General features: G+C 39.7%; 1 protein-coding gene across 3 annotated transcripts; it reads right to left on the minus strand.

Moving 5' to 3' along the window:
• Positions 1–112,333: 112,333 nt before the first annotated feature.
• LOC120399305 (cadherin-7) lies at positions 112,334–221,407 on the minus strand. 3 transcript variants are annotated; one of them, XM_039527458.1, is made up of 12 exons: positions 220,889–221,407; positions 211,383–211,776; positions 167,417–167,711; positions 160,558–160,677; positions 156,880–157,047; positions 155,399–155,586; positions 135,032–135,285; positions 127,211–127,347; positions 126,061–126,182; positions 123,701–123,818; positions 120,500–120,751; positions 112,334–113,222 (listed from the first exon to the last, which is right to left on the minus strand). In XM_039527458.1, the coding sequence occupies exons 2-12, from the start codon at positions 211,590–211,592 to the stop codon at positions 112,729–112,731; spliced, it is 2,358 nt and encodes a 785-aa protein (XP_039383392.1). In that variant the 5' UTR covers positions 211,593–211,776; positions 220,889–221,407; the 3' UTR covers positions 112,334–112,728. The 3 variants fall into 3 exon arrangements, with proteins under 3 accessions (XP_039383392.1, XP_039383393.1, XP_039383391.1); XM_039527459.1 differs by lacking the exon at positions 220,889–221,407 and adding an exon at positions 220,097–220,226; XM_039527457.1 differs by lacking the exon at positions 220,889–221,407 and adding an exon at positions 212,816–212,945.
• Positions 221,408–288,358: the final 66,951 nt, after the last annotated feature.

Consider the following 288,358-nt stretch of genomic DNA (forward strand, 5'->3'; position numbering starts at 1 on the left):
AAAAATTGAATTGAATAATAGAAAAAGAATTGAATAATAGTCCAAATAGGTTGAAACAATCAATTAAAATTGCTATAAAAATTGGTTTCATTTTTTAAAGGGTCGTATTAAAGAATTCTCTGATTTATGATTTTAGGAACTCACTGATTTTGCATTTCTGGAAAATATATGCACCATGTTTAGATTTTGTGTGTTTGCTGACCACTTTAATGATTCATTGGGAAGTGTTTTTTAAAAAACAATCTGTAAATGTCTTCTTGTCCAGAGGCTGATGATGATGAGGGACATGTTTATTTCACTTGTTTATAGGCTTTTTCTGAGTACCTGAGCATCCCTAAAACATTTAACTAATCATCCTTGCAACACCCCTTTAATGTGGGAAAGTATTTTTATCTCTAGTTTACATATAAAGAACTGAAGTGCAGGATGATTACAGCTCCAGCCCTGCAACTGCGTGTTCATAGAAATACCTCAGTGCTGAACAGAGTCCTACTGAAGCTAATGGGGCGTCACGCAAGCTCATGTCTCCACCCACATGTGTGCAGTTGCAGGACTGAAAACAAAGGGTTTGCCTGAAGTCATTCAGAAAGTTAATTGAGCCCAGCAAAAAATGAACCCAGCTATTCCAGATCTCAGGCCTGTGCTTTACCCACAAGACTGCTTTGCACCCACATTAGTACCATTTGGTGGACATGCCTTTTAAAGAGAGTAATGTTTCCTTTTAAACGTATGCAAAACCAATCTATGCATAAGCTTCTATTCAGCCACTTGGGGCTTTGTGGGCTTCACTTGGGGCTTTGTCAAGTCCTGCCTGTTGGCCCCCTCAACCTCTCTTAGTCACAATTCTTTCTCGTCTTACACTCTCACTTTTCTCTTCCCAGCAAAGTTATGACGCAGAGAAAAATGCATGTGCTGGACATAAGCAAAATCATGTTCACCTTACTCAGACTATTTTTTCTATTGATTTTAGGAGGAAAACCTGTGTGAATAAGATGAGAAAGATTTGACTTCCCTCTTGTGGTTGAATTTTCACTTGATGGAAGAATAGAAGGGTTCCTCCTCCTTTCATATGTGACTTCCACAACTAGTTCCACCTGTCACAAAAATGACTTTGAGTGGAGGCAAGACAATCCTGCCCTATCAACTTGTTTTGTGTTTGACCTGGGCCCAGCTGCTTCTCAGAAAATGGATGTGCAATGAACAACTTACTGTAGTCCTGAAAGCCAAAACCACTTCCTCTCCTCTGGACATTTGTCTTCTCATCCTGCCTTCCCACCAATTCCTGCCATAGGAAAATAGTAGGAAATACTTTCTCTTAAGTACAGTGAGCACCACAATACCCCAGGTGCCCTGAACTTCTTTCTTCCTTGTTGAGAAAATGTTAGCACTTGACATAGAGCTCCCCACTTGTGCCAGAAATTATAATATTTTGAATTAAAATCATACTGATCTCATAACGGATGCCTTTCTGGGAAGTGTACTTTATTCAAATACAAAGTTATTGGGCTCACTTTAGAGAGGAACTGTGATATGCACAAGGTCAGACTAGATGGTCAAGTTATCCCTTTGGGCATTAAAATCTATGAATATGTGTAAAAGCTATGAATAACATGTAGAACTTGGTATGAAAACAGTGAATATTTTCCATGAAAAATGATGAAAGAAATGGAAAAAAAATATTTGTGTGTGGAAATGTTCCTTTTTTTTTTCAAAGAAAAACCTAGAATATTTATTTTTGTTGAAAAACTTGAAACAAAACAGTGTTTTTAAAGTATTCTCTTTTAGAAAAGAGATAATTTGTCATAACCACATAACATTATTTTCTTGTTTTCATCTTATTCATTCTTTCTAAAGCATATAGAATATTCAGCTATTTTGTGAGCAGACCTAACTGATTTGGACTTACTCTTTGTGGCTTCAGTGAAAGTCAGTGAGATGAGTTGCTGATAGTGAAGAGAAACAAGCCTTTCAAATTCTTAGCAGCAACCTTTCACCTTTTCCCTTTGCTCCCATGACAAAGTGAGAGATTGAAACAGACTAGCTCTTTTCAGTGCAAAATAACCCCAAACTACACATCTGCTCTTAGAATCCAATGCAGCGTCAGAAGGCAGATTCCTTAACACCAAGCGGGGAAAAGGACTTGTATTTAGAGCATCACAAGAGCCTTATTGTTGCTGATTGCTAGCAAAGAAAAAAATAAAAGGAAAAGAAAAACCTTCAGAGGCTTTTAAGGAGCTTTGGACTTTGAAAAATGAATAAAACATTGCATTTGAAATCCCTTTGTGCACTACAAGAAAGAGATAAAAGTTTATCATGAAATAGAGGTTTGGCAACTTCAGCAAATATGTCCAAGGTAATGGAACTTACAAAGTGTTGTAAATAAATAAAATTTTAAAAACCCCACAAACAAACCTGCTAAAGGGAAGTTTGCCAGCTGGGTTTGAAGGTTATTAGAATGTTCTTTGTTGAAAGATGAGCTTTTTCAATTAATGACTATGTAGATTTAGATCAGTAATTCCTTTAGTAATTATACTCTGTGTAAAGAAGGAATTATATGCCTTGTAAGCATGTTCACTTCTGTCAACGCAGATTTGTGCAAAAACTGAATTAAAAAGATAGTTTATCGGTAGTAGTTCACATAATAGATATGTCAGTCATTGTATCTTGGGAATCACAGGCAGAATGCAGACTTGATTTTTACCTAATTATTAGAAGAATTCACTGCTATAAACATATTTTCCATACTTGTCAAAATGTTGTTAATCATTTTATTTATTTGGGTGGAGAGGCAAGTGTGACTTGGTGACTATGTTTACCACTGAAATTGCTACAACTTTATGCTTTGTATTTTTATTGCAAGCATTTTCAGACTGGAATGCATTCCTATCCTCAGCATACTTCCCCACTTAGCACTTCAGTCTCCAATAGTGTTTTGGAGCAGACTCAGCTGGATATTATAATTTAATTTTTTGTTGTTTTTGGGTGAATGAACACGTTTCAAATAACTGTTTTCTGAAAAACTGAAGCAACTTGTATTTATCCATCTTACAAAGTTGGCATCTGCTTCACTCAGATGACTTTACAGTGACTAAAAACGAAATACCAGGCCATTAATTCAGCAAAGAAAGAAATTAGTCTAAAATATTTACAATAGAAGAGAACAGGGACTACAAAATGAAATTTCTTCGTACCTCATCTACTGGGACTTATTTCTTAGTCTCTTCCACAAAAAGGATTTATGTGAAAGCTTATTGTAAATCTGTTCCCATTGATTTCAGCCATTGTTAATGGTGCCAAAAAATAAGCTAACATGAATTGTTTCTGAAAATAAATGATTACAATAAAAGTCTGGCTGAACTGAAATGGAGCAATGGAAACTACAAGTATAATAGAAAACAAGGTGCCTTTAAATTTAATATTGGATTTCATTGATTTTTTTTTAATAATTCTTCCTTTCTTCTTGAAAATTATTTTTTTCTTTTGGGGAATTTACTGCTTGTAAAACCTTCTGGATTAACAGGCATGGAGACTGAAGTCTTTTTTTATTCATTGATCAGGTACAGGTAGACATGGTTGAGCAGATAGGGCACTGAGCAGTTGGTCAAGAGGCAAGAATTCTATTTCTAACGGTGCCTCTGACCTTCTGCATGGCCTTGGGCAAGTAACTGAACCTCTCTGGCTTTCTGTTTCCCCTCACCTTCTTTGCCCCTCTTGTTTATTTAGATTGTAAATCCTTTATTGGTTTTCTCCATATCACTTCACATTTCAATACATTGTTCTATTTACAAATGATGGGAAACCACAATATTATAACAGCTTCAGGATAGACACTACCTATGCTGATGGGAGGGATTCTCTCATCAACAAAGGTAATTCATCTCCCCAAGAGGTGGGAGCAAGGTTGACTGAAGAATTCTTCCATTGACCTAGTGCTGTCTACCTGGGGTTAGGGTGATATAGGTATGTTTCTCAGGGATGTGGATTTTTCACACCCGTAAGAGACAGCTATCCCAATATGAAAGCCGAGTGTAGAACCCTGGCCTGTTTTTTAATCTGTTACAATATTGTGGTCTTCCACCATTTGTGTATCAAAAAATGTACTGAAATATGTAGTGATATGAATACAACTATTAAAGGATTGCTTTCCAGAAAAGACCTCTTAACAAGGTCACTACATTAAAACAAACACTTCCCTGTTTTGTCTCTGTACCTTTTGATTCTCTCTCATACTCTTTGACATCCGCTTTGTCTCTTCAACTCATCCATGTTATTTCTTTTAATGGCCAAGCCTGCCAATGTATTCCATACGTTAACTATCCCAGGAATTAAATAATTCTTCCTAAATGCCTCATTTACTTGGAAAAAACAATGAGGAGTCCTTGTGGCACCTTAGAGAATAACAGATTTATTTGGGCATAAGCTTTCATGGGCTAGAACCCACTTCATCAGAAGTCCAAGAAAGCAGATTTCACAAACAGATAACTGGAATTGTACAAGGAAAGAAATGTGTGTATCAATTAGGGTACTAGCCTAGCATTTGTTTAATCTAACATTTTATCTTTGCTCTCATAACCCCCTTGCCTGGGAATGAGATTAAATATACCGATAACAAAAACAGCAGGATGCATAAATTTTGTGTGTCTAGCTAAAGGTCTTCACTCACATATATTATACATACATGCATGTGTGTGTGTAAATATAGATAAGTATAAACAGTGAGAAGAGATTCTGGTAGTTGTGAGATACCTCAGGCTATGTCCAGCCTATGTCAACACAACGTATGTGGCTTAGGGGTGTGAATATTCCACCTCCCTGAGCGACATAAATTACTCTGACATAGGCACTTGTGCGCACATGGAGAAGCATCAGACGCACTGCAGCAGTGCAGCTGTATCAGTACAGCTTCGATGGAAGAAATTCAACTTGACAGCTAGATATGTCTATATACCTGTGTGTGTGTGTGTGTGTGAATGCCAGAATATTTTTTACAATTTCATTTTCTACTAAACTAGTTCATACATAAGGGACCACTCCTGCAAACAAATAGCAGTGTAAGTAATGTTATTCAAGTATGTAGTCCACTAACTAGGGCTCCAGGACTATGTAGTAATACAAATAAATAATAATAATCATAATATAAAATGTCAATGGGATTATACACATGAATTAAAGTACTCATGCTTGTTTTTTTCCAGGTTCAGGTCTTGAATGATTATTACAATACACATAATTTGTTTAGAGAATGAGTCAATAGTAAACTTTTCTATTCATGTATTCACTGGCCCCTTTTGGTGGACAAAGTATTGGGATGTGCGTTCTATCAATGGCCACAGCATAATTCAGAAATCCATCCTCTGAAATCCTGCTATAATTTCAGGGACTTTGGTTATGGCAACCATCGATGGGTAGATTACAGTATTGATAGCCTGGCAAACCTGTGGAACCACCATCCCAACAGCTTCCAGTATGACTTCCCAACCCCAAACTGGTTTGCAATTGACCAGTAGCTGTCAGGTGTTGGCAGCTTGGAAGGAGCAATAGCCACTTGTGTATGTTTACAAAAATCATGATTGGTTGCAGCAAGCTATTCACAACATGAAAAGGGATTTAAGTTCCTAATAATTTGACCAACCCTAGAACCAGCATGCTGAACATTGAATTTTGCATACAACATAATTAAGTCCTTTTTGTCCATGTGATGATTGATATAATAAAATACATGACTAAAACTTCCTTGCCTCTGTTTCAGTGAATATCAGGTCAACATTTTTTATTTTTATTTTTTACTTTCTCTGGAAATTAAACAAAACAGAAATTGTGAGTATTTTAAAAATTATCCTCAACTTGGGTGAAGTCTGCTCAGACTGGTATTTGCATTTTCTCCTTAAAAATATGATTTACCTCAATTCTTCCTATCCATTATTAATTTCATTTGTATTTACTTACTAACCAATAGTAAATGAACTAGGCTTTTTTAACACTAAATAAAAACTGTCTGATATGCTATGTGTACAAATTGATCTTTTTAATACTGCAGGATATTCTAGGTCCTGAACATTCAGGAAATCCCACCTTATAGTCCCATGCCACTGTTACAAATGCAGCTGGTGTGGCCAAATGCATCTTGTTTATCTACAGATGTACTATAAGAAAAACTCACCAAGGGAACCAACACAACACTCACTTAAGGACCACATTTCTTAGCTGTCACTGCAGCTAAGAAGGAAAAGGTGGGACATCACAAAGACATTTTTCTCTTTCCTTGAGCCATGCTTGGGGAATTTGCATAGGCCCCTAAAGGGCTAGATTAAGATCCCTTTGTGATACAAAAAGACTTCAGCAGTGGTTGGGAATTTGTCCCTAAACTTTTAACACAGAATTTAAGTGGTGATTTGGCCTTTGTGTGGACCAGTGCACCAATGCTGAAAACCACCCTATATACATATAATATGTCATTATCATTAATTATTAACATTTTAATATTAATTGAAATGATCTTGTGTCTGAAGTGTTCCCAAGATACAAGGATGCCTGGAAACAGTGGAATGGGAATGGGAGAATTTAAATGAGGTTACATTTATTTCAAAATATTCTGGTTTACAACTTAGATTATTATATAGGTACAATCTGCTGTCAGAAAAAAATTAGTTTATCTGAAAGGGGGCATATGGAGCAAAATGTTAGATGAAAGCGCTCAGTGCCCTAAAGTTTAATAGAATTTCCCATAACCACCCTAGATTTATGTTAATCCAGTGCTGAAGTTATTGGTATATTATACAGTACCTTATCTATTGTCAACAACACAGTTTAGACATTTATACACCAAATATAAAAATTATAGCTCACTTAGACTATGCAGGGAAAGCAGATTGGATTGCTGTATGTGCATAATCAGATCATGGAAAGATACATCAGGAGCAACCTATTTATATATGTCTGGGGTTTTTTTGTTTTCTTTCTTTTTGGATCAATATTTGTCAGTAATACATGAACTGTGCAGTAAAGAATGTTTAAAATTTCTGCAAATTAAAACAGTGCTGGCCTTCATAGATTCTAGGACTGAAAGGGACCTCAAGAGGTCATTAAGTCCAGTCCCCTGCCCTCATGGCAGGACCAAATACTATCTAGACCATCGCTGATAGACATTTATCTAACCTACTCTTAAATATCTCCAGAGATGGAGATTCCACAACCTCCCTAGGCAATTTATTCCAGTGTTTAACCACCCTGACTGTTAGGAACTTTTTCCTAATGTCCAACCTAAACCTCCCTTGCTGCAGTTTAAGCCCATTGCTTCTTGTTCTATCCTTAGAGGCTAAGGTGAACAAGTTTTCTCCCTCCTCCTGATGACACCCTTGCTGTCTAAGGGCCTGTTTCTGTACCATGGAATTGTACATTGACTTGGATGAGCTCAGAGTTGAGCCTTAAGAGTTTGTCTTGTAAGGTGTGGAGAGCCCCTTCAGTTGTGCTGGGCAATTTAAAATTCTACTGAGGTCAGTGAGCCAAACCCTGAGGCCTGTACCAGTTCTTTGTGATGTGAATTTCCCATTGTTTTCAATGGGACCGTCACCTGTGTGATGACTGAGTATTAAAAGCAAAAATACAATGTAAAGGGCTAAGAGATTGGTCCATTACAAGTTAAGGACACTCAGCACCTATCAGGAAGTGCTTAGTATGGCTGCTCAGTAATAATTTATGAATACTGTATGTTGACCTGATTATTGGGATGTTTACTGTCTGTTACTGTTTTGAGTTAAATCAACTGGGCTGCTGGGAAACAACCAGGAAGACAAAATAATAACTCAGAATAAGAGTCCCCTCAACAAACATTTGGGGGTTGTTACAAGACAATGGGAAAAGCCATTGACCATGAGGAAAATTTCTCCGTCTCTTACTGAGTCTACCAAACAGAACGGCAGGCTAAACACCTGCAAACTGAGAGAACAAAGAACCTGGCTGCATAAAAATGACTCTCTAAGTTGTCAGAGAGGCTGTTATAAGAAGACTGACTCCTGAACCCCAAGAGGGTGAGGGTGACTGGAAAATGAAGTCTGCTCGAGGTCTCTACCCAAGGACACAAGGACTCTGGGTAAGATAAACATGTGTGTACACCATTTTTTAAATTTAAAATCCTTTTTTTAAGATTCTGATTTATACTGTTATGTTTAAACAAGACTTTGGTTTGGGAAGGCTTTTTTGGTCACTATATGCCCCTGGTAACAGATTCCCTAAGGGAAGAACTACAGGTGCAAACCCCAGTTGGATCTGCTGGGTAAGCATGGTCAATACACAGAGTACTGTAGCCCAGAACTTGGCCTAAATTTGGAAGAACAGTGGAATTCCATTCCAGGAGAGGTAAAGGCATGAGGTCTGACATATGAGAGGGTGACCAGAGAGACCAGAAGAGGTACAACCAGCCCTATAACCATGACCCTGAGTATCTTGCAAGATCAGGCCTTGAAAAGCTGCTATTTCCATCCAAGAATTGTGAGCATTTTAAAGCAGTATATTGTACAATGATGGAAGCTAGTATATTTGTTTTCTATCAGAAGCAGTGTAAGAGCTCTCAGTCATAAAGAAGTGCTATATTCTGCATTTTACAAAATAACTCCGGTATTAAAAGCAGAACACAACATAATTATTATTTTTCTTTTGCCATTTACATCAATTTCAACTTTTTGTACTACAATGATTTAGACACTGCTGATAACTTAGTACTGTTCTGTTATTACTATAATTAAAAAACAGTGTTCTACAGCAGGTAGCATTGCAATATTCTTTGCCTGGAGCACTTTACTTGTGATGTTAGTAAGTGATAATCCTGCATCTGAAAGAGGAATAGCATTAGATGAGCACTCTGATTATGGCATGCTAGTACTTTTTACATGAAACCATTTGTGATTCTCCCCCCCCCCCCATCCCTTCTAAAACTTCTGTATAAAAGGCTGTGAAATAGATGGAGATGTGTGGCCCTTGTACCTCTGCTACAGTTTCTTTCAATTAACATGAACCCAACCACTTTCACTTAGGCACCTAAATTAAGTAGATACAACAGAAGGGGCTAAGTGCTCGGCACTTTTGAACATCTGGGCACTCATTTAGGTGTCTGAATGACAGCTGAGCTCTTTTGAAAATCTAACCCTCAGTTCCTGAATGTGCTACCAATAAAATGTCTATTTCAGTATGCAAGACTGAAAATAAGAGAAAAGCATCAGATAAAATAAAGAAAGAAATATTATTTTGAATATTATCAAAACAATAGAAGTGTTTAACAAGTGTTCATTATAGTGATTGAATTGTAATCTGATGTCTAGGCTCCTCAAGGGACCGTCTAAGGGCAAAAATTGGCCCATGTCCTGTGATGCATTCATATCACAGTGCATTTGTGTATCAATTCTGCATCAAGAATTTGTTAATTGGTGTTCAATATATTTAAACAGGCAGTTTAATAATGTCACTAGATCCCATGTATGAGAGTCAGAGGGCAGACTTTGGCCCTTCAGAAACATTATATGCCATTTAAAACAAGATACAGTATTGAACATTTTGAGGTACAAATGCTTTTGGGACCCTAAGGACACTATTTTGAAAAATACATATGCACTTGCATGGCTAACTTGTGTGTGCAGTTACCATGCTTATGTGCACAAATGGCTGTCTAGACATCTAAATGATTATTTGTCTGTGCAAACACCCTGTTTCAATGTACAAATATCCAGTCTGCATGAGACTCAAGAGTAGGTAGAAACATTACCTGTCTTCCACCCAGGATTAAGCCCCACTGGAGCACAACATGCCAAAAGTACAATTTTCACTTGCCTTCCCATCCGCAATTAATCTGACTTAATTTATTTTAGATAAAACATAAAAGTGAATTTCTAGCAATATTTTTAATTCAAACTTTCATGACATTTTTCATAAAGTATGGGGCACTAATTCTAATGTTCTATGCAAATTGCAACTAAGTTACATTCTGCCTATTTAAATTCCTGCAGCTTTAATTGAATATGGTATTATTTTTTTCACATCCTGTCTCAATTGTTTTTATAGTGCTGCTGTGAATTTTTAAAGAGTCATCACAGAGGTAGATCAATTTCAGTGGGAAGGGAGGAATTGAGTGATTCCTGTTTCTCCCTTATGTACATCATGAGGATGTTGTGAAGCTTACTTCATTCATGTTTGTAAAGCATTTTGAGATCATCAAATGAAAGGTGATATAAAAATGAAAAGTGCCATTGTTATTAGTTTATAAGTCCAAAGTCCCTCAAGGAGAGTCACAAATTGACATGCTGGAGTTTGCATTGGAACCTCTGGATCAGCTGTAAATTTCTAATATTTGGATCTCTGATTTAGCTGTATAAATTGATAAGTAGGCAGACAGCTCCTTTTCTGAGCATTTGAGTCTTGTTTATTCCAACATGTGTTTGGAATAACTTCTATCAATAATTGTGTTCCTGGTCCACATGCTTGATCCCTAAGGATATGAATAACTAAAGCCTTGTCTACACTACTGGGGTAAATTGGCCTAAATTATGCTACTCCAGCTACGTGAATAACATAGCTGGAATTGACGTAACTTAGGTCGACTTACTGCAGTGTCTACACCGCACTGCGTCAATGGGAGACACTCTCCCATTGACTTACCTTACTCTTCTCATTCTGATACAGTACCGGAGCCAACCAGAGAGCTCTGCGGTCGATTTAGCAGGGCTTCACTAGACCTGCTAAATTAACCCCCACTGCATCGATTGCAGCAGTGTCGATCCCCAGTATGTGTAGACATGGCCTAAGGCACAATATAATAGAACATAATTCCTGTGTAGCACCTTGCATCTGAGAATCTCAAAGGGCTTTAGCAACATCAATATTTAATTTTACATATATAGAAATTGAGACACAAAGAGGTTAAGTTACTTAAAGAAGGTCACTCAGGCAGTCTGTGGAATTGAAAACCAAATATCATCAAGATCAATTAAGCATTACAACATGCTTCCTTCTAGCACAGAGTTAAGATATCACTTTTGATCAGATCATTTCCTATTTGTTCTAGTACTAGTGTAGATGATATACACAGCTGTCCTAGCACACAGTTTAAAATCCAGTTGAACTAAAAATTAACATTACTCCTGGGAGTAATGCACGCAGAATTCATGGCCCCCACAGATTTCTATGCTTCCCTGCAGAAAAATGATTTCTGATGGGGAAGCAAAGGAAAGCCCAAAGAGTGGTTTGCACCCCCTCCAGCAGCATGGGTGCATTGTTTTGGGAACCCAGAGGAGCCAGTGGAGAGGTAAATCACTGTGAGATGTGGGAGGAGCCAATGGCTCCTTTCCTATCCTGGGCTGAGCTGCTAGTCCCAGCTGAGCTGGGGGCGATGGAGAATGGGACTTCCTCTTCTCCTCAGACACACCCCCAGAAACCTCACAAATTCACATGGCCCCCAGTTTCTGCCTCTATCACTCCTTCTTGCCAGCAAGTTAAAGAAGTATGGGCTGGATGAATGGACGGTAAGGTGGATAGAAAACTGGCTAGATGGTCGGGCTCAATGGGTAGTGATCAATGGTTCCATGTCTAGTTGGCAGCCAGTATCAAGTGGAGTGCCCCAAGGGTTGGTGCTGGGGCCGGTTTTGTTCAATATCTTCATTAACGATCTGGAGGATGGTGTGGACTGCACCCTTAGCAAGTTTGCAGATGACACTAAACTGGGAGGAGTGGTTGATATGCTGGAGGGTAGGGATAGGATACAGAGGGACCTAGACAAATTAGAGGATTGGGCCAAAATAAATATGATGAGGTTCAACAAGGACAAGTGCAGAGTCCTGCACTTAGGACGGAAGAATCCCATGCACTGCTACAGACTAGGAACCGAATGGCTGGGCAGCAGTTCTGCAGGAAAGGACCTGGGGGTTACGGTGGATGAAAAGCTGAATATGAGTCAACAGTGTGCCCTTGTTGTCAAGAAAGCTAATGGCATTTTGGGTTGTATAAGTAGGGGCATTTCCAGCAGATCGAGGGATGTGATCATTCCCCTCTATTCAGCACTGGTGAGGCCTCATTTGGAGTACTGTGTCCAGTTTTGGGCCCCACACTACAAGAAGGATGTGGATACATTGGAAAGAGTCCAGCGGAGGGCAACAGAAATGATTAGGGGGCTGGAGCACGACTTATGAGGAGAGGCTGAAGGAACTGGGATTGTTTAGCCTGCAGAAGAGAAGAATGAGGGGGGATTTGATAGCTGCTTTCAACTACCTGAAAGGGGGTTCCAAAGAGGATGGATCTAGACTGTTCTCAGTGGTAGAAGATGACAGAACAAGGAGTAATGGTCTCAAGTTGCAGAGGGGGAGGTTTAGGTTGGACGTTAGGAAAAACTTTTTCACTAGTAGGGTGGTGAAGAACTGGAATGGGTTACCTAGGGAGGTGGTGGAATCTCCTTCCTTAGAGGTTTTTAAGGTCAGGCTTGACAAAGCCCTGGCTGGGATGATTTAGTTGGGTTTGGTCCTGCTTTGAGCAGGGGGTTGGACTAGATGACCTCCTGAAGTCCCTTCCAACCCTGAGATTCTATGATTCAGCTACAGGGGGAGAAGTCACTATCCAGAAAGTTTCTCCACTGTCTATCCAACCCCCAGGCATCCAGATGCTCCCCATACTCAGACCCCCTGCCTAGCCTCACCCACCGCTCCCTGAACTCCCACTCCCAAACCCCCACCCTGCCGAACTTCACCCCCAGCATCCGGAGCTCCCCGCTGAGCCCCTCCCCTCCTGCATCTGGACCTCACCCCTGCACCCAGACCATCCCTTGCTGAGCTCCTGCACTTGAACTCCCACCCTGACAAGTCCCGCATTGCCTGAACCTGCACCACCCCAACAAGCTCCCCGCACTTGGACCCCCACCCTACTGAGCTCCACACCCACACCCACCCTGCCAAGTCCCATCTCCTCACGCATAGATACCCCCTCGCTGAGCCCTAACCACCTTCACCTTGACCTCCCTATAGAGTCCCATTCCCCCTGCACCCAGACCCTACTGAGCTGCCCACACCCATATTTCACTGCACAGAACCCTTTCACCCCATACCTGGATCCCCCCACACTAGACCCCTGCACACTTGGATTCTACAGGGCTGAGCCTGCCTACCCCACACCTGGATCAGGGGTCAGGGATTGGTGTGCATGCAAGACTCTTTCCCTCTCATTTGCTATCTTGGTGCACCTGGTGTGAAATCATAGGGCCCTGGGGTGTTTCTGGGGTGGCCTGGACCTTGTGTTGTGTCAAGGTCAGGTGCAGCCTCACCGCCAAGTCCATGTCTCAAGGAGGTCTGCAGAGTGTTCTACCTCTGTGCAGCCAATGGCCTGTGCTCCTCACTGCCATGCTGGAGGGTCCACATTTATTTATTGACAAATAAAATATGTAGTATTTTACAGTATTTTAAAATCTTGTGCACAGATTTTTTTTTTTTTGCACAGAATTCCCTGAAGGGTATATCAAGTAGGATGCCATATGCCCCTTTACATCCACAGATTAATTCCTCTTTTGGTGATGCATGTGGGTTTATCATAGCTCCACAAAGCGTAATTTCTTCTTTTTGTCCAGTGATATGTTCATAAGCAATTATAAAAACAAAAGAAATAAAGCTTAGTGAAATAGATCCAGGATCTGGATATTCTGGACACAAAACACTGCTTGCACCTCCTATTACAGGAAATTGTCAAGTCAGATCTCCTTTGTGAAATGTACTTTGCTTGTTTCTGTTTGTTTTAGGATATTAGCTAATTCAGAGGATTTGCTGTTTTCCCAATCAGATATAAGCTGTGATTGCCATTTCACTTGGATATTTTTCTATTAGTAATTTAAATGTAATTTCTCAGAAATAAATAGACAGCACAACAGAGACATTATTTATTGTATTATTGGATGGTACATAAAAGCATGCAAATAAACAAAGCCCATTTCAATTATGCCAGGGACATAATTTTGACTGTTGCAATGCCTTCTATAATTAGTCTTGGAAGCAAATGCTGTTATATTCAGCCATGAAATGAAGTGGAGGAGTCAAGCTTATTGGAGATTAATAAAGTCTCAGTGAATGTTCCTAAAAAGCTGTTGAACCCTTTAATATAGACTATAGGTCAGAACGCTCTGCCAGAATTTCCTCTGAGAGTAACAAATCAAGTAAAATATGTCTATTAACTACAGAAAGAATGGAGGGATGTCTAATGAGGGAAAACGTTAACATATTATAACAGAGCGCAAAGGATTGAAAAGGCAATTTTAACCCTATTATAATTAAGATGTTTGGACACACAATGGTGCAACAGGTGCCATGTGTGCAACAAAAAAAGGGCATGTGAAAAAAAATATATAGGCCTGGCCTAGAGAAAAGACTTGAACCATATATTCCTTGCTGTATGAATTAGAAAACTGATAATTTCAGGTAAAAATTAGAACCCTTACACCTCATCTTGCCAGCTGGTCCTTCCACCTTGTCTTGTCCCAGAATCTCCTTCCATCCAGTGGTGATGCACTATCCCCATGCTTGAATGCAGGCCATCCTTCCTCATACCTCATCCTCCTTCCCACTACCAGGTCCCACCCCTTTCCAATGCCTTGTCCTCTTCCTTCCTTCCAAATGACTTCATCCAGGCATCTCTCATCTGCCTTCATGTTGGCTCATCTTTCCCAGTCCCTTTTCCTGCTTCACTCTAGCAGCCTGTCTCTCTTCTACCCCGCCCCTGGTGTCTTTCCATCTTCACTCTGGGCCCACTCTTCACACCATTCACTGCTACTTCCCTTTGTTCCACTGGTGTTTTTCCCTCTCATATGTTCATCCCTCCCTCCCTCTTTTCCATGCAGTCCCTCTACCAATGGCTGAAATTCACCCTATGAGAATGGCGTATGAAGGGTGTGTGTGTGAGAACTCTTGGCTTAGGCACCAATCAGCAGTGTTAAAAATAGGGAATGAGTAAACTAACCTAAATTAAACTTCATATTCCCTGAATGAGTTTACTTGAGTTTACCCTTGAATAAACTATTGCCAATCGGCCTTGTGTAGCTTTGTGGTCTCTTTTCTAGATTTCTTTTAGAAAGCAGAAGTTGAGCCAACTGAAATGGGTCATGTTTTCTTAGAGTTGATCAATAAATAATATTGAATTTCTAAAGCACTCTTCATGGACTCAAGCACTCTAGGGGTGTACAAAAGCTCAGGAAAGAAAACAAACAACGAAACAAAAAACACAGGCACAATGGAAAAGCTAATATATTAACAAAATATCTGGTAAGATTTTTAAATGCTGCAATTTTCTACAGGCATAATAGGGGTCATCAATAACTGATGTTAAAAGAATGACAAACCCTAGTCTCTATTTTACAGAGTAACCCAGTATAGGAATAAAGCTCTTAGAGTAAAGTGCGATACTCTTTCCTAAGGTAGCATTTGTCTGTTACTTACTCGTAGTCTATGTAGCTTGTGCTGATACACTGAAGTCAGTATGGATGAATGACTGCACGTACCAAAGTAAATAGATCTCATTTTGAAAGATTCAGACTTCTACTATTTGTAAATTGTTTTTGTTCTGCTTGGATACAGGTGAACTTTAAAATGAGAAATCAATTCTAGAATAAGAAAACCTCACCAAAGTGAAAAAAGAAATATTATTCCCTACCCCTACATCCCCAAGAGACAGCTTTAAAAAGACAAGCTGATAACAGGAAAATTGAATAAGTGGTAAGGATTAAACTGTAATGGGGAGAAATCATTGTCCTTGGTGCTTATACCACTGGGACTTTAATTTACCACTGTATTATCAACACTTAACCTTTATCACCTGGAGTCGCTGGACAAGAACCTCCCTTATTTCCAAGAATACTTATTAAAAAAAATGAGATTATGGAATGGATTCTCAGGTCGTGTAAATCAGTGTAGCTCCATTGACTTTAGTGGAGATCTCTTATTTACGACACTTAAGTATCTGGCCCATATATTACACAGAAAATCTGTATGATGTATTATTTAGTATTGAAACTGATAAAATACGACTTGTCATATAGTTTATTCTGTCAATATTGCTACTTTTTGCTTAATTCTTAATTCATAAAATATATTTTTTGAACAGTCAACCAGCTGTATGTAATATTCCATGCAAAATTCTAGCCTCATTACAAAGGCTGAGAAATCTAGCCCCCAAAATACAGAGGTAATGTTGCAAGCTGAATTTTAAAACTCTGCTCCTTTGTACTTGTATAACTATATAGAACAGCTTGTATTTATACAACCAATTTTAGTTGTACAATTCGGCATATGTTTTAAAATATGGTCTCCCTTTTTAACATTTTATATAATGTTTCTAATAATACAATATATACTATAAGATGGTACCTTGTACTGCAATTGACAGAAGATAAATTATTTTCCATTGGTATAAATATGCCATAACTCCATTCACTTCCATTGATCAACATTGGATTTACATTTGTGTAACTGAGAGACTATGGCTCACAGTCTTCAGAGTAGACTTGAACCTTAAATCTCTAGAGATTTACCTAATGAGCCACTATTTGAATAAAACTGGTTCAGTAGCTTTAAAATTCGAGGTATTGTCCCATGAAATACTTTTTCTTGTTTTGTTTGTGCTATTCTTTTTTCTTGTTGTTGTTTATTTTGCACTTTCCCCACATATACAAACATCCCACAATCACAGTCTCATTGATAATTAAAAACACAGGCAAGATGTCAGATGTTGATCTCAGTTACATAATCCTGGAATAATTCCCTTGATCTCTGGCTCGGAGTCCTTGTTACACAGTAATGCAACATGGTACATACAGTGGGCAAATTCAGCAAAAGGTAAATTACATGCTGGCTATAAACTGGCTAGGAAATGGGCATAGCTGGATGAAAGTGTTATTACAGAGTCACTTACATTCATCTGGCCTTCAATGGGTGCAATTAACATGTGGCTGGGTGCTTTAGAGTGGCACAGAGCAATCCCACTGGATAAATCCAGGTGCAGTACTTTGAACAAATGTCCCTGCTGCCAGAGGAATTCTTTGAAGACCTTGCTAAATCAATGTTGGCTATGCTGTTGGAGAAATTCCCATGAATTATGGCATATGGGGACTTTTGTGTTTGATATGAGACTGATTCAAACATTTAATTCTACTTCCAAATTCTGAACACACAAACATCAGTTGCAGATACACACTTAAAGTCTCCTTAATTTATATGGGGGTAGAGTGCAAGTTGCTAACAACAGGGTTTAAACAGTAGGCTGTGCCAGGAAATTATACTCGCTGAGCCTGATTCAGCAGTGCAGAAGTGTAATATGAGGTTGACTTAGATTTTCTTACAGGATGTTTTTATTTTTAGAGTAGGTATTGAACCATTGAACATTCATTAAGATATGCATTTCAGTATTAGGATTACACTCTTATCATCTCCTTCTGATTGAATTACAAATAATTGACATTGAGTGATACAGTGATGTATGAAAGTCCATATTTTCTACAATGGCACATTGCTGCCATTGGTCCATAGATGCACCCAAAATTCATTTCAGGTGCAAATATTGGTAGACTGTGAATTAGCTACTCTCACCCATAAATTAGGTGGTATTTACACTTCTATCTTCTAGTATATGTGCCCACAGCTCAATGCAGGTGCAAGGTTGTGAGTACAGTTATTTGTGGGTGAAAAAAATGTGCCTTCAAAGACTGACTGTGATGAGAGCTGAAAATTAGGCCTTGAAAATGCATAAACAGGTACATATATTTTTGCCTCAAACCCAAAACACTAGGGCCTTTAACCCTGGCACAACCCTTACAGGCAATGCTAACAAAACGCAGAAGCTGATAAAACCGTAAAGACCACAGTCATTAGCACTCTCTTGCCACTTAGCCTGTCACAGTATTTACTAAAATACCATCATTTGATTTGTCTCTGAGGGCTTGGCTACGCTGGCACTTTAGAGCGCTGCAATTTTCTCGCTCGGGGTGTGAAAAAACACCCCCCCCAGATCGTTGCAAGTTTCAGCGCTGTAAAGCACCTGTGTAGACAGTGTAGCTTCGCCCCTGTGGAATTGGGTTTTTTAGAGCTCTGGGAGTTTTTTAGAGCTCTCTCCCAGCACTCTGCCGCGTCTCCATAAGCCACGTTAAAGCATTGTTGCAGCAGCACTTTAATGTTGTCAGTGTAGACTAGCCCTGAGAGATTAAATAGGCAGCATAGGGTGTGGAACACAGGAGAAGATAGATATCTTTTCTGGCAGGATAAATTTAATCCCTACAATCAAATATTTTAAGTTTGTAGGTATATATTTATTATCATGTAATTCTGCATGACCAACACTGTGCATCTGGATGAGTTTAGTAATAAACAAAACAGTAAAGAGAATCAACAAAAGAACACACAAACTATGGGCCAGATCCCTGGTACGTGACTAGTCCCATCTAAGTCACTAGGATGGTTCATGAAGAGCTAGATTGCTATTGTATTATCTGCCCTACGTAAGGGGAAATATGTAGATGCACTACCCCTGGAGCTGACCAGAGAATGAATTGGGCCTCTGACACTTGGAACTGAGGGTGTGAGCCACACCTCAAATCAACATATTTGCACACGTTCTCTTTGAGCTAGCACACTAAAATGAGTAGTGTAGCCATAGTAGCATGATCAGCGGTTACTGGTGGCATGGGCTAGCCATGCTGAGTATGTACCCATGTGATCCAGGCAGGTTCGCACTCGGTGTGGCTAGCCCATGCTGCTGTTCGCTGCTCATGCTACTGTGGCTACACTACTATTGTTAGACTACTAGCTTGATGAAAGCTAGTGCAAGTTTGCCCGAGTGCTGGGAATCACATCTCCAGCGCCAAGAGTAGATGTAGCCTAAGTGCCCCAATTATTCTCCTACTCCCCCTTTTTTTCTAAGTAGACAGTAAGTTTTTGTAGGCCAACTTTGGGTCTCCCACATGGCAGAAGCATGCCCTAGCTCTTTCCTGATGAAGCTGTTCCAGCGTGAATAAATAAAGAGTCATGGAAGCAGGGGTAGGAACTTGGGTCTCCTTTCACCCATCTGAGTGCCCTGAGCACCAAGCTATAGAGTCATTTGTACACATTCTTTCTGGAGTAGTGGACATTCAAGTATTTTATACAACGGGGGACACTTCAGCAACAGAAATAGAGTGTGAATGGCACAAGAATGTATGAAAGCCCAGCGGCTAAAGCCCACTTCTGTAATGTGGGAGAAACAAGTTCAACTCCTTTCTCAACATTATGGCAGGGTCAGGGGGAAGTGAACCCATGTCTCCCACATCCCAGATAATTCTGCCAGCTGGCAGAATATAACAGTGGGCTGCAAGTTATAAAAGAAACAACTGCTCCCACCAGTTTGTGAATGGTACCTAAGTCCTAGGCTGAAACTATTCTATCACTTCATGAATAGTTTGAAGTCAATCAAAACTGCACTTTTTAGCAAATAAACTATTTGTCCAAATTTTTTTGCCCAGCTCTAGTAAGGGTTGGGAAGCCCCTGCTGTTCACTCTGTTTCTGGAGTCACTATTAACCAGATTCTGATCCCTTTACTCACATGGAATAGTAATTTATTCTATCATTAGTTCCACTAAAGTCAATGGGACCAACCATAGAGTAAATATGACACTCAACAAGAGGAAAGGATATTAGAATCTATCTTGACATGACATAATAAGAACCAACTCTAAATCTCCAATCATATGTAAGATTGAGTAAGATTACAACTGCATGGCAGAAAACATCACCCTTTGTTAGAGCATAGGATCGGATTCCAACAAAAATCATAAGAATGCAGAACACAATCCTGTTCTCTACCCACCCTCAGGGATGATGCAAAAAAAAATAGTTGGAGATTAATCATACATGAAAAGTAAAATTATTAATTGTAATACAATATATATTTGAGCAAAATGAAAATTAGGTCGGATATGAAATTAATAATGCCTCCTCCTAAGTGAATGCCTATTTGTGCTTCACAGAGTGGCCAAATTGTTCAAGAACAGTTCATCTTTGTCAAAAGATCAGGCCTATTATGCTTCTGAGGTCAGTGTCTGCATGATCTTTGTAAATGCTGCTGAATAAGTTAAAAACACCCAAGGGCAACATTAACTTGTGCACCTGACTTTTCAGAAAATGGGCTATTTTCTTCCATTCATGGATTGCCATCCTTTGCTCATTCATGCTTATGCCACAACTTTTCACTTAGTTTGTGGCCCATTTTAGCCACTTACTGACATAGATAATAATTAAGTCACCTGTGAGCTAAACTTGTATTAATAAGATTTGATTTTATATGTCATCTAATACTGGCTGTCTTGCAAACACATGAAGTTTGAAAGTTAATGCATTTAAAATTCTTACCCTTTCTTGCCATTAGCGCTCTGCTACTCTGCCTTTGTTTGCTTTGCAAAACATGTTCCTGGAAGTCTTTTATCGTTCTTAAAGGGTAATTAAAATACTATACTGGTGAGCCATTATAATAATCATTTTGTGCAATGTTCTGTTTGAGTTTATATCAGCATTCTCTAAACTTTGAATATGCTATATTTATTGCACTGAAATCTATTGTTGGTCCATGTCCCCATCACACAAGTGATGTGACAATTGAGCCCCTCTGAGTGCAGCTTACTTAACTGATGCATGTGGCAAAGGTTAATTTCATTTTTTAATGGTGACAACTGTACCTTTGCAACAAGGTGTCTGTTTTCAGTTTCTGTAGCTAGTTGTAAGCTTTCCTCCTTTCTGGGTATACCCCCAAGCAACCTTATTCAAAAGCCATAATGAATTTGCCAGAATGGACCAACAATAGACATCTCTTCCTTAGGACAATCAGTTTCTCAACAGTGATTTGGACTACATGCCCGTACAGGGAAGTAAGTCCTCCATTTGGGTTTGCACCCCTGGAACACCAACTTACTGCACCCCTCACCCTAAGAGTTGGTGGGTGAGAAGTAGGAAATGAACAGAAACAAAGATGGTCAAAGATGGGTGGGGATATAGTGGAGAAGGGGCAAAGCCTTGGTTCCACTTATCTAGGCCAACACAATAAGTAAAGACCAGCAACAATACTTATTTGGGTGCTAAACATGGATGTAGGAGCCAAATATAGGCAGCCACTTTTGAGAATCTTGAGCAAAGTGACTTGTTCTAGGTCACAGAGGAAGTTTCAGCAGAGCTAATAACTGAACCTAGACTCTTGAGTTCCATGTGAGTGCCTTAGCCAGAAGACTAACTACTTATCAGTCTGTGTGTAATTCAAGGGATTCTCTATTTAGCAACCTTTGACATTTCTTTACAAGTTTTCTAATCAATTCTTGAAGAGCTTTTCAAAATTCATGTAGTGTATGTTAATTGATCAGAGACTACTAAAAGTGAATAGTATGAGATCAAGTTCACATTTATAACTGCTCTAATTACCATATCAGCTGTTTAAAATATGAGTTCTGCATAATGTCTACAAACAGTCCTTGAAGCTGTGTCCTACCATCTGTCCTCAGGAAATATCCATTTTAATTTTGTTGTTATGTCATATTAATGTTGGTGAAAAAATATTGCCTAAATTCTGTGGAAAAGATGTTTGATGGTCATTAATGAAACACAAAGCTCTTTGGAAATAAGTAATCAGATTTATTTAAAATGTCAGAAGTCCTCTGAGGAATCTTTCATGTTATGGAAAATCAAACTGACTATTTGATTTACTTTTTAGTGAATTGGATGATTCCAAAACCAATCTAAAAAAAATGATGTGTCAACTTGATTTGAGCTGATACAGCCTTGATAAACATGGGTATTTGTGATACAAGTCTACTTGTTTCATATCATCCAAAGATTGCCAATATTTGTTTCCAAGTCCGGACATTTCATAATCGAAGGCTTGAGACAGTTAATTATAACACTTCACATTTTCAAAGAGCTATTAATCTTGGAATTCTTTATGGTCAATGAATGGTCTCTAACAATTTGAAGTATAGTCAATTTAAAACGAAAATAGTTCCAGACAATTTTTTTTTGTCACAATGACATTTTTTTTTATTTTTGCAATCACATAGTTTCATTTTCTTTTTTTTTTTCCTCCATTTTGCTCACACACATGAACGTCAAGGACAACTGACTGTGGCCTGGGTCGAAAGACCCGTGAAGTTAATGGAAGTATTACCATGACTTCAATGAGTGTTGGATCTGCCTTGACAGAAAATAACAAATTAATATAATTTATTATTAATATTTCAGGAGTGCCTACAATTTGCTAAGTGCTTACCAAACATAAAGGAAGACACAGTCTCTGCCCCAAATAATGTACATTCTAATGGCACACATGACTCAGCAAGACAGAGCTACAGAAATTCCCTGGATGGCAGTTACAGGAATGTAATATTTTATTACAAAATATATTCCCCAACATCAAAAAAAAATCCATATACCCTATTAATATCCCCTTCGAGAGCAAAGTGACCTATCTTTTAATCCAACCTATCCATTTCTCCTTCTTTTTCCACCCCATCCACACTGATATCCAACCATCCTTCCCTTTCCTGATATCCAACTCTCTTCCCACCTCCCAAACCTTTCCCCTTCTATTCTCATAACAACTTGTGAGCCTGACAATTTACCCTGGGCAAGTCACCCCCTGACAACTAGTCCTTTTCATGCATAAGTTGAGCCCAGATCTCCTTAGCATCATTCATGCTATCAGAGGCTCCCAGGGCTGTCAAGGTTGTTCCCATTCTCCCACTTAGAATCAAATAAATATGATTTAATCTTTCAGATTTTCAAGTAAAAATCTTAGCCATCTCACGTAAAAGACCATTTCCCTTAAGAGATCACTTTTTATTGGTCTCTTGTATGATAATTAATACAGATTTCCTTGTACTTAGCTTCTCATGTTTATTTTTGCTCTCGTATCTCTGTAGTAGACTTCCATTGTTTGATCCTTGCCTGATTACAAATTGTACTGGTGACATCCTAGATGCAGCTAAACTGGCAGAGAATGAATGGCTGGTATTGGACATTCTATTGTATGTCACTGGCAGTTGTGATTCTTCCTTTAGAATACTTGGGGTACGCCTATAGCCAGAAAATAAGAAAATAGAACCTTCCCACACACTCTCATACAAACCTTTAGCCACATTCTATGTACCATTATAGCAGTTAGATGAGCAGCATAGCGTTTCCATCTTTGAGATGAAGGATTGATGCCAGGTCAGCTGCTCAATTGCTTTAAACTGTATCGAAGGCTCCACTGAAGAAGCAGGAGTTCAGGAAAGGTACCTGTACCCCATGCAACCATCTGGGAATGACAGCAGAAGGCTGAGAGATCATGCCCCTGCCTCTGTTACCATGCAGTCGTAGTTGGTAGCGGTATTGATGCAATTCCACTGTGCAACCAAGAAGAATTTAGATGTGCACATAAGGGATCAGATATAGAGTTGGTTGAACATTTTTGAGGTGGATTTTCTAAATTTACATTATGATTTGGGGGAAATTACTCAAAATATTTAGTTTTTTCCCTATCTTTTAAAAACTAATTTATTATAAATTAGAAATTTCTGTAAAAAGATTTTGCAAATATTTCCCACCCCCCCAAAATTACAAGAGTGTTTCTGCATTTGTCAAAAAGCTCTGTTTTGGTGAGGGCGGTATTTTCCCAATCACTGAAATTATAAGGGGTGTTCAAATTTATGGGGCAGGGGTGTTGGCAAAGGACTAAATTGGTAACACTGCTTAACTAGGTTACCACTGTGAGGGGGATAGGAGAGTTCAGGGGAGTGTACACTCTAAGATGACATGGAAAAGTGGGCAGCAGGCTAGAATTGTGGCTGGATGATAACTGGCTGCTATGATAATTCACTTTCCACACCCTCCTCTGCATGAATTTATTAGGAGCTATGAAAGATACTTGAGGCTAAGGCTCCAGACTGTCTGTGGCCTGGATGAGAATCCTTTCCTCTCTTTCTCCCTGCACATCCTCCTAATTCTCATTTCAGTGCAGTGCTTGGGAGTGGACTATGCTGCACCTAAAAACTGAGCTCAAGCTATCATTGGTCATTCACCCTCTTTTATCTTATATTTATTGCTTGAATTCTGTATTATAGTTATTGCATATTTAATTAAGGAAGCAGCACAGAGGTGCCACAAAACAATTTTTTGGGTCTGTCACTTATATCCCCACCAACATAGGTTAATTGGGACATAATTGGCAGATCAATTAATTGAGTAGAACTATAGCTGAGGGGCTAATTTGAAGGGGAAGCAACTCCAGCAGCAGGGAGCATATATATTGAGAGGAAAGAAGTGCTGAGAGCCTGAAGGAAAATAGAGGTAGGAAAGACTGGCTTCTGTTAGTTCAGTTTCCTTACCCATAAACAAGTGGGGGAACTGTAAATATATGTAAATAGCACTACACGTGCTGGAACAAAATAGTAAAACATAGTGGAGGGTGAAGGACACCTGACATGGGATGGTCTGTGATTAAGGCCTGAAAGGTCTCTCCAGGGGACCATCCTGAGACTCTCCCCAAGTAAAAAGAGAATTTAATTGCCCATTCATTGTTACTTCAGATAACTTTTTGGTCATAATCCTGCTAAATTCTGAGCAATCCTTTCATATACTAATCATTTTCAACTCCTGTTGAAGTCAGCACTTTGAGCTTCAACCCCTGTCTACATAGATCCTGATTCAAATCACAATGAAGTTAATGGGAGTCTTTCCAATGGGCTTTGAACCAGGCCCATAGAGAGATGTAAGTACAATTCTACTATGTTTGCTGGTCTATGGTTAATTATTAGTAAAATATTTTCCTTAATGTATATACAAATACAAAATCCACAAACCAGTTACCTGTTATGAGTTGTATTTTTTTTATGGCAAGGGGAATGGCAAATTGGAACATAAACCTAATATTGTGTTCACAGAAATAACAAGGCAAACGGAAATAATGAGGTGACATTCTTGTCTTGGGCCTCTGTATTTTTAATTCTTGTTTAACAAGGAGGTATTAGATGAAAAGCCTGCCTGGAACAGTGGGACATGGTAGCTTACTCATGACTTCATCAGAGGGTCATGTCCAAAGATGCCAAGAGGAAGGGGGAATGCTACTGTTTAAAAGAAATTTTCCTAGAGGTTTTTCTGCATGGAAGAAATCTTTTGCTTTAGTACAGTACCAGTCATCATTTCCAGCCATAATGAGCTATTTTACCTCGTATCCTGTTGTTCAAGCCTTTTTATGACAGTCTCTGCTCTTCCATATGGGTAAGTATTTTATGATTTCCATTCTTTATCGACTTAAAGGTCATTATCAATTCTGGTTATTTCCCCCATAGCTCTTCTTGTTTTCATGCAACTTTCCAGCCCTTCACTGACCTTTCAAAAACTTATGAAAGTTACGGTAATTTTTATCTGAATTCATAGTCTTTGAAGCATAGCAGTTTTCCATCACACACATACGTAACTTAGCCTTTAGGAACTGTGAATCAAACATTTTCCTGTTTAAAACAAGTTTAATGCAGAAATGCAATTATTAAAGAAATGTGAACTAATTTAAACCTAGTTTGAGGCATTAACCTTCCCATTCGTTCAGCCACTTTGACTGGATAAGTGCTGACTTAATTTTTTTTGTTGCCTGTCAGTAGAAAAGTATCCCATCAATATGCAATATCTTGAAGAAAAGAATTGATGTACTGTGCTGTTGGGCAGAAACAATAGAGATTGCTCTCTCTGAATTCAAATTATTGAGCAGTTTCTGTGTTGTGCTGCCCATTAGCTTAAATGAGGACATTTTGTAATGCCAAGTACATAATACCAGCCTCCATATTCACTGTGTGCGAACCTGGTTTATATTCTTGTTTTGAAAATAGTCAGAGTTTGGGATTTCCATTCACTGATATTTTTGTTACATATATAAGCATTGGATCATTTGAATTTTCAGTTCAATGGCAGCTCTGTGTTTAGTTTTTGTGATTTAGGATCAATGTTGCAATCCAGAGTGATTTACAACAGTGGTTTTTGTTTGTATACCAGAGGGAAAGTGATAACCATCATCTAATGAGTTATTGAATTATGAATACCCCAGACATCATAAAACATTTACTTCCCTTTTTTTCCTTAACTTCTTAACTCTGAGTTCCCAAGTCTATAATACCTCATGAACCAAATTCTGCCCTTAGTTACATCCCTGAAAACCAACTGGGTGTAACTGATTAAATAATTAGCCTGCATAGATCTGTTTAGATACGGGCCAGGCAGTTGTGCCTTGATGAAAGGAGACTATTGTTCCTAACATTTTAGGTTCGTTCTCTCTCTTTAATGTTGAATGCAAAACACTTATGGGAAATCCAGTTAATCAACAAAAATGCCACACTACCTTCTGTTGTTTGGTGCTGAGGATAGCAAATTGTGACCAGGAATGAAGGAAACTTGCAAATTAAGGGACAGTTTTTGCTACATGATACCCCAAGTTTTGTGCAGATTTGGGCAGATGGGCCTAAGGAGAGGGAAGAATGGGAAAGTAACCATACTATGCATCCGAAGAAGTGAGCTGCAGCTCACGAAAGCTCATGCTAAAATAAATTTGTTAGTCTTTAAGGTGCCACAAGTACTCCTGTTTTTTTTGCGGATACAGACTAACACGGCTGCTACTCTGAAACCTATCATACTGTGTGGAATATCTTCCTTTGCTCCAGGAGGATTTCTAATGAGATTTCTGGTTGGACTGGAAATAACTGCCACTCCCACCAGTGTAATCTCAGGCTGTTCCCACCTCTTGAAGTGGAACTCTTGAGCAGCTACCTTTAAGGAGCTTGGGAAATTGACAGATAGAGGGTGAATTAACTCTCAGTCACACTTTTATAATGGTGCTGAGAATAATTTTGTCCTGCATACATTAGCACTTAGCCCATTATCATAATGAGTTATGGGGACTTGATGTTGTTAACAGCTGTAGTAATGTGTCTGTTTCCGATTGTAGACAGGGCTATGAAGAGGCGTTTCTGGTGTACTAGTGGAAAAGGAAAGGATTGTCAGAATTGTATGACCTCCAACTCATTGTGATGAGATATCCTTGCTAGAAGTAAAGATTCCACATACTATGAGGATTTACATTAAAAGGGTGTTGAAACATCTTAAACTTTCAAAATAGACATATTGGGACTAGAGCTGGCTGAAATTTTGACAAAAATGCCTTTTCAATTGAATAAAAATGTCATGAGAGAATTTCTATTTTTCTTTAAAAAAATTTGTAGTGGAAGTTATAGAAAAACTGAAAACCAAAAATGGTTCAGTTTTCAAAAGCTGAATTTGTTGGCTACTGGATTATTGGGTGAAAACCTGAAAATTGCTCAAGGCTGTCTATGAAGACAAGAGTTTGTGTTTTCTTTTAAAGTTTTCGCAGGAATAAAATATATTTCCAAACCTGATCTAGTTTTAACTGGATACAAACAAAGAACAATGGATCCAATCCTGACCTCAGTGAACTCGATGGAGACAGGATGGTGCCACTAATATGTAGAGTTACTGTTACTGCCATAGAAGTAGTACCAAAAGGTTATGTGCTCACAGTCCTTACTTGGTAACACAAGAAGTTAGAGGAGTAAGGCTCCTGTTTCACTGTGCTCAGATCGGAAGCTGACCAAAGGGAAGAGAACAGAGGTTACCTTCTAATGCTCTCCTCTGTGAGTAAGGGGGTGGGTTGATGTGAAAAGGATAAGAGACCAGGGGAAGCCCTGGCTCCAGTCCCCAGAGTAGATGACCAGAGAGAAAGCCAGAGGAACAAGGGCAGGTGTAGAAGAGGAGTTATAGCTCTACATCACAATCTGAGCTGGGCAAAATTTTTACCCCAAAGTGTTTTGTTCTTTGTCTGAAAAATGAGATTTGGGTCAACCAAAAACGCTTTGTGAAATTGGGTTGAATTTGCTGAATTGTTTTGGTTGGGGGAGGTGGGGGTGGGAGAAAAGAAATAAAAACAAATCCAAAAACCTCTAAACTTTTGTTTTGAAATGTTTGGAATGAAAGGTTTTTATTTCTTCAGTTGAAAATGCCATTTCCTTTCGAATTATATTGTAATTTTACTTTATAAAATAAAGTTTAAAAAAATCTGAAAGTGAAATGGAACCTTTTTGGTTTGGGTTGAATGAAATGTTTCAGTTGAACGAAAACTATTTTTTTCTCAATTTTTTTAATTCAGCCACCAAATTAAAAGATCCATTCACACAGCTTTAATAATCATTCATTCCCTGGTTTGGTCCCCAGATACAACAACTGTACAGCACCTTACTATGTTAAAGGACAGATTGTAAAGCTACAAGGTAGGACAAAATATTCTAAGTCTTAACTTTTCATGGTTCCTCCTCAGACAATTACAAAGGCGTGTCCATTTGAGAAAAATGGAATACCTTTTTCCATCGGCCTGAATAACAGAACTTTCATTTTTAATATGGAAGGATGTGGTCACCAAAAATCAATGTATGCTCACAGTTAGGGAACAGATTCTAAGTTGATGTAGATCAACATAACTTCATTTAAGTCAATGGAGCTACGTATGAAGTATACCAGCTTGGATCCAGACTTAAAGTTTCTAAATCACAGCAGCTATTCCTATTCCAAGATAATCGTATATTGTATATGGTAACTCTAGGTAAATACTGACTGTTAAATGGCATCCACTGTGAGTTCTAGCTAGGTTTATCAAAGGAGCCTGAAGCTGTTAGGCACTCAAATCCCAGTTCAAGTAATTGGGAACTGGAAATCTGGGGAGCCAATGCAAGGGTGCAAGGTGCAATGCAAGGTGCATTATTTATTAAATAAAACATTACTGCTCTTGTGTACTGACTACCCTGATCTCAGGTAGCAACACAGGGAGGAGAACAGTCTCCACAAGGCTGCTACAACCCTCTTCCCCATGCAAGTGGGAGGGATGGGATGAGAAGTGGTTGGAGGATTTTCTCTGTCCCTACTGTGCATTGGCTAGTATTGCTAAAACAGTGTGCTGGCTAAAGTATACTGATGGAGGGTACTTGCCTCTCAGAACAAAAGGAAACCCAACAAACAGAGTGTGACAATCAGCTTCACACTCTGCCTTCCTGTCTGCTGCAATGCAACAGTGCTCTTAACCTTTGGTCAAGGCTTATGGCAGAGCTACAACTGAGCCCATGACTGGCACAAAATATAAATATATAAATACTCCCACAATCTCAAACTCAGTCTCTTTCCTATGTTTTACTTTCCTTATCGCTTTGCATTACTAGTTGCACTATCACTTTATTATGTATGAATGAGCAATAAGATACTTGACAAACTTTTGGCAGGTTCTATTTTTTAAGAAAAATTAGGCATATAAATATTTAATTTAAACCTTATTTACTAAATTAAGTACATTGAATTATAGTCATATACATAGCCACAGGACCGGGGAAAAGGTTTTTGCATTGTAATTTACATAAATACAGAGCTGCTGCCTCAAGAAAACTTTAAAAGAACACATAAAGTATTAATATTTGTACTTAAAATAACATTAAAAATTTATGCATCTTTATTACATTGGTTCATTAATATTTTCAATTTATTCAAACTTTACTCCCTATTTCAGTTTTTTTAGCTTTCATTTTATTTTACTACTCCATATTGAAACTAAAGTTTATTCTTTGCAGATATAAAACTTAATGCAATAGAAGTGTTGTTCAGTGGTCTTATTTTATTTTTCTTCTTAAAATGCACCTATTGTTCTCCAAGCTCATGTACACATTCAAACTATAATACAAGGAAGTTAAATGTGTAAATTAGATTAATTCTGAGTATCATACTTCAGCAGAGTATAGAAATCTTTACTATTAGCCAATAAGAAAAGCACAAACATAAAAAGCCAGATTCTCACCTGGTGTAAATCACTGAAGAATTAATTCATTCAATGGCTCTATGCCAATCCACCTGCTGAAGGGAGATAATGAAAATGCACAGAGCCTTTATGCAGACAACAATGGCCCTTCTTTCTGATCTCCTGGGATCCACAGAGTTCACAGGAGATCTATAGGATTTGGGATGGATCCCATGACTCTCTTTAGGACGGTGAAAACATACCCTGTCTCCTCAATAGAACAGTATAGGTCAAATCTTTACTCAGAAAAACATTTCAGATATTTTCTTCCCTTTAGCCCTCTTCCTCAGGCTTTATTTGCAGAAGTGGGTGCGCACACTGTGCAGAGTCACAGCGATTGCAAATGAAGAGTGACATGTATTGGCAGAATTGTATAGGGCCCATTTGCAGAATAACAGGACATATTCTTTCTGGCCATAAAGTATTCACCATCTTTCAGTTTCTTTAGCATTAAAATGTAAAATGTTTAAGGGAAAATAATAAAATAGTAAGAGAACATCTGGCAAAATTACACCTGAAAAATTGTGCCTATTACTTCTATCTTGGATGGTGCCCTAATCCTATGGTGCACTTGCATGAACTGCTGACATTTCATACCAGCCCTGTGTGGAATTGTCTGGAAATAAGAACCCTGATTCCCTGAGTGACTGGCTATCTCCAGAATGGTGCTGAAACCTTTCAACTGCAATTGAACTTGGGCCCAATGTGTTCTAAAAAGGAAAATGAATCTGCACGGTTTTATATACTTGTTCTCAGAGGGCCTGATCTTAGGTTGCTCTAGGCTCCTATTCAGGCCCAGACTTTCAACATTTCACAGAATCAAAGTCATTCTGAGCAAATATGTTTGGTATTTGTACATTATGGAAGTAAGGTTGAGATGAATTGTGCATTCGAAGCTTTGTTAAGTACGTCTTTTTAATATATGAAAAACACAGTGCATCCTCTCTAAAATTACAACATTTACTCTTCAACTAGAGAGAGAATTTTCTGAGAATTTACAAGTAAACATGTTAATTCACTGTAGTGAAAATGAAACATCTTCAACAATCATGTTTATCTCAAATAGTCAAAAATACAATAATGCCTTTGTCATAATCATATGGATATCTCATAGTGTCACCACAGGGCAGAGAAAAGGTTTCTTTGTGTGCCTTATTCTGAATTGCCTGAGTTTCTAATGTTTGATTTTAGGAAAATTACAACATCCCTGTAATGTATTTTATTATAGATTACTGATACACGCTCAACCTTACAAATGTCTGAAATTTATATTACCTTTCATTCACAAGGCATACATGAACACATTCTTGTAACATCATGAATCAATATCTTCTGTGTTTGTATATATTTAAAGTGTATTTGGACATCAAAGCAGTTACATTATTCATCTCTCTTTGCAGCCTATTGTTACTTCTGTTTTGGTCTCCAGGGATACTACACAGTGGCCATCCTTTTGCTAACTACTTCCTTTTGCTAACTACTTCCTAGCTCTTATTAGTTATTATGTCATGCCAACATTTCTTGCCTTCTAAGAGTCCCTGTTTTGCCTGCAGCATTGATTTTCATGGCGGTGTTCTTCCAGATTTTCTGGTTTTGTATAAATTCACTTTCACAGTTTAATCTCCAGCTGCTTTTCATATTTCATCAGTGAGTATGACAGTTGTTTCTTAGGTTGCAATTTTTTATTTCTTGTTTTACTTGTGACTTTCTGCTTGCTGATGGTGTACCCTTTTACTATTCGCTTTATAACCAGTTAGAACAATCTGTGTTTATGTAATCACAGGTAGGGAAATAATTAAAGAAAAATGTTGCTTTTAAATTAACCTTTAGAAATGAGGTAAAACATTCAAAATCCCTGAATTTTTATCTATATCACCCAGTTTATTTTTTTCACATGTATGCCTGATACATTCCATTTTGTATGTAAAAATAAATAAATATAATAAATCTCACACTTCAGTCTATAGCTGGAAAATTAAATTTAATAGTTATTAAATAGTCTAACTATCTTTTGTTATTTTCATATAGCTTTTATTCAAATGCTTTTTTTTTGCTCCGTACATTGCTTTTAAACCAATACCTAAACAGAGTACACTGTGATTGAGATGATAGTGAAGTAGTTTGAAATGTGCTTTCTGAAACATGATGCAGTGAAAAATAGAATGAAATGTTTTAGCCACATTTGCACAGGGGCTAGATCCTCAGCTAGGTAATTTGACATAACACCACTAGAGTCAAAGGAGCTTATTTGATTTACTCTGAGTATCTGGCCCGGGATTTTCATCTTTGTCATCTCTCATCTGTGCTAGGGTATTACACATTTTCCTATCACTGTTAACACCAGAACAAGCTGACTACAATTGTGAGGGTGCTGAGTCATCTCACAGGGGCTCTGAGACTTGGTGCTGCAGTTTTTTTATTGCACTGTAGACGTAGGTAACCCAGTGTTTAAAATGCCACTAGCTGTCTAGAGACCTTAAACTTTCCATTACTATGGTGCTTACTGTTACCATGCATTATCTTAGCTTTTGTTTCCCTCTGCACTGCACACCAAAGGGGAGCATTTGAGCTTCTGAATGGATTCATACACTCCTGACAAACGGTGAACCATCATTAAGCACTTTCATGAAGATAATGAATCAGCAAGTGAGAGAGCTTAGCATGAAAGTGTCTATGCACTTAACTACCACCGGCAATTATAAATTCAATTACATGGTGCCGAAAACTGAGGAAAAGAGGACATTGTTAAACTGTGAATCAAACTGGAGAAAACAAATTTGATTTTGGCCCATGATATAGTCTTGAAAACACTAAAGACCAAAAATTAACTCTTTAAAGTTACCTGGCAAGAAAAAAAGAGATGGTTTGGGCAGATGGAAAAGTTAATCTCATTTTAGACCCTTATTAAGGCCTGAAAGAGTCATTGTCATCATAGTTCTTTCTTTACCTTGGAAACATCAAGAATGTCAAATCTCTTCTTTCTGTCTAGGTATTGTTACAGGACTCTTTGGACATCTGTCTTATAGATGAAAGGCAGTATAATCCAGGAGTCCTTGGGCAAGCCACTTCACCTCCTGGTGCTTCTCTTTCTTCTTCCATCCTCTGTCTTGTATATTTCAACTGTAAGCTCTTCAGGGCAGAGACTGCCTCTTATCATATTTATATGTAGAGTCCCTTACACAATGTGGTGACTGGGGCCTCTAGACACTACCTTAATATAAAAAAACTATTTTTTTAAAACACTGAACTTTTTTATCCCTTAATTAAAGGGTTGTTGTGCATTTGAATTAAATACGTAGTAACAAATAAAAAAAAATTAAGTGAATAAAAATCATGTCCTCTTTCACTTAAGGTTTTAATTTGTCCTAAAAGGCTGTGAAATGGGGTTAGATTTACATCATATTATCTCCTTACCCCCAGTACCCTGCACACCAGATATCTGTGAGGCTCTGCCCAAGCACAAAGGTCAACCCCCGTAGATCTGAATGCAGGCCTGGGTCTAATTCTCTTCTCCCTGTCCTGACATGGGTTAGATAATTAGCTGGTGTAGCTCAATGTAGCTGCACTTCATAGCTGCATAAATCAGTTACAGCAGCCAAAACTGAGCTGGCAGCCATGCCCAGCAGAATCTCCATAGCTGCATCCAAGCTGAGGAATGCTGCACAAATGATAAAAGGTTTAGAAAGCCTGACTTAGCAGGAAAGGTTAAAAAAAACAACTGGGCATGTTTTGTCTTGAGAAAGGAAGACAGAGGTGGAACTGATAAGAATTCAAATAAGTTAAGAGCTGTTATAAAGAGGACTGTGATCAATTGTTCTCCATATACACTGAAGGTAGGATAAAGAAGTATTTGGCTTAATCAGCAGCTGGGTCATTAAGCTGTGGAACAGGCTTCTAAGGGAGGTTTTGGAATACACGTCACAAAAGGTTTTTAAGAACAGGTTGGACGGGGACAGTCTAGGTTTACATGGCCCTGCCTCAGTGTGGGAGGCTAGACTAGATGGCCTCTCAAGGTCCTCTCCAGCCCTACATTTTTATGATTCTAAGATCTGCTGTGGCTCTGTTCCTTTTTGTATCTGCCCCTTCCCAGCACCACCCTTAGCACTTCCCCCTTTAGGCTTTGAGCCCACACCTAGTATTCCACTGCACCAGAGCTTGCAGATGAAGCCTCTACAAGCAGTAGGTTGCCGACTTACTCAGTTCTCACACTAACAGATATTAAACCTGTCACTTAATGCTCTACTTGACAGCACTCAGATACCATGATGATCATTGCTGAGGGCAGTATGAACCAGAAGAGAAGAGGAATTTTCTTCTGGTCAGAATCCAGGTTTTTAATGGTCCCTTTGCTGTAACAGTATAATGGTACTATAGCAGGAGAGAGACTGCCTCCCCAGGAGTGCAGTGATGGAAAGTTAATGCCAGTTTAAATAGTCTCACATTCATTTGTCTATGAACTGAGGATGGGTAAATCAGACTGCATGAGTTTAGAACCAATCTGCATCTTTGTGAAAAATCTGAATGAACAAAACTCTTCAAATATTTGAAACTAGACTTGACTGAGTAATATTCATCAAGTAGTTCATTCAATAAATGTTATATTTTAATAACTTGTTTATCCAATATTTTATTCATCTTTCACTGGAAACAAATTGTTGGTATTTTTTTAATTTGAAAAATGCATATATATTTAAAAATTCATGAATTGCTGTATTTACAATAAATAGGGATAAAATATGGTAGACGAGAGTACTTCCAATTTGATTTCTCTCCCAAATATTTGTTCTTGATGCTTTTCTTTTTTTCTGAATCTACTGCAAAGCCTCACTCAACCAAATGTTTGTGAGCAAGAGAATAAAAAAGGGTAAAGCTATCAGTGAGGTAGACTGGCAGATTTTATCTTCAAGAATATTCACTAAGACTTTGATTGAGCAAAGCACTTAAGCATGGACTTAACTTTAAGCATCCACAAGAACTGCCCACATGACCTCTGTCAGCATATTCACAACGTGCCCAGCCACTTGATGCCAGGTGGAGAGCCAGCAGCCCACCATCAAAATATGTCAGTGGGCATCTGTCAAGGATATGCAACATAGCCAGAAGTTGACCACAGCTGCATCACAGTTAATTAGAAAAAAACATTTAAAGAGATTGGCTGCACAGTTGCCTTGTCCTGTTCAAAGCCAGTTCAGAGATGACCACAGGTGCCTTGGCAGATCAAAACCTGGTGGATGGATGGTTGGGTCCCTGATGAGGGAATGACTAACAACTGTTGTCGCTGACCACTCATTGAGCCAAACAGATTCCACTCTCATGTCCTGTGGTGGCATAAATACCATCAAAGGCATCTATAAGACAGGTGAGCTGGCAAGTGGTTGAAGAACTCTGCATAAAAAGGCAGGTCACTGTTCTCATGGATCTTGGCCAGCAGCATGACTGAGGCCTTCTCACAGTAAATACAGGGCGGTGCTATGTTACTAAGGGTATGTCTACACTACCTGCCGGATCGGCAGGTAGTGATCAATCTATTGTGGATCGATTTATCAAGTCTAGTGTAAACGCAATAAAATCGATCCCGATCGCTCTGCCGTCAACTCCAGAACTCCACTGCAGGAGAGGCAGAAGCAGAGTCGACAGGGGAGCGGCAGCGGTTGACTCACCGCCATCCTCACGGCCAGCTAAATCGACCTAAGATACACCGACTTCAGCTACGCTATTCACACAGCTGAAGTTGCGTATCTTAGGTCGACCCCCCCACTAGTGTAGACCTAGCCTAAGTATTGGCAGGCATGCTAACGGAGTTGCACATAAAGTCCCAGTAACAATACGCATAGCTTTGCTAAGCTCTACATTGACCAGTCTCATTTGAGACAAGTGACACGAGACAGGACTGCAGTATTCTGCTGCTGGATAGTGGAAGGCAAGGGCTAATGTTCTAAGCTTCGGGCGCTCGCACCCCAGGTTGAACCAGTTAATTTTCTGAGCAGATTGTTCTGAATGCTGACTTTGGCTGCCATCTTCCTCAAGTGATTACAGTATGTTAATGACCTATCCAATGTCACACTGAGGTAAACCAGGTTTGGACCACACTGCAGGTGTTGGCCATTGAATAAAATGTTAAACTCATGGCTTGCGCTTGCATTATGAATATGAAATACACTAAAAACTGTCTTGTGAAAGCTCAACTGCAGGCGCCATTGACTACATAGTCTGCCCTGCACTGCATATCCTCATTCAAGACCTCGTCAATTTTTGAGAAGAACTGAGCTTGGTAGCTGCAGCAGATGTTGCCAGCATAGACAAACTTGTAATTGATCAGTGTTCACATCACACTACCCATCAGTACCGGGCCTGGGTTGGGAAAGCTAATGATCCAACCAGAAGACCAAATTCAGTGACAAATCTTGGTCATGTGTTGTCTAACAGCCCACATGATTAAATCTAAGTTTATACCTAAGTGCTTTGCTGGATTGGGGCCTATTACTTTTGTTGTGTTCTCCCAGCTTTACTGCTCCCTGTTTCATACACATGTACAGTAGTGCTGGCAGGCTGTACAGTCTTTATATATAATTCACTTGCATACATGGGGATTTGTCATAAGTGGAGAAATACTTCTCTTACCTTTACCTCACTATAGATTATTTCTTTATATTCTAATGGGAGCTTCTATTCTTCATCTAAGAAGAGTTAATGGTGCCTTTGACACCTTGACATCTTTGTCTCAAAATCCTCGCATTCTCAAGTACAATTGGTTTCTATTTGCATAACAATATTATCTGTCCGTTCACTGGCAATTAAGTGACCACTCATTTGGTTTTATTACTTTTCTGTGTTTAACTGGCATCAGCTTTGAGGTCATCTAAAGAAAAACTGATTTGAGCAAATGTCATCTTTTTTTTGTTAAGCCATCTAAAATTCCATAACCCATTTAGATAATGTCATCTGATTTATTTTACTGAAACATAGACATTAAAGATAGCAAAGATCTATTAGGTTACTTATGCCATGGCCTGTCCAGTGAAGCATTAATCCCAACTATATTCAGTCTAATCCTTATGTCCAGTACAGTTTTAAATATGCTTCCAATGAAGGGGATAACATTACCATCCCTTAGGAAGTGATTTTTTAAAATGTCAGCGATTAAAGGCTCAGTCTTTGGTAATGAGATACAAAGCCTTTCACTTTTATGTCCCTATTAAGGTTATGGCATAGGTCCAAATCCTGGTAGCTAAAGCCCCAGAACAGCAAAATATTAAGCATGTACCTGTCTTTAAACATGCTAGACTGCTGCTTTAGTTAATAGGAACTGGACTAGGAACATAACTTTAAAATATCTACCTGTGGTAATTCTATGGTATCCATTACTATTATATCTAAGGATCTCACTAACTTTTTAATGTACTGATGCTCCTATCTCCCCCGTGAGGTAGGAAAATGTTATCCCCATTTTACAGATGGAGAACTGAGGCACAGAAACACAGTGACTTTCAAATGGTCACACAAGAAGTCTGTGACAGAGCAGGGAATTGAATTCAGGTATCCTCAGTCCCAGGGTAGCACTGTAAACACTAGACCATGCTCCATCTGCTTAACTTTTGCATGTCTCAGTGATTCATAGTGGAAATCTGAGAACAGAATTTAGCCTTTAGGCTCAATATTCATTGTATTCGCAAACCTCAACGCAAACCTCAGCTTTGTTTGCCAAAACTGTCAGAGAGCACACAACATATGAGTAGAGGTTTTTCTTGCAGCTGTGGAATTGTCAAATGTCTATATAACCAGTCTCCCTTGATTCCACCAATATCCTCCATCTCCTCTGTAATACAGCCTGCGAACCTTAGATTTTTGTTTTTCCTTTTGGTATCTTCAGAGGGGCTCCTGTGGAGGGGAGTCTGACTTTGTAGGGGAAATTCACTTCTTAAGAAGTTGCTTCCCTTCTAAATCCCATAGACCATACTGCAAGGTTTGCAAAGCTTTAATTGCAATGTGACTTAAAATGTCACCTTCATTCTGGTGTGGCAACACTTCATTCTGTCTTGTGTATTTACACACATTGTAAAAACTCAGTTCAACAAAGCTCTTTTGTTTTCTCCCAGAACTATGGAGGGGTCAGGCTTGCAATTTTTCCTTCTGTGCTTTAAATTCAAAGGTTAAAATATGATGATCAAAATGGTGATAGAGAGGTCTAAATGAAGAAATTGGAGTCTTTGACCTCAATCTCTACTTGGGGGTGGGGGTGGGGTGGAGGGAATCACTCTGTATTTTCTAGTTCAACCAGAGAAACCTGCATCTGAAAATTTAACCTATTAGTTTTTGAGCATTTTCAAATCAGATCAAAATCACCATCTGTATAAGATAGCAAGGTTTTATTTTTAGTAAATTCTCACATAAAAACCCTTCAAAATTGCATTATTGAAAGCTCATGTTTTGCTTTATTTTTTTATTTGGTCAATCAGAATTAAAATATCCTGGGTAAATCTCATTGCATTTCCATATTAGCTTTGATTTTACTTGCCTGTGGCTAAATGGATATGAGAAACAGCAGCACTTAATAACATTAAAGTGACCAAGTCTGAAAATGGGAAAAAAGAAATAACATGAGATTGAGGTCTCAAGAAGAAAAGAAGATTTATAATATATGCTGTAGTAGGAAGAGGGCCTGAAACATAAGCCCATGTATCAGAGGCCTGATGTGAGGCCTGAGTTGCTAGGCACAAAGCACTTACACAAGCACAGTCCATAAGGATGGTACCAGAACAGCCCGATACCAAACATTCCCCAAAGATAACAGGAACATGCTGACCCATCTTAAAGATAAGGTCAGGATGACAGCATGATGAACAGAGATGTTTTGACTGAACCTACAGGTACAAGGCATTGGGTGGAGCCCTAATTCGTCAGAGGGTGGCATCCTGATATGTAAAGGGTGACATGTAACATGATTGTATTGATGTATAAAGATGTATCTCAGAGGGAGTGTCTTTGTCCAGCCAAGGGGGCAGTGGAAAGTCCTGCCACTAACTGATCTGCATCCATAGTCATGCATACATGTGTTAGTGTAACTATAGACATTGATCCAGGGAGCTAGTACCGTGCTTTGCTGACAATAAACCTGACCAAGCACCTTCACACCTTAATGGATTTTGTGGTCATTGGGTGGTTTGCTCGAGATCTGCTGTGCCAGCTATCTGCACAGAGCTGGGAGAACACACACACACATACACACCCGAACAGCTGATGACATACACTGCTGAACAGAAAGCCATTTAAAAATCCAAATACATTAGGTAAATGAAAATATTGAAACTATGTAAATAAAACAAATTATCTGATCACTAGAAATGAATCTGTGTATTTTCAGAAATCTTCAATAGCTTATGTTTTCATTATATGTACCATCAAATTACAACATACATACTTTTAGAAGGGAATTAATGGACTAATTTTCAGAAAGAAAAACCAAAGCTTTGTGCATAACTGTGCAACTAGATTTGATAGATCTGTAAATGCAAAAGAGAACATTTTTTGATGGTTAACTAGACAAATATACATATGGAAGTTTAAAACCACTGTTTTCTATTTAGTAATTATGAGTGTCCTTCCAAATGTTCAAATGAAAGCCAATTACTATACATTTTTAAAAGGTGGAAGAATCTGGCCTGCTGTTTTTACTTAGACCTTACTCAGATAAAATAAAAAATGATGATTGATGATTGACAATATAGTGAAATGCCAGATTTGGCCACTACTAAACTTGGTTCTAAATGTACATCCAGATCCAGTTCTGAATTTTGCACCTCTAGACTATTTCTCATTCTAACAACTGTACAAAATTAATAGAGTCATTCATTTTAGTCTTATTTCACTATATTAAGGGAGATATTGAAAAAGCTTTAATTAGGAAATAAATTACCCAAAAGCAGCAAAGAATCCTGTGGAACCTTATAGACTAACAGACGTTTTGCAGCATGAGCTTTTGTGGGTGAATGCCCACTTCGTCGGATGCAAGAGTGGAAATTTCCAGGGGCAGGTAAATATAAGCAAGCAAGAAGCAGGCTAGAGATAATGAGGTTAGATCAATCAGGGAGGATGAGGCCCTGTTCTAGCAATTGAGGTGTGAAAACCAAGGGAGGAGAAACTGGTTCTGTAGTTGGCAAGCCATTCACAGTCTTTGTTTAATCCTAAACTGATGGTGTCAAATTTGCAAATGAACTGAAGCTCAGCAGTTTCTCTTAGAAGTCTGGTCCTAAAGTTTTTTTGCTGGAGGATGGCCACCTTAAGATCTGCTATTGTGTGGCCAGGGAGGTTGAAGTGTTCTCCTACAGGTTTTTGTATATTGCCATTCCTAATATCTGATTTGTGTCCATTTATCCTTTTCCTTAGAGACTGTCCAGTTTGGCCGATGTACATAGCAGAAGGGCATTGCTGGCATATGATGGCATATATTACATTGGTGGATGTGCAGGTGAATGAACCGGTGATGGTGTGGCTGATCTGGTTAGGTCCTGTGATGGTGTTGCTGGTGTAGATATGTGGGCAGAGTTGGCATCAAGGTTTGTTGCATAGATTGGTTACTGAGCTAGAGTTACTATGGTGCGGTGTGCAGTTACTGGTGAGAATATGCTTCAGGTTGGCAGGTTGTCTGTGGGCGAGGACTGGCCTGCCACCCAAGGCCTGTGAAAGTGCGGGATCATTGTCCAGGATGGGTTGTAAATCCCTGATGATGCGTTGGAGGGGCTTTAGCTTGGGACTGTATGTGCTGGCCAGTGGAGTCCTGTTGGTTTCTTTCTTGGGTTTGTCTTGCAGTAGGAGGCTACTGCGTACACGTCTGGCTCTGTTGATCTGTTTCCTTATTTCCTCGTGCGTGTACTGTAGTTTTGAGAATGCTTGGTGGAGATTTTCTAGGTGTTGGCCTCTGTCCATGGGATTAGAGCAGATACAGTTGTACCTCAGTGCTTGGCTGTAGACAATGGATCTTGTGGTGTGTCCAGGATGGAAGCTGGAGGCATGAAGGTAGGCATAGCGGTCGGTAGGTTTTCGGTATAGGGTGGTGTTAAAGTGACCATCACTTATTAGCACCATGGTGTCTAGGAAGTGGACCTCCCATGTAGATTGGTCCAGGCTGAGGTTGATGGAGGGGTGGAAGCTGTTGAAATCGTGGTGGAATTTTTCCAGCGTCTCCTTCCCATGGGTCCAGATGATGAAGATGTCATCAATGTAGCGTAGGTAGAGAAGGGGTGTGAGTGGACGGGAGCTGAGGAAGCGTTGTTCCAGGTCGGCCATAAAAATATTGGCATATTGTGGGGCCATGCGGGTGCCCATAGCGGTGCCACTGATCTGGAGATATATATTGTCATCAAATTTGAAATAGTTGTGTGTGAGGATAAAGGCACAGAGCTCAGCAACCAGTTGTGCTGTGGCATCATCAGGGATACTGTTCCTGACAGCTTGTATTCCATCAGTGTGTGGGATGTTTGTGTAGAGAGCCTCTACATCCATGGTGGCTAGGATGGTGTTTTCTGGAAGGTCGCCAATGCATTGTGACCTTCCAGAAAACACCATCATAGAATCATAGAATCATAGAATCTCAGGGTTGGAAGGGACCTCAGGAGGTCATCTAGTCCAACCCCCTGCTCAAAGCAGGACCAAACCCAACTAAATCATCCCAGCCAGGGCTTTGTCAAGCCTGACCTTAAAAACCTCTAAGGAAGGAGATTCCACCACCTCCCTAGGTAACCCATTCCAGTTCTTCACCACCCTACTAGTGAAAAAGTTTTTCCTAATATCCAACCTAAACCTCCCCGTCTGCAACTTGAGACCATTACTCCTTGTTCTGTCATCTTCTACCACTGAGAACAGTCTAGATCCATCCTCTTTGGAACCCCCTTTCAGGTAGTTGAAAGCAGCTATCAAATCCCCCCTCATTCTTCTCTTCTACAGGCTAAACAATCTCAGTTCCCTCAGCCTTTCCTCATAAGTCATGTGCTCCAGCCCCCTAATCATTTTTGTGGCCCTCCGCTGGACTCTCTCCAATTTATCCACATCCTTCTTGTAGTGTGGGGCCCAAAACTGGACACAGTACTCCAAATGAGGCCTCACCAGTGCTGAGTAGAGGGGAATGATCACATCCCTCGATCTGCTGGAAATGCCCCTACTTATACAACCCAAAATGCCATTAGCCTTCTTGGCAACAAGGGCACACTGTTGACTCATATTCACCTTTTCGTCCACCGTAACCCCTAGGTCCTTTTCTGCAGAACTGCTGCCCAACCATTCGGTCCCTAGTCTGTAGCAGTGCATGGGATTCTTCCGTCCTAAGTGCAGGACTCTGCACTTGTCCTTGTTGAACCTCATCATATTTCTTTTGACCCAATCCTCTAATTTGTCTAGGTCCCTCTGTATCCTATCCCTACCCTCGAGCATATCAACCACTCCTCCCAGTTTAGTATCATCTGCAAACTTGCTAAGGGTGCAGTCCACACCATCCTCCAGATCGTTAATGAAGATATTGAACAAAACCGGCCCCAGCACCGACCCTTGGGGCACTCCACTTGATACCGGCTGCCAACTAGACATGGAACCATTGATCACTACCCGTTGAGCCCAACCGTCTAGCCAGTTTTCTATCCACCTTACCGTCCATTCATCCAGCCCATACTTCTTTAACTTGCTGGCAAGAATACTGTGGGAAACTGTATCAAAAGCTTTGCTAAAGTCCAGAAATAGCACATCCACTGCTTTCCCCTCATCCACAGAGCTGGTTATCTCATCATAGAAGGCAATTAGGTTAGTCAGGCATGACTTGCCCTTGGTGAATTCATGCTGACTGTTCCTGATCACTTTCCCCTCCTTTAAGTGGTTCAGAATTGATTCCTTGAGGACCTGTTCCATGATTTTTCCAGGGACTGAGGTGAGACTGACTGGCCTGTAGTTCCCTGGATCTTACTTCTTCCCTTTTTTAAAGATGGGTACTACATTAGCCTTTTTCCAGTCATCCGGGACCTCCCCCGATCGCCATGATTTTTCAAAGATAATGGCCAATGGCTCTGCAATCTCATCAGCCAACTCCTTTAGCACCCTCGGATGCAGCGCATCCGGCCCCATGGACTTGTGCTCGTCCAGCTTTTCTAAATAGTCCCGAACTACTTCTTTCTCCACAGAGAGCTGGTCACCTCCTCCCCATACCGTGCTGCAGAGTGCAGCTTTCTGGGAGCTGACCTTGTCTGTGAAGACAGAAGCAAAAAAAGCATTGAGTACACTAGCTTTCTCCACATCCTCTGTCATTAGCTTCCCTCCCTCATTCAGCAAGAGGCCCACACTTTCCCTGACTTTCTTCTTGTTGCTAACATACCTGAAGAAACCCTTCTTGTTACTCCTAACATCTCTGGCTAGCTGCAACTCCAAGTGTGATTTGGCCTTCCTAATTTCACTCCTGCATGTCTGAGCAATACTTTTATACTCCTCCCTGGTTATTTGTCCAATCTTCCACTTCTTATAAGCTGTTTTTTTGTGTTTAAGACGAGCAAGGATTTCACTGTTGAGCCAAGCTGGTCGCCTGCCATATTTACTTTTCTTCCTACACATCGGGATGGTTTGTTCCTGCAACCTCAATAAGGTTTCTTTAAAATACGGCCAGCTTTCCTCAACTCCTTTCCCCGTCATGTTATTCTCCCAGGGGACCTTGCCCATCAGTTCCCTGAGGGAGTTGAAGTCTGCTTTTCTGAAGTCCAGGGTCTCTGTTCTACTGCTCTCCTTTTTTCCTTGTATCAGGCTCCTGAACTCGACCATCTCATGGTCACTGCCTCCCAGGTTCCCATCCACTATTGCTTCCTCTACTATTTCTTCCCTGTTTGTGAGCAGCAGGTCAAGAAGAGCTTTTCCCCTAGTTGGTTCCTCCAGCACTTGCACCAGGAAATTGTCCCCTACACTTTCCAGAAACTTCCTGGATTGTCTGTGCACCGCTGTATTGCTCTCCCAGCAGATATCGGGGTGATTAAAATCACCCATGAGAACCAGGGCCAGTGATCTAGCAACTTCTGTTAGTTGCTGGAAGAAAGCCTCGTCCACCTCATCCCCCTGGTCCGGTGGTCTGTAGCAGACTCCCACCACGACATCACCCTTGTTGTTCATACTTCTAAATTTAATCCAGAGACTCTCAGGATTTTCTGCAGTTTCATACTGGAGCTCTGAGCAGTCATACTGCTCTCTTACATACAACGCAACTCCCCCACCTTTTCTGCCCTGCCTATCCTTCCTGAACAGTTTATATCCATCCATGACAGTACTCCAATCATGTGAGTTATCCCACCAAGTCTCTGTTATTCCAATTACATCATAATTCCTTGACTGTGCCAGGACTTCTAGTTCTCTCTGCTTGTTCCCCAGGCTTTTTGCATTTGTGTATAGGCACTTGAGATAACTCGCTGATTGTCCCGCTTTCTCGGTCTGAGACAGGAGTCCTCCCCTCTTGCAGTCTCCTGCTTGTGCTTCCTCCCGGAATCCCACTTCCCCACTTACCTCGGGGCTTTGGTCTCCTTCCCCCGGTGAACCTAGTTTAAAGCCCTCCTCACTAGGTTAGCCGGCCTGCTTGCAAAGATGCTCTTCCCTCTCTTCGTGAGGTGGAGCCCGTCTCTGCCTAGCAATCCTTCTTCTTGGAAGACCATCCCATGGTCAAAGAATCCAAACCCTTCTCTCCGACACCATCTGCGTAGCCATTCGTTGATTTCCACGATTCGATGGTCTCTATCCTGGCCTTTTCCTGCCACAGGGAGGATAGACGAGAACACCACTTGTGCCTCAAACTCCTTTATCCTTCTTCCCAGAGCCACATAGTCTGCAGTGATACGCTCAAGGTCATTCTTGGCAGTATCATTGGTGCTCACATGGAGAAGCAGGAAGGGGTAGCGATCTGAGGGCTTGATGAGTCTCGGCAGTCTCTCCGTCACATCGTGAATCCTAGCCCCTGGCAAGCAGCACACCTCTCGGTTTTCCCGGTCAGGGCGGCAGATAGATGACTCTCCCCTGAGGAGAGAGTTCCCGACCACCACCACCCTCCTCCTCCTCTTGGGAGTGGTGGTCATGGAACCCCCATCCCTAGGATGGCACATCTCATGCCTTCCAATTAGTGGAGTCTCCTTCTGCAAACAATCAAGCACACAGTCACACGCCCCCCCCCCAGACACTCAGATACTCACCAGCGCAGTCCCCCTACTGCAGCACTTAGCTGCACTTAGCACATCCTAGCCACCATGGATGTAGAGGCTCTCTACACAAACATCCCACACACTGATGGAATGCAAGCTGTCAGGAACAGTATCCCTGATGATGCCACAGCACAACTGGTTGCTGAGCTCTGTGCCTTTATCCTCACACACAACTATTTCAAATTTGATGACAATATATATCTCCAGATCAGTGGCACCGCTATGGGCACCCGCATGGCCCCACAATATGCCAATATTTTTATGGCCGACCTGGAACAACGCTTCCTCAGCTCCCGTCCACTCACACCCCTTCTCTACCTACGCTACATTGATGACATCTTCATCATCTGGACCCATGGGAAGGAGACGCTGGAAAAATTCCACCACGATTTCAACAGCTTCCACACCTCCATCAACCTCAGCCTGGACCAATCTACACGGGAGGTCCACTTCCTAGACACCGTGGTGCTAATAAGTGATGGTCACATTAACACCACCCTATACCGAATACCTACCGACCGCTTTGCCTACCTTCATGCCTCCAGCTTCCATCCCGGACACACCACAAGATCCCTTGTCTACAGCCAAGCACTGAGGTACAACCGTATCTGCTCTAATCCCACAGACAGAGAACAACACCTAGAAAATCTCCACCAAGCATTCTCAAAACTACAGTACCCGCACGAGGAAATAAGGAAACAGATCAACAGAGCCAGACATGTACCCAGTAGCCTCCTACTGCAAGACAAACCCAAGAAAGAAACCAACAGGACTCCACTGACCAGCACATACAGTCCCCAGCTAAAGCCCCTCCAACGCATCATCAGGGATCTATAACCCATCCTGGACAATGATCCTGCACTTTCACAGGCCTTGGGTGGCAGGCCAGTCCTCGCCCACAGACAACCTGCCAACCTGAAGCATATTCTCACCAGTAACTGCACACCGCACCATAGTAACTGTAGCTCAGGAACCAATCCATGCAACAAACCTTGATGCCAACTCTGCCCACGTATCTACACCAGCAACACCATCACAGGACCTAACCATATCAGCCACACCATCACTGGTTCATTCACCTGCACATCCACCAATGTAATATATGCCATCATATGCCAGCAATGCATTAAAAGGAGAGACTGAGGGAGCTAAGTCTATCCTATAGCTCAGTGTTTGTTTGTTTACCTGCCGTGTCCCAGGTTCGGCTGATTGTGGCTCCCACTGGCAGCGGTTCACTCATCCAGGCCAATGGGGGAGGCGGGAAGCGGCGCGGGCTGAGGGACGTACTGGCCACCACTATCAGCAGCTCCCATTGGCCTGGAGCAGCAAACTGCAGCCAGTGGCAGCTGTGATCGGCCGAACCTGCAGACGGGGCAGGTAAAGAAACCGGCCCGGCCTGCCAGGGGCTTTCTCTGCACAAGCAGCGTCCCAAGTTTTGGAAACACTGCTATAGCTTACTGGTTAGGGCACTCAGTGGAGAGGTGGTAGATTGCTGCTCAAATCAATTCTTCCATTCAGGCAGAGCTAGAACTAGAGTTTTCCCAGATTCCAGATCAGTACCCTAACTACTGGGCTAAAAGGTAAGGGAGAGCCTCCTCTCGCGCCTCCCTCCCCCCCAGCTTCTTGCAAAAAACTATTACCTAATGCCAAGACAGAGTTTATAGCTGAGAATCTCAAGCAGAGGGAGGTGCCTCCCTCTACCCATAGCTTAATGAGTGTCTCCATCAGAGGGGTGGGGCTTAAACACAGCCCTTTCCTCAGCATTTACCATTGCCTAGCTTAGGTGGGAACTTGCATAGCATGCTGGCTTTTGTGAATCCGATTCTAAGGGCTTGTCTACACTGGCATATTACAGCACTGCAACTTTCTTGCTCAGGATAAGCACTGCAAGTTTCAACACTATAACATGCCAGTATAGACAGTGCACAAGCACTGGTAACTACGCCCCCTTATGGAGGTGGGTTTTTTAGAGCGCTGGGCTCTCTCTCTCTCAGCGCTATGCCACGACTACACTGTAACATTGCCAGTGAAGATGTGCCCTAAAATGCATCTCTCTCTCCATTCACTTTATAGGGGACCTGGATGTCTAAGTCAGGTTTTGTAAACTTCAGTGCTTTTCTAGGTGCAAAAAGTCAGGTGTGGGAATGCTCAGCATCACCATGCCTATGTTTTGTTGTGAATCTATCCCTAAGGGGAAGTATGTAAAAATAAGAAAACAACTTATAAAAAGAGACGAAATACGAAAATGGACAGAGGACATATAAGAAAATGAAAGGGATAAACAAAAGAACAGAAGGGCTGAGAAAAGGACAGAAGTTGCTTGTTGAGGGGAAGGTCAGAATTTGCTGGGAAAGAGGCAATTTCCCCTGAAGCTTTATCATGTATAAATTCATAGCAAAATACAACATATGTTTTCAATCAAAATTCACTGTAATCACAAAAGTACTGAGTGCTCAAAAGGATTTAGATGCCTAAATAGAAACATAACCTCCATTGGAATCAATGGAAATTAGGATCCTAAATAAAAGTTAGGAGCCTAATTTATTTTAGGCATTAAGGCTGAAATTCCTGCTTCTCTATTCTTACTAAAAAAATCTGACTATTCCCTGGGAATTGCTAACTACAACTGCACTTTTCATCTAATAAAGTGTGCACATTAGTCACTGTATGGGGTAGTTGTGTTAGAAGGAGCTATATATTCCATTCATATTCCTGTTACCGAGAGCCAAATAGAAAATAAAATGTGAGGTCACTGAAATTTCTAGAGCCCATGTGATGAAATGGAAGACCCAGTTTTGTGCTGCTTCAGTTCTGTCATGCCATATTCCACCCAGGAGTCAGATCAAGAAGCAAAATTATTCTCTAGAGTTCAGGGGTGACTGGACGCAGAGGTCTGATTTAGCTCATTGTACAGCCTAGGGCCAGCACTGACATTTAGAACCTCAGAATTCCAGGGTATTCAGATCTGAGCTATTGTGTTGGATCCTTTTCTACTTCCAACCAATTCTGCCTCTGACAGAACAGCAAAAGGGACAGAACAGAGGGGGGAAATCTGAAAGATAAAGGTAGAAGTGTTATCCGTGACAATGAACAAACTCCAAGCAGCCTATTTTACATATGGAACCATATATACTTCTAAAAATGTAAAACACATTAATTCCCAACATCCTTGACATGGTTTTCCTAATTAGCTAAACAGCTATTTACCATTTTTTAAAATGTTTCTGCAAAACATTGAACAAAATTATTTCAGTTTAGGCAAGATATTCTAGTAGCATTGGTTATCATGTGTTGTAGAGTGGGGGCTTATTTAAATGCCTTAGCAGAGGAAGAGGAAGAATACAATAACTAGGAAAAGGTATTTAGACCATGAATCACACACATTGACAAAAGAATTGATTAATACAGTCAACAGTTCTATGTAGACATCGCTTCTTTGACCAGGTGCAATATACTATCTGAGCAACTGGTGAGTGGTGACAGCTCTGAAGACGGTAACCAATGCACTGCTTGCATTATGTATTGAGTTATTTCAAAGAGAGGCAGACAGCATTACTGGAATCAGTCAAATGACCTTAACAGAATGCTATCCACATATTCCAGATGCCATTGCTATCACACTGATACATAATTTGCTTTTTCAGAAATTCCTCTTTGACAACATGAAGTAAAAAAAAGGTATTTTTGGTGCTGCCTAATTTACCCAATGTGTAAAGATCCATGAACTGCACTTGTGTATTATTTGCAGCTATTTAATTAACAAGAAAGCATGTAGATATAGGAAATTCTGTCAGTGCACAAATATACAAGCAGACTTTTGAGCCACTGTGATCAATATTGTTATATAGTCAAGAGCCTTGCAACAATGTGTTTTCCAGTTGTGCCAATTAGAAATGAATTTGATTGAGCCATTTCAACCAGTTGAAAATGTATCTAATAAGCAGATGGTGACTTCAGATAAGTGAAATATCAAGATGTATTGACCTAAGAGGTAAATATTTGCTAAGGTGAAAGCAGGATCATGATCTTCAGTATTGCAAAAGATATTAAACCTTGAGAGTTCTGTAGGAGCCATTCTTGTGCATTGTGGAAAAACATGAGCTAGGATTTTGTAAATGCATTTCTGAATAAGCTATCACTTAAATATAGGGCAGATTCTGCTTTCAGTGGGACTACTCATTAGAATAAAGGTGGCAAAACCAGGTGTACATTTAATTAAGAGACTCATCTCAATGCTTTATTCTGGGGGTTGTCTTTTTGTTTTTAAAAATTGTTTTTAGTTAATGAAGAATATTATAATTATAGAGTAGTACAGTATGGCACAAATATCATACATATATATCGGTTTATAAGAAATTCCAGGTTATGCTAAACAATATTTAATAACATAAACAGAGATGCTATTTTAAAGTAAAAGCATAAGGAGCAGAATTAAGGGTGATCATTTGACCTTAAATTTCCTTGCCAACATTTATGTGCTTGCTTTTTCAACTTTAATGTTACATTAATATTACAAAGAGCTTTCATATAATATATCAGGGTTTCTCAAACAGGGGTTGCCGCTTCTGTAGGGAAAGCCCCTGGTGGGCCAGGCCAGTGTGTTTACCTGCCCCGTCCACAGGTCCAGCTGATTGCGGCTCCCACTGGCTGCAGATCTCTGCTCCAGGCCAATGGGAGCTGCTGGAAGTGGCGCAGGCCGAGGAACTTACTGGCCGCTGCTTCCAGCAGCTCCCATTGGCCCAGAGCAGCAAACCACAGCCAGTGGGAGCCGCGATCAGCTGGACCTGCAGATGGGGCAGGTAAACACACCGGCCCAGCCCACTAGGGGCTTTCCCTACAGAAGCGGTGACCTCTGTTTGAGAAACTCTGTAATATATATTACAGAAAAAAAATGTCTGAACATAAGTATTTGGGTCAGATCTTCAACTGGTTTAAAATGGGATAGCTTCCATGGAGCCACATAAGCATGGGCCCAGTTCTTCAGTCTTTGTACACCCAAAACTCCCATTAAAGCTAATGAGAGCTTTTAACGCATGGGGACTTTCAGAATTGGGGACAAATCATGTGTTAGAGTAACATCTTCTAATATAATTCCATGCTCACCTCAGGCCTACTGCTTGGATTTTTCTCCATTGTCAATACGTTTTGTATCATCCTTAATTCTGAAATTTCCATTTCTTGTCTCAGGACCTATGTCTACAGTCTGATTAGCAAAAAGCCTATGTGAGTGTTGGTGTAACACACAGTCACAATTTCACCTCCCAATTGTCAAACTTCCTCCTGTATGTGTATAAAACTTCCTCCTGTATATATAAGGTCTACTCAAGACTGAACCATCTAGATTACAGCATATTCAGAATGTTGTTGTTTGTCTTCAACAATGTATAAAGAGGTACAAACTTCCCCACAATACTGAAAACAAGAAAAAAAAATCTAATTCAAACTATTCAGTGAATTTCCCCCCCGCCACCCACCTCCTTCATAGAATGTAGAGTGTACATAAAATCTCACTAAGGAAATCATCAGTTGTCTAATTCATGACATGCTTAAAATTATATGTTAATTCATTTTCTGGAAACCTTACCATGCTTGTATGCTATTAAATGGCCTAATGAAAATATTAACATTGTAGGCATTTTATCCATTAAGCATCCATATGGGGATTATTTAATGTAGTGAAACACATCCTGTATTCATCTCTTCAGACAACTAGCAGTGTGTTTATAAAATAAATTAGAGAAGAATTCCATTGTCATAGTCTTTACATGAATACACTAACACTTATTTGACAAATTATTCATGAAATCTGGTGGCTTTGAGTAAATTTAAGATTACATATTAAGTACAATCAGTCAAAAAACAATAGTTGGAATAGATCATATCTGACATAGATCAATTGGTGTTGCTCATTACTGCCATTTGTGAAATTAGTGCATCTAATATTGAGCAACTCAACAAACAGTATGAAAGCTGAGGATCTAATTAGAATAAACAAATCATATTATTCTATTTTTAATCTCTTATTCTTAAAGCCCATGTGTGAGTTGTCATCCTTCTGACTGATCAAATTAAATTTCATCCTTACCTTGTATATACTATCCCTCTTCTCGTTTCCCCTTTTTTACATTTATATTAAATAGTGATGTGTGTGTGTGTGTGTGTGTGTGTGTGTGCCTGAACATAGTAGCAGGGTGAGATGACAACTTTCAACCATGACCTTCTGCATCACAAATTGCCCCCTTTTCCTCTTTCATCACAGAATGGAATGTAAGAGGGTAATGATACAGAAGTGCTCATGCACCTTGCGGTGAGGGTGAAGGTAGCTTCTATTTCTCTCCCAAGAGTTCCAACTCCCAATCATTGTCTCCTACAAGGCTAATCACTTAGGGCCTGGTTCTGACACAATTCACAAGTGTTGACCTTTGACCCTTGGCCTGATCTTGGAAGGTTTGTGTTTATATTTAAGTTACAAACAAGGTGTTTAAAGATGTTAATATTAAAGTTGGAATAAATGTATAAATAATGAAATAGACTTGGCAATTAGTTTAAGGCCTAAAAGACCCTAACAATTACCATAAGGCTAGCATTAGTATTTAACTTAGGGTTACAAGATTTTGTAATATGTATCTTATGATAACCAAATACATTACAAAAGAACAAAATTCTAACAAAATTGTAGGGTATTTTTGGTAAGCATAACCATGAGGTTAATCACATTAATGTATTGAAATATTGGGAAATATATTAATGGAGCACTCATGCAAATTGCTTATGTCCACAATTGGAACCCACACATGCACAGTGGGCTAGAACTCACTCTAAATTTGGCCTGAGGCATGTGTAGGTGTACAGAAAAGATGTGTAAAACAAAGTGTATGTACAGCTTCTGATACGGACATTGGGATGGCAGAAGCCTGGTGCTTATGGTGCTTCCTCTACTAACTATTCTTTTCATCTTCACTTCTGATGGTCTCCATAAAGTTGTTCATATGCACAGTACAGAGGGTCATTTTGCTGTACTTATCTTATTCTTTTTACATTTTACAACTCCAATTCTATTTTTTGTATTTAAGTAATAAATACAGATTTCATATTTCTATGTGTGGCTCACTGATCTCACCCTTAATAATCTCATGTAGCTATCTGCATAAAGAATCTGTGTTTAGTAACCTGTACATTTTGCACCCAAATCAATGAAAAGGCTACACAAGTAATCTCAGAGCAGTCATTGAGTCAGACGTTCTTCTCCTATGACAGACAGTGTTATAAAGTCACATTTGTTCATGCTCACTAGACAGAAAGCAAAAAGAGAGATCACAAAGAGGTAGGACGAATAAAATGTGTAAGCAGAGGTGTGTGTGTATGTGTGTAAGAAGAGACACATTAGGGTGGGGCTAATAATAGGAATTCTAGGTTCACAATTCAGAATTTGCTTAGATGAAGCCATCAAAATGGTGATAATACCTGATTCCCTCTCCTCATCTGTTCCAGTCATACCTTTCAGAATCAAGAAAATGGCCCATGAGAGGGATACTAAATCTCTAGGTCACCGCATTTTGTGGTGGTGGTGTCAATCACATTCGTTAATGTTGATGATGTGGATCGTCATGGTGGTGGTGATGATGATGCTGCCTGAGGAAAGAAAAGAGGTCTAGAAGAGGTGGCAACTAAAGGCCTAGTCAGAAAACAGATTTTCCATTCTGTGAAATATTATGATTTAAACAACAACAAAGTCCAGAATCCAGATGAAAAGCCAGAATGTTGAAAATTTTCACAAAAACAAATTTCTGAAAAAAATCTTGTCAGGTTAATCAAAATGTTTCATTTTGATAAATTCAGAACATTTCACTTCAACTTTGATCCTTTCATTTTTAGAAATATGTAAAAAAATGAAATAAATTTTGAAACTAAAAGTTGTTTCAAAACAAAAAATCAAAACTTTCCATTTGGGATTTTTTGACATTTTCAATTTTTTTCCCCCAATTTTTTCTAAATGCAATTTTGTTTAAATTGAAACTTTTTCACACAAAAAATGTAGTTTCATCCAAAATATTTTCAACCAACTCTAGTGGTAACTTTGTCTCATTAGGAGTGTCGAATCAAAACAAGATTTCAGCAACTCATATATTCATACTTTGTTTCATTTTAAGAAAAGTGTGGGCCATTGCTACAACAATCCTCAGCCTCTGCAGAAGCCTTGACAGCCCATAATCAATAAACACATTGGTCCACAAAAATCAGTTCAAGCTTCCTTTAAAAAAATTCAAAAACAATTAAAATACATTAAAATGGCAACTTGGCACCTTTCACTTTAATCATATTAAGATGTTAACCAAGGATTGGTTTAATCACGAGCCCAGCTAAAACACTGAACTGCCAGTGCCACTTTCAGGTTCACCAACATTTTTGTTGGGCCTACCTCCCATCCAACTGCTGAGCAGACCCAGCCAGGCAGGTCATAGCTGAAAGCAACATGGCTACATTTCTTGCTCATAATTAGATGATCTGATCAAACTTGTTGCCTCACCCCAAAGCTTTTTATATTCTGCTGTTGAGAAAATGGAGTTAAAATAGTCTTACTTAATTATTATTTTTAAATATCACTAATTAAAACCATCCAAAAATAATATGAATGCACATGTTCATTATATTATTAATATAGCTTAGACTCTTTTAAATTGTGCGGTGTTCCTCCCTGGAGAAGCCCTTATCTCTTCTAAGACAGGCTGAAATAACCTAAAAATACATCAACAAAAGAATATTTTCTCTTCCCTACTTAATCATTTTTACTTAGGAATCAGCAAAAACAGACCTGTTCATTATACATTGAATATTTGATAGGCAGTTTAGCTTTTGCTGGTTACATTGAAATGAGCCAATGAGAAAATGCACATTCCACCTATTTAAATTAAGCTGTTGGAGTGCACCTTTCTCCTCATTTTATTCTATGAAGGAAGAAAACTAAGGGGCAAGGGTTTTGCCTTAAACATATACTGAAGGTTAAACTTAAAGCTTATTTCCAGAATTTCACTCCTGTTTCCTCCTTTTTTTCAAAAACAATTTTATTGGAATTTACTTTAAAACATGGAATACAAGTTAACAATAAAACTTAGGACATGGAGGCTGCCATCTTGCTGCTGATTTAAATTAGAACAGAAGTAAACCAACTATCGTTTTCTAGAATCAATGAAAAATAAGGAAATCTGAATTCAGATTGTAAGTAAATTAGGATCCCTACATGCCACAAACCTCTTTTTTGCTACAGATCCAAAATTAGATTTTCCCTGTTGTCCTAACTTTTACCCTGCTCATTTAATCTGTTGCAAGTCATTTGTATGCCACAATGACTTTGCATGATGACACAATGAGATGCTAAGAGACATTATACAAATGATCAGGGACAAACAAGATGATAGTCATATCAGATAGTTCAAAACAGCAGCTTAAGGGTATTCTGCATTAGAATTATGAAACCCAGTTGGGCCACTCAGTTACTGTGAGAAGATCAATAGCGTATGTCCTCCACATTTCTAATATTCTAATATAATTTCATATAGCCACAAAACTTATGAATTTTCACATTGTGTTATACAATAAATTGAAATCTACCCAAAGACAAATTTAATGGAACTACACATCAAGAAAATATTTTAAGTATTCCCCCAAGGATATATTTTCATGTAAAAAATAGAGTATGAATGCATGTGACCATCCTTTACACCTTCAAAGGAAGTAATAGTTTTCGTCATATATGCTCTGTCACTCAAAAATCACTTTACTGAGATTCAATGTAGAACTGCCCCATAAGCCTGTGCAAAGACATTGCTACTGTGATATATGTCTCAGTACGATGCATGTTGAATGGGGAGGGGTAATCTAAATGGAGAGAAAGGACTTAATTTAGTCCTCTTTCAGTATGTAGAAAAGACAAATGGGTACACTAAATTTAGTATTAATGGGAGTTATGCATGTAAATCCCTAGCATACTGAAATGAGTATGGATTCCCACATAATGAGAGAAGAGTAGATACTTTGGCCATGTGAGAACATGGATAAGGTACTGAGGCCTAGCAATGGTAGTGCTGAGGGGACCAAGACTAAATATGATGGCTTCCTGGTCTGTCAACATAACTAGTTAACAGGGCATCAACAAATTTTAAGCCAGTTGAAAATTTTCAGATGGAACATCTTTTTCATTGGAAAATGCCATTTCATCAAAATTTCTTCAGTTTTTTCCATGGAAATGTAAATTTCATGACATGTCATTTTGGAAAAAAAATTCTTTTGACACTTTTGGAACTGAATAATTCATTGCTTCATTCCCAAATGGCCTTTTTGTTTGTTTGGATGTGTATATTAAAATCAAAACAAAACACTGAGATTTCATCAAAATAGAATATTCGATTGAACTATTTATTAAAAAAAATGTTTCATGGGAAATTTCAAAAATCAATGTGGTGTTCTGATTTGGAACCAAAAGAAATTTCAAATTAGTGGATTTCCCCACAAAAATGGATATTCCAGTTCACACATAGCACTACAAAGAATCACCAAATGGACAAATAAAAGGATGGGGTGGGATAGCTCAGTGGTTTGAGCATTGGCCTACTAAACCCAGGGTTGTGAGTTCAATCCTTGAGGGGGCCATCTGGGGCAAAAATTGGTCCTGCTAGTGAAGGCAGGGGGCTGGACTCAATGACCTTTCAAGGTCCCTTCCAGTTCTAGGAGATTGGTATATCTCCAATTATTACCTATTTATATATTAGACAGGACCCCCAAAGGAGAGGCAATTACTATTCTAGAATCAATGAAAAATAAGGAAATCTGAATTCAGATTGTAAGTAAATTAGGATCCCTACATGCCACAAACCTCTTTTTTGCTACAGATCCAAAATTAGATTTTCCCTGTTGTCCTAACTTTTACCCTGCTCATTTATATTTTAAATATATGCACAGTCCATAATGCTATAAAACAATTTAGCTTCCTTTCACCAGAAATCAACATTTTCACTCATAAAACTATAATGAAACTACCATGTCAATAAAAAGAAAATTGTTTTCGTTTTTTATTTGTATCAAATCTGTGAAAAGCTTACTGATTTTGCTTAAGTGAATTGTTTTTTGCTCATTCTTCATGCATGTAAATGGCTGCACAAGTGGAATTCATTGAAGAATCAGATCCACCATCTTCAGTTCCACTCACAAGAGTGCAGTAAGGTGATGTTTTCCCAACCATAGCTTTCATCCTTCCTGAATTTTGAGTGCTTAACTTAACATTGAGTGATTACAGTTTGTTTCATTTAATTTGCAATTAACTTATGTAAAACATTATGTAATGAACTGGGTAAGAGGAGAAGACTTATTTCAGAGTCCATCAAAATAAGTGGTTTATAACTATATTTTTCAGAAGAACAATGTAATGTCCTTTTTAAATGGCATCTCAGTATTATTAACTTAGAATATGGCACATTAGAAAATCTGCTCTTTCCTTTCTTTGGGAAATGTCTTTTAATGTGCATCCCAGATAGTCAAGTCCATTGGACTTGCAATTTAGTAATATGCAGGTAACACTGTTAATGTATTTAAATGTATAAAAGGTATCTTATAGCTTCCTACAGACTATATTTATATTACATGAATGTTGATGGCCTCATTACTCATTAGTGCCATGGGCATGAAACATCAGCCAGGGCCAAAAATGTTTTAAACTTTTTAAATAATTCTTTGAACACCATTTTAGCATTTTAACAAAATATTTTTTCTACTGTCACCCATCGGTATAAGTTTCAAAAAAACATTCAGGGACTGGATGAATACAGGTGGAATTTTGAAATTAGAGTTAGATAGAAAGGACCTTATTTAAAATCAGATTTCAATCCTGCTTTTGGAACGAATCTTGCAATCCCTACTCCAGTAAACCTCCCATGACTTTGTAGGCATTTACCGAATGAAAACATAAATTCATATAGTGTTTTCTACAGTTATATATATATATATATGATTGTATATTAAGGCTGAGCTCAAACTTACTCTTTCAGTTTTGACTGACTGCACCCCTGTATTCACCGTACCCACTACCTCAATAATCTTGGTACAAATTATGCCTTGTGAAGTATTATTTGAAAACTAATAACGCACTGGTCAATAATATCATGATGAAATGTGTGTAGCAATTTTAGATGTAAAGCTATAAACATAAGCTGAAATGTGTTTAAAAGCCAAGTCTGAGTAAACCAGTTTCTCAAAGACAAGCCTGGTGTCATCAAAGCTGATGGGCAATCACCTGTCAATTGGCCATTCTTTGGCAATGAAAGGAGACAAGAACAAACTGATCTTCATTTTAACAAACAACAGCATGAAACCTCTTTCACCACAAGATTCCCTGTCTCTGTCCTCAAAGCAGGAATGAAGTTTATCTAGGAGTAACCCTCAGAAAAATGCATTTCAAAGGGGGACTGGACTATAAAAGTGAGGGGCAAAAAGATCTTAAGGTATATCTCCCTAACCATCTCTCTCTCTCTCTCTCTCTCTCTCTCTCTCTCTCTCTCTCTTTCTCTCTCACCTAAGAAGAAAAAAGAAATAGCCTTTGGGAGCAGATCCTGGCTTGAGAATTTGATCAGCAATGTTACTGGGAACATGTGGTAAAGGATTTCACCTTGAACCATGTCTAGTTTAAGTTTTAGTACTAGGAAGCATTTTATCTTTATTTCTCTTCTAAGCATTTCTGACTTTAATACCTCATATTTGTATTCACTTTAACCCTATTTCATTCTTTGAAGTTAAATAAACTTGTTTTATTCTTTAACCAAAACGAATCCAGTGTTGTGTTTAAACTGAATTGTATGGCTAACTCCATTTAAAGTAGCAAACTGTAGGATATTCATATGCTTAGAGTGGCAACTGACCAAAACTATCTGGACTATCCAGGAGAGGGCTGGACAGTGCAGAACAAAAACACATTTTTGAGAGGAAATTCAAGACTAAGAATGTGTTGGGATCACCCTGATAATACAGTAAAAGATGTGTTATCTGGCACTTTATCAACTGGAAAGCTCTATTAACCAGCATTTCTGATATCTACCAATACAAACCTTCAATCTAGTAACCGGGACTAGTATATGCCCAGGAGGTTATGCAGTTGAATATTCTGCACTCTACTTTTATGCAAAAGACAAGTAAGCAAGCTGATATCAGGGATTTATTCAAAAAAGCAGCTTCCAGGGTGTGTCACAGGGTCATTACAGATTCAGCCCAATCTCCTACACCTTCTACATCTACAATGTTAATTGATGTTGCTAATGATGATCCTCAGGCACTGCAAGATCCAGAAGTGTCTTATGAATCATCAAAGAGAGATTAAACTATGTTCAGTATAGTTTTAGTGCTAAGTGTAGTTTTAGTGATCTGGGTGTACGACATGCACTGCCCATAGTGATATGTAGTGTCATAAGATAACCTACTGTATAGAAAACTTTACCTGTATACACCTAAGTGCTTCAAAAAACCAACCACTCTGCAGTACAGTACTACTACTGGACTGGTGAATACTTATATACTGTACTACTATATTTTACTCTTTATTCATTTTATTGTATTCTAATTGGTTAACCGGAATATTTGATTAACCACACCCCCAATTCCTCCAACATGGTGGATAACCAAGCTTTTACTGTAGTAACCAAGGCTGCTGGAAGCAAAAGTATGCTTGTTGTGTTGCTGACAGGTGGCTGGGGTCATAGTAGCTGGACCAGGGTTGTGGCTATACACAGACACTCAGGGTGTGACCTGCATACTGATTGTGAGTCATCCAAGTTAGAAGATAGAACAGCAAAGCATTGTGAGGCATCCCAGGTTGCAGGGCCTGGGTGACACAGCCCCTAACTTGTCTGGATTGCACCCCAGAATGTCACAATTCTATATTATGTGGGACCTAATCCTGCAATGTGAGCCACTGCAATGGACCCCTGCACCTAAGCCCAATAATTCAATGGGATGTCACACAGGGGCATGAGTCCTTGACAGAAGCTCATGCTTCAGGGATAGTGCCAGGAACACTATTTATATATGACACATAACATCAAACTATCTCTCTCTTTTATGTGGTAATGCTATTTCAGTTTTGTAATATTTAGGTTACCTAAGACTAACACGATTTTATAAAGTTTGGAAAATTGTCATTCATTCTTTATTTAAAAGTGTAACTTAGAAAATGTAATTATTGATTTTTGTCAACATACCACTCTAGGAAAGCCTTGTAGTAATTAGTAAATTTACATAACAGTCTGTTTTCATTCTGTAATCCCATTACAGAAAACATCCCCCCTTTATATTTTCTTATCTTTTATACTCCTTCATGCATAGCATAGTGGCATACTGTGCATTGAAAGATTATTGGTAAAATTATAATTACGTTTCAGAATTTAATTTTTGCCAACAAATGCTTCTTAGAGCTACATTTTGTCATGCTGTTTAAATATATCTGAATAAAATCCCTGGACAACATTCATTATGAACCAAGCTCGTTAAGAACTTAACTTTCCAGTAATTGGAATTAAAAATAAAAAGTGGTAGAAGGTGCCTTGCTTTTTAAGTGGTATTAATAAGTATAAAGCTAGCATGTCACATGCTGTCATATTCTCACCAGATTTCTGAACAGGATATACTGTAAACACCAACAGTGTTTACAGTATAGATAGACAGTGTTAGCATCAGCATCTGAATTGTATAGAACAATATGCATATACAATCTAAGATGCTGCACGACTACACAACTGATACTTTTTGTTTCTACCTATTTGTGACTCAGGGACCTCTTGGTGCCACCTGGTGGTGGGGCACAGAGGGTGCATAGTGTATTACAGGGATTCTTGGGTGAGATATATGCATAATAATGGACTCATGTGGCATGTGAGGTCTCTACTGAGAGCCAGTAGCCCACTGGACATCATAATCACTGTGAAATGTATGCATATATACTATTTATGGAGTTATGTATCTACATTGAAAATTATGTTCTTAAGGCAGGTAAGCAGGAGGTGACATGTCTTGGACAGGTTCCTTTCTGCCAGGGGGTAACATATGCTTATTTCCTGTCAGGTCAGTGTGTACTGTGCAGAATATATGCCTATTTGCACAATAAACCAGATGCTGCCTGAGGGATTACAAAATATACAAGAAAGGTGTATACAGGAAAAAACAACCAGCAGGAAGATGTCCTGTTTATGAATAAGGGCAATAGATTGTTATGATATAGGTCAATATAAAAAACAGACACCAAGGTTCTTTCATCGAGGAGTCAAGCTGGTAGAGTGACTTGTCTCATGATTGGAAGACCACAGCCAAGACTGACTGCAAAATGTTGGAAGGACTTTGCGTGAGCATTGCTCTGTGAGACATGAAAGTATCTAGTTAAATAAGTCTAGGTTCTAGAATGTGAATTATTATTTTATTTTATATGTTACCTTTTGTTTCTAATACAGCTACTTGCTATCACTTGTATCTCTATATCTGTTAAATAAACTTCTACTTGTTTTCACTCTAAACTTTTCTTAGTGTTATGTGTCAAGTGGAGTAGTGATCTGAAGTGAAACTGGTAACGTGCATGTATATAGCAGTTATCTGAACACTGTCAGTGTCCAATGGAACAGAGGCTGGATACTCTAGGGAGATAATCACAGGGCTGGGGGGTCGGAGTATGCCTATAACTCAGCCGGAGAGAGAGAGCGGCCTAGAAGGCAGTGCTTAACGTAAAGGAGAACCAGGTCTAAATTGCTTGTGTCTGTGAAGTATCTTTTATTTCCCTATGGCACTAATCTGGAGACTCATTTGCCCTCAATGTGCATGTCAGTGATTTTAATGGATGTTACTTGGCATAACAAGAAGAGAATGAAGTGCTCAGATCTCAGACTGATGTGCATAGCAGTGGTTTCAAACGTGAAGCTTAGACACATACCTACCCCTACCACAGTACAAAATACAATATACATTTCTTTAAACAAGAATAAACTGGCTTTGTGAGGAGACTGAAAATAAGAGACATACAACATGCCTGAATGGAACAATTTGTGTATTTAATTAAATGCACTGTGACGGGGTGTACCAGCCCTGTATTCGGCCACCAGGGGCAGACCAATCATTGTGGGCCCAAGAGGCCAGCCCCCTCTTCCATGCTGCACATGCTCCAAGTGGAGAACTCAGATAAAAGGAGGGAGCCCAGACCAGTCTGTGGGGTGGGGGAGGGGGTGGAGAAGGGGAAGGAAGGAAGGAAGGAAGGGAGGGAGTACACTGCAGGCTCCTGCAGAGGTACCTGCAGTGCCACTGGGGGTAAAGTCCGGGGACCGGGACTACCTGCCTGGTGACTCCGCTAGCTGCGGAGACATCCGTGGAAGCCAGGCCCCTCTCCATTGAGGAAGCTGCCTAAACTATGCCCCAGCCCCAAGAGACATGAGGCCTATAGACTCATTGCCTGCTTGCTGATTTGCCCTGCCCAGGGGGCTAATTCCCCAGGCTGTTTAATTGTTTGCTGCCCCAGCCACAAGGCTGCCGGGCTATAGACTAATTGTTTACTCTGCCCCACCCAGGGATTGCAGCCTGCTTGCTGCTTCGCCCTGACCAAAGGCTAATTCCCCACACGGTTTGATTATTTTGCTGCTCAGAATCCACAGATTATCTGGGTAGGTGACCCTGTCCAGGGGCTGGACAACAGTTGGCAGAAATCACCCACTTAATGGGGAAGCCTATGACCGAGTGGTGGAGTGGACCACCCCCATCCTGGACTGACGGAGGCACCCCAGCTCGACCAGCAAGGTATCACCTGCCACATACCTGCATTCAATTGGTCATGCAACACAATGTAATTTTTAAATGCCGCGACTTTGGTTTTGAAAAGTATAACCTTTTCAGCATTCTAGATGTTAGTGGAATTGCACTGGCTATTTCAGCTTCAATTTTGGCACAATCAACAGACTGGCATCTTGTGATCTTAGTACTCAACCAGAATATGAAGAAAGAACAGCTTATTAAGGTGAGAGACTCCAAGGACATACAAGGTCTTGTAAAGCAGAAGGCATATTTTAAAATCAATAAAAAATCTGACTGGTTGTCAATGGAAGGGACTGAGCTCTCAGGAAATATGCTGAGTTTATCTAAATCATATCAATAATATTCTCACCCTATTTGGGTCATAGATTGTTCATAATGGCATCAAGAGGACCAAAAACCAGAAGTCACAATAGTAAACTATGGACCTGATCCACTGGAGTCAATGGATGTACTCATGTACTTAAAGTTAAATATGTACTTTAATGTACTCTGCTAGACCGGTGCCTAAAGTCTTAGAAATAAGTAAGACACAACAAATATCTAGGAAGCAATCTAGGTGAATATAATAATTACTGCTTATACTGCAATATACATCAGGTTTATGATCTTGTGACTATCATCACTTGTGTGTCAATTCTGTGTCCTTGGCATCACCAGATTCCTAATCCTAGATACTGTTAATACATTACTAATTAAAGACCCTTTCATATAAGTGCCAACCAAATAATGCTAAGAACACAACTGGCATCATTTCATTCCTTTCAGTGTTGTTTTCCCTTCAGCTAATCCAACTAGTACTACTGGACATATAAAAGACACTAGGACAATAACAGGGCTATAAGATATTGGAAGATTCATGTAAATTGGTGTTTCTTCTGGATAGCAATGAAAGCCTGGATTACATAGACAAATTAGTGTAGCTAAATGCTGCACACAGATAACAAAGAACAGGAGATTTGTGACAGTACCCGGGAGACACCCCAATGCATATTAGACATGGCACAGAAGGCCAAAAATGCAATCTGCATAAGCCAAGATTTAAACCTCTCTTAATCACTGCCTAGGAACAATTCACCTCCTCTGATGACCTCTAAAATTGGTCAGGGAATCCTATTGCTGAATAGATGGAAAATAACTGAGTTAAAAAATATCATCTGACAGTGAATGGAGGTTTGGGAATTTGAATCCTTTTGAAGAATGATCATGTGTAGGAGGTTTGCCTGAGAATAATGCAATGTAAACAGGACGCCCCCAACCAATCCAGGAGAGGAAAACTAAATGTACTTTCAAAAGTAAGACTGAGCTTAAAGAAACAAAAAAAAATGGCATTTGCGTATGTTCTTGTAAGAGCCATTTACAGTAATGTGCATATATTTAACACTAATGTGGATATAGTTTAACCAAATGTAATTCTGTTAACAGTTTCGTATGCTTCAGGGATATTATATGTTCTAAATAACATTAGTAGTACATTTTTTATAGGGTGACATTTTTCTCAACCATTTTTTCTTTCATAGTTTATTTTTTAAAAAGATGAAAATGAGTAGCTGGGAATGCTTTTGAAGTTTGTGTGTAGCCTGTGTGCTCTGACTGGCTGCTAAACCCTCTTCCTAGCAAGTCTTTGTAAAGGACAATACACAGAGCCAAAGATTATAGGAGGCCTTTCGTAGCCTAGCTACCACCCCGTTACAGCAGGCCACTTACCAGGGGTCATGCTGGAAATGCTGTGGCAGCAGCAGCAGAAAGACAATGCAGAGAGTCCCCATAATGAGACAACACAGACTGATCCTGGCCAGGAAATGTGAAAGTTACCTACTCGCCTTTACTAGAGGACTAGCCTGGAGAGATCATTTTAGGTACTAGGCCTGAGGAACCCTCACCTTTGATTGGATGCGCTCAGTGCCCAAGATAGGAATTTCTATGTTTTATCTTGAAATGTAGTTGCTTAAAGTGATGTAGCTAATGTATTTACAGTATTTTCCTTTTCTGTCAACCTAGTAAAGTATCTCTTTACTTTAGCTATGGGTCTAAGTGCTTGTTGAACACAACAGGTTGCGAACCACTTGGGCTAGCAGTTGAAGTGCCTTAAGTGCTTACCTCTGAATCATCCTGTTTGTGTAGCTTAAGAGGTTTGGTGTACCACAGCACTGAGCAATCATATAATTACAATGTCCTTCAATGTATACACATATACATCAACTCTCTCTCCTCTTCCTAGAAAGTGTTTCACCAACAGCACCAGGATGGATGAGGTGGAATCACAGGCCACACATTCTATAGGCCACATATCCTGAAAGGAGTGTGAAACTCCTGGCCTCAAAGAGAGGAGCCCCAAGCCAAAGGCAGAGAACTAAGGCTGAATGTAAATGATTGACCACAGAGATGCTCAACTAGAAGGATTCTCTAGATGCAGATGAAGCCACTAGAACTGAGAAGGCCAATTACCTTAAATATGGTACTTTAACAGATCTGAAGCCTTCACTGTCATTCTATGGGAGCTACCTTCACACAATTAAAGGGTCATATCAGGGCTGGAAGGGACTTCAGGAGGTCATCTAGTCTAACCCCCTGCTTAAATCAAAGCAGGCCCAATCCCCAGACAGATTTTTGCCTCAGATCCCTAAGTGGCCCCTTCAAGGATTGAACTCCTAATCCTGGGTTTAAGCAGGTCAATGCTCAAACAACTGAGCTATTCCTCCTCCATGGAACTACAGTGGTGCTGCCCCTACATAAAAAGTAAGCCAGAACTAGGGCAGTTTTTAAATAGGGGAGTGATTTGGACCCAAAGACCATTGCAAATCCACAGATAATTCCTGCTCCAGAATCTGTAGTGGTCTTGAAACAGACCCTTTTGAAAAAGAAAGATCTGAAGTCTTTCAGCACTCACTGAGGATGTGGTGCCTCATACTTCAAGATGATCTACTCTCTGCAGCCTCAATAGGATCCAAAGAAGCACTGGTGCTAGGCTACAAATAAATTGAACTCTGCAGACCAAGGGAAAAAAAACATGCAGTTGCTTCTTCCTTTTACACCCTGAGTTCTAGAGAATTTGTATCTATGGTTGATGCCCAAGTGGCCTCAAGCAGTTCTACTCCTATGAGTGATTCCGTGGCTTTTAAGGAAAGGAAAATGACCCCTAGAGGAAGGATCTGCAGAGAAGATTTCATGAAAGAGAAAAAGGTTCTGCATGACTCAGAAAGGTCACCTGGATTAAAGTGCTTTCATTAAATGGATTAGCATAAATGGATTAGTTTGCCAAGATTTGTACACTACTTTGAAAATATACAAGCATCATATTTGCCATTAATGGCCTATATAAGTCATGCAGAAAACGTTCTTCTCTCAGACAGTTAACTAAAGAACCATCCTTTTATTGCCAGTCTCCAAGTAATTTCAACTTTGTTCTTATATGAAAAAAATATTAAGCCTTAACAATTTAATTAATTTATTTATTATTTATTATTATTATTTTATGGTTTTTTAAAAGTCTTGCATTTTCCCCTTCCGGAGTCTAAAATCCTGATTCTGCTGCCAGTTCCACCAGTATAAATCAGGAGCAGTTTCCCTTAACATCAGTAGGGTTATACGGTGTGAGCCTGGCCATATTTGTCTCTCACATAGAACACTGAATATGAAAAAAGTAATACAAGTTGAAAAGCACTCCTTCAATGAGTGGAACCACCCAATATCCCATTATTTTCAAATGACCCAACCACAGGAATTAGTTGGATGGGGAAAATCTGCAGGTAATGTAATACCCCTAGCACATATTGAAGTCATTTACTGCTGTAGTAAAAAATGGTGAGATGTTTAAATGATGTAGTTAGGGTGGAAGGGCAGATATGCAGCCAGTATTCCTCAGAATACTCAGAAGAGAAGGCAGGTGGGCTCCTAAAGAGACCAATAGAGCTGAGACCAAAGGAGAAAGATTTTACTGATTTCTCTCAGTAGATATTCAATTTGGTAAGCATGCATGGCAACCCCCAAAACTAATGTCAGGCCATAATTTCTAATAAGGTGTTCTCATAAACTTTCTTCATCTTATTTTATCCTTCCCTGTAGCAAAGCCTCCCAACAGCAAGAACATATCTACTAGATCACTTTTAAGTATGCATTCTCTGTATATCCAATTTTCATTTCATGTTTCCTATGCTGTATGACTTTGACCTTGTAACCAGTGATAATAAATGCTATCATCCCATTTGACTGCATCATATTTCAGGATGCACCCTCTGAGAGCATCTCTCTGAAGCACATTACTAGTCCATTATGGACAGATCTGTTATGACTCCATTAGCCTGGGCAGAGATGGGAATAAAACCAGACCCTAGAGCTTAGTAAAACCATTGTCTTATTCCAAGACAAACCAAAAAGATAGTGCCACTGAGTTGCAGCCTTGGATGTTCCTTAGAGCTTCAGGGTAAGAGCTGAATGGACAAGGTGTCTAGGAGAGAAGTATGTGACTCTCTTCAAGAATGCAAATACTGTTGTTATATCAGTGACAATAGTTTGGAAGTTTTCTCACATACTTTCAATCGGTGCCTAAATTGCATTCACTCCTGCATAATACCCCTGTAGGTTTTTTTAATCATATATTATTAGACTGCTTCAGTCTGATGATGTGTTACAGTGATAAATCATCAGAATGTGCTGCGGCTCTGATGAGCTGTTGCTTCAGTACACCATTGAAGCTGTCATGCCAGTGATGTATTAGTAAGGCATACTGATGGTGTGTTACGCAAAAGATGGCGCTGCCCAGGGAACAAAAGGTTTAGGAGCAGCTTCAAGAAACAATTACAAGATAAAAGTCAGCAAGCACACAATATGCTATAAGGATGTCTACACTAAATCACCTTTTCTTTCTGTGCTATGTCTGGTATGATTGCCTTTCTTTTGCAACCATGAATTTGTGGTAAAGAGGGGGAAATATAGTTTTGGAAAGAATTATTTCAGCTGACGCAAAAGCACTAAAGTAACAAAACAGCTGCTTTCTTCACAACCTTAACCAAACTACAGATGTTAAGTTTAGATTTAATCTATAGGGCAAAGTCACAATACAGAAGACAGCATTTACAATTGTATTGCATTTGTCCTGAGATGTAGCTAGATGAAGGAGCAGAAACATAATTTTATAGATTTGGGCCCTAGTGCTGTAAGACTTAAGCACATGCTTAACTTTATGCAGGATAGGAGATTTAATTATTATATTCTAAAGCCCTAAGAAGGCCTTAAAACTGGGGCTCTGATGTAGATAAAAACATGAGATGAAAGGTTACCAGAAACAAATATATATATTTGTATATATATATATATCAATGGTCTTTAATAGAGGTGGAATATTACCTTAAAAGGAATAGATAACTAATCACAGAACTGACTCTGCAGTCAAAATGCAGTCCTTGCTAGGACTGAACAGAGAAGTAGATTCTCATGACGGATGAAATGTCACAACATTTTACAACTTTAATTTCTCCTCTTTTTCTGTTGGCAAGATTTCATCTTTGTATTTCAGGGATATGTGGATTTAAAATATTTTGAACTATATGTTCTTTAATGGACACACTAATATATTCATACAGCTAAAATAGCAAAATACAAGTTCTAAATATTGCAACTATTGATCCAAAATTGGCACATTTCATCTCAAATTTGGCAAATTTCTCCTCCATATTCAAGAAAATAATGGAAGTACTGAAGTAAATGAAAGTTTACCTGAAGTCAATGGGAGGTTTGCCTGAATAAATTGTATGTTAAGAGGACTACAGGATTTCTGTCAGATCCCTAGGCAGTAGCAAGGACAGATAATGATACTAGTCCAAAGGGCCCCTCAAATGATAATAGCTCATTGGAAAAAATATATATTTCACATAAAATTTTAAAAAATAAAATGTTTTGTTCAAAAATTTCACTGTTTTTGTCATTCTTTTTTCCAGTAAAAAGGTAAGACATAGAGGTGTTTTCCCTCATCCACATTAAAAATAATGTTTCAAAAATTATTACCATGAAAAAAAATGTTGAACAAAATTAGTATTTTTATTATTTTTTGTTGAAAAAGCATCTTATGGTTAAAAAAAGCGTTAAATGGAGAATTTTCAGGAATATCATTTGAATACTTCTTATTAAGTAACAGGCCAGATCAAGCCATCATTGATACAGGTGCCTCATTTAGATTTACATGCACACATGCAAACACACCCACTACAGGATAAGTAGTATTTCTTTCAGTATAATTCCTGCATTTGAAGGATGAAAATTCAGAGAAAGACAATACAGGCTACATCTAATAAAACTGACATCCAACTACCATGGTCTCTTTTTCTTAACTTCATACTTATTGTCTTTTTTTATATATAATTGCTTGTTTTCTCTATTTTATTTTTATTTGGCTGCCTTTAATCCTTGTCCACATTCTCTGTTTTCATCCCATTTGTAACTACCTAGTGGAGTTCAAATAATATGATAGTCTACTCTCATGTGGGTTGTAATATTTTGTTTAAATTTGCTTAGTTGGGCTGAATGTGTGGGTTGCAGGGGACTGGGTTAGATGACCTCTCAAGGTCCCTTCCAGTCCTACGATTCTATGTTTCTAGACTACAAATAGTAACTATTTTAAGGTAATAATTAAGATTACTCTGTACCAAGTTAGGATATGGTTTGAATAGATTACTACAATAATCCTCTTTGTAAACCTGATTGGTTTTTTCCTATAAATACTGAATGGCACCTTTACTAATGTTGATCGTTCTGGGTGTGATTCCTTTTCTACCTGAACCTATTTTTGATTAATGAAAAGGAAATCAATGCCAGTTTGAGAATAAAGACATCAGATCCGCAAAAAATATATTAGCCGAATAAAGTAGGGGTTTCACAAGTAATTTGTTGTAGAAATTTTCAAATTACAGCCTTCCTGGATTTACTCTTCTCTAGAAATCTGAAGCCATAAACCCCAAAGAACAGAACTATCAGAAACACCTACAGTCTATAATGGCATTCTAACTGAAAGGGAGGGAGAGTAGATTTCCCTCTCTCTCTGGTGGAGCTCATCTCTCCATGCTCTTGTCCTTCCCCAGTAGTATTTACCCATCCTTGCTACAGACAATTGTCATCCCTGGTTCATAAAGAGGGTTTGTTTGTTTTTTTGTTTTGCCTCTGGCATGAGCCAGATCACACCAAAATGTGTTTTCAAATGCCCTTCCTAAGGAAGAAACCCTTGGACACCCATACAAGTTTGCCATCCCCTCTCTGAAAATTATCTAGGGACAAATTCTATCTGTTCTTTTCATAGATGCATAGTGATTCAGGGCAGGGGATAGCTAGTAGTAGGCACACTATCTCTTCCTGCATGAGGCAGTAAGCTTTGTGCTGCTTCCCCAAGAGCAGTGCATCTTCACATCAATCCCCAGCAATGTGCCTTGTGTGGCACAATCAAGCCCATTATTTGTACTCTTATACACCCCTGGCACTGCTTAAGGAGGGCAAAGGAGTCTTTATGCTACTTGTACTTCCCCCTGGATCCTATGGTCAGTTGGGGGCCAGTTGAGCCCCAGGCATAATTTATAGCAGTGTTAGGGATGTTCTAAATTGTGCCCAGTGGCAAAAGCTCCCTAATGGGCCATTCTAGCAGCTGGGTATTGCTAGGGTACAGCAGCGCTCCAATCAACCTGGCTGAGATTCTGACATCCCCTCACACCCATCTCCATGCCAGGAAAACAAAAGAGGCTGGCAAAGAGTAGCTATGCTACTTCTTAACTCAGGGATATCCCACTTTCTCCAAGAGAATAACCAGGTAACTGTAGGATTAGCACAAAGCAACTGGAGAAGGAACTAGTCTTCAGTATAAATGTTAGGAGAACAGTAGAAAGATATAAACGAGCCAAAGCACCTGGAGAACAATGCAGAGATAGGAATTTTGTTGGATGCTCAAACTTATTCATTACAAGGGACCTCTAAAATCCTAAAACCACACCTGACTGTATTAACTAGAATTGGTCAAACTCAGAATATCCCTTCTATGAAAAATTTAGAAATTTTGAAATAAAAAAACCCTTTTCCATTTCAGAATGAAGAATAGAAACTGAGATTTCACACACATATGGGAAATTCTGGAATAGATGTTTAGAAATAATTGATTTTTTTTTAAATGTTTGAAATAAAATTGCACCTGGCAGCCAAAGCTCTTAGCTCCTGGTTCAGCCATGGTTTTCAGGGCTTCTAGGTTCTTGGCTTGCTGATGGAGACCTGGGATCTGACAAGTCCTGGGAGCCATGGGTGAGCCGTGACGATGGGAGCCAGGGCCGCCATACGCCTGGCTCGCTGTCAGGGAGGCTGGAAGCCAAGGAGCACCTGACCCTGGAGCAGTCTGCACAGAGGATTGCTCTTGAGCCAGGGAATCTGGAAGGTCCTGACTCTGAGGCAGTTGGTCAGTTGGGCTGCCAAGGAACTGAGCAGGTGAGGTTGCAGGAAACCAGGCAGATTTCTGATGGAAACTGTCCAGCAGGAAAGTTTCTAAACCTGCCTATGTTCCATTGAAGGATTAGTCAGAAAATTTCCAACCGGTTCTAGTACTGAGGTTCAGTTTGGCCCTAATATTCCCTTGACACTGTTACATTCATAGTCCATGTAAACCGAGGTTTTATCATCTATGAAAAGAGTTTGAAAAACAGTGTTATGATAGAAAGCAGCATATACAGAGCTTCATGCACTGATTCAATAACAAACACAAATTGTGCATGAAATTCCTACACAACACTTTAAAATTGTCTCACAGATATTAGTGACAAGTAACTTCCTCCCCTTTTCTCTGCAAAATTCTAGCCAGCATAAAGAAATGTGAATTTTCCAGGGTAACATGCAGAGCAAACATTTCAGTATCAGCATGATGTTCATGTTTATTGTGCTAATCCTCCCCAAAAATAGAGATGGAACAATTTTCAAGTATCTATTCAAATACAGGGAGTCCTCGGGCTTACGACGCCTAATTTACGTCGGATGCCATTTACTACGTTTTTCAATTGACTGCCCGTTTCGCCCCTACGACACTTGTTATGCCCTTATGACACTTGATTTGCATAAAGTTTGCTTGAAATCACTTCCTGGTTGCGTTATATTGGTATGGAGCTGGAAGGGGTTGCTTCTGATTGGCTACGAGGCAGTAGGGTAGCTTGTTGCCGGGTAGAGTTGTCCGTTGTTTTTGATTGGTTCCTGGCCCCGGCCAATCAGACAGCTGAGGCTCAGCTTGTGTGCCATTCTCCCTGGCTTTCTGAGCCTGTGTTGCCAGCATTCTGAGCAGCATATCTGAGTGTATATGTTTATTTGATTGCTATTTACAAAATACAGTGTATAGTAAATACATTGATGTTGCCACATTAGTCATTCATTTAGTACAAAAATATGGGCTATTGTGGTGAAAATAGTGTATTAAGCCTTGGTTCAGGAACCAATCCCCCCTTCATACCATTGTTTCCTATAGGAAACATGGTTTTGACTTACAAACTTTCGACTTACAAGCCAATTCTGAAGAACAAATTGTGTTGTAAGTCCAAGGACTCCCTGTAGAATGAAGAGACTCTTTAAATATTTTCTATAAGAGGAGGAAAAAATACAAGATTTTCTATAAAGAAACTACAAATCTGTACCTCACTTGGAGAATTTAACCTACCCAACCTTCATTTATACAACATCACATTCAATATGATTCTGACTGTATTTTTACAAGTAGTTCTCAGTTATTAATCATGTCTCTTTATGGATCCTGAAACATTCAGATCCATATATTGTACTTCCATAACACAACCTAACCTCATGCCCATGTATGAAAGAGAACTCCAATTGTCTTATAGAAAATAAGCAAATGCTTTGCACACATGCTGCAAGCATAATGCTAAGTCACCAGTCTGCTTCCAGCAATTTTATTGCATGGATCTTTGTCTGCAGCTTGGCAAATCTCCCTTGTTTTATGGCATGTGGTATTCTGGCATATAGTATTCACTCTTTTGCAGACATGCTGTGAAATCTTTCAATAGTTTCTCAGTAAAGATTTCTTTTACTATAGATCTAATGAAAGTGACTCATTTACATAAATGCTATTTTGTTGCCAAGGGTAAAATTCCCACTCTGTTTCCCTTACTGTGTGTGTGATGGGCTATCTTATATGATGTTGCATATGCTGAAATTTACCCAAGTTTTGGAACGGACATCAAGACCCCAGTGATATTATTGTTGAAAAAAGACCTTGGGATGAATATTACTCAGGACTTAGAGGCTTAGCATGTAGTCATTAAGAAATCCATTGTTGATCCACTGCTCAAGACTGAGGCAATCACATGCAATGTAATTCACAAAGTGTTCAGAACTCAGTTGCATCATATGAGTATAATGAAACTGATAATATGCTGTAAGTGTTGGGAAAATACATGACCTTAGATTACCCTATAGTATGATTTTTTTGGGGTTACTATTGTGAGACTGGTATCAGAGGGGTAGCCGTGTTAGTCTGGATCTGTAAAAGCAGCAAAGAATCCTGTGGCACCTTATAGACTAACTGACGTTTTGCAGCATGAGCTTTCGTGGGTGAATACCCACTTCTTCGGATGCAAGAAGACTAAACTATTGTGAGACTAAACCTTATGACACGTAGGTTCACTATGGAATTGATTTATTAGCACTCCTCTTTATTCAGACTTTCTTTACATTCTCTGTGTGGAGACACACCTTTTGTGTGTTCTCTAAGCCAAAATGAAAAGAGATACTTCCTAAGAACTGCAATGGCTATCAAAAAAATAAACTGAAAAAAAATGGAAACCCAAGTCAACACTCTAAAGAGCCAGATCCTCAAGTTGACCTAGACCATTTTATACCAACTAGAGATATGGCTTATGTTTTAGTAAGGTTACATACTGCATTATATATTGTTATATGTGAGAAGTCAGAACAAAAAAGATTTCTACAGTCTGGTCACTTTGGGACAGAGACCTTGTCTATATGTTTTTCTGTAAAATACCTAGCACACTTCTGGCACAAGAACTGAAATTAACACTCCTGTGAAGTGGGCAAAGACAAGGTCTGTGCACCATTTAAATCTGAGTCCTTGCTTACCTGGGTGGTGCATTGGTCTCTTTCTGGATCTCTACACCACTGGTAAATTTTATCCTATATAAGTAAACATAATAAATAAATAAATAAATAAATAAAAATTAAATTGGTACCCTATTAACTAATTAACTTGATGAAATTGCATCCTACTTATCCTCCACTTGTGGGTGAGTTATGTCAAAGTCTATAGATGAAGATTTACACACACACACATTTTAACACTCTCTCTCTTTATCTTTTGAATGGCAAAGTCTGGTGATATAGTATTAGTTCACAGACATTAAACAACTATGAAATGTCTACATTAGATGATCTATTATTTGCATTTTATAGCTGCACTGCGTAAGAATATTCCCTATAAAATAAATGCATTTTATTTAGCATATGATAAAATATTAATTATATAAATAAATACAATGTCCTCTTTAGTGCGCTGATGCTCCTCAATGGAAAATACATTCCCTTTGATTGATTGCTACTCCAAGGCTTGATTCCAAGTCTTCATCCTCTGCCTCTGCTCTGAACTCCCTTCTTTTAAATTCTGGTGATGTTAAAGTTATTAGCATGATGCTGACAGTGATGCTGACATGTGGTGTTTAAAACAAAAGTTTTTGAATTATTAACGAAATTACAAGGGCAGAATCAGATGATTCGGTGGAAGCTGGGAATCTTAAAAAGACCACTAGCTGATACGAAATTTTAATGAGGTCCAGAGTATCACTGTAATGCACCATTTCATTTGCCATTAACCTTTTTGATATGCTGCTCTGAAGTCTTTAACGTCTTCAAACAGATGCCCTTTAATGACAAAAACAGGTGACTGTTCCATTTAAGTGAATATGCTTAACAGAAACATGGCAGTGGAGTGAAAAACATTGTGGGGGGTGTAAATATGAAGGAATATAGAAGGTTTGCAGATCACTGAGGACAGGAAGGTTGGACTCCTTGGCAGAACTGCTTGTGGGGTAGAATAAATTGCTTGAAATTAAAGATAACAAAGGGACTAATGATCCATTTCTGGGAGGGATTGAGCATTCTCAGCTCCTACAGTTCCCTATAAAAACCATGTCTAACAATAATGTAGGCGAGAACATGATGTGGTCAAGTGACCTCAAAGTTGGGTGCTGACAGGTCCTGAATTCTAACTCTAGTTTTGTTCTTGCCTGTCTGTGATCCTTGGGTGAGTCATTAAGTCCCAGTTAATCAAGGTATTTTCAGCATGTGACTCCTTTAAAGCATGTAAGAAGTCCTGTTTGTCACATTTCACTTCACTGGCTTTAGTGAGACTCAGAGAGAGATGGTGGATGTTCCCTCCATTGTAAGGGAGTCTCAGCTACTCCTTCACACAAAGGCCAGATGCTCACAACCATGTGTATGTGCAGCCATCAGTCCCAGAGGCAGCTGTTCTCACTGCTTAATACTTGACATCAATAAGGCTGCCCTAATCTGATATTGGTCGATCTCCAAACTTCCATAGAATCTCATTTTGTATTCATTCTGTTTCTGTTTAGGACACTAGTTCCCAAGTCTTTTTGGTGGAGCCCCTTAGGAGGAATTGCTGCATGGGCATGCCTTCCCTTATCCCCTCCCACCATCTCCTGACACATCTGCCACCATCTGTCTTTTTTCTGTCCATTTTCTCTCTTGATTCTTTTTTATTGTGTTTTCTTTTTTCTTCTTTCTTCCTCCCCACCCCATTGTCCTTTACTGCACATTATTATTTAATGACACAGTCTTCCCCCAACGCTCTTGGAAGATTATTTCACAGTCAACTACTGAGAAACTTTTGTTCAACCTACACTTTTATTTTCTCAGTTTCATTCCATAACTCCATGTTACATCACCTTGGCCCACCATAAACACTAGCTCGCTTTCCTTAACTTTTACACCTTTCATCTTCTTTTAGATGGGATTGGGGACCTTAATTACTCAAAAAAAGGACAGAATCATTACATCGATATTTTTTTAGAGCAGAGGCTATTCAGAGGGAATCTCAGTTGTTACACATAGATTAGTTGTTAGATGGAATCAATGATCAAAAAGCAACAATAGGAACAATTAGTAAAAAAACCACAAGTGTGCAGTAAAGTTAGGTGCAATATTTGGAAGAGAACAAATTATTATGGAAAATAACTACTAACTCCAGGGAAGCAATCAAAAAAAGATGTGCTTTCTGCCTTTCTTATCTCTTAAAACCTTCTATGCACCTACGTGATAATAATTGCTGACTTAATTGCTTGGAGTTTCAGTGTCTAACTGAGGTCAGAACTTCTGTGATTTGTATTAGTTTATTTATGGAATGAATTGAAAGGTCTTTGTGAAGGTGATTTTTCCAGACTCGTTAAATATTTAAAAATGAAGGGATTTAGAAAGTTGGTTACATTTCTATGAGCACAGAATCAAACAATTTACTACTTAAGGACCAGAAGTCAATTAAAGTAATAGAAGAAGGGAAACTACTAAACAAATCAAGGTTAAGAGACACTCATATATTAGTGAAGGACTAGATAGGTAACAATTATTAATGGGCATTGGGTCTGTTTGGTCAGTGATTATAAACCAAACCATGCAAAATAATCCCAATAAAAATAAATGACCAGCTGTAAAACATGAATGGGTTGATGGAGAATCTGGTAAACCCTCAGACTATGAGGACACCCATCATAATGCTTACTGTATGTGCTTCAATTCAGTGGACACTTTAATATTACTTGCCAGAAATTTCTGACTCCATTCTGGAATCTTTCCATAATACATTGAAAGCTGTTAGCTGCTTTACAAGAACATGCATATATTTTATGTTATTGTTGCAGACTATGAATATTAAATAGGTTGCCTGGAACATTTTGGAGGAGACTCAACAGTTTCAAAAATGGTGAACATTCATGATATATGTATATATGAATGAAATGTCTATGGTTGTATTAACAATAGGAGGAACAACAGTCCTGTGCTTTTGTCTCCAGCTCCTGGAGTAGTGATTATATCAGACTAAGCTTTCATTTAGAAAAATAACATTTCTAGCCCACATGGCTGCAAAGAAAAGCTTCAAAAAGTGAACCAATGCTGCCTGTGACATCTGTTTGAGTCTGTAGACCATCTTCAACTGAGGAAGGCACAACAGCTTTTAGAACCAGGGAAGAATCCACACCCATGATCAAGAGCAAACAGGGCCAGCTGCAGCTCTAGGGATACCACTGTGCTGTTGCTTGTGGGGCCATGCTATCTCTCCTGCCACTGGCCCATGCTATGCTGAGGTAATGATGGTGGGAACCCACACAATCCTCTGTTTGAGTGAGTGAGGGCTCTGTCGTCACTCCTGAACTGAACCCAGCTATCTTGAAAGGCAGAGAGCACTGGTGTGATAGGGAAAGAATCCCCAGCATGCCCCAAAAAGGAGCAGTTGCAAGCCACTTACAAATTTACCATATGGATCTTGTGTGGATTCATGCCAAAATCTTCCAAAGCAGGGATAGGGGTAGAGCCTGGGCAGAAGGCTGTGGAGGGTGGGAGCCTTGGGGTCCAAATTTATTTAATCCATTTCTGAGGACTTGCTTTTTATGAAGAGAACCTTTTGATAATATTAGCTATGTAAGTGGCAACAAAACAGATGCTTTTAATGCCTGTTTAAAATTGAATATGTTTAGGTATGTCATTTTTTAATAATAATTGAATGTGCTTAATATACTGTATAGCTATCCAGACAAGGCAACTTATTAAAAGATGCACTCAAAATTAATGCCTCTCAGTAGGTAAATTCAGGCCCATTCCTGATTAAAAAGATGGGCAATACAAGCCTTCCCTTCCCCATATCTCCTTTCATCTCATTTTCTACCTGGGCTCCAAATGACAATAAATTTACTGATGCTCACATAATGAAAGTGAAAATGCACCTATGTGCATGTGTCAAAGATTCTAATATTTGCATGCAGCCTTAACACGTTTATATCTTGGTTTGCACACATGCCAAAATTTGCACCAACCAATGTCAATAAAGAGGCATGTTTTCCTGTAGACTTTAAATTATTTACGGTGTTTGTACAGGTCTTTGCACCTGCCTGCTGCAGTCACAAGTTTCTGCATGGACAAGTACAGTATATCCACATGGTAAAGGAAGCTGGGCCTTTGAAAATGTACACCTGAGACAGAGAAACTGGAACTTGAAGAGAAAGAGCAAAAGCCAAGACATTAAACGTTAGGTTCCTAAATGCAAATTTAGTTGACTAAATGAATGTCCTGATTTTCACAAGTGCTAAAAACCCATCGTCTTCCACTGACTTTGGAGGGGAGGAAAGAGGAAACATCATTATCCAGTCACTCCTTATCCCTCTAAATCCCAATATAGGTGCCAGCTCTCTTAGCTTTATACCTGCTGGGGGCAGAGGCTCATAGACTTTAAGGTCAGAAGGGACCATTATGATCATCTAGTCTGACCTCCTGCACGACGCAGGCCACAGAATCTCACCCATGCATTCCTGTAACAAACCCCTAGCCTATGTCTGAGTTATTGAAGTCCTCAAATTGTGGTTTAAAGACCTCAAAGTGCAGAGAATCCTCCAGCAAGTGACCTGTGCCCCATGCTGCAGAGGAAGGTGAAAAACCTCCAGGAACTCTGCCAATCTGCCCTGGAGGAAAATTCTCTCCTGCCCCCAAATATGGCAATCAGCTAAACCCTGAGTATGTGGGCAAGACTCACCAGCCAGCACCCAGGAAAGAATTCTCTGTAGTAACTCAGATCCCAACCCATCTAACATCCCATCACAGGCCATTGGGCATATTTACCGCTAATAATCAAAGATCAATTAATTGCCAGAATTCAGCTATCCTATCGTACCATCTCCTCCTTATCAAGCTTAGTCTTGAAGCCAGATATGTCTTTTGACCCCACTACTCCCCTTGGAAGGCTGTTCCAGAACTTCACTCCTCTAATGGTTAGAAATCTTCGTCTAATTTCAAGTCTTAACTTCCTAATGTCCAGTTTATATCCATTTAGTCTTGTGTCCACATTGGTACTGAGCATAAATAATTCCTCTTCCTCCCTGATATTTATCCATGTGATATATTTATAAAGAGCAATCATATCTCTCCTCAGCCTTCTTTTGGTTAGGCTAAACAAGCCAAGCTGTTTGAGTCTCCTTTCATAAGACAGGTTTTCCATTCCTCAGATCATCCTAATAGCTCTTCTCTGTACCTGTTCCAGCTAGAATTCATCCTTCTTAAACATGGGAGACCAGAACTGCACACAGTATTCCAGATGAGGTCTCACAAGTGCTGCTCCTTGCTAGGGGGTATCCCAAGCAGGTTAGAGGAGGTTTCCATTTCCCTTGTACCTCATGAATGAAGTGGATAAGGACAGAGAGTCAGCCCCATAAATTAATCTAATTTATTTTGTTTATATACATTTCTCTTGGAAAAAAACAAATATTTTGGGGCAAGGTTTCAGGGTTGGTTTGTTTGCTCACTTGCTTGTTTCTTCCCATTTTAGAATATTTTTGCTCCACTTTTCAGAAGTCTCAGAGAAGACAAAGGAGTCTCTGAAAAGTTGTAGTACTTTAGAACTTAAAACTTGTGGTGGTATATCAAGTCCTTGGAGATATGTCTGCATGGTAGAGAGAGCATTAAAAGGTTAAGAAAACAGTAAGAGGAAGAGAAAGATAAACAAGAGTTAATAGGAGCTCAAAATATGGTGCACAATATACTGTTTGAATTGCTTCCCTAGTTGTAGCATCTTTAAAGCATTAAGTTCCCATGTCTGACAGAGAGAGAAAGCACAAGAAAATCAATAGCTCATTACGAAAATGGTTGGGATGTCAGTTAGCTTCCCAAAGGAAGATTCTTTACAAAAGATCTTGTAAAGGAAAGCTTCCCCTGTCACCATTAACTGATGAAACTGAGGTAACTGCTAGCAAAGCAGTAATGAAACCATGAGGGTCAAAGGATGAAAGTGTGCGAAAATAGATACTATCATTACTGGAGATGGGGAGTGAAAAAACCCACTAATTTTCTCTGCCTCCACTTTTCACAGTGAACTTTTTTCTTCATTGTTTTAAGAGAGGAGGAACTTCAACAATGCAGGGAAATGTAGCAGGTGTGAAAGTCTGCAAAACTGTGGGTGCACTTTGCAAATGTAAAAATGAATTACCAATAAAAATACAAACACTTAAAGAACATTTTCTTGCCATGTTTCTTTCAGAGAGCTAGAGCCAAATTCACCTCTGGCACAAGCAAATCTTTCCTGACTTCATTACAATTGTGCTTGTTTATGTCAGTGATGAATATGACCCATAAAGTTTGGTCAATACCCTATGAAGTCAAGGAGAGCTCAAGAATGGTGCTCAGTGGGCTTTAAATCAGGCCCATAATGAGGAAGGGTATTCCTCATTCCAAAGCCCAGCATTGTATGACCCAAGAACCCCCTAGTGCCAACTGGCATGAGAGTTACAGGAATGTCCTGATTTTGGTGTGTACATTCTGTTCCACCAAAGAATGTCATGTGAAGTATCAAATGAAAGCCAGGATCACGTTGGTCATTAATATTATTGTGAAATATTTGTTCAGATATTATATAAAATCTACTGTAAATGAAGGTTTTATCAGACTTTTCTATCAAAATGTGACTGCTAGTAACTTTCACCCAACTTCTGATTTTATTATGAACACGCAACTCTCAGTGATTCACCAAGTTTCAGTGAAACTCACTGAAATTTGGGGAATTTAGGTGTAGAATTCCAACTAGGACATTTTTGCCTTTTTGAGCATATCATTTTGCCCCCTCACCAGTAGCCAAATACAACTTTAAAGGATTATTCATCAGAAGACATTGGATAGCAGATCACTGAGCTACCTGGATAAAATGGGGAAAGTCAGAATGGGTAAGATAATTGCTTTTGAAAAGTAGACTCTAGATGTAAGATGGGATCTTGCATGATGAGAGCTCCATCCTGTCGAACTCCAAATTCAAAACAGAATTTAATGGGTGTAAACCTGTGGGAACTGAAACAAAGATCCACTGAACCTACACCAATCAAAAGCTCTGGTATGATCTCTCATTGTATGGATGCAAATTATAGTAATACAAGAAATGCAAAATTTTTACACTGGAATTATAGTTGAATGTTCAAGAGCTCAGCTGCTACAGTGATGAGCATGGTATAAGAATCTATGTAGAACAGAACAGAAACTGTACCAGAAAAAAAGCCATTTTATTTCTTCCTATGAGCCCCAACATTATTTGGTGTTGGGTCTTTGTTCAAACTGGTTCTCAGGTGATGCCAGAAGTGTGGGTGCCTGTAGCTCATGACCAGTAGTCAACACAGCAGAAGCTGGGGTGAGAGGGAAAGGAAATGGAGTAAATGAGCTAAGATCAAGCATGCAAAGGAGGATGAAACAGAAGGCTGTGGGCAGGCTAAAATGTTGAGAGCAGCTGAAGCTCACCTGCGGGAAGTCAGGCCACTGGTTTTCACATGGCAAGAAAACCAAGAGGTAGAAAGATGGAAATTGATGAGGAGATGGTTGGATAATCAGAGGAAGATTGAACCTGGGACAGTTACAGTATGTGGGTGGGTGGTGGGTCCAAGAAACTAGTGCCCAATTCCCTATCTGATTCTTCTGTGATGGTTGCCATCTTGACCAATGCCAGGGATTCAACAGTGGATCTCCACAACTAACAGTGTTAATTTATTCAGCTCCAGCTAAAGACACAGCTCTCTTTAGCCACTGCTATAACAGACTCATATTATCTGTAGATTAGGCACAGAGGGTGACTGTAACCCACACCCTCCAGTGGGTTATAGTTGTATTTTGTCTAAAAATGTATACGGCTAGCTCTGACCTTTCTTATACATTGAGGCCTGGTCTACACTATGAGTTTAGGTCGAATTTAGCAGCATTAAATTGAATTAACCCTGCACCCATCCACACAATGAAGCCATTTTTGTCGACATAAAGGGCTCTTAAAATTGATTTCTGTACTCCTCCCTGACGAGGGGATTAGCGCTGAAATCGACATTGCCGGTTCGAATTAGGGTTAGTGTGGATGCAATTTGACGGTTTTGGCCTCCGGGAGCTATCCCACAGTGCACCATTGTGACTGCTCTGGACAGCAATCTGAACTCGGATGCACTGGCCAGGTAGACAGGAAAAGCCCAGCGAATATTTGAATTTTATTTCCTGTTTGCCCAGCCTGGAGAGCTGATCAGCACAGGTACCCATGCAGAGCTCATCATCACAGGTGACCATGCAGTCCCAGAATCGAAAAAGAGCTCCAGCATGGACCATATGGGAGGATCTGATCGCTGTATGGGGAGATGAATCCGTGCTATCAGAACTCAGTTTCAAAAGACGGAATGCCAAAACATTTGAAAAAATTTCCAAGGCCATGATGGACAGAGGCCACAATAGGGATTCAACTCAGTGCCGCGTGAAACTTAAGGAGCTGAGACAAGCATACCAGAAAGCCAAAGAATCAAATGGATGCTCCGGGACAGAGCCACAGACATGCCGCTTCTACGCTGAGCTGAAGGCAATTCAGAAGGGGGACACCGCCACTATCCCACCCCTGTCCGTGGACTCCGATGATGGGGTACTCTGAGTCGCCATGCCTGAGGATTTTGCGGACAGGGAAGATGATGAGGAGGAGAAAGACGATGAGGTTGAGGAGACCACACAGCACACCATTCTCCCCAACAGCCAGGATCTTTTTCTCACCTTGACTGAAATACCCTCCCAACCCTCCCAAGGCAGTATCTCGGACCATGAAGCCGTAGAAGGTACCTCTGGTGAGTGTACCTTTGTAAATATAAAACATAGTTTAAAAGCAAGCATTTTTTAATGATTAATTTGCCCTGAGGACTTGAGATGTATTCGTGGCCAGTACAGCTACTGGAAAAGTCTGTTAATGTGCCTGGGGATGGAACAGAAATCCTCCAGGGACTTCTCCATGAAGCTCTCCTGGAGGTACTCTTTGCAGAAGGTTTCTGGGGAGAGCAGCCATATTCCATCCTCCATGGTAGGACACTTTACCACGCCATGCTAGTAGCAAGTAATCTGGTATCATCGCATGACAAAGCCTGGCAGCGTATGGTCCCGGTGTTTGCTGGCATTCAAGCAACATCCCTTCTTTATATCTCTGTGTTATCCTCAGGCTGTTTGCCTGTGGCTGAAAAGAAATCCTCCCCACAGTTATCCAAGAGGGGCGGGCATTGGCGCTGAGCTGTTCTCATTTGGCTAGCAGGGATCTTCCCTGATACCAGCCACGTGGTGTGGGGAGGGTTAAAGTGGTCATCCCACAGAAAAGGATGTGGGGGGGCGTTAGTTTGGTTTCTGCTGCTGCACATTAACACAAAAAACGCAGCCCTAAATGGACAACTCAACAGGCTTTGCTTGGTATGGGAAAGAAGGGTGCTGCTGTTATGAAAGTTGCAGAAGCCGAAAGATTATAGCTTACCATGGCCGCTTGCAAGCTGAATTCTGTTGCCCGGTGTGTTTGATGTCTAAACACCAAAGCTGCAGGCACTCAATATAAGATGCAAAAAATGACCTTGTACCAAAATCACATGTGCTATGTAATGTGAATAGTGTTGTTCACTGTGAAAGAGTATACCCATTGTTCTGTAAAATGTATCTTTTAAAATACTTCTCTCCCTTTTTTTCCTCCTGCAGCTGCAAATGTTTCAAGCCTCCCTCCTCTGTCCCAAAGGCTATCTCAGATAAGGTGGTGAAAAAAACGCACGTGCAATGAAATGTTCTCTGAGCTCATGCAGGCCACCCACACTGAAAAAGCTCAGCAGAAAGGGTGGAGGGACACAATAGCAGAGAACAGGTAAGCGGCCAGTGAACGTGAGGAGAGGTGGTGGCAGGAATATCAGAGGATGCATGAAGCAACTCTGGGGCTACTGCAGGAACAAACGGACATGATACGGCGTCTGGTGGAGGTTCAGGAATGTCAGCTGGAGAGACTGCCACTGCAGCCCATTTAACCACCCTCCCTCCTCCCCATGTTCCATAACCGCCTCCTCACCCAGATGCCCAAGAACGCAGGGGAGGGGGGGTAGGCTCAAGGCACCCAACCACTCCACCCCAATGGACAGAAGACTGTCATTCAACAAGTATTGAAGTGGTCTCTTCCTTCCCACCTATCCTCCCCCCCCCACCCCACCTGGGCTACCATGTGAGTTATCTCTCTATTTTTTATAATCAATTAACAAAGAATACATGTTTTTTAAACAATAGTGACTTTATTTCCTATCTGTGATTGAAGGGGGGAGGGCGGTTTGCTGACAGGGAATTTTCGAGCCAAGCAAGAGGGTGGGTTTTCATCAAGGAGAAACAAATAGAACTGTCACATGGTACCTTGGCCAGTCAGGGGTGGTCCTAGCCATTTCGCCGCCCCAAGCACGGCGGCACGCCGCGGGGGGGCACTCTGCCGGTCGCCGGTCCCGCAGCTCCGGTGGACCTCCCACAGGCTTTCCTGCGGAGGGTCCGCTGGTCCCGCGGCTCCGGTGGACCTCCCGCAGGCGTTCCTGCGGATGCTCCACCGAAGCCGCGGGACCAGCGGACCCTCCGCGGGCACGTCTGCGGGAGGTCCACCGAAGCTGCGGGACCAGCGGACCCTCCACGGGCACGCCTGCGGGAGGTCCACTGGAGCCGCCTGCCAGCTCCTGGTGACCGGCAGAGCGCCCCCCGTGGCATGCCGCCCCAAGCACACGCTTGGCGTGCTGGGGCCTGGAGCTGCCCCTGTGGCCAGTCATGAAACTGGTTTTCAAAGCTTCTCTGATCTGCAGCACTTCCTGATGTGCTCTTCTAATCACCCTGGTGTCTGGCTGCATGTAATTGGCCGCCCAGCGATTTGCCTCAACCTCCCACTCCGCCATAAACATCTCCCCCTTACTCTCACAGAGATAGTGGAGCACACAGCAAGCAGCAATAACAATGGGGATATTGGTTACACTGAGGTCTGAGTGAGTCAGTAAACTGTGCCAGTGACCCTTCAAACATCCAAAGGCACACTCTACCACCATTCTGCACTTGCTCAGCCTATAGTTGAACAGCTCCTTACTACTGTCCAGGGTGCCTGCATATGGCTTCATGAGCCAGGGCATTAATGGGTAGGCTGGGTCCCCAAGGATAACTATAGGCATTTCAACATCCCCAACAGTTATTTTCTGGCCTGGGAAGTAAATCCCTTCCTGCAGCCATTTAAACAGACCAGAGCTCCTGAAAATGCGAGCGTCATGAACCTTTCCCAGCCATCCCATGTTGATGTTGGTGAAACGTCCCTTGCGATCCACCAGTGCTTGCAGCACCATTGAAAAGTACCCCTTGCGGTTTATGTACTGGCTGCCTTGGTGGTCTGGTCCCAAGATAGGGATATGGGTTCTGTCTATCACCCCACCACAGTTAGGGAACCCCATTGCAGCAAAGCCATCTACTATGACTTGCACATTTCCCAGAGTCACTACCTTTGATAGCAACAGCTTAGTGATTGCGTTGGCTACTTGCATGACAGCAACCCCCACGGTAGATTTGTCCACTCCAAATTGATTCCCAACTGACCAGTAGCTGTCTGGTGTTGCAAGCTTCCAGAGGGCTATCACCACTCGCTTGTGAACTGTGAGGGCTGCTCTCATCTTGGTATTCTGGTGTTTCAGGGCAGGGGAAAGCAAGTCACAAAGTTCCATGAAAGTTCCCTTACGCATGCAAAAGTTTCGGAGCCACTGGGAGTCATCCCAGACCTGCAACACTATGTGGTCCCACCAGTCTGTGCTTGTTTCCTGGGCCCAGAATCGGTGTTCCACGGCATGAACCTGCCCCATTAACACCACAATGTCCACATTGCCGGTGCCTGCACTTTGAGAGAAGTCTGTGTCCATGTCCTCATCACTCTCATCACCGCACTGCTGTCGCCTCCTCACCTGTTTTTTCAGCTTCTGGTTCTGCATAAACTGCACAATAATGTGTGAGGTGTTTACAGTGCTCATAACTGCTGCGATGAGCTGAACAGGCTCCATGCTTGCCGTGCTATGGCGTCTGCTTGTGAAAAAAGCACGAAACGATTGCAGTTGTTCTCACGGAGGGAGGGGCAACTGACAACTGTAGCTATCCCACATTTCCCACAGTCTCCACCAACCATTTGAATTCTGGGTTGAGCTCCCAATGCCTGGACAAAAACATTGTCGTGGGTGGTTCTGGGTACATGTCGTCAGCGCATCCCTCCCCCCACCCCGTGAAAACAACAGAAAAAAATTGTTTCTCGCCTTTTTTCACTGTCACCGTATGTCTACTGGATGCTGCTGGCAGACATGGTACTGCAGCACTACACAGCAGCATCCCCTTGCCTTGTCTTGAGGATGGCAGATGGTGCAGTATGATTGGTATCCATCATCGTCGTCCCATGGGTGCTCCTGGCTGGCCTCGGTGAGGTTGGTCAGGGGCGCCTGGAAAATAAAGGGAATGACTTCAGGTCATTCTCTCTTTAAGTTCTGTGTAATGGAGATTCAGTCCTGCCTGGAATATCATGCCAGCTGGAGGCTTCTGCCTCAGGCTGCTCTCCTAGTCGGCAGCACTGTGCAGTCACACCTACCCCAGCCTACCCCTTGCTCCCATAGCTCATGAAGCCTGGACAATAGTAAGGAGCAGTCCAACTATAGGCTGAGCGAGTGCAGAATGGTGGTTAACTCTACTTCCCTGTAAGCCAATCCCCTCCCTCTCCTCTTTGATCTCCGCTTGCAGAGGCAATAAAGTTGTTTCAAATTCATGCATTCTTTATTACTTCATCACACAAATGTGGGGATAACTGCCAAGGTAACCTAGGAGGGGTGGGGGAGGAAGGAAGCAATGGGTGTGGTTGTTGTACGGGCACCCCCTAGAATGGCATGCAGCTCATCATTTCTGCGGGATGTCTGGAGGTCTGACCCGGAGTGGCCGCTTGTATCTGTGGTCCTTTAGTAGGCTTGCCTGATATTCTAGGCAGCACTGAATCTCCATTAGACAAAACTTAAAGAAGAGAATGACCTGGGGGGGGTCATTCCTATTTTTGTCCAGGCGCCCCGACCGACCTCACGGAGGCTGGCCAGGAGCACCTATGACAGCAGCAGATGGTACAGTATGACTGGTAACCATCTTTGCTAACTTGCAAAGGCAAGGAGATACTGCTGTGTAGTGCTGCAGTACCGCGTCTGTCAGCAGCATCCAGTAGACATACGGTGACAGTGAAAAAAGGTTGAATGATGGTGTCTGCTCAGGCAATCCAGGGAAAAGGGCACGAAATGATTGTCTGCCGTTGCTTTCATGGAGGGAGGGTTGACTGACAACATTTACTCATAACCACCCGCAACAAATTTTTGGCCTCATCAGGCATTGCGAGCTCAACCCAGAATTCCAATGGGCAGCGGGGACTGCGGGAACTGTGAGATAGCTACCACAGTGCACCACTCTGAAAGTCGATGCGTGCCATGGTACTATGGATACACTCCGCTGAATTAATGTGCTTAGTGTGGACGCGTGCACTCGACTTTATACAATCTGTTCCCAAAAATCGACTTCTGTAAAATCGGAGTAATTTCGTAGTGTAGACTCTAAGAAATCTAAGAAAGATTGTGCCATACATTTAGGTCTTATAGCATTGAAATCTATGCTGACTAAGGCACCTGTTAATGTGACTGTATATTCCAAGTACACCAACAGGAGGAGAGAAAAGTCACTGATTCAAAATGAAGTTCAGAAAATAAATTAAAGGAAATAAAGGGATTGGGGCAAAGTAGTTTACATAAGGGAAGACCTGATGAGACAGCAAATTTCCTAAAGAGAAAATTCTCTTACTGAGCTGTGAAAAATGAAGACATAAAGGCTAAGATACTGCTAAAGAGCATTACACATTTTTTTGCTAGTGCAAGCATAACATTAACCATAGAGAGTAAGAGAAGATACTGACTATAGAAGAATCTGAGAAAACTGATATCACCCACGTCTAGTAAGATGTTGGCCCAGACCCAGATTTGCTGGACACATGAAGAGAGGTTAAAAATTATACTTGGTCAAAATTTTTCAATTAAAAGTTTATTCAATGGAAAACATTTTTGTATAAAATGATTTTCATCTAAATTTTTCATATCTCCATTTTAACCCCCCCAAAATCAAAACAAAACAAAACAAAAATAGTTTTCAGTTGCTGAGCGCCCAAAAGGATTCAGTTTTTGGCAACTGGTAAATTTTGGTTTTTGGTTACTGAAAAGAGGAAATGGTGCTGGGACCAGATTAATTAGGTGAGTAGCTGACAGCAACCTTCCACCAGGTGGAGCAGATTACAATAGCACTAAGAATAGAGTTTCTGTGGGAGATTGGCCTGAGAGAAGACAGGTCATTTTGTTCTTTGCAGGTGTAGACTTAATTTTTGAGTGATTTTGTTCTGGGGATGGACCTTATTTAGTGTTTGCAGGGAATACTGGGATTGGTAATGTCATGCTGGCATACCAGATGCCAGCTAATGCCAAGACTCTGGGCCTCACGGAGCAATGCATAGCTGGAAACCAGTCTGGCTCACCTGTGGGTTAGTATAATTAAAATAGATATTCATGTTATAAGAACGTGTTTAGTGTTTAGACTTTATGAAATGTGTATAGTATGCTGCATGCATTAAGCCTACATATAATAGCTGTATCCAGTGCTACAAGGTAATATTTAAGTGTTTGCTCTATAACTGTAAAATGTTTGTTCTAAAACTCTGTAACTCACCAAAGAGCGCGAGGGTGGGTGGGGGGGAACTGCACCTAATGCAAAATGCTGGATTCCTAGAGAAGGTGTTATCTCCAGCCAATCAGGAAGGACTATTGAATACAAATGGGCTATTGTGGAACAAAGATTTTGTTGATTGTGCCACCCACTCACCCATGAAGAAGTTATGTGCAGAAGCATTCATCCCATCAACTTGGACTCTAGGAAGACAGGACTCTAGGGTATTTTTATGTTGTTTGGCAAAGATTCCTAAGTGTAAGCAACCAATCTCCAAGCTGCTTGGCTTGGGCTAGCCCCAAAGGGCATTAAAGCTTATGATAGACGCTTCTATTACCTTGTATCTCATTTGTGTGTGTGTGCTTACCAGCTTTAACCTTGTAAATAATTCTCTTATTTCTTTTTCCTAGTTAATAAACCTTTAGTTAGTTTGTTAGAGGACTGTCTACAAGCATTGTTGTTGGTGGGAGATTTAAGGTGCAAATTGACCCGGTGTAAGTGACTGGTCCTTTTGGTCTGGGAGTAACCTAAATATTTTGTTAATCTTGATGTAAAGTGACCAGCTATCAGAGAATCAAGCTTGTCTGGTTGGCAAAATAGATCAGAATATCCAAGGGGACTGTTTGTGACTCTATGATAAGTCTGTATAGTGCCTGAGGTGTTTATATTTGTTGGTTGAATCTAGGTATAGCATTCACAACCAGTTTGGGGTTTGTGCACTGTTTCTTAACAGTCTGCCCTGTAACTGCTTTTCTCTCTCATGAACCACTCCAGACAGCCTGACATTTGGCATTGTCTTGGCAGGATTCACATGCCACAGGTCAATTAGATTTATAGATCATAATCCAGAGTTGTTAAAATCTTAAACTTGATATTGAGAGTTTTTAAATGTCAAAGAATAGACCCAAAGTGTGAACCACAGTCAGATGATGGTCTTGAGACAAAAGACATTGAGAACTTATGTAAGGAGAGGAGAATATCTTATAAAAAGATACCTCCTGAACGAGGACCATCACAGGGACATTGAAAACTATGGTGAAGATACTTTACCAGAAGAATGAATGACTGGGATATGTTACTCCCTTATTTGTTATTCACCTATAGATGTGATCCCCAAGAATATATTGGCTTTGCTCCCTTTGATCTCCTCTATTGAAGACATGTGATTTGAATCAAGGCTCTTGTGAGGATAGTACAGAGGAGATAGGTCAACCTGTAGGGGAGTATGTCACTTGTTTTAATGAGTCAGGTGGTTCAAAAAGTTTGGTATGAGAGACATACTGAAGAAAGATGTTTTGACATAGGCGATTTGGTGTTAGTTTTGATTCCAGCGAGGAAGAACAAAATGCAAGATTGTTGGAAAGGACCTTTTGAGGTGATAGAGTGAGGTCACTTATGCTATATGAAAGCCCCATGGCAGGGGAGCTGGGCAGACAGTACATATCAGTAACTGTACATATCAGTACATATCAGTAACTGAAAGCTTACCATGAACGAGAGATGGCAGTGAATATGATTTGTTTTACTGATGAGGGAATGTTTACTGCCCCCTTAATTGCTTCACTCGGGGAACATAAGTTTACACTTTTTACTTGGCTGGTGAACTCTAAGTATAGAACTCACAACTGGTTTGGAGTTAGTGCCCTGACCTGAGGTTGGTATTCTTCCTTTGGCCCTCTCCAAACAATGGTGTATCTGGTTCCCTCCTGTTCTCTGCCTGCAGTACACAATAGTTTAGTCTCCTGAGGGCTGTAATACTTTGGCCTAATTCTGGTTGTTTGGCCTGGAGTGTGGTGGATGGTTTTTAGTGGCCTATGGTATGCAGAAGGTCAGACTGGGATGATCTGGAGGTCCCTTCTGATCTTAAATCTCTGACAATAGACAGAATGAGCTGCACTGGATGAGATTTTGCCAGATAGTCTCCAGGTACGTTACTTAATAAAGTTGCCGTCTAGTTGAATCACATTCCTGGTGCCTGTCTTTCTTTATGCGGTTCCCAAGACAATGTCATCTCACAGCCTCAGGAACTTTGTCTGGGCCAGCAAAGAAAAGAAAACCCTTAGTTCCTTTTCAGAAGAAGATCCCAGGCACACCCCTCAGCCTCCTTGAGGAGGGGAGCTCTGGGATGATTGGCAGGTCACAGGGCTCTTGGCTCCCACACACGTAATGGAAGGGTTTATAAGCTCTTCTTCCAGTCGTGGGGGCTATTTTTTTGGGAGGAAAAGCTATCCCTCTCCCCTCCCTTGGGATTAGAGTAGTAGTGAGAAACTGGCCTGAAAAGTTTATAATCTAAATAGATTGAGGGTGGGAGAGGAAACAGGAGGGAGAAGTGAAGGGACTAATGAAAGGTCATGCCGCAGGTAAGTGTTTGAGCCAGGAATAGAACACAGTTTTCCTAACTCATAGTTCAGTGCCCTATCCACTGGTTATGCTGCCTCCTGAGTTTATTAAAATTGAGTTATACCATTTTTACAATGGTGCACATGAGAGGAGAATCTTGCCTAATAATGTCACTTGCTCCAGGAACAACAAAGATAAGAAGAATGAAAATAAGTAGATCACTGACACTGTTAGACCTGAATCCGTAACTTGTTTTCAGTCTGTGCATGAGTTGACTGCAACTGTAATGTCAAAATTAAACAAACATCAATGGGGAACAAGAAGATGGGAGTGAGTTATTTAATGATTTTTAATTAATTTTAATTGCTGACATTTTCAACGGTAGTTTAGCATCCTGAATTCTTCTCCTTACCCTTTCCTGATGACATTGGGATTTCTGCCAAATTTTTATTGCTTTGGGTTCCCCCGGTGCTTTTTAAAAATGAAGCGATTTAACAAGCGAAAAGTTTAAAAACTCGGGGGAACCCAAGTGACTACAGGGAAACAGACTAATAGTTTAAACCTTAACCCTTTATTCAGTCCAGGTGGTGGAAATGGGATGATACATCATCTGGAAGCTGCAATCTATTTTGCAGGATTTGTGTAGACGTATTATATATTGTAGCTCCAACTGCATGGAGAACTATATGCGAATGCTATCTAGAAAGACTTAAGAACCATTAGGATTAACTACAAGAAACAGTTTTTCTAACATAAACAGTTTTTTGCTGGTTGCTGTTGGGGGATTTTTTAATTATTTATTTATTTATTGGTCAAAAGGGGCACACATTTTAAGGTAAATCTTATTAGCCAAGATGGGAAAAGATTCAATACTGCAACAAGCAGCTGGCACTGATGATATAACGGCATGTGGCATTTTACATACTATAATCCATTTATAGGTAGAGTCATTTTTAGATGACTATTTCTTAAGAAGCTGCTTGCAAACATTTTCACAACTCCCTGAAGTTCTCAACTGGATTGCTCCCAGACATTCTCATTGCCTTCAATGTGTTGATGCTGACCCAGGGCTGCTTTTGCCCTGAATCCACAATGCATTAATTACTGACAATATTCGCACTACAGGTGCTTAATGTGACCAACACACTTTCAAAGTTAACCACAGTATTTTATTACAAGGGTGTTGTTGTTTTAAAAAATAATTGAAATGCTCCATCTATCCTGCATTGGTACGTGTGTTCTGTGCTAGATGTGTAGCTTCTTCACATCATTGATGGGCTGCATGATTGGTCCCAATATGCTCGTCAATTATGTGAGTAGGTATATTAGCCAGACTAGCCAGAAACTCTACAGATCTGCTAATTTCCTATCAAGATAGCCCATACTGCAACTGACCTCCAGGTCAAAAGCACAGAATGCTTGCACTGTTGGTCAGTGAAAACGCCAGTGTCTTATATTGGTGTTTCTGATAAGCTATGTTCATAGGAATTAAATAAATAAATAAACAAATAAATTAAATAAATAAAAAATCATTGGCATTCCTATAACAGATCTACTTTTGTATTTTAACAAACAGTTAAATATTTCTACAGAAGTTCTATATTTATAGAAAATGGTCACATACTGTATGTAGATAAAAGCACAGCTGGATATTTATGAAGGCATGAGATTTTTATAAATATAGAAATTCGGTAATTATCACTGTTGTCCCATAGTAATAAGCACAGCTGGGGAATGCTGCTGCTGCTTCTGTTTCTTTGGCTGTGAACCTAAATTCAGACTTAGAAGTCCCTACTGTCTCATCTTCATCTTTGTACTGTGCAGTGGAAACAATCTAGGGACACCATAGCTAAATATACGGCTCCTTCCCCCAGCTAATGATCAGTGGCATGATCAAATGCCCATTGAAGACAATGTAATAACTTCCACTGACTCTGCATCAGGCCCAACGCCTTCTGCTGAGTCATGTAATCAAGCCACCACAGGGGCTAAACAAAATATAGGAACTGAAATCAGCAAGATTCTGGGAGCTGTTTAATGAACTAAAAATGATGTTTCACAGTTAAGTTGTTATCAGAGAACTCGGCTTAGTGGTTGTTACCTCATAGCTGTTATTACTTTTATTTATTTCTTGTTTAAAAAAGAAAGAAAAAAGGAGGAAAAACAACCATTAAAGATAGAGTGTTTAAACTAATGTAAAGGAACAGTGATATTAACAATACAGTGACCACCCTCCCAATAGTCAGATGAGTAACATTATTTTGAAAATTAGACTGTAAATTTAGGTAGCTTGTTGTTAACATTCCAAACAGCTGCCTACTCATTAATCCGTGCAGTTTTCACTCACACTCCACGTGAAGTTTATAGAGTTCACAATGGGGAAAATTGATGATAAATTGTAAACTGAAGCTACTGGACACAATAGGGAATGTATTATATAATTTTTTGTTTGTTTTTTAAACACAACTAAATGAAATTTTCTTTGTATTCCACTTGTGGACTTCCTGCATTAACATCAGGACAATAATTCTTTGATTCGTTTGTTCAGCACGTGTTGTACTACTTTGTTAGGGGCTGATTTGCATTTGCCTGTTCTGCAGATGTACAAAATGAGGCTGGGGAAAGAATATCTCCCAGATCTACCTTCTGTAATCTGATAAACCTGCATTCCAAAGTTCAGAAGCTGCTCTCTCTTTGCATCTTGACCATTGGAACACAATGGTGCCAGGAAGACTCCCCCCACACTGCCTCTCTTCACTGGCCAGTGGTGGAGCTATCTGACTGTGCAAGTGCAGCAGTGGGTGTATTCTGCCCTGGGAGGAGTTCTGCCCCTTTGCAATCTACCAAAGCATAACTGAATCCTAGATTAATATTGTTTAATTATTAAGCAATTTAGAGTGATGCACCAGACCTCTGTCCCATATGCACTAGGAGGGAATAGACACTTCCTGTACACTCCACACAATTCCCCAAATTGGAGCTCTGTAGGGAGTTGGGTCTGCAAGGTGTCAGAGACAGAACTTGAGTGGGTGGTGGTGTATTGTCCTACTTAAACCCTTCCTTAAGTCCCTTACAATACAGCATTCCTCCTACGACCATCCACAATGTCTTCAGGGCCACAATCTGCCAGGGGTGAAATACACATTATGGATGATGGCTCTGAGCCATAGTGTTCAAATACAGCTAATTAAACAGCCTTTGGCTGAAGGCCTCTCTTTTGAATTTATGAAGGAAGATTATGAGTAAGAATGAGAAACAAATAGTCAATCATGTCTGTAAAAGCCTTGTCTGGGACTATTTCACCATGTACAAGAATAATCCCACAAAGGCTGTTTAAATTGCAAAACCACAATCTCTTGTGGTAAAGCAGCCTCAGGGTATATGACAAATTAACTAAGTTATGTGCAGCAAGATAAACAAAGGGACTATATAAAGGATTAACAAGGAAATATTGTATGTTGACTGCATACGTTGTTGGATTTTTTAGTCCACCAGCACTTTGAATGACATAGTAATAGGCACACCATGGAATCCTGAAAGTAATAACATTATTGTTTTCTCAATTAGTGCATATTTAAAATAGATTTCTGCAGAGACAATTATATGACATTTGATAATGATATGTTATGAAATATATTTGCAAATAGCTTTTAATACATTGGTATCCTACTAGAAGATTTTACACAATTTGAATATTTCTTACAATTATTCACCTTCATAAATAATTGTTATTTTATGAATATTATTGCAAGCACTGAATAGAAAGTAAAGATCTATGGAAATGTGTTTGTTCATCCTTGTCCTAGTTTTTGTCCCTGTAACATGAATGGGGCTGATTCTCCATTGTCTTATGTAATCATTTTTATCTGTGCAAAAAGGAGTCACGTAGAAATCAGAATGGTAGAATTTTACACCCACTTTGTACAAGTATAAATGACTGCACAAACTAAAAGGCTGTGGTGAGGTCTACGCTTACAGGCACTCCAGCAACATAGCTACAACGCCACAGCTATGCCACTGTAATCCTGGAGTTTGGGTTTAGATACAGTGATGGAAGGGGTTTTTCATTGCTGTAGGAACCCCACCTCCCCAAGTGGTGGTAGATAGGTCAACAGAAGCATTTTTCCATGTTTTTACATCACTGGCACTGTTGCTCTGTCAGCCTAAGTTTCAAGTATAGATCAGGCTTTAGACACACTGCCTCCTGCGGCTTGTTCAGAACTGGAATCCTGTTCCTAGGCGATTGCCCAGTTTTGCAAAAGCAGAGGATTTACAAAATGGTTGACAGACAAGCACTTCAAAATTGTTACACAGCAGAGCTCCAGGCGAATGCTCACCTGGCTCCTTGAACTTTCCTTTCTTCTCAGACTTTTTTTTTTTTTTTTTGGGTACTGGTGGCTAATGACTTACTTTAGCTTAGATTATGCAGACAGAAACAGAGATGAAGACAGCCAGAAGTTTGATAGTTTACCATTGTATCTCTGTGCCCGTACTGAGAGGGAATTGTGCACAGTATTTATATAAAGGTCTATGACTGAAAAAAAAAATCAACTAAAATAACTAATTGGTGTTAGAGATGTTGTGGATATGAGTGTCTTTCTACATCCCTTGAAAGTTACAGCTCCTTTTGGGAATGACAGTTCAGAGCGGTACATTGTGTTACCTCGGAAACAGCAGCGGCGGGATATGTATATTTAGATCGAAAGTATTTATTTTTCTGCACATTTCTATCTAATACAGCATTGACTATTGTTTACATTCTTAATGCAGTCAGTCCTTTGCTATCACAGCCGCTCCTTTCTACTCTTTGGTCAACCACTGTTGCCATGTGAGCAAAGTTTTTTTTTTTTTTACTGATTCACACGCACCGCTGCATCTTTCTTAAATCAGAATGGTTTACAGGAGAAAAAATAAAAGAAAACGATTTACACCTTTAGGCCCAGAAAGGTAAAATCTGTGCAGCATTGTCATGACGTGTCAACCAAGAACTGGCCTATACAGTGGGGTAATCTGACCTGTGGGTGGGTGTGATTTCTAAAGCAGACTAACATCCTGAGCATTAATTGGTTCATGTAGACGCCGCTGGCATGCACTAAAGGTTCCCTACTGGGCTTTAACATATTACTCTTTGAAAAAGTACTATGTTAAAGCATACTGTGGAACCTTTAATGCACACCAGCAAGGTCTGTACCACCCAATTAATAGGCAGCATATTAGTGCACTTTAGAAATCATACCCCTATTGAGTGCATTATGCCAGCATGTAGACAAGCCCTAATAAAACCATAGACGGCAGACTCCATTTCCTCTTATTTCACATCAACACTAAGCAGTAGGATATTTGTCTACAAGAAAGATGCTTGGCAGGAAAGAGGGGACAAGGAGCATGGAATCTTGGGTTCTAATTTATGGTTCTGCAAATGAATTGCTGTGTGGTCTTTGGCAAGTCATTTAAACATTTAACATTGCCCAGTCTCTAGTGGGGTAATAAGGCACTAATATCTACCTGACTGGGTTAGGGGAAACTTGCAAAGTGCTTTGAAATCCTCAGAAAAAAAGCTCAATATAAATGTACAGTATTATGATCTTAATTCTCATACTTATATTAGCATTTCCCTGATGAAGGGAAACTATTACATTATGGTTTTAAAATATAGCATGATTCATCTGTCAGAGAAATAATTTTAATATTCCAAGGCATTAGCTTTTCTCCTTTCCTTAGATGAATGACTTTACTCACAATAAATTATTTTTGGTAAAAAAAACTATTATGTACAAATTAATGAACACTTGCTCAAAGTCAAAAATATTTTAAAAAAAAAGCAATTAAAGGTAGAAAAAATTCCCTGACTACCATCCATATCAGAATATATCAGGAAAAGATACTGGAAAAAGAAAAACAAAACCCCCAAAAATCAAACAAGGGCTTCTGTATAGGTGGTCCAGACCTGCCTATACTGGCACACCAAAAAGCCTTGGGGAAAAACAATACAAAAATTGCAATAAAATTCTAATGGATCCCAACTATACAAATCTCTCCAACTCAACGCCCAGATCCAACTCAACACCCAGATCCAAATCAGCAGCCAGAGTCACGTTTCCTCTTTCCTTACTCTCAGTCTATCAATTTTTCCTACCCCCATAGATCCTCTGCCCTTGCTTTCACTGCTGCTTGCCTGTCCTTCTGGAGCACCGGAAGAAGAAGAGGGGTTGGAGTTGTGCCCGTCACTGCTGCATGATATCATATACAAAAGGAGCTCTGTCTCCTCATTTCTCTTCAACACCTCCAATTCCACAATGAGCTATGGAGCAGGAACAAGTATAGCTGAGAAGTAGTGAGCCCCGTGCAGAGCTGTGAAAAGGAAGATACTGCCAGGATGACCTATTTCTTGCCTATCAGCTGCAGGGAGTGTGGCCTTCAGTGGCAGGCAGAAAGTGAACAATAACAAAAAAAAGGTTCTGACAGCCAGCCAGGAAAGCTGGAGGTAGTGAGAGGTGAGCCAAAGTGTGTGTAAAGACAGAGGAAAAAGCCAGCATCTCTGGCGAAAAGCCAGGGACTTGGCAGATACGGTTATATGCAGCCCTCAACTAACTATAACAGCCATAATATTATTCTTTTATGTCCTAACTTTTGCAATTTCACACTTTTCATGGCTGTGCAAATGAATTTCCCTGGGCAACAAAATAGAATACAACGGCCTGATTCTGATCCTAGACAATATTTATATCAGTTTAACTCCATTAACTTCAGCGGAGTTACTCACTATACACTTCAGAATGACAAGGGTAAGTAAGACTGGAATTAGGCCCCCAAAGATTTAAAGTCTCTGCACCCTACAGATCCACAGATATTATCAATATGTTTATATATTATCAGAATATGAGCAATAAAGTATTGTCTAGTGTCTAAAGCACAAAAATGGGAGTCAGAGAATCCAAGTTCCATCTCCTGTTCTAACATTGATTTAGTGTCTTTGCACAGATCAGTCAACTTATTTGTGTGTTTCAACATCTGCAAAATAAACTCAGCAGCCTTGGCAGTACTTGACATCTCTGTTGTTTGGTTGGTAAGTTGATCAACAAAGTTTATATGTAATGTACACTCACAGCTGAATACACCTTGAACATCTGTAGTTTTTGTAAGTTGAGGTACAAAGCTATAAAAACCAGAGAATGCTGGAATTTTAGCCAACTGTAATAATATATGTAACTTTAGCACCCTCGTGGCCAAGATGGAGTCTGCTCTGCAGGCAGCTCTGGCCAAGAGAAGGCGTGCGCAGGAATGCAGCAGGAGAAATCCCTTCCACCCCAGGGGCACCTGTTCCAAACCCCCCAGAGTGAACACACACACCCAACAGGAAAAGTACAGTGGATATAACAAAGGGAGATATTTATTTACAGAGGGATGAGAGGAGAAATACAACAAGGGAAATATAAGGGGAGCAGTAAAACAGGGCTGCATCCAAACCAAGCCTCACAGGCCCAGTGGTAGCACAGTCTGACAGGGCAGACACTGAGCAATGTGTCTGCACACAGAGATCAGGAGTCCTGAGCAAAGTTCCAGTCTAGTGGTGAGTCTTGGGTGCTCCTGGTCGTCTTCGGTGCCAGTGAACTTTCCCCCAGCAAACCCCTCCGGTGCCCTCTTCTGCTGCTCTCTGCAAAGCACCACAGAGCGACCACCTCCCCACTTAACTAGCTACAACCTCCCTCCTTGTTCCCAGTGCAGAGTCGCAAGCCCCAGTACTCACAGCCCTACGCAGCTCTGGGCAGCCGTGATACTGGGTCCAGCTCCGGCCTGTCCTTCTTGGGCGATTCCCCCCTGGCACAGGGCTCCTCCTGGCTCCTGTCCTGGGCTGTCCCTGATCAGGACTGTCCTGCTCAGGCCACAGGCAGGTTCTCCCTGCTTCACTGTTCCAGGGCCTGCTCCCTGCCTCCCTCTCTCCCTGGAGCTCCAGCGCTGCCCCCCTGGAGTTTCCCTCCTTTTTCTTACTCTCCCCCTCCAACCTGGGAAAAAGATTTAAAAGGGCCATGCTCTCTAAACCCCAAAGGGGTTACATATTGTATTGTTTTTTAAAAAGTGAAATGGGTCCTTGGCATAAATGCTAGTGATGACTTGAGGCCTGCCTCAGAACATAATTGCTGGAGGTTTTGAAAGTTAAGCATGATGGCTGATTAAATATCAGAAGAGCTTTTATAAGTGACCATAACTTAGCATGAGTTGCCTTAGCCTACTCAGCTGTTTTACTTCACTTGTTTTTGCATTGCTCATGAAAGATGTTGAATTTACCATCCTTTAGCATCTGAAGTCTTATGTTGCTCTTGCTGAGCAGGGGCTAGTACCCACCAATTTCTCTCCACCAACATGACTCAAAAATGAGCTGGAGGGAACAGTTCTAGGGGTGAGAAGATAGTTTAGTCTCTGTATCAATTCAGTACTCTCCCTCTATGCTGAAACTGCCAAAAAGGGTGCAAGTTTCATGGTCAAGTTGTAATGTGGACACTTGTCCTCTATGAACTGGACTCCTACAACAAACATTTCACACAATAACCTCCAGAAGATAATGCAGTTCAGAGACTATTGACCAGTGCCCAATTCAAATGAACATGTTATTTTACAAGGGAAGTGTTCTTAGGTAATTATTGATCTGCTGAGCCATAACCTGCTGTTAGACTGTTAATCATTTCTTCTACAAAGCAGATCTATTTTTGAAAGCCTTTAGGATACAAAGATAGGAAGAAAGGCAAGAGTAGATTGGGATGTATTTCTTAAAAATCTTGTCTCAATCTTCCAGGGCCAAACTCTCTCCTGAGTTATACCAAATACAACCGACATGTGCAAATCTGTGAAGAATTTGGTTCTAAACAACCCTAAGAGAATGCAGCACTTCCAGAGGCACTGATTAAAGGGCCCAGGACTGCAATCTAATTCTGCAGCCCAAGGATTTTGTTTCTGTGTTAGCAAATGCGCCTGGTAAATCTTAACCTTTATAAAACTGAGCGTATGTACAATAAAATCAATTTATTAGGGGAAAAGCAAAGTGGAATGAAGAGAGGGTGAAGGTGTGCAAGAACAAAGGATGTCTAAGAGATCATTTATTTTCAAGCCACCAAGGTGGCAACCCTATAAAATACTGATGGACTACCACAGTGATTGACCTCTAAATTGTCTTCTCACATTACACTGTGTATTTATACCTATTTGAGAGCTGGGAGAAGGTTAGATTTATTTGCCTGTAGAATACAATTTATACTCTCAGTCTCCTGTGCTCCGTTTTACATTTTCTAAAGTGCACTACATTTAATACTTCCCAGTTAACAGCTCTCTGATGAATACAGACAGATGTAAACAAGACATCCTGTTTGTGGGCTGGTGAGGGTTGTAGCCTCATATTCTAACATCATGTCACCCTGTACATGACTCACAGTTCTGCCTGTTGGCTGTAAATGAATGTGTCACTCTGACTCCTAAGATATGTATAAAAGTACTTAATTCGCTTTGTGTCTTGGAATGTGAAAGTCAGCAAAAATAAAAGCACTCATTTATAAACAACAGCAAAAAACAAAAATAACCCACAACATTACATGGGATGGTTGATGAGAGATAATCGTATACTGTACACTTCTAAACCTAGCCAGCTCATTCTTCTTCTAAACCAGAAAGGTGTTTGATGTTAAAATTTGGCTCACGTTGTATGTCAAAGTGACTAGATTTATAAAAACTGCAAATAAGAAAGAGGGAAGATGTAGTATTTGACCTACCATATGTCTCCTCATGCAGCAGCTGGAGAAGGGAAGCAGGGCAACTGAAAAATAATTAGAAATCATAAAAGTTTTCTATGTAAGCTACCAAAGATCCCCAAGTAAGATCAAGGGAGAGTCTTCAAAAGAATTTTAGGTTATGTGGCTTCAGAGGGAATTGTGCAGCTGAAAACTCATGCAAAGCCTTAGACATACAGGATAAAAGGCTGATATGGTTTGTTTCACTATAATAACATAACATGAAAAGGTGAAGATTGCATATGACCTCCCTTTCTTCTACAGTCAGATCTCCTAAGACTGAGAATCTTGCCACATTTAATAGAGTAAGCAAAGTTAGACATAGTCAATATTTCGTTGGAAGCGCTCTAGGGAGTGTCAGTGATACTCCCCAGAGCTATTGGCTATTTAGTGGTTGGTGGCATTCTGCCTTCTGGGTCAGTACTGAACAATTGCCCCAGCACACTATTAAATAATGGTATTGAACTACTAAGGGTGTGTTCTGCTGGATGAGATATAAAACCAAGACCTTGTCCCCTTGTGGTTACTAAAAATCCTACTGGACTTTGCGAAAGAGCAGGGCTGTGTCCTAACCTCAATTCCTCTTGCATTTTGTTTGGATATAATCTTCTATAGAGCAGAGCTCATAATAGAAAGCATGTCTTTATGGACAGTCATTTTGATTTGAAAATAATTTTATTTCCAATACTTTTGAGTTCTATTTCAACCAATATTTGAGTGTTGAGCTTCACCAGCATGAAACCTCATGAAAAGCCATTTTTACCTAGGAAATGTCCCTCAAATTGTATATCTGACTGTAAAATTCACAATTTGAAACATTTGCTGTATTGGCCGGTTACATATGTTGTCGAATCAGAAAACAGAAATAAGAAAGCAGAACTGTTTTTATAACTTATTATGTGAACTTACCCAAGATGTTTTAGCTGACTGAACTGTTTTCCTTAGAATTATAACCGTTAAATCGGTGTTTCCCAAAGCATGGGTCATGTTTTCTTTAGGGGTGAGGCATGAAGAAGTACCCGGTGTGGGAGCATACAACAGCAGCCATGTAAGTTTCCCTCATGCTGCTTGCTAACATGACTTGTGGGCCCCAGGAACAATAGAGTTTCTTTTTCTGGAGGGGTTCAGCTGCCAAATTTTGGGGAATTGCTGATTTATATGACTGAACTGCAGGAAGGATTAAATTATTTTCCTCTGATGCAGTTGCCCCCTCCCTGAATCTTTAATTTATTCCCCTCTGAGATTAATTCAACCCAGCGGTTACAAAAAATACTTCTGAAGAGCAAATATTTTGGTTTTGGAATGACTTAGAACAAGTATCAGATATTACCACCCCCACCCCCAAAAAAGGCAGAGGAGAATACACTCAAACCCTTCCCCCGGTCATACAGGAAGATATTTCTGCATTCACTGGTTTAGATCACCAATTGAATATTGGGCTTTGTTTATTCATATACTCAACTTGTTTCTTTTTTTCAGGAACAAAGTATAAACTCTTTTTTAAAACTGCCTGTATCAAGGGGGCTAGTGCCAGTCAGCTCTGTTCAATTGTCAGACCCAGCTGGGAAAGGATTAGATTGAGCCCTATAAAGGGCTGAGAGAGCTCAGCTGAAGGGAGATCTTGGGGAGGGGGCTAGGCTAGGCTAGGCTAGTGTAGTGTAGTGTAGTAAAGTAAAGTAAGACTTGAAGCAGGGGTCTGAGCTGGCTTCACCTTCTTTCAACATTGAGAGGCAAGGGATAAAGCCCCTGGGAGTTGTAGCTAGTGTGGATAGAGGACCTGTTTTTTTTTATTGTTTAAACATAAAATGTAGGCAAAAGATCAAAACACTGCAGCCTGGGGCAGGGACCTGAAAGACTTGGGGCATAGCATTGTATCCAACTCGGCTGAGCAGACAGGCTAGCAGCAGACATTGGCCTGTATACTTCTGGGGGCCCAGTGGTGTTGATTTCTTGATTAGGGACTTGAAAAAGCACTTGAAAGGGAAAACAAATGAGTAGCTATCCCAGCTTCCCACCTTTCCCCTCAGAAAGTGTATGGGACATGGGTATATCAAGGCAGAGGGGGAATTGTTTTGCAGGAACTTCTGAAATCGCTAAAGCACCTCCTTGCTCCTGTTACTTTTTTTCCCATTAGATCCCTTGGCATGTAAGTTGCATTCATTTTGAACACAGCCTAAATACCAGCTCAGTTCAAGCTATGCACCTTTGCCACTTACACACATTTGCTGCCCTATACCCAACATCTAAATTATACTGTTGCTGAATTTGACCCTGAAACTGCTTACTCCAGCCTTATACTAGGGCTGAATTTTACCCATTATTATGTCCAGTGGCTTCAGTTAAAAACTTGACAAACATTGTTTATTTGGGGGTACAAAGCCATAGCATTTGAATTAGAACACTAACTCGTATACAGAACTCTATCTGTAGATTTGAATATGGAAGACACAGAGGAGGGGACATGCCCAAGGTCCTGCAGCAGGTGAATGGTAGGGCTGGGAACAGAGTTCAGGTTTTTTGACTCCAAGCCCAGGGGCCTTGCCACTTGACCATTTTATTAATTGCCATTTACCTAGGACTGGGACTCTATTGTACTAGGCACTGTACAAACACAAAAATAAAAAGATGTTCCAATGAGCATATAAAATAGGGACAACAGGTGGATACAGACAGATGGGGATAAGTTGTGAAGGGCCTTCAAAGTGAAGCCAAGCAGCTTATGTTTGATGCAATAGAGAAGGGGGAACTAAGGGAGGGCTGCAAAATGAAAGGTGACATAGTCAAAGCGGTGAGCTAGGGAAATGACCTTTTCAGCAGCATTCTGAATGAGTATGAGCAGGGCAAGAATGCATTTGTCAAGGCCAGAGAAAAAGGTGTTGCAGTAACTGAGACATGAGATGATAAAAGCGTGGACAAGAGTTTTAGCTGTGTGGATGGAGGAAAGGCCTTACCTTACAGATGATATACAGGAAGAATTGACAAGATTTAGACACAGCCACACATTGTCTCAACAAAGAATAACTACAGATATGCATTTATGTGCATACAGAAATAGTAGACCTACTACAGTTGTTACCTTTACCTGTAAAATGTTGCGGCAGGTCTTCAGTTGCTGTAAACCTGTGTAGCTTGACTGAACTCAATGCTTCCCAATATACACCAGCAGAGGACACAATCATGTTGTCATGTTGTGAACCTTGGTGGGCCTAATGACCTTTATTCATGCACTATATTAAACATTTTTTACCTGTTACATTTTATTACTGTTTTCTAAAATGTCCATGACAATTTATTTCTCCCTGTCCTTCTAATCCATCCTCACAGGACAGTGAATCATCCCCCTTTCATTGTGAGGCTGATGACTTTTTCCACTGTAGCATCACTCACTACTACAATACAATTCCTCTTCCAGCCTACAGGGGTTCTTTACAATGCTGTTCAACTAATCATCCAATTGCAGCAATGCTCGTAGGGTCAGATTTTGCCCTTAAATATAGATGTGCACAGTTGCCATTGAATTCAAACCCTTACCTCCAACTCCATATGAAATTATTTTCCACCCTCAAGGAAAAAGGCAGCAGCCTTAGGATTTCTAATCTCAGGATCTTTCCATGACATTGCAGCACTTTGAGTTTTGATTCATCACCAGGTCTGCTGCTAGCTATTTGCAGGGCCAGGGCCAGCTCCAGGCACCAGCTTAGCAACCAGGTCCTTGGGGCGGCCACTCTGGAGAGGGGCGGCACGTCCAGCTATTTGGCGGCAATTCTCTGGAGGGTCCCTCACTCCTGCTCAGAGCGAAGGACCTCCCGCTGAATTGCCGCAGATTGCGATCGTGGCTTTTTTTTTTTTTTTTTGGCTACTTGGGGCGGCAAAACCCCTGGAGCTGGCCCTGGCTATTTGAATATAAGTCACTTCGTACAAGTGATGCAGCATCTGGACCAGAACGTCTAAGTTAAATTTTGGCTTCCAGTTATTGGTGTTGATATTTGGTTCTTATCATTGGTATTGGGTTTTGACATTTTATAAGAATTGGATTATGGTTTATTCATCTATTTTTATTATTAATTATTCACCATTATTAATTTTTATTATTATATGTTTGTATTGTTGTAGGATAATTGTCCCTACTGGAAATATGAGCATTTCATTTCCTTCCAACCAGTTTGCCAGCATCATCCAATAGTGAAGAGGAAGAAAATATTAAATCCCCTTTCTTATTTCCAAGCTTCAACTGTGTTGCCTGCTTATTCTACATTCACCCTCTACACATTCACTGCAAGGGAGAATAAATGAATAAGTACCCAAAGACAAAAAATGCTATCTAACAAAAACCTCAATCATATTGTGTCTTGGGGGCCAAGAGGAATTGGACAAAAAGAACAATGAAACACACATCTTTCCACTAGCCTATTTAGTTCACATGAGAGGAAGCAATTTTTAACCTCATACATTGCATGAATCCTTGCAATGTCCTTGGATGTACCATATAGCATCAGAGGAAGGACACCTTTTCATCACTGTGGGTGTTTGCTGTATGTTACATTCAAACACTGCTAGGAATTGAAGGGGGAAAAAAACAAAAACATCAAAAGACATGGAACTATTCCCTACTAAACATACTAACAGCATGAACAAAATGCATTTCTTCTGAGCACTTCATTCATAGATAAGGATCAGTGTGGGTAAATATCCATTGGCAAGAACTTGTTGCTTTTGGGAATTTCGTATTTCCCATTAAGCTTGCTATCTGGTATTATTCCTATTATTATCCATTATTAAGACTGGAAGTTTTTACTCCACGGGGCAATTTCATTTTCCATTGGGGAATTTTACTCCTGCAACACTACTCCCTTTTGTGACTGGATCATTTTTGAAGCAATGAAAGCACCAAGGCAAAACTTTTTGGTTTCATGTCTCTGTCTTCCTCTCTTCACCCCTTTTTATTTATTTCATTTAATTTATTAGAACAAAAATGACAAAGTTACCCCCCCCACACACACACACATACAGAAGGGGGCAGCTTGTGATACACTTGAATAGTACCTTACCCCACTGGTAGTCCCACTGAAGTAAATGGAATTGCCTGTGGTTTACTCAGTGCGAGTAAGGACATCAGAATCTGGCCCTACATGAAGATCTCTTACAGCATCACAAGGCACATTTTCTGGATTTTAGAAAACACTGAACTGCTATTTTCCCAGTCAGTATTGTACATCATGCAAAAATATAAATATCTTGCAACACTATTCATATTTAGTGTGTGCAGAGATATCAATCTTCAGAAATGACCTATGAGAGCAAGTGTATTGTCTGTAACAGCAAGGTTAAGTGTACTCTGTTGAAAGCAACTAGATTATGCCATTAAAAACATTCTAGTAAGATAGGTGTAGTACCATAAAATATGTGGATGATGCTTGGTTGATGGCAGGACAAAGAAAAGTGACTCCTAACAAAGGAAGGGGAATAAAGAGATGTTAGAAAGGAGAGACCATCAAACCTGACCAACTATCCTTTCTCCTGCCACTTTCAATGGTCATTTTATCACTCTCCCTTTACTATCCTTCAGTGAGGGTGATTTTACCCTTCATCTTTTGTGTCTTAATGGACACTTCTTTCTTCCTACCACCACCTCATCAATGTGATATTATTTTTCATGTAGTAGGATTTTTTTAATCACTAAGGAAATAAGAAGACTTAAAAATTCATACTGCCCAATCTTGTCAGACTCGAACGGTCTATGTGGCTTGAATGTCTAGTTTGATATCACACTTATGCCTAACTGATGAGTAGTTAGTCTCAATAAGAGGAAAAGAGGAGTACTGAGGCAAAGCAGTAATTAGAGGAAGGCAATAAATGTCAGTGTACATAGGGCATTTTGCACATGTGCTGGTTCAGTTTAATTTTATATCTTTTTTTTTCTCTTTCTGCACATAGCTAAAGTGAATGCTATAAATGCTAGCGAAGAAACCATGTTAAAGGTAATGAAACTCAAAAAATCCTAAGGTTTAGTTTTGCTAAACACCTAAACATTATTAATAAAACTAGTAGAAATGACACTGTTCTGAAGGTGCAGTATTAGCCCTAGAGTACCATAAGAATGGTGATGTTAATGACAGTTTAACCTTATCAATGGTCACTATAACACCTTGTCATCTGATGCTCCTTTGTATATAGGTCTTTCTCCCCAGCCCCTGAGATGAGAGAAGGAGGTTCCTTTCCTCTTACTTCCAGAAGAGGAAGGATGGTTCTTGTGGTTATGGAACAAGACTAGTATTGGGAATTTAAATTTAGGATCTGTCACAGAATCAGCGTGCCACTTTAGTTACTCAGTGCCTCCCATCCCCATCCATAAAATAGTGTTAAAACTTACCTCCCTCCTAGAGATATTGTAAGAATAAATTCACTGTTTATGAGGCAGAAAAGTAGCTGGAGGAGCTATGCTGACTCATGATCTTTCCCTGGGAACCAGTAGAGGAGAAGTGGGGGTTGGGTTGGTTCTTCTCTTTCCCTCATCCCTTATAGTTGGGAGGAGTGAGGGGTCCAGCAACTTACAAGCTGTTCAGTCTTGTAACTAAGGAGAGCTAGGATCTGTTAGGCAATTAGCATTGTGGTTTCTGGAAGAGTGACAGGGTTCAAACCAAATCCCAGTTGCTTCTTCCTGTTTATAATTCTCTTGTAACTTAAAATGTGGTGTGTTGCTGGGTGTAAAGTAAAATAGCTAAATCATTCCATCTCAGAGGAACTTCACAATCATGGTGGGTAAAGTGAACTACTCTGTTTTCTTAGTTTGAGACTACAGCAAGTATGCAACAACACAAATGGACTATAAATCTCCTGGGAAAAGGAGTTCTGCAAATATGTCCAACACTTCTCGAATTTCATTTGTGTCAAAAATATTAAAAACATAGCTGATTTTCCTGTCAAAGCCTGAGATGTAATCATTTACATGTGTTGGTGATCTTCACTGCTATCACACCATTAAGCATAGGGATGGCCTAAGGTTTTAGGGAAGATTCTTTGAACTGATTCTGTGCGGTATACACTGATGCTGGGTCCTTTTACATAAAAGAAAAGTGTATGGGATGGTTAAATGCACATTTAATTGCACATTCCATTGGCTTCGGGTTCTTTAGAACAACCTGTATACATAGATTAAGAAATATTTTCAATATATTTTATTTGACAGCAAATATTCCACTGATTTGAGAGTTTATAGAGAGCAATATCTATGTTTACAATCTTTGTTCTTTCTTGTGATTGCCACATATCCCTTTCTTTTGTTGCAGAATCTTCATAATAATTAGGTAAGTTGATTTCTTCAGGCTATACATGTCCAGTTGTTTTCTGACAGTAACAATATGATCTAAGAGTTCGCAGATTTTATGTAACACCTCTCAGGTATTTCCAAGTATCCCACTCATCTTGTAGATAATGATCCACTAGCAAGCCAAAACATAATTTAAAACTATGACATTTTTGCCTAGCCAGCATGCTTTACTACACACACTGGTTGGTAAGCTTGTCTCAGACAGTGAATTGATCCATTAGAGGATATTCTGGATAAGGCAGACTCCTGTTTTGATCTGACTCTTGTATCTCAGAGAACACAAGGACAATTAGTCATCCTTAAAGCCATTTTTGTGAACAGTGCTGAATGTTACCTGCTGCACTTGTGATGAATCTGAATTAGACAGTTGTTTATATGCAAGACTGATCTATGCACTGAGATGGACAATGTGGGAGGGGATGTGATGTCATGGCCAGGGCTCTGAACTGGGACTCAGCATTCTATTCCTGGCTTTGTCATTGACTTTCCTCATCTGTAAAATTGGGATAATGACGATTCACTCCTTTGCAAAGCATTTTGAGCTTGATGCATGAGAAAGTGCTATATTACAATTAGCTGAAATAAGGATCACACATAAATGATACCTATCTGTGCTGATGTGAATGTGAAGCTGCTTAGCATTCCTCAGATCAATATAACTATGCACAGATTTTTAACATGGGCATAGCCCTTCAAGGAGAAGTGCTCTATACAAAAAATCAGCCATGTGATCAGCTACAACCATGAATTTGATAACAGATTTGCTGGAAACCACAGTCAACAGCATTGTGTGTTCCCATTTCAGCTCTGCAATATTCTTACAAGTGCATACAACTATGTGGTTTAGAGTGTATTTGCTTTTCATGATGACCAGGTCAGAAAATACCACTTGACTTTGTGTCATCCAGTGGTGGGTACTTTGGAAACATAAGTGATTGGTATTTTATATTGAACAACATGGCTTCACCCAGAATCTGTACAAGAAAAGAGGATGAAAAACGTTTTGATATTGACAAGTGTGCATACACAGAAAATCAATAAAGAAAAGTAATTTAGAAGGGAAACATTGATTCAAGAGAGAAATCTGTAAAGAAAAAAGTCTCAGACAGTGAAAAAGAACAAACACAACAGAAGCAATAATATCTTTGATCCTGAATAATCTGTTTTTGTCACAGCTGATGTCATGACACCTGGTAAGAGTACTGGAGTGATCACATCAATCCATCTAACAGGATCATTTATTTCAAGAAGGACTGAAATCTATCTTGAATATTAGTGCTGTGCAGATACTGACCTTATTCCTCTGGTAATAAGAAATATAGGGTCAGATTACTCACTCCATTATATCAGTTTTACACCAGAGTAAATCCACCTATTACAGTGGATGTACATGTTCATAGCAGAGTAAAGATCCTGGTCCATAATCTCACCTGAGTGTGACAGCTTTACCCAGACTTTGTCAGTAGTCCTGCTAGACCAGGGATCGGCAATCTTTGGCATGTGGCCTGCCAGGGTAAGCACTATGGCAGGCCAGGCCAGTTTGTTTACCTGCCGCGTCCACAGGTTTGGCCAATTGTGGCCCCCACTGGCCGCGGTTCGCTTCTCACCGCCCCCATTGGCCTGGAGTGGCCACGTGCCAAAGGTTGCCGATCCCTATGGTAGAATATTGTAGAGGCCTCAGGGAATTTCAGCTAGGCATACCCACCATACAACTCAGTTGTGACTTGGTGGGAACAGGAAGGAGTTAAATTTTAATTATGGGTGGCTGGTTGGTTGATATTCTGCCAAATGAGGACTTCAGTGAACTCTCTTTAACTATAAGAGCTAGTTAGAAATTTTCAAAATTTTAATGAAAATTTTGTAAAAAATTGTGAAGGAAAGTCTGTTCAAAGGAGCTCTTTAGGAATGTTCCATTGTCCTTGTGGGACACACAAAAAGAAGTAATACCCTTTACTTTCACCATTTAGAACTGGAAAAGTACAGAGGGGAAACAAACATGAATAGGATTATCGAACAGCTTCTGTATGAGGAGAGACTAAAAAGACTGGGACTGTTAAGCTTAGAAAAGAGATGATTAAGCAGGGGACACAATAGAGGTTTATAAAATCATGAATGGTGAGGAGAAAATGAATACGGAAATGTTATTTAGCCCTTCACATAACACAAGAACCAGGGGTCAACCAATGAAATTAATAGGCAGCAGGTTTAAAACAAACAAAAAGAAGTATTTCTTCGCACAAGTCAATCTGGGATGTCATGAAGGCCAGAAGTATAACTGGGTTAGAAAAAAATTAGATAAGTTTATGGAGGATAGATCCATCAATGGCTATTGGCTAAGATGGTTAGGGATGAAACTCCATGTTCCGGATGCCCTAAACTTCCAACTGCTAGAAGCTGAGACTGGATATCAGGGGATGGGTCACTCGAAATTGCCCTCTTCTATTCATTCCCACATCAGCATTTGGCTTCGGTCACTGTCAGAAGACAATGAGCTAGATGGACCATTGGTCTGATCCATTTTAGCCATTCTTATGATCTTATATTTAGTCAGCCACTTAGTCTTTTATAAGGTGTTCAACATCAGACCCCATAAGAACAACAACAACCACCCCCTATAAAATAAAGAATTTTAATCCAATGAAAAACTCTGAAACACCATAATTTGATACTCTGAAGAATCCTTTTAAAAATTGCATTATATGTACTATAGTTACCTCTCTCATCAAATATTAGAGACTTTTTAAATGTAATAATTTTTATACCCAGGAGACAAATGTGTGTAGTGTAACAACAGAGTTTCAGGACCATCTTCAAATTGTGTAATGGAAAATGAATACATGCAAGAATTTTCAATGCATTAAATAAAGTGGAACAGATTTCTTCCAATAGCAAATGCAAGGCTATTGGAAGCTGACACATTTTTATGAGAAAGGGGATATACTTTGTTTTTATAAATATAAAAAAGGAAAAAAGCAAGACAGTGGTGCTGTTTACTTAAATAACACTGAAATCTCCTTTGAGTGATATGTGCTAAAATCAGCACTTTTGACTTCATAATCCAAATGCATGAATTATTTTATCTTCTCACCAACAAGGAGATTATTATAAAATTGTTCTCCCATCACCTTGTTCATTTAACACCAACATAACACCTTACTTTTATTGAACTGCATACGCTTCATACTTTTTTCACTTTCTTTTATTGAAAATCTTACATATGTGACTAAAAGTCATGGGTAATTATCTTTCAGTTCCATTACAAAATCGGTCATCTATCTATCTATCTATCTATATATATATCTATATATATAGATTTAATACAACTATAAGCAAATCTACTGAATCATGAAGCAATGATTGTCTACACAAATGTTATCCAAATTAAATAACTGTGTTGCAGATGATCAAAATTACGTTTTTAATGAGGCTGAAGGCCACTTTCACATAGTTAATTGATAATGCTGGATTGCAAGAATTACAAAACCTTGAGGGTATTTTCCCCCACCCCCATGTGCAATCCATACATTAGAATTCCACTTTAAGGGTCCTCTTTTCAGAAAGAAGCACTTTCAGGGTGAACCTCATCCACTATGGAGTGACTACTTGCTTCATACTTAGGCCCTAACCCTTCAACACTTATGCATGCTTCTGAAGTCCTAGCAAAGTCAAGTCATTTCAATTTAACACATGAATAATGTTTGTAAGATCAGGGCCTTATTTAGGAACTCATCTACATATGTTTCAAAAAGAAAAAAAATGGAAAGAATATTAAAAGAAAACATTATTGTTACTTGAATATATGCCTTATTTTCTAGTAATAAATCATGAAAGATGAAGTATAAATATTGTCAGAATTATAAAAAAAAAGTCTTATTCTAAGAAACCCTACTTCAAAATTGTACAATATTTTAACCTACTGCAATTGTCCTTCTATTTTGGCACTCCTGAATCAGTGTAGAAAGTATGTGTTGTGAAGTTAATTCCTCTGGGGAAAATACTTATGTGAGTCAGGATCAAAAGATGGATTCTGGAGTTTATAGCATTACATTGCTTAACATATGAAAGAAAATTTTAACACTCTTTTATTGTGATTCATTAACAGCAAAAGAGAAGGGGAGAAAAAAGCACGGTCTTTAAAGTCTTCCAAGCGCATAGGACATGTGACCTTGAAAACTAAATCTCGCACTAAAGACACTCCCAACTACCTCTGAGGCGTCTTTCGAAAATGCAATGTACAAATATTTTATTCAAATGCCTCAGACATGGTAATAGCTCAGAAGAATGACTGTGTGTCCTTGTAGCTGTGCTCCTTTCTGAGAGATGAATGGCGGGCTCGATTGCTTTACTGTAATTTCTCCATTTCCATGCTTCATTTCCTTCATGTATCTGAGACTGGAGAAAAATCAGCATGTTCTGACGAGTCTAATACCACGAGGCAATAAAATGGACCTGAATTTAGCAGAGACTGGAGCTCCAAAATAAATATAACTCTATATGACAAATTAAAAAAAAAAGATAAATTCTCCTGTACAAATCAGAAGAGATAATAAAAAATAACAAATAGACAGCAACTTTTTGCGTACCTACACAGGCATCACAAGACCGTTTTCAAATTTAAGAATCCATTTCCATGTTTTTTATTTTATCTGGATTGTAAATTAATTCAATAAATTGATGACAAATATTGCAGGTTTTCTTAGCATGGTTTGCAATTATTTTTGTTTGTTTTGATAACCCTAGGTATTTACAGAGATTTCTGATTAAATAGCTCTTTTCATCGCCACCAATAAAAATATTCTGCTGGGTTTGGTTTTTTGTTTGTTTGTTTGTTTGTTTTTTTTGAGCAAGCAAGCTGCATGCAAGACTGTAAATAAAATTTGCCAAAAGATTTTGTATCAGAAAAGTACAATATATATTGTAAGATTGTTTTGAATGGAAGATTGTGTTTGTTTGTTTCCTCTTCTACCTATCCCTTATTAGAGACTTTGCAATCAGGGCCGGCTCCAGGCACCAGCTTATCAAGCAGGTGCTTGGGGCGGCAACTCCGGAGTGGGGCGGCACTTTCAGGTATTCGTCGGCAATTTGGCGGAGGGTCCCTCACTCCCGCTCGGAGCGAAGGACCTCCTGCTGAATTGCCGCAGATCACAACTTTTTTTTTTTTTTTTTTTGGCTGCTTGGGGCGGCAAAACCCCTGGAGCCAGCCCTGTTAACAATCTAGACATGGCAGTACTGTGAAGGCATCTACAGGGTATCATTGGCTCATTGAAGTCACAGTGCACAACATACTCCTAGAAGTTAGTTGCCTCTGCAGGTATATGAGGGTTGCTATCTATTTGGATATGGCTGAGCATCTCATTTTATCAAAAATGCCACCAAATGCTCAGGTTCTGTGTGGTCAGTGCAGTCCCTAGGACAAGTCTAATGAAAATATGCTTCACCAAGGCAAAAAAAAAACCTAAAAGGTTAAAAATGGAGAAATATTTACAACTTGCCTTAGTCCAGATGTTGAGTTTTTGTTTTTGTTTTTCTTCAGTTCATTTACATAGAAAGGCTCCAAGGCTATGAGTAGAAGCTGTCAGGTCCAGTTCCATACATATCCGCAAGTCGTTTAAAACGAGGCCCCCAGTCACTGAGGTAATCATAATTCTGATCAGAGTTTGAACTGATGGAATCTAAAGAGCTGAGTGACTCAGCCACTGAGCCATTTCCCTCAAAGGCATATGTCTGCAAGGAATCATATGGCGGAGCACAGGGATCCACATCAGCCTCTTTTAGTCTCTCCCAGATAAATTCCCTAAAAATGACATTATCTGGGATACTTTTAAAAGTTGGTCGGCTCAAGAACTGAATCTCGGGAGTCACATCCCTTCTGGTCTTGGTGTCTCGGATGATGTTGAGGTTTCTCAAGGCAGCCATATCAAAAGCCTCCGTGTCTTCTTCTCCGCCGCCTTCATCATCATATCTGACTATGTTTTCCCTGATGTCTCTCTCCTCATCAAAAATTAGTGGCTCTTTTTTCCGCCGTCTCATGGTGACAATTAGCAAGACCAGCACTGGAACACAAAAGACCAAAGTTTTAGTGAAGCTGAAGTTTGAATTTATCCTCCACTCAGTTCTTTCCCAGTAGTGGAACTATTCCTTAGTTTACACCATACAGATCCTTTCCTTATCCATGGAACACAATGTCCACATCATGCAGTTAGATTTCGAATCACTAGTAGGTTCTAAAATGGCTTTTAAACAAAGACCTTTTAGATATTACAGAATCTATTTCTATTTCCACAGTAATTCTGACTTAATGTCTTCATCTTTAATGCTATATCCCACACTATCTGCTAAACATAAATTTAAGAGCCAGTTGAGGCTGATTATTACCATCTTACAGCCACAAAATAAAAAAAGAGACCTTTTTCTGAACTACTAATTGCCCAAGCGGTAAAAGCACATTCATAAAGATACTGCATGGAGTTTAACAACTGTAGTTTGAGAATGGACTGAATTAAAGTATGCCACCATAGGTTCACTGATAAAATACCTGTTCCTTGATTGGGAAACTCTGAGTAGTTAAGTAATGTCTAATATAAGCCTGTTTTGAGTTCATGGATTAAAAGCATCTCTATATTAGACTGCACTTTGCTTTAATGTGCAAAATAATATTGTTGGTGCCTGTGAATTATGTCTAATGAGAATTGCAAAGGCAGCTTGTAAACACAACCCCTAAAGGTAATGGTTTAAAAAATTCTGATACTTCAGGTTTCTTTTTTTAAGCTTAAAAGCCAAGATTAATTTATAGAGACTTAGCCAAAGTACAAGGAGGAGATTCACTCCAGGCATATAATATACTTCCAATCATTTACAGTTTAAATATGTTTTGGTAAACAAACAAGTACTATTCATAAACATAATTTGAAGGGACTAATGTGAATACTACATTCATGTTTGAGAGATGACAGACTGTTACTCATCCTCCTAAAAATGATTATTTTATTTTAACATTGAAGCATCTGAATAACTTTGATGGGATTAGTGGGAGCTATAATGCATACTTAAGGTTGTAAAAATCAGAAGACATTCAGTAGTAAAGCTGCTCTTCCACCCTATCTCATAGCATTGTGCCTTGGTGCTATTTTAAAACTCTCCTATGAATATATTTTTGTAAAAAAATACATGATCCAAGGTTATATTCTTTGCCCCACAACACTCACGTACTTCTGCTGGACGTTACACAGACTTCCTGAAGGGAAAAATTCCTGAAAGCTAATTTAGATCAGTTTTGGTTTAAAGGAACTCAGTTCTTCTTTGGGCTGATTCTTTGAATGCCATGCTTCTTCATGGACTGAACTTTTGTTTCAGAATTCAAAACACTGAATATAAGGTTTTATAATATAAACAGAAGCACAACCAGATATATAGCAATATTAGGGCATACCACAATAATAAGAGTAGTTGAACTGAGATATTACATAATGAAATATTAATTAGACACCATTAACCCAAAGACATATTATGGGCATTAAATACATAAATAACTACCTTGGGACACTACCCAACTACGTGAACTGTCCCCAAGTATTCTCAGGTGTGACATCAATTCAGTACATAATGCAGGATTGTCATCCCCATGAGAACATCTTTTCAGGGAGGTATTTTCTACAAAGATGTCAATCTACAAACAGGGCATAATTTAAGATGTGGGACAGGTGGTAAAAATACCAAAGCAACTCAAAGTCTTTCAGACTTCTTTTCTGTTTAGAAGTACCACACCATCCTTTTTATGTAGCTTTTCCAGTCCAGTGTCAAACTGGCTTACAGCACAATCAGACTTCAAAGACAGGTTTTTGCAGTTCCTTCCTGGGCACATTGTGTGCCTTCTAAAAGTAAGACTGAAACAAGTTTTCTTCCTGAAGTTTTCTCTTTTTGACAAATATAGTAAGCAATACATTATTTTTCATGTAGTAGCTACAGGGCATGCATCTAATGATCCATCTATTAGCAGATGCTTTGTGATTGTGAATTATTGCTGCATCAGCCTATATTTTTTGCATGACATCTACTGGCACAAGAAAGACATACATTACTTTAAGGCGGCACTGGTTTGATGAACACTATTCTGAGCCACATTTACATCAGTTTGAAATATTAGGAGTTTGACCTTTAAAAGGGATTTGAGTCATTTCCAAACATTTTTGTGTTAGCAGAATATATGTTTTGTTGTAAATTACAGTATGGTGAACGTAATATGTACACTCCCTCTGTCCCTATACACATATATATATCTCCTAGACACAATGGTTAAATTTCACTCATAACAGGTTTTCTTACTAAAAGTGATATTTTTAAATGAAAGACAAATTATGTCGCTATCAGTGATAAATTTGTGATTTAATTTAAGATCACTATAGACAGAACTAAGGGTTTTCTCCATCTGTTAGTTCTTCTTTTATATTTTTTACCATGTCAGTGTGACAATTTTTATTGCCATGTAACAAGCATCTAATCACTTCCTTTACTCAAGTGTAGATGTGTTTTCACACTCCTGTCATGCTGAGCAGACTTCATTTTAAGATTTAAATACCTGCTAATAAGTGAAAAATATGAAACTTAGTAGATATGCCTGCCTAGAGGTACAATAAAAATCAAGATAAAATGAATGTTTTATGTAGTATGCCTTGTACATCCCACTCTTGCTTGAAGCCAAGAAAAATATGAAGTCTTTCAAAAGGTTAAACATTTTAGCATTTAGATGGCTTTAAAAGATTATTAATTTCTAACTACTCCAGCAGCTATGAACAATAATGTTTAACCTCAAATGAACAAAGCCTTAGCTGCATTGCAGGGACTGTGGAGATTATTACAGGCCAAAACCAAACATCTGTGGTACCTAAAGCAAGCACGTCTGATTTTAAATGTAGTCTATTTCCCATTATGGCCTATTTCCTTTCCCATGTTCGTCACAGAACCAGTGATCAAGTGGTAAAGCGTGCCTGACTGAATGACTAGAAAAGCTAATTTTATAGATTGTACAGTGGAAATAAAAGTATAGCACAAGCATTAGGTATAGATATTAACACTAAACTACCACACAGACAATAACATCACTGGTTGTTATATTTAATAAGCAAAGCAGCTAATACCAATTGTTACAAACAACTAATCCATGAATAACCAGAACAAATAATGGCTGGGACTACACTTGGATTTTGTACCAATTCAACTAGCTTGGTAGAAAAAGCAATTGAGTTAAATCATTACAATGCCCTTATGTGGATGCAGTTATACAGATATAAATATATTTATATCAGCACAGCTTGTTTGGATACATTTTGTCAAAATCAGCTATTCTGATAATTGATACCTTTCTGTCACTGCAACCATAGTAAGGGTTGTAACCATTTACCTTAATCTGTTTCTGAACAAATAGAGTTCAGTCAGTGCAAAAACTGTGTGTAGACCAGTCCCAAGTATATTCCTTTGTAAGTCAGTGCCTCTCAAAGCCATTGTGAAATGTGTGTAAATTTGAAGTTCTCACTTACCTTAGTAGGCTGTCACCCAGCATGTCTCCCTGTCTCTGTTTTTGTTCTAGACTTTCATTTTGTACTCAAGGCAATTGCTGTATCATTGTAAAGATGTAATAATAGCCAACAGACAACTCAGAAGAGAGGACCACAAACAGGGCTATAAAGAACAGCATGCAGCTAATACCCACTGCCATACAATAGTCCCTTAAGCATGTTCTCTAATATAGCTATAAACTACATCAGGCTTTGAATTAGTTGAATTGGTTCATGCCTTGGGTGTGTTATGAATCCTGAAGCTAAAGCTGGGTATCTTCAACCATCTAAGAAATGCCTCAGTAGCGTTCTAATTCATATACTCCTATGGCTAGTGCAATCAGATAGCTCTTGTGGTTAAAGTAGATTGGGACTAGGAGATCTGTTCCCAGATCTGCACAAGTTTTCTGGGTAAATCAACCTGGCTAAAATTTTCAAAAGTGACTGGTAATGTTGTATGCCCAATTTGAGAGATCTTAGCAGGGGATGATTTTCAGAGAGCAGGTTCTTAGCACCATCTGAAAATCAGCCCCCCTTCAAGGTATCTCAGGTTGGGTATCCCAATATTGACTCACCCCAAAACACCATTTACTTAAAAAAATATAGGCCATAATCTCGTTATGAGTCAGTTTCACATCCTGTGTCCATCTTATCTATTTAGAATGTAAGCTCTTTAGGACAGGGACTGTTTCTTACTATGTATTTGTACCAAAATTGCACAAAGAGTCGCATATCTCATTAGGACTCATGCATGGTACAATAATATTAACAATTAATAAACAATTTGTATCTAATTTTATTTTAATTTTTAAATCTACTTTTGGAAGTTTAATCATATTATTATATAATATAGCATATAGCAGTGTATATAATGAGGTGCAAAGACCTTTTTTTTAGTATGGGATAGGAAAGTGGGTGCTGACGGTGGGTTACCATTTCAAGTATAGAAGCTAAAAGTAGGGAAAGCACATTATAAACCAGACTCTGATTCTACCGCACTGCTGTTTCAATGAAATGGAAATTCCTGAGCTCTGGAAATAAGTTATGTGTAGCTTTACGTGCAAACACTTCTTTTTGTGAGCTTTTACATATACATATAATAAAATTGTAGTTACACACTATGTTAAATGCTTATTATAAAAACAATTATTATTGCATCTGTGAGATGTTAACTGAAAAATAAATTACACTGAATGAAATTACCATATAATTATCAAAGGAGTTAAATATTTCCTCTCATATCTTAAAAGCATTATGTACAGTATAAAGTGAATGACACCCAGCATGGCACTTTTCATACGCTCTTCGTAGCATAAATTACAGCCATGTTTTTGTTGAAAACAACAGCTCTGCTGCAGAGTTGATACTGTGCAGCTTTTCTAAGACTATTAGAACTTTCTTGTGGAACACAGTTTAGAAATCAATTTTCATTAGTCAAACTAGTGGGAGAAAAGCTCACCACTTTGGCCCCTCCACTTTGAGGCTCTAACTCTGACATTCACACAGGACTACATCTTCAAAGTCAGTTGTTTAACAGGTACCTGCAGCTTTGCATGTAAGCATCCAAATGTGACTTTGTAGGCAGAAAGTGGTAACGGGCTCAGCTATGCAAATGTCCATTTGGACAAGCAAAAGTGAACTTTGTGGGGATATTCAGATGGCCAGTTCTGAAACCCCACAAAATGCAGTTAATGCCAATTCTTTTGACACCTAACATCAACAGCCAGGCAGCAAGCAGCCATGTCCTTCATATGCCGCAGAACAAATTATTTAGATAATATGTTCTGAGATTCTCTCCTCTTCTCTTTGTCAGTGCTTGTGAACAGTCTCCAAGGGATAAGAAGGAGCACTGTGGTGCCATAAGTTATCTGCTGCATTCCAACCCCGTTGCACTGAAGAGAATAAACAAGTTACTACCTGGCAACTTGACAACTAACAAGTTGGGTCTCTGTTGAATGATTTCCCTGAGAAACACTGTCTCCTGTTTAAGAAACACACACATACACACACACACAACAATCCTGTACACCATGGAATATTTTTACACGTCTTTGAAGATAACCATCTCATTTATTTATATGCCAGAAATGATGGTATGTCAGTGTTGGGTGAAATGGCTTTCTATGAGTACAGAAATTGTATTTCTGTAAAGTACTTTGGGACAGATCCCAAGTTGTGCAAACTTGTATTACTCTGTCAACTTCAACCAAGCAATGCCAATTTATACCAGATAAGGATCTGGCCCTTAGTCACTGATCTAAGTGTGCAAATATGGGAGGGCATGTGTTCAGGAACTTTCTTTAGTCGTGCTGATGATCAGGGCAGTAATAATTTTTTCCATATGGCTCAATTCCATTTTTAACCTTATTAACCTTACATACTGTTCTTAAGTATTGACCGAGCAATTTAAGTACAGCAAAATAAGTAAAGAACAAATTTGAAAAGCTCCCTGCTTTGTCTGTCACAGGTTTTAAACACCAGAAACAAGAAACACTGCAACCTGTGTACAACCACTGTGTAAATTGACTGGGTTCTCCATACTGTTGTTGTTTTATTGGTCCATTAACAGTGATCCAGGCAGTCTCTGCCTGTTAGTTTTGAGCCTGTCTGGGCAGTCCAGAGTACCAGAAGATATGATGCCTCAGGCAGGCACAAGGCATTCTTTGGGGAGGTGTGGCCTGCTCTCCACCAATGCATCTAATTCACTCCTGAAGTCACTTAGAGACTTCAAAGTAACCAACACCAGGAATGGCACTGGATCCACACAGTGGAGGAAACTACAGTAAAAGCCTCTTGATTGGAATCACCTAAATTGATTCTGTATTTTAGCTACCTCTGCGGCTACGATACCAAACTGTGGACATTACAATCTCCCTACGCCTTTTGGGATGAAACGCTTACCAAGAATACTCATATAAACCTTGATCCAGCAAAGTACTTAAGTATGACCTCAGCTGGGGCTTCAAGAACACTGGGACTGCACCAGAATCTTGCACTGGGTGTGAAAAGATTAGGGAAGCTCCTTAGTTCCCCTTTCTATTCCACAATCTTGAGTTTTTAACACTGTCACTGCCTAGTCAATTTGACTTCAGTCTCCACAGGGAAGTGAGAAATCCTGATACAACTAAGTTTCTAGTGTGATTTCATAATTTCAAAATCAGTTTTTCTCCCTCTTATCTAGTTTCAGTTTTGCCTCGGAATGTAAAATGCAACTGTGCTAACAGCTGCAGGTATAACAAAAGGACAGTGTGCAAATGCTACTCAATTAAATATGCTAATTCTCATCAAGAAATTAACTTGTGGCATTTGCTATATGTCTTTTGCTCTTTGCAAAACAGTAAATATTATAAATGAATATCTTTACAAGAAACAAACTATTGCTTATAAATATGCATATTATATATTCAGTAAGTAATGTGAATGCTGCCAGCTATATTATGTTCAACAAGAGAGAGACTTCCATAAATCCATTTTTTCACCTGCAATGTCTATCTATAACTATTGTATTAGATGCAACTGATATTATTCCTTCTACCTGTACTTTCTGGCAGATTATCTTTGACATTATTTACCCAAATTTGAATAGCCAAACTAAATGGCTTTATGTGGCTCATGTTATAAAATGCCTCTGTTTCTGGATTATTAGCTTTTCTTGCCTAAAGAAAACTGAGGATATAAACAATAAACGAGGTGTGCATGTGTGTGTGTGTGTGGGGGGGGGGTTGTTTGTTGTTACTACTGTACTTTGTGTGTAAATGAACAAAACGCCAAGGACATACCTAATAATGTCAGTACACAAGCAAGTATTGCTATAAGTGCGCCAGTGCTAAGTCCTGCAGGCAAGATGTATGCTTCTGCATTGCATGTTTGGGCTATGCCGTTGGCATCACAGTCACACACTCTGATAGTGAGGGTATTGGTGCTACTAAGTGAAGGCGAGCCACTGTCCACAATGAATATTGGCAAGTAGAAAACAGACTGTTCCTGCCTCCGGAATCCATTTCTCCTGGTTAGCACAGATGCGGTGTTGTCTAGAGGAAGAAAAAGACAAGTGTAAGAAACTCAGAATTTCTAGAGGAATAGTCCACAGGTAAAAATGCATTTTTTTTTCTGTCTGATGGACTTTAAGTTTTATATTATGTTATTAACTTCTATTTCCTGGTCATCCACCATAAGGAGCTGCAGTGATATGATCTGCTTGAGGTTCTAGTTCTAGCTCATGCAAAAACAATTAAGGCCTATATTTACCAGTAAGGCTTATGCTGGAATTGTGGAGGTCTATAAACTTTATTCACACTTGCAGTGCCACATTCACGAAGCAAAATCCCAGAAGGGCTGGGGCACTGTAAATGAGATTAAAAAGTTTGCGCTTCACTTGTTACTTTATGTAGCTATACGGTGTATCAACACACATTTCACTTCTAATTTTACAGGCTCTGTTTCCCCACTCTAAATGTGCATTGATATTAATGGAAGTTAGATTCACACAGGAAGAGGAGCCGAGGAGAATAAGCATCTGAAATCCACATTGTCACAGCTTGGGTCACTGTGTATGACTACCACAAAAAAACCCCCACAAAAAACAAACAAAAAAACAAAAAACCCATGGCAACAACACACACAAACACATATTTGTGTGTGCAAATGCACAATTAGGTAATAGCACATCTAATTATTTGTCTGCATGCACAAAGACCCATTAGTGTACACAAATAATGCAAGAATCTGCACGTATAATGGGAGTCTGCACTTTTTTCAGGCTTACCCAGTGTACAGGAGTTTAAAACTGATCTATAAATGACAATTAGTTTATATATTCAAGGTCACAAGTGAGCTCCTCAAATGGTGCACCTAGTGGCTTAAAGACATATGCAATGGAACCAATCACTTCAAAATCCATAATCACATCTCAGGTATCTATCATAAGAAAATAAAAAGCTATATAGCCTCTAGTGACAATAAAATAGTAGAATAGCTGAGATTTAATTATCAGCTCACAAAGCACTCAAAGATAGGTTTTTAAAACTTAATTAAGCTGCTCAAATAGATATGGCGGTCACAACTGATCTGTAATGTTTAGTACTACGTTTTAAAAGATATAAATAATAATTTTTCCTCCTGAATAAAGACAGTGAGAAATGACTATTTGCTGACGGTTCCTGACTGCACTCAACAAATGAATGGATAATAAAGAATCAAACCTGTATATTTGGCAGGTATTTAAATTTTTAAATATTTTTTATTAAACATGTTTTAAAATATATTAAAACAATTGAATATGTATTAGTGACTTGTTTTGTGACTTTTTCTTTTTCTTCCCCATTTTAAAGTTTCAGTAGTTCAGAATAACACATAATTAATTTACTTTTCCTAATAAACAGCAAAATGAACACTTTGTGATCAGTAAATACTTGTACCCATGCTTAACTGTTCCACTGAATTCAACAAGGCCACTAACATACTTAAACTTAAGCATATGCTTAAGTGCTTTGCTGAATTGGAGCTTAAAGGCCCAAATGTTCCAAGAGCGATGCACAAAAGTGTGTGTGTTTGTGCAAATCCTGACAACCAAGGATTATTGTCCCTCTGTGGTACATATGAAAAAGTACATATACACTTTTGCACACACCCATTAGAAAATATGAGCAATTATTTCTGAGCACACAAGTCTGGTAAGTACAAAGTTAGATAATCAAAAAGGGACAACTTCTGCCCTTACTTACACCTCTGTTGACTTTATTGCTGTGGCATGGGGTGTATTGATCTGGATTGTATGTTCTCTGGGGAAGAGAGTGTATTTTTACAATATTATGGTACTTAGCACAATGTGTCCCAGAATCCTGCCTAGAATCTCAGAGGGCTAATGTATTCTAAGTAATAATATTAATAATAATAATAAATGCATTCGAGTCTTTAGGTCATGATCTAGAAAATCACTTCAGCATATGCTTACTTGACTTCACTATTATTGTTAATATAAGTAAAGTTAAGCACATTGGAGAAACAAACTGTGGACAGCTGAATAAGGTTCTTTATCAACAGACTGATTTTTTTGTATTGTGGTCCAGGAAAGACACTTCATTTCATTTTATATTTAGTTTGTATTATTTTTATTCGGGTTAAAAGGTGAATCAAAGTGTGGATACAGTTTGAAAAATAGTCCATAAAAATAGTGCCTTTTCACTCAATTTATGTTTAATCATTTATTTTATTATCAAGAGCAAGTTTTTTACTCCATTTCACATTGCAGAGCAAATAGAGCAGTGCAGCAGTGAGATGGGGGTCTATTGTATTCTATTTGCTTCAACCATTAGCTAAGCAGACTGACAATGTCCAGCTGCCATACATATACAGCAACTAATGAGAACGCCAATTAAGAGTGTGTTCTCATCTATTTTCAGTGGAAATGTGATGCCAATGATGGTCCTTTGTGTAGATCTTCGGGGAAATACAGTCCTAGACAGTATGTGTAAATATTGTAGGTAGCCTAAAAATTGAGCACTCAGCCTTCTCCTCTAAAAACATCATTCAGTTGCTGAAAAGGTGGAGGTTTTTTTTTCCAAAGGAATTCTCATTTTGCCATATCTTTGGGGCTCATTTCTTTATGCCCTGAGTTATATTAATAAAACATGAGGCCCAGGACATTTTTCAGTCACTGCTCCCAAAGTAAAATCTAATTTGGATAAAGACCTATAATACAGAAAAAAAAGTGAAAAAAGGCACTTGGAAAAAAAAAAAGATTTGAAGCCCCGCTGTTTAGCTCAAGGCTCAAAATGATTTAAATAACAGTTTCTTCCTCTTGACAGATAATCTCTAGATAAAAGTTACTTTGCTGGGCTGATTGCTCTTAATTAATATCCTCACTGGCAGGGAAGTTCACCTAAATGATAATCACCATGTGTCTGAAAAAAGGGTGGTGGTCACCTAAGGCACCTAAGTCAGTGCTCACCTACGGCACCCAACCACATTTATATTTTTACCTTTGTTGTCTTGCAGAGTAAAGTTGTGGTTATTTGCTGCTTCTGCTGTCAAACTGAAGTAGAACTGGTGACCGCTGGGTGGGTCATCTTTATCAACGGCACTGATTTTCTGGATTACCTGAAACGAGAGAGTTAGTTTGAAGTTGTATTGGGTTTTATATTTTATATAATACAAAGAAGTAATACACGCATGCCCTATACATACAGTGCTCATGGTCAAGTGATAAATTGCATTTGTCATGCACCTTCAGCCACCTGACTTGCATTCTGCCCCCTAACACCTTGTTCTAACATTTCAACCTCGTAAGCAATTTTAGACTTTCGTCTCCCATCTCCCTACTGAAAACGGTGCAAGATAAATACTTTTCCTTTCCTTCCACTACCCCAAACTGCACTGGCCCGAGGCATTATGTGGCCAATATTCATCCAGTGACAGGTTAAAATCTACTACATCACCACTCATTAAGGCTAGGAATAAGAGTTTTATAGTGTTGGAAAGGGAACACCTTATGTGTGAAAATCTAGCACTAGAGAAAGAGACACAAGCCTCTCACAGTTATTTGTGGGTGCAATTAATGTCACATTGTGTCTGCAAACCACAGGTGTAAAAGTAAAGGCCAGATTTTAGAGTTAATTAAGGATGAATAAAACAGAATTGAGTATTAACTTAATCAACATATTCTGAAACATGACAAACCATACAAAATATAACAGACTAGACCAGGGATCGGCAACCTTTGGCACGTGGCCTGCCAGGGTAAGCACTCTGGTGGGCCGGGCTGGTTTGTTTACCTGCCGCGTCTGCAGGTTCGGCCGATCGCGGCTCGCACTGGCCGCGATTCGCCATTCCAGGCCAATGGGGGCAGCGGGAAATGGCAGTAAGCACATCCCTCGGCCCGCGCTGCTTCCTGCATCCCCCATTGGCCTGGTGCGGTGAACCCCGGCCAGTGGGAGCCGTGATCGGCTAAACCTGTGGATGCGGCAGGTAAACAAACCGGCCTAGCTTACCAGGGTACTTACCCTGGCGAGCCATGTGCCAAAGGTTGCCGATCCCTGGATTAGACCACTAGTGGGCAACCTGCAGCTCATCAGGGTAATCTGATTGCGGGCCGTGAGACATTTTGCTGGCGTTGACTGTCTGCAGGCCCGGCCCCCGGCAGCTCCCAGTGGCTGTGGTTCACTGTTCCCAGCCAATGGGAGCTGCAGGAAGTGGCAGGCCACAGGGATATGCTGGCCACCACTTCCTGCAGTGCCTATTGGCTGAGAACAGTGAACCACGGCCACTAGGAGCTGCAGGGGGGCGTGCCTGTGGATGGTCAATGTCAGCAAAATGTCTCACGGCCCGCGATCAGATTATCTTGATAGGCCACATGCGGCCCGCGGGCCACAGGTTGCCCACCACTGGACTAGATTCATGTCTTTGATGTTTATAATTTGTGAGTATGTGGTCATGAGTATCTGGACTAATTGTTTAGAGCCAGGAACAGTGTGGGCAGATACTCATATGTAATTTGGTCAGTCCATCTTAATTCTCATGGCTTACAAGACCCACGCCGGTTCAGTTCTAGGTTTCTTTTGAGCAAATGCGGCTAATCATGCTAATTTCTGTTGTAATTTTAAATTTTGTTGTAATTTTGAAAAATGGACAGAACAGTGATGTCTTTCATGAAAGTGGTGGAAGGCTGAGATTCTGGGAGATAGCACAGAGGTGGAAATACTCCATGCAGAATAAAACTGCCTCCAGTGTTCTAGGGGGTAAGAGGTTGGAGCAATGTGAATGGATCTCTTTGGGTCTGATTTTCAGAGGTACTTAGAACAAACAATTCGAGCTGAAGTCAATTTGTGCAAGGGGTGCTCAGAACCTCTGAAAGTCAGGCCTTGTGAGGGCAACCTTGTGCAAGTTCTAATACAAGAGAACTGTCACAGGGGATATTGTGGCCCTGAGACCCCTTTTTCCTAACTCAGCCAAACTTGTGCCACCCACATTTAAGTTTTAGGAGTGCTAGAGGATATAGGACTCAGTCATGTGAAGTGCTGAGCACTTTTACTTCGTAGTGGGAATTAAGGGTGCTCATCTTTGCACAGAATCAAGCTTGCATAGCATCATTTTGCTATGCAAGGACATCTGGAGTTTTACACGGCTTGTGCACATCTAATTTTTATTTCTGCAGCTCTTTCACCGTAGCCAGTCTGGTGGAGTTTTTAGACTTTGTTTAATATTTGTTTATGCTGCGCAGCCATTCCAAATTGTCATTTGTATTGCAATAAGCTGACTGTCTTTTATCTTAACGCTGGCATCATTTCAAAAGAAATTACTGTCTAACCAATGTGAATAAACATCTGGAAGTATTGATCTGCACCTGGCCAGGCTGAGCATTTTCACAGACAGTGGTCTCATACTCCATGGCAAACTCGGGGGCATTGTCATTGATGTCAAGGATAGTGATCGCCACATATCCTCTCCCAATCTGTGCTGGGTTCTCTGTGGAAAACAAACAAAGACATAAACAAACACATAAACAGAGACCCTTTACAAAAAATTTTTTTGATCAGTATGCCTTTCATTTGCATTTTTTCTTGTGCACAAACCTGTCAAAATGAATTAAAATACCCCCTAGAAATATAATGAAAAATAAACTCTAGGGTAGAAATCCTGTTCTTTTTTCAGACAGTGGGAGTTTTGCCATTTACTTCAGTGGAACCGTATTTCACCATAGGGGTCAAATTCTAATTCCAATGTATAAACCTCAGGAGCAAAAAGTCCCTGGGGTGATGGGAATAAGGTGACATAAAAACCCTGCCATCTCCTGTGGGCTCACAGCCAGTCAGCATAGTACCATTCACCTAGGATGGGGCATGATTTGAATGGATATGAGATGCATTTATTCAGTTATTTCCCCTCAGTAATTTAGGGGAGCCCATGACAGAATTTATGGCTTCCCTGTAACTGTGGGAAGCATAAGAGAAGTACCATCTACCCACCCAAGTCAATCTCCTTGCAATTCCATTACTATTAAGAGTGAATCTAGTTCTAGGAATCTAGCACCTTTACTTGCAGACATGGTGTAATTCATCTCAAATCTGAATTACATCCCCAAATTGAAGCAATCATGGATTTTAGCAATACGGACCTATACTTTCTACTGGAGTACAAGACAATTGCTAATCTGTGGTGAAAGGGGTATTGCACAGTAAACTGATAATCACAGAGTTGAGAGGACATGTGTCTTAATGAATAAAACACCTGTCTGCAGTGAGACAAGTCTAAATGACTGCATAAGGTGTGAAGGTCCTTATCTATCTATCTATCTATCTATCTATCTATCTATCTATCTATCTATCTATCTATCTATCTATCCCTTATTCACAACACAGTCCTCATCACATTATCTATAATAAGATCTAAGGTCTAAATTTTCATATTTTTATTCAATGCCATCAAGCAATTATTATAATTCAACCTGAAGCTTTTGTTCCTTCTATGTATTAAACTTTTAAATTGTAACTTACGACTCTCCATAGCCAAGACAGTGATGTTATGAACAGCATTAGTTTCTCTATCCAAAGACTTGGCAGTTGTAATGACTCCAGTGTTGGCATCAATATTGAAATATCTCTCCAGGTCTGTGTTTCGGTCGATTGAGTACCTAGGTGAAAGATTAAAGAAAACTTTTGATTTATGTTCAACTATAGTTTGTTAAAATGTTTCACTAATTTCTCACTAGATAGAAAGAGCACTCATTGTTTCCCCCTTGTTGGACGCTTTTTGTCCAATATTGCTCAGGTTTCCTGGAAGAAACAAAGCTGTATATGCAGCCTCTCAATGCTACAAAGTGAACTGTGCTGAGAGATGCTGGCTCCGTTCCCATACACAATGCCTTCTTAAGTGAGGTTACAGGTATTGCCTTCTCTTTTCTTACTTTCCTCCTTAAGGTAGCCATTCATTTATTCATGCAATAGCATAATCCTGAACCCAACCTAATGTGAATCACAATTGGAAGCTTGCCACAGGGCTGTATCAAATTCATGCAGCTCCCAGCAGAGCTGGCACTGAGAGGAACAGAACTTCTGTCAGTAGTGGAAGAGCTCCTGTCTTCTCTGTGCTACAAGGCTGGGGAAAAAATGTGTGGAGGAGTTCAGGGGATTACATGTTTGACTGCCAGCTCCTGGTGTTTTATTGTCATTAGACAAACACATTGAGTTTCTTGGCTTAACATATTGTTTGCTAGGAAGGGGGAGACAGCTCAGCAACAAATAGAAAACAACACAGAGGAAAGGGAGAACCTGTCCACTGTTTACTTTTTCTGTGTGAAAATGGGAGATGGGATTATGCAGTTTTAGGTTTGCTAACAATGACGCCTTGACATACCATTTTTATTTACTACTCAGTGTGAGTTAAAGAACCATCATCTGGTCAAATGTTAAAATTACTGTCATGGCAATGCAACTACTTCACTTTTGGTATAATGTGGAAGGTCAAATTACAGTAGCTATCTCAAAGAGATCACTTCCCAGATATAACGACTATATCCCATTATGGATTTGTATTATATTGTACTATGCCAGTTAGTTCTGTGCTGTACTACATTGCTTTCATTTGTCCCTTTAGACTGCAAGTTGTCTGGAACAGAGACTTGTTATACACTTGGTGTTGCTTTACTGTATAATGTTATGTACTGAGGGTGCTACGTCAACAGAAGCACTAATGGAAACTTTTTTGCTTTCATCATTTAGAACTTCCCCTCTCTCATCAGCAAACACTGCTTTTTATTTTATTGTATTTCCTGTCTTTTCTATTTCCATTTTTCCTTTTCTCCATGCCAGAGCTGCTGTGTATTTGGTCAGCAGTGCTCATCAACTGTTTCATAGCTGGCATGTTATCCCTAGAGAGTATGCTGTACCTGTCACTTTTGCAATGCAGTCAGTCTTCCCCAGTAGCAGGGATTCAGTCCCTTGCTAAACCCCAGGTTTTCCAGTTATTAAAACTATCACTGAGCAATCTGATGAGCCAAAGATTTACTGTTTTAAAAACAATGGATTACATAAATTGCAACACATATGTGTAGAACAAGAAGAAAAATGAATGTTCTTTAAACATTCTGAAAAAGAGATTTCCCCTAACACTTACTTACAAGTACTGCATCCATACTCAAATTCCAAAAATCTATTTCAATGTGATTTAATCTTTTAATTCCTTACTATCAGTTGTATTTGAAAATTAGTTAGGCAGGTCCTTTGTCAAAAATATTTTAAACCTCAATAACCCCTGCTTTTCTTACCACATCCTCTATTTTTCTTAGATGTCAAGGTTTAGAAGTGTCTACTCTTATAATTACACTATCCCACCCAAAATTTCAAGACATGTATGTTTCCAGGCAATTCAGTTCTTTAGTCAAGATCAATTTTCCTTCTTGGAACATATATTGTTGAAATAATCATCTAGACTTCCTAAATGGCTGTTTTATGCTCTTCCAATCCTGGTGAGTCTGATCCTTGATGTAAATTATAGCAGACTCAGGACAGCTCTAATTTATATCTGTGGTTTCTCAAGGCGTGATTTCGGCACCCAGGGATTACAATGTCATTCGCACACCCTGGCTATTTCCGTATTGTTTTCTCCAATCACACCCCCTCTGTGGAGCTGAGCTAATACCTGATTTTTTGATTCACTTGTAATTCTGAAAAACTGGGGGGGGAAATTGTTTCGGGAAAAATTTTCAGAAAATTGAAATATCAAATAATAAAATTTCATTTCCAGTATTTAAACATTTTTATTTCATTAATACAATTAAAGGAAATTTCAAGAGGAAAACTCATTTTGAATCGAAACATCAAAAAAAAGTTTTGTAAATGTTGAAACAAAATGTTTCAAAGAAAGGGTGGTGGGTTTTTTTTTTTTTTTACACAAACAATCTGGTGAAACTGAAATGAATAAAGAACAGGAGTACTTGTGGCACCTTAGAGACTAACAAATTTATTTGAGCATAAGCTGTTGTGGATGCATGCAGTGGATAATACTGTATTTTCCACTGCATGCATCCGATGAAGTGGGCTGTAGCCCACGACAGCTTATGCTCAAATAAATGTGTTAGTCTTGAAGTACCACAAGTACTCCTGTTCTTTTTGAGGATACAGACTAACACGGCTGCTACTCTGAAAACTGAAATGAATAAGTGAACCATTCTGATGTCGCTGAATCTGCTTTTTTTGCAGAAAAAAGTTTTATCTGAAAAATTTTGGCCTGCTCTACCCTTGAGTCCTACACAACCTTGAGATGCCTGGAGAGATCATCAAGATGCCAATTAAGCTAGTTTTATGGTTGCTTTGTGCTGCTGGAGTGGTGCAAATTGACAAAAGTAAGATCAAGAATTTGACCGTCACCTTTTTACATGAAAAAAAGAGTACAGTGAGGATGGATTGTATATAGATGGAAGTTGGAACTAACACTAACCCTTGCAGTTCTGCTAAAACCAAATTTTATAAACCAGATGCTAACAACACTGCTAGAAAACACTGCCATGGCAGAGAGAGCTTAGTGAAGATAAATGTCAGAAGTAAATCCATGCCAACTCATCCATCTAGTACTTGTTTGTACATGTATTTTGAATCTGTTGCTAATCTATATTGAGAAAGAGAGAACACATATGTCACCTCTTCAAGTGAGATACATGCTTTATTTGTACATATGAGGGTTGCTGCATTGTAAATTACAGAGCCACAAGACAGTGACAAAATCACCTTTAATAAGTGTAAATAAAATTAGATAACAGAAAAGGTGAAATAATTAATTAGCACAATATAAGGTTTTCACTGTGTATGCCAAATGAATAATATTAACAATAATAACACTTAGCAGCAACTTTCTCTTAAATAAATTGCCCTATTTTCCACGGACCTTGAATAGGTTAGAATTTCTGTGGGACAGAAATATTACATAAAACTGTTATTTATACTGTCTGTATGCTGTGGATATCATTCTGACATCTAGTATTAACACCTATACAGTACTTAGAAAAAGAATTACAGTGATCTGGCTGTGTTTTAACTTATGTGATCATTTTCTGTCACTGTCCCTCTCTCCCCACACAACCATAAACATAAAATACACTCATTTTATATGCGGCTCCTTGTCATATGTTCATAATACTTGGATCCCAAGCATGATATTATGGAGGAATGGCAGATTCTCCACCTAACCATGCAAGGGAATACCTGAAATAGATTTTTCATTCCCTCCTTCGTAGGAGGGAAATGTGATCACATCTTTCCCTGTGGTGATGGCAGATATTTGACCTCAATGGGACCAGTAAAAGGCACACAGACAACGTATCTGAGCCATCTTCTCTATCCTGTTTAGGACACCATTATACTTATTGTAACCCCCTGCTGAGTCTTCATCGCCTACATGCAACCAAATATGTTTCTTGACTCTGTCCATTTCTATGATATATGGACAATTCATACTGTGGTGATGATATGGGGAAATAGTTAAAATTGTTTGTGGAACCTCAGTTCCAAGTTTCTAAACTACAATATTACAATGTTTTTGTTTTTACTGTTATTCATATATATTACTATAAGGCTTAGTTATAAGGTTCTTTTCACTTAAAGGCTGCGAGTAGGAATTTCAGAAGCACCTAAGGCTGAAAATCAATAGGACTCGTGCGCCTAAGGAGACCAAAGCCCCGAGGTAAGTGGGGAAGTGGGATATCGGGAGAAAGCACAAGTAGGTGAGTGCAAGAGGGGAGGGCTCCTGCCCCATACTGGGACACCAGGACGATCAGTGAGTTATCTTACATGCCTATACACAAATGCAAGAAGCCTGGGGAACAAGCAGGGAGAACTAGAAGTCCTGGCACAGTCAAGGAATTATGATGTAATTGGAATAACAGAGACTTGGTGGGATAACTCACATGATTGGAGTACTGTCATGGATGGATATAAACTGTTCAGGAAGGATAGGCAGGGCAGAAAACGTGGGGGAGTTGCGTTGTATGTAAGAGAGCAGTATGACTGCTCAGAGCTCCAGTATGAAACTGCAGAAAAACCTGAGAGTCTCTGGATTAAATTTAGAAGTATGAACAACAAGGGTAATGTTGTGGTGGGAGTCTGCTACAGACCACCAGACCAGGGGGATGAGGTGGACGAGGCTTTCTTCCAGCAACTAACAGAAGTTGCTAGATCACTGGCCCTGGTTCTCATGGGTGACTTTAATCACCCCGATATCTGCTGGGAAAGCAATACAGCGGTGCATAGACAATCCAGGAAGTTTCTGGAAAGTGTAGGGGACAATTTCCTGGTGCAAGTGCTGGAGGAACCAACTAGGGGAAAAGCTCTTCGTGACCTGCTGCTCAAAAACAGGGAAGAAATAGTAGAGGAAGCAATAGTGGATGGGAACCTGGGAGGCAGTGACCATGAGATGGTCGAGTTCAGGATCCTGACACAAGGAAGAAAGGAGAGCAGTAGAACAGAGACCCTGGACTTCAGAAAAGCAGACTTCGACTCCCTCGGGGAACTGATGGGCAAGGTCCCCTGGGAGAATAACATGACGGGGAAAGGAGTCGAGGAAAGCTGGCTGTATTTTAAAGAAACCTTATTGAGGTTGCAGGAAAAAACCATCCCGATGTGTAGGAAGAAAAGTAAATATGGCAGGCAACCAGCTTGGCTTAACAGTGAAATCCTTGCTCGTCTTAAACACAAAAAAACAGCTTACAAGTAGTGGAAGATTGGACAAATAACCAGGGAGGAGTATAAAAGTATTGCTCAGGCATGCAGGAGTGAAATTAGGAAGGCCAAATCACACTTGGAGTTGCAGCTAGCTGGAGATGTTAGGAGTAACAAGAAGGGTTTCTTCAGGTATGTTAGCAACAAGAAGAAAGTCAAGGAAAGTGTGGGCCCCTTGCTGAATGAGGGAGGGAACCTAGTGACAGAGGATGTGGAGAAAGCTAGTGTACTCAATGCTTTTTTTGCCTCTGTCTTCACAGACAAGGTCAGCTCCCAGACAGCTGCACTCTGCAGCACGGTAAGGGGAGGAGGTGACCAGCTCTCTGTGGAGAAAGAAGTAGTTCAGGACTATTTAGAAAAGCTGGACAAGCACAAGTCCATGGGGCCGGATGCGCTGCATCCGAGGGTGCTAAAGGAGTTGGCCGATGAGATTGCAGAGCCATTGGCCATTATCTTTGAAAAATCATGGCGATCGGGGGAGGTCCCAGATAACTGGAAAAAAAGCTAATGTAGTGCCCATCTTTAAAAAAGGGAAGAAGGAAGATCCAGGGAACTACAGGCCAGTCAGTCTCACCTCAGTCCCTGGAAAAATCATGGAACAGGTCCTCAAGGAATCAATTCTGAACCACTTAAAGGAGGGGAAAGTGATCAGGAACAGTCAGCATGGATTCACCAAGGGCAAGTCATGCCTGACTAACCTAATTGCCTTCTATGATGAGATAACCAGCTCTGTGGATGAGGGGAAAGCAGTGGATGTGCTATTTCTGGACTTTAGCAAAGCTTTTGATACAGTCTCCCACAGTATTCTTGCCAGCAAGTTAAAGAAGTATGGTCTGGATGAATGGACGATAAGGTGGATAGAAAACTGGCTAGACAGTCGGGCTCAACGGGTAGTGATCAATGGTTCCATGTCTAGTTGGCAGCCGGTATCAAGTGGAGTGCCCCAAGGGTCGGTGCTGGGGCCGGTTTTGTTCAATATCTTCATTAACTATCTGGAGGATGGTGTGGACTGAACCCTTAGCAAGTTTGCAGATGACACTAAACTGGGAGGAGTGGTTGATACGCTGGAGGGTAGGGCTAGGATACAGAGGGACCTAGACAAATTAGAGGATTGGGCCAAAAGAAATATGATGAGGTTCAACAAGGACAAGTGCAGAGTCCTGCACTTAGGACGGAAGAATCCCATGCACTGCTACAGACTAGGGACCGAATGGCTGGGCAGCAGTTCTGCAGAAAAGGACCTAGGGGTTACGGTGGATGAAAAGCTGAATATGAGTCAACAGTGTGCCCTTGTTGCCAAGAAGGCTAATGGCATTTTGGGTTGTATAAGTAGGGGCATTTCCAGCAGATTGAGGGACGTGATCATTCCCCTCTACTCAGCACTGGTGAGGCCTCATTTGGAGTACTGTGTCCAGTTTTGGGCCCCACACTACAAGAAGGATGTGGATAAATTGGAGAGAGTCCAGCGGAGGGCAACAAAAATGATTAGGGGACTGGAGCACATGACTTATGAGGAGAGGCTGAGGGAACTGAGATTGTTTAGCCTGTAGAAGAGAAGAATGAGGGGGGATTTGATAGCTGCTTTCAACTACCTGAAAGAGGGTTCCAAAGAGGATGGATCTAGACTGTTCTCAGTGGTAGAAGACGACAGAACAAGGAGTAATGGTCTCAAGTTGCAGAGGGGGAGGTTTAGGTTGGACATTAGGAAAAACTTTTTCACTAGTAGGGTGGTGAAGAACTGGAATGGGTTACCTAGGGAGGTGGTGGAATCTCCTTCCTTAGAGGTTTTTAAGGTCAGGCTTGACAAAGCCCTGGCTGGGATGATTTAGTTGGGTTTGGTCCTGCTTTGAGCAGGGGGTTGGACTAGATGACCTCCTGAGGTCCCTTCCAACCCTGAGATTCTATGATTTTATGATTCCTAAATTATTTTAAAAATCCAACTCCTTAAATATATACAACCTTTATCTTAAAAATGATTTTTGCCTGGTAATTATACAGAGTGTGGAAAGTATACACATAATATATAATTAATTAATAATTATATTGTAGTACAAAGAGTGAGCCTGAAGCAGCTGAATAATAAAGCTGAAATAATGCAGACAAACACATATGTTTCAAACAAATAGCTATAAAAATATAATTTGCTAAACAAATGAACCTCCAGTTTGTTCTTCTTGTGAATACAAATTCTACAACATACACATTATCAATGCATCCAGAAAATGCATCATGTCTTTTTTGTACATAGTTTTCTCTGTAATAGGTTTGGCATAATTGATTTAATAGGGACATAAGCTATGGTTTGTGGATTCTTCCCAACCGCTGCTGAACTTGGATAATCAAGTGATTTTTTGTTTCAGAATCCTGAATATCATATATTTTAAAGAGATTGAAATAAATTGTTTGATCAAAGCTACTGCAACAATGGAGTCAAAATAAGCAAACTTTTCAAACAGCACAGACATATGCCGCAAGGGAAAAAACTAAATAAACCCTTCTGGTACAAATGAATAATCCTTCAATATAGTGGACAAAATGTCATGAAAGGACAACATACATACATATGTATGTATGTACTTACATACATAAACAAAGCCTTATAATTACCTAACAGGGCTGTTCGAGACATCGGGGTCATGGGCTGCAACTGTTCCAATGATGGTGCCAACCTTTGCTGCTTCAGACACTACCATGGAATACAAACGGGAGGTAAATACAGGGGGCTCATCCACATCCTCCACAATTATCTTCACTGTTGTCATATCGCTAAAGGGTCCCAGACTTTGAAAGTGAGAGTCAACATGCTTATTTGCTGCTTCTATCCTCAGTGTATAGCTTGTCTTAGCTTCGAAATCCAGCTCCTAGAAAGAGAAAGTTATTTTGAAATTTAATTACTAATTAAAGAGATGGTGCAGCAAAGCTCTTTCATTTACAAATGTCAGTATGTATATAAAGAACTTTGCCACTGGTATCCAGGCAGCATTTTTGACTGGCAGATCATAGAAAACTACTGATTTTTACCATTTAGCTTGACACTATTTGCAGTATCTCCTTCCATCTAATCCAAGATATTTTGATTGACTCCAAGGCTGCCAATTAAATGCTAAAGTTATTTTCCATCAGTGCATTAATTTAGTAGTTATAAAACAACATGCCACTGCCAAGGGAAAAAGCAAAACTTCAACAGGAGAAGCCAGTGCTACTTAACCAAAATAGAGTGAGAGTACAAGCCGAAAAGCAAAACTTTACCATGTGGTTTTAATGAATCCTTGTTGTAGCATATAAAGGCAAATGAGACATATTGCCTGAAGGGGATTTTCAAAAATACCCACATTGGGCTAACTCTGCTCCTACTGAAGCTGATGTCCAGTGATGATTATTTTTGAAAATCCCTCTCTACAGATGAAATCCCCTTGGTTTTCCAGGGCCAGAATTTCACCCAATGTTTTTAATGTGTGTGAATCCTTCATTTTGTATTATGAATATTTACCATCAATATAATATCACCTTATAATTTCCTTTTTACTGCACTATGTAGGGCTACACGTTTGGCAGAGAGGTTACTCATTAGAAATTCACATTTAAATGACTACAACAGTTGGACAGAATTTTGAGACAGTGTTAGAGAGATACTGACCAATGGCATGGCCCAAATGCAGAAGCAGTTTGGATACAATGCACTGCAGCAAATCAGCATCACACTGCATTGTCTGCATCATAGCATATTGCATTTGGATGTAGTCCAGAGAACATCTGATCTAGACTATTTATCAAACAGTCTATGAAAAAGTTGCTTCGCTTGGTTTTGCCTCATTAATATCCACTATATACATATATTTTTCGCAGACAATTAATACTATATTAGAAGTCAATAAGAAACACACAGCACTCAATATTCCAGACCCAATAATCTTTTCTAGAATACAAGAGTATGATTTGGAGAGTAGCCCCCATGAAACTAGAGGACAAATTTTACTGATGTTGATATGACATCCTGCTGCAATAGAAGTCCCTGAAAGAAAGAAGTGAATTAATATCAGCGATATGCCCATACTCTACAATGTAATGTCTCTGGCTACCATGAAGGTCTAAACCTGATGGAGTCAGGATGCACTGAGTGCCTAGATACCTAGCTACCTTCTACATTACAGAAGTATTCATTTATAGACAACAATGAAGGGACTGAAGCCTTGCTAAGTCTGCAGTTTGGTTAATCAGCTACACTTTCAAACTATGTTCATGAGACTATAAAATACTTACAGAAAATTGGTTTGATTGTACAGATACTGGAAAAAATTGTTAGCATCTGAAATGCCCTGCCACAATAATCTGCTGCTAGCTGCAAAACATTTTTATACACACTTGGAGGAACAGTGTTTATGGGCATTATTAGCCAAATCAGAACCAAAACACAAATCTGCTAACCTGCATACACTGTGGGCCAAGCTCTCCACTCAGTTACACTGATATATATATATATCTCCGAAGTAAGTCCATCAAAATCAATGATGTTTACATTCATTTTACTGTACAACCTGTAACAGTGTATATACCTGCATAAATAAGAGAAGAATTTGGCTCATTGTGTTCAAAAGGAGCTGAACGTTTCTAAACTCCAAGTGGAAGTTCACTGCTTTGCTGAAGAGGGATGGTCTTAGACATGTGCTTTAAGTTATGCACTTAAAGAATTGGTAGGGGAAGTAGAAGTGGGTGGCAACCTGGGCAGCAGTGACAATGGGATGGTCGAGTTCAGGATCCTCACAAAAGGAAAAAAGGAGAGCAGCAGAATAAGGACCCTGGATTTCAGAAAAGCAGACTTTGACTCCCTCAGGGAACTGATGGGCAGGATCCCCTGGGAGGCTAATATGAGGGGGAAACGAGTCAAGGACAGATGGCTCTATTTTAAAGAAGCCTTATTGAGGGTCCAGGAACAAATCACTCTGATGTGGAGAAAGAATAGCAGATATGGCTTAACAGTGACATCTTCTGTGAGCTTAAACACAAAAAGGAAGCTTACAAGAAGTGGAAATTTGGTCAGATGACTAGGGAGGAGTATAAAAATATTGCTTGAGCATGCAGGGATGTAATCAGGAAGGCCAAAGCACAAATGGAGTTGCAGCTAGCAAGAGATGTTAAGAGCAACAAGAAGAAGGTCAGGAAAAGTGTGGGACCCTTACTGAATGGGGGAAGCAACCTAGTGACAGATGAAGTGGAAAAAGCTGAAGTAGACAATGCTTTTTTTGCCTCGGTCTTCACAGACAAGGTCAGCTCCCAAACTGTTGCACTGGGCAGAACAGTATGGGGAGGAGGTGAGCAGCCCTCAGTCAGGGCTGGCTTCAAGTTTTTTGCCGCCCCAAGCAAAAAAAATTTCCCGCACCCCCCTAGCCCCGCCCCAACTCCACCCCTCCCCCGGGCGCGCTGCATTTACCCTTCTACTCCTCCCTCCCAGGCAAGCCTGGGAGGGAGAGGGAAGAAGTGGAGTGGCGGCGCGCTCGGGGGAGGAGGCGGAGGGGAGGGGAGCGGTTCGCTAAACTGCAGTTCTGCAGAAAAGAGCCTGGGGATTACAGTGGATGAGAAACTGGATATGAGTCAACAGTGTGCCCTTGTTGCCAAGACGACTAACAGCATTGGGCTGCATTACTAGGAGCATTGCCAGCAGATCGAGGGAAGTCATTATTCCCCTCTATTTGGCAATGGTGAGGCCACATCTGGAATATTGTGCCCAGTTTTGGGCCCCCCACTACAGAAAGGATGTGGACAAATTGGAGAGAGTCCAGCGGAGAGCAATTGAAATTATTAGGGGGCTAGAGCACATGACTTATGAGGAGAGGCTGAGTGAACTGGGCTTATTTAATAATAATAGGAGATATACCAATCTCCTAGAGCTGGAAGGGACCTTGAAAGGTCATTGAGTCCAGCCCCCTGCCTTCACTAGCAGGACCAATTTTTGCCCCAGATCCCTAAGTGGCTCCCTCAAGGATTAAACTCACAGCCCTGGGTTTAAGCAGGCCAATGCTCAAACCACTGAGCTACCCCTCCCCCTTTAATCTGCAGAAGAGAAGAGTGAGGCAGGATTTGATAGCAGCCTTCAACTAGCTGAAAGGGGGGCTCCAAAAAGGATGGAGCTAGGCTATTCTCAATGGTGGCAGATGACAGAACAAGGAGCAATTGTCTCAAGTTGCAGTCGGAGAGGTCTAGGTTGGATATTAGTGAAACTATTTCACTAGGCGGGTTACCTAGGGAGGTGGTGGAATCTCCTTAGAGTTTTTTTAAGGCCCAGCTTGACAAAGGCCTGGCTGGGATGATTTAGTTGGGGTTGGCCCTGCTTTGAGCAGGGGATTGGAGAGGATGACCTCCTGAGGTCTCTTCCAACCCTAATCTTCTATGATTCCATGAATCTATGTTTAATGATTTGGGCCTAAAGCATTCAAAAATCATGTCCAAGACAGTCATTCTGAGCAGTTCAAGTATTAAAATAAAGCAGATTCTCTTGATCTACTGTAATTTTGATATAGGAGTGGACTATTTTTTTAATTTTTATTACAGAAACAAATACAGTTAGTTTGAATTTCAACCTCTATTTGGTTTTACATCTGAAATACAACAATCTGAGGAACCCACTTCAATCAGCCATTAAGTATCATTATGCATGGTGCTAGCAGGGCTGGCTCCAGGCACCAGTGAACGAAGCAGGTGCTTGGGGCGGCCAATGGGAAGGGGAGGCACCTCCGGGTCTTCAGCGGCAGTTTGGCGGCGGGTCCCTCAGCCCCTCTTGGACCAAAGGACCCTCCCCGAATTGCCGCCGAGGAATGAAGCGGCGTGGTTGAGCTACTACCAAAGTGCTGCCGATCGCTGCCTTTTTTTTTTCCTTCTCCTCTTGGGGTGGCAAAGAAGCCTGAGCTGGCCCTGGGTGCTAGCATGGTGTAGCCTGACAGGAATTGTGGTATGTATAGTATTTAAGATATGTTACAGAAATGGCAATGAAGCAATTGATATGATATGCTGTGCATCAGGCTTACAGAGAGAACAAGAAACCTGCAATGTGTTAAGGCTATTCTTATTTTCTAGCTCAACTACCCATACAAGTGAAATAAATTAGGTTCCAAACAATGTCATAGAGAGGAGGGAAAAATATTAAAGATGAAAAGATGATATGTTTTGAACAAAGCCTGGGAACTCTGAGGCAAAGTGCACACAAATTCTGTAGCCAAGTGTCTGAATTCTGTGGTGCTGTGCTGTGGCAGTGGCAGCTTCATTTAAAATTAGAAAATTGAGGTTTTAATGAGCTATAATACAGTCAGTGCTCTAGCCCCGTTCTGTTTATTTTTATATTAATTTCAGTTTAACATGTACTGTCCCAACATTTTCAATCTACAGCTGGTGATTGTACTGACAAGGTTTAACTGAATCATAAAAATTGTCATGGGAGTAGCTGAAGCTTGGGGCAGCTGGGCAAAGGTTTTATATTTCTGCTAAAATGCTCAGAAATAAAAGAGTTAATATTGTTGCTATTTAACTTATTAAGATTTTCAGAGTGGTTTAAAAACCATAAAGATGAATAGGTCAGCTCACACCCCTTCAAGCTACTGTTTTAGGCTGTCTGAAGATTTAGGAAAATGTTGATCTATTGGTTTGCACTTGGTTCACATTTTCAAGCCTATGTTCCCTCACAATTATGAGGCCAGAAACACAACTTCAAAACAGAAAGAAAAGATTTTATTCTAGAACATATATCTGTGGGTTTTAAGACTAGAAGGGACCACTCTGATTATCCGTTCTGACCTTCTTATAACACAGCCATACAATTTCCCTGTATTTATTCCTGCTTCAAGTCTAATAGTGGTGCATGAACTAAAGCATGACTTCTAGGGAAAAAATTGAATCCTGACTTAAAATATCCAGTTATGGGAATCCCTCACAACCCTTGGTTTTTAAAAAAGTGCTTTCTTTCTAGTCTGAATTTATTTAATTTCAACTTCCAGTCACTGGTTCTTGTTACTCCTTTGTCTGATAGATTGAGAAGCCCTCTGTCACAGTTCCAGGGTTAACTGAACTTCTGCTGCCTCTGGGATCGGCTCAAGGGCTCTCCTATAGATCTCATACTTCCAGCCATCACCTCTCTGAGTGCGGACCTTCTTCCCTCGTCCTCCAGACTACGGATTTAGCCTTACTGCCCTCTTGCAATTCACTATGATTATCCCATAGCTTCATGTAGCTTACCAGGTGTTACCCATCTTCCACTTGGAGATCCTGGTACGTTGGCAGTACTTTAAAACCTTCCAGCAGGGTTTTGCTTTGAGGATTTAATTTGAGGATTAAATGAGAGGCACTCAGACAGTTCAGAGTGACCCTTTATACACAAAGCTCTTTCTTTGACTCCTGGACCTCTTGAACATGGTCAGAACCAGTATATGCAATTACCCCCAGGGGTGGTAGTTCTTTGGAGTTGTTTACCTGTCCTGAGATTTGCAGTAATTACACCCCACTGACTTTAATTCCTGGAGGAGGCTTGGTAACTCTCCCCTATAGAGCTAGAATACAATTCCTAGCTCATAAATGTTTATAAATATTCCCTGTGACAGAGTCTGGCACATCTCAATATAAGTCTTTTGAAGTTTCCATGCTTCCCAGGTCTCACATTTGGTACACACATACCCTTATCAAATTTCTTTTCCTCATGTAAGTACTCACAGATGCTGAAAAAGTCATCCTTTTACCTTCTCTTTGTTATGCTAAATACAGTGAGTTCCTTGAGTCTTTTATTATAAGGCATATTTTCCAATGAATTCATTCTGTTGGTTCTTCTCTATACCCTCTCCAATTTTTCAACATCCTTCTTGAAAGTAAGAACGCCAGAACTGGGCATGGTGTTCCATTAGCAGTCACAATGTGGCAGTGTCAAACACAGAGGTAATTTAACATCTCACTCTATAATTCTGCAACAACCAATACATTCTGTGGGTGAAATTCTGGCTTTATTGGAGACAATGTCAAAACATCCACTGACTCCAGCAGGGCCAGGTTTTCACCCTATGTCAAATTCTGATGCTGCAGAATCAAGTAATACACAGGGCCATATTATGAGCTAGAAACACTGGACACAAAATTTATATTAGAGGTTTCTTCGTATATTATATACCACCTATTGCTAACTCTCCGCTGGATGATACTGGTAGCAGTTATTTAAAAAAATACATTGGTTTTATGTTTCAAATGTCCCTTTGATTTTAGAATTTTAGGCTGGTTTTAGGTGGTTACATTACTTAAACAATGGTTTATGTTGAAGTAAGATGTTTTAGATTACAGGAGGATTTCATCACACATGGAAATATATTACCAGGATGCAGAGTAAAATATCTTTTTATTAGATATTAGTGACCAGCTAACATCACTGCCAAAGCAAGCACTCCAAAGAAAAAAAGTTCATAAGGAATTCCATTTTAAAAGAAAATGTGTAAACAGTACAATATACCACATCAGATAAACTCTGCAAAGCCTAATTCAAATAGAGCAGGGCACAAGAAGTTAAAAAAAAGTATGATTCAATGGTCAATTTTTATAGATATTCCTGTTATTATGTGTAGTTCATAAAATGATTTAAATTAAAATTTCTGGTAAGTTTAAAAATTAAAACACATCTGAGCCTTTGGTTTGCTTACCACATATTAATATTCATTTGACACACTGACATGCACCTTTAATTTTTTTAACATTTATTGGCCTTTTTTTCTAAGGGCAGAAATTGACTTCTCTTTTAGATTGTAATTCAAGGATACAGGAGTGATAGAGGATGCAATGTGAAACAATAAAGGGCAAATAAAATACATATTCATAAGAGGGAGGTATTTCATTACTGAGACGGATGGATGAATAAGATCATGTAGTTTACATATGTTTTACAAGCTGGCTTACTAGGGTATCTGAAGGGCAGTGAGACTGCAGTATGGGACATTCAGTGCTACTAATAGTTTCCTAAACCTACAGGGACCCTTGCTAAAGAAATATGGTCCAAAAACTTTTAAAATACATTTTGATGGGAAAATATATTTAGTAATATAGTGTAGACATTGTTCACAAAAATAATTATACATTTTTAAGAAAAAAATGGGCTCATCATTAATTCTTGTGAATTGCCAGTCCTGGAGGGTGTTGGGAACCTCAGATAAGATGATGGAAGCCTTCAACTCTCAAATAAATTAATGGTAACTATGGTAACTAAGCACCCTGCAGAGGGTGTTCAGCACTAGACCTGGACAGAAAAGGTCATTTCCCTCCTGTTAAAATTTAGATTTTTTTTTTAAATCATCCCAAATCCAGAGAAAAGCTCAAATGTTCAAAATTTTTCACAGGAGCAAAAACTGTGAAAACTTCTCTTTCAGAAGAACTGAAGCGAAATATTTCAGCTTACTGGACAGCCTGCCTCCCTGCCTAGTTTTGCATCAAAATTTTCAACAGAATCAATATCTTTTCACGGAATGATTCAGTTCCCTCAAATCAGTATTTTTTGACTGAATAGTGTTCTGTCAGAAAATTTTCAAGCCACTATACTCACTACCCTTTAGGAACAGAATCTTATTTTTCAAAACTAATCACTGATATCAAGAGGTGGAAAGAGAAAACATTACTTTGTGAAAGAGAAGTGGTGACTGCAGGAGACATCTTAAGTCTATCTAGAACAGGGGTAGGCAACCTATGGCACGTGTGCCGAAGGCGGCACACAAGCTGATTTTCAGTGGCACTCACACTGCCCGCGTCCTGGCCTCTGGTCCGGGGGGCTCTGCATTTTAATTTAATTTTAAATGAAGCTTCTTAAACATTTAAAAAACCTTATTTACTTTACATACAACAATAGTTTAGTTATATATTATAGACTTATAGAAAGAGACCTTCTAAAAATGTTAAAATGTATTACTGGCACACGAAACCTTAAATCAGAGTGAATAAATGAAGACTTGGCACACCACTTCTGACAGGTTGCCGACACCTGGTCTAGAATTACAATTCTTCATTACACCATCCTTTCAGGAGCCCCAGCTGAGTAAAACATTTAAATGCACACATTCCAAGTCAATGGGACTAGCTGACCCAAAGTTCACAGAAGTCAAAGGAAGGAACCCCATTGAATACAATGGACTTCGGATCAGGCCATTGCTGAACATAGATGGGATAACTAATCTGATTAAAATTAAATGTGTGTATAAGTGTTTTGCTGAACTGGGACCCAGATCTCTGCAGAAAGTAACAAATGAATCACTGGCCTCATAAGATAAAGAAAAAATCATACAGTATATAATCCCCCTGACACCTCTGCAGGTACAAACTCAGGACATATGGGGTGTACTTTACCTCCTGAGATCCTGGGTCTTTCTGCCAATTTGTGTCTCTCTGATGAACTCATGACTCCCCTCCCCCGGTGACATGGATTAGTCGAACTGCAACCCTAATGGTGATACCTCCTGGGAAATAATGGATGATCCATCCTAACTGTGAGTACTGTATTCCCTTCATAAATAAGTATAAAATTTTCAATTTACCAAGCAACTCAAATAAGCTTTGTATAAACAACAGAAATTATGAACACAAAAAATGCCAAGGACAAGTTATATTAAATAAATATATATTAATATGACTGGATTTGTAAAATATATAAACAGGTATCCATAGAGGACACCATAAATCTCTTCTTCTTCTTTTTTTTTTCTTCTTTAGTCACTTAACACAACCACTCAAAGTTTCCCTGATTCTAGTTGTTAAGTCATCCTGTGATGTTGCACTCCATATGTTTATGGAAATATGCTTAAGAGTGTGACTATATTGTAACTGAAATATGCTTTATGCAAAAGGTCTCTTGTAAGGTATCATTGCAAAGCTGATAATCTACTGAGTGTGTTCATCCTATTTGTATGAATGTATCATTCTTCTATTTGAAGCTAGAAATATGAAATATTACTTTGAAATCCTATTGTAACTGCGAAGTGTGGGCCATTAATGATGGCTTGGAATCTTGATGGCTCCCATTAACTAGGACAATTATTTGTAAATGGCTCTGTTTACTTGTAAGCCTTCATGTATACGTGTGTGCCAGCCAGTGGGTAATGAAGTCTCAAAGGACATGTGAACATGTCACATGATACTGGAATCCATCTTAAACCTGATGCTTTTCCATTTAGAAGGAAGGGTGGGAACACAGAGAGAGACAAAGGAATCCCACCTTGTGCCAAAGATATAAAGGAGGTGGAGCAGGACAAAGGGGGCTGAAGTCATGAGAAATCCCCTAGTTACCACTTGAGCTGGAATTAACAAGAACTGTACCAGGGGAAAGGATTGGGCCCAGAGTAGGAAGGAGTCTAGTCTGTGAAAGAAGCTTATTGGAACATCTCTGAGGGTGAGATTTACCTGTATTCAGTTTCTTAATGTATTAGGCTTAGACTTGCGTGTTTTGTTTTATTTTGCTTGGTAACTTACTTTGTTCTGTCTGTTATTACTTGAAACCACTTAAATCCTACTTTTTATACATAATAAAATCATTTTTGTTTATTAATTAACCCAGAGTAAGTGATTAATACTTGGAGGAGCAAACTGCTGTGCATATCTCTCTATCAGTGTTATAGAGAGTGGACAATTTATGAGTTTACCCTTTATGAGCTTTATATAGAGTAACATGGATTTATTTGGGGTTTGGATCCCATTGGGAGCTGGGTATTTCGATGCTAGAGACAGGAATGCCTGCTGAGTGGTTTTCAGTCAAATCCTGCAGCTTTGGGGGCATGGACCAGACTTGGGTCCGTGTTGCAGCACGCCGGCATGTCTAGCTCAACAAGGCAGGGTTCTGGAGACCCAAGCCATCAGAGAAAACAGGCTCAGAGGTAGTTTCAGCACATCAGGTGACAGTCCCAAGGGGGTCTCTGTGACTGAACCCATCACACATCCCTCTAACATGCCAGTCCCACGTGCAGGTACCTATTCGTGGTGCAACTCTAGATGCTACAGGCACTATGGTCTAATGTGTATTTTGACTGAGAGATTGGATGATCTGCAGAGTCTTAGAAATAGCTTTTCAGCTCTAAACCCTCCTCACTCTGGGTGACAAGCTTACCTATAAGCTTTCTGCTTTCCTGCTAGGCTGTGGCAGCTGTGGAGCAACTGAAAAAAAAAATAGACAATCTTCTGAGGGGAGCTGGATGCTCCCTTCCTCTCTGGCTCTCTCCATCTCTCCCTCTCTCTCTCTTTCTTTTCCTTTTCAAGTGACACCCCAGAAGGAGGGGCTACCTCCTCTCTCCCAGGCATCTGGTCTCTGGGTAAAGAACTAATCAGACCTCCCCTCTTACAGGACATCTGGGATTGCTGCTTTATTTCCTTCCCTCCAGCCTCCTCTCTGTTTAAGGGAGGGTTCCCTGGCAACAGGATAGTAACCCTTCTGGGATGCAATCTTCACTCCTGGCTGGTCCCAGGTAAATTTCATGGGCCCCCTTATGGTATGGGAGTTGAGGTTGTTGTTTTTTTTTTCCAGATTTACTTCAGTAGTATATCCCAGTATACTATTGTATACGAAGCTACTGGCATTTCCTGTCTATATTAGATCACAACTCAAAGAAAGCACTATTGAATGCATGTTCCACGTGCTCATATAATACATAAATAAAAAGGTCTACCATTTAGCACTTGATCATTATTCATATCTTTTAAATTGCTCGTGCTCATAATAGTAATAGTGGGATCTGCCTGCATACATTATTTTATGAAGAATATTTATTTTTGAGAAGAATATATTTCCTTGATTAAAGAAAATAATCCTTAAAAAATTACTGATATTTTTCTAAAATACAATCCAGTGGCCTTGTGAAAACAATGTGAACTCAGTCCAGATATTTATACATTGCAAAATAATCAGCAATTGTTCAACAATGGAGGAAATGTGATTGTTGACTGAATTACTAATTAGCTATCAGGAAATGATGAGAACAGATTTTCAAACCCATTTTCAAGCCAGTTACTAGGATAGCTAATTCAGCAAGGTTGTAGTTTGCTGCTAAAGGAGGATCCAATCTTACAAATACTTTCTAGCAAAAGTAATGCTCAATACTGAGTAAAATTCAGTCCTGAACAGGTGCCAGCAGAGGAATGTGTTCTACTCCACTGTGAGTAGTGCCACACAGACTTCAATGGAACTACTTAGAGTAGAGGTTAAGATGTCTTGTTTTTCAGGTAATGTCTGGGGCTTAATTCCTGACTATCACAAACTTCATGTGTAACTGTGGCAAGTCACTTAATATCTCTGATCATCAGTTTCCCATCTGTTACATGGAGGTCATAATAACTCTAGTATGGGTATTACATAGGGATAATAATATTGTCTGCCTTGTCTTTTTAGATTATAAATTCTTTGGAGCAGAGACTGTCTCTTAGCATATATGTGTACAATATCCAGCAAAATGATTCCTTAATAATAAGATGAAGCAGCAGTAGGATCTAGCCCTAAGAGTTTGATTCTGACATAGGATCTAGTTCCCAAACGCTCATAAATAGGACACTTGTGCCTTCTATGGCAGGCTTTAAATCAGAAAATCAAGCTACACACTTCAGGTAATCTGGGAGGATGGAAAACCCTTTCTCAGTTATGATATAAGCAATAGATATTACTGAGCTGGAAGAAATGTGTGTTAAAAAAAGGTTAACTTTCAATATAGAAAATTACAAGGATACTGCACATTACAAACATTAATAAAAGGAAGAAAAGTACACTGGAAAGATCTGCAGATTTTGGTTTTTTTCCCCTCTCTATCAATCTAATTAGCACTGATGCTTACATTATACAGAGCGTCATTTAACTGGCCTTCAGATTATCCCCTCATTACTGAATGCTATAACAGAAGCACAGTTTCCAGTAAAAGAATACCAAGCCAAAAGCTTACAAATCACTACATCAGTGTTGAAGGTTAAAAGGACAATGTATACTTTAGTTCTTTCTTCAGTACAGTGAATAGAGCTTGACAGCTTCATTAATATCTGTGCATTAGTGTTATCTGATTAGATCCTGTACAGGCTCCATTCATCTTGTCTTTTTTTTCCCTTTCTTTCTTTTTTGGGGATAGGGATTTTGTCCTATCTGAAGGAAATTACAAAACAAGTCATCCATAGCACAGAAGCTGGATATTCAGTTATCCTTCACAGTAAGCCCATTTTTGTAATGCTCATTTTTTACTGTATGGTAACTTTGTAATAATGTACTTGACAGAGGTGAAAATTCCATTTTTAAGCCCAGTTGAGGTCTCATATTGAAAACCACAGTACATCAAACAAATGCACATTATATCTCAAAGGAACCAAGAACAGCTCAAGTTCTTACATTGTAAACTCTGATACAGAATTGAAAGCAAATTTTCTAGCTGGAAAAAATGGAATGTTAACACTCAAAGGCTCACTCATAAAAGCCCTCTTTTTATAATTGCCAATATTACTCTTAGAAGCCAGTTCAGGTTTTAAAATAATCACTCAACAGCAACACACACACACACACACACACACACACACACAACTGTGCATCACTTGTTTTCAATTTTTTTCATATAACATTCAAATTGGGTGGTGATATTGGTGATGGAGGTGTGTATGAGAGGAAAATGAAGACAAACTCAACAGCAGCTCTACAAGCTCTTGCTTCTTGATACTTGTTACTAGACAAAAATCAAGTATGACCATCTTCCAACTGCTTTTCAGGATTTCTCACTGCAGTAAAGGTCTGTTCTGAAGTCATTCCATTGACTTCAAAGCGCTTTGGATCAAGCTCTATCACTTTTAAGGACTTTATTATATATCCTATTTAAATAAAATAAGATATGCACAACCTACCTACTACTACCATTACCACTTTAAAAGCTGTATATTTCACAAGACTTCCGGGGAAGGCAAACTTTTAGATGGAGTGGGATGGGATGGATATAAGAGACTTTGTTATCTATCAAGTGCCTTGTACAATCATTTTCTTAATGTATTGTGTTATGGGGTGATGTTTTTGGGACTGTACGATTAACTGTTGCCTACAACATGGGTACAGACACTCTTTTAAATAAAACTGAAATCAGTATACATGATTCTCTTCTCCACCTATTACCCTTGGGTGTAAATGCTTAAGAATGCATATACAATATGGCCTGTGCAAAATTGTGGGTATGGTTTTTCATACAGAAAGAGAAGTATGCTCAAAACATCGGATGTGTGTACACCAGTCAGGATTGTGCAAAGGCCAGTGCAAATTTGTTTTGCAATTGTCCAAGCACATTTCTGTACAGACACTTTGAAAAAGTAAGTTTCCTTTATTGTGATTGGGTGTAATAATTGATCAAACCATGATTACACTTCCACATATTCTATTTCAACTCCAAAGCTACTTCAGGGGAGAAGAATGTGATATAATTTCTACAATTACTTTATCAGTAGGGAAATTACTCTTCCCTTCAAAATGCTGCTAACTAGAGTGTGTAAGTAATTTATATGGGTCCTTACTAAATAAAATATTAATAGCTAAATGTTGATAAGGCTCATTCAAGAACACCAAAATCAAACAATAGAAAGAACAGTTATAGGGCAGGTCTACACTACAGGGCGAAGTCGACCTAAGTTACATAACTCCAGCTACGTTAATAATGTAGCTGGGGTCAACGTACCTTAGGTCAACTTACTTTGGTGTCTACACCACTCTGGGTTGATGGGAGAAACTCTCCCATTAACTTACCTTATGCTTCTCATTCCCGGAGTTGACAGGAGAGTGATCAGCGGTTGATTTAGCGGGTCTTCACTATACCTGCTAAATCGACCCCCGGTGGATCAATCACCATGGGTCGATCCCCTGATAAGAGGAGACAAGCCCATAGTCATGCTCCCTCTGTCCATTGTGAAATTGCTACAATCATGTTCCCTCCATTGTCTCTTCAGCTCACTCTTCCAGCAAATAAAACCCACAATGCCAACACAGTCATATCCCTTTTTTTAAAAATATAGTGAATTTTAAGCATTCATACTTTAAAAATAAAGTGAATTTTAAACATTCATATTTAAAAAAAAACAACTAAAAGGTTAGGGAGACCAACACAGAGCATGACAGGCAAAGTTTTAAAACTCCATGTACGACTGGTAAGTACAGTTGGCACTTTTTCTTGTGAGTGGTGAGTGGTATACACATCTGTAGATTTTAAGCTTTAAAAAAAGTTTTCTATCAATCATAGTTATTGATAATGCCCCCCCCCCATGCCTCACCACTTAAAATATGTACACACACAACACCCCTGTGAGGTAAGAAAAAGCTATCATCCCCACGTTAGAGATGGAGAACTGAGGCAAAGAGAGACCAAGGGTAAAAATTTCAAAAGCACCTAAGGGACTTAGGTGCTTAAGTCCCATTTTCAAAAATTACATAGGGCCAGATGTTTAAAGGAATTTAGGCCCCTAAAGATACATACAAGTGCCTAGCAGGGTTTACAAAAGCACCTAAGTAGGTGAGTTGCCTAACTCCTATTGATTTTACTTAGCTATTCACTAAGGGTAGGAAAAACAGAACCTGAGGCTAGAGGACACACAGAGAAGCAAAAAAACCTCTCCTTCCATTTGCAGCAGCCAGGGGAGTAGTGAAGAGATAGTCGTGAAGATATGCCCTTACAAAGGTCAGGAAGGCAGTTTTGTGCTAGGAGGAAAAATAAAACTAGCATACTTTTTCTCCCTTCCAGAAGCCAGAAGAATTGTTTTGTTTTGTTTTGTTTGGTGAGGGAGGGGGGGTATCATGGTGGGGAGAGGAAGGGGCTCCAAACTGATCAGATAACTACAAGCCAGGAGTCGCTATGAAAGATGGATACCCTAAGCAGGTTGCTAGGACAGCACCCTGCTACTAGTCCCTGGACTTTCCATCCTTCCAGTAGCTGGGAATAGGTATGGGCTGGGTTTTTCAGGAGGCCACTGCCTCTGGGATGTTGGTAGTGAGTCCTCATTCATTCATTATTTGTACTTGCTTCTGACCAGTAGGTTTTGTCTTCTGACTCATACAAATCTGGTAAATTTTTCAAGTCCTGATTTCAGGCAGTAAATGAAAACTGACATGCTAGGAAGGATGTATCAATATATTGGTATGTGTGTTTCTATATATAAGCAGATAAAATGTTTGCTCATACAAACAGTGCATGCATTGTTAGGTAGGAACAGATTAGTAACTCAAATGCATAATATGTGCCATGTGATATAGAAGGGATTTAATTTGCTGGTTAGTTGGGTTTTTTAAAATGCCAATAGCAACGTAAATGGCTCATTTCTATAATTATTATTATTTACTAGATTAAACTTGGTCAATAGAAAAACTCCCATTGATTTCAATTTTCCAAGATTTCACCCATTATTATTATTTAATCTCCAACAGAGTGCTCTGCTTTGTAGAAGACATGACTCTTAACCCAAGGAACGATCTCCAAAATCAAAAGAAAATAAAAACAATTAATTTATGTGACATGAGCTTGAAACAAATTTAAATATCAAATGTTTCTCCTTTTCATCCAGTCCTGGTATCCAATCCTGGTTTGCCTGGCATGGAGTCGGGTAAAGCATCACAAGCACATGCACACAATCAAAAGATGAGTCTTGTTCCCACCTCTTCCATTAACTGAGGGAAGGATCCTTCCAAAATGTCCAGGGAAAAGAGAGCTCCGGAATCTCTACTGATCTATATGCAAGACTTCTACATGGTCCTGCATAGCAATGCTGCCTAAGATATTACTGGCCAAATCCTGCTCTTTATTGTGTTGCCAGGGAACAGTGGGAAGATGTAGGGATCCTATCTTCCCTTTGCCCAGTCCCTCCTAATGCTCAGGGGAATGCAAGTAGAGGGTAAAGCTACTGTCACATCAGGTAAATATTGCCTCAAATGGGGCCTCAACTAACAGCTATGAAATGTGACTAGGAGTCCAGTCAGTTATTGTGCATTGTCATCAGGCACTAGGCAGCAGCAGTACAGCATTCTCAACACCGTGTCCTCCCAGGTACTGTCATGGCAGCATGAACCATGAGAACAGCAGATCCACTTTTCTTCCCTGTGCATCTCTCACCATTAAAAGATTTCATCCAAAATCAGCCTTCATGGAGCCCCCAGTTATACCTGTGCAACTCCACTGAATTGAGCAGGAATGAAAAGGTGTAAATGAGGGCAGAATATACCCCATGAAGTTTATTTTTATTAATAACGTATTGGACACTTTAGAGTACAGCTACAAAGACTACAACTCCTTGTTTTGGAACATGTGCACCTAAGATACAGATGTGTATCTTTCTAAAACCCTCCCAAAGCTCATACTTGAATCTCAACCTCAGCAAAGACACTAGCCATATTAAATGGGCAAGATATATTAGATACAAATAATCTCACTGAATACACAACTATAAACTAGCTTCTGAGTCTTAATATCAGGGCCCTGTGTCTGGCCCTTTCCAAACATCCGCTCAGCTCTTTCCTTAGTAGATTATTTTAAAATACACTATTTACATCTTTTGCTGACTTGGGTAGTTTCTTTCATTTTCCCATTCAGTCTTAATATACACAAGTTCTGCTTTATTTGCTAATATCCCTAAATCTCATTTTTTTTCTATATCATTGATATCTTAATTTTAGGAAATCTCATCTTCATTTGTTTTAACTAATGATTCTATAAGCTCTGTGTATGATTTGTAATTAAGCAAAATTAAGTCCCTTTAGCAATGGGACCAAAATTTTAATTATCTCTAAATTTGTGCCCTACTAAAGCCAGAATGTAAAATCATAATGTCTAAGAGAAAACCAAGTAGCAGGAAGCCAAATATTAAACAGAGAAGCAAGTGTAACTGTGCTCCTATATTTATTCTAACAGCAAGTGGGCCTTTGCATGCCTGTTTGCTTGATTTGCACAAATGACTGTAGTAACTATGTGCAAAAGCCAAGGGGCACAGTTACACATGCATTTTTGTACACTGAACACAAGCCTCCTTGTTCAGAAGCGTTTCCCATGACATCTAATTGCTTGATGTATGTGCACAAATGACATCTGCACACACAAACAGATTATGTATTAAATTATGGGCAAAAAATTTGGAGGCTGGGTTGAGGCTTCTTTCAAATTTTGTTCCTTAATGCATACTCTGATTTTTGGGAAGAAGGCAATGAATTACTGACACTTGTGTAGAATTCTTCCTGCAGTTGCTAGCACAGCATTGCTATTAGGTAAATTCCAAGTTACAAACTTACGCTCATTCTCTTACACTTCTATGCAGAGCTCAGTCATGTTACCATGCAGTGACACCCTCTGGCTGATTCAGTTGTGAGCTAGCATGTTCGTCATTATAGTTGAAATCCACTCCACCTGCATACAGAACCCGTAATTGAATTCTGTATAAGTAGACTGCAGAGAAAGGGAATTGGGAAATGAAATCCTAGCCGCAAGCCTGGGATCAGTCCTGGAGTCTTCCACTGTCAATCCCTCTCCCCCTCACTCAATGTTGTCTGCAATGGGATATGCAAGCTTAGCAAGGAGGCTGTTTCAACTGTTCACAGGCACCCCTACATACCCACCCCACACTGTGTTCCCTTGTGCAACTCCAGTGTGGAGCTTCTGTACTGTGGAGGGTCTTGAACTTGCCATGTGCTTCAAGGGTAGATTTTAGTGTGTGACGGTATTGCAAATGAGGCCAGGCTGCTAAAAGCAGGAAAATGAATGGGATGCTGGAAGCACCCCTATTTGAGAAAAAAAGTCTGACTTTCCATTTTAAAAGATTACCATATTTCTGAGGCACTATTTTTTGTCCCAAAAAAGGTTTCAAATGTTTAACAGAATGGAGTAGTAGAGTGAGTCAAAATTTGATAACCTTCTTTTTAATGTGGTTCACCAGACATTTCATGAAACACTTTTCAGACCAAATTTTCACCACTGAAAAGGACAGGTCAAAACCCAACAATAAATATAACAATGACAACAGAGATAATAATAATAATGAATGGCAGTTATTTACCCCACTCTGCACAACACTGAAATCGAGATTCTCAGAGTCTAAGTTCCATGCCTACAGGCTGATAGCAAAATTAAAACATATGCATCAGCTCCTGACTTGGATCATAAGAGACCCCAGACTGATTCAATATTGTTCAGTGTGACACTGACAAATGTTCTCCCTCTAGGACAGGCATAATTCTTCCAGAGCTGTACTTGGAGACATTAAATGAGCAAGCTGAAGAAGCCACACTGAATTTGGCTGATGAACAAAGAAAAGGCTAACTTTTCACTAGCTATATTTCAAATATGTGTTAAGTAGAAATCAGCACAGTATGCAGGAAGTATGCTTGATCACTTCTGCCTTGAAAGAGGATATTTGCAAATCACGTTGCAGTGTTAGGAACTGATTCTGGGGGAAGCCGAACATCCTCACATTGCTCTGACTTCACGGGAGTTCAGCAGCTCTCAGGAGGTACTCAGTACCTTCACAGGATCAGGCAGTACATTGCAATATCATGCAGAAATCACCTCTTCAGCGTGTAAAGAATTTGTGGAATTTCCCACAGAATGGAAATTCTGGATCCTACACAGCTCTAATTGTGAATTCAGGGCCCTAAAAATGATGAGAATGGCTTAAAAATCATGAGATTTAAAAAAAATAAACTTGGGATCCTTTTTATTTGCCTTATGGCTTTTCTCTGCAATCTTGAGGGCTAGAAATCTACATTTTTATAAATGAAAGCTGAGAGTCTCAGATAATTCTATACGTGCTGGGACTTAAAAAAATTACACCAAAGATCATTGGACTCATGATAAAATCATAAGAGTTTTCAGTACAAATGATGTCAAGTATCAGAGAGGTAGCCGTGTTAGTCTGGTTCTGTAAAAGCAGCAAAGAATCCTGTGGCACCTTATAGACTAACAGACGTTTTGCAGCATGAGCTTTCGTGGGTGAATGCCCACTTCGTCGGATGCAAAAGTGGAAATTTCCAGGGGCAGGTAAATATAAGCAAGCAAGAAGCAAGCTAGAGATAACGAGGTTAGATCAGTCAGGGAGGATGAGGCCCTGTTCTAGCAGTTGAGGTGTGAAAACCAAGGGAGGAGAAACTGGTTCTGTAGTTGGCAAGCCATTCACAGTCTTTGTTTAATCCTAAACTGATGGTGTCAAATTTGCAAATGAACTGAAGCTCAGCAGTTTCTCTTAGAAGTCTGGTCCTAAAGTTTTTTTGCTGGAGGATGGCCACCTTAAGATCTGCTATTGTGTGGCCAGGGAGGTTGCCAGGGAAGGGCATTGCCAGCAATGCCCTTCTGCTATGTACATCGGCCAAACTGGACAGTCTCTAAGGAAAAGGATAAATGGACACAAATCAGATATTAGGAATGGCAATATACAAAAACCTGTAGGAGAACACTTCAACCTCCCTGGCCACACAATAGCAGATCTTAAGGTGGCCATCCTCCAGCAAAAAAACTTTAGGACCAGACTTCTAAGAGAAACTGCTGAGCTTCAGTTCATTTGCAAATTTGACACCATCAGTTTAGGATTAAACAAAGACTGTGAATGGCTTGCCAACTACAGAACCAGTTTCTCCTCCCTTGGTTTTCACACCTCAACTGCTAGAACAGGGCCTCATCCTCCCGGACTGATCTAACCTCGTTATCTCTAGCTTGCTTCTTGCTTGCTTATATTTACCTGCCCCTGGAAATTTCCACTCTTGCATCCGACGAAGTGGGCATTCACCCACGAAAGCTCATGCTGCAAAACGTCTGTTAGTCTATAAGGTGCCACAGGATTCTTTGCTGCTAGTACAAATGATGTTCAGGCATTTTTTAAAAAACTGAAATCAAAATGACATCTGCTAACATGACCCAGTAACAGCAGGTGAGGATCCTCCTCATTTTAACCATACAGTCTCATCCTTATACCTACTACATTGGTCTTACTCCGCCATAAATAAAAAAAAAAAAGAGTCAGTGTTACCTTCTGAATTGTAATGATTCCCTCCTGTGTATCTTTGTCAACAGAAATTTTGAAAACTCCAAGGCCGTCACCATCCACAATCTTATATTCCATTTCAGCATTAGGTCCCACATCAGCATCTGCAGCTTTTATTCTGGCTACCACTGAAGCCACAGGCAAGGACTCTGGGACATTATACTGATATGACCCTGTGAAATTTAAAACAATCATTGAACCTGGGGTCATGACTTATATTAACTTGACAACTTGACAACAGATACCACATAAAAATCTTAGTTGAAAAATAGACCAATTGCTCTTTCAGGTGAAAGACAGCGGATATCATTTCTCCATCCTCTACTCTCTCCCACCAGGTTTGTAGGACTATTTAGACAGCATCTCGCTAAATTAAGGTGTGAAGTAATGAGATGAACTGTTATTAAAAAGGTTCAAGAGAACAGGATATTGTTGGTATATTTCCTATAATATCAGGGGAATAAAGTAAAAGCCAATAGAATGAGTATTAGACCTAATTTTTATAACTGTAAATCTCAAGGAAGCCCCGCCCATACTTGACATGGTTGGATCTTGAGATGTACTCAGTTTCTGACCCTTTAATAAGTGCATCTCCCTCTCCCTTGAACATTTCAACCTTGTAGTTCAAGAAGAAGGTGATATACAATGCAGCTAGAATTTCTGAGTGTAGTGTGCAGCCAATACCATTCTCACCTCCAGAAATAGATTCACTGTTGTTCTATTAATACCACAAGCAATTGGTGGCAGGAAATCTAATTCTCCTTCTCTTTGGACATATTTGTTTTTCATATACACTTGAGAAGAGGCCAGATTGGGCATGAATACATTCTGCACGTTATTCTAATTTCCCATAGCAATGAAAAACCATTGGAAGAAAGAAAAGGGATGAGATAAAATGTAATTTATAAACAGGGTGCCTTGAATTTCGTAATATACTTGTTTCTTTCCTCTTCTTGTTTAAGTCAAGAGCCATTTTGGTCAACTCAAGTAAATTGGGGGCAGATGGTTTTCTGGTTCTTCCAAGATTGATTTCTTATGAAACACTGAGTGTCTGCACAAGAAAAATCTTGCTGAATTTCCAAAGGAATGTGAACTGTACGCAAGAAAGAAAAAAATATGCATCTTGAAACCCAAGAAGTAAATGCTGCACTATAAATCTTTTATCTTTCCTTTGTCAGGGAAAGAGCAAAAGATATTAATATATGTATATAGTGTGCATCACTTTGCTTAAACTGATCTGAAAAATATTTTTATGTGGACTGATAAACAAGATAGATTTTTACAATGTAATAATACTAATACTACTAATAATATAACCTAGCTGTGATATAACAATTTTTATCCAGAGATCCCAAAGCACTTTAAAGAAGAGATAAGTATTATAAGCTCCATTTTAAAGATGGCATGTACAGCATGCAAGAACGTTTAGAAATGGTAGCAGTTGTCATAAAGTACCGGTAACTTACTCCGTGGAAAACGTGGTGGGTTATCATTGACATCGGTCAGGGTGACAGTTACAGATGTGGTCCCGGACAGTCCACCATTTTGTCCAACCATATCCTTTGCTTGAATAACAAGTAAATACTGGTCTTTGGCCTCCCTATCCATGTTCGGAAGTGCAGTCTTGATAATACCTGGAGAACAAAACACACAATGTCATTGGTTGCATTTATTATTGGTAAATATATTGATATAAACATTATGTTTGCCTTATAAGAATAGTGTTGTAATGAGATACAATGATGACTTGACCCAGTATCTCCATGTCTATAATATATTGTCAGGTACAATGGTGAAGGTCCTTGTTAGGTCTGTCTGGGACAGCATCAACATTTATAGATTTATCTTTCCTATTGTGAAATTAGTGATCAAGAAAAGTAGTTTATTCATAGAAAGCTTTTACATAGTCATCAGCCATGTAGTGTAAGCTCCTGCTAATTGTTTGAAGCTTGGTCTGAAATAACTACCTCTGGGTCAGTTTCCATGTCCATTCAATCCTTTGCATCTCTGCTGAGAGTGCCAAGAAGGGGGGTAATTAGTATCAATTTTGTCATGGCACCTTTTCACTGGGAACTGAACTGAACCCGCACACTCATTTCAAAGTGTCCACCATTCACTGCCGTCAGAAGGTAACAATTTTCAACCAATGGTACCATGGGCTAATGGCTCTCTCTGCCTTATGGTTTTATACTGCCACCCACCACTGTACTATGAGATCCTTCTATGAAAAATCATTAGCAATATCAAAGTCCCTAGTGTACTTCATGTAGTTGCTGGCACTTGTACATTTTTTGGGTCCTCAGCCATCCAGTCTCTCATATACCTTCATTTCCCCACTATTTTGGTGATACGGAGAAAGACATATTTGTTATTGTTTTTCAAGATTCCAAGCTGAGTGAACTATTTAACAAATGTCTTGAAATTGTCATTGACCAAATGGATTCTTAGTATTATTAATCTCATATCCTACTAGTGCCTTCAAATGAAGCTATTTTGTATTGGCTACTATTTATTTAAACAGTAGCCACTTCTAAAGCACTCCATGCAATGAGGTGGCTTTGATGTATTAACTGAAATACTCTAATATATGAAATAATATTATTGTTATATCCACTCAGTCATTTACATATAATTTGTAATTATGATTTGAATTTTTTTTTTTTAAAAGCAGCAAAAAATCCACTGCTTTACCCATTCTGCTCTGTTGATACGTATCAGATAAATAAATATTCCTTCTCAAACCATGATGACTTTATGAATATTTCATGTTTGGTACATTGTACAGCTGCTAACTCTGATTTCCAGAGAGGCAGGCATTTACTCTACCAATGCTTAGTGTCACCAACAAAGGAAACAAACAACCGAAATAAAGGAGAGGCACACTGGGGCCCGTATCTCTTCATCGGAGATTTGTCAAATGTTTAGTTACAGTTCAATTTATCTTCTCTTCTTTTGAATGCAGGGCTCTGCATTAAACTTTTCGGTGCAAAAATATTTGCTTTACAAATAGATTTCATGGTACAACAAATGTGTGGAAAAAAATGAATACTTAATTTCACAACATATTTGTTTTTAATTGTTTCTAAATGTTCTGATTTGCTGGCTTTTTGTCATTTATAGCTACTGTCATAACTCTTCCAATGCTAGTCATCCTTTCTGGAAGATGATTGTCATGTACATAGAGGACTGTGGCATCACAACTAATAAAAACATAACAAAACATTTCAGTCTCATTCTTCAAAGATTTTGATTGAGCAGAAGTTACCATGCCACTATCCAAGAGGCTGGTCTACACAAATTTTAGATACCAGTATATCGACTTAGAAATGGGTACAAAACCCCTGATGTGAATGCAGTTATACCAAAATATAGCTCATTTCCATAAATTCAGGCATTGTTAAAGTGCTGGAGAGAGGATGGCCACGTGGTTTATGCTCTGCACTGGACTCAGTAGAGTTACGTTTCCACCACTGCCACAGACTTCTTAAGTTGCCTTGGGTAAATCGTTTTATTTTTTTGAGCCTGAGTTTGTGTTAACTTTAAAATAGGGATAGTAAGAATTCTTTATTTCACAGGGACATTGTGAGGGTAAATTCACTAATGACTGTTGAGTACTCAGATACTACATTGGTAGGGACCAGATACATACTTAAAGAAAAAAGGGCAAAAGTTACTAATTTTGTCTTCATAAGAACTGATGCAATAGAATGGATAATGTTCACAAACTTCACGAAGACTGTAAGGACATGTGCATGATGTTTGGCTGTAAAAGTTCATAAATTCCTGTGAAACATACAGAAAATTGTTTTTAAAAATATTTCTTTTTGGTAGTGGCTGGAAGAAAAGTGACAAGTGATTATTGGCATTCAAAAGCACAATGCCTTGTTTTTAGCCCTGGTCAAAGGGAAAAAAGAAACATTTTCTATTAATTTTTTTCAATAAAAATTAAAAAGAATTGTTTGACATTTCTCACAGAATTTTCATTTTCACTCTCTGAAGAGGAAATCTGGAGTCAGAAGACATCCCAAAGGAGACAACATTTACAAATTGGGAGAAGGGAATAAAAACACAGAACCGAGAGGAGTACAAAATAAAATCAGGCAGGAGGCAAGTCTTAATCTGTATGTCTTGTACAGAATATCATGAATGCTTAAATGAAAATAATAATGATAACAATAACTGCAGCAGATATGCAGCAACTGGTGGCAAATGTTTACCAATATCACAATGATTAGTACAATATGTGGATCAAAGCAGAATGGAATAGAATAATGGATTCTTCTGCACAAAATGCTTGCAGGCCCACATTGTAAACCATAGTGTTTATTACAGTCTACTTTTAAGTAAAATAAATGACACTGATTTGTGATGTGTGAAGAACACCTTGGAAATTTGTGCCAAAAATTACTTTCTCTGATGCTTAATCTCATTGTGTTGCTACAGATGTGTACTGAGATGGTGGAAAGTGGGAACAGGCTTCAGGTGGAGATGTTGAAATTTTGATCATTTCATCAAGAAATGTCTGAATTTTTTAACCATTTTTCTTCCAAATCCACAACCCTACACCAGCCTAAACTCCCAGATTTAAACCTGGACCCTAGCTGGTTTATGGCTTTGTATTGGTTCTGAGCTGGCTACTTGCATGTTGTTGGGACTTCTTAAACAGGCACACCCAGAGAATTATGCTCATCTGAGAACATCTAGAGACAATCCAGAAATGTTCAAAGTTTCAAAGGAACAATCTAGGCCAGGCCCCATACAGATATGGAGACTGGTTGAGACCCACAGTGAAGTTTTTGGCAGCAAACGGAAGCTGAGAAAGGTGGTCATACAGAAGAGGAATCTCAGGAAGCCTGAAGAGGGTTGGTGTATGTAGGGGCAATGGACAAGGAAGCTGGTGAGATCACAGTGAAGGACAAAACAGATAAAATATTTTCAAGTGGTTATATATTTCAAATGTGTGCTATTAATTTACAAACTAAACATGTTCTTGACATATGGAAATAAGACCACTAAAACCACAATTCATTTTCTAACAACACACTGTACTAGCAGGTATCCCGTCTGAGTTTCAAACAAATGTGGTATAAACTATATCTCAGCATTATTGTGGACTTATCTGTGGGGGAACCTGAAAAAGTTACCTGTCTTTGGCTCCACAGAAAAGTAAGGCTGTCCTTGCAGAATACTGTACACCACTCTGGCACTGTTGCCGTAAGTAGGGTCATCTGCATCAGTAGCTGTTACCTGAACCACAGAAGTTCCTATAAAAGGTTTAAGACACTACTTTAGTTAAATGTCCCACAGTTCTGAATTACATTAATGCAACAAGCTAGACTTACAAACAACGTTATATTTTTTCCATCCCTCTGCTTCCACATAGCATAGCAAGTGACTAGCCCACCCTACATTTCCACACTGATCCCATTCAGAATGTTAGTTCACCTTTCTAAATGACTACTACAGGCTACTATGATACAAGTTTGTAACATCAGTACAGATTAACAGCTGCCCTTTAAAACCTCCTCACCAAATGTACAAACAGTACATAATCTTATTGAATATTGTAATATTTTGCCTTTACGGTTATTTTTCGTTCTGATGAAAGAGCTGGCTTGGCTGTTTTTGTGATGTACGTGTTTTAGTAGTCCACAAGATAGGTACACCACAGTAAATGGCAGTGAGAACCACCCCACATTGCCCCATCAATGTAGCTCAGTCCTGACCTGGAGGGACCAGATTTAAGTATGAGGGACATTCATTCCCTATGACCATCTAATGTTTGACCTCAGTGATCAGACAACCAATAAGGGAATGCATTAGGGCCCCTGTGATGGTAATTTGCTATGTAAACACTTGTCCACCCAGAAATGGGCTGAGACCCCAACTCATTATTAGCTATGGCAACAACTCTATACATGCCTCATCCCCACCATTCTTCCCTGTCTGGGGCCAACTGGGGAAAGAAAACTTTTGCCCCTTTTAAGGACTGCCTCTCCTCATTTTCCTCTCCTCCTTCTGGGCCCTCAGCCTCCTCATTGGCTTGGGGAGGGGAGGCTGGCTGGCTGGAAGGGTTCAGCAAAAGCCCATTGGCTCCCATGCAATTGATGAGAGGATTAATAAGACCTTTCCTTTGCCTGAGGTATCATTCTGCATCTGGGATGAACAACTCCCACCCTGCCCCTTTTTGGGATTAGAGAACAACTGGGTTTCTGGGCCTTGGGGCTTGCATCAGGCTAGTCAGCTTTTGGGAGCTGGGAAAGAATTTTTCTCTGTCAGATTAGACAGGGAATGGTGGGTTTTTGTCACCTTCCTCTCAGCAACCTACGGACCTGGTAGGTACTTAAGACCTTTGATTCAGTACTTTAAACTGGTTTTACAGCTTGATCTACAATGAAAGCTAATACGGAGGCCTAGTTTAACCCTGCCAGAATCCTTAACTTTGGCATGTATGAATATTATAACCATTATTCAATATTCTGTGCTCCTTGTGAATGCCAGGCTTACTATGTTGGAATTTACAAGGTCTCTAAGCATTGACAATGGAGCTTACAAGGTCTGCAAATATTGCAAGTGATGCTTACAACATCTTCAGACAGTAAGGTCTTTGTTCACTGCTCATGGTTTTTTCAAGGTCTACAAACAAATGTCTGCAAGGAAATGACAAGCTCTGCAGCCACAACATAGGGAGCTTGTAAATTCTTCAAATTTAACTGTGCTTGCGTACTTTCAAACTCCATTGATGAAGCCAAATGAGCTTCTAAACTTCATGAGAGGACTAGATCAGGGACTTATTAAATTATTAAACCATTCTTTAGTGCACCTGGATCTCCTCTGGAGTGAAGATAAGTCCCTTCATACAAATATCTCCTGCAGAAAACTTTCTAGGTAGGAAACCTTCATATAGAAATCTTTCTACCATGTGTGTTTCTGAGCAGATATTCTATAAAGGACTTTTTACAAAATAAACGTTGTGTGCAACCTACTTATTTATGTATATGATATTTAGCATGTAGAAGCCTTTGTGTAGCAAATTTTCAGCATAAAATCACCTCAGATAGAAAGTTTTCTATGTGAAAGTTGTGTATAGAAAATTACCCCTGGGAGGAAGATGTGTTCTAAGGGAAGTACAAGACAAGTTTTGGAGAGTAAGTACTGGTAGCTCTCAGAAAATGCAGCTAGTGACAAAAAGCCCTGCTAGTCTTGCTTTTGGGTCTCTCAAGGAATAGAACATGCATGCCCCCACCCCCACTCCGCTGTTGTAACCTTATATATGTTAACAAGATTTTTATTTCATTCATCTCTTATCTTCATTAAAATAATTTAAAATAGCAGTGGAAAGAAATGGAAGTACTTGGAAGTTTTACTTAAGAAAAGAAAAGAAAAGAAAAGAAAAGAAAAGAAAAGAAAAGAAAAGAAAAATCTCATTGCCAAAAGTTTGTTAAAATAAATTTAAGGACAATAATCTATATTACTTAGAAAAAATTAATAGATTTTTCTATAGTAGTTACAATTCAAAACCAACACTTTTAAGTAAGGAAATTGGAAGTTAAGATTCCTACATCAACTTTAAAGCTACCTGTTACTTCTGACCACTTTTCCTCATATAATATTCAAATATATGCTACATAACCTCACTAGCCCATGGACAGTTCTACATATTAGCTTGTAAAGTGTGAACCCACCTACTACTTATAGACCACAGACCCAAACCCTTTCTGGCCTCCAGGTATGAGATAGGTATGCTACATCTTGCAATTGATACTCCACATACAAACCACACCCCACCTTATCCCCCCTCTGTCACCAATAATAAACTGGGAGCCCCAATGAATCTCATTCAACATCCCAAGATTGGTCAGAGACCCCAAACTCCAGATACAAGCAAAAGATTAATCTGCACCATATCCACCTACATATGTGGGCTGTGGAACACACAGCAAAATACACATCCTCACAATGTCTTGTGGTTCGCTTATACCTGTACAGGCCAAAAGTAAGAGTGTAAATTATTTTATCCTCTGTACTTGCTAAGGAGGTTTCTTCCTTTTCTTTTAGATATGGATGTAGCCACAATTATCCATGCCTTAGTCACTTCCAGGTAGGACCTCTGTAATTAGGCTACACCTTAAACTCTTCCAGAAAATACAGGTAGTGCAGAATGGGGCAGTGTGCTTATTAAATGGTGTTTCATGCAGGGAGCAAATATTACTATATATATGTAGAGAGAGTTATAATAATCTGAAGCCCGTGACCTAACTACTCTCTTATTTAAACATTTGGGGGATAGCAGCAGGACATTTGGAGTGAGGGACCCTTGGCTTTAGAACTCATTCCCGCTTTGAATCACCAGAGCCCAGATTTGGTGCCATTCAGGAAATGCTGCTAAAGGTCACCTATTCTCCCAGGCTATTCATGTTGGTAAAAGGTTGCTTGAGGTTAACTGGTTGTTACAGAGGAGCTTATTTGGGGGTTTGTAGGTGTTTGTAGGTTTTTAAAGATTATAAGTACCTCGAGAAAAAGTGGTGGTATGGGAGGCAGGGGTTTTAAATGAGGCTGTGCAAGGAATATTGGGGAGAAGATTGTTTTTAGGGCTGACATGGCCCATTAAGGAAAACTTGTTTTTAGTGACTGGCTATGCTTGATAAAGGTCTGGTTTAAAAAATTTAAATAAATAAAAATTGTAAGCCCCTGCAGAGTTGACAAGTGGCACAATAACAGATTAAAAATAAATAAATTTAATAAATCACCATACAATGAAAGCCCATACCATTATACATCATATATGTAACAGGAGAGACATGTTTCTTTTATGTGGTAATGGGGAGGATTTCTTGTAAGTGAAAAATTGGCAGAGCAAAGAGACAGAATTAAGGTAGGCGTAAAAATCTTAATTTTCAGTCTCCTTACTTTTGAAGCACATACGGCCAGATTTTCAAGTGTTCTGCAAATCCACTTTTTTAGATGCTTATGTGGGAGCTTTTGCATACTAAGCCCTTTTGAAATTCCAGCCTACATCATTAGATCCATTCGCAAAGGGGGTTATTTTTTTTGTTTGAAATATAACATTCTGTTACATTTTTAAAATAAGCAAAATACATTGTCACTCATAACTCTATCCATAATTTAATGTTTTATTGTCTCTGACATTCCTATAGGCCATACTTTTTGAGCTTTTTTATTTCCATGGAAAAATTTGCAAGCCATCAAGATTTAGTGATTTAGGTTGGACATTAGGAAAAACTTCCTAACTGTCAGAGTGGTTAAGCAGTGGAATAAATTGCCTATGGAGGTTGTGGAATCTCCATCATTGGGGATTTTTAAGAGCAAGTTGGACAAACACCTGTCAGGGATGGTCTAGATAATACCTAGTCCTGCCTTGCAAGGGACTGGACTAGATGAGGTCCCTTCCAGTTCTATGATTCTATGAAGATATCTCCCTGCCCAATATTTTCATAAAAAGTCCAATCCAAAGCCCACTGAAGGCTTCAATAGTCCTCAGATAATGTTCTAAATATTTGCCAAATGTAATGTAGAATCATCATGCTTACATAATAATACTATTTGGAAGTGTGGGGTTATAGTTCTCATGCTTTTATAGTTCATTTTGGTTTATAAACCTGTGATCTTTTTTCATTCTGTTTCATATTCAATTAAGGAATCCTTTGTCATGGATATAATTTTAGACAAAATAGGAGAGAGATACTTTGTTCCCCCTTAATATTTCACGAATGCTGTAGATGTTTAATTAGAAATTATGTAATATGAATAAACTATGAATCAATGTGACTATGTAAGATAAATGCCACACAAGGACTTCATGCTACTAAACCCTTAATCCAATATTAATGTAGTATTCAGTATTACTATAATGCAAACTCCGAAGATATTTAAAATGTATTATTCTAGAAATCTCAAAGGAGGTGCAATTCAATCCCATGCAGAGGTCAGCACAAAGCCTCCGCACCACTCAAGTCCCACTTAAGCTCCATTTTGAGTAGTTAAATGGTATATATACTTTGTGCTGATCCCCTGCTTAGGGGAGAATTTCACCCAGTCATTTATGTTGGTGAAGCAGCAAAGGAATATGTGAAAGTAGCTCACATTAAACAATTGTGTGGGTATATAGAATATAGAATGACACTAGTGTGGGTTGCTATTTAATGGCAAAAGAGTCAGGTGCACAATCCAGTTTCAAATGCACAACCAAAAAATTGTTTCCTATTATATTTTGAGGGGGAAAGCCCTCATCTTTAGTGTGGCACTTACAATATAAATCAATGTGGGAAAAGGCAGAAGTTTCACCGGGAGGAAAGATGGAGATACTGTTCTTCAGTGTGCAAGATACAGAAGTTAGATGCTTTAAAATCTTACTTCCTGTTGCACTCTGGATGAATTCACTTGAGCCAACACTTTAAGAATGATATATATTTAGTACAAAGATGACTGAAAACAGTAAAACTAGCTTAACCCTGGGAGAGGTCACTTAGTCTGAAAAATTGGTATTTTGTTTTTTTCTTGGTAATGAATATTTTGCTCTTAAACTTTTGGATTATTTGTTCTTAAAAGTCTCTTGAATTATCTGAATTATCTTCTCTTTCCAGAGTGCAGCAGGAAACAGTTTTTAGAAGTATCTGTCCTCTTCACCTTCCCCCTAATGTTTTACAAGAATATTGATCTCCCTCTTTCCTTCAAATGTTACTCCTGCCTCTTCTGACACTGACCTAGAATGAAATGATCATGAACAAATGCAAAATATCAACTGAGGGATCATATCTATGACTTCTGCTAAGTAAAATCAAATGGCAGTAGCAACGTTCTACTTATGTTCTCTCTGCTAATATTTTGAGGGATTTCAAGTGAGCATCCTTTATTTGTAATGGTGACTAATGATTTCAGTAGCGTCCTAAACAAGATATTTTTTTTTGTTCTCTCTCCTCCTTTCATTCTGGAACCGTAACACAGGGCTTGCTAACATACAAAAGTGAAACTGAAAAAAACTAAAATGATTGTAATTCACACCATTAGTGCATGTCTGTGTGTGGACTTTGTTTTGATATAACTTAAATCATTAAAAAATCAATTTAAATTAAATTGACATAGGGCAGTCTTAATCTGAAAGAAGAGTGTCCACACATACAGTTGCAAAGTAACTGAAGTAACAAAAGGTTTGAATTACAACATATTTAGGTTTTTTTTCTATTCCAGTTTATGCATAGACAAGCCCTTAGCTCGGAACAAAACTAATTTTAAGTGAGCCAGTTTCTGGACAAGATTATCAGCTGGTGTAAATCAGCATAGCTCCACTGAAGCCAATAGAACATTGCCAATTTACACCTGTTGAGGGGCTGATCCTTTAAAATGACTAAATAATGGATCTGAATGTAGACAGGGTTTAGATGTGCCTCATTCATATTGCTATATTCCAGTAGAATACTTGAACTACTTACAAGGCTTCACTCTCTAATTCTAATAAACTTCAAAACTCTTTTAAGTTGGGCCAAGTTCTGCTCTTGGGTCCATGCACGTGTTCCCACAGAGCATAATTTGGCTATTACAAATGAGGTACAGTTCTAACACACCAATATAAGCAATACATACTAAACACTTTATGTACTAAATGGCTTTTAAAGGAATTTGTTCATAATGGAGTTGATGTATACAAAAGGAGATATTATCACCTCTCTGTGCCAGAGCATTGGTGTGAAACTTTCTGTTCTTAATGAGAATTATAAAACAAAGGTTCTGGGCACTGAAATGAGAAGTACACCATAAAACGCCTATCTAAATCCCTATATAGCTAATTTAAGTTTTTCTACATTTTTGAAAGAATAAATATTTTGTAAAGCCTTATTTTCCCATCAAGCCTGCAAACCTCCAACCGTTGCAGGTGGCTCATAGATAATTAAATAGCTTGGTGTAATACTGTAAAAAATAATGACATTTTAAAAAAGATAATACGAACAGATTTCCCAAGACATGAACAATGTATTCTCTACTTACCCACGGGGGACATCTCAGGAACCCCAGCAGTGTAAGGGCCATCCAAAAATTTTGGTTCATTGTCATTGATGTCCTGAATCTTAATGACGAACTCCGACTCTGGTTCCACAGGTTTATTAGTCAGCCTATCTAGTGCTTGTGCTCGGAGCGTGTAGTAGGCCTGCTCTTCCCGATCCAGCCTCTTTGTAGCATGAATATCCCCAGTGTTCTCATCAATAATGAAAATGGAACTTGCCCCTTCGCCTGACAAGATGTATTTGATGGAGCCATCTCCTTTATCAACATCAGAGTGAAGCTGGTGAAAAATTGATGAGAGATGAGATTAACTTACAAGAGAGTCAGTGATATGGAGATATGTAAAACTAATTCTTATGTCATGCAGCAGTACATGAAATTCTATTGTTCTTGGAAAGATAAGCTGAATGTTTATTGTGTGCAGCATGTGAAAGACTATTAAAATCTGTCAGCTTGCTCTTGTAAGCAAGAAAATGTCTTTCCTTTCAGTATGCAATCTCACTTTCAAAAGCATTTTATGTCATTTCAAAACAACAGTAGCCTCCTGCTGCATTTCAGTTCTAGAATGCTGTCTGTTCTTAAATAGGTGTAACCATGTAGTAGCTATCAATGCCTGTCCTACAGGATGTTTGTGATTTTGGAGCAAAGTTACTATCAACTAAATCTCAATAATTGTTTCTTCGCTTTTGGGTACCCTAAATCAGCTACAAGATAGTTTTCCCAGTGTTCATTGTACAAGATAGTCTGGAAGAATCAGACTAGATTCGAGAATCAAAGAGTCTTGCTCCGCTACTAACATATTGTATATCCTTGAACCGGTCACTTCATTCTGTGCCTCAGTTTCCTCATATGTAAATGTGGATAACCCTTACCAGCCTGCAAAGAGTTGCACTAGTGCTAAAAATTATCATTTCACTGAGATCAAGATGAAGTTCACAAAATTTCATCCAAAACATGATCAAAATGCAATTTTGTAATACAAATGGCAGAAGTGTAGATCAGTAAAAACCTGGAAAATACTCACACCTTTCTATGCTCCAGGAATGATATCTATTTATTCATTATACATCATCTAAAGCCTGTCTTAAAATACAGGAACAGTATAACCAATCTGCACCTACATAGGTAGTAATAGCACTATATGTCACAGCTGCATTTCATGGCTGGAACCAACCCTGCTTCACACAGGTATGTGGCTAGAACATGAAAAGAACCAAGAGATGGCCTAACACCTTTATATAATATCTACCACTTCACAGCATGAATGTCAGAGTGTAGTTATTATGGGACAGAATAAAGGTAACCGAACCCACACATGCACATCCCCAACTTCCCCCCCTCCCCAACACACACACAATAAAGCCCCAAACAAACAAAAAACCACTTCCGTAGGGAACAAGTGAAAACACTAGTCATATGCATTTTAGCACCTGCTGCTTTGTTAAAAGATTGTGTTACTTGAGGACAATGACGAAGATGTTCAAACTGTTTGCTTCTCTTATCCTCTTTGGAACATCTTTCACCCCATATCAAATGCAGGTTGAGCCTGTTTGTACTTTACCGTCATGGTTATCATTCTTTCCATCACTAATATTTTTTTTTCTCAGCTGGGAGTATCACTAGGATTGTAATCACTGCCAGAATTCATGGGCAGAAAATTGCTGTCTGAGTCAGAACTTAATACAATTGCAAAAGGCCTGTGTCATTTCAGCAGTGAAAAATTGGAGACCAATTTTGAATTTTTAAAATGGATAAAGAGCTACATATTACTTATACATTACCTAGCTTATATTCTCTAGATAGCTACTATTTATGCAGTTGCAGTATGCTCCTTCTACCAATCTTAATAGATGGACTGCAGTCTGAGCTTTTAGTGGATAACTGATACTCTGTGGACTGAAAGAGTGACCAACAATGTTCTTTGATACTACAAAATTCAGGCTGTGGGTGAGCTACACTCACTGCACATTTTATTTTATTAAAATTACAGAATATTTGTTCTACTAAATCTTTAAAAAAGAGTGCCCCCGGCTCAACTAGCTGCAGAAGCACTCCCTACTTACTTAATCCTAGGGAAAACTCTATATCACCACAGAAGGCAGTGTGGTGCTCTCATTCTTTAAGAACACCCTAAAAAGTTTGCTTAAACACTTTTTTGAATATTTTAGTACCAGCATGAGAAAAATGAAAGTTCAGTGCAAGGAACAATGTAAAAAATTCAACTGCACTGAAAGGATCCAGATAGCTGGAGAATGTACACATCTACCTTGCTTTAGGTATCTTTAGTGTAAGTCTACTGTTAAGATGGAGGAAGTAACTCACCTTGTAGACTGAGCACAGGACTTAGACCCAGGAGTTCTGGGCTCTACTTCCATTTCTGCCACTGACTATTAATGTGTCTGTGGACAAGTCACACTCTCAGTTATTCAGTTTCCCCATCTGAAAGTGGAATATTTACCCAGGTCAGAGTCTAAAGCTTTGTAAAGATTAATAAATGTCTGCAAAGTACTTTGAGACCCTGGGAAGGTCTTGTAACTGACCTGGGTTGATCCTGGGGGATTAATATTCAGAAGGATATGGTGCCACTTCTGCAGCACTCTTTGCCAGCTGTTTTCCAGGAAAACCCTACTCTGGAACTCTGTGTGGAAGAGCTCCAGAGAGTTTCTGCAATTCAGATTGTGTGTAAGGTAGAGTAGTATTGCTCTGTGGCACTGCCCTCAACACGCTCTCCGCTGCACTTGTGATTTCTCACATAGAAATCCAAGAGGGACCTAGCACAGAAGTCTAAAAGGGGGCCCAGCCTGTAGCAGTGCAAATACGTTATGATTTCAGGGGAGAGGTTATCCAGTAGAGCAACATAAATGACTCATGTCTCTGTAGAGGGGGTGGTCCCAAGGATCCAAAGAGTTTGGAAGTTTTGCCCACTCTGGAGTTCCCCTAACTCATTGCCTTTCAGGCACAGTTTGTAGGAAATCAGAGAGATCTCCTACCCCCACCAGCCACAGATTTCTTTACAAGAGGCCATAATTAGGGGGCAATGGTCTTCATTACTTTCTCTGAACCCAAACTTTTTTTCAAGGATTTCAGATCACTTCATTTAATGAAGGGACTATATGTTCCCCCCAATTGCTAGTGCCTCCATGCAAGTCCACCTTTAGTCAATCCCCCATATTAGCTACCCCACACATACACACATGTGGGGATCTAGGTCACCTTATCTCTATCTTCCAAGTTCTGTTGAATGGGCCCAGATGCCCCTCAGCTGAGCCCCAAGCACATCTACTATTAGGCTTTGTAGGTTCTGTGGTTTAATTTTCCCTGGCATGAATTGTGCACAAGAGCTCATGAGAAATAAAAGTGAAGGCACCAGCTCTAAAAGAGAAAACACCAAATGCATCCTTAACAGTGGGAGGATGTTGCCATAATCAGGAAGATTTAGGGAGAACTAACAACTCTAGAAAGGCAGGGTCATGTTAACCTGTTGGGAGTGAGGAGATCTCCAGAGGTTTGGTAGTTATCTGAACTACATATACACATTTTTTGAGGTTTATGTATCACTAATGACAATTATTTTCACTGTGTGCTTGACACTGCAAGTTGCTGAGAGCCCTTAACTCCCAATGAAATCAACAGGAATAAAGGTCAGTTAGCGCTTCACAGGATCGAGCCCTAAAAAACCATCACTTTAAAATATTCTTGTGCGTATGTGTGTGAGATATACAGTGATCTCTTTAGATTTTGACCAGCAAAGACACTACTTCTCTAATAAAAAAATAAACCAAATTCTGCCCTCAGTATACCCATGGGACCTGCTGAACCTGAAGGGCTAAACCTTAGGGTACAGTCTGACCTGCTATGTTTGTATTTTTTTAATTAGGACAACAATTACTCTGCCATTGAGGGTCTAACAAATGACTAGTCCATTTCTTTCAGATTCACTGACACTAAATGCTCTATGCTTTCAGACATCTTGTGGGTTGTGATTCACAGGGCCAATGATAACATCATTTTCCATTACTTAGCATTATTGTGTGCTGTTGTAGTATCTCCTATAGAGCTAAAAATCTATTTCCATCAATAACTACGGATACCTGTGCACTAGAGTCAATTTGTCTGACCAGCAAGACTCTCCCTGACTTCTGGAGGCATGGACTGCTATTTCCCTGGTTTCAGAATCCCTCAAAATATGCTAATATTTTGCTAATATTACTGTCTTCCTCTTTCTAACATTAAATACATTTTAAATCTATATCTGAAGCTGTTCCTCATGGTGACAGGATTGTTAATGGCTCCTGTTTCATTGCAAGGTCCAGAGATGCAAAGCCTGGGGCAGGGTAGAAAAGACAAAGACAGAAAGAATATGAGGAGCTGCAGGCTTTCCACCACCAACAGGATCACAAAGGCTGTGGCGAGAAAGAGGGAGAGAAAAAGAGTATGAGATGCTGCAGTATTCACAGATTCAAAAATATTGGGCTTTTGAATCAAATATAGATACTTATTCTCAGCATAACTGAGAAAGTCTCTTGAGGAGGAGTCACCACACTTCACCCCTTTTCTATCCCACTGTGAAAAGTATGAGAAAGGGATGGGGGACAAAGGAGAACTGATTCCTCATCCATAGTTCTCTGTACTGTGGAGATGACACAAATGTACCTGCTCTCTTGTCTTAACACTAAAACTGAGCACGGATGATGGGGAGATAGGAGGATGACGGTTCGGGGAAGTAATAAAGAAAGACAAAATGGCAGAACTCTCTGTTTTGGCTCTACAATTGTGGACTCTTCAGGTCTTGTGTCCAGCCAACAGTTTGGATTAGCTAGGTCCCTGGCAGCACCCTTCTCCCCATTCTCTCCCCTCCCCATCCCCACCCCCATCTCACCAAAAAGACTGGAGATGGATTGTGAAGTGAAGGGGACACACTCACAACTACCTGCTGCCATCCCATTGGCAAGACTGACAAGTGGGCTGGGAGGGAATGCGCAGCCACATGCCCAGATGAAACTAAAGGCACTTTTCAAATATTAAATTGTCCGAAAATGGAATGAAAGTAGGGGGAATCTCAAACAAAATTATCTTAGCAAAGACTGTATTTGCCTCCTTTCTTTCCCATCTTATTCATTTCAATGGTCACGAACAACAATGCTGTTACTTAAATACTTAATATTATTGGATTTACTATTTTCTTTGATTGTAACTATGCAATTTTGCCATATATTTTTATATTGTTGTTTGTATTGGCATTTTCAATTGTGATTGTTAATTTAAATTTGTTACATATTTCCATAAAATATATACCTGTACAATATTTGTTATATGGGAGGGTGTTTGGGGATCAAGGCTCAGTGAACTGGAATAATTTCAACCTGAGTAAAAGTTTCAATCTGGAATGAAATTAGTCTATGTAGGGGTGTTGTCAAAGTTAAATTTAATTTGGAGACTTGTCATATTCCTGTTAAAATCAGGGTGCACTCTCTCCCTGGCTCACACCCACTTATTGACCTTACCGTTCTCAAAATGGGTTCTTGAATACTGAGCACTTTTGAAAATCTCACCGTATATCATGAATTGCCATTTTGCCTCATCACAAAATCATGTGAAATAGAAATAGATAATTGTAATACACATAACTGACATCCGCAAAGGCTTGTAATTCGCATCATTCACCTCACACCCAGGAGCTAGCCATAGAACTTCTCAGCTGATAATGATTTTCTTTTAGAAACTTGCTTCCAAAGAACACTGAGGAACAACTCCTGGAGGGCAAATGTTTCCTTTTGTTTTGTTTTGTTATTTTATGTTACATTGCTGTACAATGCTAGGATCACAGGGGAAAAACACTATTTTATGTTCTGCTTTTTAGTATAAGAATCAATATAGGGAAGGGATAAAGTAAAGAGAAAAGCACCAAATATAAATGTATGTCCAAAAATAACTATAATCTTAATCAGGGAATGTTAATGGGGGGGGAACTATTTCTAATATTATGCTTTCTAAAGGCTTGGCTTTTGTCATGGTGTCCAATGCCATCAATGCTTGACTGGAACCAATGTAGATAGTTACGCCACAATGGCACTATTCACCTTTCTGACATACTAGCCACATGTGTTTGGCTCTCTTGCTTTGGGATCTTGAACAGAAATGACCACAGTGCAGTAGAGGATGTAGCACCACAGTAAACACATATTCACTCTGTGTAACACAGGCAGAAACATCAAGGACTACTCAGAATCTGGTCCAACCCAGAGCACAGCATCTGCTGGGCACTGGCCTGAAGATACAATGAGGAGCAGATGCCGACTGGAGCGCAGATGGCAGAAGAGACTAGTATTGGCTTTGCAATGCAGAGACATGGTCAGAGGTCCAGAGATAATGGAGAGTACAGATCCATATGGGTCAGGAAGAGGAGCAGCGAGATGTGAACAAAAAAGACATCAGGGAGAAGAGAACAGAGCAGACATGACACCATAGACCAGGGTTCCCAACTTGCTTTGCAGCTTGTGCAGGGTAAGCGCCTAGCAGGCCACGAGATGCTTTGTTTACCTGAGCGTCTGCAGGTACGGCCGCTCGCAGCTCCCAGTGGCCATGGTTCGCCATTGTCCCGCATATATTCTCCCCAGATATGGCCATAGACCATATATGGGGAGAATGAAAGAAAAGCAGATGTCAGACATGGATGGGGTGGGCACACCAGACATGGAGGTCAGAGTGATAACAGAGGAGGAGGGAAGGCACTGGGGTAGAAGAATATGGAGGGAAAAGATAACAGGAGAGATAGAAAGTGAAAAGGAATGGAAGGCAAAAACAAAGAGCTATAGAGATGGTAAAAAAGAAAGAAAGCACAAAATAAAATAGTGAATGGGGCTGATTTTGCAGTCTAGGGGTGGAGAAAGAATCTCTGGGATAGAATGGTAGCAGCTCACCAGCATTTTTAATATTCCAATTTGGGCATTGGATATCCTATGAATGTTTACGGCATTTTTTGCTGCTGGACAAGCATCATGTAACTGTAAATGTTTGCTGTAACTACCCTGTGTTTACAAAGAAACTATGTTCTCCAGGGAAAATTTGTATTAACAGTTAAATTATATATTAGGAGGGACAGTGAAGGCTGTTGTAAATGTAAAAAGATTCAGAATCAGCAAAATCAGGTCTAGAGGGGAAAAAAAAGGGAAAAATGCAAGTGACCATACGTGCACAGAGCAGTGAAAAAAATTAGAGTATTTTTCAAAATTTAGAGTCACAGTCTCAGATCCTCCGCTGTTCCAGAGCTCTGAACAGCGTAGCTGAGTGATAAAATGGAAGGAAATACAGCTTTAAGCAACTTTTGTACTTCACTAAGCTCCCAGGCTGCCATGGGTCACTGCAGTCTCTAGAGTAATTTAGAGCAGCCCAGAGCTGCTCTAAATTATGCGAGTTTTGAGAGCCCTCCTTAAGGGCCTCTGTGCTAGCTGATGATTGCCTCACCATCTCCTGCCCCTGTAGCCCGTCTGATACAACTGGCAGTCAGAGAGATCGCATAGCACTGGCTATGTCAACTCTAGCCAACCAACTTCCCTACTGTGATGCTGTATGATTGAAATATGACCATTTGAATCATTAATATTGCCTTTTAGACAATTGCAACAAATCTTGTACAAAGTATGTCATGGAATGTGTCAATGGAAAAGATATGATTTGCTAAGTATGATTATCCTGTTTATATGCATGTAACATTTTTGTGTCTGAAGTTATGAATACTGGCTATATAGATCTATATATCAAATGTATTTGCTCCTGAGATAACACCCCCAAGGTAATTTATATCCAATCTGGTCAGCACATTGTGAATGAACTATTCAAGTTGATGACCCATTAAATAACACTTAAATCTCACAATGGGCCACAGAAAAAGCTTCTTCCCACCTGGTGTCCTTCCTGTGGATGCTTTAGTCAAAATATGGGTAATGGCTGCTTCTATGAGTCATCAAAGCATGCAAAGTTATGTGACTTGCTCATGTGACCCTGAACTCCATCTTGTGCCTGTAATTTTCCATAAACTAAGCAGTCCCTCCACATGGGTGAAAGTATAAAAGAAGGACCCTGGAAGCATCTCCACTTTGCCTCTTTCCAGGGCCAGCTCTAGCTTTTTTGCCACCCCAAAAAAGCAGGGGGAAAAAAAAAAGATAAAGTCGATCGGCGGCACTTCAGCGGGAGCTCAATCATGCCATTACCTCTCTTCCTCTTTGGAGGCACTTCGGCGGCAGCTCTAAGAGGAAGAGAGGGACTGAGGGACTCACCGCCGAACTGCCGCCAAGGACCCGGACGTGCTGCCCCTTTCATTGGCCGCCCCAAGCACCTGCTTCCTTTCCTGGTGCCTGGAGACAGCCCTGCCTCTTTCCTGCTCTGATCTCTGGACTATGGATTTACACTAAAAGGACCATATTTACTATGGTCAGAGGATCTTCCAATCTTCTGTAAGTTACCCCAGACTTTATAAGTGAGCAGTCTGTAACATCACTGCTACAAACCTGATCCAATAACTTTGCAATGATTGTATGTATAAGACTTCCTTAACCATTTTAAATCTCTCCTCTTTCCTTTATTTTCTATAAATAAACCTTTAGATATTAGATAATACAGGACTGGCAACAGTGTAGATTATTGGATAAAATCTGAGTTAAATATTGACCTGGCTATGTGACTGATCTCTTGGAATTAGAGGACCCTATATGTGACTAAATTGGTTTTCAGTAACCACTCATCATAAGAGTCCAGTGTCTGGGTGGTAAAGCAAGGGCTGGAATGCCTAAGGAGACTGCATTTTAGACTTATTGTTAACCAGTATGGTGAGACAGAAGTTTACTGTTGTTACTGTCTTGGTATATCTTATGATAGAATAACCACCAGTTTGGGAGTGATACTGCCCTATTTCTCAGCAGTGTGTCCTGAATCTGCTATCTCAGCTGTGACCCACTGTGACACATACGCCAGATGACTCTTCACTGATCCTGTTAGGGCTTTCTGGCCCTTTTTGGTGCTAGAGCAACACAAAGGGACCGGAGCTGAGAGTAGGCACTGGGTCACAGAGATAAAAATTTAAGAATTGTATTCATTTCCTCACAGGAAATATAGTTGCTATCTCTTGAGGCCAAGTTTTGAATTGACAAGAGTACTCAACTGTCCTCTCACTCCTACAGGTCAAGGATTGAGACATTTGATGGGACAGTTTGGTGATGCATGCACTGCAAAAGCCATATGCAGTACCTGTTCTGTGAATAAGGAGGACTTCACCCTTCCACACTGCCAAGCCTCCAACTTCCACAAGCATTATACATTTCCTTTAAAAAGACTCATTTTTTATTTTAACCTTTATATCTTTAAAGTAGCCAAAGAGCTTTTATGACGCACAGAGACTGTCTACTCTTCCAGACTGGTACTATATGGTGCTAATATCACACAGTGTAGCCCATATCAGATTTTTAAACACCCTGGGAGCCAACTGAACATTCATTGAACCAACACTAAAATAAAAAAATGTTGAAGCAAACACATCTGTATTGCTTGATAAATTATTATTCAATCATAATCCACGCCAATATTCTTAAACCTACTCCTCAAAAAATTTCAGTTATAATCTAAGTAAGACCTCAAGGTTCCTGAATGAAACACCAAGTTCAGATGACAGGGTCCGCCTAGGAATATGAGGTACTGTCATCTAAGGACTGGAGGTTGAATAATTAATAAGAAAATACAGAAAATTGGATGTGATAAGAGAAGCTAAGTCACACACATGTTCTATAACATGTACACAACTTTTTTTCCTCTCAAGCAATGTCACTCAACTAAATATATACATAACATATAATGTCATACAGAGATATAAATCTCCTTCTTGAGTTCTTCTCAATTCTCTACATGTGCAGATGCTGCAATCCTAAACCTCTGCCTTCCTCTGCCCCAGTTTTAATAAGAGCACTGGATGCCCTGTGGCTGCAAGGAAATGTGCAGCAAGCCCATTAAGATTAGCACAGTTAGAGGAAGAACACAGAGGCAGCTGCTGTTGTAGATGGCTGAGTGGCATATGCAGTCCATGAGTATTCTTGAGGAGTTTTAATGGGCCATCATCATGGTATGTCACTCCTCAAAATGGTCATTTGTTATTCACGCTCTTAAATGACAGTTTGGCAGCTATGAGTGGTAAAAACAATTTGTATAATGTACATCTTCACATACTAATTGCAAAATATTTAATTTGAAAAGCAACAATTCTGTACTGTAGCACCACCAACAGCCCACAGGCAACATCACACTTATATAAAGGGAAATGGGCAAGTAAGGAGGGATAACTGTGTGGTTACATAGATAGAACCCAATTTTGCCCACACTTATACACATGCAACTTCACTGAAGTCAATCAGGCTGTAACAGAACAGGGAAAATAATGTACATTGAACAATGCACTGCATGAAACATGCATTGAGAGGACTGTGTTTACTGTGAATATTCCTTCAAGTATTCAGTATTACTATTTCAATATTCAAACTGTGTAATTCACCAGATAAGTTATATGGTATTGTTTCTTTTTTCTGACCTAACCAATATAAATTACTTCTGTTCTACCCAAAACCGATTTCATTTTGTGATCAAACAAATCTCAGTGATCCAACTTTGCTCATACAAGTGCTTATGAAAACAAATAGTGTGAGAATATGCTTGAAGCACAATTCTACTTAAAAGTTGCTGAATAATTATTTGCCTTAGCTGGAGAAGGCAAATTTGGACCTTTTAATTTACTTTCGATGTCAAGATAGAGTCACACCTCTCTTCCAAAATGCTACAGGTTTTATCACATGTTCCATGTCTATTCACAATGCACCAGGCTTCCTGATATTATTTACTATGCCAATGTATTTACTAGTCCAGTGACTTGATTTATCTTATTGCCAGGAAGCACTGAAGCTGTGAAACAAAAGCCAGCTACTCTCTGCTTCAGTTTTCTAATCAAATTGTGTAAGGATCTATGCTCCCCGTATTCCACATGTATAACTCCTATAAAAGTGAATAGGCATAAGGAATGTAGTGTAATAAATGAATACCATAGACCCCAACCCTGCAAGGTGTTCCATGTAGAAGGACCGCTATGTTTGCACAGAGCTCCACTGACTTCAATGGGTCAGCTCACATAGAACAGCTAGAGGTATCAAATGCATTTGATAGGGTTAAACTATTTGCCCCAATTATCTCCCCCAAACATGTAAAACAAATCCCATTTCCCACCTCTACTCCCACAGTTGGAAACCATCCAGAAGCACTAGCTAGCATAATGTAAATAGAGACTAAATTTGCATGAGCAAACTCTCTTCCAGAAACTGCATGGTTTTATTGCATTATGTAAGTCATCTATTTTTTTATGGAGTTTGCAGAATATTAGAGAAAAAGTGTTTTTTTTTCTTTCTTCTATTAATTATTTAATGTTTAGTACTCAGATTTGTTTTTGACATTACAAGATTCTGTTCTGTACTTTGGAGTGTGTGTGTGTGGGGGGGGAATCTACATAGTATATGCAAGTGCAATTCTGCAAAATTAATACTTTCCCCTCCCCCCACCCCTCACCCACTGCTTTTGGGAATACATACAAGGAAATTGGAATTTTTTTTAAAAAAAGCAGACCTACCTATAGGAAAGCTAGTTCTGCCATAATATTTATTCTGCTACTTAGGCGTTATATTTGAAACCTGAAAAAATACCCAGGAGTCTGGGGTACATAAAAAAGTATATTTTTTCCATCAACATTTTTGGAGCATTTAGATCAAAAAAAAAAAAAGAAAAGAAAGAAAGAAACAAAGACCTCAGAAGTAGATACAATAGTAGCATCACTCACAATATACACCATTTTTATGTAAGTAATTAAAGAGTGGGTAGATAAGCATACACTGTACCTGTTTGTCCATGTCCATAATATCTAATTTAGAAATGAAAAATCATTTGGCATAAAACATAAAGTCTTATATATGGACAAATATGTACATATATCAAATCTCCATGTGTTTACAGAGTATAAACCGTATTATATAAACTCTGTGTGGTCTTTTTTGTCAAATTACTGATCTACAGTTTAGAGAGATTATTCTTTTTCCATTTGAACTATCTAAAATAGCTTGCAGCACTATTTGGTTGATAATGATTTTCTCATAGGAACCTGCTTTCGAAGAACATTAATCCATTAATACAGAGAAATAGATTCCTGGAGGGTACATGGGTTTTTTTTGTTTTGTTTTGTTTTGTTTCAATGTTGCATCCACTTACTGACACTTCCTTTGCCTTTGAAATTTTAATGTTACTGAAAATTCTCTTGTAATATTACAGTGCACGTCAGTGGGTCTGAGAAGTGCTGAAACCCTAATAGGATGGGTGAAAATGGTAAAGTGTGTCAATGTAAAGCAGTCAAAGTAATTACTGTGACTAATTGTCTCTGTAGAAGTCTATAAAGTGCTGGACTGCAGCACTATGTGTGATCTGATCATTTTAATGATGAAAGATTTATAATGCAGAACAGATACAATAAGCTGGGTCCAAGCTGGGTCTAACCTTTAATTCCCTGAAAACAGTTAAAGACTAGTTAAATAAAATCTATGAAACTATTAAAATAAAATAACATTATCATCGCTTGTCTCCCTCCTCTTACTTTCAACCCTACTCATAACATACATGTATCAAGACATCTTGCTCAGCTCTAGCTGTTTTGCTTAAAAATCAAGTTACTATAATTAAATATAGCACCGTATAACTGTATGGGTGATCTGAGCTGAACAATGAACAAGTCCCTGCCCTGGCAAGCCTACAGTCCGTTACAATCAGTGAAGTGCTAGATAGTATAAGGAAGTTATATGGTTATATTTAGAATGTTCCACAGACTAGGTTTAGGAGAGTTGTTCATTCCTTCATTCATTTAAAGAATGATCTTTAACCAGGAATTACTAAAGACATTTGCTGTTTTATTCCTATGAGTATTCCCACTAAATTAAATGGGACTATTCACAGATTAAAAATTAAGCATGAGATTAAGTGCTTTCCTGGATCAGGGCCTTAATGTACATACAATAGGTGGCTATTCCATGCTTATGGCACACCACTGAAAAACAGCAAGGAGTTTAGAGTAGGCAGAGAAATTTTTTAAAAAGAGAGTAGCAGAGAAGCATAGATAAAGGGTTTTAGCATGGGTAAATTATTTAACAAAAAAAGAGAACCAATGGAAATCTATACCATGCCATAGACACCCCATTCCTAATATATCAGAGGGTAACATATGAAACCAGTGCATAGCTCAGTTTCTTATGTTAGCGAACCTCACAATTTAATTATGCTCCCTTAGATGCTGGTGTTGTGTTTTAGTGCCAGTGCTGGGTAAAGTCCATTAAAAAAAACCCAGCAAAATCCACTGCCGTTGTTTAGCCCATCATTTCAAATCATTGATCATTGTTGCTCATTTAATTTAATATCCTTGCTTTCAGTGAATCTATATATAATTAGGGTGGGTAGTGGTTCTTCACTGCTACTGGCTTGATATTCAATCATAACACTTTTTTAGTGTTCTCCACCAGCCTACACTAGTGTTTGTTTAAAGTTGCAGTTTCTGTAGGGCAGACCACCAGATGGAAGGATAGATGAGATATCCCTTTATGCATTCAGAAGTTATGGGCAAGACAGTACTATTTGACTTCATCTTTTCTCATCTTACTCAATTTTTATTTATACTGATTTCCCATGTTCTCTTCTTTCCCAAGATTTTTTTGTCAACTAGTACATTGCTGAAACTTTAACCTCACTAACAAGAATGAAGTAATTTAATCCAATATTACACCTTACTAAATCTGTGTCAATAATGCTCAGATTCAGGAAATCAGACATATTTGTGAAGGTTCAACACATGCTTAAAACTCCCATTGAAGTCAATGGATCTTAAAGGGATGTTTAAAGCTAAGCACATGTGTAAGTGATTTCCTTATCTGGGGCCTTAATGTGCATGCAGAGCAACGGTATTTTAATGAACAGAAATGTGGTTACCAGAGGGAAGCACTGCACAGACTAATTGCAAGAAGCAACATTAAAAGTCGACGGGATTCTATTATATAAATTCATAGTGTAACTGTTCAGTATTCAGAATAAGCTGAAGTATGGTATGCACAGTAAATATGGATGTTTCAGAGTCTGTCTTAAATTGTTCAGATCATTTAAAGTGATCCCCAGTGAATAAGTGCTTTAAATGGTTTGGTGTCTTCTCAATTTTTTTCTTAACGTTAACATCTGCAGGTCTACTGGGACTTCCGGATATAACCAGATTGGTCTCTGGATAGTGATTTGCATTTTGATAGGCACTTCTACTATAGGTGACAGAGATGAGTGGAAGGGGGCAATACAAAGATAAACCACCTACATGTGGTATGGATGGCCAATATCAGACTAACTACTTATAGTACCTACTGACTTCAGTGGGAGCTGGATTGGGTTTATAGTGAATGATGTAATGCTGGTCTGGTAGTTGAAGGGGACAGCATTTATTTTTTCCCCCTTCCTATTCCTTTGAGTATGCAGAGTATTAAATATGTATTATCTCATCTCACTCCTGTGCTGTCAGTACATCTTGTTTCCTTAAAAGAGCACCTTTTAGCATTGAATATGATCAGCTGAGGACATTAATTGACTAAAATCAAAGCTCGCTCTCGCTTATGTATACATAAGCTTTTCTGACCTCGATCATTAATACCTGAAAAATGATATTATTTTTATCTATTTTTCATATCTGTGCCATTGTCTCCATGTTTCTTGTAAATTAGCCTCCACTGTTAATTGCTGGTGATATAATGGATTTATGTTCAATTTACAACCAAATGGTAAGAAATTAGTGAAATGGCATGTGCTGTTTTACTATGGATATGTGCGGTTGCTGAATCTACATTAAAATTCAAATTGTGCAGTCTCTGTGCTAATCCTGAAAGCTGTCTAGTTTCTACTGGAAATGTTCAAAGTTTCAGTTCAGAAGCTCATTTCTGATGGTTCCACTATTCCACGTCACTGGGATCTTCTGATTTACATAAATATTTATCTGATTATATGACACAAATATTTCATTTTATCATAACGAAAGATTTTCCATAGTATAAGCAAGTTGAATGTACAAAGACTCCCAAACTAAAATTGAGGAAATTAGAGCACTTTTATCTAATCATCAGTTTCATGCTGTTTTTCCCTCTGAATGAACTGTGGTAGGATAAGAATAGAAATGATAGTGCACTCCCACTATACCCAAGAGGACACTCCATGTATTTTAAGGATTGTGATCATCATGAAGGTAGAGGAGTTATTTGCATTAGTTATTTCATTAACTGCAAACTAAATCAGTTTCTTTAAGTTTCCTCCCATCTACATCAACTCTATTAAATTTACTGTTACTTGCATGCCTGTGATACTTCTTGATTGTGTATATCACCAACCATTTCCTAAAGGAAACTTTTATTACAGTGTCTGAACACTTCATTTTTAAACCTGAATCCCCAATGTGTTGTTTTTGAAGATTAGAGTTTAAATCAGTGTAATACTTGCCCCCAGCGTTCAAGACTGATCTTTGCTAAGTTTCACTTGACACAGCATGTAAACTTCTCCACCAGATTGTTTGAGCACTCTCAAAGCTTAATTGATCCAATTTGCATGTCTCATCTTGGCAGAATTGTGTATCATTTCTATCCTCTTGGACTAAGTGATCGCAATCTAATTACTTTGTATACAAAGCATATGGAATGTTTCCAACTCCTTTGCTATCCCTTTCCGTGCACCCATGTTAAAGCTTCTAATTCTACAAGCAATCTGATCTTCCAGTATTTTTACAGGATTATTGTCTCATTGATTGGCCTTCTGTCACCAATTATAATACCCTAAAGCCAATGTACTTTTTTTTTTTTACACAAAGCATTTTCATTTTGTATAACACCTTCTTGGGGGCTTTTTTGATAACAGGTGTTTTATTTAGCACTCTGTTCATGTTAATTAACACTATTTAAGGGGGCAGTCCCTTCGAGGCTAGATCTTCTGGTGTAAATCAGCATTGCTCCATTGACTTCAATGGAAATACGTAAATTTACACCAACTGAAAATCTGTCCCTATATTTTTAGGAAGGAAAATAATCTATCATTTCTCCATTGCTCCGAATCCCGTATATTTGAAGCTAGTTTGAAGGACTGCACCAATTTTTAACCCAATTTATAACTTTCAAAGGGAAAAAAGTTACTTTCAAATATTGATATATATCTTTCAAATGTTAATTATGCTTTTGTACATTTATTATTATTTTTTCACTTACCTAAGAGTAGTTGGTCCCAATATTTTTCCCTACCTAAATTAAGCATGTTACAGTAACCATCCTTAAATAACAAGGTGGTCTCTTCAGAAATTGCATTACCTATGAATTAATGAGATCTAGCTGTCTAAAATAAAACAAATAAATAAATTTAAAATAAAAACATTAAAAAATCTGAAGCACACTGGTCAAATTAATGAAGACCAAGGATGAATAAACTTCGGACATAATTAAAACCAAGCACTAGAGTGAAACAGAAAATTCTATTTGGTCAATTCAATTATCAGCTCAAGGCTTGATCTTAATTCCCCCTATGCCCCTGACCACCATTACCAAAGTTGTATTTTAAAACATGAGTATCATGCCCCTTTTACTTGGTGTCCTCTGTGCTCAGTTTTCCTACCTCGTGTCCCTTCCCCCAGGATCCATAGGCAACTAATGCCCAGTATTTCTGCACTAGTAGAATGCTGGGTTGTTGTTGTTGTTGTTGTTGTTTTTCCCTATGTTCTGTCTTGCTGTTTTATCCTTTTTTTATGCACCTCTCTAATCATATTTGTTAAGAGGAGAAGACAGGGAGCTTTTTTCTTCCATTTAAAAATATGTTAATAGACTTAAAGTATGTAGTTTACAGCACATGAATAGTCTTCAGGTTTAGAGTTGATGGCCACCTATGGTGTCATCTAAGAGGGGGCTGGGAATCATTGGGTCTGTTGTGCTGCTGCAGATGACTCAGCAAACACAGGGAGGACTAAATAACTCCCGTGGAGAACATGTAGATGAATTATAAAGTGTCATAGATCCAAGTGAGCATCCCTCCCTAACCACACACTAATCAAAACTCCACCCCAAAGGTGTGAATCTTTTGGTTTTCAGTTTAAAAGTATGTCTACACTGCAATATCCCTCACTTTCTAGCTCACCCTTCCCTTGTGAGGCCTGGGGGGAACCACTGGCATCCAGGCAGGCAAGATGTCCCCTCCTCATGGAGCTATATCTAGTCTTCCTCCCTCATGGAGCCCCTCCCCCACTTCTGTGACCTTGTTCTATCCTGCACCACACTTAAGGTGGTCCACTTACGCATTTCCAGAATTCAGGACATTCTGGGAATGGTGTGACTCTGCCCCCACTGGTGTGACCTTGATCTCATGGTGCATATGAAATCATGCCACATGAAGGATGCCATTTTGAAGAGTGTGCCGCTCTGCCCTACTGGCGTGATTTTGCACGCATGGAGCATGTGAGGTCAGGCTGGCGGGGTCAGAGCGGTGCGCTCTTCAAAGTGGCATCCCCCACCTGATGCTGGACAAACCCCCATTTGGTTTTGTGTCAGTACCGAACCGGAGGACAAACCATCCGAAAAGAGGACTGTCTGCTTTAAAATCAGACAAATGGTCTGCCTACCCACATTGTCTCTTTCTGTCTTCTCCTCCTGTTCTTGTGTGATGAGCTGCTTAAACCCAACTGGCTTCCTTTGTTCTGTCTTTGAGGTAACTTTCCACTGCTGCTGCCTCCCCCTTCCCTTCAAAGGAGTTAAACTAAGACTAGTTTTTTAAGGATGCAGCTCATCCATTGTTCAAGTGTTTGTGTCTAAATAGGATTGTTGAATTCGAAGCACTATCCCATTGTATCTCTGGTGCTACAGAACTTGTCAGCAGTGATGGACATATAGGCACTCATGACATGGCAGTTTTTCATTATGCAACTTGATATTATGAATCTGTATTAAAAAATCATACAGATATAGCCCCAGTTCATCACACTAAGCTGGATGGATAAGTGGATAAGGAAGCAAGAAGAGGCTATCCAAATGCCATTTTTTTTTGTCTTGGGCAACAACAGAGGAGTGCCAGCCTAGAAACAAAGCTCTGGAAGGCCTTGAGTCTATGCAAATGGAAAAATATTGGTTTGGACAGAGGGTAAATATGAATATATGAAATGTCCAAATCAAAAACACCATGAATTAAATACTGTACTGATCAAAGAACTGATTTAATCAGCCCTACCAATTAAAACAAAAGTAATAATAAAAATATTCAGAGGAAAACAGGTTTGCTCTTAACGTGCATTGTACTCTGAAACATAGAATATCAGGGTTGGAAGGGACCTCAGGAAGTCATCTAGCCCAATCCGCTGCTCAAAGCAGGACCAATCCCCAACGGCCCCCTCAAGGATTGAATTCACAACCCGGGGTTTAGCAGGCCAATGCTCAAACCACTGAGCTATCCAAAATGATATTGTGAAAATCTGTATTTATTGCTTCCCAATTTATTGCATATCTAATGGGCTCAGTGGACAAGTGAAAAGCAAACTGTCTATCTTGCAACCTTAATCAAGTCTTGTAAAGCTGTGGTCTACTATTCTGCTGCATCATCACTAGAAATAAAAGTCCTGCAGTTATACCAGGAAAAACTGTCTGATTTTCAAATTCTGCTCTCATCAAATGTATAGTCACATTGCTTGCAACTGGATTACACAGGATTACTCACTGGAACCTCATAAAGAATTCTGTAGATGATACACACACACACGCACAAATAGAAAACAGCTCACTCTCTCTCTCTCAGCACTGTTGGCTCAGCAGGGCTAACAGAAATAAAAAGCAGAACAATTATTTTTGTCACCAAAGAAAGCAGATATGATTCCTACAGAGAGCTGATCTGTTGTGTAAGCAAGCACCCCATTTTACACAGTCACTTTTCAGAGTAAAATCACACTTTAAACAAAAGTAATATATGGAAATATACAAGAAGCCTTTGAAACATTCTAAAAGGACATCCAGCTAAAGGTATGAACTTCCTCTCCTTAACTATCAATATAAAAGAGCTCTCTGAGCTGAATTATATGTGCTAGTTCATTATTATTAGTAATAGTAATAGTACATCTTATTTGTATTATGGTAGTGCCTAGGAGCCCCAGACATGGACCAGGACCCCACTGTGCTAGGTGCTGTACAAAAATGGAACAAAAAGATGATCTCTGCCCCCAAGGAGTTTACCATCTTAGAATTGTACCATTTCTTTGTTCACCAGTTCAATAAACTTTACAACAGATTTTAGGGACACAAAATATGGACAAATTTCTCTTTCCAAGATTCTGTAAAACTTGGTGAGTCAAATAATATACCCTGGCATTTATGAATGTTAGCCTCTTAAAATCTCTGCTAAAATATCATTTTATCCTCTGTCACATATTATTAAAGAATCTCTTACTCTTTTGGACTGGAAAAACCTCTCCAATCTTATGTGATATAAACAACTACAATACCTCCATTGTCACCAACTAAGCTAGCAGCATATCTTGGTTTTGTCAGTGGATTAGGAGAGTGTTGAACACATTGTCCATCATTAATTGTACTCACACTTTCAACAGAACAATCTAATCATTGGAAAAACAGTCTGGTTTCAATCCATTTGTCTGTACAACCACTCTCCTTGAATTCACTGAACACATCTGTTCTGTTATGGATAAAGGGCTATTTACAGGTGCTATAATGTTGGACTCAATGAAAACTTTTAATACTGTTAATCACTCCATTCTTTATTACAACTTTATTCTTCTGATCTTAATGTTCAAGCCATAATTTGTTTCACATGATATCTTGCTAATCATTCTGTAAAGTAATTTTCCAGGGAAGTGAATCTGAACTACAACTGTTAATTCTTAATACTGTGGTGCAAGGCAGTGCCCACTGGTGAGTGTGTATGAAAGGTCCCCCTCTGTGTGTATGAAAGGTCCATGGAGAATATAAATTTGTCACAGCCCCAACCCAACAGCGTTGGCTCTTCAGCTCAAACTATCAAGACTCTTGCTTTTTAACTCTGGAGGTTCCTGGTTCAAACATGGTGCATCAGCCAAGATGGCAGCTTTCCTACGAGGTCGATGGAATCTGATTTAATTAGTTATTTCCCTCTTTCCTTTTATTTTGTAATTAGTAAAATTAGAAAAGGTTCTGAATTAACAGACTTGGAGACTGAAGTTTTGACTCGGACAGTTACAGCAGAGGCTATGATAGCGTATGCTTTCTTACACTGGTATATAATAATACTGCCAATTATTATTATTTTATTTTTGTTTAATAATAAACAATTAGAAACTAATGAAAATTGTGTGCAAATAACTATTTTAATAAAAATGGGAATGAAATCTTTGGACAATTTGAGCATGCAATAAATAAATCACCTGATCAAGACTATACGCATTATGTGGGCATTGAGAATAATAATGAATAGAATTAGTTGAAATTTGTCAAGTTTTGGGAATATAAAAAGGATTTACATTATTTTTAATTACCTATATTGATCCGCTGACAGCAGAAAACTCATTGCTATTAGAACAGGGGTAGGCAACCTATGGCACGCGTGTCAAAGGCAGCATGCGAGTTGATTTTCAGTAGCACTTACACTGCCTGTGTCCTGGTCACCAGTCCGGGGGGCTCTGCATTTTAATTTAATTTTAAATGAAGCTTCTTAAATATTTGGAAACCTTATTTACTTTACATACAACAATAGTTTAGTTATATATTATAGACTTATAGAAAGAGACCTCCTAAAAACGTTTAAATGTATTACTGGCACGTGAAACCTTAAATTAGAGTGAATAAATGAAGACTCGGCACACCGCTTCTGAAAGGCTGCCGACCCCTGTATTAGAAGAAATTTAAATGTATCTATTTTCAAAGAAAAGCATAGAAAAGAATAGAGATCCTGATAGTGACCAACCTGTAAGTCAACATTTTATACCTTGGACAATAATGGAACAAATTATAAAATGGAAAACCCCTAAACTTCTAGATGATGGAATCAAAACTCCAACAACATGGGTTTCTAAAGAACAGTGTTGTTAATCAAAAAAAACTTCATTGCTTTTTTTCCCTTTAGACAAAATTATTAAATTAGTTGATTGTGGGTAAGTAGTAGATGTAATTTTTGATTTCACATAGTATCTCAGAAAAAAAACTAACCATGAAGTACCATTATCAGTGGAACTGGAGTTAGAGGGCCCAAGTGCTCTGGAGGGGACACCACTGGAACATGGAACACAGAGAGATAGGTTGAAAGCAACTCAGTGGCATGGACAGAGAAGTCCACAGGGTTTAATAAAGTTCCAGTTGTTCAACTTAACCTGCATTCAGCTTCAGTCTTTGTGAAAGAAACATGATGGCAGCATCTGAGCTGTGAGTTCTCTGAAGTCCAGCAGCTGGTAACATGAGCCATGGTACTTGGTTTGAAGCCCCCTGGATTTTGCAGACAAAAATCTAGCCTAGCAATGGACCCCAGTGGAAGGAGGAATTTTAGATGTACATAGACCTGGCCATGCAGGAGGATAAACATTTGCTGCAGTCAGCTTGCATACAAACTCACTCACATAGACTAAAAGCCAATCGCATGATATTCTTATTGATAAACTAGGCAAATACAATTTAGATGGGGCTACTATAAGGTGGGTGCATAACTGGCTGGATAACCGTACTCAGAGAGTAGTTATTAATGGTTCCCAATCCTGCTGGAAAGGTATAACAAGTGGGGGTCTGCAGGGGTATGTTTTGGGACCGGCTCTGTTCAATATCTTCATCAATGACTTAGATGTTGGCATAGAAAGTACGCTTATTAAGTTTGCAGATGATACCAAACTGGGAGGGATTGCAACTGCTTTGGAGGACAGGGTCATAATTCAAAATGATCTGGACAAATTGGATGAAGTTTAATAAAGACAAATACAAAGTGCTCCACTTCGGAAGGAACAATCAGTTTCACACATACAGAATGGGAAGAGACTGTCTAGGAAGGAGTACGGCAGAAAGGGATCTAGGGGTTATAGTGGACCACAAGCTAAATATGAGTCAACAGTATGATGCTGTTGCAAAAAAAGCAAACGTGATTCTGGGATGCATTAACAGGTGTGTTGTGAGCAAGACACGAGAAGTCATTCTTCCGCTCTACTCTGCGCTGGTTAGGCCTCAACTGGAGTATTGTGTCCAGTTCTGGGCACCGCATTTCAAGAAAGATGTGGAGATGTAGGGATATTAAAGAAGTTTTATATTGGACATGGTTTATATAAAAAATAATTTATTGTTAGAAATAATTTACTGTTAAATGATACTTTATAACTGAAGATTTATATTAGAAGTAAATGTGATTCCCAACATTTAGCCTCTAACCTGCAAGCCACCAGCTGTGTCTGTGTGAAGCCTGCTCAAAGAAATACTTTGTATAAAACTTGTTAAACATTAATTAACTCTAAGTAAGCCAAAACAGTAGCTGTTATAGTATATAGATAGTAGCTGTTATAGTATATAGATAGAGACCCCCACCCTCTGTAAGTTTTCATCTCACTTTATTTTTGATTGTTAAAAGACAGGGAGTCTCACATAAATTGGTAACACTCCAAAAGGTAAAAAGACAGTAAAATAAATGTAATTAAGTTAGAGAATGTATGTAAATGAGTGCCTAGTTTAAATAATGAATGAATGGTTAGGGAGTTACCAGCCTGAAGAATTCAGTGTCGGCTGAAGAAGGTGTCAAGTGGAATCAACCAAATGACCCGCAGAGGGCAAACTGGAATCCACCCACCACACCTCAAAGGAAGAAAAAACAAAACATCTAATAACATGGACCCAGCCATCTGCTGATTGATTTAGCAACAGCAGAATGAAGCAACTCCTATGAACTAACATAGGGAAAAATCCCTATAAAACTGAACTCTAAAGAATAAGGACTTTGAGTCTATGGTTCTGCTGCCAGCCTCCAGGACCATCAGATGCATCTGACACAGACTTGGCTCCATCCTCATGACCAAGATACCTGGCCAGTAACTTGGCATGAGCAACATCTAGGCTGGTAACTATGACACCTATACAAAACCTGAATGAATGATTGTGTGTGTGTGTGTGTGTGTGTGTAAGGAATAAGTAGTGATAGGAATAAGTAGTAAAACAACGTTGTTTGCTGTTATCTTTTATTTATTTATTTATTTATTATGGTATTTACAATAAATGTGGCATCTTTGCCTTATCCCTCTTAATAAGATCCTTCTGGTTTTTATTATAATGGTATAACAGAGAAATTGGAGAGGGTCCAGAGAAGAGCAATAAGAATGATTAAAGGTCTTGAGAACATGACCTATGAAGGAAGGCTGAAAGAATTGGGTTTGTTTAGTTTGGAAAAGAGAAGACTGAGAGAGGACATTATAGCAGTTTTCAGGTATCAAAAAGGGTGTCATCAGGAGGAGGGAGAAAACTTGTTCACCTTAGCCTCTAAGGATAGAACAAGAAGCAATGGGCTTAAACTGCAGCAAGGGAGGTTTAGGTTGGACATTAGGAAAAAGTTCCTAACTATCAGGGTGGTTAAACACTGGAATAGAAAGCCTAGGGAAGTTGTGGAATCTCCATCTCTGGAGATATTTAAGAGTAGGTTAGATAAATGTCTATCAGGGATGGTCTAGACAGTATTTGGTCTTGCCATGAGGGCAGGGGACTGGACTCGATGACCTCTCCAGGTCCCTTCCAGTCCTAGAGTCTATGAATCTATGAAGGACCTTAACCAAAATGTAATGATTAATGCCAAAGTATCAATTTGGGAAAACGTATCTGTTGAGGTACTGAAAGGAATCAGTGTAAGATCTCAGCTAACATTTTCAAAAGCACCTAAGTGAATTAAAAGACTAAATCCCATATTCAAGATATTTAGCAACAGATATTTAGGAGCCTAAGTCCCATTGAAACTCAATGAGATTTAAACTCCTAAGGGCAGGCTATACTACCCACTGGATCGGCGAGTAGTGTTCGATGTATCAGGGATTGTTTTATCACGTCTCGTCTAGACACGATAAATCGATCCACAAATCGACGCCCGTACTCCACCTCAGCAGGAGGAGTAAGCGGAGTCAACGGGGGAGCTGCAGTGGTCAACTCGCCACCGTGAGGACGGCCAGGTAAGTCGAACTAAGGGCGATTAAACATCTTTAGGCCACACTGGGTGACTTTAGCCTGCAATTCACAAGGCGTTTAATTATTGAGAGCCTGCTCGAGAGGAGTGGCGGGCCGGTTATAGAGGGTGATAGCATATATGCGTGAGGTTAGGCGGAAACCGGCTCTTAACAGGCCGCTCCACTCGGCTCTTTACACCGCTGGCACTCCAGTCGTCTGCACGGAGCTCTGGACAGCATTCTCAACCCGACAGACCGGGCCAGGGCTGAGGAAATTGACCGTGACAGCTGGTGCTCAAAGCCTCCACAGCAGTGTGGGCCACTCATCATCACAGGTGACCAGTGATGCACTGGCAGCTGAGATAGAAATGCGCCACCAGCATGGACCGCTTCACAGGAGGCATCGGATAGGAAGAGCTAAATGAGAAGAGGGAGCATGGAACAAAAAGGAGCTAAAGAAAAAATGAAAAAAAAGAAAAAAAAGAAAAGTATTCTAAAAAAATTCTAAGGAAAGAACAGTCAAGAAAGACAGCAAGGAAGAAGTGCAAATGAAAGGAAAAACCAACACAAAGAAAAAAAAAAAAAAAGCCGGGGCAAGGCAAGAAGAAAGTGAGAAAGCTTACAAGCTGAGCTGCCGCATTTTGGGAAAGTTCAAAAGGCACCCACCCTGACCGTGGATTCCGAGGTGGGGGGAGGGGACAAGTTCCCATCCCTGAGGATTATGCAGAGGGGAAGAGGGAAGAGGAAGAAGAGAAGAGGAAGGACAAGAAAGAGAGGGCAGCAGAAGGAAGAAGAACAGCAGCCAGGCAAGAAGATCAGGAAGAGATTGAACCTCCAGCAGCAGCTCTGTTTTATCCAGCCAGAGAATACCCTGCTCCAGGAGCCCTGAGCCAACTACCCCAGAGAGCAAAACAACAAGTTTTGTTTTGAAAAGTTGCCTTTTGAGCCATGACAGTGTTTTGTTGCAGGCATTTTTTATTGTTTGCAAGAGTATAGTTGTTAACATGTGTTAGGGAGAGAGAGTTGAGTTACCAGAAGAGTTTATTTGAGGACTCTGGGGGGATGCTCCCTCAGGTTCTCCTGTTGGCATAGAAAGCTAGCCAGTTCTGGCATCCCCATCCTTGGCAGAGTGTCTGGGCGCAGGCGCAGGCCACGCATCACATTAGCCATACCTAGTGGCTTTGCCATGCCATGCATGCATGGCAGGGTAGAGTGGCCATGTGCCATCAGAAGCATAAGCAGGTTATCTCTGCTGCTGTTCATCAATCAGTGATATCTCTTTATCTTGTTCTGTAAAATTCAAATCAAGTTATATTTTTTCCATTTGAAAAATGGAATTCAGGAATGGCAATTAGGCTACTTTTTTCGTGGAAAGCAGCAGGGGGAGAGGAAATTTTTGTGCTTTTTCGATCTGGTTTTGTGGGAGGGGGGGAGGGGTGGTGGGTCTTAGCAGTGGTTTGGGGAGGGGTGGGTTGGGAGGTTGGTTGGTTGGGGAGGAGTGGGTAATGCGACCGTGTGGCCATGAGGGGGGGCAAGGCTGGATCACTGACCCTGTGATGCTGTGTGTCTCTGAGATCTCTGTAAGAGCTGAGGGTGTCACTGTCAAGATGAAGATGAAAAAAACTTGATCTGATGTGTGACACTATTAAGTCAATAGTGAATGAAACTTGTAAACAGTCATGAATGTATTCTGTAAAATGTGATATCTAAATCTATCTTTGCCATTATTTATCTTGTCCTATGTTTCATCCCTCCTATCTCCCCTCCTCCAGAAAGAGGGAGATGAGATGTCCAATCCAATGAGATGTTCCGGATATTATGAATTTAGGAAGATGAAAGAGTGAATCTGAATGAAGAAGGAAGAAAGTTAAGTTCAAGGAAGTGAAAAGGAAGAGGAAGAGGACAGGGAGGGAGGAGAGACAGTGAGTGGGAGAGAGGAGAAGGAGAGGGCAGAAGGAGGCCAGCAGGAGGCGGCAGGAGGAGCGCGCGGCAGGAATGGCGTGGCTGGACTGCTGATGCTGATGGCAAACTGACAACTCTGGGGGAGCAGGAGGCAGCAGGGGCAGCATGCCAGATGCCAGGCTGCTGCTGCAGCCCCATACCTCCCCCCTCCCCCTCCTAACCCCCCCCCTCACCCATCATGTGTAGGCCTCGTGGAGCCCCCGGCCACCTCCCCCCCCACCAGGACCACAGCCCCCCCCCACCAGATGGATAGCGTTTTTTTAAATTTTTTCTGGCCCCTCCCATCCCCCTTTTTTCCTCTCCCCTCCACACACCTCTACTCTTTTCCCTCTTTATAAAATATCAATTTCTTCTCCTTTTATTTTTTTCATAATAATTTTTATTTTTAAAAAATAGCTGTACAAGAGGGGGGAGGAGTTGCTACAGGGATGAGGTCAAAGGGGGGGGTGTGGGAGTCAAAACAAACACACAGAACACACACTGTACCCTGGCCATTGCTCGTTTTCAAAGCTTCTCTGATGCGCTTGATGCAGCTTCTGGGTGTGCTCTTCTCTCTTCCTGGTCTCGCTCTGCGGTGTCTGCTGCCAGGCTCAGCCACACCTCACACCCCCCACCCTCCTCCAAAGGTCTCCCCTCCCCTCTCACAGAGATACAGAATACAGCAAGCAGCACACACACTCAGTTGACTTTGGGTTGGTCTGGGCGAAGTCAGTCAGTCAATAATGTGCGCCAGTGAGCAGAAAAGTAATTCCCCCCATTCCACCACCATTCTGCCTGCACTTGCTCTGCCTGTAATTGAACAGATCCTGACCACTGTGTGCCTGCTGTGTCATGGCATCATGCATGTAGCTAGGCTGGGTCCCCAGGAGGCAGACAGGCATCAACATCCCCCCAACTATTTTTCCTCTGGTCTGGTTAGTCCTAATTCCCAACTGTTTTTTTCTGGTAAGTGCTAGCTGAATACGCGGCCCTTGTGCAGACCCTCCTGCATCATCCGCGTGGATGTTTGTGAAAGCGTCGTCTTGATCCACCAGTGTGCACAGCACCATTGAAACCATGAAAATGCCACCACGTGCGGTGCCCCTGGTGCTGCCTGGTGCTGCGGGGTGCCAAGTTCCAATAGCCCTTCCCCCCCCCACAGTTAATCCCCATCCACCCATCATCCACTCATCCACAGCAGCCATCCCCTCAAACCGCAGCCATCTGTAGCAAGGCATTTTTTTTTTTAGCACTTGCTGCACAGCAGCAGCCCCACACAGCACATCCACAGCCCCAACTGATTTCCCCTGAGCACCGTAGCTGTGGCGTCTGACCGGCTCTCGGGCTGCTACTGCCTGCTTCTCTGCTCTCTAGGGCTGCTCTGGCGTATCAGGGCTGGAGGCAGCAAGGGCAGGGCAAGCACAAGTCAAAAGGGCCATGAAAGTGCCCGCACGCATGCAGTGCGTTCGCCCCACCAGGAAGAATCACTCACACACCCCACCCGTCCCACCAGTCAGTCCCAGTGCTTTCCCCCCAAATCAATGTTCAATGGATCTGAATCTGCCATCCCCCCATGCCCCATCCCAGCCTCCAGCGCGCAGGCGTGAGAAGCGCTTTGTCACGCGTGTCATCACCTCATCCGCCGCGCTGCCGTATCCGCCTCTTACTCGCCTCCGGTTCCGGGGTCTGGGTCAGCATATACTGGAGTGCGTGAGTGAGGCGAAAAACATCACACGATCCACGTGAGGCTGAGAGCAGGGTCCATGCTTGCTGTGCTATGGCGTCTGCGGTTCACCAAGCAAGCAAAAGCAAAAAAAAGCTGTGTCTGTCGCTGTCAGGGAGGAGGGAGGGAGAGGGGTGAGGCACCACCCAGAACCACCATTTTGCATTTTTGCCCCACCATCATGCACGGGGATCTCAAGGGGCGGGGAGGGGGGGGCGGGGGATGGGCTGGGGGGGGGATAGGAGGATATACCACAGTGCACGCAAGAAATCGGCCGCGCTAGCTCGGGACCATGGCACACCACGATTTAATGTGTTGTGTGGTGTGCGGCGCGGCGTTCGATTTTATAAAATCTGTTTAAAAAACCGGTTTTATGCAAAAGGAAATAGTCCGTAGGTGTAAGCGTACCTAAGATACTTCGATTTCAGCTATGTGAATAGCATAGCTGAAGTTGCGTATCTTAGTTCGAATCTCCCCACTAGTGTAGCCCAGGCCTCAGTAACTTAGAGACTTCTGAAAATGTTACCCGTGGTTTTATTAAACATCTACATAATCTAGAACAGGATGAAAGCGGCATATTCTTAAAAATTACCAATAATAAATTAATGGGAGTTGAAAAACTAGTAAGACCAAAGAAATAATAAAAAGGGAACTAGAGAATTTCTAAAACATTAAAATGAAATTCATCTTAGAAAAATATAAAGTAATACTGAATGAAAACCCTATTCCACTAAACAGCACTATCTGGCTGGTCATAAGGGCTTTGGGTTTCTAGGCTGGGATGTCATTGACCTGGTTTGCTGTGTCATTGGTGTAGCAACAACTGGAATTGGGTTAATAATCAAGTGGACTCAGAGTGTTACCTCTAGCTCCCTGAGGATGTGTATACAGTTGGTGTCAACCTGCCTCTGACAACTTTCTGAGAAAGTTTTGTCTCTGAAAAATTCCAATGCATAATATACACAGTGCTCTAAGCAGAAACAAACAAAAACAAGCCCCCCTCCCCCGCCCAGCTATGATCATAAATACCTCCAGGTACAGGAAAATAAGGGGGATAAGTATATGGGGAAAAGGACTTGAAAGGAATAGATAATAGTCTATAAAACAATCAGTTTATCCATTAACAGACCCCAAAACCCATCTGTCTGCTCCATTCGGTCCCTTAGGCTTCTGCATGTGACCCTAAAGGTGCAGCTAGTAGATTAATGCTAAAATAAGATTTTTAAGAGCTCCCTTTTCTTTTGGCCATTGCTGGTGTACAGATGGTCTGCAAAGTGCAGCCAATGGATCAAGAGCAACTTTAAACCATTTTCAGGAATACAAGCCAAATGAAAATGACATGTTGAAGTGGTTCTTGAAGACACATAAGCCCACAGTGATCCTGTGCTTAAAATCCAGGAGTTTTAAATCCAATACAAATAAAAATCCAACACCGCGCTTGTCCTCTCCCCAAGGGTTCACTAACTAAACCATGATCAAAGGAGCATCCCCTGGAGTATTCACACCAGTCAGAGGGTGATGTACATGGGCATCTAAGGGATCCCAGCTAGCTAGTCAGTCCACAGCAGGCAGTCTGAACTGTGGAGCCCCTTGTAGTCTTTGTTATTATTTTCCCCTCCAAGAAAGTAACCCTGATGTCCTCCTTTCCTTATTTGCTCTGCCATACTCAGCATGGCATTGGCTGTGGAAGAGAGAACAGAACAACCGGTTGCAAGAGCTACTGTTTCCATTGCCAGGGAAAATTTTATAGTGGTGCAATGGACTTCACTCTCTCAAGAGCACTGGCCATATAATGCCTCTGACATAAGTATGTTGCACCCTCAGGGGGTGACTCAGGAAGAGGATGTTGCATTCAGTAGGGGGGGAAATCCTGAAAGACAGCTATGCTTAATAACCTCCACCCAGGGGTGATAGTGGACATGAGTTTGCAATATAGTATGGCATAAAAAGGGGCATGCAACTTTTGAGTTGTAAAATCTGCATAGTATAATGGAGCAGGAGGTAACAGTTTCCTTCTGCAGCTCTTGATTAGCTGAAGCTATAATATACTGTTCACTTCTGGGCTTTTCATCACCAGGAAGAGACTGAAAAATTGGATGAGTGAAAAAAAGAGCAATAAAAATGATCAGAGGGCTAGAGCAGTGGCTCTCAACCTTCCCAGATTACAGTATCCCTTTCAGGAGTCTGGTTTGTCTTGCGTACCCCCAAGTTCCATCTTACTTAAAAACTACTTGCTTACAAATCAGACATAAAAATACAAAAGTGTCACCGTACACTATTACTGAAAAATTGCTTAATTTCTCATTTTTACAATATTATAAAATATATCAATTGGAATATAAATATTGTATTTACATTTCAGTGTATAGTATATAGAGCAGTCTCTATGAAATTTTAATTTGTACTGACTTGGCAAATGCTTTTTATGTAGCCTGTTGTAAAATGAGGCAAATATTTAGATGAGTTGATGTACCCCCTGGAAGACCTCTGCATACACCCAGGGATACTGGTACCCCTGGTTGAGAACCACTGGGCTAGAGGGCAGATTAATAAGGAAAAATTACAAGAGTGAAATATACATATTGCTTGACTAAGCAATAGCTAAGTGGTTGCGGGAAGGGGCATAATAACAGTCTACAAATATTTGAAGAATATAAACACCTAGGCGTGAGAGGAGTTAATTAATGGTCTTCAAATAAACCCCATACAGTATCACAGTTCTGTAACTTAAAAGGGAAACATAAAAATGCATAACACAATTTCAAGGAAGTTTACACCATGTAACTTAAGCATCTTTAATGGAAAGCTAGTTAAAACTATTTACTCATTTATGATATCCTATGTATGCTGTTGTGACATAGCTAGGCAAAAAAAAATGGGTATATGCTTCCCAGATTGTGATTGAAAATCTTTCATTGTTGTAGAAGCACAAGCTAAAATTATATTAGCAGAACACTCATGTAACCTTATAGAAAAAAACTGAACGGGCTTTGATTTACTAGCAGACAGGAACTTCAAGTTAATACTTCAGTGAGAAATATTTTAACAGCTTATCCTCTTTGTACTGTATCTAAGGCTACATATACTGTATCTAAATCTACTGCACCCAAAGTGTAAATTGCAGCTCATGTAGAAATCAGCATGCTAACTTTAATCAAGCTATATTGCTAAAAATAGCAGGGAGGGCATGGTGGGGCAGGATTCAGAGTGGGCTTGCAACATGAGTACAGACCCAGGCAGACTTGCGTAACCCATGCCATGTACATGTCGCTGTGTTCTCTCTGATAATTTTAGCAACCTGGCTAGAACAATGCTATCACACAAGATAGCAAAATACAACCTGACTGCAGTGCAGACATAGTTTAAGAATCAGACTTGTTCTTAATTTTCCAATGCATTACACAGAGACACAAACCTTTGGGCTCAAGACTCCTTCCACTCACAGCAGTTTTACATCAATGTAACTCACTAGCTCCATCAATACAGTTGCTCCTGATTTCCACAGATGTGAAAGGATAATGCCATGTGACTCCAGTTCATTTCAGGGGAAGTCAGAAACCCAGACATCACTTGGCAAATGTAGAGCTTTATTCATTTCTCTCAGTCCACAAAAAAGTGGTAGAATTTTTGATCCAGATATTCTTTTCCTGTTCCTAAAATGTATCCTGTTCATCCATGGGAAACTCTATCAAACACTAAAATAAGCTGCAGTCTACCAAGAACACAGAACTTTAGGAAGTTAAGGCATGCTTTTTCCACTGCTAAACTGTGGAATATATCTGCCACCTGTTGTCCATCAATTCTCAGCACTCTTTGTTTAATAACTTTTAGAGTTAAATCTTGTGACTGGATTTTAAAAAATGGACTGAATAATTTTATTGCCAAAAATAACATAGGTAATTATGCATATGCTGTAACAGAGTCAGTAGCACTTATGCTTCAAAGTGTAAACTGATCATCTCAGTTTGTGCCTCTTTGAAAAGTGGCAGAATACATCCATTTAACCAGGGCTGCAACACCCACTCTAGGTGACTGGGCATCTGGCCACATCCCCTAGCAGAATGGCCACTCCCCGTTATATCTCCAATATAATACAGGCATTAGGACTGAATCTTCAGCTCTACCCCACTGTACAATCAGCAAAGCACATTACAGAGTATTCATCTTCTTCTGAAGCATTCAGTATTGTTCCCCCCTGGAGGCAGAATACTGAGCAACACAGACTGAGAGTCTGAGACATCATGGCAAATTCTGTGACCTTTATATACCTTCAAAAGGTACACGTACATATTACAAATTACTGTACTGTACTTGCATCTCAGTGATTTCCTGTTCCATTTGCACTGTTTGACTTCCTGTGTATTTTAGGTTTATATATCTCCACACATATACAAGGACAAGGTCTCTACCGCAAGGATCCAGTCTTTCAAAATACTATTGAGCACTGGGGCTATTCAAGGCAGAACATGCAAAACTTGTCTCTAAACATCTGGAAGACTGAGTCTTGAACATACACTATTATTTAGCGCACATGTATTTTCCAGCTTTGGTTGCCCCTGCCATTTTACCACATTTTCCTTCAATATTTCCAGTCGGTCTTCCTCTTCAGCTTTTCCTAAACTAAAATGAGTGATCCTAAATAATGATTGTACAAAATAAATGTTAAACAAGTGAGGTACTTTTTGTTTGTTTGTTTTAAACTGGAAGAAAATAAATTTTGGTAAGCAAGATAGATATTTTCTATATAACCAAGAAATATAAAGGGAAATGTTTTGAATTTGACTAACAAAAGTTCAATTGTTATGCAAATATGTACTGCAAGTCATTAATATTATATTTAGGATATAAGACTGATGGTTAGTCTGCATCTTTTTGCATTTGAAAAAAAATATATTTACCCTAAGATAAAAATCTATACATAATCATTCTCCTATCAATGTTTTGGGGGCAAAATAAAATATGCATTTTATGCTATTATAACCTGCCAGCCCCTTCGTAGTATATAGCTTAGCAGCAGCATATTTATGCAACATATTTTTCGTCCAAAACAAAAGGTACAGCAAAAATACGGGTGCTAATTTAAATTAACTGTATGATTCCTTTCTTCCTCATATGAAAGTACTGAAAAATATCTCCAATATAATACAGAGCATATAACAAAATAATGGTTGCTCTTTGAAGTTGAAAGAATTAGAAATAGAAAATTTCCAGCTACGGTAGTTAATTGAACTATAAAATTATAAAAGTTAATACTACCCACTAACCAGAACATGAACATAAAGAATATATAAGCAATTAGGGCTATGTCTTGCTTCTACTAAAATCAATGGGAGTTAGGCCATTGACTTCAGTGAGAGCAAAAGATAGGCTTTTTTTCCTTTATTAAGAAGTTGTTTAGGTGTTGGGGGTTTTGTTTTTGTTTTTCCTTTTCAGACAGCACAGATGAATGAGACAAAAGTAAATGTATCTTCTGATGTTCCATTTCATTTAATACAAAGCAAAAAGCAAAATTGATAATCTGGGTTAGGACACAAATATTGAAATGTAAAGGAATGTAGACTTTCACCAGTACTGACAAATATAAATCAGCTGTAGTGTTCCTGAAATACAGGACCTGTGGAATTGTGGAACTGATACAATATAACTACTTTGAAGAACTTAGTTATTACTATGTGTCCAGCTAGGAATGGGTTATATGCACACATGGTTTGGGACAAAGTGAGATACAGTGAGGGATCTAGCTTTACATTCCATTTTTGATATTCTATGCATACAAAAGGTTATACAATATTTTTAATTGGAACACAGAACCTCCTATGCCCCAATTCCCCATTCAGATGTAGTTGACGATACAAAATACAGGGAACTGATTGTTGCTCATTGATCCTCATCCATCCAGCCCCATTGGAAGCTAGGGCAGCAGGAGACCTTCTTTAACTTTCACCATTGGTGGAAGCTGGAACTCATGTGATGGCCACCACTTTGGCTGACACATTCAGGACTGAATCAGAGCTAAAAGCATTAGCTTGTATAGCTTGCAATCCTCTCTAAGTGGGGCTTTATGGTCACATATTCTCTGCAGATCAGACACAAAGGAGGAACTGTAATACACACTCATTAATGGGGAGGGGAGGAAATCAGGCATAACAGAGCTCAGCTTCACCATACCTCCACCTGCCCCTGACATGCACCTCTCCTGCACTCTGTGCACCTCTCCTCTCAAGTATGATGTCAGTGTAGAGGAGATGTACACTTACATAGAGGAAATTCTGCAACACAAATCTCCATTATGTTTAAGTTCACTTGGCTGTGCACTCAAAGCAAACGTTGAGCCTTTAATCTTTAGAAACTAGGACATACAGGATCTCCAAGTGTCTTTAAACAATTCATAAATGCTCTAACAAAGAGGGAAAGTTCATACAGAAAAATGACCCACATGCACTCACACATACACATACACATACACACAGGAATATGGTTTGTATGTATTAGATCTTTCCATTAGAAACATTTTGTCAAGTCTCTAGAATTATGGAAGAAACAACGGGTTGTAACAAGAAGGCAAGGTTGTCATTTAACAGCTGGAGAAACAGAGTGTAGAAGAGATGGCACAAGCACTACAATGCAAGTAATAGCCTATAGCACAGCAATAGGTCCAGCATTACTTTATGGTTGTGAGAGATGAAAAACACTTAATACCTGGAATGAAAGCCTGATGAGTCTGTAGATAGACATTTGTGTCAAATGCTTCAGGAAGGTTTGGCGAAAAATGTCAAAGTAAAGAGAAAGATTGCCCGGAAGAGATGCACTATGCTAGCAGATTGTAAAAGAATCAGACTTGCTAGGCATGTTTCTGATATCACCTCACAAGGGGCTTGAGCCAAAGCCCCTTAAAGTCAATAGAAGGACTCCCATTGCATCATTCCCCGGACTTTGGAGAAGACCTATGAACAGCTAGCTAGGCACTGGCATGGAGAACAAGGGGTCCAAACATACATCCTGACCTGTTGTTGGCCACAAATGAGAGACAAATCTTAAAGGTGGGACAAACAGTTATCAGTGCATGAAGTTTAAAATTATGTAGGATTCTTTTTTTTTTTAGGATAAACAGCATTACCAATAACTTCCATTTAATGGTCCTGCATTTCAGATTTCAGTAATTTGCAACAATAAAAGTATATGACAGAGGTGAAACTGCACAATTAGTCATGGTCAATAGCTATGGGTACAGAACTAAAGAACAAGTTCAGAAGATGAAAAGGAGGAGAAATGCTAGTGCAAGACAAAAGGAAAGGAAAGCAAATAAACTAAAAAAAAATAAGCTGAAGCAGCATGAGCTTGATTGATTTTAAATCTGCTCATGTCCTCATACAGAAAAGGCATTTTCTGATAACTAGTCAAGCATACATGAGACCTGCATCTACAGTAGGTCACTGCAAAATTAGCGTTTACTTTTCTATATTGTTAGAGAAGCCCTTAAAACAGGTCCCCAATGTGGTGCCCATGGGTGCCATGGCACCCGCCAGGGCATCTAAGTGCGCCCGCGTACTGGCTGGTGGACGAGCATCCGCCAAAATGCCGCCAACAAGCTGAATCATCCAGAGGCTTCGCCACCAAAATGCCACCAATTTTTGGCAGTATTTTGGCAGCAACACCTCTGGATGACATTGCTTGTTGGCAGCATTTCGGCGTTGCCACTTGTCGGTGGAATTTTGGGGGATGCTTGTCCACCGCCATGGTCCTCTGTGGCTCGTCATCTGGCGCCCGCCAGACGAAAAAGGTTGGGGACCACTGCCTTAAAAAATAGTTTAAAATAACTTCCTGAAGAAACATCAAACATAATGCTATTGGTGAAGGCCACTGGCCAATCAAAATGCAGAACTGCTATTAAAAGATGATCTAAATAGCATGACTGTGTCATTGAAGAAAAGTTCAGGTGAGGGCAACAGTGGTGATGTCACTACTTCCATAAAACTTTCCCTTTCACAATACCTCACATTAAATGTCAGTGTTCTATCTTATGCTAAAGGATCAAAAAAGTGACACTGTTCACTTCTTGGTTCAGTAGGTATCCCATTAGCTCTTTCAATCACACTACCTTTTCTAATAAATAAATTAGGTCTAAATTGTCCTTGGCCCTTGTGTGGGTGCATGAGTGAGGTTGTAAGGAATCTTCTTCCCATTAAATCTCCTCCAGAAAGAGCAATCACATTTGCTATGCTTATGGGACTGCAAAGACTACTTCCTCCTCTTGTACCTTGGGAACACAACCCAGCCCTAAGGTGGTGGGGAGGAAATAGGGCCATGGCCCATGCCATTTAGCACCACACAAGCCCATAAACCTGACCAGGAACACAGAGGGGAGCTTGCAGCCCCTTGTATGCCCTAGAGCACAATGGGTAGTGTGGCTGTGCCCAGGCCCTAATATAGACATGCTGAGATATCTAAGTAGAGTTTAGATTCATTTTATTTCTCATTTGTTTCAAATAGCGGCAGCACTTGCAGTGCAATATCATTGATAAGAATGGTGGTGTCCCTTTTTACTAAGGGATCAACTGTTATCACTTTGTATTATATGAAGCAATAAACAGCTGCTGAGACTGATAAACTTCAGAAGCACAATAGAATTGTTTTATCAATCTCCAGAACAGTTTATTGTGAAATACAAAGCAATAGAGCGTATACATATTATGCAACAGAAAAAGGCATAGACAAGAAAAACTTGCAAATATACATATTTCCTCCATGTGAGTCTGAAATGACTGTGTGGCTACTTTTTCATACTTCCCAAAAAGACATGGCTAGGAAATATAGTGCAAGACCATTTAAAATATTTGGGAGCCCAGATGTAAGTGGCCATAACTTGGCATTTGTTTGCAGTTTCAGAGCTCAATTGAGAATTTGTCCCACAGTGTCAATGACAAATTCTTTGGTGGTAATTTCTAATAATTGGTGACAGGGGCGGCTCTACCTTTTTGGCCGCCCCAAGCAGTCATGCGCGGGAGGCGCCCCGGAGCCGCGGGAGCAGCGGACCTCCCGCGGGCATGACTGCAGAGGGACCGCTGGTCCCGCGTGGCTCGGGTGGACCCCGCGGCTGCGGACGGTTCGCGGGTCCAGCAGCTCCGCTTGAGCTGCCGCAGTCATCCCTGCGGGAGGTCCAGCTGAGCCGCGGGACGAGCGCCCCCTCCGCAGTCATGCCTGTGGCAGGTCCAGTCATCCCGGGGCTCCGGTGGACCTCCCGCAGGCATGACTGCTAGGTCCGCCAGCCTCGGCTGCAGGGGACAGGCCGCTCCTCGGCTCGCAGCGGCAGGATGAGCTGGGGCCCCAGCCTTTTGCCGCCCCCTAGATTTTGCCGCCCTAGGCACCAGCTTGTTTTGCTGGTGCCTAGAGCCGCCCCTGATTGGTGAATAGCCAATATTTGTATTAAGAGGTCTTCAGCTTTCCTGCATTACTTTCTTCACTGAAGAAATCTCCTCAACCCTTCAGGAACTGGTGTACCATCCTATTGGCAGGAGTTAGACTGAAAGGCCAACATTTTCAAAGTGTACTAGGTTGGGCACCCCAAAATTAAATCCCACAAAATAAATGGCTACTTCTGAAAATGGTGGGCTATGCTCTTTGGGGTAGCTCTTTGTTGCTCTAGTCTACGTGTTCTGTACAGTGTGCTGTATGTTTTTGGAACAGTATTAATAATGTATGTGAATATCGTCCCTCCTTCATCAGGCCCCCATCTCCTACCTTTATAGTGAGGCGAAAGAAATGTCCTGTACCCTAATAAATCTCCTCTCCTGGCCTCAAGGAGAAAAGGAAGGAGAGCACACTCTCCATCCCAGTAACCCTCTTTCACAGGCCTGACAGGGCTGGAAAAAAACCACTACCGTCTCCCATTTGGTCATACAGAAAAGAGAGGAGACATTTGGACCATTCCACTCCCCTACCCATAGATTCCCTTTCCCAAATGTCACACTGTATGTATATACACTCTCTTAAATATACTGGCTCTATAGGCAGTGGGCTAATGGTCTTCTACCTACTCATTAGTCCACAGGATTCTGGCACATTTCAGCCAGACAAGTAAGAGGCCTTTATCAGTAAGTGTTTATGAGACAGTGTAGATTGTAGGGGAAGAGATGTGGATTGATTATCTGGCTCCAATTAAGAACATTTAATAACCATACAGTATGAGCCTATTTGCCCAATCTCCCCTCCCAAAAACTGTAGATAGGGTAAGTGGGCCACCTGACCACCCCATTATAAAAAATAGGAGGAAGGAGAGGAGCAGGTGATTGTCCTCTGCACATGTCAGTACAGGAGATGGGACAAGTGGGATAGAATGATACAGGACTACACTTCAAAAGAAAATGTGAGTTGCATAAGAGTTCCGGCCTAATGGATGACAACTACTTACCACCATCTCATCCATGGTGGTTTCCACAGACCAATTGTAAGATTAGGGCCCTAGTTTTTGAGTTCTTTGGGGAAGGGACAATGTCTACCATGTTGTACAGCATTTAGTTAAACAGGGCTCTGATCTTGATTGGGACTTTAGGACACAGCTGCAATATAAATTAATAATAATAATTACATTTATACATCTTGGCCCATATTTGAAAATTGTGTCCGACTGTCTTTTTAACTTCAAGTTGTTAAGAGAAAGCACCAAGAGGCATCCTACGAATAAGCAAAATGGGGCTGGGAGCCAGCAAATCCTGAGTTCTTAAATTCTGCCACTTAAAAGTCCACAGGGATTTTTCTTCTTTTTCCTTTCTGCTCATTCATACCTATTTTCCTTTGTGTTTTGTTTGCAGAATCTTTCAGATCTATTGAGATTGTATTAAAAAAGAATGGATCTCATTAAACATATTGCACATAACTGGAGATGGACAGCACCACTCCCATTGCTCCCAAATTTGGAAGATTTTAGAATCCAGATCTGGGTTTGGATCTGATTTTTACAGCTAGTGCCTCTCTCTAGACAAACGCTGATTAAATTAGTGAAGCCAGAAATCAGACTATAAACTAGTACACTCTCGTTCACAGTCTTCTTCTCTTTTCCTGATATGTTTATGTGTTTATTTGTTTGTTTGTTTGTCTGTTTGTTTGTTTAGACAGACAAAAAATGGAAGAGGTTGCAACTGAATGAGATCTGGTGTCATGCAATTTCTCACAATGCTCTTGAGGAGACTGAAATTCTTACCAGCATTTTATCCAAAAAAAACCCAAATTAAGAGAACATTAGGGTTACATGGTTAAGCAATCAAGAAAATAGAAAATTCCCAAGTTATCGTTGCACTCACAATTTTAACTCTGCCCCTCGTGCATATATGTTTCCACACAGACTTTAATTACATGATCACATATTGGTTCTCAAATAGTACAATACAATAGCATACAATTTTTCTACAGCTTTAGACACACATGCACAGAATTGTTTTTAGTACTGTGCACTATTATTTGTATGCCAAACAGGCTTCATTAAAGTAATTTATATGGAAAATACAGAGTAAGGCATTCTTACACAAAATACTGCAGAGTAATAGTAAACATTTGCCAACAAATATAACCACCTAAGTTTCCAGATAAATTGGCTTCAGAGTTGACTGGCTTATCCCCTACATTTCACCTCTGGTATGCATGAATGCTCAGCTCGATTTGCTAAATAATTTCATATTCAGTTAGATTTGCTAAATAATTAACTGCTGCATCCCCTGAATTGTACCTGAGGTATGCTGTGCTGATGGATGGAAAGAAATTGTGCCATATATGGCTAAGCACCTTATCCTACTGGATATTAAGCACATCCCAGAAGCACTGAACATAATGCAGGATTGAGCCATTGTGAGGGGGTGTCCACCGCACACAAGGCCTGAAGTACTAAACAATTCTCTGCGTGCCTGTATAAAGCAGTAGAAAAAATGCATGCTATTATATTGTATTACAGGGATCATCAACCTTTGGCACGAGGCCCATCAGGGAAATCTGCTGGCGGGCCAGAACGGTTTGTTTACCTGCAGCGTACGCAGGTTTGGCCAATTGCAGCTCCCACTGGCCACGGTTCACCGTTCCAGGCCAATGGGGGCTCCAGGAAGCAGCATGGGCCAAGGGATGTGCTGGTCACCACTTCCCGCAGCCCTCATTACCTGCGGATGCTGCGGGTAAACAAACCGTCCCAGCATTCCAGCAGATTCCCCTGACAGGCCATGTGCCCAAGGTTGCCGATCCCTGTTATATTATTTGAGAACCAGTATGTGACCATGTAATCAAAATATGTGTGGAAACACATATGCACCAGGGGGCAGAATTAAAATTAACCTATAGGCTGCCACTGGAGCAAAGCCAGGTAGTGCTAAGACCTAATTTGCTGATGAAGTTCAGCTGGGGGAGAAGGTGGGCCAGATTTATAGGGACACGAAGCTGGCAACAGCAAGGGGCTGCAGGGAGGTAGTCTGTCATCACTCCCTGGGAAAAGGGAGGTGTTGAGGCTACAGTGCCAGGTAGCCTGCAGTTAATCCCTGGAAGGAGGGAAAACCCAGAGAGGTGAGGGAGCCAGAAAATAGAGCTGGCGGGCCAGATGAGTGAGCATGAGTGAGCAGGGGAAGAGTGAGTCCAGGGGAAGAGCTGGGAGTGAGCAGGCCACCGTTGCTAGCAATAGGATCCCTGGACTGGAACCTGAAGTACCGAGCTGGCTCAGGTTCCCTACCAGCCACTGGGGGAGGTGGCACCATCAGGGTAGTGCATGAGAAGACAGCCTAAGGCCATTGGTATGGAAAGTCTTTGATACCCCAAAAGGGGGAAGACTATAATGACCTGGCCGGAGGGCCAAGCCATGAAGATAGAGTCACAGGGAATGTGAGATAAATGACAGGGTGTGTAGTGACTAGCACAGTGGGTGTCAGACCTGAGTGGAGCTAATCCCCAGATGCAGCCACAAGGAGGTGCACAGTGGTGAGTAGAGTGCCCCTGTGACAGACCTGAACCATTAAAATTCAAATCTTGGAGAGAAAAGAATGTATATAAACAGGTTAAGGGTCTCATTCTTCTCTGACTTGTAACAGTTTTAAACTGATGTACCTCCCCTAACAATAGTGAAGTTACACCTGATTTACACCAATGTGACAGAAGAAGCAGACCCTGTTTAATATAAAAGTATATTGATCTGTTATGGCAGTGGAAATTGTTTAAGGATACAAGAATGCAATATTACAAAACACTCCATATATTCATCTAAAGTCTAGAAAAACTATGATATTATATCATTTGAAAAAAATAGTATGAGTGAAATCCTGGCTCTATTGAAGTCAATGGGAATTTGACCATTGACTTCACTGGGGCTATGACTTCACCCTCTGTCATCAGGTACCTGATGTGTCAAAATGCATACAAAGAAGAGGACAAAATTAATGTTAAGCATGTATTTAACGCTGGCACTTTGTGACTTTGCATGATTTCCCATGCAACTCTAACGTCCTCTAACACTGCTTTTTAAACTGAAATGCCTAAGGCTTCTTAAAGAAAACGATAGGAAAACACATACCGTAATGTGGATCTATTTGTCTAAATGTTATTGAAACACTTTATCCCACACAGTTTCTGAGGGCTCCAGGAAGGTGTCTTGTCCTGTGCAGTTAGACCTGGACTGCACCTTGCAATGCATTTTGAACAAGGAGCTATGCACAGCTGAACTGTCCCAAGAGCAGAGCAGATTGAAATGTGACTTGAGTTTGGTCCTGTTTCCCCCTTGCTATCCCAACTATCCCAACACAGCTTGCTTCCCACTCTCCTGGAACACTGGGGTTCAAGGCTCACCCAATCACCACTCCCACCTGTCCACTCACCAACCATTAGCATGGAGGTGGAAGCAGCAGCTCACCTGTGCCTGCTCACTCCACAATGTTACAGTAGCCCATACAGAAAAGTAACTCTGCATTCCTTCACTCCCCTGCATGGAAGCATGGCTAAAGTCACAATCTGACCCATAGGAAGTCCACACTACAGATCCCCTTTCCTGCTAACATTATGATCTGTGCATCTTATCTTACAATATGCACAGCACGGGGTATTTTTCAGTAAAGCACTGTCTCTTTTCCACATGCAAATTTATGCCTGTATTTTCTGCATCTGCAAAATGATTTTCTAGTGCAAATATGAGTTCTGGTACCAGCAAATCATTTTGTGGATGAAAAAGAAAAATAGGCAGCATACAAATTGTACCTAGAAACAGAGAGCTCATACTGTAGTCCAACTTCTGAAAATGTACCCCTACATGAGAGAAGAGTGCCTTTGGAGGCCTGCCTCATTCACTATGCACCTTCAATAAATACCTCACTGTACCACTAAATTAGCCATTCACGTGTGGTGTGGATTTCTTTACCTGTGTATGGTACGGCTATAATGAGAACTCGATGCAAAATGTACTAAATGTGAATTGTAATGGATTAAATCAAAACCAACTTTCTCTAAAACATCTGTAGATATTTTTCATCTAGGACTATTTCCAAGCCAAACTTCAACTTTCTACTACTAGTCAAAAATGGCTGAATATTTAAACAGACCTACACCTTCAGACAGAGATCAAGCTGGAACAATTTCAACCTCAAAGGTTGAAACCCATAAATGACTGAAAATAGGGTATCAGAATGGAAACTCTTACATAACCTTAACTATAGCAGGCCTTTTCATGACTCCTATAATAAGAAATAACTGGAATCTGATCATCTCATCATCTCTGATCCTAGTAGGTCTTTAATGGGCTCAACTGTGCAAGGTGCTTAGAACTCTGAACCCTCCCGACCACAGCACTTAAACATGTGCATAACTTTAAGCATAATAACCGTCCCTCTTTTGATCTTTTTGGGGCTACTCATGTGGTTAAAGGACCTGGCAGGATCAAGGTGTACTCAACTTTGCAAACACTTACACCATAAGTAATTTTGACATCACTGGGACGGATCACATATATACCAACATTTCACATACCCAAGTGTTTGCATTAGTAGGCTTTGAATTATTTTATCTGGACCCTGGATCTTATCGCCTTCTTATAAACTTTTATAATTTTGCCAGAAATAATTATTATATTGTATTTTATGTTTGCTTTAATTTAGCCAAGAAACTAACTACTTCTATTAATGTGTATATATTTCTTAATAAGAAACTAGATTGTAAAATAGGAGAAAAATGTTTCTTTCAATAAACAATTACCAGAGATATTAAATAAAACCTAACCATTTCTCATTTGGAAAGGTACTGATCAAGCTATATTACATGCCACCACAAAACAGTGACTAAGCTTAGGCCCTGCTTCACAGCTGCGCTCAGTATGCAGCTAAAAGGGCTACAAAAGAGCCATTTGGGACTCCCTGATGCTGGAGGTTGTTTTATACTGGCCCAGTGCCCCCTTTAGTGTAGCCCAGCATTTGGATTGTGCTAAAGATTACTGGCCAGCTATGCCCTCAAAGTACCAGTATGCCAGTCAAAGAAGACCAGAGCCTAGCAGCATTCCAGACACTCCCTCATTCTCCTAGCCACCACCAACAACCTGCCATTCTGCCCTTTCACCATTGTCTTCAGTGATGCAGACCCCGATCTTAAGACTATAAGCAATATAGGGCAGAAACTCTGTTTTCTGTTTGCCTTTTTTCTTATTTCTTGTAAAGGACTACGTACAGTTATGTTGCTATACAGCTATGTAACAAATAAATGTCATATTGAGTGTAATGAGCATCTATTAATTTTATATGAATAATTAAAAATCATATTTGTGATAACAATGGTTAAATGCTTAGGTTAGCCTAATTCTTTTTTTTAATAGCTACAATATATGGCCCTGGAAAAAAAACTCTGAGTGAGGAATCAAAGATACAGTGTATTGTTACTGTTTTTTGTATTTCCAACAATCTTTTTATTTAAAAAAAAAGTATTTTATCCTGGCCTACTCCTACCAAGTCAATAGAATGACAATTCAGAGTCATACTGTAAAAATGCATCAAGAAAACAAGCATCTTCACTTTCCAAATGCTGATCAAATCCCCTACCTTTCCTACATAGAGAGGGTCTGTACCCATGTATTCCTCCAGCACAAAGAATTGATTCCACACCCAGCTGCGCTTGGTTCTTGGCCTCCCTGATTGAAAGTAGGGCTTTGATCTGGACTTTGAGAGTTCTGCTTGATTCATCCCAGAAAGACACAGGAAAAGAGCTATTATCTGCAAAAAATGGCAGAACTCCACTTTGCCCAACTTCATCTTTTTTCCCCTGTGTAAGAAAAAACCTTGATAAGAGTGTGGGCGCAATTCCAGTTGGCTCAGTAGCTCTAGCCTCCGGCAGGGTGTCAGCTGGGAGTCCAGAGATAATAATTCGTGGAGTGTTCGATTGGAAGAGGTCACCACTGCTGAATAGCCTTCACCAGAGAAATGGTATAATAGGTACCTATCAGAGGAAAAGACAAGAACTATTGTCAGGAAGTTAAAAAACATACAATCGCTTTCAGCTTTCACTTGCTGCATCTTATACTTTACTAAAACTTTTCTCATCATCGTTAGTAGTATTAACAGACTAGCTTATACAATAATGCTTTGACATTTTATATTGTCTTACTTTGATTATATTAATCTTGCTGGTTGATCTGTATCTTAATCATAAAATCATACAAAGTTTTATATTTTTCTGATGAACATTCTCTTGATTTATGCAGTTTTCCTAATACAAACACCACAGTCTTTTCTCTTTCCCCCTCCTTCTAATTATTTTACATTTACTAGCTTTGATTTTTTTTCTCCTCTCTGTTACAGCTAATTTTACTTGTCATTTTATTAGGACATAAGAATAAAGCATCTAACAGCAGTGATTCATACCAATGGATAGGACATATGTTAGCTTAAATCTTTTGCATTTAGCAGGAAAGTGATAGAAAGTACCATAGTATAAGGTGACTCAGAACAACTTGATTGATTCTGAGTCACAATACACCAGATGTTTTGATGTGTTCTGATTTGAATCTGATCAGCTAAAAAACCAGGAGTTTCCCCATTCATTTTTTCCCATTTCAAAACTAAGTGTCAGATATGATATGAAGCATGTTACACAACTATTTATATCTTCAAAAAGGTCAGAAAATAATTTGATTTTATATGTTCAATGCAATGTTGTTGTGAGGCTGAATGATTCTTATGTAGTAACACAAACAAACATTTTCTTATATTGTATGTTCTCTGTTTCACTTTCAAAATTCTGGTTATTCAGGAGCTCGCAGAATTTACTAGGAAAGATGACCAATCCCAACAAAATGCCTCAAAATAGCATGGGAAATTTACCAAAACACTCTCTGTCCGCTTGCATTTATTAAATCTGTTTTGATCTATCAAATAAATATATCATTATAATGCAAAATGATTATTTTCTCAAAATTTTTAACCTAAATAATTAAATAAAAATAGAGTTATTTGAGAGGGCCAAAAGTAGGTCTTACATTGCAGATATATCATCTGACTGCTTTAACTCTATGTAAGCAATGTTTCCTCCTGCAGTAAGGATTTCTGCTCCTTATCAGGCCAACGTGTCAGGCAGTCAAGATGCATTAGAAATGTGTCAAATATAAAAGGGCAAATGAGGATGAAGTTAAAATGGTTACCAAGTAATTCATACAGAGTGAAATACTGTGATCTAGGAAGCCCTGGAAGAAAAAAAGAGTTAATCTTTTGCATGTTTTACTTAACTGAGTGGACTAGCGATTACACATTAAATGTTTTAAGTACATTATTTTATTACTAACCCTCTTTATTAGAACTGAGTGAAATACAGCTTCTGATAGTTGTGCACAGTATCCACAGTATCCAGAGGTTTGGTTTTTTCAGCTGTGCAATTTCTATATATCTCCCAAAGGTAGCTAGAGGGCAAAATACCAAAACAAATAAAAAGCCCTTCTGATTACAGTCTGTATTTAATGCCTTTTTATAGTAATCCCTTATGGGTACTGCCTTGCAACAGAAAGGCTCTACTTAGAGACTGGTGGGATAAACCACAAACCCACTAAGCATGTTCACTAAGCAGCAGTAATTTGAAAGCTCCATATGTAAAGAACCAGTGCCTTGCTACAGGCAGTGAAGAAAATAAGCAACCTATTATCTCATGACCCTGATTTCTAAATGCTACAATTCTGAAGCATCTCTGGAACATGGAAGATTCCCTTTGCAGTGGGACTAACATAAAGGTGCCAGTTTCAGCTAACTGGTGTATGAATTATTTATTATATGTTTGAATGATTACTTCTGAACAGCCATAGCTCAACTTTGATGTGAGCCTTAAATTAAGACAATAATGTGATTCAAAAAAACACAACCAGCAAAAATAATAGCATGAGAATGCAGGAGAGGATTTGTTCGCGGAATGACATGTTTCTCACTCCACCACTCAGTTCAGTTAAGAGATGGTTCTCCAGAAAAGTGCTGTTCATACCAGCAATTGTAAATGCACCCTTAAAGTACCAATCAACATCTCTGTTACACCAGGTTAGTTGCAGACATCTGATATTGATAAACTCTCTGTGTATTTCAAAGAGGCAGCACACTAATATCTATCAGAGATAAAAATATGAAATGGGTTTTCATTAAAAATGTCAGTAAAACATTTATAGTATGTTAGAGTCTCTCTACAGAGCACTCTGAAATGTCTTGCTCTGAACAGAAATTTAAAACCTAGTATTTCTGTAACCTTTATCTTGAACATTTTCTGATCCCTGTTCTTTTACACCTGAAGAAAAGTATGAAAACCACCATATGGAGTGCTATCCTTGTTGTCCCTAGCCACACATCACAGCATGGAACTGAAAACTCACCCAAAATACCAGCCGAAATACAGTCCATATCCTAGAGAGCACAATCTGATAAAAAGCAGAATATACAATACTCATGTACTTTGGAAGAAATCATTCCTTTCCCATTCTCAAATAGTTTTATCACACTGTCTTATTGTTCCAATTACTTTTATTATTACACCTCTACCTCGATATAACACTGTCCTTGGGAGCCAAAAAATCTTACTGCGTTATAGGTGAAACCGTGTTATATTGAACTTGCTTTGATCCACCGGAGTGCGCAGCTCCCCCCCCTCCAGCACTGCTTCACTATGTTATATCCAAATTCATGTTATATCAGGTGGTGTTCCATCGAGGTAGCAGTGTACTTTTATTCAGATAAATGGCAACACAGTTTTTCCAATGGATATTTTATTCCTCTAACTATTAATATATGTTATTTTATCTGAACTAATTCTTTGAGGGGCGGGGGGTTTCAGTCCTTCCAGCATGTTTAATAGTTCAACATGATAATTCCTTTAAAAAAATCAATATCCAGTGCATAATATTCTTTGCTTCCTGGAAGAACAGACAATTATTTATTAAAATGATTTTCATTTTCACTCTCATTAATAGCTCTATGTATGCACAGATATACAATATAGTATATTCATATATATCGTATCTTATATTCTCTCTCTCACTGTATGTATATAGACTAATATGCATATGGGGAATAACTATCTCTTCTGGATCATCTGCTGCATCTATACAGAATATCATTTTGATAGCGCCAAAAGGTAAACTGCAAGGCTTTTTATCCTGCCAAGGCATAAATGTAGGCTTCTGTGCTTCACTTGAAGCAACTAACATTGAAAGCATTGTATGGAATGCAGCTCTGGCCTCTGATTTAAGTGTCATTTGTGTCATCTGCTGCTGAAGGACTGGGTACCAAGTGAAGGAGAAACTGATTCTCAATTATAGTCTATCTTGTTTTAAAATGTTCTTGTTTTGAATAAGGTTGTCCACACAGTATGCTGGGTGGGTGCTAAGGGAGACATTATATGAAGATTCAACTAATGTAAGTTAAACATCTAAGCACCTAATTACACCTTCAGAAAAGGTACAGTAGTCAGACATCCAAATGATGTAGGTTGTATCCACACAAGGTTTGGGGTGCAAACCTGTGTCCTCAAATTGTGAGTGCAGAAAAGCAGGTCAGTTTTTAAATGTCAGGGTGTGAAATAACTTGGGATTGTATATGTTTTTAAATCACTGCAGTTCATTTTCAGTGAGAGCTCAGCTTTGTAATTTACTTTGTGCAAAGCTCCCTCGTCTGCCAAAAGTGCCAAACATCAGTAAAAACAATCAAACTGTAATTCAAGGGATAAATCCTATAATCTAAGGCAGTATATTCTGTGACCGGGTCTTTAATATTTCTGTTTGCTACTGGCATATCTCACAACAGCTGAAATGTGTGCTTTATGGAATGAGCCTGAAGAATCAGAAAAATCCATAAGGAGTGACCATTGAACATTTACTGTATATTGTTTGTGTTCTCACACAGACATTTAGCTGGTTGATCTGTAAAACATCATGGCATAAAAAAATCACAGGTCTAAAGGAATCTTGCTACTGAGATTTTAACTGCATTTGAGCTAAACTCTACAAGCAAAGGAGTTTCAGTGAACACTTTTTAAACTGAGAAATGATATGCTTTTATTTTGCAAGCACAATCTGATGGTGTCAGAGTGAATATTGTACATTGTTTCAGAAGGGCAATGCTCACTGGAAGAAAAGAGCCAGCTCCTGGGTCCTTAGCTGTTCTAAACTGGCAAAGCCCTTTAACTTCGAAGCAACAAGGCCAATTTAAACCAATTTAGATCTGGCTCAATATTTTGTTTCAGTTGCTAATGTCTGTACCAGTAATAAAACTTTTTCTTGTTGTTTGTGGCTAGGGTTGAGCCTACTTCTTCCCCTTACCTTTTTGAGATATCCAGGTGTAAGTTCTTCCTTTCCCTGCTTTCCCCAAGCCCCAGGCCATTCAATACAAGATCCTCGGTTCCTCCCACCACCTCCTCTGTTTTAAAGAGAAAATCTAGCTCATTATTTTCATAGGCCTACACTCACACATTGCTACTACTGTCTCGCTGCCAGTTAAGTCCATGAACCATGTTGCTCCTCCTATCCCACCTACTCAGCCCCACCCTAACTTCCTTGCCTTTCACACTCCAATACATGTGTCCTAATACTTCTAGGCTGGGAAATGACTAAAAGCTTTTCTAATCCTACATTTTTACACATGACAGTGTAATAGTCTCCCAGCCAGCTCATGACAATTTTTTATGTGTAACTGAAGAGTTTTACTGGTTCTAACTACTTTTCCTTCCCCACATCTATTATCCTTTCTTTAAATGGCTTTCACTTCTCAATACCATGGCAATACACAGGAGTTAACTCTGATCTTCACTGTCTCTGGAAACATCCCTGAAGTGGGACCCAGACAATATTATCCAGTAAATGATGCCCCAGATGGGTCAATAGTGCAAAGTTATCCCTTAATTTTCTCATTACAGGTCAGTCACTCAATAAAGCAACACCGTCTGTGCTGAGATAATTGTAGAATTGACTATTGCCACTGGAACTCGAACCATGATCCCTTGAATACAGTGGAATCAGCAGGTTATCCCCTTGATAGCTGAGCTACTACAACTGAAATATTTATGTTTTGACATTCTATTTTACAATGCCACTTGGAAATGGTACCATTTTCTGTGCAAAATAAAACTCCCTTTTAGTGACTGCGGGCTCTAAAGCGTGTCACACGTGGCTTTCCTATCACAGGAGTCTCTTTTACATTAAAAAACATTAAATCCATGCTTGTTTAGACAACTACAGGTGAAGATATGAGAACAAATCTAGATAATTATAGTATACATTGCAACTGCTGGCTTTACCTTTCTTCTCAAAAAAAGAGAGCTCCTTTGAGCAAGTGAGGTTCTACAACTCAAGCCAGCATGATCAAACCCATTAACTCCATGTGCCAGATGACATTACAACTACAGACCACAACCTCCTGCTGCTAACTGGCCTAAATATTCACATGGGAGCACTGTAAATAGAGTGCGCATCCTGTAGTCTGCATCTGGTTATCAAGTAAGAAACTAACACTGCTCTAAACATATGGCACTGTTACACAAAACTAGCTCCAGTACTCTCTGACTCTGGTGAAAGGATTTGGCAAGACAACAGAAAAACAATGGGCAGTCTTTAATAAATAACATAGTCTCGCATAATGTACACAGAAAGCAAAGTGATTGTTATTCAGTCTTCCATGGTATTCTGGAGTTGACTATGTGACATTGTATGGCTGAAATGCTATATTTTTAAAGCATACTTTAAAAAAGTCTGTCATTTTCTCCATATGCAAGTTCTTTGTAGCCTCCCAATTTGCTTATATTAAACTGTTGTTCAAAAGGATCATGCTAACTTGATCAGTTATGTAGATATCTGAAAATAAATGTTTAACAGTATTTTTACAGTTGTAACTATACAGCACAAATAGTTAAATTTCAGCAATGGCCTTAGTTTGATTTTTGCATTCTCAGTTAGTTTGTAGAATTTCATATAATACCTAGGGGAAGAAATTACTTTGCGGTATTTCCCTGTAGAACCACTAAATCCCCAGAGGAGGCACTCCTATATTACTGCTTATGGTTAAGCGTGCTGTGACAGACAGGGATTGAGGGAATCATCACATATCTTATGCACCCTCCCTCAGTTAGAATTAACGGATCCTTTATTGCCAGGAGAAAGTAATACCCAGTAGTGACATGAAAGCAGACATCAACAAATTGTATGTGATCAACTAAGGCAAATTAGATGGCTAAGGAGTTGGATCCATTGAAAATGCTATCAGAATATCAGGTTTAGAAATAGCCAGTGAAATGAAAAATGAAAACTTATTAGCCAACACCGCACTCATAAACTAGCTCCTAAGTAGCAAATTTAGCCCCAAATCACTTCAAGTTGAAAATACTCAACTCACAATTTTCTATACACCGAGGATGCAATTTGTGTGTTGAGAACCCTTAGCAATGCTTGTTTAATAAATAAGGACTTTGGCTCAGGGTAAAGTAACATGGAGTTTTTTGAATATATATTAATGATTTCCTCAAATCTTTACTGCCTGACTTCTAACAAGATTAAACAGAGAGAGATGCACACAACATATACATAAAAAGTTGCAATGTATTGAGCATACATGTGAAGGATAAACAGAAGCCTACACTGAAGCTGCATCACTTTCTGTTCATAGGACATTACAGTCAATTCAAGGATAAATTGTAGTTATACAGATGCTTTACAGTTACCCTTTTATACAGAAGGATAAAAGCACTTTGCTATTAAATCAATAAAAGTACACTTAAAAGAGTTGTGAGGCTATCAGCTGATTGTTAATACAGTCCTAATGACCTATAGCAACCCTTAATTACAATAATATCTCACATTATAAGGGCACAATGCCCTCTGATTAAAACTGCAAAGCTTAATGGCTTTTTTTTTCTTCAGGAAAATGGTCTGCTTTACTGATTATTGTTTTGTTTTTTTCTTCACATTAACTGACACATGTTTCCAAGGTATGCAGTATTGTTTAGCCGCGTTAGTCCCAGGATATTAGAGAGACAAGGTGGGTAAGGGAATATCTTTTATTGGTGAGAGAGACAAGATTTCCAGCTTACAGACTTCTTGACCTGAAGAAGAGCTCTGTGTAATCTCAAAACCTTGTCTTTCTCACCAACAGGAACTGGTCCAATCAAAGAACACTTCCAATGTACAGTACTAGATCAGACTATTGACTCTGATATTAACCTAACACTATTAGAAGTTTGTGTCTGTTAAGTTCTCAAACCAAAGACAACATATATTTTTTTAATATAAGAAGTTGTCAGAGTCATCTCTTAGCTCTTTTTCTGTTCTCCCCCTTGCCGCGCGCTTTGTTTGTTTGTTTGTTTGCTTGTTTACATTTTTTTTCCATCTTTTTCACTGTTCCAAAAAACACAAAAGGTTGTCTCGATTAGATGCCCTGGTAGTTGCAAGCTGGAAGGGCTAAAAAGTCTAGACGAGGACTTTCAACAAGAAGTCACATTTGGGCCCTAGCTGAATATTTCAAAGGTAATAACAGCACAGTCAAATCATGATACTTTTAATGAGGCATGGCCAGATTATTTCTAAACAGCCTAAGTACACTGCTGTCATTTATTAAACTGTTTCAATGTTGCTGACAGCATGCCAGCATGATCTTTCCTAACTAATTTTTACCTGCTGTATCCTCAAACCCCTTATTCTAGGCAGCAGTTAAAGCAAGTTATAGTTACACAACTTTTCTGGAATTAATGTAATCTGTCAATTTTGGTACTTAAATGACCCTCATCACCTAACCTGGCTCTCATTAATGACCATGCAATAAAATATCTTGTCATACTAACTTCAAAGCATTTGGCAAAGAGAAAAAAAGTATTAATCATAATAAAGTCTGAGAAAAGTAAATTGTCTACTCCTTATTACCAAGCTGAGGTGCTTCTAGAGATTGGCATTCAAGACAGTTTAGCTATAGGATTGGGGGGGTTGGTTGTTTGCTTATTTTTTTCCCCTTCCCTGAGAACAAATTTATTTTCTACATGTTTTATGATTACCCATTTTGATTTGAAAAATGGCAGGGCAGTATGTCTTGTGAGAGGGACTATAAAGTATACACTGCCCTTGCAAGTCTCTGCTTTGACTTGAGAAGTTATCAATCAAACAGAAGACTTTTTTTCTTTTCAGTGGAAACGGATTAAAGTATCTACATTTCAATTAGCAAAATCAGAAAGCCTCAGTGGCATTAACCGCCCCCCCCCCAAAAGCAACCCTCCCTGTATCACCAGGGAAGTCAACCATAACATAACTCTGACTCACCTGAACTACATCATCTTTTGAAAGCACAGGGGTAATAACTGATCTTTAGGGACGGGGGGAAAAGCCATTTTCTCCGTTTATCAACTTGAAGCCTGAGGATCCAGACCATGAAACACTTACCAGCAATGCATATACTCTGCTCCAAGAAAGCAGGACGTGCTAGTATGTGTATGGATGGGCGGGGGGTCAGTATTAAACACTCAAGCACTGCAGAGCTAACCTTACCAGCTGAATACTAATTAAAGAAATAAGCCTTTCTCATTTCCACATTTGCAAACCTGATGCTGGATTTTGGGTGCAACAAAGAGAGCCACTTGAGTTTTGCATCAGTTAATGAGAAAAGACCTGCTCCTTCCTAAATGTTGCAGAAGTATTTATTTTCTCCCTTTTGTCTGCATGACATACGTGCAGAGACAGGGCAACTATCTTGCTATTTTCTTTTTGAAATCGTGATTACAGTTCTCGACGATTTCTGCTGTCACATCTAGTGTCTGTATTTCTGATGGCTTTTCCAAACCGCACTGATCTCTCTCTCGCTCTCAGCTCAGGCTATTTGCATATAGTCTCCTTCCAAATACACAGACCGGAGAACACAGCGAAAAGGAAACTTCTGAAGGCGAACAGCGCTAAGCCACCTCCTGACTCTGCAGATCAGCACCATCTGACTTTGGACTGGGAACAGTTTGGCGAGGGAGAACGAGCGGATAAAATCAGAGACAAATACCGTCCCTGCAACTCCTCAGGCTCCCCGCCCCGCGAAAACACCCGCACCCCGTCTGAGCCGGCACTTACCTGCCTCCTCTTCCCCTGGATCGGCGGCTGCAGCGAGGCTTTTAATCCAAACGGCTGGGGGCGGCTCGCCAGCGAAGCGCTCGCTGGATGCTCTCGCACATGTGCCCGGCCCGGGCGGCTGCTAGCTCCACTGGAGAGAACTTGCGCGGCCAGCCGAGTCTGTCTGCGCGTCGGGCAGCTCCAGCGCGGGGGGCTCCCCGGCCTCCAATCACACCGGGCAGCGCCGCGGGGGACTCCTCCCGGAGCCAGAGCCTCCACCTCCAAGCTCCCGCGTTTGACGTAGCGGAGCCCCCTTGTCCGCGGCGGCGAGGAGCGCGCTCCTTCCCGGTGCCAAGCGCGGCTCAGACTGGGCGCGGAGCTGGCGGGGGGGAGAGGAGCACGGGGCGGGGGCAGAGGGGGGCGATGGATGCGCTTGTGGCTGGAGGATGTCCCCGCTCAGCGGCTGGAGCCTGCTGAGGCTGTCCAGAGGAGGCACTGAGACTTCGCCTCCCTCCCGGAGACCCACTGGTGGCTACTGGAAAGGAATCCAAAGAAGAAGCCGCCCTCCCCATCCCCACAACTCCCCCCGCTCCCCGCTCCTCCTCCTTGACAGGCTCTACAGATGGAGTCCTTTGGAGAAAAATCAGGAGCAGGGCTTAAAGGGGGTGGGGCTGGAGCCAGGCGATCTCAGGGTGAGCTATTTGCATTTGAAAGCTTGGAGCTGGAGGAGAGAGTTTAAGATTTATTTTTTTTGAAGCTTGTCATAGGAGCCGTGATCAATCGAGCTCCTGAGGCATGAAGGCAAAGTCATCAAACTAATCAGAACTTCGGGCTTCTGAGTGGTGCCCTTTCAATCTCCTCTCAGCCTGTCCCACTTCCGCTTCTCGGTGCTTGGAGAAAGCCTCCCCTCCTCCCGCGCTCGGCTCTCGGGGGGGGAAACTTCGCTTCGGTGTGAGCGGCTCCCCGTGTGAAACAGGCACCTGAGCAAAGGCGGGGCGGGGGCGCCTCGAAGCCAGCTGCTGCTGCTCGGGCGAGGAGCGGCTTAGGAGACAGTAGGGGGACGCCTAATGATCTGAAGAGATTCTCTCCTTCAAGGGTCTCTCCTTGGATGAGGAGGGCGCCAGGCATGTAACAGGGTGGCGGGGTGTTGCGGCTTTGACAGCCTAATTACACCGCGCTGCCAGCGCCTTGGGTTCAAAGAACTTAAATACAGAGGAAAGGTTTGGTCGGGCTTAGGCTGTCATTGCGATCCCATTAGGATCCTAGAACTGTGGCTGCCTTAGCCTATAAAGTGCAACTGCCCCTCCTACCCACCGCAGGTTTCAGGAACCAGAAGGGCTCATCATAAACCACATGGTGGAAATAGAAGATTGAGTAAATGGCAGTGTTTCAGTGCTGAAGCTGTATGTACTGGAAGGAGAAGGAAACAGTGTCACACACACACATGCATCTCAAATGTACACACACGTTCTAAATCTCACAGCTCACAAGAGAGTTGACAAAAATGTAAGATGACTTACTGTATTTGGTTAATCTTTGAAAGCAGAAGTACAACTTAGTTTCATTTCAACATTCTTTAAACATTTTCCTCCTGCAATAAAACAGGGAAAACCATTTAAGTGATATTACCAAAAAGTCAGAATGCTTCCTTATATAAATGGCACAGGGTACAAATGATGTAGTAGGTTGACATTTTCCTTAGATTCAGAATATTTTTAACACCAACTGCTTTTAGAACAGTGAATCATATCAAGGGCAACTGTTTGAACTAGGCCTGAGCCTATGTTGTCTTTTGATTTATAGCCTTTTTCTTGAACTTTCAAAGAGCAAAAAAAAAGTGTAGTTTTTTTTAATTACATGTTGCTCTCTGATAGATCATACTGTGAAGTATGGCACTATTTATAACAAAATATCTTTAGAGTAGAGTTATTTGCTTATTTTTACAAATAGGGGGCTATTTTAAAGTACTATATTAAATAGTGTAAATCTTTGGATTTGTTTGCAGCTTGCAATAACTAAATTACAAACACAAATGTTTTTAATAAATGCAAAATGGAACAGTTGCAGTGGCAGTATGCGTGTCTTGTCATTTAGCTTCATTTTTAGGCATGTGTTTTCTGAAGTCATCCTTCTAGAAGAGATAGGCAATACAGCATCATAGCATTTGTGAATTGTGGGAGAAGTGGTTTAAGGATGTAACTAGAAGCAATCTGCATTCTGTAACCTACATATCTCCCGAGTACACAGTCATATTCTAATAGGATGAATTGAAGCAAGAAAACCCTGGTACATAACTGTACAGAACTAGTCAAAATTTGTCCAAGATTGCAATAAAGGATATTTTAATGCATCTTCATGATTAAGGGGAATCAGGGAGGTTGGCACTGATCTAAAAAAACAAGGTTCAAGAACAGAATATTGTTTAAATCACCAAAAACAATAAATTCCTGGGCTTGTTTCCTGTCACATTTTATGAGATTTAATCAGAATTTGAATTCTTATCTTTTCATACTTAATTTGATAGCCACAACTACAATGATGAAAATATGTTTTAAAAAGAATCTTTCATTTTTGAACATGGGACAAGGAGGGGAGGTGAAACAGGAGGGAACTAGTATTATACATTTTAACTGAAAGCAACAAGCTTTGTCCTGTTGAGACTCATAGTGTGGGCTAATTAATTATCTGATAGTTTTAAACTATCCATGAAACAAGGGCTCTTTCACCTTTATTTTGACTCTGATATACTATTGAGGCAGAATACTAATACTCAGTATTAGCCAAGTTAAAAGCTTTCAATGTCTTAAAAAGTTTAAAGGCACACTGTCAAGTATATTGTGCCAAAGATCTACACTCTGTAAATCAAAACATGAATTAATAAATGGAAATGGAATAAATGGAAATAGTTATATATTTTAAAAACAAATTATAATGAAAATAGGCATTTTTTTCTTTTGTGTTAATTTTTACATTCCCAAATTGAAATTAAACATATTTAATCAATTTATTTACATGGGAGCAAAACTGAGCCCAGTGACTCCAAAAACAAAAATGAAATTGACTGCCCAGGCCAGTTTAGTTTCACTGCACAAACTGAATAAAATATAAAATAGTAAATTATTCTTATTCAGTTTTAGAAATCTAGTCTTATTAGTAACGCAAGCAAATATTTTAAAATATATATATAAATATTCTTCACTGACCTATTGATGAGTTTTTGATAGCGAGGCAGGCTATATCCAACACATTGGCTAGTTGAGTTTGGCTGTCGCCTACACTTCTAGTGATTTTGTCTTTCTTTTTACATGTTTTCTATGGAGTGTATTGATTGTGAGAGGTATGGGCCTGAGAGTTCTCAGTTTGTCAGAAAAACAGGTGTGGCAGGGGGAGCAGCAACATAGGCTGGATCACCCTATGAATATACCTTGGCTACAGCCTGAAGGAACCACTCCTAGGTGTGAGAAAATACCTTGATCACCATGTCCTTTTACTTCTTGATCTGTCTACTAAGACTTCAAATGGGGATGCCTTTTTTTCTTTCATACCAGTTGTAATGGATGATTTTTGTGCTGAAGACATTTGGTCTGAACTGAGATCACAAACTCATTTCACATAGACTCTCAAACAGCCATCAAATGGTAACAACTTTTGGCCATTGCTGCTCAGGGCTGGTTCTGAACTGATGATATAGACATAAAAAGTTCTAAACCACATTACCAGTCCCCTAAGCTGTCCAGTCTCCCAACACTGTTATTTATATCCATACTCAAAAGTATGTGCTTTAAAAAGCAATGACTAGATGCTGGTAGTGTTAGCTCAGTAACTGTAGGCAAAAATAACAGTCATTATGTGTTCAGCAACAGCTTGCACAGTGCCTTGGATATTAGAATATATTACACTCAGAGACATAATGTTAACTTTCCCTTACTATTCCCGAAAGTAGAAGAGTCTACTGTTTAACATTTCATCTGAAGGATAGCACCTCTAATAACTATACCATATGGTTTGAAAAAAGCAGCAGTACAACTATAAGTACCTTTAGGAAAGCTCTCTTCCTATTGCCCAGAAGTGCTTTGAGAATAAGTCCAGGTGTATGACTTTAATTTATGACCTTCTATCTCAGAAGTGAGATTGTTGTCGATTTCCATATCCACGCTGATATAGTTATAAATCAAATACAGAACCTTGCTCTGACTATCTTCAGTCTACAATTATTTCGTTCATTCCCATTTCTCAAAACAGCAAAAAATACCTGTCAAGACACGGCAAACAGTTTTCTGGTAGCAGAGAACCTAACCTCTATTACTAGTATATTCAACATAAGGATATTCCTGGCCTTTCTGCATTCCTGCAGCTTCCATTAATTCATTATCTATCAACACTATGTTTTTTGAGGTAGGGACTTTGTATTTCTACATGTCTGTAAAGGGCCAGACACTGCTTGGAGCTATTGCAAGCATGCATAAATATCTACAGTATATTACACTGATTTGAGATACAAGATATTTTGATATACATTTTCATAGGCTATTTAGCTCAACTTTTTTGGTTTATATTGTAGCACACATCATGACAATTTTCCAACAGACTGCAAGAATGTATGCATAGCCTTGGAAAGAGTAAAGTACAGTCAGCCCCACGAACTTGAGTGGGACTCCACTCCACATAAGAGGTCTGCTGCATGCTTCTTTTTAAGGATCTGGGATGAAGTAACTCTTTGTGAGTACTGACTGCATTTACATATGATACAAACTGTTAAATACCCATATGTTTAGATATGGTGTAGTTATATGTCTATAAGACACAAGGGGCTAGATGCACAAAGGAACCTAAGTATGGTGATGCTGAGCATTGCCATGACTAACTTTTAGGCACAAAGCCTGAGTTCAGTGCCAGGTTTCATATCCAATGAATGGGATGAGATATGTGCCTCACAATGGGACTGGCAAAAACTGCCATAGTGGCTCCTAAATTAGGCAATGGCAGGCACCAAGCCAAGGGATGTGTGCTCAGTCCTGCCCCTCTCTCAGAGATAGGCACCTAAATCCAGGCTTCAGGGAAGCATCCCCAGATTGCCAGCTGCAAACCTTCTCTTGGCAATAGGCACTTATACTATTTTAGCAAGAAGCCAGGGTGGGGAGGAAGGACCTCCCTTGTAACTTTTAGTGGTTAAGGTATTGACCTGGTATGTGTGAGACCCATGGGGCAATTCCCCTCTCCACCTGAGGGGGAGAAGGGATTTGAAGTAGGCTTTGCCACCTCTGGGCCATGGGATAGTCTGAAAGATATGTCCCTCAGTTTCTCCTGTTGAAGCTGTTCCACTGTGGTAAATAATTTAAAAAAAAACATTGGATGCTGCATCTCCCATCTCCTAGTGAGTCCTCTAACCACCAGGCTACTGGGTCTCTCTCTTGCTCTCACTTCCCTGCCCCCAATGATTCTTTTATTATTTATTCAAGGCTCCACCTGTTCTCTTCCCCCATGTCCCCTTCAGTCCTGCCTGAATATGTGTATAAGGAGGGATAGAAAGTAGCACCCCTGTGGAGGAAGTGGTGGTACAGTGCACTGGTGGTAGGAAGTAAAGGGCACCTTAACCCTTTTACTCCTTTGCACTGGTACACAGGATGGGCCATCATCTGGCTTTCAGAAGCACCAGATGTTGTCTACTGCCAGAGCCAGGATGTTGTACTTGCTGGCCCACAGGACGGCTCTAGTGTTGTCAATCCTAGGCTCCATTGATTTTAAATAGAATTACTACCATTTTCTCTGATTCATTAGATTTTTTATTACATATATGATATACTACATACACTGTGTGGTCTTTGTAGCAAGAACTATCTTTTTGTCATGTGTTTGGGGATAACCACACTATCACAAGGCCAATAAATAAGAATAAGCACACACACATTGATATATGTAAGTCACTTTAAGGTATTTTGTATCATCTGATAGTTTGAAATGTTTATAGTCAAAATATACATAACCTATGACATTTATATGTGTATGTTATTTATTTAATGATTATGGCATGATTAAAAAAAATAAAGAAGTTATAAAGCCTGAATAGCAATATACTTTCTTGTAAAGGATTGTTGAGCTCTCCTCTTTGTTTAAACCTTTATCTTTATATCTACACATCCTTATTGTTAATCTACATTGACTGAATCTATTGGAATTCTTTTGAGTAGTTTTTTATTTAATGTACTCTATCTTCAAAATAGTGGAACGGCTGTAAGAATGGCTTCATATATGAGTTACATATACATTTTCAGTCCTAAGGCTAACTAAAAAATAGGTGCTCTTTGAGCAGCAGATGCCTGCAGGAGGATAATATACCCACTAGTTACTCAGCTGCTTCATCTGTCATTTTTATGAAGGTGTGTCATGGTTGGACTGAGCAAAATTGCTTGTGAAAAGCAATGTGGAAAAAAAAAAGCTGGTAACTGTTTCTTAGCGTTGGCTAAAATTAATGCATATTGCAATTATTTTGAGGGGGAGAGGGGAAATATAGGTGAAAATGAATATGAAAACATCCAAATACTTTAAAAATTAATCTTCATATAATATCAGTCATGGCAAGTGTTAAAAGATTCCAGTGTAATCATTAGTCAGTTTAAAAGTTAAATTAATAAGAAAATTAGAAAGTAGCAGATATGAAACAATGTTAAACATAAATTCCTTCATACTTCTTCTCAAGTATGTTTAAGATTTGGGCTTTCAAACACCCTTTAGTTAGGAGAATATAAGCAAAAAAGGGAAAATTTAACTGTTCTTCAATGCTATAAACCTAGTGAGTTCGGTAATTGGCTGAGGATTTGTCTTCCGATAGATTTTCCAGAAATGGGAGGAAGAGGGATAAAAAAAGTGTTTTTCCCAACACATTCTGACAGACACCCATAAAAAAGACCCAACTGTGTGTGTTGGGAAACATGTCCAAATGCTTCTCTATTTAAGGCTTTTTTTCTTTCAGTAAAATGTCAGTACCTCTTTGAAAAGATATTGTCCTCAGCCAAGACCTGAGTGAAAGGCAACAGATGTTGCTAAGATTGTACCCAGTCTGTCCTCAATCCTGTTTCATTTCTAAAAGGGAGAAAGAGAGAAAGAAAGAAGAAAACTTGCTTTAAATCACTCGACCATTTTGTACTTCAGCAAATCTGTTTGCACATGCTCGACTGGCCTAGTAGAAAAGGCCGAGCCTTTTGCATTCAGCCTGAGGTCAGTCCTAATGCTCTGTTCAGTGGTCCACGCTCCTTTCACATGGAGCAGCTGCCTCTGATTGCTAGAACAAATTGAGGTGATTCAGGCCACCAGCAGGGCAACAGTATAACTTCTATTCACCAGAAAAGGAGGAAAAGTCTTAGAACAGGACCAACTGGGGCTGCCCACAATAAACCGTAGGATTAGATTTGATACACTCAATATTAAGACATGCTCCTGTTGAAAAGTAGGCTATAATGACATAAACTACAAGACAGTTACATGAAGGAGAACAGGGGGGAAAATGGAATTTAAACATTTATTAAGTTACACCTAATTATTTAATGTGTGAACATTTCAAATTGACACACTAATGATTCAGGTTAAGGAAACAAATGGCTTGCTGGTTAACACTTGGAAGACTATCCTAGGATCTAAGTGTTGAATGTGTGATCAAAGATCAATTTCTCTTCATAGCATCATTAGAACCTTGCCTCTAAATGACACCAGAAAACTTTTTTTTTAAAGTGGTAAACCACCAGTTCACACCACCTTATCAGTCTGTTTCAGTGCTTGAAAACAGCATGCTACATAATTGCTACACAAAGGAAATGTAACATAAGACAAATGCTGAGGATTTGGTATTTTCCACTTATGAAACTGTTTCTAATCTACCAAATGAGACAGGAACACAAAGCAGGCATTAGCAGGGAAAGATGAAGGCATGACCCCTTGCTTAGTGCAGCCAAGCTCCTGCAATTACTCACTTCAGTCCCAGATTTCTCAGATCCCAGTGTTTTCTGCTGTGCTAAGGATCAGACCAGCAATTCTCTGAGACTGAGGCCAAACAAAAAAAATCCACTAATGCATTAAGCCAAAACGCCAACTACTTACCACTTCAAAAGGAAATGCTCTTTGATAGCTCCAGAATGAAAGTGAAATCTGTGCTGACACATACGTACTTTCACCAGATTGGTTCAAAAGAAGGAGGTTGAGGTTGTGGCTCACCTTAATTCATAAAGCTGTACATTTAAGACCAAGTGAAATTGAGTATTACTGCATTTATTTAGTCTCTGCACTCAAACAGAATGGCTGGGCATTAAAAACTGGTCTTTGAGATATAGTTATACATGAGGTAGGGTAGTAATTGAGGAAGAAAGAAGATGGGATCTCACTATTTCATCACTTAGATGGTACAGAAGCCAGAATTAGGGGGGGAAACATGTATGTTGATTCAGAAAGCCTGAGGTGGGGGTATAGAATGGTATGCTGGAGTCCTGTGCTGCGTAACCGCTGAGGTTTGACCCCTGAAATAGCCGACGGAGACGGCCAAGTTAAGCTCTGGTTTGATTTCAGAGTAGCAGCCATGTTAGTCTATATCCGCAAAAAGAACAGGAGTACTTGTGGCACCTTAGAGACTCAAATTTATTTGAGCATAAGCTTTTGTGGGAGACAGCCCACTTTATTAGATGCATAGAATGGAACATATAGTATGGTTTGACTTCATTAGAATTTCAGTCCATTAGGCTGGAGTGTAATTTGGCCCTGCAACATCTAAAATAAATGCTGCATATTCAAACAGGCCTTTAAAACAAAATCCAGAAAAAGAGTTTCCAGACAGGAAGCACTTTAGTTTTAAGATAAACCTTTTTCATCACATTTGTCTTCTCTGTAAGGTGTTGGGACACAGTAGGTTCTTAGAGGTTTCATCATTACAAAAACAGTTTTGAGGTGTTCCTTCTGAAAACACAGATAGTTACATTACGTAGCCCTAGAAAGAATGGATAGTTACATTACATAGCCATAGAAAGAATGGATAGTAGAACTGATAAAATATGTGTGAATTGTTTGAAGGAGACTTAGTGTAAATGAGAATCAGGTCCAAATACTTCAACATTGGCCATCATTTTAAGATCCCTTTATGAGCCCAGAGCCTTAATGTAAAGGATAATCAGGCCAAGAGTGTGTGTACTAAAGACATTTAATACTATCTGTCTCACCTGATTGCTTGATATCCTCTTGTGCAGGACTTTTTAAAAACTCTTGAAAGTCACAATCTGCTGAAGAGATTTTACATGTAGATATTGAATAGGAATGGGAAAGGTATAGAACCTCATCAAATTCTATACATGAGAGCTCTTGAGGTGGAGCTAGGGCCTTCTGGCAGGAAGGATGAGTCAGTTCTGTGTACTTCTGCCTTTGCATGCCAGAACTCTATAGCAAGTAAGTTGCACCGCACGACTGTCAAACATTACTGAAAACCATTTTGTTTTTATAATATTTCGATTTCAACATTTTTAAACCTTGTTTTACTGTAAATTAACTTAAAATTTGAAACAAAAATCAATTTTTCATAGAAAAAATTGAACTTTTTAATTTGTAAACTGTAATTTTGAAATGAACCCAAATAGTCAAATCTGAAAAGGAAAAAAACAAAACAAACAAAAAAAACCAACCACCCACAACTTGCTTTTTCTCCTAGTTGTGACCAGGAGTGTTTGTTCCATGCTGCCAATCTTGGACTTGGTCATCATACATTTTCATACAATGTGATTAAATATAGAACTCACTGCCACAGGAAGTCATTGAGGTCAAGAACATAGGAATTGGATAGTTATATGAATATCAAGAATGTACAGTTATAATCAGTGACAAGAGCAGTTCTGGGAAGGATATTAAACCTTGTGCTTCAGTGCTTAAGCATATCTCTAACTTTTAGAGACCAAGATGAGATCTATATGAAGGGAAGATATGCGTACTATGGCATTCTTACACTGTCCTCTGAAACATCCTTTGTTGGTCACTGTTAGAGATGGGATATTGGATAAGATAGACCTTGGATCTGATCCAATATGGCAATTCCTATCTTTCTCTCTAACATAGGAGGATACAGTGACCACAGAGGTAACTGAAACGAATGGACTGCAGTGTTTTTGTGGTCTGTTTGTTTGTTTTAGATGCATTTCTATGTAGCCACAGACTATCTTCTGAGTTAAGGATATGGTTCCCCCATGGCCCTTGTAGAACCACTACATCCAAAGCTCTTTCACTCAGGCTCTGCATAAGAAGGAGGGCTTATCAGTTACTGAACAATGTGAATGAATATATTGTGAAACTTTATACTGACTGGAAGAGCTGAATGATATAATATATAATAATAATAATAATAATAATAATAATAATAATAATAATAATTTATGATCTGCCACTTTTATGTAACACTGTACTTCTTCAAAGCACTTTACCAACATGAATTAATTAACACGTTTAAATTATTCTATGGGGACAGAAAACTAAATGTCTACTATACTGTATCTTTCCTATGTGAATTACCCTTAACTTTTTTTGCTTTAGTAGATAAAACAAATCAGCCTTAACAATTTTCTTACAAAGCACAACTGCATGTCTTCCACATCTTCCCTGATGGAATAATATCACAAACATCCAGGAATAAAAATATTTTATTGCGGTTGAATTTAAATCTCTCTTCTCCTAGTAGCTGACAGGGTATATTCACAATTTCTTCAATCTGACACTCCTATCACCCTCCGTTTTTCTCTACCGTTGCTCTATCTCATTTCTCTGATTGTGCAATTTGATCAATTTCATGTAATATATATTGAATCCACTATTATGGCCACAGTCCTGCACTCCTAATTCAGGCACAATTCACACTGGAGACTGGGAGACTTTGGCCTAAAGATGGAGTGTAGGTTTGGGCTGAAGATCTCTAGCTGAGAAAACCTGGATCCATTCCCTAAAGAATTTAAAAGAGTAATTCCCCCTAACAATCTGCTGGAGCTTTATACACAGGGCCAACAAAGGTTGACATGCAGCTGTGGGACCACTCAGCTCTGCAGACTTTTGCACCCTATGAGTCTGCCCTGTAGTTTTTCTTGGACCTTGGTCACTGGGATGTGTGTTCCAGGCAACCAACTGAAGATTTCCATTATAAATGCCTTCTGTAGTAATTGTTCAATACTTTGTTTAACTAAATACAAAGTTGCTGGTATCTCCTGTCTCTGTTGTTTCCTTGTATTTGAACAGGGGGGTTCTCTTCTCTCCCTCTGGGGGGAATTTAACATACAGAATGTCTCCCACATCTCAGGTGAGTGCTCTAAACACTGGTCCAGAAGTTATAAGGTGTGCTCCTTCTCCTCTTCCTGTTTTCTGCTGAGCAAGGCAAGCATCTAACTCACTCGCACAAGAAACAAATAAGCATAAGCCAACTGACTCTCACAGAGGGATTTCCAGTTGTGGATCCTTAGCAAAGATAGGCACCTCCCTGCAGCCAAGATTCCGTGCCTATTTCCATGTAGGGGTCAGGTTTAGGAAACACTCTTCTTGCTGACATCTCTCACTGGTTATCTTAGCTCCCCATGCTGGCTTTTGTGGATCACATTCTTAGTTGTCTCCTCTCCCCATTAATTGTACAGAGATGCTAGGATTGCAGTATTGATCTTGTGATTTTTCTAGGTGCCTAAAAGTTAGTCTTTGTGATGCAGAGCATCACAAAATCTCAGTTTCTATGTATATCCAGGTCAAAAAAACTATTACAAATGTAACTTAGGTTTCTGTGTCATTTAGGTATTTTTGAAAATATTACCCTGTGAAAAAAAGTGCAGGAGTAGTCCAGTGAAAAATGGAGCATAAACAGTCAGAGAAAGGAACAGGACTGAGGCCATAGTTTACAAACAATTGCAGACCCTAAAAATAGTTGCAAAGATCTGCAAAACCTCAGTGTCCATCAAGTTGCCTATTCAGCCATAATTAATTTATAAAATTAGTATTAACTTGAATTTTTAATTCAGTTTTGGTCAACACTGTGATTAGGTGTCTGTCCCACACTGGCATGAAAGAGGTTAATAGAGCCCTAGGGAGGCTGTGCAGGAAGCAGCCAATAGGAGAGGGGCTGCAAAGAGCAGCCAATCAGGGCCTAGCAAGCCCATATTGCTTACATATTCATCACTCCCTTACATATTGATTACATATTCCTAAGCATGAATACAACTGCTAGTATAGCTTTAAGCAAGCATGCAACATCAATGGGGACTGCCGCTGTAATTTGTGGTTCAGACAGGAAAGTGTGCAATTGCACTTTTAGACATGATACGAAGTCTACACAGACACAGGCCAACCTCACTTGAAAAAGCAAAAAGGGGAGGAGTAGATGGGGGAATGGGCTGCCCCTCCTCCTCGGGAGCAGAAGCTGTTGCAGTCTGGGGAAGGCTGAGCCATGGATGAGGGTCAAGCCATGGATGGGGCTGCGGCCAACTACAGGAGCCCTATCACAAGTACATCTAAAAAATGAGAGGAAAAACTGGAAACGATCCTAAAAAGGGCTTCCAACAATAGCAGTTATGAAGTCTTTGATATAGGTTTACATTAAAAAAAATACTGATTATTTTGTGTGGAAAGGGAAAGAGTAAGAAGCCAAATGGTAGCTGACTTTCTGGGTTCTGGAGGCACATTTCTCATTGAAAGAGAAATCTCTGACATGGATTCTGGATATTTCCTTAGTGTAATTTACATACAGTATATGCACGAGTCCTTGCACAGAAGTGGTAACAGCATGTAGGTAAATCCCTCTTTCAGAAATCTCATTCAGAACACCAATACTTAGTTCTGCCAAATCTGCCCCAAGTATTTTCTCCAGTTAGAAAGATTAAGGTAGAGTGCAATTCCTGGTGCTTGCAACAGCTTCCCCTCAAAAGAAAATACATTACAAAAATAACAACCACAACATTTTTTGAAAGACTAACGATGCTCACATGCTGGGAAAAAGAAATCAGAGAACTGTTTCCAGCCATCTGGTGAGGCTGGAATTTTCATCCTCCACAGGGAACAGAGTTGGGCATCTAATGCCCTCTGGCCACTTGAAAATCCCAGTCTTACATTATATAATGAATTCTTTAGAGAAAACCAATTTGCCACACTTTTCCAATTAGATAAAATCAAGAAGATCCTCAATGAAAATAAAAGGCAATACACTGAAAAGGTAAAAGGAAATATTTTAATGCAGTATGTGATTAACCCATGGAATTCTACACTTATTGAGGCAAAAGGGAAAGAAGACTCAAAAAAGTATCAAACACATGAAAGAGAAGAGAATTTGACATTACAACACCTACCTAGGCTAAAATTACAAGAGCTACCATGAATCCTAATGCTTCAGGATAGTGACAATCAGTTAAGATACGGATTTTTTTTTCCCCCAGCACAGTTAGGTGCACTTTTGGGGTTTTATGAAATCCTATGAAACTTCAGTCACCGACCATCACCAGAGACACAAAGCTGAACTAAGTGTACTGTTTGTCTGTTCTGCTATGGACATTCTTAAACTACATTCCATGCAAAATTGTTCAAAATAGCAATTTGACAGTAATTCTGATGAGAAGAATGACAAAATTCTGAGGCTACCAGAGACATTAGGATAGAATGCTATTTTGGGTATATTGTACGGGTATGATCAAATCTTATAGAGTAAGAAATAAAAATAAGTAAAAGAATTGTAATGTAATGAATCCTCTTTCTATTTGGTGCATCAATATTTGCCAATACACCTGAAATATAATTAGAATTGCAAATGTGAATTCACCTATTAAGAGACTTCATTCAAATTTTGAAACACTATCAGAATGGTTCCAGTAGAGCTTCCAAAGTTAAATCAATGAAGCCACACCACTCTGCAGTGCAAGGGATGTTAAATCAATAAAAATAGCAGTATGTTAGAGGGTTAAAATTACAATACACAACATGGATAGAAAAATAAATTCAGTATAATCAATATACACCACATCTAAAATAGATTATAGCAGAGTGATATTATTAGTATTATCTATTACAGTGGTTCTCAACCTGTTGTCTGTGGACCCCTAGGTGTCTGCAGGCTATGTCTAAGGTTTCCAAAGGGTTCCACACCTCCGTTCGAAATATTTTAGGGGCCCACAAATGAAAAAAGATTGAGAACCACTGATCTATTACATATACTTGAGCATCTTTGTAAAATAAGACCAGAGCTCAGATTTGGTTCAGAATGGTAAAAGACCTGTATCTCAACTTTTAAGAGTACATTTTTGCACATTAACAACTCTGGGAGTCATTTTCTGTGTTCCAATTAGTTATCCTCACCACTGATGAACAGCTGCCCAGAAGGTACAGTGCATTGCTGGGCAGAACTCCCAGGGAAGACATGATAATAGCAGGAGGGTTTGATGTGTGATAGAATTTTGTTTCCACCAATCTACGCAGTCAGCTGTCTGTGGCATAATGGGCTGAGAGTGATACGAACAATATTTGTTCTTCACTGTATTTCCATTTGTTGGAGACTAAGAATGAGCCAGTATCTTCTCCCAACAGCTCCACATATTTGTTGTATCCACTATTTGCAGAGGGCAGCATAGGCTGCTTTTGTACATGTAACAGTTTGCTTTGTAGGTTGATTTTTTTTGACTTTACAGTTTTGTTGTTTCTGTGCAGTCTTCTATTCTGACAAATTCACAGTGACATTTCCTGCAGCAGCACATGCTATATCTGAATTAGATGGATAGACCTTAAGATGTGGATCCACAGGCAACAGGATAGCATCCACTTGCTGTGTTTCAGTATGGATGGACTGGTCTGAAATGGATTTTAAAACTCTTGATTTAATTGTTTGGATGCCTGGATGTAGAACTTCCTGGTTTATGGGAACTACCAGCGTTCAAGCAGCAGAAACTTCCAGAGAAATACTGTCTTGGGTAGAACTTTCTTCTATATTAGTTCCTCAAATACCTTTAGCTTTTGGAGACACCATCGAAACATAGTCAGGGGGGGCCACATTAAGATCCTGGGAGTAAAAAAGAGTGAGAGCCCATTTTTTCCCCAACAAATATGTAATTTGTAAATGGAATTCTACTCATTCATGACTTCTTTAAGTCGGTTTGGTTGCAACCAAGCCTCATTCTCATTGTAAATTTTGCAGCTGAGAAATTGCAGGAAAAGAGTGTCTAAGATGCCCTGCTGACTTTCAGCTGATTGAGATCAAGTTTGTTATAGAGGACTGCTATAATAATGCAGAGCTACTGACTATGTGTGAAGCACCCCAAACTGTAAAAATTTATCACTAAAAGCTTTTATGTTAGATTCATTGTTTTAGACCAGTCATGTACTAGAGGTGATTCTCTTGTGGTTGCTGTCAAAGTCACTGCGATACATCACAGCTGTCCTTTAGAACCCCTCGTTCCTTTGGTGTGCTGTTAATCCCAGAAAGGACCATGCAGTGTCTCTTTCAGTCACATGCCTGAAGTAAGAGTAACAGCTGATGGTTTTTATCAGAACTGATACCTGCTGCTGAACAGGTTCATTCTTACTGGCTACAGCATTGCGAGCAAAACCCCTGAGGGAAGGGGATCTTCTGTAATAATGAGGCTCCAGTCCTTTAATGAGACATTCAAAACCAGCACTTATAACAAATAATAAGCCATGTTTAAAATTCATTATGAAAGTGGGCATTTTTTATTCATTATCCACAAATATTTTTATGATTCACCGGCTATACCCAAGGCACACAGCTGCTAAAATAGACATGCCTATAGTTGGCTGTCTTTAGCCATCAGCTCAGCTAAGGCCACGTGAACTACTTTTGTTGCTGGGAACCAATATTCTCCTTTAAGCTGCACATTTGTCTGTAGCCCTCAGAAAGTGAGACACTTTCCATCTGAGGAGCTCAAAGCACTTTACTACTTGTTATTTTTTTACAACACTCCTCTATTGTAGGGTAGAATTACCATCATTTTATAGGTGAAGAAACAGAGGCACAGAAAGCTCAAATGACTTGCCTAATGTCATACAGGAAGTATGTGGCAGAATTAGGAATAGAACACAGCTCTTAATTGATTCAGCCATATGACTTAGCCACAAAACCAAAGATCAGGACAGTATCTCAGCTGGCATAAATTGGTGTAGCTCCAATGATGTCACCGAAACTATGGCAATGTATGACTGAGGATTTGGTCCCATACTCTTAGGCCCAAGAAGCATCTGACTGAGTTCAGATCACTGCTTAAACACATGGTTCTGCTTGAACCTTTGCACAGTATTTTGTTACACCTCCATTTTTCTGATTACCATTTCTTTCTGTATGGGTAGTGTGGAGCAACCAAACAGTGTGTTACTCTGAGGGAACCTAGCTTTGCACACTTTGCTGTTAGTTTTTCTGGAATTTGATTCACAAACAGAAAAAAACCCATCCCAGGCTGCTTTTCTTCACTCGTATCTAAAACAAAGTGAAAATGGATTCACTCCAACCAAGTGCCGAATGAGTATTTGTTTGTGAGAACTTAGAGACCAGTCATATGACTTAGGAGAGTGAATGATGTGACATCATTGTGATATTTGGTTGGTTGTTCCTTTTAAACTTGTACAAATAATCTGAGTGACTCTGAATATGTCAGTACCTCTGGATTCATGTGCAACTGGATTCTGAACTGGGTATTATTCCATCTCTAGTAAAGCTGAAAAACAAAATAGTGATGGCAAGATAATCTTGTTGAAGAGATTATGGGCTAGATTCAGATCTCACATAGGCTGGTGTATATGTGGAATAACTCCACTAAAATCAATGAAGTTTCCCTAGATTTACACTCATTTAAATGAAATCAGGATCTTACCCCTTCAATATAGTCTGCCTGCTGCTGGGAAAAACAAGAAGTTTAGTGAAACAACAATACAATCCTCTTCTTGAATGTCAATAATGTCACTTCAACAAAAAGGAAGTTGATATTTGTGCTCTGTAAGAGGAAAAATGCTAATGTTTTATTTTTTCTAGTGAAGCTAAGATTAATTCTTAGTGTTTTATATTCATATGCAGAAATATATATGTACACACATTCACACACAAGCACACAGTGTATATATAGTTACAACTTGTGTCTCAGTGAGGTAATTTACAAGACTATGATCTGGAAACTGAACTGAACATGAAATCTGGAGGAGTCATAAAGCAACATGGCTTTGCTGATTAAAACTTGAATTTGATTTGATTTTGTATTCATTTTTCCATTTGACTGTTTTTATGGTGATTAATTTGTGCAATTTTTGTTATATTAACTTTAGGCCTTGAATTAATATTTCACTTGCAATTGACATTGATCTATTGAATATCACAAGTTGTATGTATTCCTGTATTTAATTCATCATTCTGTTTTGTTTTCAGGGTTGTGAGGCAGCACTGCTTAGCAGTATAAGCAAAGAACTGGGAGTCAGGAGGCATAAGGCTATACCTACCTCTACAATTTACTCACTGTGTGGTCTTGGGCAAGTCACAGTCTTTTTTCATCTCAAATTCCTCATCTGCATGGGATTATATTTACACATCTTTGTTAGGTGCTTTGAAATCAGTGGAAGAATAGTGCTTTATAAGCCTAATTTAGCCCTAATATAAAAACTCACAGCTTCTGTTTACTTCAGTGGGAGGTATGCTACTTCCTTCCCAGCAGTATTTAGTCTCTTGAATATTAAGTATTAATAACAATATTCATTAGCAAGTATGAGTTTGAAGGGTTGGCAGCTCAGGACTGTGATTTTATACTTTAGAGAAGTATAAAGATGGTCTTGTAGTTAAGGTAGTGGATTGGGCCTCAGGTGATCTGAACTCAATGTGCATTTTTATCACAGACCTCCTTTGTGATCCTATGCTAGTCCCTCAATCTCTCTGTGTGGGACTGTAGCCTTTATGTTTAAATGTTCTCAATTAATATTAAGTTGTTAAAGATAAGGGTGCAAAAAACCCAACTTAGTTTTCAGGTTTGAGCCTCGAGGTCAGTTGCAGAAAATTTATTTAATAGAGGACCACTAGGAGACACTTTGAATGAAACCACCAAATGTTACTAAAAAGGAAAACAAATGATTAGTTAAGCAAATAGGAATGAAATAGGAATGAAATTGCTGCTTACACAAACATTACTATTATTCTCACACTCAAAGATGAAATGGTGTATCAGTGGGTGATAGTCCACTGGCAACAGAGTAAAGTATAGCCTTATAATCATGGAACCTAACAGTACCCTTTGAATATTAATTGGCAATCTCTTGCAATTTAGCAAGGCTTACTCCTTTTATATTCCATTATAATACTAATTGACACTGAACTGTCCTTTACTATAATTATAATTCCACCACCTTCTTATTGGCTCTTTACATTACACATTATTTAAATTAACATCTGCATCCATCTCCTTCTCACACTATCAATACAGGTGACATTTTAATAAAACATTCACGGTTCCCAAAAACGCTTATTAAAAACTTTGCTCAAGCCAGTTATAGCATAAACATAATGGTAATATATGCCTGGGTCATGTCCTTGTCTTCCTATAACACTTTGTGTTTATCTATACTTACAGCGCTGCAGCTGTGCCTCTGTAGCACTTCAGTGAAGATGTACTACACCGATGAGAGAGCTTCTCCCATTGTCATAGTTAACCCACCTCCACGAGAGGCAGTAGCTATGTCAATGGGAGAAACCCTCCTATCAACACAGTGGTATCTATCCTGGAGGTTAGGTCGTTATAACTGCATTGCTCATGGGTGTGGATTTTTACATCCCCGAGTGAAGCAGTTATGCCCATGTTCGTTTGTGGCCTTAGTGAAGACCTTAGCGAAGAGACTACCTATAGTGATGGGATAGCTTCTCCTGTTGACATAGGTACTTCACCTGTCTGAGGGATGGGGATTATTCCTTTTAGACTTTGCTTGTCTTGTCTATTGTTGACTCATGATCATGTCATACCTTTGTAACAACCCTATCGGGCTGTAATATTGATAGGTTTTAATTTCTATTAACTTGAAACATTCTGAGGGCATGTAGGAGGACACAAATAACTGGATTGTTAGGCTTTGCTATGATATAAAGCCTGTTTTATTACTGTGATAAGCTTATGCTAAGATTTGACTTTAGATGAACCAAACAAGGCCCAAGGTCTTAAACATAAGTCATGAATTATGCCTTCTCATTCCATGTGACAAATAAGTGACCACAGAAAGACTGGTATATGGCAAGCTTGCAAAAGTTATTTGAAACAGGGGGACAGTTTGGGGACTTTTGCAATATTTTAAAATTTATTTGATAGGGCAGTGGTTTTCAAAAATTTTTCATTTGCAGATGATGACAGGCAAAAATTTTGAATTGAGGTGCAGATCCCTTTGGAAATCTTAGATGTAGTATGTGGACCCCAGAGATCTGAAGACCACAGGTTGAAAACCCCTGTGCTAGGAAATTATACTGCAGATAGATATAATCTATTAAGAAACTGATTGACTCTCATGTTTAGATTACTGATCAGAAACATTAATATGGACACTTGCAATGCCACGTATGGACAAGGGCAGGTAAAAATCTTGTTATGGTCACTGAATATTAGCAAATATGGTTGTGCATCTCAGGAATTAAATAAAGGAGGGGGTATAAAGGAAGGTATATAAGGAGGGGTATAAAGGAGGGGTCTAAATTTTGGGCTCCTGAGGGCCCTGAAATGGCATCAACTAGTTTGTGACCTGCTTTCTGATGCCCCCCACTCACTGATTTCTTCTATCTGTGTTTTCCATAAGCCTTAGGAATATGCCTACATGCCTGAAATCCTAAGAGCTATTTCTGTGTATGCAGTTTTAGGTTGTTTGACTATATTAATGAGTGGACTCATTTGGATGTTAAGTAAAGCTTGTACTTCTTTTTATCATTTCTATTGTATGGCTCATCAATCCCAATCAGTCAATCAATTGATTCCAATTAACAAGAATTACAAAAATCTTCTGAATAGCCGTCTAAGGGGAAGGGACCAGTGTTAAAATATAATAACTCTGTTATACATAATTGCAATAATTGGCTAGGCTACACTATTGGTGTAAACTCTATTGAGTATACATTGAGTATGTACAGCAACTAGCACAACAGAGCGTCTAGGAACTACTGTAAATAATACTACTACTACTACTAATAATAATAATAATAATACCTCACTCTTACATAGAACTTTTCATCAGTACATCTCAACACGTCATTTAAAGAAGGTAAGTCATTATCCCCATTTTACAGGTGGGGAAACTGAGGCACAGAAAGATGATGTGAGTTGCCAAACGTTACCCAACAGGTCTCCTGAGTCCCATCCAGTGCTCCATCCAGTAGGTCACATTACCTTTCCAACTCATAAAAAGCTTGTAATTTTGTTTTGTTTTGGGGGAAGAGGGGTTATTGGTTTGCCAGGTTGTTGTGCAGTTAGTAATTACTAATGTATAATTAATTGTCTTATCATGATATGTGTTGGTGTTTTCCCTCTTTATTTTTTTCTCTAATGCTTATAAAATGGAGATTGACAACACTTGAAACTGAAATCTGCTTAACCGCAGAACAAGGATAACGTGGAGAGCAAAAGATCATTGTTTCTCAGGTTTGTTCAGGTGTGATAATTTCTGAAGGGTAATTTGGTTTCCAAACCCTTGACTTCTCTGCTAAACCTGCTGTTAGGGGTGCTAGTTAGCAATATTTGTGTTGGTGGTTGGTTTGATATAGATGCCTGGCCCAATAACAGAAAATAGCTGGGTGTTCTGCCTCTTTAACAAAGGTTAGATTAACAAAGCTCTGCTTAAGACAAAGGTGCAGCAAATTGGCAAATGGATATCTGCCTTATGAGTTCTTGTGTGGCAACGCTTTAACGTGGCTTGTGCGGTCGTGGCAAAGCGCTGGGAGAGAGCTCTCCCAGGTCTCTAAAAAACCCACCTCCATGAGGGGCATAGCTACCAGCGCTGGTGCACTGGCTACACTGGTGCTTTACAGCACTGAAACTTGCTGCACTCAGGGTTGTTTTTTCACACCCCTGAGCGAAAAAGTTGCAGAACTGTAAATTGCCAGTGTAGACAAGCCCTTACTTTGGGGTGGGGGCGGGAATGGAAGTAGGAGATGGGTAGTGGACAAACGACTAGTGGGCGATAAGGACTTTTAGTACAAGAGCTTTTTTTTTTTTTTGCTGGGGCATCTGGTTGTGATTCCTCATAGAGAAATAAATACATTTTATTTTTATTTCTTCATCCTGATTTTTCTGAAGCACATTTATTTGTATAGGGTCACCCAGTTGAGGATAAGCAAATGACCATTGATTAGGTCTCAATTAATGGCCTTGAATTTGGACTCTGTAACCCATTTCCCATCTTCTAAACTCTACAATCCCCTCCCTTTTTTTTTTAATGCTTAGAGCTAATGCACTTTTCATTCCTCACAACGTGGGGGATATTTTGGTAGTCTAGATTTTGACAACTTCTTTCCTTGACAGTATATCTATAACCTAACTCTTTCTGCATGCAATATACACCTCAACTATCAGACTACATTCCACTGAGACTGTCTTATAGAAAGCTGTGTATCTTGTCTATTGAGCTTATGACATAAATAAAAATACAAACATGTTTATGTCATAAAGAGCAGAAGGATTCCCATCTGAGTGATTTCATCCTAATATAGATTATGGTAGCCATAAGGGAATGAGGAGTAAGAGGACGAGAAGAAGAAGAAGAAGAAAAATAAATCACTAAAGATAATATATATATATTTTTTTACAAAAAGCTATGTATGTCTTGTAAGAGGAGTTTGTTTCTCCTCAGATGGAAGAGGAATAGCAATACTCTAGCTCTGATTTCATGCTGGACAATCACAAACCTATCATTTTTGGGGGCAAGTTCAGTAGTAACTTGTGCAGAAAGTGATACTGTCACATAGAAAGATAATCAGGGAGAAAAAAAAATCTGATAGCCCTTCAGTAATCTACAAAAAGATGAAAGTTTAGGAAAAAATACTCTTTTGTTCATTGGGCAATGACTAGTTTTACTAATGAAAAAAGCCCCTCTTTTCCTCTTTCATATGCTCACCTTTTAACTACTCACTGAATTCTGGCCAAGAACATCCCCTTCCTTAATAAAAACCTAAAAGAAATATAGTTATAAGTGTGGGTGATGGAGACATCTTTTCAAGAATCCCCCTGCAGAGCATCTACCCTGTTATTCTTGCAGGCAGAGGCAGGGTTTGCCTCAAGTGGAATAGGCTGTGGCAGACCCCAGGGATCCAGAGGAGGCTAACACCATTTGTTTTCTAGAAGCCACTCACTCTGTTCTCCCATTTCTGACAGTAGAAATCATCTGAAGCTCCACATTTTGAGTTGCCACTGTGACATGACTATAGGATACTGTACTACACGTACTGTTTTACATACGCATTATATTATGTGAAATCTTTATGGAATACCAAGCATTGAGATCGAGGACCAGAAGGAATGCATTTGTTAAAATATTATACCCCAGGTAAAAACTACAATGACAAATTCTCACCTTTTAGTAACTACCCAGACTTCGCTATTAGAATATATTCCACAAGAGAAACAGTCAGCCCATGTTATCATGTGTTTTGCACAGCTTTTAGAAGAAGGGTCTTTTGCCATTTTACAATGTAAAAATGCATATTTTAATCAAATGGGTAACTGTAAATGACCCTTGGAAAGAGCAGTGCAAATTATGGCAGATTACCTGGTATAAATTTGTACATATCCTATGGTCTTAGTGACACAAGATTCTTCAAAACCGAGTTTTATGATGTGTGACCTGGTGAAAATTATTGTGGAAGGAATATATGTAACAATGTTTTTAAAATATAATGCTTAGGAGTTATCCAGAGTTTCTGATATTGCTATAATTTAAGGACATTTTAAAAAAATCACTTCAACATTTAAAAATATATACAGTACTTTAAAATTCCTCTGTATTGTTGTTTTCTAGAAACGAGCAGCATCCTCCTTTAAAAAAAAAGGGGGCACTTTTGCCCCACCCAGTGGCCACCACCTAAATTGTCAGCTTTGCTTGTCTTTAAAGTAGTCCCCATGACATGCTGGATGGATATGTGACTGAAAACTGAACAAAGGCAGCAGCTGTCCCCTGTTGCTAACATTAGTATATTAGGCTATCATCATCAATGACACTGCCATCTGTAATGTGCTCTGGGGCAAACACAGAGAGTGCCAGCAGCTTCAGCACCACCGGCAGATGCTTCATCATGCAAGGAGATATATGAAACCAGACTATGCTACACATGAATCTGAACAATTGAGAAAAGAAGGAAGGGAAGGAGGGAGGGAAAGGGTAGGCAGGAAATAGCAGTCCATACTCCTCACTATTAATATAGCACTGTAGAAGAAAGAAGCACTGATTATTAAAAATAACCTAGCCACTCTTAAGGAGTAGCAGGGTTAAACAGGACCCTTAATTTTAATTCATTTTACTAATAAATCTGAATGACTGGACTTTCCCCCCCTCTTTTCTTTCCCTTTTTTCTCTTTGATCTCTTCCCTACTCTCCCATATAATTCACAGAAATTGTTTACAAGTAAAACTAATAAGTAGTGGGTTTTTTCCTGAAATCCCAGTGCTCTCTTAATTCTCTTCTTCCCAAAATGCTGACTCTTCATGTACAATTTCACCATACTCTCTCTGACACAAGGTTAGTGTCCTTCTCTAACATTAGGATCCAGAAAAGATAGTATTCCCTTTTTGGTTGCTGGCTTCACCTCTGTGGGGACAAGTTCAGAACAGCCTTAAGTTCATTTAACAAACAAAAAGGAAGGGATTAGTGGTCAAATTGTATTTGTTTAATGTAACATTATTATATACACGTTTTATAGAAAGACACAAAATTGATTTGGTTCTATTAGAATGTAGTTATATATAGATTATATATATGAAGGCACAGCACTGTTTCTCACATTTGGTAACATGTAATCCATTCTGTTTTGCTTATATTGTATAGAATTTATTTGCTTATAGTGTATAGTGTCCTACATGGAAGACATCCATATAGGGTTGGGGCAGTGCAAAGTCTACCAAATACATCCTTAGTAGAGAAGTCCATCTATGTGGACAACAACTCAGCTGATCTCCACAAGGTCCTTGTTGGTGTAAGTGACAGAAGATCTACCTTTTAGTGATGGCTCTTTTGTATTTTATTTTTTCCCTGTTTTGGCTCCTAAAAAGCCACCTTGCACCATAGAGTACAGAGAAGCATTGTAGATTATTCAGGGTTTACATTGAATCTAATGCCTAAAATTTATATTAGATTATAAATAATTATTTTCACCATTTCTCTCAATATGGTTTCAATTATTCTTCAGATATGGTTAGTTACCATTGTACATTTCTCAGGTAAAAATAATCCAATTCATACAAAACCATTCCTCTAAATAATTTCTACTAAGTGTATTTGTAGAACTCCTGCATCCACAGGAATTACAACATAAAACATCAAATTATAAAATAAACAATGTATAATGCTCATAGGTTATATGTTTAGTTTATCTTTTATTAATTAAAATCCAGTTCTTCAGCTTAAATAAAATAATATAGACTCATCAGAAATTGTACAGTTTAATACAGTTAAGAGTATAAATGGGAGAGCCAAGACCTTTGAACCCAAAGAAATCTAAAGATCATGGGAAATTATTTTCCTTTTTCCTTAAAGAGCCATTCTATGGAACACAAGAAAGTAAAATGGTTGGTCTGTGATCAGAATTTCCCACCTCTCTCTCAAATTCAGAAAGCTCAAAGACTCCATTTGGGAATCATCATTAAAGAGTGAAACTCTTTCAAGAATTACATATTGCCAAATGTGAGAAATAGTGTTGTGCCTTCATATACATAATCTAGGTACCTACATTCTACATGGAACTAAAATATTTTTTTGTCTTTATATAAAATGAATATATATATGAGAAACTTAGCACAATTTTGTCTGTTTCTCAAACTGGTTCTTCTGTCTGTTTGCAGCGTTATGATTTTCATGAGGGATAAGGTGTCGCTTGAACTGTCATCTTCCACAAAAATAGAGGTAGAGGTTTTAAAATGAATTACTTGAGTTGCACAACTAGCTTTCAGTTACTAGGACCATGTTTGCAATGGTGGGCTGTTCTAATAATGTATCTTTAATGCATAGCTGTAGACTGCAGCATCTCAAGTTGTATATATTACAGTCACCATTAGTCCTATTGTTTTAGAGCATTTGCATAGCTAAACTTTAGGGGAAGGATTAACAAACCTTACATTTAAGTTGTCTAATGCTGTCCATTATAAAAATGCTTCTGGTCACTTTTTTAGAAGCTCTAGCACCTTCAGGTTTTGCAGCAGGAACTTTGAAATTTGGCAAAGAAATAGACATGGGATAAAAGAGATGATTTTTGTCATAACACAAAAAAACATAAAAAGACAAGTTATAAACTGTCAAAAATTTCCATTTCTTTTCTCTGTGTTCTTCAGTAAATCTTGCTAGAGATATTGGCTAAAATCCTCAAACATTTCATGAGAATAGAGCATGCACCATCCTGGATCTTGCTTCATGTGTCATACTCAGCTGAACCTCTAGAATAGAAACAGACAAAATGGATCCTCCTTGTCCTGTCAGTGCCTATTGAAATACCTTTTGGTACAGAGAAGAGTTGCCCTAGACACCATTATCTAGACCATCAGTTCTAGACTTACTTGCAATGATGAGTTAATAATCCTGTGTCTTTCACATATGATTTTGTTCAGCAAGACCTCGAGCCTGATAGAGCTTACATAACATGGAAATAGAACATACATTGCTAATATGCATAAATCTTAGCACCATAATGATAGCGTCTTTCAGAGAGAATCGGCCAAATATAGCCGTGTGGTATACTGTTTCATTGTATTATACAGATATCAACACATTACAGACCTACATAAATATTACAACTTCTCAGGAATTTTGTGACAAAACATTTTTTAAAAAGTTGATTAATCAAAAATGAACCTTTTGATTCATTTCAAAAACCTTTTCATTCAGGAAAAGGTCAGTGTGGCAGAATTTCTCAACTCAAAAAAAAAAGTTTTGAAATTTTCTAAATGAAAAAATTCAGGTTTTTTGGTTTAAAATAATTTTTTGTTTGGAAGCAGTGTAGATTATTATTATACTAATAAAAGCTAATTATAATACTAAAAATAAAAATTGTCAAAATCAAAACAAAATATTTTGAAGTTAACCATTTTGACTGATTTGAACTGAATTTTTTCCTAATTTTGATTCATTTCCAAAATCTCATTTTTTTTTACACCAGACATGAAAACTATTTCCTGCTCAGCTCTAACAACTATATATACATACATGCCCATTGTTTTTTTCCACCCCACTGGATCCTGGCAAACAGCTGGTAGGACAATTTACCACATATAGTATGCTCCTTTCCTTCACTGTATCCCCATCCACAATATATACAAAATACCTTTAATATGTACTCAGTGGGGATGTGGCTATCACAATGTTTTCACTTACACTGAAGGTTTTGTAAACCATTCTTTGTATTTCATTATGTAGCAAAGTGTTCTATGCTAAATTTTCATAAGCATCTGACATTTCTGTTTCCTTCTTTAAAAAATGGTACCAAACAGTTAAACTAGTTCAAGTTATTCTAAACCACATTTGTCCAGGGCAAGTTTCAGGGGGTTTGTCAATTTTAATTAGAAATGGCACAATGACTGTGCACAATGTAGCAGATTATCAGGGCTACTTGTTAAATTATTAAAGGCTGGCTAAGCTTCAGAATGAAGTTAGTGTCCAAATTAGCAAATTTGATAGTTTATACTCACAAAAGTAATTGCTTTTCTCTCCCTCCTTTTGTAGACTGTGTTTTTTATCTGAGAAAAATACCAAGCCTATACATCTACGGCTAATTTCTTTGAATGAGGTTAGACTTCATCACAATATAACTGAGTGAAATGCCATGCCCTTTTATATGCCTCTTTATCTGGTTTTGATGTTTCTTTCTTTTACATTATATTCATAATATTCCCTTTGCAGCACTATAGCATGCTTTTACCTCAGAAGGTCATATATTGTGGAATCCTAAATGCTAATGTTGAACTAAAGAAAAACAGCTCTTGCCTGTGTATCCAAGAGACAGCACAAAAATCTCATGGAAGCCATATGTGTAGAATCGAAGACAAATACATTCTAATACACAGTTTCTTAAAGTGTGGTACATTAGCCACCAGTCGTCTACATCTACATAACACTTGCTGATGGTTAGCAGAGAGATGACTACAGATATGGCATTGGTCTTTCTTTTTATTTACAGATGCTAACTTACTTTAAAAAAGAACTAAACATACTTTAGAGAGGAAGAATGGTTCAGTATTTGAAACACTAACTTGGGACTTTGGATACTCGGGTTGAAGTCCCTGCTTTGCCACAAACTTCCTGGGTGAACTTGGGCAAGTCGCTTAATCTCTCTGTGCCTCAATTTGCTATCAGTGAAATGTGGACAATAGTACTTCCCTGCCTCATAGCTGTGTGAGTATAAATGCACTAAAATCAGTGAGGCACTCAGATGTTACAGTAATAACAGTCATGTAACTATCTGAGAGGAAAGTATTTAATATATCTATCAGTATTTCCCCATATAAGCAAGGGAAGTAGTTGCCACAAGGATGTTCTGTATTTGTGAATGGGAGGGGATGTGGTATACACAATTAGTAATATGTGGGAGATAGCCCATGAGACAATGTCCTCTTTAAAATGTGGTCCAGACTTATAAAAGTTTGAGAGCTGCTGCTCTAGGTATAGGCTTTACTTATCCTCTTATTTATTCAATACATGCACACACACACTCTTACTTTTAAAAAGAAAATCCACCTCTAGTAAATGATTGGAAGCTAGTTTGGTTAGAAGTGGCTTTCAAGGTGTTGTGGATGGTTACATTTCATCTTGTACTCATTCATTTAATCTTCTTTACCTCTAAACCAAGGGTCTTCCTGAACACATAATTATATGCCTCATAGGCCCAGTCGACCTTGCATTATATTTTTTATTTCCAATACATTTTCTAATGTCTACCCACACTGAACCAATCCCATATTCTGAAGTAGAAACAGTTGAGAGAATGAACATCTATCACTCTCTGACAGGCCAGAGGAAAACACCTACACGAACACCCACCCTCCTGTATGAAAGTTTTAGGGATGTGACAAGAACAGAAATCAAGATTCAATTCCCATGTCATTATGTGTCCAGCCCACCCACTTTGTTAATTAGCTGATCAATACTGGAGGGCACAATAAACACAACCTGAGAATTTGTCAAGACTGATACACTATGGGATACATCTCCACTCTTTGCAATAATGTAATCACTTCACATCTATCACCTGGTCAGTGACCACATGGTTTGCTGACATCAAGTGGTTTCAAATATTTTAGAGGTGATTTACTGGAAACTATATTCACTCAAGTTTATTTTTTAACACCTAAAGCACTGTGATGATCACGATGATAGCGGCAAAACAGCGCCATTTTCACCAATGTATTCTGGTTAGAATTAAAGCCTTCTAAAGAGTACCACCCAATTAAACAATAAATCTTTACAACAATTCATTTCATTAGTATGACATCCATCCCTAAAGACTCCAATTTGTAATGAAACCTTTGCCCAATACTCCACCTTAGGAGGCAGTATGTCTGTTAGGAGTATTACAAAATAATTGTTAAACAATTAAGTATGTTTTTTAAATTTGTTAGGTGAATGGATAAAATAAAGGAACAGGAATCAGATTCACTGGCATAACTGCTCCTGTGGTACAGAACAGTATCTTGTTTTAAGTGGCTGGTAAAGCCACGTTTCTGATTGCTCTGCATCACTGCATGGTGCAAAGGAGCCAGAGGGAAGTGGCGAATCTGGCCCTAGATCTTTAAGAGGTTGCAATATATAGTGTAGTCCAGAAATAATGAAGCTCAATGATCACTTTCATTTAAAACATGGACCTCGTCTGTGTTTGTCAGGTTTAGTTTTTTCATGAAAGCCTGCATGCTTTATTTGAAAACAACATATTTTATTGAACACAAAAATGTAGAGACCATGCCCAGCATAAAGAGAGGATTTTTCCTTTACAAAGAAGGTCTTTCTGTTGGCTCATTTGGAGAATTGAATAAAACTCTTTGAGTACGCTTAATATGAATTCCAGGAGCTTGTTTATTCATATTTTCATTGAATGAAATATACTGAGGTCAATACTCAAGAAAGTTTTATTTCAAATCATCATTTCAGAGAGAGTTCATGTACATGCACTGGACAATGTGTTTTTTATTTCTTCAGTGCAGTCTCCAAAATTGTATTGACAATAAGCCACTTTTGTGAATGTTTTGCTCTGAAAATAATCAAAGAATTCCTATGTTGTGCACACATTCTTCCACTGAATATTTACATTTGCCTTGAAGAGTGCAGTCTGCAATAAAGAGGGTTTCATTATGCAATGGATTTGACCTTACAAAGGCTTGACTGCTATGCAAAACACTGAACATCCTCTCTTGTTCATCTTCCCCCTCAAGGTGGTCCCTAGCGATGCATCAAGGAACCATATCTTATACCCTTTCTAGATAAGAATGCACCATCTCCCAATTGATTCTATGTCCTGATCACTGACATATTATCAGTACAGTCTAATTTGTACAGATGTGGATGTGTTGTAATATAGTTAATATTCTGTTCCAAATTAAAGTTAATCCCAATCTCAATTTTCTGAAGAGTTCGTTAGTTTATACTACAGAATGGGCATTGTTAAAGGAAGCATCTAATTTCTCAGCAATGTTGTAGACTGTGTGGGTGTTGTGCATAGGTCATGACATGGCAGTCAATTTATCCTACCTAAAATCATTATGGCTATCTATACATGGGGTTGTCAGAAAAAGTGAAGGTAAGGAAAAAGGGAAGCATGAACACCATAACACAGTTTTCCGATTATGTTGATTTTTTAAAAAATGTTAATGAATTTAGAAACTTAATGGATCATTTCGGTCTGTATGTGATGTTGAGAAAACAGTATTTGCTTCTATCAGCCTAACAACAACTCACTTTTTACATGTAGAAAGCGCGCACTGGGTTTACATAAATATACTGTGTAACATACAACATCTCATTTATTCAGTAAATAAAATGGAGCTATTGCCATATAAAAAGTCCGTATTTATACACTGTTACTGCACAATGGCATCTGAGATACCAAAGATTATCCTCCAATTAGCATAGGAAGTAAGGGTCTGATCCAAAACCCATGCAAAACAATGAAAGAATTTCATTTTGTTAATGGCTTTAGATCAAGCCTATATGCAGGATCTCAGACACTACTCTGTGGCTAAATATTTATTTAGATTTCTAAATGGAAATATCACATTCCAAGTTTGTAATGCAGAAGTCCAATCATGCAATCAGGGTCACAGTTAAACAACTCCTCCATTCCATTTGAGAGCCCCCTTCTCCATAATCTGCACACTCACCGTTCCAAAATACCCAGGAAAATACATGTTTTTTGCAATGTTCCGAGAGAAATAATTTAGGCTCTTTCAGACCAAGCAATAGAGTGAATTTCAGTGTCAAAGTTGCTGCCAGCAGCCCCACCTGATTAAACTGAAGGTGCTCTAACTCTTCTGATCACAATTATGGCACTATCTCAAGGGGGAAGGTGGTCTTTCAAGCAGGTAACTTATAGACCATTAAGGACATAAGAGATCAAAACTGACACCATGTAGTCCACTGGAAATAATCAATGCAGAACAATCAAACATGCAGTACTGATATAATGTGCTCTAGGTGAGATGCACCATTTAGTAGATAAGTAACTGTATTGTGCACCCATTTAAGATTCTAAGTGAATTTAAGGTGCATCTGTATGTAAAGCACATTGCAATAACCTAATTTTGAAGTGGCAAGGGCAAGAATGGTGCTCCACATAGACTCACAGACTTTATGATCAGGAGGACCCATTGTGATCATCCTGCCCATTGCAGGCCACAGAACCTCACCAACCCACTCCTGTATTAGACCCTAACCTCTGAGTGAGTTACTGAAGTCCTCAAATCATGGTTTAAAGATTTCAAGTTACAGAAAATTCACCATTTACACTAGCTTAAACTTACAAGTGACCCAGGCCCCATCTGATAGCAAAGACATATCATTCTGGCTGGGCATGGACAAAAAATGCAGTTCTAACCACCAGCCATTACTTGATCGCATAAGAGCAGATGTTTATTTAACTTTATCCCCGAAGTGTGAACTCTAACAACAAATAACAGAAGGGTACCCTCTACTGAGTGCACTACTACTGCACTCAAATATCACAGTAATGGGCATAGTATGAGACTATAAATAAAATAACATCTCCCCTAGTGATATTTGAGTGCAGTAGTAGTGCCAGTAGTAGTGCCAGGGAGACTGAAGTGTTCTCCTGCTGATTTTTGAATGTTATGATTCCTGATGTCAGATTTGTGTCCATTTATTCTTTGCGTAGAGACTGTCCAGTTTGGCCAATGTACATGGCAGAGGGGCATTGCTGGCACATGATGGCATATATCTCTGCCATGTACATTGGCCAAATTGGACACTCTCTACACAAAAGAATAAATGGACACAAATCTGACATCAGGAATCATAACATTCAAAAACCAGAAGGAGAACACTTCAGTCTCCCTGGTCACTTAATAACAGACCTGAAAGTGGCAATTCTTCAACAAAAAAACTTCAGAAAAAGACTCCAACATGAAACTGCAGAACTGGAATTAATTTGCAAACTGGACCCCATTAGATTAGGCCTGAATACAGACTGGGAGTGGTTGGGTCATTACAAAACCTAAACCTAATTTCCTCAATACTAATTTCCCCTACTGTTACTCTCACCTTCTTGTCAACTGTCTGAAATGGGCCACTCTCATTACCACTTCAAAAGTTATTTTTCTTTCCTTGGTATCCTGCTGTCAATTAAATTGTCTCGTTAGATTGACCTCACACTTGGTAAGGAAAATCACGTCTTTTCATATATTTATACCTGCTCCTATTTTTTCCACTCCATACATCTGATGAAGTGGGTTCTAGCCCATGAAAGCTTATGCCCAAATAAATTTGTTAGTCTTTAAGGTGCCACAAGGACTCCTTGTTTTTGCTGATACAGACTAACACGGCTACCACTCTGAATGCTGTCTGATGGTTGCCATAAAAATTCAGCATTTGCCAAGAGATATACTATACAGAAAGTATGCTTTGAGGAAGACTGCATTGCTTCTACCCAGGCCATGTCCACTCTGTGGCTAAATAGAGAAATTTTCAAAGTAGCCAGTTTTTCATGATTTGGGAATACTGCCAGTTCCTATTAAAATGAAGAATTTCTCTGTGCATGCATCATAAACATGAAACGCATAAGAAATTGTAATCTGATAATTTTTTTGTGTTTGAGGGGCACTATGAACAGACATTTAGAGAAATGTAGAATTAAAAAAAGAACTCATCCAAAACTGAAGATAGGTTTCCCCATATTTCTAAAGAGTGATATTGTACAGAGAACAAAAAGAAGAAACATCTCTTTCCTTAAAACAAGGATTTTCAGGAATTTGGGGGTTTTTCTTTCAATTTTCTATCCTGTAAAAGTGCATTTAAAAATATGAATCAAATCCATTTTAATTTTAGCCTTACTGTGCCAGCTAAAGTAGTGTGGCTTTGGGGGAGACCTGGCTTTCTCCTTATCCTCTTCTCATGATCAGATCCTGAGCCCCAGGGAGCACTGTCCCCCACATACTTTGTTATTGCCTATCCTCCCCACAGGAATCCCTTTTCAGGTCCTCCATGCATGAGAGAGCTTTATGTATGGAATTGCCATCTGACCCTTACATTATTATTTTTATTATTTATACTTTGTATTATGGTAGGGCCTAGAATTCCACATTATAGCATTCCAGAGTTTAGAGTTCAAACTTTAGAAAACATATTTTGTGGACATTCAAAGCCAAAAACGGTAAAATCCATAAGTGACAAAAACCATAAAGAACAGAAATATCCATACGCAGAAGAGAACAATAGAATAATTCTATTTCAATAATGGATACAAAGATTGAGTATGAATATATAAAACCATTAACTCCAATCAAATCTATCTTCTGAAATTAATGATATTATACAATCTAATACAATATAAATTCTAGTGTATTTTAGAATAATCCACATTTGTAGTATATGTCCTCTGTTGTCCTTTTCATATTCACATTTGTGCACTACACAGTTTTGGACATTGGAGCAGCTGCTCTTATATAGAAGAAAGAAATACTACGCTTGTAACTTAGCAGCTGTGAATGGCCCGTAAAAATGGGATGAAGTTGCAGTTATTATATGCAGATTTTATTGTCTCATTTCTTCTAGCTGTCAAGTATCAGAGATTCACAGTCTTTGTTTAGTCCTAAACTGATCCTGTAGGAGAACACTTCACAATATACAAAAGCAGATTTTAAGGTGGCCATCCTCCAGCAAAAACTTTAGGACCAGACTCCAGAGAGAAACTGCTGAGCTCCAATTCATTTGCAAATTTAACACCATCAGTTTAGGACTAAACAAAGACTGTGAATGGCTTGCCAATTACAGAACCAGTTTCTCCTCCCTTGGTTTTCACACCTCAGCTGCTGGAACAGGGCCCCATCCTCCTGATTGATCTAACCTCGTTATCTCTAGCCTGCTTTGGAAATTTCGTGGGTATTCAGCTCATGCTGCAAAACATCTGTTAGTCTATAAGGTGCCACCGGATTCTTTGCTGCTTCTTCTAGCTGGGCAGTGTCCCAAAGGCAGAACACCCTCTGCTTCTTCTAAGAAGAAAGTAAATGAAAAGGACAAAAAGAGAATGTATTCCAAATGTGGAGTTCTGATTGAGCAACCTTACAGCCAAATTGAGAAAAAAAAAGTTTTAAACACAGAAATCTGATAGAAGTAATTCTGAAAGATTGCTTCATATTAACAATTGTTATACTATCTTTTATACATGTATATAAGACCACTCCTTGCTTACTCTTAGCTCCCAAGATCGGTATAGTCCACTTGCTACTCTGTCCCAAATGGCTATGAGGCCCATCGAAAGATCTGAGGCCATTTTAAAAATGCCAGCCTTTATCTTACTATTCTTCTTGGATGATTACTGTATTCCTGATAGATGGTGCTTCCACCATCCATCAAGTGATCAGATGATAACAGGAGTTCACAGTCCCTATGACATGTGGGGGAATTCTTATACGCTCAAGAAATCAAAAAAGAAAGTAAATGTAGAGATGAGGGGTAAAAGAAAAGGCATGGATTTATGGAAGGTTATATATATGGACAGTCAATCTCAAAACAAAATCAAACACTCCCTCCGTCAAATAGCTGCTTTTCAGCTAATCAGACATAATCCAAGAGAAAGAAATGAGTGCAACCCCAAAAGAGTATGAGTCCCAAAGTATGAGGTAGGTGTTCTCTTTATCTAATACTCCTTGCACTGGAGGATTAGGAGTAAAAATAAAGGACTGTAGCTTGGGTACGTGGTGACGGTGCCACAAACTTTCATCTCTGTGTGACCCTCCCTGTCTTAGATTATGCTTTAATTGAATTCTTCAAACCAGCCACCCTAGACCCATTTCCCACTGTGACAGATTATACCCGTGTGTCCACTATTGTAATAATATCTGTATGCCTCTGAAAACTCAGAATTTGCTAGTCATTATTGTCCTTGTAAAATATGTGTGGTAACATTGTATGTAAAGTTATAGGATTCTGCTACATGGTGTTACTAACACGTTTCAAGTCTGGGGAGCAGCTAAACCAGTTCCTCAGAGACAAAGGGCAAGTTGACGCCTTAGCGAGATGTAAATAATGTTAATGGGTCATTACCTGCTAAGTGGCCATTCTTTGGCAGAAAAGGGGTTAGAGGAGAAAAATCTAACATCATGGAGTTCCTGTCCACACAGATTGCTTATTGTCATGCTCCCAGCTGGAAATGCCATTGAAAGGAAAACAGGACTATAAAAAGAAGGGGCAAGACACCCCAATATATCCCTCCTCCATGCTCTTTCTGTGTCCATTGATTCACTGCACCAGAAGGAACAAAGGAAGCAGTCAGTAAACAGAATAAGGGGTCCTGGCCTAAGAAGTTTGGTCAGTAAGACTCTTGGTATGTGGTGAGAAAATCTTTGCTTTGAATTTAACCTTGTTTGTTAAGTTAGTCATTAGTTGTGTATTAGCTTTATTTTTCTTGTAACCATTTCTGACTTTTATTCCTTAGTACTTGTATTCACTTAAAATCTCTCTCTGTGTAGTTAATAAACTTGTTTTATTGTTTTATCTAATTCAGTGTGTTTGAATTGAAGTGTTTGGGAAACTTCATTTATGATAACAGGATGTGTGCATATCATTTCTATTAATGAAATGACAGACTTTATATGAATTTGTATGATCCAGGAGCCAATCAGAGAGGGACTTATTGCGAGCCAATCAGGGCCCAGTTTAGAGCCAGCCAATCAGGGCCAGGCTCAGGCATATAAAAAGGCTGCCCAGAGCAGGAGCAGTCAGTCTGTCCCAGGCCTTTGACAGGAAAAGGTCAGTCTCCAAGGGAGGCGACTAGCACCGCGGACAGCGCAGTGCTGGCCAGGGCTCAGGGAGGCTAGGGAGCTTGAACCCATAGCCTGCCAGGCTGCAGGCCCTGAAGGGAAGGGCCTAGCGGGTGCAAGGGGCCATAGGGGAAGCGTCCCAGGGAAACAGACAGCTGAAGGGGAGAGAAGGACAGCGAGGCTGACGCTAGAGGGTCCCTGGGCTGGGACCCAGAGTAGAGGGCGGGCCTGGGTCCCCCCCTTCACTCCTTGCAGTGCACCCAGCCATTGGTCTTAGGGAGCAGCCATATTGCTACGCCAGATCCCTGACAAGAGGGATTGGACTCAGAGGGCAGTTGGACATAGTGACTGGGGTGTGGGACTGCTGATCACCGACCCCCGGAAGGGGGCACAGATGGACTAAGGGGCACTGCCGGAGGGCAGTGGCCTCGAAGAGGACGCCGCCAAGCACGCAGCAACGTGGGTCCAGAAACAACAACAGAGGACAGAACAATGGACGGGACTCCACCAGGAGGAGGCGCTCCACTGGAAAGAGCTAATTCCCAGAGTCACCAGCAGGAGGCGCCGCTGGGGTGAGTCCTGAACCCGTTACATGCAGGAAATATATTTCTGGGGGAAAAAGTGGGATCACCTTGCAAAATAACTAGGCTGATAAGAGTCAAGGTGTGGCTGGCTGCAGCATGCACACAGACATAGCTGGGAGTGACACACTTACTGGAGGCTGTTTGTGAGCAGTCCTCACTGGAGGCTACAGCAGCAAAGCAGAGTAAAGGGCACCCCAGGTTAGAAGGCAGGAGTGACACAGCTACTCACTAGTTTGGATTGTACCCTAGGTATGTCGCAACCACCTAATTAAATATAATAAAGACAACAAGGAGTCTGGTGGCACCTTAAAGACTAACAGATTATTTGGGTATAAGCTTTTGTGGGTAAAAAATCCATGCATCTGAAGAAGTGGGGTTTTTTTACCCATGAAATCTTATGCCCAAATAATCTGTTAGTTTTTAAGGTGCCACCGGACTCCTCATTATTTTTGTGGGTACTGACTAACATGGCTACCCCTCTGATACTTGCTAACTAAATGTAGTACCACTATATTCACAGTGGCTCTTGAAGTAAATAAAAAAAAAAGTCCTCCTGGGGCTGAAACCATGGCCTTCCCTTTGGTTCCAGAACAAGGGGGTGGACCTAGCACAAGGATCGGCAACCTTCAGCACACGGTCCCACGCTGCTTCCCGTAGCTCCCATCGGCTGGGAACGGCAAACTGCGGCCACTGGGAGCTGCCATGCCTGCAGACAGTCAAGGTAAACAAAATGCCTCGCGGCCAGCCAGCAGATTACCCTGATGGGCCGAACGTTGCCGACCCCCGGCCTAGCAGATGAGACTGGAAGGCTGTGTTTTTCCTCAGATGAATCTCCAACAGTTTATCCTCTCCTTTAGATCCGCAACTGGGCAGGCTGGTTGTCCTCAGCTTTCTAGCTTCGTGTTTGATGTTTGATGTGCTATGAAGGTATCTGGATTCTCTCCCTACCAGATGCCTGCTCCAAAGTTATTTCCTTCTCTAGCAGAGCTGCTCTGGGGAGGAGCTAGCTTGGAAATTAATACTTTTATCAAGCTGTGTGCTTTGAATCAGCTGAAATCTCACTGCGAGACAAGCAGGCTTGCCGTTTTCAAACTCACCTGTCTTGCCCAGATGAGGAAAGGCTCCCTTGCTTTCCTCTGAAAGGGCTCTTTATTCATGTCTGGCAGTCCCAGCCAGGTACAGGTTCTGGATGCAGGATGTGGTTGTCCTGGTTGTCCTTCACTTCCTTGCCAACTAACTCTTCCTTCTTGTCTCTGACCAGGCTCCCAATGGCTGTGCAGGTGTTATGTACCTGAGGGTTTTTTGTTTTCCTAGAACATCATGCTAGGGTTCCTGATACAGGTTTTCAAGCAAGCAGGTTACTGTCAATTTCCCAATTTCTGCTTGTGGACTCCTGTGAGAGCTGTCTCTCTTAAACCCCCAGATCCATTGATCTCTCTAAGCTATCCTTTCCCTTGGTTTCTGGTAGTTTTTTTCTTGATTCTGGTTTCTTATTCTGTTTACAGATTTACACTGGTTAGACTCATGAACAGAGTATGGATCTGAGCCTGCAACACTGATTCACATCTGTACTGACTTTTCTTGCTAACTCTTTGGAGTTAGGGTTTCATGAGTCTACTTACTGAGGAATGCCAGGATATGGTCTGTTAGATTTATTACAGTATATTCTTGCAGTTGCAGACACTATAATAATAATCAAAGCTTACTTGCATATCATCAATATTCTCATTGTGGCTATTTTTTGAATAAAGAAAGCAAGTTTTGGCCCAACACTGAGATAGCTATTGCATTATAAATCACTGCTTTCTGTAGTTTATAAAATGCCAAAATGTAATGCTGGACTTTTTGTAACTTGAAGGACACAAGTACAACTGGCTGGAAAACTATTTGTTTTCTTTAGAAAATATAGACAAAAAATGTTGAAATTCTCTATTCTATATTTCAATTTGAAAAAATGCAACTGTTTGTGCAACATGAGAGATGCAGCTGGATGGGAAACCCAGTCAATAGAGAATATAGGGTCATGCAGTGCCTGATCTACAACTGCAGAAAACAGGTGTTCTTTTTTTGACAAAAAGTCAACATTTTCTGTAGAGAGCAGACAACTCTGGCTAAAAATTGTGTTTAGACAAAAACCCATTGTTCAGTCAAAATGAAGTTTTGACAGAACACTTTGACCAGGTATTTGTGTACACAAGTTGTTTTCTTCTTATCCCATTATATTGAGAGCTTCACATCAGAGCCATGAATTAATTCATTATTATGTTTATTTCTGACTATTTATGTATATAGCTTGTCCTTTCAAATATGTGGTTTAATATTGACAGAAAAGTAATAAAACAGAATAAAAGTGTGTAATTACTTCTGCTGCATGAATAATTAGCTGCACAATGCAATTAGGCAGTAGGGAAAAGGAAAATTTTTTAAGACTAATTCAGAAGAGATCATACTTGGTAATCCTGAGAGGACTTCATTTTCTGTCAGAATTAATCGAGACACATTAAAAATCTCTCTGATCATCACACCAAAGAGAAAAGAAAACAATCCAAATATGTGAGACAAATAAACTATCCTTCATCAATCAATGTCAGACCACAAGCAATTATTTTACCTAAAGCCTTTCCTGCCCTGCAGTGAAACTTATTTATTTTTTGCTTGCAAAATCATCATTAAAACATGCCACACTATTTTCTGTGGGGGTGTTGCTTCAACTGATCCTGGCTTTGACTCTTGCTACAAGACAAAAGGCATGGTACAAGCTTAAAGAAAAAAAAACTAATTTACTGAAATCACTCAACTCATGCTAATATACTGCAACTCAACTGGCATCAGTTTTAGTCACCATTGGAGGCACTGTTGTCTAGGTGCAACCTCACTGTGATTTTTTGCTCACTTTCCAAATGCCTCCTAATCCAGCTTTAGAGGCAAATAAAACTATTTCTATCCTTCTGAATGAACTACAATTTATTTCAGACACCTGGAATGCTCAAATAAAAATACTGCTGAATCTGGGTTTCAAAAAAAGGGTGTTCATTTATTCTGTACATTTAAATGAAAGTGATGTTAGTGGATGATATTATTTTATTGGAACTAGTCATGATAACCTCTCAGATTTTCGTTTTCCTTGTCTTTTCAGACACTTGGGTGGACTGGTTCAGTAGCACACAATTAAGGTTTGCTTTCTTTCTAGATTAGGGTGTTTTCATCATCTGTATTAGTTTTGTTTTACTGACTAAAGAGTAAGCAAACGGGTAGAATAGAGCACAGAATGTATCTTAGTAATGTAATGGATCATACAATAACCTTAGCTCAAACGTCCATTTAATTGATTAGCAATACTTGGCACGTACATGATGCTTTCCTTCAAAATATTTTGCAGCATTTTTCAAAGATTAATTAAGTTTCACAAACACGTCTGTCAGAATGTTAAATGATACTATTCCTGTGGCACTGGAGAGGACACTGAATCAGTGGCATGACCAGGAATAGAATACAGGAGTCTTGTCTTCTAGGCCCCTGCCCCAGTGAGACCATAGTCCCTCTTGCCAATATGATGGGATATTTTGAATAAATATACCACAAGGAAATAAGACGAGAAATTATGGCATATTTTTTCCTGAATGGTTCAAATTAGATCAATCAGGCCATTTCAGGTGACAATAAACCTGTTTTGAGAATAATGACAATTTTTTTTTCATATTCTATCTTTTCACCCACAAGGCATAAAAGACACAAACAATATGAGTATCTTTTAAAGACATTTTATACTGTAGTCAAAGCAGACATTGGGTTTATTTGCTCCTATGGACAAGGCTACACTACAAAATTAAGTCAGAGGGTTTGCAATATGTCCTGGGGGGGCAAATGAGTCATGCAGGTATGACTGGGAACATTGTTTCAACGTCCCATGATCCAGTTTTATCCATCCCATAATTTTATCTGCGTCCCATAATGGTTCACGCCTTTCAAAACTGCAAACCCATGCACCCGCCATCTGTGTGAGAGCATAGATCATGCACAGCTCTGCACTATTGTCATGAGCATTGTGAGCACAATATACCTGATTCTGCATCATTTGCAGAGCTGCCAGAGGAGCCATGGGGAACAAGACAATTCCTTGTAAGCTGGCTTGTTGTGGAACGTAGAAAGAAACAATTCAAGGTTGTTGGCATTCACGGAGCAGCTGCAGATGGTGGAGTGCTGGTTCTGCCCAAGAAACAAGCCCTGGCTGGTGGGATAACATCATTATTCAGATACAGGATGTTGAGCAGTGGCTGCAGAACTTTCAGATGCACAAGGCCACATTCCTGGATGTGTGTGTGTGGAGCTCTCCCCAGCCCTCCTGTATAGTGACACCAAAATGAGAGCTGCACTGGCAGTGGGGAAGTGAGGGATGATCACACGGCACTGCTGTGGGTCCCTCTTGTAGCCCTTCTCCCCCATGCCCAAAGCCATCTGCTCATAGATATCAACATTTCTATGGCTGGATCGGAACTGTGCCTGCACAGCCTCTTCTCTCCGCAGACTCAGGAGATCCAACACTTCCTGTGTACTCCAAGGAGGAGTGTGTCTGCAGCATGGACCTGGCATGGTCAGCTGGGCAGTGTCTGGGTGAGTTCTCCACAGTGAGCAAACAGGAAATGGAATTTAAAAAATGTGTGGGGCTTTAGAGAGGAAAGGCACCTATCTGTGTCCCTGACTGCTGGGGAGCAGAGTTCAAAACGGTGGCCAAAGTAGTTGCAGTCGGGCACTGTGGGACACTTCTTGGTGGCCACTAAAGTCAATGTAAGTAGCTGTGTCACTCCTGCCTTCTAACCCGGGGTGTCCATCCTTAGGTCAACTTAACTACATTGACCTAAGTGCTAAGCCTGTTGTAGAGGTGGAGTTAAGTCAGCGTAGTGGGCGAGTTACATCAGCGGGAGTAACATTTTAGTGTAGATGCGTACAGAGTGAGGCTGATGTAAGGTGATGTGTGTTGACCTAACTCTGTAGTATAGATCAGGGCATATCATGCAAACACTTAGCAAGTGCTTCATTTTACCCCTCTGAGTAGCCCCATTGATTCCAGTGAGATTGCTCACAGTATTAAGGAAAAGCACATGCATAAGTGTTTGCAGGATTGGGCCTAATGACGAGCATTTTGGTCAAAGACAAGTATCTGAAACAAAATAAGGTAGTGTTTTTCTTTGTTTTGTTTCGTGTTTTAACTAACTATACATTATTTACAAAGGACAAACAGCAGATGCTTGAGAAATTGATAAAAGCAGCTTGACTCCTTGCCTGCTTCACCTGTTCTTTCCTCTGGAAGAAAAAGAGGAGATATGAACTTGGTCTGTCATTACAAAGACATTTGAGAAGCTACCTAACCAATTCATGCGAGATAAGGAGGACATCTGTCTACTTCCAGCCTCTTTTTCTGGTTAAACTGGTTAATGTCAGAGTATCTTCATCTTGGGATACCTCAAGTCTTGTCATGATAACAAAATCACCCAGGCAGCTCACACTACTCACATTTTATAAGAATAATGAAAAGGATCTCAGCTTTTGTAAGAAATAAGTTAAGTAACTACAGAAATATAAAACTGAAGTTTTTACACAGCCCAACTAAAAAAATCACTGGAGTTGATGGTTTGATTTTAATGTTGTAATGTTTGTTTAATGTTTTGGATCCAGTCCATATTTAGGCAGCTAAATAACTGGTTCAATGCTTAATAACAGGAAATTCCCAGTGCAGTCGTATGGGAGCAGATGGGAGCTGCTGGCTACCTGAACAGTTTCAAAAATCAGGCCACTTCACTTACATACATGCATAAACAAAGAACTAAGAGCCTAACTCTAGGCAAGTTATGTCAATGTACAGCCACTGCAGTAATTAAATCGCTTTTGAATGTCCACACTATGCTCCATGTGTCAGGGGTGCATGTCCTCAATACTTAGTGCTTGCAGCAATGCAGAGAGCAGTGCACCACAGGCATCCATCCCACTGTTCAACTTGTCACCATCTAGCACAGGGAGTGTGTGTTTTGAGGATGCTCTAAATCATGAAGTTCAGTTCCAGGTTCAGACTTTCCCAAAGTTCAGGGATGTTTGGCTCCAGGGTTTTGGTTAGGGCCTATCTCTAACAAGCATGTAACAAGATTTTGCTTTTCACACGTTTTTGTGGTAATCAGGCATCCCTGCAATTCAGTGGAATTTTTAATAGTATCTCCTGATATTCATTTTTTGGAAAGCTTAATGACAATTTTTGCCCCCTCCTCCAACAAATCCAAAGCAACAAATAACCCATTGCAAAAATCATTAAATTTCTTTACTTTCTGAAAATGAGCATTAAATCATTTGCATAACATCTGCATTGCCTGGATGGCTGGAACCCCTAAGGCAATTAGATCTGTGTTCTATAATACACAGTCACAATTCAGACAATCACTGCAGTTGAGCTAACTTAAAATTTAGTTAAAAGAAGATGCACTTCTATTTGCCCTTTATTATGAATGCTGTATTAAGTACCATCTCAGAGCAAATGAGCTAGGCATTTTATTTTAAAGTACATCCCAATGAACATCTTTTCCATATATTATTTTAAACTGAAAAACCTTTGAAGGACACTCATTCAATATCTTTAATGTGTGACTGTTTACATCTGTGGTATGTATTCTAATTTAACTGATTTTACACAGCTGTCATTATATACCCTATCATCTGCATGCATGTGATATAGTAATAGGCATTAATGAATAATAATTATATGCAAAAGTTGCTAATATATTGCTAGCATCGCAGCACCTGCCAACACCTCTACAATTAGAGGCCTGTGTCAGCATTTCAGTTATATTGCACCTCCTAGTTTGGGGGATTATAATTTGACAGTAAAAATTCATTCTAAATTGCAGCTTGACATATAAGGTCTCAGTTCAAAGCATTTTTACTAATATTGGTTTAAATTGGTTTAGATGATGTAAAATTATAAAAGACTACAGTGAGAAAGACAGACATTCAGTGGATGCTTTTTCATCACTTCTGTGACTCAAAGAAGGCTTTGAGTAGAAAATCCCAAATGTTATAGTCATTAGAATGTAATTAGGATCAAAGATCTGGGATTTTTTTCTATTACTATAGCAGCAATATTGAAGCTTTAAAAATTTGCTAGCTTGGTGGCTGTTGCCTTTTCATCAGAGCTCTAGTATGCATATTTACTATATATGTACTATATACATCAATTATATATAATGCCCATTTTTAGATACACCAGTTCACATTGATAAAATAGGTCATTGGGTGTGTTTAATAGAGTCTGTGGTTTAAAGGTCCTTCCCTAATAATATTGATAGCATATCCATGAATTAAGAACTTCCTGAGTATGCATTGACATGATAAACAACAATTGTTGGAACTGAGAAATTACTGTTTATTATGTCAATAAGGTTGCCTACTGCTGTTCATTGACATGATAGATGCTAATGACTCCCTGAGATCTATTACCATCTGTTGTGGAGAGTAAACCATTTGCAGGTTGTGGCAGGGTTAGGGTATCATACATTTCCACAGGGATTGTAAAGGCTCTTAGGAAACATCAGGATCTGAAATACTATAATGAGATCAATGACAGGGGGATAATCCTATTTTTAAAGGTGGTTTTAAGAGAGAAAGCTAAATAAAACAAAAATAAAATAATACATAGTGCTTCTATAGAGTTTTTCATCAATAGATTTCAAAACAATTTGTGAAGAAAGACATTACCACTATCCCCATTTTACAAGATGGTGAAACTGAAGTACAATTACTACAATCACTACATTAAAATAATGTTAAAGGCCTTACAAACACATTAAAGTCATTGCACCTATAAACAACTGGTTATGTCATCATATGACCAGGGGGCACTTTTCATCATAGAATCCTCTCACTTATGGAGATAACAAGCTAGATTTTGGCCACTTCTGCAGTGTAAAAAAACTATAAAGGCATCCTGGGGACCTCCCCATTAAAGGAGCAGCATGGGATTGATATACACAGCCCTACTCTGTCTCACTTTACTTCCCAAGTATAGGAGCATGATGGGGTGTGGCTGGGGGCAAGAAGGGGGGGAACCATGCTCAGCATGGCCAGAGTGCTCTGGTAGAGCAGACCATAGGCAGCCATGAAAGGCTGCCATAAACTTAGAGCAGCACAGAGGGCTTCTCTAAATTAATCTATGGCCACTGCTAGTCCCAGGCTAGTCCCCTGAATCCTAGGGTATGTCCAGACTACCCGCCGGATTGGCAGGTAGCGATTGATCTATCAAGGATCGATATATTGCATCTCGTCTAGACGTGATATATTGATCTCTGAACGTGCTCCCGTCAACTCCGGAACTCCACCAGGGCGAGCAGCGGAAGCGGAGTCTACGGGGGAGCTGCGATCATTGATCCCGCACCGTGAGGATGGAAGCTAAATTGAAATAAGAATCATCGACTTCAGCTACGCGATTCCTGTAGCTGAAGTTGCGTATCTTACATCGACCCCCACCCCCAGTGTGCAAACATTTTATAGTCACTTTAGCCTTCCCTCTTCCTAGGCTGTACCTTCTGGGCACCTTGGAAGGGGCACAACAGAGAATCTGACCTCACAATTCCATTATATCATGTGAACTATCCTTTTATATTATGTATATTACATGCAAAGATGCACTACTTTGGATCCAACACCTACATGGAATCCTAAATACTTAAATGAGATTTCAAACAAATACAGAAGTTTGCACTAGTACATTTACTTTTAGGATCAAGGCCTATAATTTTAGATGAGTAAGGAACAAATTAAGAAATATCATAAATCATTCTGTAAATTAAGACATTAATAAGTCATTATTAGGGAGTAATCTACTCGCTGAGGAAGCAGAGCAGAAGGGAATGTGTAGAAAGAATTGCAACTAATAGGAAGGTGTCAGATAAAGTCATGGGGCTATTTTATGCTAACTCATACTCACACATTTATGTTTAATTTTCATGACCATTAATATTACTTCTGAATTTGGCCCAGAAATATATGGCATTTATAGGTGCATTATGTATTCAGGGGATTTTTTTTAACTTTCAATATTTCATAACCTTTTTTTTTAATTGGCAGCTGTTTTCTGTATTATTTAAGGCACATATAAAATATAAGTATATTGGAAGAGATTAAGTGTTTATTGCTATAGTTTAGTTGACAATTTGGTGTTACTATATTTGTCCCAGTGTCTTTAAGAGGTCAAGAGACAGGCAATCAGAAGAAAATGCAATCAGAAGATACAGTAGCCTGCATAAATTTTACCCATGAGAGTCAGCAATATATACTATTTCTTGTAACCTCCTGTCTGCCTTTCTTTGTTACCAGTCTCTGCATCAGATAAAGGCCTTCATGACAGACTGAGGATACCATAATTGTGTCCAGTCTTTCTAAGAGAGCACAGAAATTACTTTTCATTAGATTCTCACTGGGCCCACTAATGACTGCAACAGAACAGAGAGAAATCTGCACTGTTAAAGAGCCATTTGCAAAGGTTTCTGCTTATGGCCATCTTTTGTGCATATACAAAGATGTGAATTTATTATTATTTACTCAAGCCATTTGCATATATATATGCAAATGGTTTTAGGCACTTAATAATAATAAATATATACTTGCACATTATTTTAATTATCACTTTTGTATGTTGTTATATTGGTGCCACTCACCAGAGAAAGTCCTATTTTCATGAACAAGTGATAGAGGTTAAGGTTTGAAATGCTAGAATGCTAGCCTTAGATTTCCTAGTGCCACAGGGAGATAGGTGTGTTTACTTTATTGATAGAAGACTTTAAAACACAATTTTCAGCACCCTCTAGTGGTAAAATATTTATTAGAACGTTCTGGAAATTGAAGAGAGAGGAAAGAGAGAAAGCCCTGGGTTGAGGAGAGCCATCTTTTGATACCAGTGTGCTGACAAGTGTTCCAGTTTTTGTTATTATTTATGAAGTAAATGAGGAGGACTTACCTTCTTGCTGATTTTCCCCAGAGTATAGTAAACAAAGAACCTCTCCTCTGTCATAATCTGTCCCAACGGAGAACAGATATTTATGAATTTAAATCACACTAGTAAACAAATCTACAGGCTTAAAAATTGTACATATACTTGAAATATGTATTTCATGTTATGCAAATATTTGAGCCTCAAAGTGAGAATATTGGACTTAAGTATATTCTTGGGATAAGGCGCTAGAATGCCCCCACAACTCATTGAACTCAAATCACCTCCCAAAATTATGAATGATTCCTGTTTCAAACAAACATGCCCAATGCCCCTGCCCCACTCTCACACATACACATGCATAACCCCCCACACACACATTTGTGGGCCCACAAACACACATTATTTCAAAGAAAAGTGAAGATGGCACTGGATAGAATTTATGTCCAAACCCATACCAATTTATATTTTAAAATTGTAACATTATTTATAGGGTGCAAAAGTCTTATAGCAATGTATTAGTAGTTTTATTACCACATTAATGTTTATATTGTTATAAAAAGAAGTGCTATGCACAATGGACTCTTCTGTTTAAAAGGTCTTTATTTACAGCAGAATCAGTAAAGCTCTGGATTTACCAGCTGGTTTAAATCAAAGTTAGTTTTCTTTTCTATTTTCCCCAATAAAAAAGCACTACTGCTCTAATGAATTAATAAGGAACATAACTGTTTTGTGATTCTTGACCTCTGAAATTAAACTGCTCATAAATACTGGTATATAGCCACTCTCTTTTTAGAGCTACTTTGCCCCATGAGAAATTGCACAGCCCCTACTTTCCCAGATCTGCATACATATTAAACCCAAAGAGCTATAATTTAAACCTATTGCTCTGGCTGAGATCTTAATGAGATGTGGTATTTTGAATTGTTCTGATGCTTTTAGGAGCCTGCCATCCTTCGTTTGTTGGGGAATATGGTCTCACAGTCACCTCAGAAATAAGAACAGCCCTACGGGGTCACACCAAAGGTCCATCTGGCCCAGCATCCTGTCTCTGACAGTGGCCAGTGCCAAGTGTCCCAGAGGGGATGAACAGAACATGTAATCATCAAGTGATCCATTCCCTGTCACTCATCCCCAGTTTCTGGCAAGCAGAGGCTAGGAACACCATCCCTTAATTTATGGAGATATACCTATCTCATAGAGCTGGAAGGGACCCTGAAAGGTCATTGAGTCCAGCCCCCTGCCTTCACTAGCAGGACCAAGTACTGATTTTGCCCCAGATCCCTAAGTGGCCCCCTCAAGGATTGAGCTCACAATCCTGGGTTTAGGAGGCTAATGCTTAAACCACTGAGCTATCCCTTCCCATCCTGGCTAATAGCCATTGATGGACCTATTCTCCATGAATTTATCTAGTTCTTTTTTGAATTTATCTAGTCCTTTTGAATAGAATAAAATTAGAATTGAAAAACAATAATCTTATTTCTGTCCCCCTCCGCCCCCCGTTAAAATAAGGTTAGCCATCTTGTTCTTTATATCAGAAATGGAAAAATGACAAATTCTTTAAAAATGGATTCTAAATAAATTTATTTGGTCCAGAGACGCATTGTGAAAGCTGATGTCCTGCGGTCTTTTTTCATCCACTCATAAATGTTGAATGCACTGCTTATTTTCTCTCCTCCCAATGCTATTGCAAAAAGACCTCCAAAGAGGTTTCTTTTGTTAAGCTTGCTTGCTTGCAGAATTGCCACACACTATAAATGTCATTTACTTAAATAATCAGCAACTGTGGGTGAGAACAGTGCACTATAGCTATGCTCAGGCTACACTACACCTGTGTTTTTCAGGCAACAATGTTTGCTCACTTTTCCCCTTTATTTGATCATCATTTAAGCATTTCTTATTACTCCCTATTCTTCCATGTTTCTCAGTTTGAGGAATGTAATTAACATGAACAATAACTAAAGTAGCACTGGGTCTTCCTGTTTTGGAAATTACTGTGAACTTTTTTTGTATACATGGACCAATTACTGGTCATTTGAAAGCAGAGTGTTTTCACCTTCCTTTGTTGCAAACCAAAGCTGATTATATAAATGGAGTGGAATGGTACATTTTGCAGAAATCAAGTGAAAAGCCTTATTATTTGGTTACAAAATGTCATAAAAGTTATTAATAACTGTGTAAAGTACTATAAGATCCTTGGGTAAAAGGTGCTGCTTAAATGAAAAGCATTATTTTTGCTAATTTTATTATCATCAAGAGAGCAGAAAATAATAATATAATTCCTGACTCTCAAATATACATACCTAAAATAATAGAAATAGAGCTGTTTCAACAAGAATAATATTTATTCCTATAGAATAAGTCTGCTCCCCCAAAACATAGAACTGTGGAAAGTATATAAACAAAGCGCAAGACCAGTTAAATTTCACCTGGCATCAGGTTTTATTGCAAATGTTGAACATTAGCTTATGGTAGATTTGCTTACCTGGTCTGAATTTTATATTTTGGCTTACTTTAGAACTCCTCCCTCCATTCCCTATATAGCTGTTCCCTCTCCTCACGAAGCTGTGGGACACTCTCTTTTATAGGGTTGTTTGAGGGAAGGAGATTGGCTTAGTACTCTGCCATCCTTTCAAACTCCGTTTTGATGTTTTCTGGGGACCCATTCTCAGGATATGTAGGAGGTATTGTTAAATGGTTGCAGTCCCACCTTCAAAATAAAGCAGTAGTGCACGTGCCGGATTGCTATGCTCTATTCCTGGTACAGGGCTACTGGAGCAGTTTGGGGCCTGTCCACTGTGTCAGGAAAGTTTTCGGCTCTCACTGCTACCTCTAGCTACTCTAGCTAGTCTTTTAAAAAGACCAAGTTTTTCCTGTTTGGTAACTTGTTAGCTTCCTCAGCTTTGAAGACACCTTAAAATTGGTATAGGGAAATGATTTGTGGAGCTGGTTGGAGATAGGTGAATTGTTGCTGGGAAGGAAGAAGTGGGTCAGGATAATTGTTTGACTGTGCTGCCTTGTAGTATTGGGACTCAAAAGAACCTGAAAGGGTTGAGAGTAGCAGCTGTGTTAGTCTGTATCCACAAAAAGAACATGAGTACTTGTGGAAACTTAGAGACTAACAGATTTATTTGAGCATAAGCTTTCATGGGCTAAAACCCACTTGGATGCATGCAGTGGAAAATACAGACTATGAAGAGCTACATGTGTATATATATACATGTGTATATATATACATGTGTGTGTGTGTATATATATATATACATAGAGAACATGAAACAATGAGTATTACCTTGCACACTATAAGGAGAGTGATCAGTTAAGGTGAGCTATTACCAGCAGGAGAGAAAAAAAACTTTTTGTGGTGGTAATCAAAAATGGCCCATTTCCGGCAGTTGACAGGAAGCTGTGAGGCCCTCTTCTGGCAGTTGAGGTGTGAACACCAAGGGTGGAAGTAGCCAACAACAAAAGCAGTTTCTCCTCCCTTGCTGTTCACACCTCAACTGCTAGAAGAGGGCCTCATCCTCTCTGATTGAACTAACCTCATTATCTCTAGACTGATTCTTGCCTGCATATTTATACCTGCCTCTGGAAATTTCCACTACATGCGTCTGACGAAGTGGGTATTCACTCATGAAGGCTTATGCTCCAATACGTCTGTTAGTCTATAAGGTGCCACAGGACTCTTTGTCGCTTTATAGATGAACATGATATGTTGGGGAAGAGGCAACATGGCTTTTGTGAAGGGAAATCATGCCTCGCCAATCTATTAGAATTCTTTGAGGGTGTCAACAAGCATGTGGACAAGTATGTACTTGGACTTTCAGAAAGCTTTCAAAAAGGTCCCACACCAAAGTCTCTTAAGCAAAGTAAAAGCAGCAAAGAGTCCTGTCTGTTAGGGCTTGGCTACACTTGCAGGTGTGCAGCGCTGGGAGTTACAGCTGTCTTCGTACAGCTGTGTAGGGAAAGCGCTGGGGTGTGGACACACTGACAGCAACCAGTGCTGCAGTGTGGCCACATTTGCACCATTTGCAGCGGTGTTGGGAGTGGTGCATTATGGGCAGCTATCCCAGCATTCAAGTGGCTGCAACGTACTTTTCAAAAGAGGGGGGTGGGGTGGAGTGTGACAGGGAGCGTGGGGGAGAGAGAGAGTGGATTTTTGGAGCTGGCACTGTGTGTCAACTCCCTGCCTTGCAAGTTCCGATCCCTTCCTTTCTTTTAAGTTTGCCCAAGGCGATATCAGTGCAACCCTTGGCTCCTCTCACCTCCTCATTCATGCTCCCACTGTGTCAGCTCCCTGCCTTGCAAATTCTGACCATTTCCCCGACCCCTCATTCACTCTTAAATGCAAATAACCTGCAGACCAGATAAGCAGCTGCTCCGACGGACTCCCTTTCCCCCCCTCTCCCCCCCCCCTGCTGTTTCTCTCCTCAAGCAAACACTAGCTGTAGACATTCATCCCCCTGCCTGCCTCATTCGCAGCAAACATTAGCTGTGTTTGTTTTTTAGATAAGCAGCTCTGGGAGCCCCGAGTTCACAACAAAACAAAGAGAGGCATCATAACAAAACAAAGAGAATTCTTTAGTTAAAAGCATTATGGAAAAATTCCAGAGGCCAATTACAGCGCTTTTGGTGGCCACACTGGCGGAGCAGCGCTGCATCACCAGCGCTGCAATAGTTATACCCGAGGCAGAGCAGGAGTACAGCCAGCACTACAGCCAGGGAGATGCAGCACTGTATGTGCCTTGCAAGTGTGGACGGTGAGTAAGGTGCAGCGCTGTAAACCTACCACCAGCGCTGCAACTCTCCAGTGTAGACAAACCCTTAGTCTATAAGGTGCCACAGGACTCTTTGCTGCTTTTACAGATCCAGACTAACACGGCTACCCCTCTGATACTTAAGCAAAGTAAGCAGTCATGAGATAAGGGGGAAAATCCTCTCATGGATCTTTAACTGGTTAAAAGATAGGAAACAAAGGGTAGAAATAAATGGTCAGTTTTCACAATGGAAAGAGGTAAATAGTGTGGTCCCTCAGCAATCTGTACTGTTCAACATATTTGCAAATGATCTGGAAAAGAAGGTGAACAATGAGGTGGAAAGTTCTCCGATGATACTAAGTTACTCAAGATTGTTCAGTGCAAAGCTGACTATGAAGAGCTACAAAAGGATCTCACAAAACTGGTAGACTGGGCAAAAAAAAAAAGGCAGATGAAATTCAGTGTTGAAAAGTACAAACTAATGCATGTTGGAAAACATAATCCCAACTATACTTACAAAATGATGGATTCTAAATTAGCTGTTATCGCTGTAGTGGCTTCAAGTGGTTCCTCCCGGTCAGAGTCAGAAGGATGCCACTCAGTCTCACTACGCAACCCAGCTATCGATAATCAATTGGCAGGGAATTAGCAGGTGTAGAAGCAGTTAATGGACTAGGACTAGGGACCTGACATCTTAGGGCACGGGGTGGGGGGGAACCAGCAATCTTTCACCCAAGCTTCCTCACTTGGGCAGACAGCAACCATTGTCAGATTCTAGCCCTTTGGGCAGGGCAGAGCAGCTAGCAGTCTTTAGCCCAATTGCCTGTCTAGGGCAAACAGCAAAGAAACACAGGCCTTCCAGCCTCAGGTGGATAGGCTGCTGCCCCAGGGGTGGGGTCATCAGGAGGTGGTAGGGGGACTCGGGCTAACCCTACTCCACCAGGTCCCAGCCCCAGGCCCTTGCAGTAGTGAGTGATCTCGCCACTGGATCTGCACTACAGCACTCTGACTCAAATCCCAGTACTATACCCAGATTAATGTCTGTTTTTTCTGAGCTACTTCCTACCCCACTCTCTTCGTAGGGCTCTGTCATTCACAGGTCCTCCTTCTCATTGGGGTACTCAGTGGATGGCAGTCCCAACAGTTCCTCTGCGTATTCGGCAGCAAGGTAGAGGTACCTGGCTCTGGCCCACCTAAGATGGAGGCCTCACCTCTTATACTTACTGTCCTGACCTTCTGCTTCCAGAATGGGGGTGGAGTGGACCCATCTTGAGTGGAGCCACCAGGAGGCAGAGAGTGGTTCCTCCTGGTCAGCCTCAGAGAGAGGTCATGCCTCCTCACTACACCAGTCAATAAAGAAATGTTGGAGTCAATGTGGATTGCTCTCTGAAAACATCTGCTCCAAGTGCACTGGCAGTCAAAAAGCTGATGTTAGGAACCGTTAGGAAAGGAATAAGATAGAAAATATCATAATGCCACTCTATGAATCTATGGTACACCAACACCTTGAATACTGCATGCAGTTCTGGTTGCCCATCTTAATATGTATACATATTAGAATTGGAAAAGTTATAGAGAAAGGCAACAGAAATGATTAGGCTTATGCCACAGCTTCTATATGAGGAGAGATTAAAAAGACTGGAACTGTTCAAGTTAGAAAAGAGATGCCTAATGAGATATATGATAGAGGTCTATAAAATCGTAAGTGATGTGGAGAATGTGAATAGGGAAGTGCTATTTACCCGTTCACATAACACAAGAAACAGGGTTCACCCAATGAAATCTATAAAACCTAGGCTGTAGGTTTAAAACAAACTTAAGGAAATACTTCTTCACACAACAGACAGCCAACCTGGGGATTCCAGGGGATTTGTGATGGTCAAAAGTATAACTGGGCTCAAAAAAGAATAAGATACATTCTTGGAGGATATGTCCATCAATGGCTATTAGCTGGGGATGTAACCCTATGCTTTGAGTGTCCATAAACCTCTGACTGCAGAAGCTGTGACTGGATGATAGGGGATGGATCACTTGGTAATTGCCCTGTTGTGTGCATTTGCTCGGAAGCATCTTACACCGGTCACTGCTGGAAGACAGAATGCTGGGATAGATGGATAATTGATTGGACAAAATATGGCCATTCTTATGTTACTATTTTCTTCCATGTGATTCTTTTGATTTATGTACTGAGAATATTTTGTGCTTTTCTTGATTAACTTTGCAATTCAGCTAGTCATTAGTCCCATGACTGTAGAGACTGTCCAGTTCTATGGTGTGTACATGGGAACCTGATGCTTAGTTGACCAAGGAAGCCACACCAAGGGACTTGGATATAAAATCTTTATCAATAAATCAATAAAATGAGTCAATTGGACTCAAACAAGCTACATTAGATAATTCATAATACAAAGATTCACATAAATGCTCAGTATTTGACAGCAGTAGCATTTCCTTAGGAAATAGTAAAATCCCTGGGTCTATAGCCAGCCAAAATGAAAATATTTTCAAAGTGAATAGGTATGTTTCTTAAATTGTTCATTTGCAATATATTTTTTAAAATCCTGTAAAATCCCATATTCTTAAGAGAATGTAGATTGGGACTTTGCATTTAAATTAGGGCTGTCACATTATTAAAAAAAATAATCACCATCCCAATTTTAATCGCACTGTTAAACAATAATAGAATACCAATTGAAATCTCAGAGAGGTATCAGTGTTAGTCTGGTTCTGTAAAAGCAGCTAAGAATTCTGTGGCACCTTATAGACTAACAGACGTTTTGCAGCATGAGCTTTCGTGGGTGAATGCCCACTTGGTCGGATGCAAGAGTGGAAATTTCCAGGGGCAGGTAAATATAAGCAAGCAAGAAGCAAGCTAGAGATAATGAGGTTAGATCAATCAGGGAGGATGAGGCCCTGTTCTAGCAGTTGAGGTGTGAAAACCAAGGGAGGAGAAACTGGTTCTGTAGTTGGCAAGCCATTCACAGTCTTTGTTTAATCCTAAACTGATGGTGTCAAATTTGCAAATGAACTGAAGCTCACCAGTTTCTCTTAGAAGTCTGGTCCTAAACAACCCATCCTGGACAATGATCCCACACTTTCACAGGCCTTGGGTGGCAGGCCAGTCCTCGCCCACAGACAACCTGCCAACCTGAAGCATATTCTCACCAGTAACTGCACACTGCACCATAGTAACTCTAGCTCAGGAACCAATCCATGCAACAAACCTCGATGCCAACTCTGCCCACATATCTACACCAGCAACACCATCACAGGACCTAACCAGATCAGCCACACCATCACCGGTTCATTCACCTGCAGGGGCGGCTCTAGAGCCCAGCGGGGCAAGCACCCGCCTGGGGCGGCCCTTTCCCAGGGGGGCGGCAGGCTGGTCCGGTGGACCTGCCGCAGTCATGCCTGCGGGAGGTCCACCGGAGCCCGGGGACGACCGGACCTGCCGCAGGCATGACTGCGGAGGGTTCGCTGGTCCCGCGGCTCGGCTGGACCTCCCGCAGGCATGACTGCGGCAGCTCAACCGGAGCCGCCGGACCAGCGAACCGCCCGCAGCGGCGGACGGTCCCGCTGAGCCGCGCGACCAGCGGACCCTCCGAAGTTATGCCCGCGGCAGTTCCGCTGCTCCCGCGGCTCCGGGGGCGCCTCCCGGGCATGATTGCTTGGGGCGGCCAAATTTGTAGAGCCGCCCCTGTTCACCTGCACATCCACCAATGTAATATATGCCATCATATGCCAGCAATGCCCTTCTGCTATGTACATCGGCCAAACTAGACAGTCTCTAAGGAAAAGGATAAATGGACACAAATCAGATATTAGGAATGGCAATATACAAAAACCTGTAGGAGAAAACTTCAACCTCCCTGGCCACACAATAGCAGATCTTAAGGTGGCCATCCTGCAGCAAAAAAACTTTAGGACCAGACTTCTAAGAGAAACTGCTGAGCTTCCACTGCTTGCATCCGAAGAAGTGGGTATTCACCCACGAAAGCTCATGCTGCAAAACGTCTGTTAGTCTATAAGGTGCCACAGGATTCTTTGCTGCTTTTAATTGAAATCTATTATACATTTTTTGGATGTTTTTCTATGTTTTCAAATATATTGGTTTCAGTTACAACACAGAATGCACTGTGCTCACTTTATATTTTTTATTACAAATATTTACACTGTAAAAAGATAAACAAAAGAAATAGTATTTTTCAATTCACCTCATACAAGTACTAGACTGTGATCTCTTTATCATGAAAATGCAACTTACAAATGTAATTTTTTGTTACATAATTGCACTCAAAAATAAAACAATATAAAACTTCAAAGACTATAATTCCACTTAGTCCTACTTCTTGTTCAGCTAATCACTAAGACAAAAAAGTTTGTTTACATTTATGGGAGATAGTGCTGTTTGCTTCTTATTTAAAATGTCACTTGAAAGTGAGAACAGGCATTCACATGGCACTTAGTCAGCATTACAAGATATTTATGTGCCAGATGTGCTAAAGATTCATATGTCCTGTCATGTTTCCATCACAATTCCAGAGGATGTTTGGTTTTGAGTGCAGTTATGTAACAAAAAAAAAATCTACATTTGTAAATTGCACTTTCAGGATAGAGATCACACTATAGTACTTGTATAAGGTGAACTGAAAAATACTATTTCTTTTGTTAATCATTTTTACAGTGCATATATTTGTAATTCTGTTTCAGCTGATGATAAAGACCTTATATTAATTATTAATTATTAATATTATTTCTATTGCGTTAGTGTCTAGGATCCTTGTGCTAGTACGGTACAAAGAACAATAAGATGTTCCATACTGCAAAAACCTTATGATCTAAGGCCTAAGTACCTGATAATGGATTATTTTGCACTCAAAGCTTGCTTTGAGGCCAGTGCCTAAAGAATACAAGACCAAGTTTTAGGTGTTTTTAAAATGATAATCTGCTGCAGAATAAAATTTGAATTCAAGTCTTGGAAGGTAGCACATTAAAGCTTTTCAGTTCATGTTTCTTAGATCCAAGTGGATTCAATATATCCTTATAACTCATATACTGGGAAAATAAATATTTGAGTAATATGCATCCACAGCTTCTTAATCTTACACTGAATGGTTACTGATGCATCCCCAAAGACCCCTTAGTGTGGTCTGATTTAAAATGTGCTTTGAAGCAGCTACAAGCTTGTTTTGAACTAATTATCAAGAAACAACACACTACCCAGCCTGACAACTCACACTATTTCTTAGTAAAGTAAGAATCACCTTTTTTATGGAGAAACTAATTCTGACCTTACAGCATGTGAATAAATCTCATGTCCGACAGCCTGCTGAAACAGCTTTATGGAAAGGAACCTGGCCATTTATAATCTTCATAGTGGGTAATATCTCCAGTGAAATGATCTCAATTAAGGACAGGTAAATAAAGAAAAGTGTTGTGATAAAGCATTTTGGAAAATTAAGATAATTAAAAAACGAGGAGGAGGAGCAAAATGCTCAGGAAGAGGCCTGAAGAAATCATTTCTGTTAATGTACAGGTGACTTACAAAGCTTGGCAGCCTTAAAAGAAAACTTATTTTATATCCAAAATCATTAAGAGACAGTATATGATACTCTTACTCCAATGGGTAGGACCTTACTTTGAGAGCAGTCCCATTGCTTTCAATGGGACTAGTGCATGCAATAAAGTGCTACTCCAAAAAATGAATGTTTCAGAGTCATATACTAAGGCAGGCCTAGATTAAGGCAGCCTGGGGATACAGGCAAACCATGACATGTCTCCTCCCGTTTCCCCACACACACCAGGCCTGGCTCTATTCTATGGCCCCATTCCCACTTGGAGTGACAATGGTGGGGAGACTCTCCCCTTTTTCCTCTGTACCCTGGAAGCAGCAGCACCAGGCGCTCGCCTCCCTTTGGGAACGGCAGAAGAGGTGAACTTTCCCCTCTTCCTCCTGGCCAGGAAGGTCGAACAGAAACAGGGGCTGGTCCCATTCAGCGCTTACCACTGCTGGGATGCATCTACTAGACCAGGCTCACAGTATTCTCCTCCTCTTGCAACAAACAGAAATCTGCTGGGATGGTGTTAATGGGCCTCCCACAAGCAGTGGGTCTCGCAATTAACACCCCGTTCAGATGTATGGAGTACTTCCTGAGTTATTGCTTCAGGCTCCATTAGTCCGTTACACTCAGGTCACGTTTTCACACTTTCCTTGAGAACCATGTGAGTCAGATTTTTTTTTCTTTTTTAATTATACCATGACTCCTGGAGCTAGGTCGCTAGGCATGGGCCTGTAGTGCCTAAGACTTAATCCAACTCTTCCCAAATGGTGATATTCACCAAAGTTTAGAAGGACTGCACTAGACCCTTACATGCTTAGCCTCCACAGAAGGGCTATGTGGAAGAAGGGGACAGGAAGTGCAGGCAGAGCACATTGTAGAGAGAGGTAGCCACACTAGCCCTGACTATGCTCATGAGGAAGGTGACATTGTGAGCAGGCCTGAAAAAGGGCAGCCTGATCCACGCCTATGTACATCTCCTGGGCCAAAACCCACACCTAGCATAGTGCTAGAGTGCCGGAGGAGCTGAGGCTCAACGAGCAGCTGCAGTGGGACTAAGTTGCAGCCTGATGACTGCTTCTATGGCAGGAAAAGGATATCATCTCACCAGAGTTCACGGTGCAGAGCCTGGTTACTTTTGCTCCAAGACATATGAACTACAAACAATTACAAACGGTTAAGTTTGAAAACAATGTAGTCCTTCCCATAAGGACTGATCCTGTGAGGAGCTGTGTGCTCTCACTTTCCATTCACTGCACCATCTTGCAGGAAGCACTCAGCTCCTCAAAGTACTGGCCTCTTACGTACGTGCTAAGGCCTGAGGATTCCATGTTTACAAGTGTTCATAGCATCACAGCCACCCAAAATTGCACAGGTGGCACTGATTCAATGGGTGAGGTCACTAATTGTTACAGAAAAAAAAAATTCTGAACTTAGGCAGGTAAAAGAGCAATTGATTTTCAGGTATTTGCTTTAATCAAATGTATTTGTAATATTAAGTCTACACACATTCTCTTAGCTAGCATAAAAAAAAAGCACCCTGAATATTTATTAATATAAAGCCTTTGAAGTTCACCTTTAGGAAGCTAAATTAGCTCTGCCTGGTGATGCAACACACCCTACCTCATGGGAGACCAGAGATCAAATCCAACCTCATAAATCTCTCATTTCATGACTAAAGAAGTTGTCAGAAACCAGATGTTGCTTTCATTCTCCAGGGGAAGGTGCAAAGCAGACTGCATTGCTCTCAAGCACTCTCTAGCAGCTCACCACTGAACTGCATTATAGCTTTAAAAGAGACTTCACTTTTGGCTGCTGGGGTAATATTGTGTCCTTGATAGGGCTTGGCTCACTGGTATTAAGTGCACACCCCTGTGAGTAAGGGCTTCACAATCTGGCCCATAGGGAATAAGAAATACCTGAAGCAAATAGTTTGTGAACATCATAAATGATTACACTTACAACTAACCACTATATTTGGAACTAAATCACAGAGAATAATAACTGGCTAAAACACACTTTGCTCACCGATAAAAGGGCTAAATTCATAACAAATATTGGGTAAGATTCTGATCCCTTATACACATTGATCAGTACATTATTCCCTGACCTGTCCCAATTGGCTGGAATTCACCTCACTTGCCTCCGAGTTTGCCCCTATATAGTAGTCAACAGGACTATTCAGAGAAGAATGAAGTACTCAGTGTTAGAATGTATGGCAGATCCTGGCCTGCGACTTGTAGAAAATTGTTTGACCAGCACAAGTAAAACCTGTCAGTCACCATTTCCCCCTAAAAATCTGTAACTCTGTGACAGTGAGAATATTACCCCTCTTAAAGAATGTGAGTAATTCCCTGCTGTAGTGTGTGGGCAGGTGTTTATCATCTGTGCCACTGGGTCCATCGTGAGTTTAATTTCTCCACATTGCTGGAGAAGTTAAATGGTTTACATACTGTGAAGAAACAATTAAATTGCCTAGAAACTGGATGATGCAGAGCAATATAACAAGTAAGAGGAGGACAGAAGCTTTTGAGTGAGCTAGATTTGTTGTACAGACAAGCAATTTGAAATGGCTGAAGTGAAGGTGAAGTGCATGTTGGTTTAAAAATTGCCTGTTGCAAACCTTCCCCAGCTAAAAGATTGTCATTCTGCTTTTTCAACACCAGGTGATTTCTACTTCTTAATTATAAGTGTAGTTTAAGAAGTGCTAGTAGTGTGCTGGCTACCTCTGGCTCAGCTTTTTACCCCTGCATTATCTGTGGCAAGGACTGCTACTTGTGAATTGGACTTTATAGCCACTCATGATGCTGCAGCACAATATATAGTAACTGAACTGCTTTAGGTCTTACACACTCGTCTTTCAAGATGGAAGGCTAACGTTTAGTTTAAGAAGACTTACATTTTATAGAACTTTAAATATTACTTCATATATCTCTTTTTCATCCCATAGCACTTTGTATACTATGTTTAATCTCCTTACATAGATCTGCAGCTTCAGTGAGCCTGTTTGGGATGTGGGACTTGTGGAGAAGAGAGCTGATTATCTATAAGAACAAAAGAAACACTTCCTGGAAATCTTGAATGGAGCGTTAGCAACCTTTTTTTCCCCTGGTGCTACTGCAGTAGGCTGGCCTCCACCCTGTCTGCTTCCCAGCATCCTCCCATGCAGTGAGTAACGACCATGAAAAGGAGTTACTGGTGCTTTGATCAGTGTAGAAAGTGATCAAATTGCACCATTACAGGTAGCCTTACAAGTTTTATTTAAATAGCTATATTGAAAATTAGATCTTATAGATATGCTCTTTGTTAGCTGTGGTGCAATTTTTTTTTAAGGAGCTGAATAAATCACATATTTACACAAACAAAAACTCAATTTATAAACTGTATGGAACCTCACCTAACATTTTTTAATGAAAAGACATATTTATTGTCCATATTTGAATACTATGATTGTCACACCTAGAAAACTTGTTTTGGAAGTGCCAGGGAAAGAAAAGCACAAACAGTTTCCACAAGTATTCTCCATTGTAACAATAGGGAATAACTCTCAAACCAGAAGGAATTTTTTAATCACTATGTACAAAAACACATACTCGCACACAGTAAAAAGGCATTAAACTAGAGTGGACTAGGCTGAAATAGGGTGTTATTATCACATGTTTATAGATGACATCAAAGCTCATATGTCGTTTCAGGTGACTAAAGTCTACCAATTATCCATAAATGAGTGATGATAGATATTTCTATTCAGTTCACGGTGTTTATTTTTAAGTAATCTTTTTAAAGACGTTTGTCTTTTGTTTATTTGTTCTTTAAACTGCAGCTTGAGTGAAAATCATAAGCAAAGGAAGAGTCAAGTGTTTGGAAACAGACTGTAAGTGGCTGAAATGTAAATCGTACCGTTTTAGGCATTTATAATATGTGAGTGCCTTCTAGGTTAATTAGCATAGCAATGCTCCTAGCGGATCTCTAGTTGTGAAAACCTCTAACTATAGTAGGTTTTGTTTGTTTGCTTGTGGGGAAAGAAGAGGGCTGATGTTGTGAATGTCATTCTAATTATGGGGGAAAGATTTTCAGAGAGGAAGGTTTTGCAGTGTGAGTGAGATGCAGTCAGACTTCGTTCATTCCCCAACCAATCACCCAATGACTGAAAAGTGTCTTATTTACTGGTCTCAAATGTTTCGCTCTTGACTTTGTGATCTTCATTGTCCCAGAGTGTAGCTGTCTCAACAATTTATAACCTGAGATTCACTCCCTAATGTAAGTGGGAAGCTGTACCTATTTAAGGACTTTGAAGATCAGGACAAAGGCATTGAAATGGCAGCGGAAGCTAACTTGAAGCTAGTAGGGAGACTGGAGCTCACATTTGATGTGCTCAAGCAGCCTAATCCATGGAGGAGGTGGGTAGCTGCACTTGGCACAAAATGAAGCCTTTGCATTGTTCTTACTTTCCACTTCAGATACAGTGAATTACATTTATCTATGTTGGATATGACTAAGGCATGGATATGACTAAGGCATAGATCACTGTGGCTAGGTTCTCATTTGGGAGGAAGCATGAAGTTTTCTTGCAACCTGGAGGTGGAAGGTTTTTTTTTGTAATCACTGATGCTACCTGATCATCTAAGCTCAGAGATGAGTCAACACCGGGCTGCCCGGGGAGGGGGGGAAAGGGGGAGGCAAGAGGGGCAATTTGCCCCAGGCCCCCACGAGAATATAGTATTCTATAGTATTGCAACTTTTTTATGGAAGGGGCCCCTGAAATTGCTTTGCCCCAGGCCCCCTGAATCCTCTGTGTGGCCCTGAGTCAACGAACACTCTGATGCACTGCATCACTTTGAGAAATGGGTTGAATGACTTCAATGAAAGGGTAGAACAGTGTCCTGGAGAGTTCTTCAAAGCATTGCTCCCTCCCAGCTAGCATTGCTTCAGTCTTGCTCAGACTGAGCATGAGCCACTTACTCTTTATCTAGGAATTACTCTTGTAGGCATTGTGACAGCTTAGTAGTAGCACTGGTTACTAAAATTACTGATATATAGTGGTTAGGCACAATCTGGTCCTAAAACAGGCTTTGGATGATGTGCTATTTAATAATATTCCAAAGGTGGACAATAAACATGCCATTTAATTACACATATTAGCTGTGGCTCATTAAAATTTATGAGTTGTGTTGCCAGGAGTGTCAGCAACTAGCACATAAAATGAAAAGGCTTATCCACTGTTCACATGCAGAACATTTGCTATCAGTTTCCGATCCATAATACAGGGAACTTTGTGTTTGTTGTGAGTCGAGGCTTCTCTAACCTGCAAGAGGTGCTTAACACTGTGCAGGAACAGACCCATAACACGTTAATACCAAATTATTGTCCTGAATGCATGTGTGTAATCCCATCACCTTCAAGGGGATACAGATACAAAGCCTGGGGCAGAATTGGTAGCATTTACACCTTGCACAGGTGCAATGTAATATACAAGGTGCAAGACAGTAGAGAAGCAGGCCTTTTGAAGGGATATGTGGGATTATTTTGGAACCTCACCACTTTAATGCACCAGGGAGCTGCCTGCAATGACACAAACAAAAATACAACATAAGGAGGGAGGTGGAAAATTCAACCCTGATGCACTGACCTTATCAGAGATTAATTTGATCCTCCTCAGTCTCTGAAATAGTGTCTATCTCCTCCAACCAGAGGATGAGAGAATCTCAAATCTGGTGAACCAATAGGGAGTGCGACTCCTTTGAAATTGCTGGCCCTTAAATACAGTCCCAGAGTTCAGAGACATGAAAAATTAAGAGTGAAAAGAACTTCAAGGTGAAGCATCACAGCAGCAGCAGCAGAACATCACAACAGCATGGATTTTGATAATTATTTTTTTTTTTACCAAAGGTAATACAGAAAAATTAAAAAAATATATATAGCAAAAAAAAAAGCACTTAGCAAAACAGACCATACCTATGAGATCAAAAAGACTACAGATAAATATGCAAGCAATTACAGAAAGGAACAAAGGAAAAGAGAAATGAGTGCAGCATGCAGAGAGCACATTTTGTTAAACAACCACTAAAATTAATTATAGCTTTTTGACATCTAATACATTCAGCCCAAATGACTTCAGTGTTGCCACTTGCCAGTTCATATTATCCAACAGTATTTCAGTCCCTGAAGGAGGTTATTTTCTTTCATTTTTTTACAATGTTTTTTAAAAAATAATTCTGCTCCAGTGTACTAGACTGGTATCTTTGTGCTGTATAGTCTACATCATATCTGTAGGTGCCACGTGCCTGAGCCAAAGCCCATTGAAGTCAATGGGAGTCTTTTTATTAACTGCAGATCAGACTCCATATGCCTGATAGACCTATAAGTCATTCTGAAATCATCTCTAAAATTTTTGATGGATTCAGCTTACTAAGGGGGAGGAATAGCTCAGTGGTTTGAGCATTGGCCTACTAAATCTAGGGTTGTGAGTTTAATCCTTGAGGGGCCATTTATGGAACTGGAGTAAAAATCTGTCTGGGGATTGGCCCTGCTTTGAGCATGGGGTCAGGCTAGTTGACCTCCTGACCCCTTTTCCAACCCTGATATTCTATCATTCTACTTTTTACACTCCCCCAGTTATCTGTGTTTTCAAAATAATTTGGACAACATTTTAATAAAATAAATGATTATTAGAAAATCTTTCGGGTAATGACTAACCAAGCAGAATCTCTGAAATTGTTGTTCTCTTGAAACTGCAGCGTGGAAGAGCCTAACCATAGGTCAAGGTCTCCAAAGTTTGGAAACTCAGCTGGACAGCATGGTGTTGTTTGTCACAAAAGCTTGAGACAATAGCTTGTCAAAGAAAAAAAATAATAGACAATCAACAGACTAGAAGCAACAATGACTAATTTGATTCTTCTGCCTTTCTAATCCAGGATCAGACCAACCAGGGAAAAATCAGACAATTACACAGTGGTAACATATACCAACAGGCAGGGGGAACATCAGAAGCAACGAGATGGCCAAAGATACCAGCCTCTTCTTCATACAGACAGAGAAAATTCTGCTAGGTGTGTCAGTCATCTATGCAGCCATAAACAAAAACATCACAGCAACTAGTGTGAGGCAAATGCAAGTTAGCCTAAAAGAATGGAGGATTTTCATGAGGCTTTACAACCATAACTTCATCAGGAGAGGCAAGGGCCCAAAAGGGGTTTGCAGGGTTGTAAAATAAGTTTTTCGCTGCAAGGTGAGTTTTGTGGTGTTATTTGAATATTATTGGGTAACTTGTGAGTAAACGTGGAAGTAAGTCCATCAAGGACCATAGTACGTGTCAGGTTTTCTTTATATGAACTTGCTTTCACTGTGGCTACAGGGAGTTGAGATCTTTATGTCCCATCCTGTGGCTGGATAATCATCTCAAATGGAGTGGGTCTGAAGCCAAATGGTTCAAAGGTGATTTCAATAGATCAAACTTTGTTCTCTTGAGACTAATGCTTTCCCCCTCTCCCAAATAACGTGCTTAGAAATGATCTGTGAACACAAATATCTGGCACCATAGTAAAAACACAACATCAGCCATACAGTTCTATAAGGAATATAAATCATTGTCTTAAACATACATGGGGCCAAATATTGCCCTTACTCGCACCCAGGGCAAGCCTATTGAATTTAATAGTTCTCCCAAAGGTGTAGGATTTCCCTAGCATGCTCTAAACAGCATCACCCCTCACATATTTATTTCCTTAACCTCATTTTCTTCTGCCAAGACTGAAACGCGTAGAGGAAAAAATGTGTTTTGGGAATTTAAAATGGGTGTATGGGCTATAGGGAAATGATATATGTAATGAATTAAATCTTCAGATTACATAGTGAATGTTAATGAGTTAAAACAATATCAGACTAAGGCACTTGGATTCAGCAGAATCACTGAGCCAGAGCACTCAAGTTTGCTTTAGCTTTTTTTTTTTTCCCCTGTACAGCCTGAATGGATTAATTACTGGTTCAGTGCAAGGTTAATAATCACTATCAACTGTCAGATTCACTTAAGAGTTTACTGAAGAGATATTAACAACACTCTGACATTGCAAAGCTTAGACCTTCTGTGAAGTCAGTTCTTCCAGGAAAAGGATGCGAGAGACTCAGTGAATACTTTATCCAGACAAACACAGATCTGCCACGGCAGCTTAGCTGGTATAAATAATAACAATAAAAAAAAACTCAGATAAAAGAATGTTAGGTTGTCCAACACATTCTTTTTCCTAATGGGACTTCTCCAGGGCAAAAAGGACGAGAGATGAAGGAGTATCAGTCATGCACAGCAATATGTTGATGTAAAGATTTCATTCTTTAATTTGAAACATTTTAAAAAAACAACCCAGCACAGTAATTAAATTAGGTTGATTTTTTATTTTTTATTTTTTTTGAGGGTATGTGTATGGGAATTCCAAATGACCAGTTCTGGGTGTGGAGGGGATAAATGAAGAACTGAACTGAGAAAGAATCAGTGCAGATGGAAAATGGAAAGACAGTGTATAATAAGCTGTTGGACTTCTTTGGGGAAAATATCTGTAAGAATAGTACAACAATACATCAGGACTATGCTGCATTTTTTAATAGCAGGGGCACTTTATTTTTTCCTTCAGTGTAGTTAATACTGTAGCAGATCTTTTAAAATAAATAATCCCGGAGCTGACAGTTCCAAGGATAACGTCCTGCTGTGATTGACTGAGAGTCCTGGGCTTCCTCCTGACACACTCAAGGGAATTTGAACTGACTGATTTAAGGCGGGGGGGGAGGGGACTACAACCAGAACCCTTTAATATCCTGGCACTGCTGCATTCCTGTTTACTGTAACAAAAGCTGTGGTGATGCATTTTGATGTACTTTTGAATAGAAGCACCTTGTCTGGCTGGCTAGCATGTGGGTTGAAAAGGGGACAAAAGTTCAGGTATGATAGGAAAGTCTTTAGACTTCAAGCTCTCCAAAGCATTAGAGATATAAGAGATATCATTAAATGTGCACCATTCTCTGCTGGCCCTATAATGCAACACAGAAGCTTCTGAACTGGACCCAGGCATCATCTCAGATGTAAAACTTTATCATACAATCAATATGTTCTTTTCTCATTTCAGAATGCAACTTCAGTTCGCCAAGGGGGTTTGCTAATGGGGTTGGGGTGGTTTGGTATGTTTTTAAATGGACAACCTTTAACCCTTGATTTTTGTTTTGTGGAAAGTTTTGTTTTGTGACAAACTGAGGACTGGATCATGTTCCAGTTTAACTTGGTTGTGCAGAAGAATAAAGAGAAATAACACCCCACCCTACTGCCTCTGTGCAGCTGGGTAAGACCTGCCTAGTACACAGTTTTAGGTATTACGGATGGGGCTGCATGCGGGGTCCTCCCATGTGGAAGCAATTAGTCAGGAAACAGTGAAGGAATGGTTGTGCCCACCCTCTGCAGGAATCAGCAATCCTCTGAGGGAACACTCTGCTTACTCCCCTTCCATTGCTCAAGTCTTTGCTTAAAGGCACAACTTAGCCCTGTATCAGGCTTCAATCTGAGGTACTGGTGTTTGTGGGCTTTATATGAAAATGTAAGTGTAGGCCTGGAACCTAATCAGCACCCCCCCATATTAAATCAGCCTAGGGTGAAACTCACGGAGTTCCCCACTAAAATGGAAGAAAAAAGAATATTCTGCTGCTGATAAAGCACCCGCACTGCAGAAATGTCCCTAACAAGAGTTATAACCACCAAGGTTGTAAAATAGAGAAACCCAGGCACTGAGAAATTTTAGGGAGCAAACAGAGACTCAACAAATGGTAAGATAGGCTCTAACCAGCGAATTTATGCTGGTCATCTGCAGAAATGGAGAAGGTCACAAGTAACTTACAATTTAGGCATGAAAGATTAAATGTAAAAAACTTTGGCAGGAAAGAGGACACATTGGTGCCAGTGTGTATCTGGGTAAAATTTTTGTTACTTAGGGCAGTGGTTCTCAAAGTCTGTCCGCCACTTGTTCAGGGAAAGCCCCTGGCGGGCCAGGCCGGTTTGTTTACCTGCTGTGTCTGCAGGTTCAGCAAATCCTGGCTCCCACTGGGCGCTGTTCGCTGCTCCAGGCCAATGGGGGCTGCAGGAAGGGCGGCCAGCACATCTCTCAGCCCGCGCTGCTTCCCGCAGCCCCCATTGGCCTGGAGCGGCGAACCAGTGGGAGCTATGGCGGCCAGTGGGAGCCATGATCAGCCGAACATACGGATGTGGCAGGTAAACAAACTAGCCCGGCCCGTCAGGGGGCTTACGCTGAACAAGCGGCGGACCGACTTTGAGAACCACTGACTTAGGGGATAATGTGATAGTGAATTGGAAGGAGGTAGCTAGTTTTGCCTATATAATGTAAATGAAAAACAATGCTCTTTGGAAACCATTTCCGGACTGCACTTCAACATCAAGCTGCTGGAACTCTGACCCCCTCTGCACAACTGTGATGTACAGAGGCATGGCTGGGAACCCCCAGATGAGAGGATCCTGACTGCCTATCTTGTGAAATGTGTATATTGGGAGTGGTGAGCATAAGAGATTTGCTTGGTATATTTATTCTGTATGTGTTGCTAATAAATAGATGTCTAGAGCACAGCTGTGTAAGGCTCTTTCATTGGGAAAAGGTTCTGCAGACCCCTAGAGCCTTGAGCCCCGTGGGAAAGGGCAGGTACTTAAATAGATCAGGTTTTTCCCTGAGCCCCATGGGTATGAGTAGGTGCCTTACTTCCCGAGCCCTCAAAAGGGAAATGATCGGTGTGTCTAAATTGACTGGGTCATATCTTGAGCCCTCAGTAGGATATAGCTGGGGTGCCCTAGGTTGTGCGGGTAACATAAGTGCATGGAAAATCTTCAACCATATCCTTCTTGGAACAAAAATCTTTCTTCCTTGCTCTTCAGCTTGTAACACAAGCTTTCACTTTGTGAACAAATTCTGTGCAACTTTGTAGGCA

Source organism: Mauremys reevesii, linkage group 2 (assembly GCF_016161935.1).
Source record: "Mauremys reevesii isolate NIE-2019 linkage group 2, ASM1616193v1, whole genome shotgun sequence".
NCBI lineage: Eukaryota > Metazoa > Chordata > Testudines > Geoemydidae > Mauremys > Mauremys reevesii.

Coding starts and splice junctions, on each gene's coding strand:
- LOC120399305 (XM_039527457.1), bottom strand. Junction 167,712..211,382: donor ACCCTCTCTATGTAGGAAAG/GTAGGGGATTTG, acceptor ATTTTTCACCAG/CTTCACTCTGATGTTGATAA. Junction 135,286..155,398: donor GAATCATTACAATTCAGAAG/GTAACACTGACT, acceptor TTCTCTTTCTAG/GAGCTGGATTTCGAAGCTAA.